The following is a 288,358-nucleotide window of genomic DNA, read 5'->3' as shown; positions in this document are numbered from 1 at the left end:
TTTGGGGTCATTATGGGACGAAAAAGTGTTTGGCAAAGCTCAGCACATACTGTTATTTTAGCAATATGAGAAGAAAAATTTACAGGGAACTGAAAACATGTGTCATATGTCAAAAATCAAAACCTCAGAATTTATCCACAAAAACAGATTTACTTTCTATTAGTAAACCCCTGGAAATTCTGTGTACTGACATCAGTGGACCGCATCCAGCAAGCTCTGGAGGCGTCAAATATATCTTAGCTTTTTACGATATATTTTCTAAACATGTAAAACTTTATGCTTTAAAATCCGCCACTGCAAATGCCATAATACGAAGATTCTCAAGTGATTACCTGACGCACGTGGGAAAACCTAAAACAATTCTGTCAGATAATGCAGCATACTCCTGTGGGTACAAATGGAGAAATTTCTTGAAGGACAATAACATCAAAAGTATATTTATTTCAAGGTTTAGTCCACAATGTAACGCGACTGAGAGACTTTTCCGAGAACTAAACCGATTCATGAGGACCTATATTTCATCAAAACATACTAATTGGGTGTCCTACCTAAGTCTTTTCGAAGACGTACACAATAACTTAAAAATTTACAATAAAAATTACACACCTAACGAGATCATGTTCAATTGCAAACAGAACGATCAATGGATAGAACCAATACCTAAGTTGTCAGACAAGGAAATCACACCTGAACAAAAAATAAAAGAAGTATTGACAACACTGACACATCACGCACAGATATGAAACAAACATCACATAAACATAATAAAAAGAAAACAAAAATTCAAGGTAGGAATGCTTGTACTACTTCGTACTCATCATAAATCTGTAGCACTCAAACGACGCAATGCTAAGTGGTGTCTGCTATATGAAGGACCTTATATAATTGTTAACATACCGCATCCTGGTGCGTATCTGTTACAACATCCTAGAACTAACAAAATTATTGGCCTATACGCACACTGAGAACTTAGAGCATTTCATGCTAAATGTCAAAGTCATACCCATGAAAACATTGCTAAGCAACTCGCAAAACTCTGTTTGCTACAACACAGATAATAAGTAGTATAGAAATTTTCATTTCAGCGGTTCCAGTGACGCAGTTGAAGACAGAAGAACTTTTCTTTCAACGCCGCGGCACCACCGAGAAGACTGAATATTAAAGTAAAATTTATGATTACGTAGCAGTGAATGATATATTAATTTTTCACGTAACATTTGTGACTGTAGGTACCACTGACTTGGTATGACACCTGACGAACCGACAGACGTCATCTGTGAAGCGATCTTTTACTTCGAGAAATAGATTAGACGCACATCTCTCAGCAAGAAAAGCATCTACCAGTAGCCAAGGCCACACAGACACTATACACACACGCACAAAACGCGAGGAATCGAACAGTTTTCCGTCTCTTACTATTTTGAATATTTATTGAGTAGTGAAAACGCCTAGTCTTGCCTACTGATGTAATGAATGTTGTGTCTAACCTATCTTAATTTCAGATGACATCACAAAAAACATCGATAAAATCCCAGCAAAACCGTTAAAGAGGACGTAAATATCTGCAATTCATGTAATCAAATGTGACACAATGTAATAATTTATAGCTATGTAATGATGATGTAAACATGTTTATGTGTAACTGTATTATGTTTATGCTAAGAAAATATGTGACGTGTATATGTATGATTACTTGTGTTTTTTTTTTTAAACTGATGTATAATGTCACTGTTACTATGATAAAATTTGAACGATAACGAGTGCCAAAACGTGAAAAACTTTAAAAAAAAAATTGCATAGTGAACCACTGTTCACGGACATTAACGTACATTACTAAATCTGCAACTACGCAGAAACCTATGTGAAAGAAACTGTTAATGACATTCATCATGCATCGTACCTTTGTAAACGCGATGAACGATTTCTTTGATAAGTAACTACGAACATTTAGGTGAGCTATATTTAGCAAAAAACTGAAAATGTGAAGTGCGTAATTGGTGCATCGTCTAGTTACATTACTACAGTATCTAACTTCAAGATGTTAACTGGATTAAAAGGTCACAACGTGCCTGTCCAGAAAACAACACGACGAGTGGAAGAATTTTGGTTGGAACTTCAGGGAATGGAATGTTCTCGAAATGTGACGGCCACACTTACCTGGACTATCCAATGATCGACGCCAGCTATGTGCCCTCCGAGGTTCTGCAACCAAGCTTCCACGGAATATCGAAAACGAACTGCATATGGACCAATTACTCGACAGGTCACGTCTGATCTGTAATAAACAATGCTTTTTGTCACAACGAACTGCATCACAACGACTATAATGGAAATAGGAAATGGACATGCTTATGTATCAATCACGTTGTTATACAGCCATGTTACTGTGATAAAAAAAAAACTTTACGACACTAACCTGTGAAAAATTATTGTGCAGCAGATGAATATAAACTGTAATAACGACACGATGTGTATAGGTCAACGCACCTGAAACAAAAAGACATTTCTCTTTGAAGCATTTCAATGCAATACTATGTAACTAAGAACATTCAACAATCTAAAGTTGTATTATATTATAACAAATATTGTAATTTTAAAACTAAGTTACCTGTCATAGAATGTAGTCTTCATATGTAATCTTGGTGGAATATTTTCTTTGTGCAACGACTAAGAAATGCGCGCGCACACGAACAATATGAACTGCAATGCTGTGCCGCGTGATCTAAATTTACGATATAACGGCAGTGCCGGAGTCACACAGACGCTTCTGCGCATGCGCGCACTCTATTTTGCCAACATAAGAACTTTTACGGCGCACGCGCGTCATTCAAATTTTGTATATAATATACAGTATAATGTAAGTCATGTAAATAGTTGTAGATAACTTAGATTTTCTTGTGCCTTTAGGTGAATTGCTCGCCTGCAGGTGTGTCCTTTCGCCTCGCAATTCAGGGGCCAATATAAAGGCACATTTGCCTGCCGTGCGTGAGTTTCCTCGGAAACGCGAAATCTTAATTAAATAATTAATCTGTGACAAATAAATAAAGCCTATGGCACAGAACTGCAGCGCTGTGTCGCTGATAAAACAAAAACACAATTACGATACTCTTATGTTTGATTAAGAAGGGGAGGTCTGGTACAACTGGAGCGGGAAGCACGTATATTTCATTGACTGGCACACCGCCATATTTGATGTTATATAAGAACACTGCGAGTTGCAATCTTACTAGGCACTCGATTCTGTAAAGAATTTATATTTATGAAAGTAAGTAGAATTATTTAACTGTAGGCTTATTCGTTGAATATATCTGATTTAACTAACTGTGTACTCTTTTTATGTTTAGTAGACAGTCACCTCTGTACGACGTATTGACATGGCTGGCAAATTATTCTAATATTGAGATTTAGATTTGAGTCCGCACCTACCGCAGCAGTCTTTGGAAACGATTTAAATACGAAGTCCGATTATTTGAGTCTTATTTCACGGTCAACTACGAATAACATTACATTTACGAAAAAGCCATTGTCAAGCGTCTGATACCGAATAATTATACGTCCACGTTCAAGATAAGCAAATATTAATTACATCCAATCACTATCATACATAATTAATAATTAATGTTTTATTTTATAAGCAGTAACCTATCTAACAACTGCGCCAGACACTTGTTGTCTTATATAGGCGTTGCCGACCGCAGCGCCGTATTCTGCCTGTTTACATATCTCTGTATTGGAATATGCATGCCTATACCACTTTCTTTGGCGCTTCAGCGTATTTTACAGCGAACTGTGGTCTTGCCTGCTGAATTCGTTGAAGACTTCGAGCCTCCCTCCCTTCCAAGCTCTGAACTTTGATCGAGCTTGTCTGTGCTCACACTGCTCTTATCTGTAGGTCAACTCTGCATGCCCACACTGCTAAAAGTGTCTTTATTCATAAGAAATTAGAGCACTTTAACTATGTAATTCTCAATAACGACACCATGCAGTCCACTCTCCAACAGCCTTATTCTGGTCCCCAGAAAGTGCTCTGTCAATCTGTTCACACTTCTGATATCCTCCTAGATGATAAGCCACAAACTGTCTCCATTAACAAACTGAAACCAGTTTGGGCACTTGATGCCTTCCCCAGCGCTGTTCCGGAAGAACAATGACACAACTGCAAAATTCACCGGATCGAGATTATTGCACCAGTCATCTCAGAAAAAGGTGAAGTATGCAGTGAAAGATCGTCAGAACTGTAGTTATACATGGTGCCGCTAGACGCTAGAGGGTAGTTGCGTCTTTGTGGAAATATCGATAGTTGTGAATTGTGCTGGGAAGAACATTGTCGTAATTGTCAGTTGCGTGTTTCAGTTTGGTGAGTGTAGTAACGTATCCAATGAGAAATAACGACAGAAGTTATAGGGTGTTTCAAAAATGACTGGTATATTTGAAACGGCAATAAAAACTAAACAAGCAGCGATAGAAATACACCGTTTGTTGCAATATGCTTGGGACAACAGTACATTTTCAGGCAGACAAACTTTCGAAATTACAATAGTTACAATTGTCAACAACAGATGGCGCTGCGGTCTGGGAAACTCTATAGTATATTTTCCACATATCCACCATGCGTAGCAATAATATGGCTAGTCTCTGAATGAAATACCCGAAACCTTTGACAACGTGTCTGGCGGAATGGCTTCACATGCAGATGAGATGTACTGCTTCAGCTGTTCAATTGTTTCTGGATTCTGGCGGTACACCTGGTCTTTCAAGTGTCCCCACAGAAAGAAGTCACAGGGGTTCATGTCTGGCGAATAGGGAGGCCAATCCACGCCGCCTCCTGTATGTTTCGGATAGCCCAAAGCAATCACACGATCATCGAAATATTCATTCAGGAAATTAAAGACGTGGGCCGTGCGATGTGGCCGGGCACCATCTTGCATAAACCACGAGGTGTTCGCAGTGTCGTCTAAGGCAGTTTGTACCGCCACAAATTCACGAAGAATGTCCAGATAGCGTGATGTAGTAATCGTTTCGGATCTGAAAAATGGGCCAATGATTCCTTTGGAAGAAATGGCGGCGCAGACCAGTACTTTTTGAAGATGCAGGGACGATGGGACTGCAACATGGGGCTTTTCAGTTCCCCATATGCGCCAGTTCTGTTTATTGACGAAGCCGTCCAGGTAAAAATAAGCTTCGTCAGTAAACCAAATGCTGCCCACATGCATATCGCTGTCATCAATCCTGTGCACTATATCGTTAGCGAATGTCTCTCGTGCAGCAATGGTAGCGGCGCTGAGGGGTTGCCGCGTTTGAATTTTGTATGGATAGAGGTGTAAACTCTGGCGCATGAGACGATATGTGGACGTTGGCGTCATTTGGACCGCAGCTGCAACACGGCAAACGGAAACCCGAGGCCGCTGTTGGATCACCTGCTGCACTAGCTGCGCGTTGCCCTCTGTGGTTGCCGTACGCGGTCGCCCTACCTTTCCAGCACGTTCATCCGTCACATTCCCAGTCAGTTGAAATTTTTCAAACAGATCCTTTATTGTATCGCTTTTCGGTCCTTTGGTTACATTAAACCTCCGTTGAAAACTTCGTCTTGTTGCAACAACACTGTGTTCTAGGCGGTGGAATTCCAACACCAGAAAAATCCTCTGTTCTAATGAATAAACCATGTTGTCCACAGCACACTTGCACGTTGTGAACAGCACACGCTTACAGCAGAAAGACGACGTGCAGAATGGCGCACCCACAGACTGCGTTGTCTTCTATATCTTTCACATCACTTGCAGCGCCATCTGTTGTTGAAAATTGTAACTACTGTAATTTCGAAAGTTTGTCCGCCTGAAAATGTACTGTTGTCCCAAGCATATTGCAACAAACGGTGTATTTCTATCGCTGCTCGTTTAGTTTTTATTGCCGTTTCAAATATACCGGTCATTTTTGAAACACCCTGTATGAATACTGCGGACTGAAAATCGTTTCTACTAAAATCCTTGGTGCAATATCGAGGTTAAGTGTACATTGTGTTATAGTTTTCCCAATGTTTGAATAACTTCTGCGTCGTAATTGTTCTTAGCGTCATTGTTTCCTCAACTTTTAAATAACTTTCTTTGTCATAACTGTTCTTCGCGTCGTTGTTCATGTGAACAAAATGGCTTTTTAATACACTTAGATCAATTTCATTTCCGTTTTATAGGGGTAAAAATGAGCGACCAAGCATAGAATATTATGCGACTTGCTCTTCAAGGGCTAGCGGAGGAAAAGAAAGGGACAAGGGAAATAAACTGTTCCATGATAAGTGAACTGCAAGTACGGGTGAGCAGTATAGAGCAACAAATATCAAGCCCACACTGTGAAATAACAGACAAGCAGGTGAGCAAAGTGGAGCCTGTAATATTATTGGTATTTCCGTCCTACGAAAGCTTTGAGTACCCTTTGAAAGACAATTGTTTTGTATAATTTACATAACTGTAAAGATGCGCATCCAGCGCGGACGCTAATACATCGATTGCGCAGTCAAAGAAACATTTTAACAGAAGCTGAACTGTCGTTCCGCTTCGATCTAAATAAAAGATGACGGTAGAAAACTTTTGTAGATCTTCAGATTTTAATGGGCTTCTGCTTGTTATGTGAAAACGTAAAGCAGGTCGACTTTAAGTTAAAAAAGTGAGCGGTCTTGCTAGCGTGCAGACAACATTATTAATTAATAAAATTAAGGTAATTCATCTTCGAAACTGTAAATCAGCAAGTTATTGTTATCGGAGGTGTTGAACAGTGCAAGAATTGTCTTCAACGAAAGGAGAAAAGTGGTGACTGTAATTTATGACAAAAAAACGTGAACCAAGGAGACAGCACAGGACAGGCTGAAATCTGATCGCACCATACTGTTAGAAAAGTAATTATGTAAGTTGTATTGTTTATAAATAAGCCCTAATTTTGCTAGTGAGAATTGTTTGAATATATTTAGTGTTTACCAGACTTCTTATTCTGTTCTTTTCCTTTATACTTTTTTATCCTCCATGCCATATTATTTTTATAAATGTCAAACAGCCTTTACTGCAGCAGAGAATACTGCGGCATCCTGGTCGTAGACAGAAGACCGCTCCTTGTCTTCTATACAATTCATAGCTGCCCCATTTATTAATGATTTCATTTGCAAATGCAATTTTTTTTACTATTCATTGTTAAAGGTCCCTTAGGTAATTATAAAATTTATACTGATTACGCAAAGAAATCCGGGTTGTTCTTTTCCAAATAGTAGAAGTCTTTGCGTAATCAGAAACTAGCCTCCTTCTGACAACGATCAGGAGCCGACCAGAAGACGGACGTCTTCGACCGCTTTCGTGTCTCCTGTGGCAAAGCTGTGCCAGACTGGAAACACGACATTCTAGTATGAAATACAGATTTAAATTGATAGAATTGAAATATATTTAACGTAATAATAATAATATTTGTTTATCATACTAGATCTGGCGCCCGAACAGGGACTTGATAAAAAATTTTAATCTGTTCTGTTATTGTTTCATGACATCATCCGGTGGACATCGGGAAGCCGTAAAGGAAGTACTGAACGAAACCGAGGAAGTATAAAAAAAAAGAGAAAAATTCGAAAAATAACAGCAGTGCGCAAAACGACTGATGTAAGTACGGTTTTCATTACGCATAAAATCTCGCGTCTTGTATAAAAAAACTGATTTCCGGAATTTCTTTCCTTACTGCTTCATTTTATCCTATCGCTGTTACTTCCTTGCAGTGTTGCTTATTTACGTAGTTAGAATTCGTTTCTGATCATCTCTTCATGCAAAGTTTATTTGTTAGCATTATTAGCATCTTCATTGTTGCTACGGTTAAGAACACAAGATGGATGCCATAATAGCTGGATTAAGTGTCTAGTAGGTGTTTGTCACTTATTTTCAAAGTTAGGTGCCATCTTGTCTTCTACCCGGTATAGCTCTGCAATTGTCAACTACCGCGGTGTGACGTTTGACTATCAGCGCGCGCATCTGGGGGTTGACGATCGGCGTACCGCGAAATATTTCTTTGAGCAGTTACGTCACAAACTTGGAAATAAACATGGCAGATGACAAAGGAAAGCCGACAAACAGTCTGGATGACGGTGATGACACAGTTGTCAAGTCATACCCACTACGTTCGCGAAGGGGAACAGACAGACCCGATTCGCGAATGGAGAGAACGGTAGCGATGATGGTGTGCGTGACGTATCGTCACAGCAAATTTGATGGTTGAAATGATGAGAATTTTTTTTCAAGAAAGAGAACAGGAGAAACTGGAAAGGGAAGCTTATAAATTACAAGAACAACGTAATAGAGAACAGGAGAAACTGGAAAGGGAAGCTTATAAATTACAAAAACAACGTGATAGAGAACAGGAGAAACGGGAAAGGGAAGCTTATAAATTACAAAAACAACGAGATAGACAAGAAAGGGAACAAAAAGAAAGGGAAAAGGAACGGGAGACAGAGCGAAAATGGTTTGACCTGAATACCATGATGGGTACAATGCAAAATAGGTTAGATAATATTGATGATGCCAACTTAGAGGCAAGAATAAGGACAGTCACGGTGGAATATATCTCGGAATTAAGTACTAAAGTTAATGAAAGGATAGAAGGTATTCTGCAGAAGGTAGATGCATGTGAGAGCACAGTAGGTAACGTGCACAAAGACATCAAAGTACAAATCGAAAGTTGCCAGGCAGTTACAACAGAAGTTTCAAAAAAATCCGCTGAGGTCGGAGCTAAAGTAAACAAGCTTGCAGACAATGTCGTCACTCTGCAAGGCCAGGTCAATGACCTGACACAGGCGCTATCCGAAATAAACATTGAAAAGAGGGTGAATGATGCTGCAGCCAACGTACGTTCCACGATAGGAAAAGAATTTGTAGAATGGGTCGAGACTACGGAACAGTACATAGAAAACAAGGTTCAACACGACTTAAAAGAAGCCGTTAAGTCAGCCACAGTTGAAGTTTTAGCTGCTCCAGGTACATCAGGAGATACGATTCTCACTGAATTAGGAGAGATTCGTAGAGTTTTTCACCGAGATCTTCCCGAGTGGAAACGACACCTCACTGAGGAAATCGAGCAGTTGAAACAACAAGTCAATGATTTTCCTAATGACAATAGAAGTGAGCATTCACACTTGCTTTCTTCAGAACATGAATAAAATAATAATCCCGTGTCTCGTGTAGAATTCTCTCCACTTGTACATGGACACAGTAGTAAGAATCCGTTAGTACGCAACCAGAATGATAAAGTAACTCTTGTCGAGCTAATGAAAGAAGAAAGCGTTCTCAAGCACCGCGTGTTCCAGCCTTTTCTGCCAGAGAAACGCAACATCTACCCAATGGTTTTTCTGAAGTCATTTAATGGTGTTTTTCCTGAGAGCTGGGATGACAAGCAACGTATGCGCTTTATACACTCCTGGAAATGGAAAAAAGAACACATTGACACCGGTGTATCAGACCCACCATACTTGCTCCGGACACTGCGAGAGGGCTGTACAAGCAATGATCACACGCACGGCACAGCGGACACACCAGGAACCGCGGTGTTGGCCGTCGAATGGCGCTAGCTGCGCAGCATTTGTGCACCGCCGCCGTCAGTGTCAGCCAGTTTGCCGTGGCATACGGAGCTCCATCGCAGTCTTTAACACTGGTAGCATGCCGCGACAGCGTGGACGTGAACCGTATGTGCAGTTGACGGACTTTGAGCGAGGGCGTATAGTGGGCATGCGGGAGGCCGGGTGGACGTACCGCCGAATTGCTCAACACGTGGGGCGTGAGGTCTCCACAGTACATCGATGTTGTCGCCAGTGGTCGGCGGAAGGTGCACGTGCCCGTCGACCTGGGACCGGACCGCAGCGACGCACGGATGCACGCCAAGACCGTGGATCCTACGCAGTGCCGTAGGGGACCGCACCGCCACTTCCCAGCAAATTAGGGACACTGTTGCTCCTGGGGTATCGGCGAGGACCATTCGCAACCGTCTCCATGAAGCTGGGCTACGGTCCCGCACACCGTTAGGCCGTCTTCCGCTCACGCCCCAACATCGTGCAGCCCGCCTCCAGTGGTGTCGCGACAGGCGTGAATGGAGGGACGAATGGAGACGTGTCGTCTTCAGCGATGAGAGTCGCTTCTGCCTTGGTGCCAATGATGGTCGAATGCATGTTTGGCGCCGTGCAGGTGAGCGCCACAATCAGGACTGCATACGACCGAGGCACACAGGGCCAACACCCGGCATCATGGTGTGGGGAGCGATCTCCTACACTGGCCGTACACCACTGGTGATCGTCGAGGGGGCACTGAATAGTGCACGGTACATCCGAACCGTCATCGAACCCATCGTTCTACCATTCCTAGACCGCCAAGGGAACTTGCTGTTCCAACAGGACAATGCACGTCCGCATGTATCCCGTGCCACCCAACGTGCTCTAGAAGGTGTAAGTCAACTACCCTGGCCAGCAAGATCTCCGGATCTGTCCCCCATTGAGCATGTTTGGGACTGGATGAAGCGTCGTCTCACGCGGTCTGCACGTCCAGCACGAACGCTGGTCCAACTGAGGCGAAAGGTGGAAATGGCATGGCAAGCCGTTCCACAGGACTACATCCAGCATCCCTACGATCGTCTCCATGGGAGAATAACAGCCTGCATTGCTGCGAAAGGTGGATATACACTGTACTAGTGCCGACATTGTGCATGCTCTGTTGCCTGTGTCTATGTGCCTGTGGTTCTGTCAGTGTGATCATGTGATGTATCTGACCCCAGGAATGTGTCAATAAAGTTTCCCCTTCCTGGGACAATGAATTCACGGTGTTCTTATTTCAATTTCCAGGAGTGTAGTAGGTTACATTCAAGGAGAGGGTTCTGTCTGGGGAACAGAAGTAATTGACAGATGTAATAATTACGCTGACTTCGAAAGTCAATTTCTGAACAAATTCTGGAGTTCAGGTATACAACAACGCCTTAGAAAGGAAGTATATAATGCTGAACCGTTTAACACGAGAAGTGCTGGTCTCCGTAGGTACTTCGAGAAATACCTGCGATAAATACAATATTGGGACACGCCCATTTCCACGAAGGACGTAATTATGATCCTTAAGTCAAAGCTACCGGTATCAATCAGGGAGAAGATAGTAAATGTCAGTGACGACGACACGGAGGCTTTTCTGTCAGTACTTGACAACCTTGACATGATTCAAGAAGACGTGCGTGCTGGTGCGCGGAGTAATTGTAATCTTGGCCCGCACACTACACAGCCGCACGGTGTAGGCGCAGACTCAGGTATGTCATACCAACCCAACAACAGTAAAGGACACGACGTTCCGTGTGATAATAACAACTACTATCGCCGTAACGGGAAGCAGAAACATAAATTCCAGGATCAAAACAGGTACCACCCCATATACCAGACAACACCACAGCAATACGGTAATTCACCAGTTAATTACAATGAAAGCTATCACTACAATAACGATCGCCAAAATAATAATAATTTCAATGGAAAAGGACTTTGGATTAACACCAACAGTCAACAGCAGTATGGTAACCAGCCTAGATTCCAGCACTGTTCTCAAGGGAGAAATCCTCCAGATCCTTCCAAGCAATACAAACAACAGTATGCTCCAAACTTTAGGAATAGTCCTCCACCTTTTACCAACTATCAAAGTCAAAATCATGAACCTCAAAATTCTCGCATCTATTATGCCCGAGCAAACCCGCCAACACACACCATCTCGACTGAAATTCCGACAAATAGCTCGCAACTTAGGTGGAATACGGAAGCAAACTTCGTACCGAGCGTACCGCCGGGTACTTCAAAAGTAATTGTGAGCGAAATTCAATCTAATGAACATGCGAAAAACTAAAAGCACACTTTGACCGGTTTCACACCTTCAGAACTAATCTCCAGGCAAAAGGAAAGCAATGAATGGACTGATCCCATCCCCAAGATAGAAGGTCCAGAAGTCAACCTAGATAATAAGTTAAGACAAGCCCTGATCTCTCTCACAACTCATGCCAATTTAAGAAAAAAGGCATTTGACAAGCATGTCAATAAAGTTCTGTCGTATCGCCTGAACGAGCGTGTTCTGAGAACACACTTCAAACCATCTCTCATCTTACGTAAAAATCGTAAGTGGCAACACCTATACGAAGGACCGTTTGTTATAGTCAGGAAGCCACATATTGGTTGTTACGTGTTGGCAGATCCAGCTAGTGGACGAATAAAAGGACTTTACCACCATGTAGACCTAAAGAAATACCATGAAAAACATTTAAAAAATATCATTTATTATGTTAAGCTGCAACTTGAAACAAGAGTGTGACCTGTTTAGAAAGTATGTGAATCAACAGCATGTACATGTATTCTGCAGGTGACCTAATCATTTGAGTGAGGTGGACACAAAGTAATGATGGAGCTTAAAAGATATGAAGTGATTGAAGAAGGTACTCTACGGATTTGGAAAATAAGATTTGCTTTAGTTTTAAGGTAGTTTTAAGTTTCTTGAGCAACAGAAGACTGCAGTCGTTGAATTGAGTAAGGGATGTGCCAAAGTGCCACCTGCTGCTTTAGTTTTAAGTTATGGCAAATCTCCTTTTTACCAAGTAGTAAAGGTTTCCTTTAAATCCCTCATTCAGACCAGAATGTCCGTATATGTGAAGTATTAACCTAAGTTAAGCTTTCAATGGACTGATATTTTAAGTCGCTAGAACCATGTACGATGCAAAACTGATACATTGTAATCTGTAGATTACACCGTGTATAAGCAGCAACATATAGTTAATATACAAAGAAATGAATAGTGGTACTCACAACTGGAGAGCAACTTTAATTTATTTATTACTATGAGTCAACCAGTTAAGAAATTTTCATTTATAATAAGAATTAGGTCCTGTATTGGAGAAACTTAGAGAGACTATTCCTATGTCACGAGTATTATACAGAAACCTTCGATATTAATACACCTAGTTGAGGGCTGAGATAATCTGCTTATATTCTTCTGCTATGTCCGCATGCCGTGATTTTGAGATATATATTTGAAGATGCTTTGGAAGCGGATTTGTGCGACATTTTAATACTGAAGTCAAGTTATGCCACGTGGATGACACTAAAAACGGTGGAGCCGAAGAATGAATTTGCTCAACTGATTATTTCACCTATTATCTATCTTCGTATCTTTCATTTCCTTGCACTATCCTATTGTAGTTTTCTTCTTTAGCATTCTTACCTTTCTACCCTACCCGGTAGGGGAAGAAATTTGGAAATTGGTTCAAAAGACTTGACGTGTGTATGTTGTGTGTATTGACGATCGTGGCTCGTTGGTTAATGCGTATCTGCAGTTACTTATCGAAACGTGATGTAAATCTGATTTGCTATGAGCAAAAGCATCCTAGGAAATAGGAATAATTTTCCCGATTTCTGTTAGATGAAGTTTTGAACGTGAACTGTTCGGTACGCCAAAGTGGGTATATTTTACTGATTATTGATGTAACCGAAAAAAAAGGCTGTTATAGAACAATAAGAAAAGGAAAAGAATCAGATTTAAAATACATGTAAAATCTAACGTGCATCAGAAGCAGCATTTAGAATAGCAAACACGTTTTTCGTTAGGTCTTGGACAGTAATAAAAAAAAACTATGTATATTTTGTAAATGATCCTTTCATCATAAGTAATTTTAGCATTACCTGTGCTACTCGGTGGTACAGGGACACATATATGGACACGTATGGATTGCTGCGTGTGACTCAGTGACAAAATAATGGACACGTGTGTAAAATCGTAATTTGACACATGTATGGACACGAAAAACTAGTTATCTCTAGTGTGAATCAAAACTGTAATAAACTTATGGACACGTGTGATGTTCCGCGTGTGAAGTAGCATTACAAGTATTCTCACGTTGTAACGACGATACAGTGACTATCAGTCAAAGGATAGACAAGCTATTGTACTTACTGCAATAGGTGACAGTAGTCATTTTCATCGATGACTGTTCTTCGTTGCTGGTGCAGTCAATTTACCGTTCAGGTTGACCATGTCGCCTTGACGAGCTGCTCCAGTACCCACGATTCAACAGAATGCACAAGTTAAAAAAAAAAAGGGTTGGTAGCCACTGAACTACCTGCCTCGTGCAGGACGCGGACTGCCAACGCTGTCAAACCGCCAGTTCGTTACCACGTGACTGTGAAGCACTCTGGCAACATTCAATGACTGCTCGCCGGCCCGCACTCAACAATAAGCATTCCTCTCCGTAACGGGCGCGAGCGTGCTCCAGATTTGAGATGAAAATGGACATAAAAATAATAAAACGTTGATAAACTACGCACGATTTTACTATATTTACATTAAAAGGACACTAATGATGACTTTTCCTTAACTATGAAAATTGCTACGGCAATATTGCTAAATATATTGCTTAAGAAAGACCTGTACAAGACGAAACGTGTTTTGCTAATATTTGCTAACGAAAGAATATAAAACCTAGACACAAAATATGAATAATATACAATGTATATGTACATAGTCTATGTAGTAATTTTTATTGTCTTAAATTCTTACTCTATATTCCCTTAGATTAAGATGCTAGTTAATGAGCAAGTCCTAATACAAATTTTTTTTCTGTATTTTCATGTGCTGAAACATGAATTGGAATGAGATTAAGACAGCCACAAAACTGACTCATCCGTCATTGAACCAGTCATCAACTTTCCTGATTCCCGACATGACCCGATGGATCGTCGAGTCAAGAAATATCACTTCCCCCTTTCACATAGTGAAATTCCCAGTGTTTTTTCACCAGAATGTGAAAAGGTGATCCCCAGTTTTAGTGCAGTGAAAAGTGACAGGTAATGAAAGAACTCCCCTGTGAAAATCATCCGAGCTCATGGGAAATACTACTAACTACAAAGTGAAGAGTGATGTCGCTACGAGAAAGACTGATAAAAGTTTTATGTTCTGTTCACAATTGGCGGAAATGCACCAATACTGTAATAGAATTTTTTTCTTATTGTCAATATTTATGTATATTTGTATCTGTATGTGTATTTAATTTGTACTTGTATCTATGTTAGTATTTCAATGTTTCAATAGACTGAATGAGAGTAATTCTTGAGAATCTATGTTAAATCCTTGAACACCTATGATGGCATCATGCCACAACCAAGTTTGTTAATGATCAAGCAACTGTGAGTAGCTTTGACGACTTAGTATGAAACGTATATAATTCTATGTGCCTTACGTTATGTTTGTTTTGCTCCCTACAAGGAGAGATCCTTAAATACTTCATTTTAACAGAAGCTGAACTGTCGTTCCGCTTCGATCTAAATAAAAGATGACGGTAGAAAACTTTTGTAGATCTTCAGATTTTAATGGGCTTCTGCTTGTTATGTGAAAACGTAAAGCAGGTCGACTTTAAGTTAAAAAAGTGAGCGGTCTTGCTAGCGTGCAGACAACATTATTAATTAATAAAATTAAGGTAATTCATCTTCGAAACTGTAAATCAGCAAGTTATTGTTATCGGAGGTGTTGAACAGTGCAAGAATTGTCTTCAACGAAAGAAGAAAAGTAGTGACTATAATTTGTGACAAAAAAAAAAACATGAACCAAGGAGACAGCACAGGACAGGCTGAAATCTGATCGCACCATACTGTTAGAAAAGTAATTATGTAAGTTGTATTGTTTATAAATAAGCCCTAATTTTGCTAGTGAGAATTGTTTGAATATATTTAGTGTTTACCAGACTTCTTATTCTGTTCTTTTCCTTTATACTTTTTTATCCTCCATGCCATATTATTTTTATAAATGTCAAACAGCCTTTACTGCAGCAGAGAATACTGCGGCATCCTGGTCGTAGACAGAAGACCGCTCCTTGTCTTCTATACAATTCATAGCTGCCCCATTTATTAATGATTTCATTTGCAAATGCAATTTTTTTTACTATTCATTGTTAAAGGTCCCTTAGGTAATTATAAAATTTATACTGATTACGCAAAGAAATCCGGGTTGTTCTTTTCCAAATAATAGAAGTCTTTGCGTAATCAGAAACTAGCCTCCTTCTGACAACGATCAGGAGCCGACCAGAAGACGGACGTCTTCGACCGCTTTCGTGTCTCCTGTGGCAAAGCTGTGCCAGACTGGAAACACGACATTCTAGTATGAAATACAGATTTAAATTGATTGAATTGAAATATATTTAACGTAATGAATAATAATAATATTTTTTTATCATACTAGAAGCCACAGGCATCATCTTCAAAACATAAATCGAAGGTAACACAATTGCATGGTGCTTCAGATGTGTATGTGGTTGAAAGGGCAAGTGCGACAGAATTAGTTGTGAAAAGATAGCCAGAACATCCCCTATGCCGAGCAGCACTTTCAATAGCAGTTCAGATTTGTCCTCTGGACCAAGTGACAATTATCATTCATCAAGCAGCGATGAATTGTCTAATTCAAGTGAAAAATCAGTCGTCCGTCAGGAAAAATCTCCCAATAAAAGCCTAAAAAAAAAGAAATTTTAGTAACTGGAACAGAGTAAAAGCCAAAACGTTGAGAAACAGTGGGAAAAGTTATACATCACGTACGGGTAAAATTGTCAAGGCTCGAAAAATGGGAGCTCCGTGTACTGATAAATGTATCCTCTCTTGCACAAAGAAAGTAACAGAAGACTATGGATGTCAGCTGTTCACGAATTACTGGGCACTGGGACCGTTACAAAGACAACAGGCTTTTCTAAATATATGCATTGAAATGCGCGTTCTCAAATATTGTCGCATTACTGCCCAAGAACCTAGAAAGCCAAACTGCGTTCTCTACTTGGTGAAAGATGAGTAGAAGATTCGCGTGTGCAAAACATTTCTGATAAACACTTTGGGAATAACCGAAAGGCAAATCCGTACTGTTATCGAAGCGAAAAGGACTGGGACTGGAATGGCACCTTTGGACAAAAGGGGACAACATGGAAAACACCGTAAGACTGATCCAGAAATCTTGGAGTCAGTTAGGAATCACATAAACTCAATTTCCCATATTGAGAGTCACTTTGTAAGAAGCTCAGAATAAGAAGATACAACCTGTTTACGATTTACAAGCTGTCTTACGAGTCCCAACGGGACAAATATCTTCCTTTTTCTACGATTCGAGGCTGAACTGTTACAATTTCACAGTACATGTCCATACATACCTTATTTCCACTATCTATTATTACTCTTGAAGTCTTTTCTACTTATTTTTGTTGTCTGTTGCAGGGCACTGAGTTTGGAAACGACAAAACTACCTTTTTTTTCACGAGGGCATTGGAAACATAGGCGTGGTAGAAATAGCAACTTGTGTCTTACAACATCTTGAAGAGTTATCCAAGAACCTTCCTGGGATGGATGTCGTATTTTACTCCGACAGTTGTGAGGGGCAACAGAAGAACAAGTAAGTACCGTAAACTCAGACCGTGATTCACAGAAATCATGTATCAAAATGTTTCTATTGTAAAAATTACATTGATTAAAATGTCCATGCTCTTCTATTTCAGACACATGATTGCAACGTATTTGTATGCTGTACAAAGGCTGGATATTCAGTCCACTACGTACAATTATTTGATTCGTGGTCACACCCAGAACGAGGGAGACACAGTTCACAGCATCATTGAGAGAGCACTTAAGAGTGCTCAGAAGTCAGGACCAATTTATGTACCCGATCAGTACATATCAGTCATCCGAAATGCAAAAAAGAGGGGAAATCCGCTACATCTTAGAGAAATGGTTTTTTCAGATTTCAGTGACATTAAAGCTTTGCATGATGAGACGGCTCTTTACATGGCCAAGAACGTTGACGGGAGTATTTTCAAAGTGTCCGAAATTAAATTATTTCGATGTGAAAAGGGAAGTGATGTGTTTCAGTGTAAGAACAGCTATAAATAGTCAGGGTGGGGACAAGTTCAGTTCAAAGCGAGAAAGAGACGTTTAACAGGGAATGCAGATGGGAGTAATTTGGATCTGAAACCTGCTTATACTACAAAAATGACCCTCTCAGGAAACAAAATTCAAGATTTGAACAATTCGGTTAACAGCAACATCATTCCTAAATATTACAAGGCCTTCTATCACTCTCTTTCTACATAAATCTAATTTGTTGCTTTTATGCCATTTGGACGTTCTTTATTTCACTTAGTATATTATTTTATGTCAGTTATAAGATGCAAATAATAAAAATGATAATATAACAAACTGTAAGAGTGAACAAAAAATTATGGTTTAGAGATATATTTCTTTTTTCCCCACGCATCTTCTTTAGACGTATTTGTTAAATTTCGATAACAATATCGGAAGAACAATGACACATTTACTTAAAGGGTTGCAAGGGGGTGAATGGGATCCTGTTTGAAGGAAATAATTTTTGTATTTTGTAGAGACTACTTAGTGTCACAGTTAGGCCAACTCTCAATTTCATAGATAATTTTACTGTTGTTTTATGAAGCTTTTTTAAAAATGTCGTCTGGTTCTCTGCCTCTCCTGTAAACTATTCATTTTGACAGTTATACCATTGTTTTTCTGGGGCGGCAATTTGTTATCCAAGCGTTCTGAGAGCTTTGAGTACTGTGTGTGAAATTTCCCTCTGACACTCCCACCATTAGCGCTCGTTTAGAGCTTTACATTTCACTCTCTTCCCCCTGAATCACGCTCTTTAAAGTCAACGTCGCTACTTTCTCGGTCTAGGATCTCTCCTTACAGCTATGCGACAGCACCCTCTTCAAGATCCATGCACCACCCCGCCTCCACCACATGTTCGCCGACTTTACACATCACATCACACTCCTGCGTGCCTTCAACCTTCCTCACTGCACAGGGGAAGACAGCATCACTGGCTCGATCGACGACCACAACCACCTTTCCATTCGAGTGGCCTTTGTCATGTGCAATGGCGTCATGATGTGGGACCAATCTGTCCCCAGCTCTTGTACCAGCCGCCGACTCCATCTTCCGGCATAATTTCAAGACTACCACATTTGGGATGTACACAGCTCCATGCCTTTCCTCTGTGCGAGAAAGGGTCCAGCCATGCCACCCTTCTGGCCCGGCCATGGTGCAGCCAGTCATGCAACCTTGCCACACAAGTCGCCCGATGCTGACCAACCGCCATGTCGCCTCATCAGTCTTGAAGCTGCTCCTTCATTTCTTCCCACATACTCCTCACTGGTGGTGTAAAGATCGATTGTAACAAGGATTGCTGTTGTGTATTTCATGATTACATTTGACTCAGTTTGGTTACAGCTGTCAGAACATGTGTTGCTACAATTATTGCAGTTATTGTATTGTGCTAACTTTAATAAAGTGCTTTCTCCATCTGTTAGTTGTACGTTGGTGATCTACTCTCTCCATAACTTCGTCATGGGACTTGGACTCTCCACATACAAAACACCCCCCCCCCCACACACACACACGCTTATATATATACAGTGTGTTACAAAAAGGTACGGCCAAACTGTCAGGAAACATTCCTCACACACAAAGAAAGAAAATATGTTATGTGGACATGTGTCCAGAAACGCTTACTTTCCATGTTAGAGCTCATTTTATTACTTCTCTTCAAATCACATTAATCATGGAATGGAAACACACAGCAACAGAATGTACCAGCGTGACTTCAAACACTTTGTTACAGGAAATGTTCTAAATGTCCTCCGTTAGCGAGGATACATGCATCCACCCTCCGTCGCATGGAATCCCTGATGCACTGATGCAGCCCTGGAGAATGGCGTATTGTATCACAGCCATCCACAATACGAGCATGAAGAGTCTCTATATTTGGTACCGGGGTTGCGTAGACAAGTGCTTTCAAATGCCCACATAAATTAAAGTCGAGAGGGTTGAGGTCAGGAGAGCGTGGAGGCCATGGAATTAGTCCGCCTCTACCAATCCATTGGCCATCGAATCTGTTGTTAAGAAGCGTACGAGTACTTCGACTGAAATGTGCAGGAGCTCCATCGTGCATGAGCCACATGTTGTGTCGTACTTGTAAAGGCACATGTTCTAGCAGCACACGTAGAGTACCCCAAATGAAATCATGACAGCGTGCTCCATTGGGCGTAGGTGGAAGAACATGGGGCCCAATCAAGACATCACCAACAATGCCTGCCCAAACGTTCACCGAAAATCTGTGTTGATGACGTGATTGCACAATTGCGTGCGGATTCTCAACTGGGCCAACTGGCGGTGAATCGAGGAAGTACGGTACGTATCGATGAAACTAAAATGAGCTCTAACATGGAAATTAAGTGTTTCCGGACACATGTCCACATAACATCTTTTCTTTATTTGTGTGTGAGGAATGTTTCTTGAAAGTTTGGCCGTACCTATTTGTAACACACACACACACACACATATATATATATATATATATATATATATATATATATATATATATATATATATATATATATATATGGTTTGCGTTAGGAGGTTCAAACTGTATGGTTGACCACGGAGTGTGCACTTGTATGGTTTGGTTTAGCAACGAAGCTCACTTCATTTGCAGGGATGAATCAATAAGTAATATTGGCACATTTGGGGGCCTAAGAATCCGCATTTCGCGATAGAGAAGTCTCTTCCTCCTCAACGACTGACTGTGTGATGTGCAATGTTCAGTCACGGAATATACAGTGTGATATTCCTTATCGGCAAAGCGACTACCGAACGTTACATGAAGGTTTTGCAGGATGATTTCATCCCTATTATTCAAAATGACCCTGATTTCGACAAGATTTGGTTCAAGCAAGACGGAGTTCGACCCCATCAAAGCAGGAGAGTGTTTGATGTCCTGCAGGAGCACTTTGATACAGACCAATGGCATGGGCCTCGATTGGCCGCCATATTCTCCGGATCTGAAAACATGCGACTCCTTTTTGCGGCGCTATATTAAAGACAAGATGTACAGAAATAACCCCAGAAGCATTACTGAGCTGAAAACAGCTATTCAGGAGATCAACGACAACAGTAATGTTCTGACACTTTAGTGGGTCATGCAGAATTACGCTATTCATCGGTGCCACATCATCGCCAATGGTGGCAGGCACATCAAACATAACATAACCTAAATCCAAATATATTTTACATGTTCCATAAAGTGTGTGCACGATTTAATTTGTAACTAATTTACGTTTTTTTCATATGGTTCAATAATTGTCACCATGTACATCTCAAAGCATCCTTGATTCTTTGTTTTGACGAGACAAATGTGCAATGCTAATGATGGTGATGCAAGTTTACTATGTCTGCTTAATAAATATGAAGTACCATCCCAATGTAACACTTCCAATGAGGCTCTCAGATGTGAAGAATGGAGGGGGGGTGTGCATGTGCATGTGTGTGTGTGTGTGTGTGTGGCATGTGTGTGTGTGTGTGTGTGTGTGTGTGTGTGTGTGTGTGTGTGTTTGTAATTTCATGAAGTATTTAAATACTGTTGTGACGTGGGTGTTTCAGACTTATTTGACAGCCTGGAACTGTTGTCTCTGCAAGATATGTCCAGAGATGGATTTGAGACACTTCAACTTCTGCAGGCCAGGCCATTGTGAGCAACAACACCACCACCAGTCCTGTCATTGAAGCGGCCATGTCTACATCTACATCATCTTGTCTGGGCTTACCTGGCTATCATCTCCAGCCCAGCAGCTGTAGGGCAGACCTGTCACTGATGTGGTCATCAATGTGTGTTTCCTTGTGCAAGCTGAGCAGTGTTGGAAATAAGAGTTCCCTGAAATCATAAGCACCCAGTGGTATCCCTCTATCAGGTGCAAAGCAGTTCTGCACTGCGAGCTGATGCACCCCGTCTAGAAGGTAATAATGCTGCTGCATCGTTAAAATTTGGTGGAAGGATAGCACTATATCACAGGCCACAACTTTTTCTGATAGCATCATGCTGAGCTATTTTTCTGATACAAAGGAAAAAGTGTTTTGTAATGTGCTCAGTCATGTACTCCATCTTGATTTGCACTCACAAATCACTGATTTGTACTCATATAACCATGTCTGGTTACTGGAGGAAGGGGTTCATCCCTCTTCTGAAAGATATAGCCACTGAACAGGCAAGTAACAATATCCAGAATCTAGATGAAAGGATTAAATACTATTTTACTTGGTTACTTCTGGCTTGCCATATAAATTGCCTGAAAAGTGGACATCTTTTGGAAACGTACAAGACAGTTAATATCTGTAGACATTATAACTTTGAAGGCATCTCATTTTCCATTACAATCCCAGACCTTCCAAAATTCTGGATGCAGAGCTCAAATTATCCATTTCATGTTTATGGTCTAGATGCAGATGAGGAAAAAAAAAAAACAAGCCAGGAGATGTGAAGCACAAGGTAGTTGAATACTTCTACTTTTCCAAAGTAGCCAGTCAGTGCTCTAAATACATGGATCTATTGCTATTCCCAAAGGCAGGAGGCGTTACTACGTCTGCATTGAGAACATATCCTGCCTACTTTCCACCCAACTGAGTAAAAATAAGCATAAATGGCATTTATGCCAAAGATGATTCAGTCGTTTTCTAAACGTGAGAATTTAGAAATATATCTGACAGCTTTAACATGGAATCAGTATGTGTGTAAATGCCCACTTAGAATAAAAAGTTCTTAAAGTTTAAGTACACCCACCAGCAGGAATGCCTGTTACTTTATTGTATACTCTGACTCTGAGTGCATCCTAGTTTTTGTAGTGCATTGTGAAGCTGATTGCACAGCCTCTCAGACCACCTTCATAGAACAACACATACCGTATATGGCAGCATACCAAGTTGTGTGTTCATATGATTCCAGTTGCAACAAATTTGAATCACACATCGGGGTCATCCTGCATGTAGGTTGCTCTCTGAGCTCAAAAACACGCATTGAGTGTTGACGTTTTTATAGCAACAACATTCCAATGACCATCTGGAAGGAGTATGATGTGTTACATAATCAGGAAGCTGCATATCATGTTTATCAGCTGCCATTTGACAGAAGAAAAATGGAATCTCCACACAGATATCACTGTCATCTAATGGAGAAGTTCTGCCGTGTAGCACACAATGCATGTAACTTGACACACTAATTGCCATGAGATATATCCGTCTTCTTTTATAATTTGAGTGGGTATTATGCTCACTTTCTTGTTGAGCCCATGGCTGATTTTACTTTAGAGAAAGATAATGTCAGTATCATACCTGAAAATGTAGAAAAATACATTTAATTTTCCAAACGAATTATGTCTAGAATAGCAATTCACTCCCTGGATTACAGTTGATGTTCACACCACTTCAGAAACTTGCTGAAACAATGCTTCTCAAGGATATGCAAATCACCATAGCCACAAATTCCAAGGATGCAAAGTTTCAGCTTTTGAAGGAAAAGAGGAGTCTTCCTATATGAATACGTGGATTCAATGGAGAAACACCGTGAAATGATATTGTCCAATGTAACCATATTCACTAACAAACTCAATGGTACTTCCACAATAGATGTGGAGTATAGACATGTGATGAATGGTTGGCAGGAGCACAACATCTCTAATTTAGAGACTGTACATGGAGACAGATGTAAGCTTGCTCGCATATGTGTTTGAGAAATTCCAGAGTGTATGTCTGGACACATACCCTCTGGATCCTGCCTCCTGCTACACTGCACTAGGGCTTTCGTGGGAAGCAATATTAAAAGTGACATGTATCACCTTCAAACCATTGTGTGATGTTGGCACGTTGCTTTTCTCGAATGGAGATTTCGTGAAGCTCTTTGCCAGTACATCCACAGGTATGCCAAGAAGAATAACCTGGTATTGAATGAGGAGGAGTATAGACCTTCTGACTATTTAAATTATATCCTTGCATGTAAACAATCTCTATGGGCATTCCATTCTAGAAACATAACATTAAAAGGGTTCTGATGGTTGTTGTTGTTGTGGTCTTCAGTCCTGAGACTGGTTTGATGCGGCTCTCTGTGCTCCTCTATCCTGTGCAAGCTTCTTCATCTCCCAGTACCTACTGCAACCTACATCCTTCTGAATCTGCTTAGTGTATTCATCTCTTGGTCTCCCTCTACGATTTTTACCCTCCACGCTGCCCTCCAATACTAAATTGGTGATCCCTTGATGCCTCAGAACATGTCCTACTAACCGGACCTTCTTTTTGACAAGTTGTGCCACGTACTCCTCTTCTCCCCAATTCTATTCAATACTTCATCATTAGTTATGTGATCTACCCATCTAATCTTCAGCATTCTTCTGTAGCACCACATTTCAAAAGCTTCTATTCTCTTCTTGTCCAAACTATTTATCGTCCATGTTTCATTTCCATACATTGCTACACTCCATACAAATACTTTCAGAAATGACTTCCTGACACTGAAATTTATACTCGAAGTTAGCAAATTTCTCTTCTTCAGAAACGCTTTCCTTGTCATTGCCAGTCTACATTTTATATCCTCTCTACTTCGACCATCGTCAGTTATTTTGCTCCCCAAATAGGAAAATTCCTTTACTACTTTAAGTGTCTCATTTCCTAATCTAATTCCCTCAGCAACACCAGACTTAATTCGACTACATTCCATTATCCTCGTTTTGCTTTTGTTGATGTTCATCTTATACCCTCCTTTCAAGACACTATCCATTCCATTCAACTGCTCTTCCAAGTCCTTTGCTGTCTCTGACAGAATTACAATTTCATCGCCGAACATCAAAGTTTTTATTTCTTCTCCATGGATTTTAATACCTACTCCGAATATTCCTTTTGTTTCCTTCACTGCTTGCTCAATATACTGATTGAATAACATCAGAGAGAGGCTACAATCCTGTCTCACTCCCTTCCCAACCACTGCTTCCCTTACATGCCCCTCCACTCTTATAACTGACATCTGGGGTCTGTACAAATTGTTAATAGCCTTTCGCTCCTTGTATTTTACCCCTGCCACCTTCAGAATTTGAAAGAGAGTATTGCAGTCAACATTGTCAAAAGCTTTCTCTAAGTCTACAAATGCTAGAAACGTAGGTTTGCCTTTCCTTAATCTAGCTTCTGAGATAAGTCGTAGGGTCAGTATTGCCTCACGTGTTCAAACATTTCTACGGAATCCAAACTGATCTTCCCCGAGGTCGGCTTCTACTAGTTTTTCCATTCATCTGTAAAGAATCAGCGTTAGTATTTTGCAGCCGTGACTTATTAAACTGATAGTTCGGTAATTTTCACATTTGTCAGCACCTGCTTTCTTTGGGATTGGAATTATTATATTCTTCTTGAAGTCTGAGGGTATTTCGCCTGTCTCATTTATCTTATTCACCAGATGGTAGAGTTTCGTCAGGACTGGCTCTCCCAAGGCTGTCAGTAGTTCTAATGGAATGTTGTCTACTCCTGGGGCCTTGTTTGAACTCAGGTCTTTCAGTGCTCTGTCGAACTCTTCACGTAGTATTATATCTCCCATGTCATCTTCATCTACATCCTCTTCCATTTCCATAATATTGTCCTCAAGTACATCGCCCTTGTATAAATCCTCTATATACTCCTTCCACCTTTCTGCTTTACCTTCTTTGCTTAGAACTGGGTTTCCATCTGAGCTCTTGATATTCATACAAGTGGTTCTCTTTTCTCCAAAGGTCTCTTTAAATTTCCTGTAGGCAGTATCTATCTTACCCCTAGTGAGATAAGCCTCTACATCCTTACATTTGTGCTCTAGCCTTGCCTGCTTAGCCATTTTGCACTTCCTGTCGATCTCATTTTTGAGACGTTTGTATTCCTTTTTGCCTGCTTCATTTACTGCATTTTTATATTTTCTCCTTTCATCAATTAAATTCAGTATTTCTTCTGTCACCCAAGGATTTCTACTAGCCCTCGCCTTTTTACCTACTTGATCCTCTGCTGCCTTCACTACTTCATCCCTCAAAGTTACCTATTCTTCTTCTACTGTATTTCTTTCCCCCATTTCTGTCAATTGTTCCCTTATGCTCTCCCTGAAACTCTGTACAAACTCTGGTTTAGTGAGTTTATCCAGGTCCCATCTCCTTAAATTCCCACCTTTTTGCAGTTTCTTCAGATTTAATCTACAGGTCATAACCAATAGATTGTGGCCAGAATCCACATCTGCCCCTGGAAATGTCTTACAATTTAAAACCTGGTTCCTAAATCTCTGTCTTACCATTATATAATCTATCTGATACCTTCTATTATCTCCAGGATACTTCCATGTATACAACCTTCTTTCATGGTTCTTGAACCAAGTGTTTGCTATGATTAACTTATGCTCTGTGCAGAACTCTACCAGGCGGCTTCCTCTTTAATTTCTTAGCCCCAATCCATATTCACCTACTATGTTTCCTTCTCTCCCTTTTCCTACTCTCGAATTCCAGTCACCCATGACTATTAAATTTTCGTCTTCCTTCACAATCTGAATAATTTCTTTTATTTCATCATACATTTCTTCAATTCCTTCGTCATCTGCAGAGCTAGTTGTCATATAAACTTGTACTACTGTAGTAGGCGTGGGCTTCATATCTACCTTGGCCACAATAATGCGTTCACTATGCTGTTTGTAGTAGCTTACCCGCATTCCTATTTTCCTATTCATTATTAAACCTACTCCTGCATTACCCCTATTTGATTTTGTGCTTATAACCCTGTAGTCACCTGACCAGAAGTCTTGTTCCTCCTTCCACCGAACTTCACTAATTCCCACTATATCTAACTTTAACCTATCCATTTCCCTTTTTAAATTTTCTAACCTACCTGCCCAATTAAGGGATCTGACATTCCACGCTCCGATCCGTAGAACGCCAGTTTTCTTTCTCCTGATAACGACATTCTCCTGAGTAGTCCCCGCCCGGAGATCCGAATGGGGGACTATTTTACCTCCGGAATATTTTCCCCAATTGGATGCCATCATCATTTAACCATACAGTAAAGCTGCATGCCCTCGGGGAAAATTACGGCTGTAGCTTCCCCTTGCTTTCAGCCGTTCGCAGTACCAGCACAGCAAGGCCATGTTAGTTAGTGTTACAGGGCCAGATCAGTCAATCATCGCCAAACATCAAAGTTTTTATTTCTTCTCCATGGATTTTAATACCTACTCCGAATATTCCTTTTGTTTCCTTCACTGCTTGCTCAATATACTGATTGAATAACATCTACTGAATTGAATAACATCTATTGAAAAGGCTGCTGCCCCTCTTCAGGCCTCTCAACAGATACCCCTCCATTGTGGTTGCACCTACGGTACGGCTATCTGTATCGCTGAGGCACGCAAGCCTCCCCACCAACGGCAAGGTCCTTGGTTCATGGGGGAGGATGAGATCCCAGGTGTGGCTGCTGATGCTGGTAGAGGATATGATCTGGAGCTAGACCTGGAATATATAACCAACTTATATGATGAGCACAGCGACCTGCTGCTATGCCTGGAGCACCTAGTTCCTCAAAATGATTCTGTCCTTAAGCAGATGACAACATTGAGGAATAAACAGACATGCATTCTACACTATAGAAACCTCCAACAGCGTCTCAGGTTATGGATATGGCTTCTTAGAATCACCTGTGGCACATCCCTGATTCGAGGAGTACATTGATATTAATACTGAAAAGAGGGCTCTTGCAACGTGTGATTTTGAAAAAAGATTTTTATAAATTAATTAATTCAGTTTTCGGCAGTGCCATGGAGCATGCTAGAAACTGCCATTGTTTGGTGGGTATATACTTACCACAGTCCTGAAGGCTATATTTCACAACAAACAGGAAATGCAGCTGTTGCAGTGGACTGCCACTAAGGCCAGGAATGTTTAAAAGTGGTAACTCATATTCCTGTAAATGCTGTAAAGAAATACATTTAGTGAGAATTATGTCCCCCACAGCCTGCAAAACTGTTAATGTTGTATATAAAAAAAATCCATTGTAGTTGATCAGTTGTTGATATGTATATAAAATCATTTGCTTCCTGTCTTAGCATGATGTATCCTGGGTAGTCATGTATAGTGTGATGTTTCACAGCTATCAGGCTTTTCCTCCCTTAATTGAGACATATCTCTGTGTATATGCAATTTCTTTCAAAGAAAAAATAAAATATGTTGTTACTGATAAAACATAAGTTTGAAGAATGTGTTCGGGTTGGTTGCACCAACACCCCTTTAGCAGTACTTCATTTATTAAACTTAACACATACAAGGATCACAAAGAACTGAACTCAACATAGCGGAACAGCCAAAGATAATGCTTAGAGTCCAAAGATGAATGCATATCGATGTTGGTGTCGATTTCATCAGCGCCACATAGCTCTCCCCCCCCCCCCCCTGCAGTACAGAGTACACTTGAGTGGTCGAGGGGGGGGGGTGACTATGGCGTCGGCAGGGGTCGTCTGTGGGAGCCAGACCACGGTCAGCTCGACAGCGTCGTCAGGGAGCTGTGTGGGTAGATGTCGTGAAGGAAGGTTTGGCCACCGAACCTGGAAGTCGTTGAAGCGAGCCGGGCGTTGTACTGGGCATGCTGGTCATTTGGCGACAGGTAGGCCAGCGGGTTGAGGGTGGAAAGGAGCGACGACGACGATGTCTCCGGAGGGCGTGGCGAACACACGAAGCATGTCCAGGTCGATGTTGGGTGGGAAGGGAACACATTTCACCAGTTGGCAGGGAATGGCGGAGTTTGTGTCATGAGCACTGAATGAAGAGAAACACACGATGAACAGTGTATAATCGTGCAGTATTATTGAGATGTCATGGATTATGTCCGGGGGGACAGACACAAACACCTCGAGCGAGGGCACGTTCAAGATGGGAGGTGGGGGGGGGAGCGTGAGAAACCTCGACAGGGCGAGGCAGGTGACGGTGGAGAGGTCGAAGGAGCCAGCGGCGAGGGCGTAATCGTAGGTTAGCTTGATGTGGGGAGCATGTGGTCACTCGACGGAGTGCGTGAGACCAGAGGAGAGGGCGAGGTCGGACGAGAGCTCGACGATTGGAGTTGGAAGTCACTTGACGGAGTGTGTGAGACCGACGTAGAGGGGGAAATCGGAGGAGAGCTCGGCGATTGGAGTGTGTAAGTCCGACATGGATGGAGTGGTCGGAGCGTTGTGAGCCACGACAGTGAGTGGCGTGGTTGTGGCCTGAAGGGGGGTAGAAGAAGGCTCGACATGAGAGGGGTTAAGTCTGTTCATAGAGACTGTAACAGCTGAATCCTTCATCTGGATGTCATAGGTGTTGGCTGAGAGCCGGAGAACGCAGTACGGGCCGGTATATAGAGGTTGGAGGGGAGCACGGACAGTGTCATCTCGGAGCATGAGGTACTCGCAATTGTCCAGAGATTCAAAATGGGTCTGAGCACTATGGAACTCAACTTCCGAGGTCATTAGTCCCGTAGAACATAGAACTAGTTAAACCTGACTAACCTAAGGATATCACACACATCCATGACCGAGGCAGGATTTGAACCTGCGACTGTAGCAGTCTCGCGGTTCCAGACTGCAGCGCCTAGAACCGCATGGCCGCTTCGGCTGGCTCCAGATAAAAAATGGTTCAAATGGCTCTGAGCACTATGGGACTTAACTACTGAGGTCATCAGTCCCCTAGAACTTAGAACTACTTAAACCTAACTAACCTAAGGACATCACACACATCCATGCCCAAGGCAGGATTCGAACCTGCGACCGTAGTGGTCACATGGTTCCAAACTGAAGCGCTTAGAACCGCACGGCCACACCAGCCGGCGGCTCCAGATATTTCGGGACGTGAATCTTAGGGCGGGAATGGCTGGCGGGCAGAGGGATATGAAGGTTGATGAAGTGGCATCTGACGTGGTCCACGATGGAAGGTAAGTCAGACTGAGGGAAAGAAGCGGAAGGGCTCACAAGTTCGGCAGGGAGAACAATGTTCTGGCCATATACAAACACGGCTATTGTGCCTTTGAGGTCTTCCTTATAGATTGCACGAATGCTGAGTAGCACAAGGGGAAGGGCCTCCGTCCATAGAGAGTCATGGCATCGATGAGCCGCCTTGAAAGTGCGGTGCCACCGGTCGACTAGCCCATTACTTTGCGGGTGATATGCTGTGGTATGGATGCGCTGGATTCCGCAAATGTTACAAATCCCGTTGAACAGGGCTGACACTAATTGTCTGCCCTAGTCAGTCATGATGATAGCTGGACATCCGAAACGCAATACCCATGACTCGACGAAAGCTCGAGCAATATTGGGGAGGGGGACAGCCTCGATAGAGCGAGTTGTTCGGTCGATAGATGAGAGAACATAATGAAAGCCGTTAGAGGGGGAGAGAGGGCTGACAATGTCAATATGAATATGCTGGAAACGCCCAGGAGGGATCGAAAAGGCGCCGAGAGGGGCTAAAGTGTGCTTGTGTACTTTGCAGCATTGGCAAGTGGCGCAAGAGCCGGAGAGCGCACAAAACACTCCGCTATGAGGCGGGCGGACGCACAAACACTGGTGTGGGCTAAATCATGCAATGCATTGAAGACAGCTCGACGGAGCATGGTTGGGATGAGGGGGCGTAACGTGCCCGTACTGTCGTCGCACCAGATCTCACAAGAAATGCCAGGGAAGGTGGTGCGGACAGAGTGTAGTGAAGAAGTAGAGTCTGAAATCACGTTTTGTGTTTCCTCAATGGCGGGTTGGAGGTTAGTCAGTTCAGAGAGGTCTAACAGCGAATGGACGGCGTCGACTCGTGAAAGGAAATCAGCAACTATATTGTCACCACCCTTTATGTGTCTGACATTGGTGGTGAACTGAGATATGATGTCCATGTATCTGAAGCGGCGAGGAGGTGGGTCAGCTGGCGGGTTTGTAATGGCCGCAGCCAGAGGTTTGCGGTCCATTAAAACATAGAAAGGGCATCCCTCAACGTCAGTCTTAAAATGATTGTTCGCTTCGTAGAACGCGAGCAACTCCCTGTCAAACGCGGAATATTTCCGTTGTGCATTGGTGAGCTTGCGCAAGAATAACTGCAGAGGCAAAGTTTGGCCATCGATTGTCTGGCTAAGGACAACGCCGATGGAAGTATCGGTCGCATCTGATATTCTGATATGATGAAAAGCTGTGCATTGGGATGAGGATGCGCGATGGTGCAGGCCTCGGCAAGAAGATTTTTGAGGGCAGTGAAAGAACCAGTCATAGTGGGGGTCCATGGAATGGGCCAAGATCCAGTGTTGGTGCCTGCCAGGGCAGCCGTCAGTAGAGCCTGAATCTCCTCAGCCCGAGGTAGACGTCGGCGATAATAATTAACTGTCCCCAGAAAGCGCCAGAGCTCTATGAATGAGGAAGGTCTGGGTAGGTTTAGTATTGTTTGTACTTTCTCAGGGGGCGGTGAAATGCCGTCGGCAGGGACCCGAAAACCAAGAAAATTGACAGTGGGTTGATGTAGCTGCAATTTGTCCTGGTTCGTCTCTATGCCTGCTGCCGCGAGAGTGTTCATAACAGTTTGCACATGTCGAATGTTGTCCTCGACAGAGGAGCTGAACACAAGAATGTCATCAAGATATGCAAAGCAGAATTTTAGGTCGAATAGCACTTCGTTGATGAAGCGTTGCGAGGTCTGGGTTGCGTTTTTCAGACCGAAGGGCATGAATCGAAACTGAAATAACCCGATCAGGGTGGTGATTGCTGTCTTCTCGATGTCTTCAGGTCTCATGGGGATCTGGTGGTAGGCCCGTTTGCAATCAATGACAGATAACGTGGTCGCACTTGCGAGGGAAGTGGTAATGTCGGCAATGTTGGGAATGGGGTTGGTGTATATAATTGTACGTGCGTTTAGTCGACGGTAGTATCCACACATGCACCAGGACCCGTCTTTCTTCAGTGTCCTATGTATGGGCGTAGACCTGCTACTGGCAGAGGGTTCAATGACGCCGGAGCTTAGTAGTTCAGAAATCAGATTTTTAAGTTCGGAGAGGCGCTTGGGACAAAGTCGACGTGGTTTACTGGAGATCAGGGGACCTGGCATGAGGCAAAGCTTGTGAAACATGCCATTGGTGACGACGGAAATGTTGCCGGCGGCATGGAGCGCGGTTTGTTTACAATGTGTGGCGAGAGGGGCAGGCGAGGCGTGGTCGTGGTGTTCGGAGCCACTCGGCGGATCCGACGGGAGCCAAGGCGGCAAAGTGTCCCATGAGTCAACGCGACAAGATGGCCGCCGGCGCGAAGCAATGGCACCGTGGTCAGGTGAGCTCGGTAGAGCTCGTGAGCCGTTAGTGAGTTCATTGTCCGAGGACGCGGCGTGTGGCAGCACGGTCGCGGGGTGAAACTTTTTGCGCGAGTGCACTGTTTGTGTTGTCAGTGGCGGTCGCACGGTGGTGCACAGGAGCCAAAGTTGCATAGTTTGAGATGCTGTGGCGGTGTAGGAGCCGTCAGTTCGGGGACACGTGACGCTCGTCGCGCATGCGCACTTGTGTCCAGCTGAGTGTCAAACGCTGCCGTGTTAGGAGGGTGTGGTCCTGTGGAACTGTCAGTACACGTTATGGCAGTCTTGATAGGAGTGGCAGGAGGTAAACACATGGAGGCTCGATTGCTGGGATTGCTAGCAGAGTCGGCGCACTTACTGACCTTGCTTTGTCCTTGCTGTAGTGTCTGTAATTCCTTTGCTGCATTGGAGAGCTGGAGGTGTGTTTCGTGGAGCCGGAGGGAGAGCTCGAAGTTTTCCTTGTATAGGCGAGCGACGTGTTCAAGCTCGACAAGCCACTTGTGCGTGGTTTCTTGTAACATCGTCGACAGAGATGAGCATGTACGGATGAGATGATCCCGGACCGATGTGTCACGGGGGTGGGGGTGCGGGGGTTGCTCGACGGAACACAGGGGTAGTGAGTCTTGGATGGATGATGAACCACGGTGTTTCACAATAGGTCCGGTGAAAGTTTGTGGTGTCACGAGAAGTCAATGCCTAGTATAGGTTTGTCAATTTCGCACACTAAAAAAGTCCACTCGAGTTTGCAGTTTGTTGAGAGTGAGACGACTTGGGAAGTTGAACCCGAGCATTGTAGTTTAGTTGAATTCACGGTTGGCAGTGAGGTATGATGAGGGCGGATGTTCGACGACGCTAAGGACGTAGGCAGCAGCGGAACATTGGCGCCTGTGTCCACTACGAAAAGGTATCCCGACGAAATGTCTTTAATGTAAAGTCGTCCACAATTATCCGGTCGTTCCCAGACAGAATGGAGCACTGGGGGATGCCTGTCATGTTGTGCGCAGGAGGCGGCCCCCGGACCTACATGCAATTGGCGTTTGGGAAGTAGCAGGGTGGTTTGCAGTTCCGTGCCGCCTCACCAAATCGTGTATGGAATTAACAGTACGGGTAGTGCGGTTGCATTTCCTGCGGAAAGTTCGTTGCTAGTGGCGGTGGCTGAGGTTCGGTGGTCGCAGCAGGTTCGGTTGCAGGAGGGGTCGTGACCGTGGGCGGAGCCGGTGGCGTCCCAGTAGCTTGTTTACTGCTTCCCGGAGCGAGCGGAATGGTAGGCACAGTGCGGCCCTGGCCGCATCCGGCCGCAGGGCGATGAGCCTGAACCTGAGACTTGTCAGGTAGGCATTGGCTGGCGAAACAGAGCAGTGATGCCTCATGTAGTTTATCAGCAATTGTTATTCTTTGCTCGACAGGTTCAGGAGACTTTTGAGCCATAGCAAAGCGGATGTGAGGAGATAGTTTATCTGACCAGATGACGAAGAGAGCTGTGTCAGAGAATAGATCGGCGTTGAACAGGGGACGCAGCCGTCTCCAGAGCTGGGAAGGTTTGTCGTTGCCTAGTTGGTCGACGTGAAGCACTTGCCATATCGCTGCCTCAGTTGAGTGTGCAAGCCGACGTAGAACTGTCTTTTTGGCTAGAGTATCCCCGGTAGGTGAGTGTGGGGCATCGACCAGGTCAGCAATCAAGTCCTCCTGGTCACGCAGGAGGGTGATGAGGCACAGAAACCTGGTTGACTCGTCGAGTTTGTAATGGTCGAACATTTCGTCCACAATTTTGAACCAGGTTGTTGCTCTGTCGGGATTAAATGGCGGCAGCGTCGGTAAGTGTTGTAGAATGTTCGGAAAAACAGGTTGAGTTGAGTTCGTCGGGGCACTGTCTGAATCGAGCTGTTGTTGCTTTAGTGTTCCAGGAGCGTGTGCCTCCACGGAATGTAGCAATGACGACTGTTTGGGTGGCAGCGTGAAGGTGACGCGTTGTGGTTGGGCACGTCCATCGCGACGCGGAAGGCCGACGCAGGTGACACACCGCAATGTGTCGATTGCGATTGCGGAAGCTCAGCATGTTGCGGGTGTGTTCAGATTGAGGTGTCATGGAAGACCGATGCAGATGAGGCACCTAGATGTGCCGAGAACAGTAGCGGAAGCTCGACTGGAGCTGGTGCGGGGGCAACAGGTGAGAAAAAGTTCAAAGTTTGAGAACGTGTGTTAGTCCACAGAAAGCTCAACATATGATCAGAACTGGGACCACCTGTGTTGCAGGGAGGATGCAGAGATGCGGGCTGTCCAGAAGCACAGCGTGGGAAATGATGTTGAATGTGGGACGGAATATGTGAATGTTCACTGTCCATAGTGACTCCACTCAAAACGGTGTGTGGATAAGGTTAATGTCGTGGTACAAAACACTGAGGCGTAGCAGCGGGACGGAGGTGGAGGTCAGGCACAGATAACAAGTTATTGTTCCTGTTGCAGGCCGAGGTATCGAAGTAGGAAGGCATGTGCTGATGCTGAATCGAGGTAGGCGCAGGCGTGGTCGGATGCTGAGGAGGCAGACCTGTGAACGAAGCAGTCCCGGCCAGGTGGCAGGTATTTGCATGGTACTGCACACATTGCGGCGTGGCAAATCATTGTCCTGGCGGTAGTAGGTTGTCCGACGAAGTAGTTGCCGAAATCGGCATCGGTCCCGCACTGCACGGAGATACGTAAGAGGTAACTGCACAGTCGATGAGGGAGGGCACATGTGGCGGGAACAAAGGCGTTTGATAGCCGGAGTCATGCACACTCCTAACCTCACTTATTGTTGCAGGCTCGAAAACGTCCGGCGAAATGGGCGGAATCATTGAGTGAGAGGCATAGTGTTGCAATCCTGGCGGGTGTACATCGCCCGCAACATGATGCATGTTGATCACAAAATCCGGCGTTAGGCGCTGGGCTGAGGTCATTGTTCGAATGCTGTGTCGATGTAATACACGCGAAAATAACCGACAAGGAAGGTCGCGGACACAGTAAAACAGTTAAAACGGAAGACGTTACAACTCAGGGTCACCAGTGAGGAGTGTGTTCGGGTTGTTGGCACCAATAATTACACCCCTTTAGCAGTACTTCATTTATTATCCTTAACACATACAAGGATCACAAAGAACTGAACTCAACATGGCGGAACAGCCAAAGATAATTCTTAGAGTCCAAAGATGAATGCATATCGATGTTGGTGCCGATTTCATCGGCGCCACATGTTAATTGTCTATATCAATGTTATTGTGGGGTGGAAATCAATATGAAAATTTTGTGTAGAGAGTATATATATATACTTAGGAAGTGTAATTTATGTGCACACTTACACTATTTAATTCGAACAGTGCCATTTGACAGTAATACACTAAAAGAAAGGTAAATTAGAATGTCAGTGGTGTTTGTTGTAACATTATAGTGTGAGTCGTTTACGAGATATTGTATTTTGAAAAGTTCCCACACTACTACTTGGATAATACCTATGGTATCACTCACTAAAGAACAATAAAAATGGATACACTTGTTATGTGGATTCTGACCAGTAACGAGCCAACTGACCATCACAGCTTGTTTTCAAAATTACCACCAGTCTGGTATGGAATGACTGCTGCACAATTGCTATCATTTCAGCAGAGATGTCCAAGGAGACACTGTATAGTACAAGTTGAACAACCCGATGTTTTGAATCCCAAGTTGAAGGCGCTTGTTTAAACTCTACAGAACATTTACTCTTTTTAATATGCTCTTAAGACCATCAAAAGTAAATTCCTTGTGCAAATACTATTACAGCATAGTAAATCTGTTGGTTACATCTAACTTTAAGAGGCAAGCAAATTAAAGTGGGGATTAGTTGAGTATTTCGAGGTATGATACATTCACTTTTCTGGTTTATTATATGGAACATCCACTTAAGTTTACTGTAAGTAAGAGCTGCATTCGTGAAGAATTACAGAATAATGTTAAAATAGAATATAACAGGCATAAAAATTTCATGTCAGCACAAGAGGAAATTGTTTGAGTGCTCAAAGTTATTACTAATGCCAATTTTATTAACTATTTTAACAGCTTTAAAAGAAATATATCAGTTAAAAAGTGAAAAAAACTGAAAAAAACTGGGAAATTGCAAACTGTTTGGTAAATCTAGGAATAAACTAGAGAAACCTGGCAAGTTATTAAAAAGGTATTGGGTGCTAAGTCAGATAATCACCCTAATAACAGACTGACTGGAAACGCAACAAACTAACTGACCCTCACTAGTGGCTAACACTTTTTACTGTTACTTCTCAAACATTACTGAACAACTTGAATTGGAGGATTTGACACACCAAAAAGAGTAGGGATGACATGTATTTTATGGTTTATATATGGAACATCCAATTTAGTTTACAGTAAGCAAGAGCTGCATTCGTAAACAATTGTAGAATAATGTTAAAATAGAACATAACAAGTATAAAAATTTCATGTCGGCACAAGAGGAAATTGTGTGAGTACTCAAAGCGTACTAGTAATCCCAATTTTGTTGACTATTTTAACAGCTTTGAAAGAAATGTCAGAAGTTATTTAAAAAGTAAAAAACTGGGAAATGACAAAGTGTTTGGTTAATCTAGGAATAAAATAGAGAAACCTGGCAAGTTATTAAAAAGGTATTGGGTGTTAGTCAGACAATCACCCTAATATCAGACTGACTGGAAACGCAACAAACTAACTGACCTTCACTAGTGGCTAACACTTTTTACTGTTACTTCTCAAGCATAGCTGAGCAACTGGAATTGGAGGATTTGGCACATCAAAAAGAGTAGGGATGTCATTTGGTAGCAGTTTCTTCTTGTTGTCTGCTTGGTTTTGCTCAAATCGGCTTTCTTCAAAATGGACCTGTAGTAATAATTGCAAATATTTTGTTATTACCAACAAGTTGCGATAAGGTAATATTAATTTACTCTTTCTATAAAATTAACAGAGCCTTAGGATGACTTGTGATTTTATACAATTGTAATAAATAAAATCGAGAAAAGTAGCTTACTTTAAACTTACAATCTTAGGTCATGTTACGTAAATATAATCTGGAGCAATATTAAAATAAAAACATTTCTTACATAAGCAATTTCATTACCACCGCTCTGTGAGCAAATCTATTTCTAAAACAAAGAAAAGCGATTTTTTACTTTCATTACACAGGTAGCTGCTCGATTTTGGTGTCCAATCTTTTCCCCTTGAATTTTCAAGCCACTTTTTACGCCGCCCTACGTGGTTGGGAAGGGAGTGAGACAGGGTTTTAGCCTATCCCCGATGTTATTCAACCTGTATATTGAGCAAGCAGTAAAGGAAATAAAAGAAAAATTCGGAGTAGGTATTAAAATCTTTGGAGAAGAAATAAAAACTTTGAGGTTTGCCGATGACATTTTAGTTCTGTCAGAGACAGCAAAGGACTCTGAAGAGCAGTTGAACAGAATGGAAAGGGTCTTGAAAGGAGGATATAAGATGAACATTAACAAAAGCAAAACGAGCATAATGGAATGTAGTCGAATTAAGTTGGGTGATGCTGAGGGAATTAGATTAGGAAATGAAACACTTAAAGTAGTAAAGGAATTTTCCTATTTGGGGAGCAAAATAACTGACGATGGTCGCAGTAGAGAGGATATAAAATGTAGACTGGCAATGGCAAGGAAAGCGTTTCTGAATAAGAGAAATTTGTTAACATCGAGTATAGATTTAAGTGTCAGGAAGTCATTTCTGAAAGTATTTGTATGGAGTGTAGCAATGTATGGAAGTGAAACATGGACGATAAATAGTTTGGACAAGAAGAGAATAGAAGCTTTCGAAATTTGGTGCTACAGAAGAATGCTAAAAATTAGATGGGTAGATCACATAACTAATGAAGAATTATTGAATAGGATTGGGGAGAAGAGAAGTTGTGGTACAACTTGACTAGAAGAAGGGATCGGTTGGTAGGACATGTTCTGAGGCATCAAGGGATCACCAATTTAGTATTGGAGGGCAGCGTGGAGGGTAAAAATCGTAGAGGGAGACCAAGAGATGAATACACTAAGCAGATTCAAAAGGATGTAGGTTGCAGTAGGTTCTGGGAGATGAAGAAGCTTGCACAGGATAGAGTAGCATGGAAAGCTGGGATTTAAAACGGCGGATTATTCAGCTTGGTATATCCAGTGATTTAGACTGGAGTAATACGTCATTGCTTATCTTTGGGTGTAACTGATATGTCCTTGTTTACAGCATCTGTCAGCTTTCCCCAGAGAAAAAGTCTCCAGGTGTCAAATCCGGGGAATGTTCCGGTGAAGGTACAGGTTCTATGCGTCCAATCGAACGAATTTGAAACGATTCATCAAGACATGTTGTAGTACTTCATGCATTACGGGCTAGACACTCATCGTGTTGGTACCACATTTTTTTTGCGGTGCAAGTTTTAGGTGATTCACCCTGAACACGTACACATACAGTCACTCAGAGCTACAGCACTGTCAAAATAAACAGACAGAAAAAAATCACAATACCACAAGATAGTTAATTTGCAGTAATGAAATTTCAGGAATAATGGGCTGGACACTCATCTTGTTGGTACCACAGGTCCTGCTAGTCTGCACAGGAATGTGTTCTTGCATCGGTGGAAGTGGTCAGTTAGGAGTCTGTGATAATGGTGCACATACAGTGCCCTTTCTATGAAACATGGCCCTATGAGCTAATATTTCACTATCCCACACCACATGTTTACACTCCATGTTCTATCTGACGAAGCCAACAGGGATTGTCAACAGACCAATACTGCATGTTTCCCCATTTTACCTGGCCACGATTGGTAAATGTGACTTCATCACTAAATAAGGTACATGATACATCTGGAGTATCTTGTCTGAATAACCTGCACAGAAGTTAACACGATTCTCATAATCGTTTCCCTGCAGCCTTTGATGGAAAGAGATGTGATAGGGGTGGAATCTATGTCGATGGATAATGTGCAGGACCCTTGCCTGACTTATGCCACTTCCTTGTGTGATTGTGCAGGAGATAACGTGCGGGTCAACTGGAACAGCAGCAGGAACATTAATTTCCCCCTCTTCTGTGGTCACTTGTTTCCTTCTGTTACATTGTCTAGGTGTTGCGCTGCAACTTTCACGTAACTGGTTGAAGAGGCTGATAAATAATTGCCGAGATTGTTGACATCTATTGGGATATCTCGGTGCTTACACCATACAAGAGCGAGCTGCATTCTTCCTACACTTCATGCACCAAGAGTATGTCGGCTTTTTCTGCATTGGTACATCCTATCGTCCAGTCACGTCCTACTGCTTGGACTACCACACACTTAACGGAACAGCAAGTTCGCAATGCACTCAAGGAACACAAGCACACTGTAAGCAAACATAACAACATCGCACCTAGCAACTATGCAAGTTGAAAAGCACAAACAGAAGTTGGTGTGACGGGCGAGGTGGCCGAGCGGTTCAAGGCGCTTCAGTCCAGAACCGCGCGACTGCTACGGTCGCAGGTTCGAATCCTGCCTCGGGCATAGATGTGCGTGATGTCCTTAGGTTAGTTAGATTTACGTAGTTCTAAGTCCCATAGTACTCAGAGCCATTCGAACCATTTATTGAAGAATTGGTGTGGAAACTTTTCAAAATACTATGTGTCGTAAACGACTCGCATTAGAATTCTGCAGCGAACACCACAGACGTTCTAATTTACCTCACCTTTAGTTTGCAACGTGAATAGGCATTGTTCCAGATAAAAAAAGTATATGTCTGCACAAAAAATACACGTTCTAATTATATTACAATCTTTTTATTGGCTAACAATACGAGGCACTGACTACCAATCAATTCTGTGAAAACTGCACATTAGCAGAACTTTCAACTTCCGCAATATTTGCGGTGCAAGTTTTAGGTGATTCACCCTGAACACGTACACATACAGTCACTCAGAGCTACAGCACTGTCAAAATAAACAGACAGAAAAAAATCACAATACCACAAGATAATTAATTTACAGTAATGAAATTTCAGGAATAATGGGCTGGACACTCATCTTGTTGGTACCACAGGTCCTGCTACTCTGCAGAGGAATGTCTTCTATCATTGGTGGAAGTGGTCAGTTAGGAGTCTGGGATAATTGTGCACATACAGTGCTCTGTCTATGAAACATGGCCCTATGAGCTGACATCTGGTGGAGAATGACTATTGCTGTGGTTCAGGTGGGAACATTTGTATGTCCTGGTTCATCATTGGATCAAGGGCTCATTGCTGCTACTGCTCTGTGGCTGTGCTACTACATAGCCAAAATACACTAGGTCAGAAAGACATCCTACCGTCGGTAGCTGCTGTTGCAACATGTACAATGCCTTTGCGTCCTCGTCTGTGACAATAATAACAAAGCTGTAAGTATAACGACATACACATGCATCAATAGCAATAATAATAACAGATGGACTGACAAAATACATACCGCTAGTTCTCTTCTTCCCAGTTGATCACTGCTGGTGGTGGTGGCGCTTCATGCTGGACAGCAAATCATTTTTAAAAAAAATTGTCCGAAAGGTGGGGACCTGAACTTGCACGTGATTGCCAAACAGTGGGGGTGCAGAGGGAATGGGGCAGGTGTACTATGGGTGTGGGAGAGTATCGCTGAAGGCAGGGGCATTGGGTGGCAGTGGACAGGTGGTGCAGGGTGGTGGTGGGCTTCACAGAGTAATGATGTGATAATGTTAGGACTCTTGGTGCACATGGCCAGATGTGATGAAGGCAGAATTTCTGAAATGGCCTTGATGATAAAAAATGCTGATGTCCATGTCACTGAATTTTTTGCTCGTACTGGCAGTGATCCCCTATTTGTGTACACCAGTTTTGATGAAGTAAGATGTTAAGGTTTGATGGTATGAATGTAGATATTTTGACAATAGCAAGAAGATTTTATAATTTACTAATTGCATGGGTAGGTGCTTGAATTACATAAATATAAAGTAGATATTAAACTGAAGTTTAAACAGTGATAAACACACATGTATACAAAACTTATTGGTACACACAATGTGGAAGTAAGTTACTTGACTATGGTACTGTATACTTGTTAAGTTGGGTATCATATATGCTTCTTGATGTTATTCCCCCCTGCCATGTTACATTCTTCCCGGAATATTGTTTCTGTACAAGACACTACCTGCATATGCATGGAGCTATGTAGGTAGTGCATTAAAAATGATGATGTGTCTTATAAGACATGTATGTACTAACAAAATTAAATTTGTATGTAAGCATTACAATAAAAGAACATATATTACTATTATTATGTGCAAAGTATGTTGAAAAGCTAATAGATCTGGACAGAAGTTCAGTTCTCAAAATTAATATAAAGTATATCTTCCTAATAAATATTTCTATCATTCTTTACTGACTTACAGTGACAACTGTTACTGACGACCTTTGCATCACAGTTTTCATCATGATCCCGTCCACATCACTTATTCACAGAGAGCAGCACTTGTGAGAGAACTACTTTTCATTGGCAAATGAGGTAATTCGCAGATCATGTTGTCAGGAAATGTTTGAAATTACATGCAAAACCCTCATTACACACAACTGCACAATTACAGCACATAAGTAATGCTGAAAGATGTATGTAACAGTCAATGCTCTGGTACTAAGATATCAGTTACTAGAAGACAAGAATAAAAAGTAATCAAGGTTAATAACTTTAGTCAAGTTATGTAGTGGTATTCGTCATTTGTATCACTACTGTCATGTTGATACTAAGTACACATTGTAAAAATGATTTCCATCAAATTTATGCAAAGATTTGTGACAGGAAGGAATAGCTGTAGACAAGTCAGTGAGAAAAGGAAAAAGAGTAGTATCATAAGTAATCACAGCGTGCATATGTGTTAAAAACATTATTGAGTAGTGTAGTGAAACATATTTAAAAATCTAAATAAGTAGTAGCTGGTGATGTAAATAATTACTGACAGGCAACGAAGATTCACGTTTGTTTGTACCAGCTAAGTGTGTGCCAAAATTTGTCATAAAACGCTAGATATGCCTGTCTACATCCAGGTGAAGGTGAAAATATAGGGCACAGAAAAATCGGTTTAAAAACTTGAAGAACTTACAGTAATATATATAACACCCTCAAAAAAGTATGTCCATATATACAAAAATTGGGCATTATGTAACAGTTATCAAGAATGAAGTCTTCTATGCTATTAAAACACTAACAGTCCTCAGAATAGGTGATCTGTAAGAGAACACAAAATTGTAGTGAAGATACTTGGGCCCAAAAGAACCAGTAATTAATACAGATCTTGTGGCAGATATAAGAAAAAGAAGACTGAAATTTTATGGGCGTATCCATAGACTCCCAATTTCAGAACAGACTCACGAAATAGTGACATGCATGTAACAACTCAGAATCATAGCCAGGATCGGCCAGATCAAACAGGATTTAGAAAAGGCTCATGTAAGCCCATTAGACATTTTCTAAATCACACTGAGAAAATTGGTAAGCTACTTTTACGTATGTAAATATGTACATAGTTACAGCATGTTCTGAAAAAATATTTAATTTTGCATTTCTTTCCATTTCTTTTTTGTGTCTAGCCTCATTACCAAATTATGTATTTGGTCGAATATACAGCATCAAATATAAATTCAGTTATGAGAATCCATACTTGAAGCACTAGGTTTATATCTCTGAAATATGTCTCTTTACTCACACATTTCTTTATTGATTGTGAAACTCTTTCACAGACTGTAAAACTCTTTCACAACACAGTTTGCGTTGTAGACTAGATGTTTGCCCTGACCTACAAAATTAAGGAATAAAAAAGGAGTAAAATGAAGAACACAAGTAATATATACATACAAACAATATAAAGATTTCATAATTTCATGCCAGTGCTTTCAACAGACAACATGACTTTCTTCATCAATGTCATAATGTGATATTTATCCTCATTCATTGTAGACTTTGCATACATTATGAGGATAAAGATATTGTTATGTCATCACAGTCTATTAAAGTTTCAAATTATACTCACAGTATAGCAAAGCTTCTGGTCATCATCCTAAAAGGTAGTTCCTAACCTTAATCATTGTATAGCAGAACTCATTACCCTTACATAAATCCTTTAAAAAGTTGAATAATTGTGAGATTCTCCTCACACACCATACACCAAGTCCCTCTGTAAGTTCAAATCCCAATATAGTACTTATCATGATGAATAATTCACCAACAAAGCTACATGGTCATCCATATGAACACATGTGCCTTGCACAAATGAGTCTTATACAATAGTCCCTCCTTCACACATTTTTATTTTGGAATTTTATTCTTTACACCCACTGTGGGTCTTCAACCATCACTATCCTGATTCACCAGACTCAAAAAGTTCGTATCTTCTGAACAAAGTATTATATTTGCGAAGCAATTGTACCATGAAATTCACAGTTGATTTTTGAATAAATTGACGCTAAATACTATATGTATAACATAAATATTCTATGAGTTATCATAATTTATAGCATTTGTATACAGTACGAATTTTTGAACAATTAAAGTATATCTTAAGTTTTTGTTGACACAACAAATAGGGCATCTTCCCTATGAGAAAAATCGCTTTCCTTCCAATTATGAACCTAGAACTGACACATACCTTCGGATTCTCACATAAATCACAATATTGACAGTATGACCATGTAGCATCATCTAATTTTGAGTTTAATTTGCATAAAATCATAGACTTGTTTCGTTCTTATAACTATGCCTTAATAAAATTGATATGACACTCAATGAGATGTCACTAGATAGATATCAGTGAAAGATATGTATAAATACACTCCTGGAAATGGAAAAAAGAACACATTGACACCGGTGTGTCAGACCCACCATACTTGCTCCGGACACTGCGAGAGGGCTGTACAAGCAATGATCACACGCACGGCACAGCGGACACACCAGGAACCGCGGTGTTGGCCGTCGAATGGCGCTAGCTGCGCAGCATTTGTGCACCGCCGCCGTCAGTGTCAGCCAGTTTGCCGTGGCATACGGAGCTCCATCGCAGTCTTTAACACTGGTAGCATGCCGCGACAGCGTGGACGTGAACCGTATGTGCAGTTGACGGACTTTGAGCGAGGGCGTATAGTGGGCATGCGGGAGGCCGGGTGGACGTACCGCCGAATTGCTCAACACGTGGGGCGTGAGGTCTCCACAGTACATCGATGTTGTCGCCAGTGGTCGGCGGAAGGCGCACGTGCCCGTCGACCTGGGATCGGACCGCAGCGACGCACGGATGCACGCCAAGACTGTAGGATCCTACGCAGTGCCGTAGGGGACCGCACCGCCACTTCCCAGCAAATTAGGGACACTGTTGCTCTTGGGGTATCGGCGAGGACCATTCGCAACCGTCTCCATGAAGCTGGGCTACGGTCCCGCACACCGTTAGGCCGTCTTCCGCTCACGCCCCAACATCGTGCAGCCCGCCTCCAGTGGTGTCGCGACAGGCGTGAATGGAGGGACGAATGGAGACGTGTCGTCTTCAGCGATGAGAGTCGCTTCTGCCTTGGTGCCAATGATGGTCGTATGCTTGTTTGGCGCCGTGCAGGTAAGCGCCACAATCAGGGCTGCATACGACCGAGGCACACAGGGCTAACACCCGGCATCATGGTGTGGGGAGCGATCTCCTACACTGGCCGTACACCACTGGTGATCGTCGAGGGGGCACTGAATAGTGCACGGTACATCCAAACCGTCATCGAACCCATCGTTCTACCATTCCTAGACCGGCAAGGGAACTTGCTGTTCCAACAGGACAATGCACGTCCGCATGTATCCCGTGCCACCCAACGTGCTCTAGAAGGTGTAAGTCAACTACCCTGGCCAGCAAGATCTCCGGATCTGTCCCCCATTGAGCATGTTTGGGACTGGATGAAGCGTCGTCTTACGCGGTCTGCACGTCCAGCACGAACGCTGGTCCAACTGAGGCGCCAGGTGGAAATGGCATGGCAAGCCGTTCCACAGGACTACATCCAGCATCTCTACGATCGTCTCCATGGGAGAATAGCAGCCTGCATTGCTGCGAAAGGTGGATATACACTGTACTAGTGCCGACATTGCACATGCTCTGTTGCCTGTGTCTATGTGCCTGTGGTTCTGTCAGTGTGATCATGTGATGTATCTGACCCCCATGAATGTGTCAATAAAGTTTCCCCTTTCCTGGGACAATGAATTCATGGTGTTCTTATTTCAATTTCCAGGAGTGTATATTCACTTTTATCGTTAACATCTTTGTTTAACTGATTGGAGGCTATCAATATAATAACCATATTTGACTAATCACTTTTGAGAAGCTGCACAATTAACAGAATGTTACACACAGCAGCATGAACTAGTATTAACATATATAACTAATTTGTAGTGAGTGAGGGCCTTCCACCCTTAAGCAAGTATGTGAGTAATACAAGTAAGAATGTCTGTAGACAGTTCTCAGCGAGATCTATCTGTTGGCACCTCCTTTAGATTCGAATCAATGTTATTAACTGAGTTAATTAATTTCCACGTTTGTTAGTGGAAAATGGTTTTTGATCAGCTTTAGCACTTGAACCTCTGGTTGTATTGATGAGCTCTGATAACCATTAATCCTGTCTCTACTTTAATTTGCCATTTTGCTATTATGTACATCATGTAGCTGAAGGCGTTATTCCCTCATGAAACAAGACAGTTGATACAAACAGCATTAAATGCCAGTACATACTTTTCGCAATCTGTCCAGGTGCCTCCATTTATTTAAGCTTGAGCAGTTCGCATGGTTCACAATGGCCAGCTTTTTCCATCCCCCAGGCAATGATATCTCATCTCCTGGCATCACATAAAGCATGTCATCCCCAAGAAGTATACCTTTTGTCCTGTGACTTGACACCCATCACAAACACCCACTCGCCCCTCATAAATAAACAAATAACAACATGGCCACTAAGTGTCATTTGGTTGTCTTACTGCTCATATACAGGGTGATTTTTTCCACCATATACAAACTCTAGGGGTTGATTGATAAGAACATATGGAATAAAAAACGTCTAATGAACTTATGTCATAAAATACATGTTTTCCATACTAGAGACCATTTATTCAATCATACTTTGTTACAGAGACTGTGGTATAATACGTGCTGTACCATGTAGCCACAGTTACAGTTTGCATGATTTCATCCTAGAGGATGGTATTGTTCCTAATATTTCATACTTTAACGGCCTCTCCTGCACAGTAATGTTGTGTCTGATTCACATCTCTTGCTGGCTCACCATGTAATGCATTTGATGCAAAGTTATAAACAATAGTTCCGTATTCGAATCGAGAGCTTGCCGACATGGTGTTTACTTATGGAAAGGCAAATGGCAATGGGTGGTAGGCAGCAAAGTTGTATCAGGACACCTAATCCTGCCGACAACAACCACAGCATTAATGTTTGCAACAGTGTTTCGATGGTAGTCTAAATTTTCGGGCAGCAGACCTTGAGGAAAATGTGATTAAGACTATGGAAGGCGATCGCTGTGTCAGTACCAGGCGGTTGGCCCGCCTGTACAGGGTAAGACAAACGACCATGTGAAACATTCTCCATGACAATTGTTATAACCCTTGTCACTTACAGCGTGTGCAGGGCTTACTAGCGACAGACTTTCCACATTGAGAGCAGTTTTGTCACTGGTTTCTTCACCAGGCAACCAAGATTCTGGGATTTGTGTCATCCATCCTGTTCACAGACAAGGTCACCTTTACATGGACTGGTAACTTCAACTTTCATAGCAGCCACCTGAGGGATAGTATGCAGAACCCCCATAGTATGGTGACAGCAAATCATCAGCATCAGTGCAGCTGGAGTATGTGGGCTGCGATAATTGACGGCTGTATTTTGGGACTGGTCGCCTGACAGGCTGGAACTATCGGCGTTTCTTGGGGCTGACTTTGCCTTCAATGCTGGAAGAAGTGTCTTTGATGATTCGAAGGGTTATGTGACTGCTTCATAACAGTGATTCAGCTTGCATCTTAATTGTGTCTTCCTTGGTGTATGGACCAGACGAGAGGGTCCAGTTGCATGGCCTGCTCGTTCACTGGATCTTAACCCGTGTGATTTCTAGTTTGGCGCCATTTCAAAAAATATCGTGTATGCAGAACTCACTCCTGATGTAGGAACACTAGAGCAGTGTATTCATGCTGCTTTTGACACTGTTCGGATACAGCCTGGCTGATGTGAACGTGTGAGACAGAACATGCTACAGCGCATACAAGCATGTCTTGAGCCAGATGGAAACTATTTTCAACATGTACTGTAACTGTGGCTGTGTGGTACAGCGTATCTTAGACTGCAGTCACTATAACATTATATGGTTAAATAAATGGTCTCTAGGATGGAAAAAATGCATTTCTGTACGTAAGTTCAGCAGACCTTTTTTGTTTCATATCCTCATATTGATCAGTCCATAGAGATTGTACGTGGTGGAAAAAATCACACTGTACATCTACACATCATCTGATTAGGGTTTCACCTCATTATATCACAACTTCATGAGAGGAAGAGAAATTACTGCCTACCAAAATTTCTAATATATTCTACTTCTTAGGTAAAATTTCCTGTATTTAGAACACGATTCAGTCAGATTTAAGACGACCAAGTCTCTAAACTCTTTGAAATTGGTTGAAAAGTGATATAACGCAAAAGTTCGTACGTAACTACGATCTTTCAGATCTTTTTGATGTCACAGTTTACGTGAAGCAGAAAATTTGCGTGGTATGTTCCGTCAGTCTGTCACTAATGATGCTCACCCTGAAGTGGAATTCGGCAAATTATGTGCGTTCAGCCCACATAAAAACTCCATTTGCCCCATGAAGTATTTAACATGGACAGTGTTACAGAAAACAGACAACAGGAAGGTTAACGTATTACACTCAACTGACACAACATTGTTCAGAAATCGAAATGAATGTTAGTAAAGTTCTACTACATCTTAGGAAGAGCGTAAAGTGACGTGGAGCCTGCACTAAGTGACAGAAGCAAGCATAGATTTCATTCACAGGCAGCGACTCACACAGGAATAGCTTGTTCTGAGAGGTTAGTGAGCACTCCTACCTGCAGCAAACATACTAATTCCGATTATTAAAGCTGATCAACAACTTCCAATTTGAGACTTTACAGTAACCTACTAATTTTCCACTCGAAGGAGAATGTTTCCAGACATGAATGTAGTGCAGATTATCACATTATCATGCATGATGAAAGGAAATTGTTAAAAGACGTGATGCAAACACCTGCACCCTGTGTAAGTGGGACATGGCTGAAATATCTGTGAGACAATAAACAAAAGTCACATCATGTCACTATTTTCTTGAGTTCACAATATAATTGAATTTTCAAAACTCTAAGTTAAAATCAAGTGATATGTGGTCGACACTGATTCTACTAAGTTTTGTATAGCATTAGTCTTTACCAAAATTACTTATTAAATGTTGAAAGCAAAGAAAAATTAAAATGCTGAAATGATATTATGTGTCAAACTGTAGGTTTCTGTAAAATTTGAGCTTTATATCTTTCTTTCCCTCTATTCCCAAAAAAATTCGAAAAACAGGCAACATCTCCAAAATAATCACTCCTTGTAGTTTTGCCAAGTGTTAGTTCTTTCCATCTACCAAAACGTAGTGTTATTACAAAATGAAAAAGTATTAAGGTCGAATCATTACACAACAACCTGCCTCCATAGCTGAAGATCATTAATGTAGCCCTGTACACTGGTGCTCGAGCCATAGGTACGTTAGTTCGAATCCTAGAGTTGGTTGAAACAATCGCTGTTATTATTTTGTCAGCAAGGTGAGGAGAGGTGGTAGTGTAAGGTTCCCGATCATAAGTTTTTGCGGAAATGTCGTGAATCAAATTTCAAACCTCTATATCGTCTCATGAAGTGAGGGCATGTAACATTGTTGTTGGTGATCTGTCCATCAAACGCGAACATTCAGCTTGGTCCGCCCCTTATTGCTATCTGAAAGGTGTAGACTACGTGCCAGCACTGGGTTTCAACCTTTCCCTTCTCTCATCATCATCATACAACACAAACATAACATGACACTACACACACATAGATTACATTCACCTACATACCACAACTACAGCTACAACATATCTGCCACATTTCTGGAAGGGAAGGTGTCAATATGCATGGAGGGCCAGCACTTTACCCGCTAGGAGGCTGAACTCATCCTCTGGGATTTCCCAGCTGGTAATGGCATGTGGCATTTATATTTTTCCATTGCACAATGAAAGTGACATCATGCAGCAGCAGTGAGCATGTTTGGTGTGAAGACTACTTGCTCTTACCAAAACCATTCAACTGGGGTGGAGGGGGGGCGGGAGGTGGATCAGAGAGTGAGGTGGAAATGGCCATACTTGCTTTCACACGATGTCAACAGCAAAAATTTGTTTATTTATATTTTTGTTTATTCATAAAGATACATATATAGGTTTGTGTAGATTAGTTTACTTACGTAGGTTATAGTCCTCAGTTTCAAAATTTACTAAGTAATGAAGATTCTGAGATGAGAGAATAATAATACAGTGATTGAAATGGAAAGTGTTACACCATACTTATCACAGTTTCTCAGCATGTTCATCACATAATAGGGATTAAACTATTTACATTTTTTTGCACCCATAACTGATATCCACATAACTATCAGATGTAACCAACATGGACATGAATACGTTCATGTATCCATTGTGGTATGGAAGTAAGCAGCCATCAAATGTCATCACGAGGAATTTCTTGCTATGCCTGAAACGCAAACCATGTCAGTTCGTTTATTATTGGCTAGAGGCTCATGTAAAGTATACATCTTCCCATTGAATCCAAGATGTGGTCTACAGGTGACCAATTGGAGGACTGGGCAGGCCAGTCGAGGTTACACACATTTCGCAAGATGTTTTTGGTGTGAAGTGCAGTGGGCGATCTTGCATTATCCTGCATTTGGTACTATGTTCATGAAAGATAGGGAGCCTGGATTTACCTTTCTTTCTGCATACTGACGAACATTCAGTCTCCCTTCGAGAATTAGCAAATCAGTCCTGCTGTCATAGCTAATAACCCTCCACAACATTACTCCATAAGTGGGAGGGGTATGGGTCTGTAGAGTAGCTACTTCCTGCGACATTTTACCAGGTCGCCCATGGATTCGTTGGCAATGATCAGACTGCTAGAAACAAGGCGACATTCGTCAGTGATGCACTTAAACACTCATTATTTCTAAATTCCATATGTGAATGGAATGGGAAAAAGCCCTAGGAACAGGTACAATACGAAATTCCCTCTGCCACGCATTTCACAATGGTTTGCTGAGTATGGGTGTACACATAAATGAACACTACAGAATCCCACTCGTTGTTCTAGTTGACTCTGACTCATCAGTATTCAAATATCTGTTGTCTGCATTATATCCAGTTTTCAATAAATTGTTTCCAACTGTGACTGTCTGCCAAGATAGCAGCTGATGGTATCTGTCTATTCACCGAAGCTTGTCAAACAATCCGATGAGATTTATTTACTTCGAATCTGTAGATCCATATGTGAACAGTACATAACATATAGAAAGAGTCAAGTTGCAAAAAATATTTTTACTACATAATTGCATTCAGTTTATGATATGAAAGGCATAAATAACATATTAGTGACAGAAACCTATAAGTAGATTAACATATGAGTTACAATATATTCTTCAGTAGGAAGACAAAGATATACACAAATTTTTGTTTAAGCTATTCTGTATACAGACTAGGAATGTATTATGCATTGTTACTAAGACACTCATCTGTACTTCCATCAAGAAGTAACTGTCATAGTTTTTCTTTAAACCTGGGTACGTTTCAATGCAGATCTTTCATTTGTGATGAGAGGGCATTAAAAATCTTGGTGCCGCTGTGCAGAACCTCCTTCTCTTTTCTTTTAGATCATAGTGGATTCGAGTTTCTTCCAGGTGTTACAGTATGAAGAGTTGATTCTGAGCAAGCTGCTGTTATTAGAAACAAATCACATCAAGGAAAAGATATATTGCGCAGTTGTTATAAAGATTTGAAGATTCCTGAACAGGAGAGCTTCTGTAAAGTTTGGAAGGTAGGAGACGAGGTACTGGCAGAAGTAAAGCTGTGAGGACGAGGCGTGAGTCGTGCTTGGGTAGCTCAGATGTTAGAGCACTTGCCCGCGAAAGGCATAGGTCCCGAGTTCGAGTCTCGGCCTGGCACAAAGTTTTAATCCACCAGGAAGTTTCGTATGTTGTCGTTATTTTGCTCATTTCTCTACTGTTAGATATAATTCTTAAGGCAAATGTCACTGTGTTTAATCTTTGCACATATCTTGAATAAGGTTGTGCCACTTCAGTTTGCTGTCTATATGCAGACCCAAAAGCCTGGAGGGCTCAACCTTTAAGATCTCGTGTTTGGCAATTGTTAAATTGGCAACTGTTAAATTCAGCTGCAACATTAGTATCATAGTGGAAATGAAAATAATTTGTCTTCTTTAGATTGACTGAAAGACCATTATTTTTAAACCTGTTTACCAAATTTGCAAAATTCTTATTTATTATCACATTTAACATATTTATGAAGGATTATTAATTGATATAGTAGTGTCATCAACACAAACATATTCTGTGCATAGTGGCGAATCATTTACAAACATAAGAAAAATGCAGTGGGCCTAATACTGAGCCTTGAGGCACTGCAATGGCAATTGAGCCCCAGTCTTAAGATATATTACCACCATGCATTCCTTCCATCACTACTTTCTGCTTTCTACCACACAGGTAGGAATCAAGTCACTTGAAGAATGTGACACATTAAAAATAAGGCAGAGGACTTTGCTTATTTCTCTACAGTAATATTTCAATAATATGCTGGAAATGTTATCAACTCCAGGAGAATTTTTAGTTTTTAAAGACAAGATTAGTTTTATATTTCCTTCACTTTCGTTTTCTGAACATGCATCTCATCTATTTTGTCAATTGAAATGTTATGTAAGATTTCCATAGCTTTCTTTACAGAATACAAGCTGGATTTATAACTGTGAAGAAGTGATTGTTGAAACTATTAGCAACTATTTCAGGATAATCCACTCTGTCACACACATATCTGGAACTAATCATTTCTTTGGCATCAGGAATACTCGGTGTCTCCTTTTCCACATATTTATATAGACTTTATTTTTTATTAGGTTTACCAGTTTCCTCTTTTTTTGTACCACTTTCCTTAATATATTGCCTCATCGTTACAGAACAGTCAAAGATTCTAGCTGATGTATACTATTCCCTTTATCTTTCACATTAGATTTTTATGCACTGAGTAACCCATGGCTTAAATGTAGTATTGCACTGGTTTTCTATAACTCTTTTTCTTTGCAAACATTTCATCAAAACGACTTTTCATGGCATAGTAATTCTGAAAGTAACCCTATCTACTCTTCATGTCACAGTGTTGCCCTAAGTTTTTCAGTCATTGCACTAAAGCCACCTGTCTGTGTGGTTTGTTGGTATGTGCCCCCCTCCCACACATGCATGTTCTCAGGGCACGAAATGTTGCGATTTCCACATGAAAAGTTCTAGTTAAGTTAGATACTAGGCATCATAGTACAACATCATTCTTCATCTGGAGGAATGGCCCTTTTTTGTAGTGAAAATGAATGCACATTATAATGAAATTTTAATTAAGATATTCCACACCCATGAAAATTATGATTATCAGATTGGTAAAGTTAATTCAAGGTTAATTAAAGCTTTAAGACTTTCCTCTCTCACCAGCGTTTTATCTGAATCACTAGAACATTTTTCTGAATCAACGTTTCTTGATATATTTTGCTTCTTGTATTAACATTGTTACAGTAATTGCACTCGATTTACGAGCGTGAATTGAAAAGGAATGACTTAGAAATTTTTTAAGTGAAAACTATTAGAGCTTATTAAATAAAACGAATGTTATTAACATTCTACCTTAACCTTCGTGTCTGCATATTTGCAGTCACCTCCAATAGAGGACTATGAAATGTAGTATGTAACATGCCAGCGTGTAATTCAACAATATCGGTGCAGTATAAACAGCGTTATGGTACCAAATATCTGACCACAGAAAACTTCAACCAGACATGAAACACCCTTCCCTTCAAGATGACAATGTCAGAGCACACACGAGCACTGCGACATCTACGTCAATTCATTGCTCTGAGTTCATTGTCATTGATCATCCGCCATTCATTCCCAATTTGGCCTCATCCTCCGATTTTCATTTTTTTCCAAAGTTTAAAGAATACATTTCAAGGACTTCATTTCTATAGTGATAAAGCAGTGCAAGCAGAGATGAGGTTGTGTCTCTTTATCAACAAAGTCAAACATTCTACAGTGAGACCTTAAACGAATTGGTCACTCTTTGAGAAAAACATGTTCATCGCCAGCATGACTAAGCTGAGAAGTAAATATGTGATCATGAAGAATAAAGATGCAGTATGTCAATAAAGTTTGTCTGGAGGTGTTACTTTTCACCATGCCCCCATGGAAATGCCTCTTTTGTGCAAAAACAGGACATGTTGGATAAAAACTCGTACAATTTCTGATAACGAGATAAAAATGTTACATACCCATCTTTCATGATTTATATGAAGTGCTTCCTGATACATTTATGTCCTTTCCAGCCCTGTGTGCGCAAATGACGCAAAAAGTGTCAAAAAAGGGAATATGCCGAGGAAAGGCATTTTGAATGCTTTTTTTACTTATTTATTTATTCCAATGATCGTTTTACAATGATACGGGATTTGTTATGGTAATAGAATAAAAATCAACAGCTCAGAATTTTCGCACATAGAATATTTAAGTACGCTTTATGAGGATGGAACAGGTGGTTGGCCATCGCCTTGATGAAAGAACAATACAGCCATTTGCCTGAAATGAATTAAGAAAACAATGGAAAATCCAAATCAGTAAAAAGTACATATGCATAGAAGTATTAATACAATGTTTCTAACTTTGTGCGTCACAACCCGTTACCACCTAACCAAATAATAATGCAGTCACTATTGCTACTTTCTAAGCGAAATTAATGGTTTAAAAGGGTTTCAGTTTTCTGCTAAATTGTCATTTTCGCTTTACATGGTATTTTAACAACTTTCTAAGTTGTAAGGCCAGTTCACACTGGCCATGACGTCAAGGGACGTCAGGGCACTGTCAAGTCAAGGTGTATTCACACTGTCTGTCACATCATGTCAATAAATTTAGCCCAGCACCAAACAGTGAAAATGGGGTTCTGAGCTATCATCGTCACACAAAGATTTGGAGTATAGAATTGGAATTGAGAAACTAATAACGATAATGTTTATTATTGGCCAGAGAAAACTTCATAATGTATGTCGTTATCAGCTCTGTGTGGTAAAGTGCTGAGAAGGTGACTTAATATTTCCAAAGTGTCGATAGTTATTCGCTAACGAAAATGTATATGTATACAGACATATAAAACAATTTTTATAATGGAATAAATGGAGCTTATTTTCCTGATGCATTACGTGTTCTTTCTTATGTAACTAATAACTGTACATTTCTCCTTTATCAGAACTCAATTATTTAACGAAAATTGGTTTTCCAACTGTGTCGATGTTGTTATCGGACAATCTAAATAATTTTTCGCTTTTAGATGTCTGACCCCGATGGAAGAACACTCCAGGGAAAAAAATCAAAGTCGTCACAGGACATTTGCAATTTGCCAGGAAGAAAAACACAAAAAAAATTAAAGATTAAGAAGAGACACGTGCACAAATTCCACTACTATTAAATTAGTGAATGTGGTGCAAATAACTTAACTTCCGATGTTAGCAATCGACGACACCACTAAAATTTTCTTCTCGAGAAAAATTGATATATCATGTCGTGACGCTCCGTTGATGGCCTGTGTGAATATTGCCACCTCAAATGTTTTGTGGAATGTTTTGACGTGACATGATGTGATGGCTAGTGTGAATTGGCCTGTATCTGTGAACTGTCAAGAGCAGAATTTGTTATTCTCTGAACAACTAAAGTAACAAACACTATGCTCGACCTGTGGTGAAGATAATTCAGGAAGATGTCAAAATATAGTGTAAAGAGAAAATGCTCACCCCAAAACTTATAACCCTACTACTGCATTAATATTTCGCAGAAATTATGGTAACTGTAGTGCTACATATGCAGTAGTAATATATTAGGTCGTTATACCTACTACTGGGCTGAATAATTCCTTGAAATCTATATCCTTTTCTTCTTGACAACCTCTGGAAGATCCATTTGCTTGTTAAGATTTCTTTCCCTTTTGCTTCCTCTGGACTAACCAACTTCCATGTTTCATTCTGTTGAAGAGATATCTTTTCTTCTTCAATTGCTTTTAACCAGTTTTCTTTGTCTGGACCACTTCATAGGTAAGTAAAGATGTTTCATAATCATTATGTTTTACAGGTTTTTTTCAAACTAGTTCTTTTCCTAAGGTTGTAGTTTCTTGTGTCTTCATTGCATATTATTACTTGTTGATTTTCTTCTCGTTGATTTTCATGGTCTTCTCTTTATTTTCTTGATTGCTAGTATCATTTGATAGTTCACCAATAACAAGATATTTCTGTAGAGTTTCTTTTGTCACTTTCTGCTCAAATTCAACATCTCTTGACATAACACTATTTCTTCTTTCTGCGTCAAGCAGTCTGTAGTCATTTGGTGCATAATCAACAAAAATATATGCATTACTTCTTGCATCTAGTTTCTTCAAATAGCCTAAATTTTTGGCAAAAAGTCTTACCCAAAAATTTGAAGTCTTGACAGATCTGGCCTTTCCCAAACCACTTCCCTGCAGGTGTGGCACTTTGATTGATAGTTGGGCTTCTATTGATTAAGTATGTAGCTGTGAGCACTGCCTCTCCCCATAGCTATTTCTTTAGTTCGCTATCGAATATCATAGCTCTTGCCTTGTTCATTATTGTCAGATTAGGCTCTCTGCTTTCCCATTGAGCTGAGGGCTATAAGGAATACTATAGTCTAGCACAATTCCTTTTCCTTCACACTAGTTCTTAAACTCACGGCTGGTGTATCCACCACCTTCATCATATCTTATTTTTGATACTTTTGTATTGAACTTATTTTCACTTTCTAACACATATTTATGAATCTTTCAGCCTCTGACTTCTATCTTAACAAGTAGGTTACACAGAAATAAGTGAAACCACCTAACACTGTCATGTAGGACCTATATCCATTAAATGTTGGGGGTTCTATCTCTTATAGATATCAGTATGTACGATTTCAAGAGGTCTTGTTGCTCTTTCTCTCACAGTAGAAATTGGTTTTCTTGTTAATTTAGCTCTCACACAAGCTTCGCACAATTGTTCTGCTGAGCATAAACCATTAGGAACTCCTTCACACACTCTCTTGATCTTTGAAGTACAGCTTATGGTTGGATGACCTAGTTTCTTATGCCATTCTTGTTTTTCTTCTTGTGTCAGTAGTGATTGCATTCCTGATTTAATTTTCACTTCATACAACGCACTTCTTGTTTTTTGTCCTTTCAAAACAGGTATTTCATCTTTATAGATTTGAACAGAATGTTTAGTAAATAGAACTGTACAACCTTTTTCAGTGATTGCATTTACAGACATCAGATTACTGCCCAGTTCAGGAACATACATAACATCTTTTAGAACACAGTTATCTCCTACAAAGTTTCCTGTTGCAACTATTTTCACTGATCCACTTTGTTTGGCAACTTTTACAATACTATCATAATGTCTCTTCATTTGTTAACTTGTCCACTTCATTACACAAATGTTCTGTACATGCACTATCAACAACCATGACCATATCTTATTTCTCATTGGTTTCTTGTGAAATCTTTCCTTTGTTGCATTCATGTGCAATATGTGCAGTGTGTTCCATTTCTTTTCTTTATCAATACCTTGTTTCTTGGTTTCTTGAGTGACTAGATCTTCTTCTATGTCTTCAAAAGTGCAAAATGATACGCTTTCGTTATCTTTCTTCTTAAAATAACAATCTTCTTCTTTGTGATTAGTCTTTTTGCAATGAGGACAGGGCTTGAAAGATATCAATTTTGGTTCTTGAATTTTATTTTTATTTTTAAAGTAACACTCTTCTACTTTGTGATTATTCCTCTTGCAAATAGAACAGTGTTCTCTCTTCTTAGGCTTCTTGCAAAATGTCCATGACCACCACAATTTTTACAAATTATATCTTTTATTTTATTTTTGTTAAACCCAACATCAAAGGCAATACTCTCTTCTTGATTATTGTTTTTCAGTCGTTCTTTCTTCTCTTATAAGCCTTGCAATTAGATTTTCCATAGTCTTCTCACCACTGGGTGATGAATCCCATGCTGGAGGAAAGTGTTTGTATTCTTCTGGCAAAATAGACAATATCTTGGGTATGATCATAATATCTGTCATCTTTTCTGACTGGAGACGATTCAGTTCAAATACTATATTCTGTAGTCCGCTTATATTACTAGCTATGTCTCTGGTTTTATCGCACTTGAAACTATAAAATTCTTGAAGCAACTGCTGAGTTCTTTGAGATGCATCTCTTTTATAAATTGCTTTAAGTTTATCATACATAGCCTTGGAAGTTTCACAACACAATACATGTGGCTTTACCTTTTTGTCAATTGTTCTCATTATAAAATGTTTTGCCGTGCTGTCCATTTTCTGCCATTTTCTCACGAAATTATTTGTTTTCTTGAAACATTTTTAACTGTTTTTCTTCCTTATTAATGCCTTCTATTTTTAGCTTTTCTATTTTCTTATTGTTATAGTAGCAGAGTGTGGTTTGGGAAAAGACCAGATTTGTCAAGACTTTAAATTTTTGGATCAAGAGTTTTTGCCAAAAATTTAGGCTATTTGAAGAAACTAGGTGTAAGAAGTAATGCATATATTTTTGTTGGTTATGCACCAAATGGCTACAGGCTGTTTGATGCAGAAAGAATAAATATTGTTGTGTCAAGAGATTTTGTATTTGAGCAAAAAGTGACAAAAGAAACTCTACAGAAATATCTTGTTATTGGTGAACCATCGAATGATACTAGCAACCAAGAAAATGAAATAAAGACTATGAAAATCAATGAGAAGAAAATCAACAAGTAATAACAATAAATGAAGACACAAGAAACTACAACCTTAGGAAAAGAACTAGTTTGAAAAAAACCTATAAAATATAATGATTATGAAACAGCTTTACTTACCTATGAAGTGGTCCAGACAAAGAAAATTGGTTAAAAGCAATTGAAGAAGAAAAGTGATCTTTTCATAAGAATGAAACATGGAAGTTGGTTAGTCCAGAGGAAGCAAAAGGGAAAGAAATCTTAACAAGCAAATGGATCTTTAAAGTCAAAGATGATGGACGATATAAGGCCAGACTAGTTATCAGAGGTTGTCAACAAGAAAAGGATATAGATTTTAAGGAATTATTCAGCCCAGTAGTAGATATATGTTCATTGAGACTGTTGTTTCCACTGGCAGCAGAGAAAAGTTTCCATATGAGAGTGTTTGATGTCAAAACAGCATTTCTCTATGGGAAACTGGATGCAGAAATTTTTATGGAGATACCTGAAGGACACAAAGAAGCTGGAAAAATCTGTGTTTTGAAGAAGGCTCTGTATAGACTTAAACAAGCCCCATCGAGATGGAATAAAACTTTGACAGATTTCCTAAAATCATTAGGACTAATTCAATTGAAATCAGATCAGTGCATATTTAAAGATGCAACTGAAGAAATGTACATGGTTATACATGTTGATGAGGGAATAATAATAGGAAAAGACTTGGAGAAAATGGAAAATATACTAAAGAAACTTAAGAAGAAATTTGAAATGGTTGTAGTAGAAAATCCAGATATGTACTTAGGGATACAAGTAATGAAGACAGAGGATGGAATATTTTTACACCAAGAACAGTATGCAAAGAAAGTACTAGATAAATTCAATATGACTGTAAGGCCATGAAGACTCCATTAGTTCCAGAGGGAGAGACAAATGAAGAAAATCAAGAAAATGAACACATTGAATTTGCATATTGTGAAGTCATAGGAAGCCTTCTTTATTTGTCATGTAAAATCAGACCAGATCTTGGATTTACAGTAAATTATGAGAGCCACTTCACAGAAGACCCCAAGAAAAGGGATTACAAAAATGTAAAAAGAACTCTTTAGATATCTACAAGGTTCCAAGAATTATGGCCTTTTCTGTAAGAAAAAAGAAAGTGAAGAAGATGACAGTATTCACCTAAATGTTTTTTGTGATGCCGATTATGCACAAGATTTAAGAGACAGAAAAAGTACAAGTGCATACATGGTTCTTTATAATGGTACTCCCATTAGTTGGTGTTCCAAGAAGCTACTTCATCAACTGAAGCAGAATACAATTCTGCAACAGAATGCACCGAAGAAATAAAACACACCAATATCCTAAAACAAGAGTTAACCAGAAGAAAAGTGAAAATCATTCTTCATGTAGACAATCAAAGTACTATCCAAATGATCAGATCAGGACAGTTGGTTGGAGGAAGCAAACATATAGATGTAAAATTTCACTATGTTAGCGAACAATACAGAGAAGGTTTGTTCGAGATAAAATATTGTAATATGGAAGAACTATTAGCAGACATACTGACCAAAGCTCTACAAAGATCAAAGTTCGAGAAATTTAGAAATGCTATTATTAAACAATTACCATGACTGTGTGATAACTAAATTTGTGAAGCTTGTGATTTAGTCATTAAAAACAAACATTGTACTTTAAGGGAGGATGTTGAAAGGTGCAGAGCAAGTGAAATTCAATGTCTATTGTGTGTTCTTAAAAAAAAAGAATAGTGCTTAACATCTAAGAGTTTATATAAAAATAAAATATATATGTAAAGTAGGTTGACATAGCAACATATCATGTGTGTATAGTGTTTTTTTTTACTTTGTGTCTGTGTGTGTGTGTGTTATTACATTCACGTAAAGTTACAATAAAATTAAGATAAAAATCACAGCAGTTCAGCTGTTACAATGAATGCTTGAATTAAGTTATAAATAAGTTCACCTGTGAATTCAGCTTCTCTTTTCTTGGCGACCGGGTCCCCTGTCATTTTACTATGATACTGGTTTCGCAGCTTAGCAGCACAGCGCAGTAACCAAGTGCACAGTGTCAGAGTATAGCGATGTGTTGTTTACCTGTTCAGCTGAGGCAGTTGCCCGACCGCGTCAGGCCGCCGATTGCCATCTCGTTGGCCTCTTCCTGATTAGCCCTCATCGTCCGCTGCAGCTATGACAATCACCGCTGTATACTTGGAATAGGATATGGATAGTGATTCAGACTTGTCTATAAAATTAGTGGAAGCTCAACCCGCATTTGGCATGAAGCGAGGTGCTTCAACAATCATCATAAGTGACGTCCAGAAGTCCTCTCTCGCTGATACTGAATTCAGACGGCGCCCAAGGAGAAGCAATTTATAGTACTGCATGTGGTGCATACCTCCGCCATAGAAACGAAAAATTGTTACAATGCCATTCAAGATCGGGAACTTGAGCCTCCTGCTGAAGCCACAGAAGATCGACAGCTGAAACAACAAACGGTAAAGCAACGAATTTCGCTCCAGTACGAAGACAGTTACAGAAAACTGTTTCACTTGCTAAAGGAGAATTGTGCACATCCATTTACCGCGAAACAGGCTGACAGGGATAAAGTAAAACTGTTCCTGACACCCACATCTAATGTATTCCCAACCGTATGGGGTCAAAACAATGTTACAGATGGCATGGTTTCTTTCATGTCACCAGGCATTGCATGGTTCCGCAAAAATGCGTAAAATGCGGCAGAAGTTGCGATCTTGTTAAAGACAAGACTACAACATACCGTCACTGCTCCGTATCATCCCCTGCAAATTACAGAGTTTTTCGCGACGTGAAGTCTGGCAGCAGAAGAATGTGTGATTTATCGCTGCTGGAAGGGCTGAATCACAAACCGAAGACTACTGCAAGAGATGTTAACGACACGGTGCACAAGTAGCAACCGACAAACGGAGTGCATACGACGCTGCTCATGGAAAGACGTGCAGCAGATCTGATTTGTTCACATCAGACATCGTTCAAAGCTACAGGATTGTATCAACATCGATACCAGCAGCACCCACAACAGCTCCAGTTCCGCCAAGAATTCCGGAACAACACAGCAAGACTCAAATTCCTCACAACATTTCAATCAGAGGCCTGACTCTGAATTCGCCGGCACTGCCGACTAAATGGAGCAAGTGGCAACTAAGCTTCTTGCCAATTTACCTCAAATCACTTCTGCTGCCATTCAAGGGGAATCTGAAGTGCAAGGTGCCACAATGATGTCATTCCAGCCTCCCATGGACAGAATTAGAAGACATAACGACATCAAAATCGCAACCTGGAACGCCAATGGACTGCATCCTTATCTCATGTAGTTTCGTCAGTTTCTCCAAGATAAAAACATCGACATCTATCTTGTTAATGAAACTCACTTGAAGCCTACAGTTAGGGCGAACGTGGCCAATTATTCCTGCCACTGAAATGGTGCACCTACGTCTTTCTGCCCCTTACACTCGTCTCTCGCTCTACTATGCAGTCCTGAGATCGATGATGCGAACTATTGAAACCGCAACAATAGCAATGGAAATCATCGAAAGTGTTGTGAAGTTTGTTGCTGTCTACGCCAGCCCCAAAGACCACTGGCTTCCGATGAATGAAGAGCCTGCTACAGCTGAGGGTGAAGCTGCTTATAGCAGGGGACTTAAATGCGATGCACATCATGTGGCATTCTCTGATTACCAACACTTGTGGCCGACATCTCCTTCGAGTTGTAGAACAAGCAGACGCTCACATCTGTGGACCAGAGGAGTCGACTGTAAGTCCCCACAACCAGTGGTCATCCAATGTCTTGGAAATAGCCATTTCATGGGTCGCGACCCTCACTAATGCAGTATAGACTGCACTGGAGACATTTACACCACAACAGATGAGGACAGGCTGCCCAGCTCTGTCATTACTGCCTGATCTTCTGGACCTCATCACAGGGAGGACGCGCTCAACAAGGACTGGCCCCTCATCTGGGATCCTCAAATTAACTGGCGTGTCAGTCTGATGCGACGACGTATTAAAACAGCACTTCAAACTAATAAGAATTTGTGATGGCAAGATAAACTGGTGAGTATGCAATCTGACATCACAGTGGGGAATGTGGCAGGCACGTTTACATGCTCATGACTGCACCTCCTCCCTCTCACCATCATCGATGAACCAGATCTGAAGAAGCGAAAGCTAATGTGTTGGCGAACATATTTGCAGATAATTTTCGTCACTCTGGAGGCCCTTAGGACAGAAGTCACTTACAGACAGTCAGAGGCAGACCCACTACCTAGTTGGCAGTTGCCACTTGGTATGATGGCCAATGTATACTCCTGGTGACTCTGAAAGAAGTCCACGCTACTCTACAGTTATAACCCAATGACGAGGCACCTATTCATGATGAACTTCCAGGTCGAACACTGAATGAAATGCCCTGAGATGCTACCACAGTCCTGGCGGCGTTGTTCAACAAAATCATTCTGACACTCACTTCCCTGGAAACGTGGAAGCAGAGCCGGAACCTGGAAAGAGCAGAAATGAGCTTTGCAATTGCAGGTCCATAAGCTGATTACCAATGCTCTGCAAAGTGTTCGAACGACTCCTCATACAGAGGCTTGTCCACCGACTTTGTGAAGAAAATGTACCCCAGGAACAGTTTGGGTTTAGACAACCCCTACTACACGACAGCTCCTGAGAGTCGCTGAAGACGTCACACCATCCTTCAAGAACAAAGAATATTGAGGGCCCTTATTTCTGAACATCACCAGGGCATTTGACATTGTATGTCACAGGGGCCTCCCACACAAGCTGTTCGACCTAGCCACTGACGGCTCATATGTCCGATTCCTGATGAGCTATTCGCAGAATCGTAGTTTCATCGTCAAAGGGGACGACGATGCGACTTTCACCATTAGATGTGTGCACACAAGGGTGACACATGGTTCCGTAATAAGCTCTGTGTTGTACTCCATATACGCATAAGGCCTGCTGATAACACCTCATGCCTTTGCAGCTGCGTAAGCTGATGGCACTGTCTTGTATACCTGGAGCAGACAGGCGCAGGTAGTGCACCATCAATTGAAGGAAGCTTGCAGAACCTTAAGAGCATGGGCGGCTATGTGATGAATAGGATTCAATGGCGCCAAAAGCCAAGTATTCATACTCACCAAGTGCCGGAAACCTGTGATACAACCCATCCAGCTTAGATACTTGGTCCCCTTACTAGATAGCAAACTAACATGGCAACGGCTCATCAGTGACATCAACAAGAGGACACTGCAGTAGTTGTGCCCTCTCTACCCACTACTCAAGCAAAACTCGGCGTTGTCCACTGATTGCAGCCTTCACGTTTATATGTTATCAATACTTCCAGTGACGAACTATTCATCACCCATAGAGCGAAATGCGGCTCCGACTTATGTGAAGATCCTCCAGATTATGCAAAACAAAGCGCTCAGTCAGCTCTTCCATATCCTGACTCACTTCCCAGCCAAATACTTGCACGAAGCCGCAGAAGAGCAGGAGGTTATACAGCAGATTAAGAAATCTCCTACAAAGCTGTATGAGAAATCTCGTAGCTCTGATAACTGGTTCATTCAGCGAATCGGGAGAAGACACGACAACCGAGACCGCTACAATCTGCCGACGGTCTCGGTTGACAGATAAGCAGTCATATTTGAAGATGACAAACACATCACACGATCAACACACCCATGAAGGCACAATCAAATCTCGAAGTAACTAGATGTCTACCAAGTGAAATTAGCAGTCAATGCAACAAGATAAACAGTACACGGAATGAATAAATACGAGACGACTGCGAGATTGGTCAAAGAGTTCCACGGCAAGATAGCACTACACGTTCTCTCTCTGACTATCTGAACATTGTACAAAGCTCACGTATGACGTCACGAGTGGATAGTGGAAGATACCGTCGGAAGTCAAGTGAAAAAAAGTCAGAAATTTGCTGTTGAATTTTGCTAAAGCGTTATGTAGGGAATATTAAGTGTAACGTAAACGACATGTAATAGAATTTGTATTCTCACAGCCTGATTAGAAAGCAATGCAAGCCAGCAGTATTTTCAAAGTAAATGTCAACACAAACGTATCCTATGTCAAACTATGTTTCGTAAAGCATTTCAGCTGATAACAGTGACGGTGATACGTTTGAAACAGTGGGATTGGCCGAAAGACAAGGTGTAAGCGATTGGCTGTGTAAAAGCCGATGTAAAACTAAGTACTGTGTGTACTAAATGAAGGAAGACGTAAATGTAGAGAGGTAAGCACTGTTTCTCTGCTATTCCACTGGAATGTCAATATGTGCGAAGTAGTTGATAAGACTGTGGGAAATTAACTCAGTTTACCACACTGGTTGATAATCTTAGATAAACATTCTGCGACATGAACCTCGACGCAATGGAGCGTCCGCTACACCACTTTAATTGGAAGAAACAACATACATTGACACGTTTAAAGTCGTCCTCGGCTAACATTTCAAATGTTTAATAGTCGCCATCGTCACTGTACCGTTCTGGTGACCAGTGTACCAGTCTTCAAATGTTATGTTTTTCTTTTGAAGTTTTCCACTAAATAAAAAAAAGTGTAATTATCTGGCATCTTTAATTCAGAACTAAGCGTTGTTTAAGTAAGTCACCCTAAATATTTGCAATAAGTGTTTCACAGCCTCCATGAAAACTAATGACAGATAAACATTGTTTGTTGATGATACTGATAGATGTCATTGTCTAGGCATGGATATAAGGCAATCCATCTGCTGTGAATTTCGTATTAAATCTCCTCAGATTTTGGTTTTCGTGATCGGTTAGCCATAACACAATGCGAAGCTATGTTTTATACTATTTAGGTCTCATTTTTATAGGTTGGGTTCAAGGATTCGAAACTTATTTTCTTAGAGGGTAGAGAACAATGCCTTGTGCTGTGAGTCACAGTGTCAACAATCAGACTCTGTCTATTCGTCTTGTATTTAAAAATAGCAGTATTGAATAGTAGGGCCTACCTAAAGAATAGGTAATTTCAGTGCACATTCATGAGGCTGAAATGATGGACTTAATCATTCTTCAGACAAACACTTTCCAAACACGTTGACATATAGTGACTGATAGCCATCTGTCTTGATGTGGCCTTTCTGTGCTGCTGCTTTGATGTCACAGTATAAATCTGAAGTTACCCAAAACTGGGTTTATTATAATAATTATTGTGTTGTACTTGTGGCTGAATTCTACCTCTGCATACATATTCAGTAAACTGCTGTGCAAACCAAGCAGAGGGTACTTTGTGCTTCTGCTAGTCACCCATTTACTGTTAAATTCACAAATGGAAGGGGAGGGGGATGACATGTCTATGTGTTGAAGTAAAGCCCTGATTTCTCATGATTTCTCGTACCTTGTCTACATGGTCTTTATGTAAAATGAATGTTGATGCCAGTAGAATCAATCTGCAGTCTGTCACAAAACCTGGTTGTCCAAATTTTCTCAATAAAGTATCATGAGGAGAATGTCTTCCTCCCACCAGGGACTCCCATTTCAGTCCATATTTCATTTTCATAACACTTGTGTTTGTTGAAACATATCAGTAACAAACCTGGCAGCATGTCTCTGAATTGCTACAGTGTCAAGTATGAATTGTTGGTGATCCAAACACTTCAGCAGTTCTTGAGAATGTGTTGCACAAGTGTTCTGTACAATCAACTTATAGATGAGCTATGTTTTCCTGGAGTTCTCCCAGTAAACCAAAGTCGACCATTTGCCTTCCCTACAACCAACCTTACAAGCTAGGCCTGGTTCCATTTCATGTCACGTTGCAGTAGTACATACAGATATTTAATTGATATGACTATGTGAAAGAGCATTGTACTTATACTGTATTTGAACATTATATATAGGATTGGCTTTCTGCTTACCTGCAGCAGTTTACATTTTTCATCAGTTAGAGCATGCTGCCATTCATCATACCAAATGGAAATGCTGTCCAAGTCACTTAAAGATTATAGTGTGCTGTACGCACATTGACACAAGTTAGTTATTGGAACCACTGCATGATAATATGGAAGATAACTCTCCTTTTCCATATATATTTGTTGTTTCATATGACACAGGAAATAAACTATGGCTGATTCATTGGATCCCTCCTGGTATTCACCTTCCATGCTAAGGCAAACAAACAAAATCGACATGGTGGCCATGTGGGGATTTGAACCAGGATTGTTTTTGAATTTGACTCCATTGCTTTAACAGTGACACCTCTCTCAATATTCCATTTTACACATGCGTCAAGAAAAAGAACACAAAAATTAATTTTGAATTTACAATATTGAAAACTTGTTAGAAAACAGATTTAGAGTTTCTTTTGAAGCAGGTGTTTATATACTGTATCCTGAGGTAGAAAACACACTTGCCTACAAGCTTCATGTCTACTGTGTCAGTGAACAAATTTCCTCAAATCTTCATAATCTAACAATATTATGAAAAGGGTAGCTGCTACTTACCATGTAGTGGAGATGCTGAGTCACAGATAGGCACAACAAAAAGACGGTCGGAAAGTGAGCTGTCAGCCAACAATGCCTTTGTCGAATAAAAACACACCACACACGTGCAAATGCAAACACAACTCACACACATAGGACCACAGTCTCTGGCAGCTGAAGCCAGAGACTGTGGTCATGTGTGTGTGAGTTGCGTTTGCGTGTGTGTGTTTTGACAAAGGCTTTCCTGGCCGAAAGCTCATTTTCGGACAGTCTCTTATCTGCAACTCTGCATATGTGCTATACGGTGCGTAGCAACTATCCTTTTCATAATATTGTTACATTCCTTCAGAATGTAAAATTGTTAAATGTAGGGGGCCTGTGCTGTAAATATAAATTCCCATTACACCATTATGTGACATAAATGTGAATGGAGTAGGTGTTATTTTGAGCAGTGACACATATCCAGACAATGCACTGTATCCATGCAAGAGGAAGTAACGTGTGAAACAATCTACATCTACATTGAGCAATCTAAAATTACTGGAACAGTATGGCTGACTAGTACTTACCTTCAGGAGACAAAATTGCCAGTGCTGCAGATAATCACTAAAAAGGTAGAGAAACTTTGCCCAGGTTTCTGAACTGTTAATTCCTTCTTCAAGGAGGGAAGGTTGGAAAGGAGGGGCACTTCACTCCAGCCCCATTTAGAGAGGGATCTTTCAGTTGTGGGGACAAGGAGGTGCAAAAATCTTCAGTCATTTTGGAAGTGTCATTTGGCACCATATTAAAAAGACTGAATCTGTCAGACTAATTCCTGCAGATAGTATAACAGAGCAATTCAGATAGGAATGGTGCCACAGGTAGTGAGCAATTCATTACAGCTAAATTGCAGAATCCAGATTTATAGTATTTCTACTTTTACCTGTGTGGGTAATGTAGGCCTAACCAAGAGAGCTGGCACAGTGATAAGATACATATCTTGCACCTCCCAGGTGCAAGATAAGTCTTTTTAAAGAAAGACTTGTTATTTTGTATTAGGGAGGCCACCAGGCTTTGGAATCAGAAATGACACTTGCATCAACCACAGCAAGAGTATACTTTCCTTGAGTATGTGCTGAAAGGATAATTTTTGTGTATTCTTTTGGAGTCTAAAGATTGGATTAGATTTAGTTTTTGTTACATAGACCCAAAAATAAGATGATTCTCCTGGGTGTGGAACATGTCAGAAAGTATAAAAAAAAAAACTTAAATGTAATACTTACTACCCTGATCATTCATCAAGAGATTGTCAAAGTGGGTGAATACATTACAGCAAACTGGAAGTGCCAATATTTACAGACTTAATGCACTGTCAGATTGAAATATTGTTATGCACCTTTAATAAATTTATCATACACAAAATATTGACTGTTGTGGCCAAGTACTGTCAAAACTCTGTTGGTTTTCATGGTTACCTTCTTTATTAATAAAAATGGTCGGAAGGGATGTAGGAGTTATCCATTACAGGCAAGTAACGGCATAAAAATTTGAAACTCCCAGTATCTATAAGTGACAGAAGGAATCTTACCATTGAAAGATTCCGATTCTGTGCAGGGCAATCATTGAAAACAAGTATGATCACTGTCAATATAGGAGCAACTTCATTACAACCCTGTTTTGCTTGACCTCTGTTGGAAAAATGGATACAAGGATTTCATGTTTTTAAGTTACAGATATTAAACACATTTATCCAAAGTTGTCCGTTAAAAACATTTCTTGAACAGGGATTTCTGGCAGTGGGAGATTTTGCATGAAATCAAAAGAAATGGCTGCCACATGTTCTTCACTTCTGCTTCTTATTTCAATTACATTGATTTCCTGCTAATTTTTTTGCTTCTCTTTTTGTGCACTAAAAGTGTCACCACTGGTCACTTTGCTGCATCATTTAAGTGAGGATTCTTTATTTTGACATTCAGTTTCTCACATTTAAAATATGTGTGTATTTGTGGCCTCCAAACCTATATGAGAAGTTGCCATGGAAGTACTTTGCATGGTACTTGTGTGTTATTTTACTTGTTCGATAATTCTGTTTGGAAAGAGAATGCATGACTTTCACTGTAAGTCTAGCATTGAGGTTGGTTATATCTCTTACTACACATTGAGTTCCTTTGTAGGAAATGACAAGATGTGATTATGGATTTTAAGCAGTTCTCCTCGTGAGACAGCTTTTGGATTTGGAGTTTTACCTCTCTCATCTATTGGTGAGTTATTAGCAGCCATTTTGAGTTTACAAAGTTGCTCAACACATTGCTTTGTTTTTCCCAACAAACTGATAAACACAGATTTTCAAATCTTTTTGTGAATACCATTAGGCACAACATGGTACAGAAATGTACAGCATTTTGGATTGCCTCGTTAGTGGATTCGTTGTCTTTTAACTGGTATCCAATCAATTCAAATAAACATCTTTTGCATTTTTGTTTATTCCATGGAACAAACATTGCTTACAGTATCTATCTGTGCGATACCATCTGTGCCTGCAAGGAATTACTGATGACATCTGCAAAAATAAACTAAATAGACTAACTGAATATTAATTTATTGTTTGCTTTAAATTAAACTCCAAGCTGTCAAGTACACAGGAATACAATCAAATGCAAGTGCCAGTTTCCTATCATTGAGTTATTGTTGTACAGTACTGACTTATAGTTGAAAAGAAAGTATTTTCAAATTAAATTTAAGATCATATATCGTACCATTTCCTACAACCTGGATATCTCTGCCTCGTGATGACTGGGTGTTGTGTGATGTCCTTAGGTTAGTTAGGTTTAAGTAGTTCTAAGTTCTAGGGGACTGATGACCATAGATGTTAAGTCCCATAGTGCTCAGAGCCATTTGAGCCTACAACCTAGATATAGTCCTGTTTTAACTGCAGATATGAATTTCCCCATATGATTTACTTGAGCTGAGCTTTTAATTTTTGCAGTTTTAATTATCTGTCATTTACAAAGCTCAGTATTTCCTACACCACATTGTTTCTTGGGTTTCGGAAATACCTCCTCCACTGCAGCACCCATTTTTCGACAGTTGTTCTAGCATTAGGCAGAGGAAAGAAAGCTGTGTCATGGATGAAAAACAGCAACATGTGATATTCTGTTACAAGTGTGTCATTTGATAAAGGTGACAGTTCTGTACTCTGTGAAGGACTTTTAACCTTTTTCAAATGACCTCAAAATTATGCAGGATGAATACCTAGTGTAAGTACGGAATATGCCTCCTTTTTATACATAATGATGTGTCTTGTATTTGCAGAGTGCCATACTTCTACTAATTTGATTTCAGAAGAACAATCACTTAACAATCTTTTTCAGTTCCTGAATCATTCTTTTTTTTTTTTTCTTTCAAATAATAGCATTAATGTGTGTACAGTGTGGTGGAACTTATAGTTTGTTAATCAAATATGTGAACATCTTCCTTGCTATGAAAGTAAAATTCAGACATACATATCACATAGATGCTTAAATATCTCATAAAAATGAATTTTTGGGATCTCCAGCAATAGACCAAAACCTGCTTCATTATATGGACTTGAAGCAGTAAACAAATTGACAGCACAGCACTACAGTAACAGTGTAATAGGCAGTACACTGCTGTAGTGCATACACATTATTAGTACTGCTATTATTAGTGGCAGTGCTTAGACACATTAACAGCCTGAAGTCTTCTAATTTTTACCATTTCAGAAATAATGACCCATCAGTCGATATACAAACAGTTAATATAGCGCACACGTTTTAAGTTGTTTGATTTCAATGGAAGTGCAGGTTGTGGGTGAAGCAAATGTCACTAGGGAGAAAAGCGGTGCAGAGGAAGCGTATCTTGCAACAAGTCTCTTGATGAAGGTGAATCTCCATAAAGGTGAATAGTTAGCTTTCTTTCCTGATGAAAAGTTGTAGGTAGCATCTGCAATGCATTTATAATTGCTTCTTCATTATATAAAAATATTGTTAGAAATAAGCAGTACCAAATCCCTCATTGACTCATCAGTTCATGGCATAATAAAAAACTTGCAAAAACTAAATATCATTATCTTACATCATTCTAAAAAAAAAATCAGAGAAAATTCCTTTTCATTGTAATCTTTACTGATGTTAACAATTGGGGATAGAAAGGGATGGGTAGTAGCTAATGTGTAATTAAACTCTGAGGTAATGCTGATAATGGTTGGGGAAGAGAGGCTACTTGCTGATATCTGATTGCACTCTTGGGAAATGGTCTCAGAAAAGTTGGGATCTAATGATTTAATGTAAATGCCAAAGCTACAACAAGCTTATTAGAGCTTCATCACAGTTGATCAGATGCTTACAGAAGAGATGGCATCAGGGGAAAGATTCAGTATGAATTGTCAACTTTGACTGATGATATAATGTTAATGACTGCTGTGACATCACCTTCTAGTGCATATATTCAGTCTTGTTGTTAGTGGATGAAGCCAAAGAACTTGGTTATGCTGACAGATTGATTTGTAGTTTTACCTGAGGCCAGGTTAGGTTGGTAGGTGACTAGTGGAGAATTGAAATGATAATTAAATGGACACCCTAGCTGCAAACAGGCGTTGATATACTTCATTGGGGACATGTTGAAAATGTGTGCCCCGACCGGGACTCGAACCCGGGATCTCCTGCTTACATGGCAGACGCTCTATCCATCTGAGCCACCGCACACATTTTCAGCATGTCCCCAATGAAGTATATCAACGCCTGTTTGCAGCTAGGGTGTCCATTTAATTATCATTTCATTTCTAGCAAAGCTGCATGGTCATTGACGGTAACTGTTCTTTCGGGAACAGATACTACCGTCATATATAGTGGAGAATTGGCAAAACCAATAAATGTGAAAAGAAAGCTGGTTATGGTGACAAACTGACTTGTAGCTTAGCCCATTTGAAAAAATTGCCACGACATTTGTTGCATATTTCCCGAAGTCACTTTTCAGAGCTGATGACTTGTATCAAATATTCCTCTTTACCCAAAAGGGCAATAACTTGTGGTTTAGTGAACAATACAGGATATTCTTTCAAGCTTGACATCATATATATTGCAGATGGTGCTTTAATGTTTTTGTTTGTTTCAGTTCTACTTTTCTTTCATGTGTTTGTTTACAACTCATTTTGTTCTTGTGGGTGATGGCTTGGATCATGTTGTTTAATCATGGAGGAGGATGAAGTTGTCTGTCATACTGTATTCTAGACCTAAGATGGCGACTGCATTAAAGATCATGATACTGTACAGTCCTGAACTGTAGCATAACCTAAGGTGATGATTAGGTTGGACAGTTGTAGCTTCCTTGCAGGTCGTAGAAGCCAAAGAAGTATGTGCCTTGATAAAAATCTTTCCCATTTTTTTACAGTCTGATCTGCTGGATAGGTTGGGGGCTTGTATGTCCATCATGTTAATCATGTCTTTGATCAGTTGACATGATAACTTATTGTTTAATAATGCTTAGTAAATTTCTTACAATGTCTGTAATTTTATTTTGCTGCAGCTCATAATTGCGATGTATTCCTTGATATTTCAAAGAGATTGCTGTAGATTCAACAGTGCTCTTCTGCAGGCAGTATTTTGGAAATGTTGATACACTTCTTGATTTGATTTGCTGAATATCCATAAATACTTTAAATTGTATTATGCTTGTATTGGAACAATGCTTTTGTTTGTCATTAGGAATTATAAAATATTTGTACATTGTTAACTCTAAGTCATCTGCAGACTTCATGAGGTTTGAGTTATTTTGACACATATTAACTGGTGGCCTTCTTATTTCAATATGCTCCTAAAATCTAAGTTGTTTTATGAGTGACACATCATTTGTTCCTCATTTTTCATTGTAGTTATTTGAAACATAAGCGATGATATTGTATTTCATTTCCTGTGCTCATTTTGAAAAATGTGGCAACTGTTTTACAGAAAAATCTGGGCTGTACAGTCTTGATTTTACTGTTACGATGTCTGCATATAGTTATAATGAAAATTGAGTTTTGTAAATTTAGATAACAAAAATGGACACTATGGGTCACAAATTTTTTTGAACTCCTTTTGCTGCCCACATGAACAGCAAAGGAAAAAATCAATAATGTAGCGATAAGTTGAAGGAAATCAAATAGCAGTGTATTGTGCTTTGTATTTTGAGCTCATTTTAGTTCCTGTGACTTGCAAAGAATATTGCTGGTTGATCTTGCATGCATTTACTCCTTGTTGTCCAGAGAGTATTCTGTAGGATATTCAGCTACAGTCTCCATTCTAGAGAAATGAGTTGCGAGGATATATAATGTAGATGACAAAACATCTTGCAAAAACTTTATCAAAGACCTTAGAATGCTTTGCTTACTTTGCAATACATTTACTCTTCAGTAGTGTTAACAACCACAAACAGAAATCATTTCCAAATGAAACACATTTCCTTCCACAATTAACAACAAAGAAGTCATATTAGTGTACTTCTCCATGTCAGATGATCAGGATGAAAGTATTTATTCGAGTGCAAAGGTACACCCAGTTGCTTACAGAAGTAAAGCAAAAAACTGGAAATCTGAGAAAACCATACAGCAAATCAAAAAGGGATTACCGAAAGTGTGATTCCATCCATCTCATTTGATCTGTGACATCATCAATGTGGCAGACAGCCCTATTTCAAGCATATATAATATGGTGATTATGATGCCACTCATTACACCCATGAAAAACCATAAATAATGTGAATTATTTAAATTTAGAAATAAAATGAAACTAATGGGATTGCTGCTGGAAGTAGGGGGTCTTGAGTAGGTAAAAACTAAATATATGACAATGAGAATAATGATACAATTCCAAAACAAATATTAACCCAAAAATTAAACACACAAAATTCACAACTTTGAACACAACCAACTTATGCAAAAGCAAAAAACCATCGGTATCGTAAATTTTAGTTGACCTGTTATTTTTGTGTTCTTCAATCCAGAGACTGGTTTGATGCATCTGTCCACGCTACTCTCTGCTGTGTAAGCTTCATCTCTGAGTAACTATTGCAATCTACATCCTTCTGATTCTGCTTAGTGTATTCATCTCTCGGTCTCTCTCTACGATTTTTACTCTCCACGCTTCCCACCAGTACTAAATTGGTGATCTCTTGATGCTTCAGAATGCGTCCTACCAACCGATCTTTTCTTCTAGTCAAGTTGCGCCACAAATTCCTCTTCTCTCCAGTTCTGTTCAGTACCTCCTCATTAGTTATGTAATATACCTATCTAATCTTCTGATTTCTTCTGTAGCACCAGATTTATTCCTGTCTAAACTGTATATCATCCCTGTTTCACTTCCATTCATGGCTACATTACATACAAATACTTCCAGAAAAGACTTCCCGACACTTAAATCTATCATACAAATACTTCCAGGAAAGACTTCCCGACACTTAAATCTATACTCAATGTTAACAAATTTCTCTTCTTCTGAAACACTTTTCTTCCCATAGCGAGTCTACATTTTATATCCTCTTTACTTTGACAATCATCGGTTATTTTGCTCCATAAATAGCAAAACTCATCTACTACTTTAAGTGTCTCATTTCCTCATGTAATTCCCTCAGCATCACCTAATTTGATTTGACTACATTCCATTATCATTGTTCTGCTTTTGTTGACATTCATCTTATATCCTCCTCTCAAGATACTGTCCATTCGATTCAACTGCTCTTCCGTGTACTTGGCTGTCTCTGACAGAATTACAGTGCCGTTAGCAAACCTAAGAAGTTTTTATTGCTTCTCCATGGACTTTTAATTCCTACTCCAGATTTTTGTTTTGTTTCCTTTACTGCTTGCTCATTATACAAATTGAATAACATCAGGGCTAGGCTACGACCCTGTCTCACTTCCCAACCACTGCTTCCCTTTCATGCCCCTCGACTCTTATAACTGCCATCTGGTTTCTGTAGAAATTGTAAATAGCTTTTCACTCCCTGTATTTGACCCCTGCCACCTTCAGTATTCTGGTCCCTTCAATCCCACAAACCAACCAACCCCTGCCACCTTCAGTATTTGAAAGAGAGTATTCCTGTCAACATAGTCAAAAGCTTTCTCTAAGTCAACAAATGTTTGAAACATAGGTTTGCCTTTCCTTTATCTATCTTCTAAGATAATTTTTAGGGTTTCCATTCGTCTGTAAAGAATTCATGTTAGTATTTCGCATCCATGACTTATTAGACTCATGGTTTGCTAATTTTCACACCTGTCAACACCTGCTTTCTTTGGGATTGGAGTTACTATATTCTTCTTGAAGTTTGTGGGTATTTCACCTGTCTCATACAACTTGCTCACTAGATGGTAGAGTTTTGTCATGGTTGGCTTTCTCAAGGCTATCAGTAGTTCTAACGGACTGTTGTCTACTCCAGGGTCCTTGTTCCAACTTAGGTCTTTCAGTGCTCTGTCAAATTCTGCACACAGTATCATATCTCCTGTTTCATCTTCATGTACGTCCTCTTCCATTTTCATAATCTTGCCCTCAAGTACACTGCTTTTGTACAGAACCTCTATATACTCCTTTCATCTTTCTGCTTTCCCCTCGGAGCTGAGCTCTTGATATTCATACAGGTGGTTCTCTTTTCTCCAAAGTCTTCTGTAATTTTCCTGTAGGCAGTATCTGTCTTACCCCTGGGGATATCTACCTCTACGTCCTTACATTTGTCCTCTAGCCATACCTGCTTAGCCATTTTGCACTTCCTGTCGATCTCATGTTTGAGATGTTTGTATTCCTTTTTGCTTGCGTCTTTACCGCATTTTTACATTTTACCTTTCATCAATTAAATTCTGTATCTCTTCTGTTATCCAAGGATTTTTACTAGCCCTTGTCTTCTTACCTACTTGATCCTCTGCTGCCTTCACTTTTTCATCCCTCAGAGGTACCCATTCTTCTTCTACTGTATTTCTTTCCCCCATTCCTGTCAATTGTTCCCTTATGCTCTCCCTGAAACACTCTCCAACCTCTGGTTCTGTCAGTTTATCCAGGTCCCATCTCCTTAAATTCCCACTTTTTTGCAGTTCCTTCAGTTTTAATCTACAGTTCATAACCAATACATTGTTGTCAGAGTCCATGTCTGCCCCTGGAAATGTCTTACAATTTAAAACCTGGTTCCTAAATATCTGTCGTACCATTATATAATCTGTCTGAAAGCTTCCAGTGTCTCCACACGTCTTCCATGTATACAAGTTTCTTTCATGATTCTTAAACCAAGTATTAGCTACAATTAAGTTATGCTCTGTGCAAAATTCTTTCATTCCTTACCCCCATTCCATGTTCACCTACTACTTTTTCTTCTCTCCTTTTCCTGCTCTCGAATTCCAGTCCTCTATAACTATTAAATTTTCATCTCCCTTTACTATCTCAATAATTTCTTTTATCTCACTATACATTTCTTCAATTTCTTCATCTGTGGAGCTAGTTGGCTTATAACCTTGCACTACTGTGGCAGGCATGGGCTTTGTGTCTATCTTGGCTACAGTAACATGTTCACTATGCTGTTCATAGTAGCTTATCTTATTCTTATTTTTTAAATTCATTATTAAAGCTACTCGTGCATTACCCCTATTTGATTTTGTATTTATAACCGTGTATTCACTTGACCGGAAGACCTATTCCTCCTGCAACTTCACTAATTCCCACTATATCTAACTTTAACGTATCCATTTCCATTTTTAAATTTTCTTGACCTGTATAGCTCAAACCAAGCCCTTGAAACCAGGAACCCCCACACAACTTCAAAACACGGCGTTGCAAATTTCGCCTGACCTATATAGCTCAAATGAAGTTATTGATACCATGAACTCCCACAAAACTCCAAATCTCCATACCACAAATTTCACTTGACCTATATGGCAACTAAAACAAAACCCTCAGTACCAGAAACCAACACACTTCAATCTTTAGTCTGTTATCTAAGCCTTCACTTAATCTGTCTTACCTAAATTGAAGTCCACAGTAGAGCAAACCAAAACTCACATAGTAATATCAAAAAGATAACCCAACCACTGTCACAAGAATCTAGGCTGGCGAATAACGCACCGGAGTGCATGCCCTCTCTCTCTCTCTCTCTCTCTCTCTCTCTCTCTCTCTCTCTCTCTAGCAATCAGTCCAAGTAACTGTAGAAACTTGATCATGAAATCACATCTTTGCCCATTGCAGCAGTCCATGTTCTACTCATAAATTTCTCTGTCATATCCATTACTGACAAAAAGAGAAAAACTTGCTTAAATTTCTATATTTCTAACCATAAGAAACACACAGCACTAATAATATCAGACACAATCCAATTCAAAACACTGCACCAATATGGCATCACACAACACAGTTACATCATGGGTCAGAGCAGTTGGGTGGAATCGCAACAGTTCATTAATGCAGTAAAAGCATAAGTTACTAAAGATTGTTTCTAAATCCAGAATTGATAAACTGAGAATTGTAAATCCTTGTTTGTAATGTGCTAGGTAATAATACTTTTGTAAACAGATCTAATTATTGCAGTATTTAGGTTACTGTTATCCTCTGACCTTCATCATGATTGTGCTTATGAATATAAGGAGAAACTAGTACTAAGATGTTTAGTTAAATAGCATAGTTATAAAAAAAGTTTCTCTGATTTATAGGATACATTTGAAACACATTTATGTGCAAGTAGAATAACACAAATTACCAGTAATAAAGTAATAAGAGTTAATTGTTAATATTTCTTTCCAAAGCAATTTTATTCCACAATGCTGAACATTTTCTTTGATGAGGAGATTCACACCATTTGAAATAGGCCTATCTGATGTAATATAAGCGAAGGAGGGATAGAATTAGACACATCTTCCTAACTGCATGTAGTGCCTCTGTTGTCAGTGACAGCTTGTCATACCAAAGATTCCTCAATACACAAGCAGCACCATGCAACTATGCTGATCCATAACTACTCAGGAACTGCCCACAGCTTGAGAATAGTGGTTGAAACATTATGCTGCATAACTGTCAGCATTCAAGAAGTGACCAGGATATTGTGGTTAAAGGTCTTCATTTGATTGGCAAATGTTCTGATGTTTCTGTACTATTCACTGAACAACTCTAATGCAATTTGGAAATGGGGTTGTTCACAGTCTTGCTGAAAGTACAGCTCTTCAAAAGGGTTCTTAAGGTTTAAGGAAATGTTCAAGCCATTCCTCACAGAGTCCCTATATCACTGACCTATGAGGGACAATAGCATACACCAGTTTTGCAATTTCACCCTCTATAACTGCTGAATGTATGTGTAATGATTGGCGTTAACTAGACTTCATATAAAGTTTTGGGCCCCCTACATGTCTATGAACATATACGGGCTTAGATTCATGGGGAGCATAGAATGAATACTTAAATCTTACAAAACTAATGAAATAATTTTGTCTGTGGAATAAAAACGACATAAAGTGCATGCCTGTGAAAACAAAATCTGCTGTTGGGTAACATGATTGAATCATCTTCAGCATGCTGCCCACGAGGTGGTTAAGATATTGCTACTTGAGCCTGTCTCACTTTTTGAGGTGTTCTCATGTGGGAGTATCGTTCCTGTGACAAAACGTGACAAGTTTCACCAGCTGGCCCCAATCATTTTTAGGGGGATTCATGTTGGTATTTACTACAGGCCATTTCATTTGGTTGATTCATGCCTCCTTGAGGAAAATGTTTGTAGGATGAACACAGTTTACTTACATATTATCATTTCGAAATACAATCTGATTGGTGAAATGTTGATTGTAAAGCTACGCAGTAGATTGGAGGATCCTGTCTCAATACCATACAGCCCCAAATTAGGTTTGACAGAAGAGGTGCCCCTCATTTGTCCACAGTACTAGCCAAAAACACAAGTAACTCACCTCGCTGCTAGACTGTGGGACTGCACACCTGAGACGTGTGTTGGTACCTGGTTGCTTCCACACTCTGCTGTCTCTGTCATCACATATCGGCAAAATCTGTAATTGTCACAATACCATTGATCCAGTTTCTGTTCCAGGTGTTCTGTGGTACACTTTCTTTGAACACATTTGTGCTAGGGGATTTGGGCTGTTGTTTGTAATGGATGCCTAGAGGTCAGTTGGTCATGTGGGGACTGTTGAATCTGTCTCAGCTGACGTAGCCCTCTCAGTTGTCTCCAAAATAGGTAGTTCCATTACATTTTCCTGGGGGTACAAACAAGCCACAATTTGTAAGTACCAGTCATCAGCTGATGTCGTCCACAGGCATCAACTGTGAGACAGAGCTTCAGTGTTTTGAGGCTCGCTATTGTAGTAGAATATTCAGATTTTGTCGTGGTGGTGTATGCCAGTTTGGCATACAATTCACTGTACTGATAACCCTTCTTGCAGTGAAATGACAATATTCGCATCCTATAACCCTTTAATAGCTCCCCGATGCATGTTGACAGACAGCATAGTACACAAGTCGTACCATCCTATTCATGACTGGAAACACAGTGCACTGAACTGAATTGAACTGAGAATGCAGGTTCACTCCTGCTAGCTTTACATAGGTTGTTGTATGTAAAGATTTTCTGTAGTCAGAAGAGTACTGAGAAAGAGGTTTTTGAAGTTCAAACTGTGTAAGTCATGAGGGTGGCTTGAAACACTGACCGTCTCTGTTGTGTTGGCAAGAGACAGCGTTTATTTTGTGCACTTTTTTTTGTGCATGTGTATTTGTCCATTGGCACACACAATCAGTCTGTACATCTCTCTTGAATTCAAGGGAGTATTTGTGTTTGGTAGAAGTAAAAGTCACTTTCATTTCTGCTTAAAAGATTCAGATCACACAGTTCAAACCTAGCGAAAATAGGAATTTCATGACTAAAGCTCAAACACATAACGAATTATACTTTAAGAAAATGTGTACTTAATAAGATGATTAAAAAAACAAAGAATAAGAATACAATTCGGGGAATGCTGTGAAAGAAGACATTATTACATTTTAATACAGAAGACAAAGTAAGAAAACCAATATATAAAATTAGAAAGCTATGATTTTGTGTGTGAAGCCTACAGCTGTTTCCGCAACATCCAGGGGAATTATCTATCAGAAAACTAAGAAGTTCTTTTCCTTCATATAAGTCAATGACTGGTCCTAAACCTTCCACCAAATCAGTCTGTTGCTGAAACTGAATTGATATTAAGAATTTAAATAAACATTCACATATGTGTGTCCCTCTACTGTACCACCAGCTGGCCGACGCATGCGCGCCTACACACACACACACACACACACACACACACACACACACACACACACACACAAAAAAAAGGTGGCACATAATTAAACCTTCTCAACATTAAAAAACAAGATTGCTTAAAGTAAACAAGACACCAGACCCTGATGGAATTCCCATTATATTTTACATTGAATATACTTCAGAATTACCTCTTCTCTACCTCATATAAATTGAAAAGCTATTGCGTAGTGAACCAATCTGTCTGACTAGAAGAAGTGCAAGACTGTCCTGTTTATAAAATGGGTAAAAGATTGGATGCACAGGCCTTCAACCCAATATCTACAACAATAATGGAAATTCGTGGATGGAGCAATATGTAAAATAAGGGAAAGTCAACACATGAACTATAGTGGATTGATGTGTGGAGCACAGAAACAAAAACAGCATTGACATCAGCTTTTGAACACTACCTCTTTTTCCACTTTCCTGTGACATGTTTCTGTACTCCATGCATCAATCTGCTATAGATGAGTGGTTGCCTTTTCCCATATTTTATGTATCAAACCAATATCTATTGTGTCTGTCTGCAGGGTGCCGGAGCACATTCTTAGCTCAAAAATAGTAATATTTCCCAAGGAAAAGAAGTTTCTCTCAAAGAATTAGATTAGGTTCATTGCCATTGTGTGAAATGTGGCCTACTTTCTCCACTTAAGATATATTACAAACTTTAGATGCAGGAGAACACAGGATCATATCTTCCTCAATTTCCAGAGGCATTCAACACAGTGCCATTTTGTTGATTGAAAACAAATACGAAAGCAGAGCATGTACGCAAGTATGTAAAGAATGTTTTGACTAATAGGAGCTAGTTAATTATGTTTATTTAAAATTTTCAACAAAAATTGGAATACTATTTTGAGTATTGGAAGAAAGAGAATACTGCTTTATTCATCTCATAACATACACCTCTGAACAATCAGATTGTGGTACAGGAGATGTCAAAAATTAACAACATATATCTCTTAGGTAAAATTATAGTTGCAGAGGTGGAGCAGTATTCCATAGTTAATATTTTTCTGAGAATAAAGTCATGTTTATGTAATAGTGCCAATGCTCACTGACATCTTGCTGAAATTATTAGTGTGTGCACCACGAATTCTTCCACAGTGTAGTAATGTTCGGTATCATTATATCATAGCACTTATTTTCCAAGAGACTTAGCTTCTTGTACCCAGTGTTTCTATCTATTAGCTTATTGAAGATTCTCATTCTCACATATTGGGGAGTTTGAGTATATAATTTTGGTTAATTAACAGTAAGTATAAAATTATCTTTATTCCATACGTTGTATGAATGATTAAAATGATTTCCCATAAGTAATTTTGGTTTGCTGACTTAAACTATTATTGCCTCACAGAGGTAAAGGGAGGGAACTGTTGAAAGTTCCACGGTTGTAAATCATTGGTGAATTCTAATTGTTCACAGTATACGTAAACAATCGAGCAGATGATTATCTGCAGTCTGTTTGTCCATTGATAAAGCCGTTGCAGCAAGAAAGTATTGTCATTGGGTGATGATAAGAAAATGAAGAATAATATAGAAAATATTTCACTTGATATGCTGAATGATAGTTGTCTTTAAATGTGGGTAAATGTAATATAATGTTCCTGACAGAAGATAGAATGCAATAGGGTTTGACCTTGCTGTCTTTCTCAGTGAATTGAACTAGTATAAAGCTCTCGTGTTTCCAGTCAAGCTATTTCAGTGAACTCATTTGGCTGGAAACCTAAGAGCTTTGTATCAGTAGGATTCAGTTACAAGATCAGTAGTAAACTTGTTGAAAAATGTAAGATAATACTACAAAATTATGACAGTGGATGACAGCAAGAAATCAGTAGCAGGAAAAGTCAAAACATTGCATGCACTACACTAGTGCATCAGAGTCAAGAATATGAGAATTCTTACGAAGTGGGATGACAGTGTAGGCTACATTAAATGAATCCTGAGATATATGGCACAGATTGTGACAAGTCAGTAGTGTCCGTTCAAATTAAGTAGAGGTGTATAGGGAACTGAAATGCGAAAATTTCGAAGAAAAGTGATGATGTTCTCACATAGTGTTGTTGGATAAATTTAAAGAACTAGTATCAGAAAAGACAAAAACAATTGTACTGTTGCCATCATATAATTTCACATATGGATCTTGAGAATGAGATAAGTGAGATCAGGGTACATACTGTGGCATATACAGTTGGAAATAGAATAGGACTGTCCCTCACATTCGGGTGAAGTACTCCCTGCTGTACACTGTACAGTTGCTTAATGTGAAATAGACCTATGTGATCCTTGCTAATGATGTGCAGTTTGCAGATATGCTTTTTTGCAAAAAGGTTTCTTTCATGTAATGAATAAATGTTGTAGGTGGTGTAACTGTTCATATGTTGTTTCCTCCGGTGTTGGTTTAGTGGATGAAGTACTCTTACATATCTATTTCTTTCAGTCATCTATTTGATGGTCACTGTCCCCCTCTTTTGAAGGACATCATCTTCACGCCAGTGACTGTTACAAGATTTAATTACACTGTTGCAGTTTTGGCCTTAGGCCATTGTCTAGTGCTTTTGTTTTATGATATTTGAATACGTGTGCTCACACTGTGTAACAAAGTCATGAATGTATTTAACAGTATTGATGACGACCAGCTTACATTACGTTGACATGGCTTAAAGCCATAATATCAGCACTTGATAGTGGCCTGAGGCCGAAATTACAATAGTGTAATATAAACTTAATAACAGTCACTGGTGTGAAGATGATGTCCCTCAAAAAGATTTTTATGACTGTGAATCCCAGCTACAACATGTTAATTCACTGTCCCCTATCATCCACTGATTGTTGGTGGTGGCAGTGTAAGTTTCCCTGGTCATGGTGATTTTTCATGAGATAGCTGTAGTAGATCATTGTCATGAGTACACATGGAAAGTTAAGTTCCTGTAGCGTTTTGACTGTGTAACTTTCAATCTGTGTGGCTCTGATATGTGATTACATCAAATGCCCAACTGTCACCCAGCTGGCAAATTTCTCTGGCAACACTAGGATTATGTGCCAAATAGAGCAGTTTTATTTGTCATTGCAAGTGAAATGCTCCTGTCTGCCATAGAGCTGTCTTTAATTCGGCCAATAATCAGTATGCGTCTTTTGGGTGTTAGTTGAAACTCAAGGTCAGTGCCTTGATTTTACCATCTTCAATAAATACCTATATATGAAAGTGCTGGAGTTACAGAGAGATAAATTCAGTAATATTTCTACTGGTGTTGGTTATTGTAAACTGAACATCCTCATAACCAGTTTAACTTTTCTGACAAATTCAATTTACGTGAGGGTCATTTCACTTCAGAACATATAATAATTCAAGGATTTGTAACCCTGTATCTCAGATTTTCTCAAAACTTTGTATATTTGCTTATAATTATAACATAGGAACTTCTGCGCCCATAAGTCAGGTGTTTATGAAGCTTTTGATTTGGAATTTTTTTCAGAAGTTAAGTAAGGCATATAGTTAAGATAGTGAAGTAGTAAAGTTACGAAGAAAATGTTTAAAAAATATTAAGGTATGTCAATTTTCGATTTCAGAAAACTTGCGAGGATATGGAAAAAGGCTTATATTGCATTTCTCCATCCTGTTGGGAAGCTGATTTTGGTCATAAATAATCCCCTAGATTGTAAGCTTCATAATAAAATTAAAAAAAATTAATGGGTCTTTTGCTAATTGACACACACATCAGAAATCAAAATACTTTTTGTGAAGGAAAAGGGTTATTTTAAGTAAGTTCATCCACTCCATGTCTCACTGCTACAGGTACAAAGGTATCAAATTAGCATGGTTAAGTATAACTCATTCTAAGCAGGCAAATTAACTGTAAGTGTGAAAATTTATTTGCTTTCCTGTCACTAATTCAGTAATTTTTTAAAGAATATAATATACAGGGTGAGTCACTAACTATTGCCACCTAGAATAACTCCGGAAGTATGATAGTAGCTGAAAAGTTTGTGGGACAAATGTTGCTTGGGACATCGGGGGCCATAATATGACGTTGATGTTTTGTTGCTAAGTGGGATCACATCAGAGGTATGAAGGTCAACTGTATTTTTTAAAATGGGATGCCATAGTTTGGTACCTATTTTCTGATAGTGGCTATCGAGACGAATCCAATGATGTGTGTAACAGTAAGGTCTTTGAAGGCCAATGAAGGTCACAAAGGTGGCATGAACGTCCATTTACAGAAGGTGTTCAAAGTGATGACCATTGGTATCAACGCAGTGCTGCAATCTTCTTATCATGGACTGAGTGGTATTCCTTATCATATTGGCACATATCGAAACACATGTTCTGACAATTCTCTCTTATATATCGTGCAAATAGTAAATATTTGCCGAATACGGCTTATCCATCTAACATGCCATTGACTGTTTCCCAGTACAACACTAATAGGAGTGGTAAGACTAGTATTGTTGAATCAGGCGAATGTGAATGATGTATTCCTTCAAAGAACAAGTTGATATGCCTCTCTTTTACAGAGAATGCCAATGAAATTCAGTGAGAACTAGAGACTTATACATTCACAGATATCCTCAATGTACTCACCCTACACATCGTACATTTAAATATGTGTATGATAAATTGAAAACAGTTGGATCTTTAATGCATCGGAAACATATCCGGCAAAGGAAAGTTACTAACGAGGAAACAGAAATTGGTACTCTTGCCACTATGGTTCGAGATCCTTGTTAGTTCGCGTCAAATCGCAAAGCAATCTGGCATGAGCTAGAGTCATGTTTGTGTTCTGCATTGCCATAAATATCATCCTTACCATATCAGCCTCCACCAAGAATTAACTGGTACGGATTGTATGCATCGCATTGAACTCTGTCGAAACTCTGTCGGTGGGCTCAACTTCAGATTCAGAGGGATGACACATTTATTAATTCGATTTTATTTACTGACAAGGCTACTTTCATGAACCACGGAAATGTTAATGTGCATAACATGCATTATTGGGCAACTGAAAATCCATGTTGACTGCGCCAAGTTGCACACCAATAACCGTGGTCAGTGAATGTATAGTATGGGATTCTGGAGGACAGAATTATAGGCTCCTATTTCATCAAAGGAAATCTGGTGGGAAGTACACCACATTCCTGCAAGAAACATTTGGTTATTGGAAGAAATACCTTTAGGAACAAGGAACAGAATGTGACATTAACACAATGGGTCTCCGGCACATTTTTCGCTGATGGCTAGAAAAGAATTGCAGAGACAATTCCCAAATCGTTGGATTGGACATGGAGGAGATGTCGTGACTGGCTCGTTCACCAGGCTTGATGCGTTTGGATTTTTTTCTTGTGGGGATTCATAAAAGACATTGTTTTTAAAGACGTTCCAACTGCACCTGAAGATATGTGAGAGAGAATTGTCAGAGCATGTGCTTCGCTAAGTGCTGATGTGATAAGGAATACTACCCAATCCATGATAAGAAGATTGCAGCACTGCATTGATACCAATGGTCATCACTTCGAACACCTTCTGTAAATGGGCATTCATGCCACCTTTGTGACCTTCATTGGCCTTCTTCAAAGACCTTACTGTTACACACATCATTGGATTCGTCTCGATAGCCACTATCAGAAAATAAGTACCAAACTATAGCATCCCTTAAAAAAAAACTTCATATCTCTGATGCAACCCCACCTAGCAACAAAAAGCCAATGTCATATTATGGCCCCCGTTGTCCCATGCAACATTTGTTCCACAAACGTTTCAGCTCCTATCATACTTTTGGAATTATTCTTGGTGGCAACTCACCCTGTATATTATTTGTGTGTTCAGCCAATCACCTGCTCCAGTGATAAAAAGTGTTCTTAAACAGCAGTAGCTTGTTTGAAACCTTTATAGGCTTGAAAACAATGCAACAATAGTTGGAATTCATTGTTGAGAATAACTGGCATGCACAAGTTGTTTGGCGTGAGTTGCTCTTTGTATTTCTGAGAGACAGGTCATATATGTTTGTGGTGTGGCCCTATCATTCCACTTGCGTAAAGTATGTTTTAAGTGAATTAGTGCTCAGTTAATTGCAGAGGAAAATGTAAATTCATGCACTGTCGGGAAATTACTAAAAACACCATGTCATTTAACAACCTGTACCTTAGTAAAAACTCTACATAAAAAAAAGAGCTGAGTGAAGACCCAACGAGATTTGATATTGCTGCGATCCAGTTATAAGATTTCCATGAGATAAAGAAAGTACTAGTTTATGTGGATATCACAGATACTATTACTTAAAAGCTTTTGAAAATCATTAAAGAACTTGGTGTGATCCTTTCAAAAAACACAAACGAACAATTAAAAAAAACCTTTGAGGCCAGTTTGCTTGTCTTTGTCTAAAACATTAAGTGCTAAAAGAATCTATGTAAAACCAGGCCAGAATCTGTGCACAACATGTTGTAAGATTTGTAAACAGAGAACTGATATCAGTGATAGTGATAGAAATCAAAGTGATGCAGATGACCTGGAGGTGACATTTCATGAATCAGTACTAAAATGTCAAAGTATTGATGCAAATAAAACTTTACATGATTTGGGGTGCTCTCCCTTAAACCTCCACTCCATTCCAAATCAGAGCAAGGCTTCATATGGCAAAAATAATCTAGAAAAAGTGAAACATGTTTTGGAAAGAAAAGTGTGCTGGGCATTAGATTGTAGTATTGAAGATTGTGGCCATAGAGAAGAAAAAAAATGTGATGATGAAATTGTTAAGAAATCCAAAGATTTTGATGTCATGATATTGTTAAAGAAAGGAAAAGTGGCTAGTGTAAAAGTACCTGAAAAAATTCAAATTTTAACTTATGTTCCACCCTTGTGGACAAAAGAGAATACGTCAGAATTCGATGTTAGTGAGTATGTGGTTCGACAAGCAAGGAAACTGAAAACAGAAATGGATATTTTATCAACTCCTAAACCAAAAAGGGGGAAGCTATTGCAGATGAAGTGGTAGAGATTGTAACCGAATTCTGCCAAAATGATGAATATACTCAAATGTTGCCAGGAGCAAAAGGCAGAGTTAGCATTCAAAAGAATGTGTATATACATAAAAGTCTCATCCTTTCCAACTTAAGAGAACTGTACTCTTTGTTTTAGATGGGAGAATCCAAACATTAACATTGGTCTTTCTAAATTTTGTTTGCTAAGACCAAAGTGCTGTATTTTATCTGGTGCTGCTAGCACTCATTCAGTGTGTGTGTGTGTGTGTGTGTGTGTGTGTGTGTGTGTGTGTGTGAGAGAGAGAGAGAGAGAGAGAGAGAGAGAGAGAGCGGGGGGGGGGGGGGGGGTTGGCGGGGGGGGGGGGGGGTGCCACCAAAATTTAAAACTGAAAACTGATTTCGGATGTGGAACACGTTGAAGAAACATACAGAGAACTTACAAATTTCTTGTATGTGGCTCTGAAAACTACAACTACAACTACAACTGCATGCTTAATCAATGTCATAATTGTCCCAGTGGTGACAAACTGTCAGAATTATTAAAACAGAAATTAGCTTACAAAGATGCTGATGATGAAATTGAATTCAGACAGTGGACACAGATCATCAGGCAGAATTGGTAAAGTAGTCTGCAACTGTTGGTGAATTCATGACTTGTTGGTAACAAATGACAGGCACTTAAACCACAGTCAAAATCATTGAAGAAATTTAAAGAAAATCAAACCCTGGAAAACTGTTAATGGACTTTGCAGAAAACTACAGTTTTGTAATTCAGAATGAAATTCAGAATTACCACTGGACAAGAAGCAGCTGTACAATCCATCTCGTGTGTGTGTGTGTGTGTGTGTGTGTGTGTGTGTGTGTGTGTGTGTGTGTTTATGTGGTAAATGAAGAAAGTAAATTGGTAATAGTTAACAACTGCTTTATAAGTGATGTGTGACATAATGTACGATTTGTAAATAAAACTAAACTCCGCCTGAACAAGCCACGAAGGCCCAACGATAGTGACCGGCCGCCATGTTGTCCTCGGCCCATAGGCGTCACACAAAAACTATTTTTCTATTGATGCTGAGCATTCTGTTTTTGCTACTAGCCACAGCAAATCTGTGTACGATGGTTTGGGAGGAACTATAAAATGTGTATTGAGAAGAGCTAGTCTTCAGCTAGCGGATGATGCACAAATAACTGCATCTGGTGTTTATGATTTCTGCAAAACTATTTTTTTTTCTTTACCTCTTAGAGAAAGTCAGTGTAGATTTCCTATGCAAGAACCTTGAGAAGAGAGGTTTGATAACTCGCACAATACCTGGTGCCAGGAATTTTCACCATTTAGATATTAGAAGAGTAACTTCTTCTGAAAAGCCCTCCTTGATTTTTTTCATTCATTGAAAATGCCCGACGATGGACATGCACTTGTCTTCAACAAAATTCTTTAGAGCAGCTGTATATGATGACATGTGGTACTCTGCCTTTGTCAGAAATGTCTGTGATGAAGGAGGAGATGTTGAACTACTTTTTCTCCACCCACCCGGACCAGCAGCGTCATTCTTTTGGCCTGAGAAGGAAGACTCTTGTTTGGTGCCTTTGGAAAACATTTTACCTGCTGTTGGTGTACGTAAATCAACACATTGGGCAGAATGTATTACTTTTATGAAAAAGATATGAAGTGAACAGTATATAATTTGTCACAGTGTATTAAAAATAGAGATGTTCTTAAGAAGTTTCATTGATAGTTGCAGACATCATCACTGCTGAACATGTACATTTTAATTTAGCGTTAGTGTGGCTAGAATAATTGTTGTTTAAAGATGCTAATTTGACATTATAAATAAAGCTAACCTGTGTAATGAAAATGTTTCAATTAAATTTATAACTTTTGGCTCTGTACTTTCATGAGGCAACCTTACTATAGGTTGTCAGTTAACATAATCTGATTTTAATGATCTTCCGAACAATGATGTGATATATGTTAAATGAACATGCAATATCTGTCAAAACTCAGGGCACTTCCACCTATTTTAAGTAATATCAGAGTCTCGATAAAAATAAATCTTGTATCAGCTATCAAAGTATTTTAGGTATTTAAAAATCTTTGTTTGGACCACAACAGCTTAAGTTGATGTTCTATATGCCCAAAGTCAAGAATAGTTTTTTTTTTTTTTTTCCATGAAGATTCATCCCTTCTGTGACATTTGTGGAAATAAGACTACACTGTTTTGAAAATAAGATACTTTCTGATATTATTATTATTTTTACTATTATGTCTGTGTGAAGTAGTGCCATCCAGATGACAAACTTAAGTTACGACATTTACGTTTGTAAAAAATCTCTGTTTTCCACCATCAAATTACATGAAGCATGTGGAGAAATTTGCAAAGTATTGTGAATTCAGATTTATTAGTGTGTCCATTCATAGAAAATCCATTAATAATTTTATTTTATTACAATGTGTACTGTCTTGGGAATTATTTAAGACCAATTCTAAGTTCCCGCCAGGTTGCAGAAATGTGATATAAGTATTTTTCGATGTGTCTGTACTTTTTCCCAAAATTGGAAAGTGACATGTTAAATTTTTTTGTATTGTTCTTTGTAACTTCACTGCTTAAATAGTTACATGTCTGTTAAGTATGTGCTTCTCTTAAATTACAAAAAGATTCCCAAATCAAGAGCTTCATAGCACCTGAGTTATGGGCATTTAAGAAGATAAGTACCATTTTGCATTGACACTCTTGCATAGCCCAGTTATCAGAATATCACTACATTTATATATATATATATATATAAAATTTAGTCTGAGAGCAAAAAGGTTTTGTGAAAGTTCTTGTTATAAGTATAAACAAATGTGCAGAGTTTCATGAAAATCTGAGGTGATGGGTGACATGACCTGTGTGATTTGATGTGGAATGACCCCTGAATCCTCAAAATTCTTTGCTGTAATCTTGATGCAGGCAGATCTCAGTGAACAGCATTTGGTCTCTCCCCCTCCCCCCTCTCTCTCCACCCCTCCCCCCTCTCCCTCCCTCCCTCCCACCTGCCCTCCCTCCTGTTAGAAATGTTTTATACCATCTCCACCTCCAGAAATATACTTCCATATATGGAACTCTTTCTTCACTGATGTTTAACTTCGTCAGGCTCTGCAATTCTCTGCACCAAATCTACTGCAGTTGTACTTAGTGCTGCTCATGGAACAGCTGTGTCTTTGTGCCTACATTCCCCACTGATTATGGAGCTGAAACAACTCAAGATATTAATCCATTATTATATTCATTGTTCCATAGACAGTGTCCCCCTACCCCGATACAGAATAATTTTGACCAAATGTTCATTTGTTCAGAGTACTGTTCTCAGAGGCCACATTTATTTGGCTTAAGTTACAGCATTGTTGAGTTGGCTCGTTTACTCAGTTAGGATTAGGCTGTTCTACTCAGCCTGTTCCACAAATGCAATATGCAGCAACTAAAACCATTCAGCATTATTCTCATATTGTACCACCCAACATATTACAACTTTATTGAGTTTAGTAAACTGAGTAAACTGTAATTGAAGAAAATGTTGTCATGGTATGCCCCATTGAGATATTGGTGGATTTATGCAGGAATGCTTCTAAGAATTGTAAAGTTTGGGAAAATAAAATGCTGTTGCAGCCCATAGTGCAAATGAAGAGACAAACTGCATGGAACTATCTTTAGTTAAATATAGAAGAGAATATTATTGCCCCAGAACTTAATGACTTCAAATTTCAGATCTGGATATGTTTATCGTGTAAACGGTTCCTGAAAGGAGTATTGGATATATTGAGAATGTCTGACTCTGCTTCTCCTGGCTACCATCAGTTAAGTGTCACAAGTATGTACCAGTCAATATATTAATAAATTAAGTTCACACGAAGAATGTGCTGTTATTTAGCATTTAAATGCTGTTAAGTTTCACACTTGGAAGGTCTTGATATTCTGGTTACTAATCCATTGTTAGTAATGTAATTCTGTATTTAACATACTGTAACTCAGATTTTCTATGTTCATTATTTCAGTTGAATGTGCTCATCTTCGTGGAAACAGTAGCTTCTTGAAACCTAATCCCTATGTAGAGCTCTCTGTCGATGAGAAGACTCCAAGAAAGACAGAAGTAGTGAGAAACACATATCAACCAAGGTGGAATGAAGAGTTCACAGTGTAAGTTCTAAAAAAATTCACTGAATCGTCTCCATGGTTTCTTGAAAACAGGTTGAGCTTTTTTTTAATTATTAAGAAGTAACGAACACATTGAAGGTATAAATTTTATCAAAATCTGATTACAGAAAAGGACTGAGTAAATTCATCAGTTGTGATGTGTATCATGTTGGATAAGTGGAAAATTGGCTGAAAGGAGGCTACTGTGGGATTTATTTACCTGAATGTTTTCAAAAGCTGTCAATAAGACTTCATGATAATAAAAAAAGGTGAAGCTGTTTTTCTTAAAAACTTGTGTGGGGATCACACCTTTTAAGTACAGGAATCATTGTTTTCAGGCATTGATATATTGTTCCCCTGAAATTGTCTGATGATCACAAATTTTAAAAAGTTCTGTGAAAATCAACAGTTATTGTTAACCTTAAAGAAGAACACTACACAGCATGCGACTGATATAGATATTAATTTCAAATATTTCCTCTGAGGCTGAGAAGGCTGGCACGTAGACTATTGCATGATAAACAAATAGCTGTTCATATTTTTGCAGATTCACATTCTTAAATTTGTGTTTAATGTGTTTGTGGTACACAGGTGAAGCTTCTGTTTGCTAATGTAGTCTTTGCAAAGAGTAAATTGTCACTGAGTCTTTCATAGTAATGAAATTAATTAACTGTCCATTGCTCTTACACATGCACAACAGATTCAGTTAACAGCAGTGTGATGACTTACATGTAATCTGCCTAATTTTTAAATAAAAATAATATTTCACATGCACATTTACATACCGGGGAGTTAAAGGAACACTAGTTAAACTGTCACACTTTCATCTTGAGACCATATTTGTTATACCACTTATTGCTCCATTTATGGAAGAAGGGCTGCTGTCCTAACTCAGCCTATTTCAGATGAAGACCATGTTAAAGTAATGCAGTCCATTTAAGACTGCCACTCTTCTTTCATAAATGAAGTAGGGTGTGGATATTGCAGAAATAGTCTGAAGTCATAACTGCAGACTTAGGTCCCTTTACCTGTCTGTCGTTGACTGATGCAGTAAAATCAGTTGCACCTGGCTATTGGCATTGCAGAATATTTCCAACCTCTACATGCTACTGCTCTCAACAGATTTCTGTCGGGCATGTATACGCAACTGAGTAGCTGTCACAGTAATCAACAACTGCACTAGTACAATATTTCCATATTTCGACCCAGTGGAAACACTCGATAATAAAAGTTGTCTACAAAGGTAGAGGAGACCCAGTGGACACAAACAAGTACAGAGGTGTAGCCCTAGAATATACTAAATTCAAGATGTTTTCAAAGATAATTACACAAAAAAACAAAGCCTGTGTGGACAGTCATCTCCCAGAACCACAATTGGGCTTCAGCTGTGGAAGATCAACACTTAGAGCAGTCAGGCTTCTTCTGATTAACTTTGACAAATCAATACAGAAGAAACAAATGTTCTACACAGTGTTCATAGACTTTACCAAAGCCTTTGACCTACTGGAAAGAGATCTCATAGTCCGAAAACTGGAAAACACAATGGGAGAAGATAGCATATGGGCAAGAATAAACAAGTCAATCCTCGAATACAACTTAATCACAATATCAGACAACCTCTCTTTTTCTAACCCCATTTTGCAATCGAACGGAGTCTTACAGGGTGATGCAATTAGCCCTTTGCTGTACATTCTTGCCACTGAAGTAGTACTGTGAATTGGAGAAAATGAAGATGATGTATACGTATATGCATATGCTGATGACATAGCCGTAGGATCAACAGATATGCCGAAGCTGCAGAAAATCATTGAGAAAATAGATAACTACACATAAACGTAACAAAGAACGAAATGGTGATTTTCAGAAAAGGAGGCAAAACATCCAAGAATGCGGAAATCAATATCAGAGGACAAAAAATAAAAATCCATCACACTTTAAATACCTAGGGGTGACATTGCAACCAACAGCCAAATGCTTCACAAAACATACAACAGAACGTGTGGCCCAAGCAATAATAGCAATACAGGACATCAGAAACATCTGTCTACTTCCCTAGAAACGGCCATGAAATTATTCAACACAAGATCTTGCCAATCCTGTCCTACGGGAGACAGAAAAAAATCTAGAAACACTAGTAAAGATAAAATTGACTTATCTAAAAAAGCACTAGGTCTCTCAAAGATAACAAGATCTAGACTAGTGTACTTGCTAGTGAGACAGACATTCCTGATTGAAGACATTAAACTTCAATATATGATGCCACATACCAAGACTTCCAGAAATCAACTGAAGATCATGGAGGATAAACAAGAAAAAGTATGGCCAGAGTTCTATGGCACCAAAGCAATGATGAACTGCTCACGGACAGCTGCAAACTTTGAACTGCGACATGTCATAACTAGATTATCTGTTAATGGCTTTCATCATCTAATTTGCAAAAACAAAAATTATCATGACCCAACCACAACATGTGTGTGTGTGTGTGTGTGTGTGTGTGTGTGTGTGTGTGTGAATTGTGTAATGAAGCCTGTGAACGATATCACATGGAACTGTGCATTAAAAGAGTGAAATCTATAAATGAATATGCAAAAATGTAAAATGTTAATCAAAGTAACTCTAGATGGATATTTGGCTGCAATTTTATTAAATAAATATTACCATATTTCTGCACTACACATTAATTTCAAAATACTGTTTTAATTAGAAGCAAAATCCTGTTTGGGGATTTTATAGTGTCACAAGGGGAGAAATTGTGACTAAATGGATGGGTGCAGTAATGTTGTTTGTGTGTAGTAACAGCAGTGGAGACAACATGCCATCAAAGCTGGTGCTAGAGACAAGCATTCATGAGAGATTGTTCTGAATGACGTGTCCAAGTATTACCGTGAGCATATATTTAGAGAACTGATTCCTGAGGGCAATGTTGTAGACCTGATAACAAACAGACCCAAACTTTTCAAATCATTTAACATCGAAGAGGGCATCAATTAATGTAGGGCTGTAAGAACACCAGCGACTATTGAGTGTTGCATGGAATGTTAAGAAAAGTAAGAAAATATTTTTGCTTTGCGAGAATAATGGGATACAAATTGCAGAGTATCTAATTGGTCAACATCAAATATTCATCTCTGAAGATGAAGATGTGGCACATAAATGGATAAATTTCAAAAGTTTTGTTCAATATACCCTTGTACAGTGTGTGGAGAGCAAAATTTGAAGTAAGGGAAAACACACCATGCTTCAGCAGCTGCATCAGAAAGTTGCTGTGAAAACAGAGAGTGCTTCATCAAAGATTTAAGTGATGTCACAATGAAGTTGACAAACAAAATCTGAACAAAGTCAAAATGAGTGTAAGTAGAGCTTCGCAAGAAGTGTTTGATGAGTTCAAATGGGTGAAAATTCCTAGAAGTTTTGCTCTTACATAAAGCCAGTAATATGATCAAAATCAGTCACTCAGTGATTATGCTGACATCAAAACAGATGATGACAGAGAGAAGGCTGAAATACTGAATTTGGTCTTCCAAAACTATTTAACCTAGGATGGTCATAATACTTTTTCTGAGTTCAATCATCACACGAAAGTTGGAATTCCAGGTATTGACATAAATGTTCATCAAATAGAAAATATACTAAAATTGCTCAGTAGTGGAAAGACATCTAGGCACTGTGAGACACTTGTGAGATTCTTCACAGATTATGTGCAAGAACTTGCTTACCTTATAGCAGTGGTCTATCATAGGGTGCTGGTGCAAGAAAGGGTCTTTAGTGACTGGAAGTAAAGGGGCAGGCCATACGAAGTATGGAACATATTTTATGCTCATATATTATGAAGTTTTTGGGGAACAAAATTTTCTTGTTCGAAAAGTTAACGTGGACTCTGCAATCATAAATCTCGCTCAGTTTGTTCATGAGGTCCAGAGTGCCATAAACAAAGGCAACCTGGTTAATGTTGTGTTCCTTAATTGCAGGAAGGCATGTGGTGGAATTTTGCAGTTTCGGTTAGTGAATAAAATATGAATTTACTGGGTATCAAATAAGATTTGTGATTGAATCTAGTACTTCCTTGCAGGCAGAATTCAATACATTGTTCTTAATGGATCAAAACTGATGGTTTTGAACACAATTTTAGGAGTATCCCAAAAAAGCTTGGTAGCAATACGAGAGAAGGTAAGTTGCTACTCACCACATAACGGAGATGCTGAGTCACGATAGGCACAGTAAAAAGATTCACACAAACATAGCTTTCGGCCATTAAGGCCTTTGTCAGCAGTAGACACACACACACACACACACACACACACACACACACACACACACACACGCACGCACGCACGCACGCAAGTGTAACTTGCACATACGTCTGCAGTCTCAGAGAGCTGAAACTACACTGCTGGCAGCAGCACCAGTGCATGATGGAAGTGGCGACTGGGTGGGGGTAAGGAGGAGGCTGGGGCGGGGAGGGGGAGGGATAGTATGGTGGGAGTGGCAGACAGTGAAGTGTTGCAATTTAGACGGAGGATAGGAGAGAAGGTGTGGAGGGGGGAGGGGGTAAGTAGTGGAAAGGAGAGAAATAGAAAGAAATTAAAAGTCTGGGTGTGGCAGTGAAATGATGGCTGTGTAGCGCTGGAATGTGAACAGGAAGGGGGCTGGATGGGTGAGGACAGTGACTAACGAAGGTTGAGGCAAGGAAGTACAGCGGTTGCAGCTTAGCTTGTACATCACATGACTGGTTTCACAGGTAGCCCTGACTTTGATGTGATAGGTAATGTTAGTGACAGGACAGGAGTAGGTGGTCGTAGGAGCATGTATGGGACACATCTTGCATCTAGCTTGGTAGGGCCTTTACAGTTCACAGTACACATAAATGATATAATGGATAATGTCAGAAGCTTAATGAGGTTGTTTGCAGACAGTACAGTTGTTGATTGGAAGATACCACTGCTAGAAGACAAGCAAATTGCAGAATGCTCTGCAGAGGATCATGAGTGGTGCCACGGACTGGCAGTTGACCCTGAACATAAGTAAATGTAATATATTGCATATAAATAGGCAAAAAAATCCACAACTATTTGATTACACTATTGGAGAGTAATTAATGGAAACAGTAAGAATATTAAAATATGCAAGTGTAACCAACTGGAGTGATTTAAAGTGGAATTACCGTGTAAAACAAATTGTAGCAAAAGCAGATGCCAGCCTGAGATTCATAATCTTAAGGAAATGTAATTCAGTTGTGAATGAAGTGACTTACAGAAACATTTATACGATTTATTCTTGGTTACTGCTCATCAAACTGAGGCCCTCACTAGGTTGGATTAATATAAGATATAGAAAAGATCCAACAAAGAATGGAACATTTTGTCGTGGGTTTGATTAGTCAGTGCAAGAGTTAGCAGAGATGCTCGACAAACTCAAGTGGCAGTTGGTATGGGACAATTATTGTACATCACTGAAAGGGTTTCTATTGAAATTCCATGGGAATATATACTGGGAAGAGTTGGTCAGTGTATTACTTCCTCCCATACAAGTCTCGCAAAACAATTACAAGGAGAAAATGAAGGAAATTAGAACTCATTGGAGGTTTATTCCCTCATGAACCAGACATTGCTGGTGTCGGGTAACTTGCATACTGTTATGATACAGATAACTGTACTGTAGGTGCAACAACCATGAAGAGATATCTCTGGAGGCTAAAGAAGCATGTGGTTCCTGAATAATAGGGCAGCAGCCTTTTCAGCAGTTGCAAGGGCAGCAGTGTGGATGATTGACTGATCTGGCCTTGTACCATCAGCCAACATGGCCTTGCTTTGCTGACTGTGAATGGCTGAGAGCAAGGATAAACTGCAGCTGTTACTTTTTTCCGTGGGCATACCGTTCTTCGGCATGGTTAAATAATGATGGCATCGTCTTGGGTAAAATATTCCAGAGGTAAAATAGTTCCCTATTTGAATCTTTGGCTGGGAACTACTCAGGAGTCTGTGATCTGCGGTTGTGTGTGTGTGTGTGTGTGTGTGTGTGTGTGTGTGTGTGTGTGTGTTCTATCTCTGATGAAGGCCTTGTTGGGCAAAAGCTCATTTTCTGACAGTCTTTTTGACGTGCCTGTGTGCGACTCAGCATTTCCACAATATGGTGAGTAGCGACTATCCTTTTCATAATATTTTTACATTCCATCCATGATTTTCCATTTTTGAATTTTGCCTTGGCACAATGTCCATGATAAAAGTAGGCCACCAAGAATATGACCAAAGGTCATTTGCAGACATGCCTTCTATACAAATGACAGTCCAAGCATACATTATTGCTGTCATTTTTTCATTTCCTCAAGTGAATTGGTCCAGTCATTTTTTTAAAGTACTTTTTGAGAATTTGACTCTGTATTTCTTTGTGAGACATAGCAGCACTTCTTCAAAAATAAGGTGGAAGGAACTGATGACCGTGTCATCAATTCATTGACAAACACAAGTAGTAGGACCACATCTCTCCTTCAGAACTGCAACGACCAGACCTGCTACGGGCCACTTTGCTTTAGGATGGGTGAGAGGAATTCTGAGGGAGAAGGCAGATTCACGCCAAGTGTACAGTTGAAACAATGGTAGTTTATATTCAAGCAGCCTCATACAGAACTCCGACCCATCTCAGGGCCACACTCTGTGTGCGTGCGTGCGTGCGTGCGTGCGTGTGTTTGTGTGTGGGCGCACGCATGCACGCGCCTGCGCGCAGATACAGCTGGCTGTGGAATGCGCTGATGCCCCAGTCAGATCAGTGACATCTGTTGTTTTGGGTTGCAGGTATCAGTTGTTGTGGCACTGTGTAGGTAGCCCACAGGTGAAGACAAATGCAGGACACTCAGGCCCTCTGGAATTGTATCAGCTAACCCCCGCTTGTAGTCATTGTCGTGTTGAGTGGTTAGGTGTGATGGCCAACACTTGATGTGCTGATGCCGAGTGGCAATGCCCCGCTCACCCCCACAGGGGTAGACCAGGAAAGTGGCCGATGATGTCTAAGTGACTAGGAGGTTGCAAGAATGTGCCTTCCTGAGCCAGATTATAGACAGCTTGCATTCTATCAGCTGAAGTCCCTCAGAGGGTGAAGGCTGGCTGGATACCAGCTCCCCGCATTGGTGAGATTTCACAGCCTTCATGCCACAGGTATGGCATGCCTCTCGCCGAAACTCAATGAATTAATCAGTGGACAGGTTACCATCCAATTGTCATCATCCAGTAGTATCCGAACTTTCTCTGAAACTCAAAAGCTTGTCATTTCCACCAGTTCAATACACAGAGAGAATGACTACATGACTGAGTGAGTGCCTTGATCCCATAAACTTGAATGTTTATACTCTTATAGTTGCACTTCTGATGTAGTCCTACTGGAGGGGGATGAGTAGGTTTACCATATACTTGTCCCGTGATCTTTTTAAAGCTCGCCAACACCTGAGCACAGGTTGCTAAGCTGGGTTAAATTTGCAACATGGGAGTTCCTCGGTAGCATGCAAGTGCTCTGAGTTACAGAAGGTTACTTCCCTCGTGGTCACACTGTGTTGTGCTTTGTTTGTGTTTCTATGCATCTCGGCTGTGACCAGTGAAGTAAGTTCCATCTGGCCAGAATATTTTGATTTAATGTCAACAGTACTGCCCAGTTGCTTACTTTATTAGGACATCACCTGAGCTGGTGTCTACTGCCTGGCTGCGGCTGGAATTATACTTTAAAAATTTACGTTTCATGTGCTGAACTTTGTTGGGGCACAGCACAACTTTCACAGCCGACCTCCTTCGAGAAGATGAAAAAGTGGCAGCCTCTGACTCGGTTTCATCCCTTGTGACCATCTTTGTTGAGGCATTCAGTTGGGCACGCTGTGATGGATGAAGTGAGGCATGTCGTAGGTCAGCATCTGAATTCACTTCCATACCTTGCTCACAACTTCTTCTCGCATATCTTCACTTTTCTCTGGTATAAAATCCTCATCTTCATCAGTGAAGTCAGTTTCTGATTCAGTGTGGGAATTCAGGGATGTTTCATTAATCTGAAATCCCACACTGATGAGACATGTTCAGCAGTGTCTTTCATGGACAAAGAATGTTACTTGGATGACGCAATATAAACTGTAAATGGATAGATAAAAAATCTACTCACCAAGTGGCGGCAGGTGAACGTACGCACACACAAGGATTCAGCGTTTACAAGTTTTGGAGCCATCTTCTTGCAGAATAGTTAAAGAGGAAGGAAGAGGGGTGAAGGAAAAGGACTGGAGAGGTCTAGGGAAAGGGGTTCAGTTCAGAAAAGTCACCCGGAACCCCGGATAAGGGGAGACATACTGGACAGGATGAGAAGGGAAGACTGCTTGTCGGGGATTGGACTGAATGAGATTTGAAAACCTGAGAGGTTAAGGTGGAAGACAGGGTAATAGGAAAGGCAGAGATTGCTATTAAAACATTGTGCATGAGTTAATAAGAGTGAAAACCTTAGTGCATTGTATGTAACAGAGGTTGGAGGGGGGACGGCGAAAAATAGAAAAGCCAGAAAATTCAGAAAAATCAGAGTTTTGTCTATTCCTTGCAATCCCCTCTCCCACCTCTTGTTACATACAATGAACCTAGCTTTTCACTCTTATTAACTCGTGCACGGTGTTTTAGTAGTAATCTCTGTTTTGCTTATTACCCTGTCTTACACCTTTAAGCTCTCAGGTTTTCAAATCTCGTCCGCTGCAGTCCCCAACAGTCAGTCTACCCTTTTCATCCTGTCTGGTAAGTCTGCCCTGACCTGGAGTGCTGGGTGAGTTTCCTGAACTATACCCTTTCCCTAAACCTCTCCATCCTTTTTATTTACCCCTCTTCCTTCCACTTCAACTCGTCTGCCAGAAGAAGGAGCTACTGGCTCCTAAAGCTTGTAAATGTTAAATCCTTTTGTGTGTGTGTTCATGTGCCGCCCCTTGGTGAATAGGTTTTTGATTTATCCATTTACATTATATTATCAATAATTGATCATTTTCATTGTTACAATATTAAACTGTGACAGAGTGGAATGAGCACATACCGAGATGCAGCAATGAACAGTAACTGCTCTGCATGATTGGTGATTATTGTCACTCCATTATTTGATGATTTACAATACCAGAGATGGAAAGTTGCTGCTCACCATATAGTGGAGATGCTAAGTTGTGATAGGCACAACAAAAAGATTCACACAATTATAGCTTTCAGCCATTAAAGCCTTTGTCAGTAGTAGACACACATACACACATACATTTACACAAATGCAACTTGCACACACGTCTGCAGTCTCAGAAAAGTGAAACCACACTGTGAGCAGCAGCACCAGTGCATGATGGGAGTGGTGACTGGGTGGGGGTAAGGAGGAGGCTGGGGCGGGGAGGGGGAGGGATAGTATGGTGGGAGTGGCGGACAGTGAAGTGTTGCAGCTTAGACAGAGGGCAGGAGAGAAGGTGCAGAGGGGGAGGGGGTAAGTAGCAGAAGGAGAGAAATAGAAAGAAATTAAAAGGCTGGGTGTGGCAGTGAAATGATGGCTGTGTAGTGCTGGAATGTGAACAGGAAGGGGGCTGGATGGGTGAGGACAGTGACTAATGAAGGTTGAGGCCAGAAGGGTTATGGGAATGTAGGATGTATTGCAGGGAAAGTTCCCACCTGCGCAATTGTGTGAATCTTTTTATCGTGCCTATCATGACTCAGCATCTTCGCTATATGGTGAGTAGCAACTTTCCTTCTCTGGTATTGGTACATTCCATCCTGGATTTTCCATTGTTTGATGATTTACATATATTCAGAAGAGAAATTACACCTGTGTCAAATTGACCTTTTTGCCTCTCTAGGTATACCAAATAAAATGTTGAAGAAAATATAAATACTTTGTATATCATAATACATCATCATAAAGAGGAGGAAAAAAATTAGGAAATGTCATATTATTTCATGAACTAAGTAAAAACTGTACATAACATTGAAGAAAAAAAATGATCCCTTCGCCAATTCCTGGTGTAAACACCAAAGAATTTGAGAAAGGGTAGAAAATTAAGAAATGAGGGGTAAGTTGAAAGAACCAGAGCTTGTTGTTCTTGTTGTTGTCGTTGTTGTTGTTGCGGCGGTCTTCAGTCCAGAGACTGGTTTGATGCAGCTCTCCATGCTGCTCTATCCTGTGCAATGTTCTTCATCTTCCAGTACCTACTGCAACCTACATCCTTTTGAATCTGTTTAGTGTACTCATCTCTTGGTCTCCCTCTATAATTTTTACCCTCCACGCTGCCCTCCAATACTAAATTGGTGATCCCTTGCCTCAGAATATGCCCTACCAACTGATCCCTTCTTCTAGTCAACTTGTGCCACAAATTTCTCTTCTCTCCAATTCTATTCAATACCTCCTCATTAGTTATGTGATCTACCCATGTAATCTTCAGCATTCTTCTGTAGCACCACATTTCAAAAGCTTCTATTTTCTTCTTGTCTAAACTATTTATCGTCCACGTTTCACTTCCATACATGGCTACACTCCATACAAATGCTTTCAGAAACAACTTCTTGACACTTAAATCTATACTCGATGTTAACAAATTCCTCTTCTTCAGAAACGCTTTCCTTGCCACTGCCAGTCTACATTTTATATCCTCCCTACTTCGACCATCATCAGTTATTTTGCCCCCCAAATAGCAAAACTCGTTTACTACTTTAAGCGTCTCATTTCCTAATATAATTCCCGCAGCATCAATTTAATTCGACTACATTCCATTATCCTCGTTTTGCTTTTGTTGATGTTCATCTTATATCTTCCTTTCAAGACACCGTCCATTCCGTTCAGCTGTTCTTCCAGAACCTTTGCTGTCTCTGACAGAATTACAATGTCATCGGCAAACCTCAAAGTTTTTATTGCTTCTTCATGGATTTTAATTCCAACTCCGAATTTTTCATTTGTTTCCTTTACTGATCGCTCAATATACAGATTGAAGAAAATCGGGGATAGGCTACAACCCTGTCTCACTCCCTTCCCAACCACTGCTTCCCTTCATGCCCCTGGACTCTTATAACTGCCATCTGGTTTCTGTACAATTTGTAAATAGCCTTTCGCTCCTTGTATTTTACCCGTGCCACCGTCAGAATTTGAAAGAGAGTATTCCAGTCAACATTGTCAAATGCTTTATATAAGTCTACAAATGCTAGAAACATAGGTTTGCCTTTCTTTATTCTATTTTCTAAGATAAGTCGTAGGGTCAGTATTGCCTCACTGATCTTCCCCGAGGTCGGTTTCTACCAGTTTTTCCATTTGTCTGTAAAGAATTCGTGTTAGTATTTTGCAGCTGTGGCTTATTAAACTGATAGTTCGATAATTTTCACATCTCTCAACACCTGCTTCCTTTGGGATTGGAATTATTATATTCTTCTTGAAGTCTGAGGGTATTTCGCCTGTCTCGTACATCTTGCTCACCAGATGGTAGAGTTTTGTTAGGTCTGGCTCTCCCAAGGCTGTCAGTAGTTCTAATGGAATGTTGTCTATTCCCAGGGCCTTGTTTCGACTTAGGTCTTTCAGTGCTCTGTCAATCTCTTCATGCAGAGCTTGTTAATAATTTCAAAGGGAGCATTAGGCAATTGACTGTAATGGGCGAAAGGAATGCAGTGCAAGATGAATGGATGGTTTTGAGAGATGGTATAGTGAAGGCAGCAGTAGGCCAGATAGGTAAAAAGACAAGGCATAATAGAAATTCTTGGATATCACAGATGATGTTGAATTTAATTTATGAAAGAAGGAAATATAAAATTGCAGGAAATGAAACAGATGAAAGGGAATACAAATGTCTGAAAGGAGAGATTGCAGGAATGCAAAATGACTAAGCAGTAGCATTTAGAGGACAAATGTAAAGCATGAATAACTTGGGAAAAGGTAGAGACCTTATACAGAATAATTGAAGTAGCCTTTGGAGAAAAGAATCAGCCATATGAATAACAAGAGTTCATTTTGAAAACCAGTACTAAGCAAAGAAGAGAAAGCTGAAAGGTAGAAGAAAGTAGATGAAGATGTAATAGGAGATATGATACTGCGAGAAGAATTTGACAGAGCACTGAAAGACCTAGGTGAAAACAAAGCTCATGGAGTTGATTACGTTCCCTCAGACATTTCATTCACTTGACATCTAAGGGTGACTGACCCATGACTAAACTATTCTGCCTGATATGCAAGGTATCTGAGACAGTGAAAATACTCTCAGACTTCAGGAACAAAGTAATAATTCCAATTCCAAAGAAAACAGATACTGACAGATGTGAATATTAACAGACTATCAGTTTTATAAGTCACGGTTGAAAAATACTGACAAAAATTATTTGCAGAAGAGAGGAAAAACTGGTAGAAGCTGACCTTGCGGGAGGTCGTTTTGAGTTCAGAGAAATGCTGGAACACGTAAGGAAGTAATGACCATATGGCTTAGCACACTGGACTCTCATTGAGGAGGATGACGGTTCAATCCTGCGTCTGGCCATCTTGATTTAGGTTTCCCGTGATTTCCATAAATCGCTCCAGGCAAATGCCAGGATGGTTTCTTTGAAAGGGCACAGCCGACTTCCTTCCCCGTCCTTCCACAATCTGATGAGACCGATGACCTCGCTGTCTGGTCTTCTCCCCCAGACTACTCATCCATATGGCTTACCTTGGAAGATAGGTTAATGAGAGGATAGCCTTTGTTTATAGCATATGTAGATTGGAGGAAGGTTTTGACAGTGTTGACTGGAATACATTCTTCAAATTTCTGAAGATAGTAGGGGTAAAATATGGGAAACGAAAGGTCATGTACAGGTTGTACAGAAATCAGATGGCCATTATAGTAGCCAAAAGGCATGAAAAGGGGGCAGTGGTTCAGAAGGGAGTGAGACAGGACTGTAGCCCATCCCCAATGTTATTCAGTCTGTCCATTGAGCAAACTATGAAGGAAAGCAAGCAAAAAATTGGAGAGTGAATTAAAGTTCAGGGAGAAGAAATAAAAACTTTCTCTGATAACGTTGTAATTTAGTTACAGATGGAAAAGGACTTGGAAGAGCTGTTGAGCGGAATGGACAGTGTTGCAAAAGGAGGATGTAAGTTGAACATCAACAAAAGCAAAACAAAAATAATGGACTGTAGTTGTATTAAATTGGGTTATGCTGAGGGAATTAGATTAGGAAGTGAGAGATTAAAAGTTGGGAGATTAAAAGTTGGGAGATTAAAAGTTTTGCAATTTTGGCAGTAAAATAACTGATGATGGCCAAAGTAGAGAGGATAGTAGATGCAGAGTGGCAAAGGCAAGAAAAGTGTTGTTGAAGCACAGGAATCTGTTAACATCAAACATAGATTCAAGTGTCAGGAAGTCCTTTCTGAAGGCATTTTTCTGAGTGTAGCTGTGTATGGAAGTGAAATGTGACCAATAACCAGTTCGGACTACAAGAGAATAGAAACTTATGAAATGTGGTGCTACAGAAGAATGCCAAAGATTAGATGGGGTAATCCTGTAACTAATGAAGAGGTACTGAATCAAATACGGGAGAAAGGAAATATGTGGCATAACTTGACTAAAAGGAGGGATTGAATGATTGGACACATTCTGAGACATCAAGGAATGGCCAGTTTAGTATTGGAGGGAAGTGTGGGCGGTAAAAACTGCAGAGGGAGATCAAGCAACAAGTACAGTAAGCAGATGAAGAGGCTTGCACAGGATAGTCTTCGGCGACGATGGTGACAACAACAACAACAACAACATCGTTGAATGCATTCATCATGTGTGCACAAATAAGAAATTGATAACACACTATGTACTATGGGTCAATTTCAGTTTGTGACCTAGAATATAATTTTAACTTGACGTAAATGTTCCATACTTTGTTTGCTCATTCACAACTGTGGCTCAAGACATTTTTTGAAAAAATGGTTTAAGTGTCTTCGGTCCACTAATATGTACACAATCTCCTTTTTGTTGTATTCTGATCATCTTCAATGACTGCTGATAAAGAATACACAGCTGTTTCTCACTTCTCCATTTTTTGGTAATGGGTTCACAGAGATTTGTGCTCCAGATGAAACCAACGTGTGCTGCTGGAGAGTGCTGTTTCGCATTAGTCCTGTGTGAGGATAGTGTAAGAGAAGTGTCCACTTGATCTGACAGATGGTTTTGTTTATAGGTCTTCTGCTGAATTCATGGCATTCAGATGGGTAACTTACGTACCTCACCATTATAAAATTATTTGCTCTGAGTTTCCATTCAATGAATATTTATCTCAATATCTGCAATTTAGGCATTTGTATGATGACTGAACTAAGGAAATTGATAGATACATAAGAAACATGTCCAGTAACTTGAAAACTATTTGAAATTGTAAAGAAACAAATGTGAATTGAATTAAAATTTGTAAATTATCAGTAAACCAAAGCATGTAGCTCATGTTGTTTTCGTAAATGTAGTGGGAAAACTTTTTGAGGAAAATATCAGCCATAAACATCCCACACAAATGAGATAAAAAACTGAAGAGGTAGATAACATAGTATTTCTCATGCAAACAAATGTACAGGTAGTATAGGAAGAAATGAAGCTACTAAAATTAAAACACTTGTCAGGGATAGATGAAATACTAGATTTCTTTGTGAAAAAGATATGCTGGCACAATCTCTAGAAAAGGAAGCCGAAAGTGACATTTTCTTTTCTATATGAAGTGCTATAGGTGGGAACATATGTTGAGCATGTTCCTAGACTCCTCAAAAGCTTTTAATACCATCTGTCATGATAAATTACTTAATAAGATTGAGAATTTAGATATTATGGGAGCACCTTGTAACTGGATTAAATCATACCTACATGAAAGAAAATTGTTCATAGAGGTAACACACAAAGTAAGCGGCACAGTCAGTACGCATTACTCATATTTATTAGTGGTCAGACATGGAGTTCTCCAAGATTCCATATTGAGTGCAATGTTGTCTGTACATAGTGTAAATGCTTTAGATATAAACAGTAACAACAGAAAATTATACTAGTCTCCAGATACCAGTTTCTTAATTACAGGAAGTATTAAAGGCAACGTTAAGGCCATCATAAAAATGTAGTAGAGTACTTTGATGTAAACAGTTTGATTATAAATCGAGAAAAAACTGTTGCAGTGGACATAATCACCACCAGGAAGAGGGTGCAAACTAATATTCATATTGAAATAAATAGACAAACAATTGGGGAGTACAAATTTTCTTGATGTATGAATACAACAGAACTTGAAATTAAATATGGACCACATAAACAGAAAGTGAAGCAAAACATGTTTCATAATACAAATACTAAGAAACTGTATATGATATGATGATCTCAGGATCAAATTTTGTGCTTACAGGCACTCAGTATTGAAATATGATGTACTTCGGGCAAACAGTGAGCAAATTTGAAATCATTTAGATTACAACTAAAGATTATTACCCAAATTCACAAAAATAATAATACATTGGAAACGTTTCAAATTAACTGTGAAACTGTGAAGGATTACTTGCTCAAGCGCTGCTTCTGTACAGTAAGGGAGTGCATAGAAAAACAAAACTGTAGCATTGATTAAGATTTTTTTTTGGTCCATCACCATAGAGCCATATTGTATTTGATAAATGTATAGAATAACAAATACTGCATAGTATTACATTTTGATAAAAATGTCATGAGGTATGTATAATAATTAACGAACTGTTAAAAATTTTTATACACTGTGCACTCCTAGATACGAAAAACCTATAAATAAATTAATTCTGTTTGAAATGGGCACCACAGTACTGCAACCATAGATGAAAACATCAATGGTGCACAGTGTGATATCAGGCAGTGAATGATTGTGATGATGTACAATGAATGATTAAAGATGCACAGAGTAGGTGGTAACAATTTGTTGTTGTTATTGTTGTTGGCAGTGGCAGCAGCAGTTGAACATTGTTATTGTTGTTTCCAGTCAAAAGGCTGCTGTACAAGGAGATTTGCGAAGTACTTGACCCACTTACTGAACTCTGTTAAGCCTTGGATTCCCATAAGTTCCTAATTGATGCTAATCAGTCAGTTGCTAGAAGAAATGAAATATTAACTATACTGCATATAGACATTGTTCTCAGGTTAGTCTTGTGGACTTGCTGGCATCAGCAGAAGATTGTAGTGGCAGTTAGTCTCTTAATACTTAAAACTAACGAATAGCCTGTTCAAAGAGAGGAATAATGGCGTTGCAGTTTGTATACTACATGAATGTTAATTTATTTGGTATTTTGAAATCAATCTCAAAAGCCATTACAAAATTTCCTAGTACAGACCATCACAGTGAGTTCTGTAGTGTATAGTATTAGTACTAAGCTACCAAAATGAGAGCTCCTGTCACCATGAATTACTCTTATTGAGTTGTTGCCACACTGATTTAATTGATATATGGAAAGCTGTGTACAAGATGAATGCCTTGTGTGTTGGAGTTTGACTAAAGGTAAATGAGGAAACAATATTTTCAGTAATGTTTGGATAATTTTAAGAAAAATATGTTTCATTTTATTCACTGATTTGCTTCTGTAAATGAGTTAAGGGACTACATTTTCACATCAGAACAAAAAGCTTCAAAGCTGTGGGTGGAAATGTGTGGCCTAGAATCAGAAAAAAGTTAATCAATGAAGCCAATGTTTTCTAGGATAAAATAGGTGTTACAAAAGATTCAACAATAACTAACAAATTCTGTGCAAGTCTACTAAACCACCTTGGAAGCAAAATAGGTTTGAATTGAAAAATAAAGGTAAAAGTATCATCTTTCATAAAGATACTTTGCGTTTATTACTGAAGCTACTAAAACAGGCTTTTACAGTTGTGGTTCCCTCAGGAGTGACTGGTTTGAATTCTGACAGTGGAAATGTTTTCATTAGACATATTGGGCCCAGAAGATAGTAAAATTCCTGATCAATTTGCTTTTTCCTGATCTTCTGAGTTTAATTTTAAACCTCTCTTCCGTATCTGATGGGGAGAGGACATATGTCAGTGGGGATAATGAGCTGTATGTTGGATGTGGATGCTAAGGTTGGTGTTTCCTTTGATGCTACTCAAGCAGAATTCATTCTTTTTACAGATGAGACAAGTCAATCCTATTAGGCTTAAAGCAACAAAGGAATTTGTAAATAATGTGTTAAGAAAGGATAATTGATGGGTTTTCTGCAAATAGTCTTAATTTTAAAAAGCAGCATATTCAGTTCTGTACATCGAAGGATACAACACCAGTGACAAAGTAAGCATGGAAAGGGGCTTGTAAACAAGGCAGAATCTTCAGAATTTTTTGCATGTTTGTATTGTTCAGAATTGTAATAGGAAAATTCTCATTTTAGTCTTCCTGAAACAACTCATGTCAGTCACTTTTGCACTTTGCATTACTGCAGGTCTAGAGAGAGACAAATCAGTAAGTTAACACATCTTGCTGGTTTTCATTCAGTAGTCTCATATGAAATTACATTCTGAAATAGTTCTTCTCTAAGAAAGTGAATCTTCATTGCACAAAAGTATGCCATAAGAATAAATGTATTGCCCATCCTCAATTATCGTGGAGACAATTGTGTAAGGAGTTACATGTTTTAACTACAGATTCACTGTACAAATTTTCTCTCATGGAATTTGTTCTAAATAATTTATTACAATTCCAAAGGAATAATGATATCCATTGTTACAATACCGAAAGAAAATTACTCTTTACTACAATTGACTATAGCTCAGAAAGTGCTGAATAATGCTGCCACCAAAGTCTTTTGTCATTTACTCAAAGATATAATTCCTGACAGAGTGAAAATAAATTTTAAAACTGAAAAATTTCCGTTTAGGGAACATTTTATTTCATGGGTGAATTTTTATTTAGAAACAAGTGGTTTATATTGTGCAGAAGTGTTTTATACTCACTTCTGTTACTTAAGTAAATATTGTTTCCTGTTATGAACCCATCTGTAAGTGGTCAGGTTGTGGCTATTTTTGATACCAATTATGTTGATACAGGTATTAATTATCACTCCCAAAAAATCAAACTGACCGTGAAATATTGATGACACTGTTAGTCCTTTTTTTATTTGTTCATCCTTCGGTGTGTTACATTTTTTTCTGACAAGGGATGGCTTGTTATAGAAATCTACATTTTGCCTGATTTGGAAAAGATTCACATCAGAAATCACCTAATCATTCTGGAAATGGCTGTCATGCAGTGGTATCTTCATTTGAGGAAAGAGTAAGAAGTAACTGGGTGCCATGTCAGGAGAGTATTGGGGAGGGAGGCAAAATTTCATTAACCAAAGAATCATCATGTGCTGTCTCAGTTCGGCAGGCTTGTTTAATGGGTGTGAGCAGTCACAGAACCCAGTCACCTTTTGTCATGTTCAAAATGTTGTGCAAAATGTTGAAAAATGATTTACTGCTGATTTTCACTTTTCATTTCTTTTGTGATTTCCAGTTCTTCACAGGGATATGGCTTTTGTGATTTCCAGTTCTTCAGAGATATGGTCTGCAACTTCATTTGTTTCATTCAAACTTGTTAGACCAACTGAAGTGTTTGTGCCACATAACTGCTGTGTCATATTGTTGCCATACACTTCCACCAACCCAACATTGATTGCTGTAGCATTGCTCCCTTTCAAATACAAAAAACAATTACATCATGATACTCTACTTTAATATTGGGCTGCTCCATTTTATTTTGGCTCCTGTTGCAGCATGCCGTGATACTTTTCTGCAGGTATTTTGATATGTAACACGATTGCAAACATATATCTGCAAACAAACAAAAAATTATGTATGTTGTTTTATTTTGTAGAGATGAAAATTAAACTATGTGACTGTAAACTGACTCATTGCACATCATCATGATTTGTTTTGCAAAGTGACCCATGGAACATGTAACTGACAAGTGGAGTGTGTGTGCTGGCACTGGGTTTCAGTATCTCCTTTCTTACACTACCACTACCACCACCACCACCACCACCACCACCAGCAATAACACTAAACCACACTATACACTCATGTGACAGTCATTTACAAAAGGAAGTTACACTCAAGACATGTGACACAAAAGCAGCTCAAGTGGTATGAACAAGAGACTTGCACTAGGCAATAAGCAAAACAGTGGGGCTGCTAACAAAGGTATTTTAAAAGGAAGACCAAGAGATTTTAAGTTCAAATTGATTGAACATCCATGCTGCTCAGCATATTCAGCGTATTCTGAATGCCACGTATTCTGACATCTAAAGAAAATATCTTGAATCCAGTAAAGAGGTTATGGCCACTGTAAGCAGCTATTTTACAGACTTTTCAGAAATCCACTGTTGAAAAAGTGCATTTTTGACCAAATAGTTTGTCTGCCAGGTCAGCAACTTTTTGCCTTGTCTTCATTATGGAAGGAAAATAAATATTGCATGGTTGTTTCATGTTCTAAGAGTTGTGAAACCATCAATGTTTGATGAGAGTATTCATTGACAATTCAAATATCTATACCAGGTCATCATATATTGTTTAAAAGATGTTGCTGTAGACACGGGATGTGCTACATATGGCTTATTACACATACAAAGAGAAAGTGAGAGCTAAGGACATCTGTTGAAGGTACCAATGCTTGAAGCCCTCAAGGCGCTCTGTGAATCTACCTGCTTTAAATGGAATAGCTGCAAGTGCATATTATACTTGTCTGCACTTCTGCTTGTTGTCGGATTTACCACAGTGCCTCGTAGCGCAGCTTCCAAGGGAAAATTTATGCTTGTTTGTGTGCAGTTGATGTCATGTTCATCAGGTTCAAAGGAACCAGTTATGTGAATTTGCTGGTGCATAGGTTCAAATGATTGCCTGTTAGGCAACTGACAGTTCTGGAATTGTTCTCCATACATTTTTCGAGCAACTCATATGGATCCACTTTCTGCTACGTGTATCAAATGAATAGTTGAGGCCTCAGCATTTGTGTAACTTTGCATGCTACCAGAGCACGAAGTGAGGTCACATCCCTTCCATAATATGGTCTCTGCTTGGACTATTCAGTAGATACTCTCAGTTTTTAAATGTGTAATTTTTGTACATTCTAGATGTGGTAACTTATTTGTTCTCTCTGTCTCACTGTGTGTGTGTGTGTGTGTGTGTGTGTGTGTGTGTGTGTGTGTGTGTGTGCGTGTGTGTGTAGACTTTGCTATTATTTTCTATACATATTTGTTACTAAGGGAAGTTGCCTACATTCCAGGTGTTATGGTTTAACACAATGGTATGGATGAATCATAATGTAAACTTTGTTTCCTATTGTTGTATGCTGTTCTTCTGGCATACAATATGTATAGTTGTTGTGATAGCAGGATTGTTATTATATAGTTTAATTTAGTATTTATTGCTTTATTCATGTTAACATAATGTGCTCTATTTTTCCTTACTTTTAGGTTGGTTACTCCTCAGTCACAGCTTCACTTTAGGCTTTTGGATCACAGCACATTTCGCAAAGATGCAGTCATAGGAGAGAAGCAGCTCAGTCTTTTTGAAATCCTTACACACTACAATGGAAAATGTGAGAATTTAGAACTTACTGTAGACATGATGAGTGAAACTAAACATGATACCCAACCGGTAAAAGTAGGTGATCTTGTCGTGGTATTAAATGGCATGCGTGTTGATATGAGTACTCAACTAGCCAATGTTCAGCAAGAAAACCACACAAGGAGTCTTACAACTGCATCAACAGGTATGTTTTTCATGGTTTTACAATCTCGTTTCTTTCCAAAATCCCTGCTTCTTTGAAAGGTGCAAAATACAAATTGATTACCATGTTTTTGCAAGTCCTTGTTTCTGCCATTTATGTCGTGCATATATGGTATCTGTGTTGCAAACCTGGAAGACTATAATTGATTTTAAAAGTTATAGCAGTTGCTCACCTTGGTTGTTTTTACTCTTCTGTTGACATTTCTTCATGGTTTTAGCAATGTCCTTAGAGCAATTAAAGTGGATACTTCTTGTATTTTTTCTTGTTTCTTCTGTTAAAACTTTTTGTATCTCCCTGTTCATTAAAACAAAAACAAAAACTATCTGTTTTGTCCCAGCATTTCCTTGTGAGTAGGCTCTCTCACCAGGTTGCTCTAAATAATTTTTGGAAAATATGTTTAACATTGTGTTGTTCTGCTCGTTTGTCCCAGCCTCTTATTCCCAATGCAATACATCTTGCAGTCCATTGATGACAGATTGGAATCTTATGCCACTGTGGGTTGACCAGGAAAGCTATGTGCAATATTATCTAAGCTTTCTCTTAAGTGTTCCATGATTTCAATACTTGGTGTGGGTGGACAGTTAGGAATCTCTGGTTACCATTTTAGCCCTACTCAGATTATCTTGCAATCAAATTTTTAATGTGTTTTATTTATTATTTAATGTGTTTTATTTATTATTTAAGCACAATATTTTACGCCACATACATTAAAACTAACTCTCTCTCTCTCTCTCTCTCTCTCTCTCTCTCTCTCTCTCTCTCTCTCTCCACTTCTCCCTCTCCCCCCCCTCCCCCTCTTCCTCCTCTTCCTATCTCTCTCTCTCTCTCTCTCTCTCTCTCTCTCTCTCTCTCTCTCTCTCACCACTATTCCTGTCTCACCCTCTCCCCTCCCCCCTCCCCATTACTCTTAGAACTCACCACAAAGATGTCATTTTCATCAACTGGATTCTACTGTTCTCATGTAACAGACATAAATTTTATGACTTACAGTCGATATCCACTTCTTTGATGTACGGTATTCTGGCTTTTGACTGTGGGGACAGAAGGAAACTGAGGAATAAAGAACATGAAGGATATCTTACTGTGTCTGATAAACTTGTTAATATTCGCCATATCACTGGCAGACAATATCAGCTAGTACATTATTTTCAATAATAAAATTTGTTTTGGTCAAATTCTCACATTCTGAATAGTGGTGTGCATGCAAGACACTATCAGTGAGGACTGAAAATCCTTTGATTGGTTCATGTGTGTGTATGGTATAAACAGACTTGCTTCTGTTTGATTAAAGTATTGAAGGACATACCTTACAAATAAATAACTGTCAAGAAACCTAAAGCTGTCTACCTGTATGTCAAACTATTCAGCCGAAATCCTTGAGTAACCATTTAAAACTGATTCTTAGAGTTCACACGTATTTCATATTAGTGGAGATTTTATTTGTGCACTATCATGTTTCTTGGTCACTGTTTTGTTTCAAAAGTTGAAAAGTAATAAGTTCTAAATGCAATGAGAATTAATTGTAATGTGTAATGGAAGAAGTAAACGTAACAGCAGCCCAAGTAGTTAAGGTGCTGAATCAGTGAGGTCTTATCAAGGCCTTCACAGACAGCAGTTACTCACAAGCACATTTCCCACGCCACATCCACACATCCCTCTAATTCTATGACCACCCTAAAGAACCAGCAAAGACGCAGCCTGCTTATCAAGCAAGATCATCGCAGACTGTAACACCACCACATATTTTTGTGCCCAGAACTGAGGACCATTTCTGCTCACAATCCTTCCAGTCCCATCCAAAGTGGTATTCCACTGCTACCCAACGCATGAAATATCATCGAGCTTCCTGATGTTGCACCTACTTGCAACCATTTGTTGCATGTCATACCACTGTGAAAAAAATAGTTGCAAGACCTGTCGGTTTCAACCATCCAGGAACATGCTATTCCAGGCCTATCACAGGCATATCCTATTCTATCAGGAACATCTGTAAAAGCAATTGTATCATACACTAATTCTGCCATAACTTCTGCAGGTTTATTTTTTTTATTTTTATTTTTTTTACCAGAGTTGTTTTGAAAGTAAAAAAAACATTTGTTACTCATTTTACAACATGTATTCATATCTTAGCCATTTTTCTACACATTAGGTGTTCAAATTTAAACATGTGTCATAGCATTCCACATGTATTCCTGTGCCTCCTGAAATGCCACCAAGTTGTTGAACCAGTCACTAATATCGTCTTCCAGTTCGCTGTCATATCCACAGTGCTATATGCCCAAAAAAGTCCTTCAACTTGTGATAAAGATGGTAAGCACTCAGTCAAGTTTGGGCTGTAAGGTGGGTGTTCAGAACTGCCAAAGCCAATCTTCTGTCATTGCAGCAGAATATGGGGGAGCATTATCATAAAAAAGCACAGTGAAGAATCATATTTATTATTATTATTATTTTTATTATTATTATTATTTGAGTGAGAAAAATTGGTGCAGCTCCCATTAATTGTTTCTTGTGTTCATATTCCAAAATTCGAGGAACCCACCTGGCACATGCCTTTTTATAGCCAAAATCACCACTATCAGTTTGGAAAGAACTGTGGCATCATATTCTGTACCCAAAACACAAGTGTACAATGGTGTATAAACATTCCATGTGACTGGTATTGTCATCATAGTTACTCTTTGACATTAGTCATATAGACATTCCATGCCGCTTTTGACAGTTAACTGGTAAGCCTTCCATGCTTATAAGCTAAACTGAATAGACATGTTTGATGTGGAAATAAATGTTCAGTTCTAAAAGAACCCACAATTTGTTGACCATGACAATAACACAACAACACGACCACATCGACTTCAGTGTTCTGCACCGCATCGTAACATGAACGTTATTACTTCCATGTCAGCCGCACCGCACTCGTTCTCGCATGAAAATGGACAATCCACCAGTCACCACAGAGCAGCTATGAGCAGCATAGTTTATAGGGCTACTATTAAACCTCCATCAGTCTGGCAACAGGACACGACGTTGTGGTTTGTGCAGCTTGAAAGCCAGTTTGTCCGTGTGCAGATATTAGCAGTAGTCGCAGCAGATGACTTGGCCACTGAGATACAAGCTATCCTTGCTACATCACCCAATGCCGAATGGTATGCGTCAATTAAGAATGCACTAGTGATGCTCTTGTCGTCACAATCTGAAGCAAAGCAACTAGAGAAGCTTTTACAGACTGAGGAGCTAGACGATTGAACCCCGTCACATATTTTATGCTGTTTGCACACATTGGCAAGCAACACAGCGAACGACGACGTACTGCACAATATTTAGTTGTCCCACTTACCCTCTGACACACAAACAATTCTGACAGTGTGCACAGGTGATTTAAATGCACTAGTGCAAACAGCGGACAGGATCGTCGAAATGTATCCCGCAACAAATATGTCAACATCAACACCACTGCAAGAGAATATGTCTGCCGTGAGACTAGCATCACTCCAGTCACAATTAGTGGAGCTTACCATGCAAATAACTGCATTACAGATGATGCACATACATCAGAGACCACACCGCCAGTCGTCAAGAGGTCATAACCTCTTGCCATTGGCACAAAATTTGCACTTATACCTCAAGAAATTTGGCAACTACACCTGAAATCATGGCACAGACAGTATGTAACCTGTTGCAGCCACAATACAATGGACCATGTCTGGTGATTAGCAAAGGCAGCCACACCTTCCAGATTAGAGTAAATAGTATGCCTACCACCATCACACTAGATTTACTCAAACCCACATTTTTTGATGCATTGGACATAGCAAGAACTGCAGGTGGCAAACGAGATGATAATATACCACCTGACAGTGTCTCCGTACCCCACGGCCAGCATGAGCTGCTATGGGCGCCAGGATTCTTGGAGAGGAAAACGATGCTGAAGACTGGTACCTCACATCCCATTCCGAACCACTGACTCTAGTTGCACAATGCCAGGTTTCAGGAAAGCGGTGGCAACACACGCAGGGCGACATGTGAAGTTTAATCTGCGATATCATTAATACCAGGGGAGGAGTTAGGTGGCATCTCATTCTGTCCCCGAAAATGTGAGTGTACAGTGGTGTGTGAACATTCCATGTGACTAGAGTTTGTCATTATAGTTATTTGGAAAATTGTGGTAAGTTCCTATGGGACCAAACTGCGAAGGTCATCGGTCCCTAGGCTTATACACTACTTAATCGAACTTAAACTAACTTAGGCTAAGGACAACACACACACACCCATGTCCAAGGGAGGACGCGAACCTCCGACGGGGTAGCTGCGCATACCGTGGCAAGGTGCCCTAGACCACAAGGCTACCAGTGCGGTGTTGTTATAGTTACTCTTTGATGATGTTCGTCATATAGAGGATTCCATGCCGCTCTTCACAGTTAACTGTTAAGTCTTCCACACTTGCATAGACATTTTTATGTGGAAATAAATGTTTAATACTATCAGATACCACAAACCATTAATGAAATGTCAGTTAAAGGCAAGCTCAGTCCATCAATAGTCAAATATCTGCTCTGTGAATTTTTTTCCCTCAATCCTTGATTTCGGGTCAGCGTGATATTCTTCATCACAAATATTCATTTGTCCGCAATCAAACCAATGCTCTGTCTTGTGAACTGAAGCTTCATTCATCACATTTCCATAAACTTTGGTTATCTGTTTGCAAATTTCAATATGGTGGACTTTTTTTAATTCAAAGACCATATTACACTATGAATCACACACTTGACAGTATCATTAATTTTGTGACACATTTTAAAACCGCACAAATAAACAGTAAACAACTGTTCCTGCTCGCTGTCAGATCATGCTGGCACAAATGAGTAGTAAGTTCTATGACATAATGGTGAGGGTGATGGAAGAATTGCATGGTTACCCAGATCAAAACATTCTTTACTTTTAGAATAACGCTTATACGTGAGGATGAATGGGTACCTTTTAACTGTTGCCAAGGGCATTTGGTTATCTAGTGGTAGAACAAGCTGCTAAGCACAATACACTACATCGCAACAATATATACTGCATCACAACTTGTGCCATCTGAATATTACCCTCCAGTGCCAGCTTCTTGGAATTGACCTTTGCAATCCGATTCTTCCCATCATTGTGCATTGCACAGAACTCCCCCTGCCTTTGGGCAGAATGAGGTTCCTTGGTGCCACATTTCCATTCTGTGCACCTGCTTCCATTCTGCCTTCCAGCCATCAGCCACCCTTTCCCAATCTTACCTCCACTCTCGACCTCCTTACTCCCCTCATCCACTATACCTGATATAACCTCTCACTCCATTCAAGCTGCAATTTAACTGTGCGGGTATATGTATGCGACCGTGGAGTCAGTAGCTTTGAAGGAGGACTCGTCTGAAATTTTGCTACATTCTCACTCTTGCTTATGTACCTATTGAAATCTCATTGTCTCAGCTGCTTGGTGAATAGTTACCTTAAACCACTTCCATTATTTATGGTTCTCCAAGAGCTTTTTAGTACCATAATTACAATATTTATTAGATCATAAGTAATATAAATTGTTTTGTTGCTAATTTTAAAGTAATTTGTTCTATGAATAGTTGTTTATCAGTTCCCTGTCAGTCATTTTTGTGTTGTCAGCTTTCCTAAAACTATGGCCTTTAAATACAAGGAATTGCCAAGTGCAGAGAAAATGGCAAGCAGATTGGTATTTTGGATGAAGAGTAGAATGAATTTCTTTGCCTGATTTTTCGGAAGTGCTATAAGAGAATATGTTTTCCCTTTCTCTTTTAATCTTTCATTCAGATCATCAATAAAATTATTGCACTGTAACTTGAAGTATTTTAACTAATCAATTTGATTTCATAGGGCAACCAAATAATGATCCACCTGGAGCAAACAGGAGTATTCTCAATGGTGGTGTACGTGCAAGAACTCGTCAGCAAGGGAGCGAGAATCCTTTGGCTGGTTCATCAAGTAGAAGCAGTACTCATTCAGTTTCAGGTTTGTTTGTGAAGTATTAGCCATGTACAATTAATGTTTAATAAGGAAAAAATCTCTAATACAAAATAACCCACTACATGTAGAAAAGATGCTGCCGTGTACAGTAGAACAGCAGGTACCAAATTAGAAATTTCTTCATTTAACAAAATGGTAGAAAGGGTTCTTGAAGAGATTTCTTGTTGGAGATAAATTGTTGCACTGTCATTTCTTCATCTATTTGTCTCCTTTAAACCAGGATATAGGGTGACATTCAGAAAACTGGGTTTCTCAGTTGGGGCTCGTCAGAACCACCACTCCTACTGTATACTTCCTCTGTCTGTCACATCATAATACAGAGGGTCTCGCTAATCTCATCACCAAACATCCCCATTCATTCCTTTCGTCTCGACTATTTTAAATACGTACATTGTGCAACTAGGTTCTGTGACCAAATGCTACTTGGGTCAAGTTATTAAGAGCCTCTTGTTGAGGGGGGAATTGTGTTTCGAACATAGGGTACAAGTGTGCATCAGCAGTGCTTTAGTTCTCCTCTATCAACATTCTTTATGCTCTCCCACTCTTGCAGTCATTGCATAGTGAGAAGTGGGCTTAATTCCATTTCAGTAACCGTTTCTTAGTCTAGTTACACCTACCAGGAAGAGGAAATGCAGAAAATTAAACCATCAATATTGGTGCTTAGCAGAGTTAACTGGACATTTTACAACTAACTGGATGTGTTAAAACTTAGAGGCAGCATCCAGGATTAAGTGCATCCACCATGGTGCTGATGCATCTGCATCACAGTTTCTTGGCAGTGTAGAAGAGAGTCTATTGCATTGCAATCAGGGATAGGCGGTTTTGCTCTAAAGAGGTTCTAGTGTAGTCAAACCGTTGAGAATTTCCCAATCTTTTGTGCCGCAAAATATCAGTATATACTGAAAGAGAGCAAGAAAATACCTTTACAGGATTTCTGAATCGTATAAATCTCATTAATTAACAGGTGTCTGTCATAGGTCAGTTTTTGCGGAAGCAGAGGTTTTACACCATACCAATCTCAGGCTTCCTCTGGGAACTTCAGATAGATTTTCTTACAATTCTATTGAGATTTGCACGCTTTGAGAAATTTTCATTTGTGTGTATACTTGAATGGGGTTAAATGTACACAAGAAAACTGTTTGGGATATGCTGTGTCTTTTGAGACATGGGAATAGAATGTCCAAATTCGTAATAGTGAACTCTATATAAAACTAGCAAGGTCTCTAGTAAATGGACAGGTAAAAAGCCTACTCACCAAGCTGCACAAGGGGAACACACACACAAAAGCTTTCAGAGCTAGTGGCTCCTTCTTCTGGTGTAAGAGTTGAAGGGGAAGGAAAAGGAATGAAGGAAAAGGACTGGAGAGATTTAGGGGAAAAGGTACAGTTTAGAAAAGTCACCTAGAGACTTACTCGACGAGATGAGAAGGAAAAACAGAGTGTTGGGGTTACACTGGACGTGATTTGAAGACCTGAGAGCTTAAAGGTGGAAGACAGGGTAATTTGCAAGACATAGATTACTACTAAAACATCGTGTACGAGTTAATAAGAGTGAAATGCTAAGTGCATTGTATGTAACAGAGGTGGGAAGAGGGACTGCGAAAAATAGACTAGTCAAAAAATGAAAGATGCAGAATACGAAAATGGAGTGAAGAAGGGAGTAGTTACAATGAATAAATGCTGAGATGGAAGGAATTAACATAAATTAGGGCGAGGTGGGTGGTGAGAATGAAGGACATGTTGTAGTGCTAGTTCCCACCTGCGGAGTTCTGAGAAACTGGTGTCTGGAGGCAGAATCCAGATGGTGCTTGTGGTGTCGTTTCACAGTTGGCTCTCTGTTTGATAGTATATGTTTTGCCAGTTACAGGTCTGGAATAGATGGTGGTAGGAGGGTGCATAGAGCAAGTCTTGCAACGGTGATGGTCAGAGGGGTGGGAGCCAAATGGTAGGGAGATGGGTGCAGAAGGAGCATAGGATCGGACAAGAATGTTATGGAGATTGGGAGGGTGACGAGAAGCTATTCTATGTGTGATGGGCAAAATCGCAGACAGAATAGATCTCATTTCAGGGTGTGCTTTTAGGAAGTCATGGCCTTGTTGAAGTAGGTGATTGATAAATTCAAGACCAGGATAGTACTCGGTGACAAGTGGTGTGCTCTGAACTTGTTTTTTTGAAGGGATCAGTAGTACCAGGATTGGATGTGATGGCCCAGGAAACCTGCTTTTGAATTAGTATGTTGGGATAATTACATCCAGCAAAGGCTGAAGTGAGAGTGGTGGTGTATTGCTGTAAAGAACGTGCATTCAAACAAATGTGTGTGCCTCGAATACCAAGGTTATATGGGAGGGAACATTTGACATGGGAAGGATGGCAACTGTCAAAATGTAAGTACTGTTGTTTGTTAGTAGATTCGGTGTGGACAGAAGTGTGTAGCTGGCTTTCGATGAGGTTAAAATCAACATCAAGGAAAGTGGCATGGGATTCAGAATAGGATCATTTGAAATTTAATTTGGAGAAGGTATTTAGAGATTTCAGGAATTTTAACAGGTCAACCTCACCGAGAGTCCATAAGGCAAAGATCTCATCAATGTATTTAAACCAAAACAAGGGGCTGAAGACTTTTGGATCCCAGGAAAGCCCCCTCCAAGCGATCTATGAAGAGATTGACGTAGGAGGGAGCCATCTTGGTTCCCATAGCCATACCCCTGATCTGTTTTTATGTTTGCCTCTGAAAGGTTAAGTAATTGTTGGTAAGTATAAAGGTGATTAAGGTGACCAAGGAGGATGTCATAGACTTGGAATCAGGTGGGCTTTGGCTGAGGAAATGTTCAGCAGCAGACCGACCATTTATATGGGGGATGTTGGTATAGAGGGAGATAGCGTCAATGGTGAGAAGCAAGGTGTGTGGCAGGAATGGGACGGGCATAGATTTCAGATGATGTAGGAAATGGTCAGTATCTTTAATATAGGAGGGAAGTCTTTGTACTGTGGGTTACAGGTGTTGATCAACTAAGGCAGATATACGTTCGGTGGGTGCTTTGATGCCAGCAGCTATAGGATGACTAGGATGATTGGGTTTGTGGATCTTAGGTAGAAGGTAAAAGGTGTTTTTGGTGTGGTAAGAAGTTCTATGAATTGTGGTCTAAGTCCTTTTGAGGGGCCTGAGGATTTTAAGAGTGACTGCAGGTCAGTTTGAATCACAGGGATGAGATCTTGGTGGCAGATACTGTATGTAGAGGTGTCAGACAGCTGGCGTAGACCTTCACTAACATACTCCTGTCGGTCAAGTACCACAGTAGTAGATCCTTTGTCTGCTGGGAGGATAATGAGGAAGTCATCAACTTTTAGGGAACATAGAGCATGGAGTTCTGCAGAGGACAGGTTAGGGTCTTGTTGTAGGGACCTGAGGAAAGGTTGTGAAGTAATGCTGGATGTGAGGAATTCTTGTAAGGCTTGTAAGGGATGATTCTGAGGTAGTGGTGATAGATCAAGTTGCGATCATGGTCAGAACTGTTCAAGGCAGGGTTCAATGTTAGCTTTGCTGTTGCAAATTGGTATTTCCTGGGGAGGGGGGGGGGGGGGGGGAGGGGAGTGCTTTGGGTGAGAGGTTGGGAACACTGTACTGTTGTGATAGGTTCTTGTGATTATGACTTATTACATGTATGGGAGGCAGTGATGAAGGCTGTGGGATGTTAAGGTGGTGTCCAAGCTCAGTTTGTAGGAGATGATGGTTGGATTTTTTGGGAGGTACAGAGGAACAGGAAGGGAAACGCCACTGTCAAGGTTGTTTAGTAGAAGGTGGGATAACTTTGTGAGGTGAAGTCTGACATGTTGTTGCAGTCTGAAGTTGCTTGGCAGATGATACCATCCAAGGAAACATGGGAGGCAGATAACTGCAGGATTTTATTGGAGGAGAGAAGTCTGGTGGAGTGGAAATTGGCAGATGAGGCACATAGGTCACAGATTAGTTGGGTAAGTGCAAGAGATTGCTGTATTAGAAACTTACCCATCACAACAGTACATAGGCAGAGGGTGTATACAGGCAACACACAGTATCCTGTTGCAGATCATCCTGTACAACATGACATCGGTGCCTGTTTCACCACACGCACCATCTGTATTCTTCCTCCAGACAAAAGTTTCTTAGAACTCTGCTGGTGGAAACTAGCACTAAAACATATCTTTGGTTCTCGCCATCCACCTGGCCTTAATTTACGCTAATACCTTCCGTCTCAGCATTTATTCATAGAAACTACGACTTTCTTCACTGTATTTCAGTTTCCTATGTCTTTCATTTTCTGACTTGTCATTTTTCTCCACCCCCCACCCCCTTCCACCTCTATTACATACAATGCACTTAGCTTTTCACTCTTATTAACTCATGCATGATGTTTTAGCAGTAATTTCTATCTTGCACATTACCCTGTCTTCCACCTTTAAGCTCTCATATTTTCAAATCTCGTCCAGTGCAGTCCCCAACAACCAGTCTTTCCTTCTCATCCCGTCCGGTAAGTCTCCCTTGGCCCGGGGTTCTGGGTGACTTTTCTAAACTGTGCCCCTTTCCCTAAACATCTCCAGTCCTTTCCCTTCACCCCTCTTCCTTCTCCTTCAAGTCTTCTGCCAGAAGAAGGAGCCACTGGCTCCAAAAGATTATAATAGTTAAGTCTCTTTTTTTCACCCCCATGAACCATGGACCTTGCAGTTGGTGGGGAGGCTTGCGTGCCTCAGCGATACAGATAGCCGTACCGTAGGTGCAACCACAACGGAGGGGTATCTGTTGAGAGGCCAGACAAATGTGTGGTTCCTGAAGAGGGGCAGCAGCCTTTTCAGTAGTTGCAAGGGCAACAGTCTGGATGATTGACTGATCTGGCCTTGTAACACTAACCAAAATGGCCTTGCTGTGCTGGTACTGCGAACGGCTGAAAGCAAGGGGAAACTACGGCCGTAATTTTTCCCGAGGGCATGCAGCTTTACTGTATGGTTAAATGATGGTGGCGTCCTCTTGGGTAAAATATTCCGCAGGTAAAATAGTCCCCCATTCAGATCTCTGGGCGGGGACTACTCAAGAGGATGTCATTATCAGGAGAAAGAAAACTGGCGTTCTACGGATCGGAGTGTGGAATGTCAGATCCCTTAATCGGGCAGGTAGGTTAGAAAATTTAAAAAGGGAAATGGATAGGTTAAAGTTAGATATAGTGGGAATTAGTGAAGTTCGGTGGCAGGAGGAACAAGACTTCTGGTCAGGTGACTACAGGGTTATAAACACAAAATCAAATAGGGGTAATGCAGGAGTAGGTTTAATAGTGAATAGGAAAATAGGAATGCGGGTAAGCTATTACAAACAGCATAGTGAACGCATTATTGTGGCAAAGATAGATATGAAGCCCACGCCTACTACAGTAGTAAAGTTTATATGCCAACTAGCTCTGCAGATGACGAAGAAATTGAAAAAAATGTATGATGAAATAAAAGAAATTATTCAGATAGTGAAGGGTGATGAAAATTTAATAGTCATGGGTGACTGGAATTCGGTAGTAGGAAAAGGGAGAGAAGGAAATGTAGTAGGTGAATATGGATTGGGGCTAAGAAATGAAAGAGGAAGCCGCCTGGTAGAATTTTGCACAGAGCATAAGTTAATCATAGCTAACACTTGGTTCAAGAACCATAAAAGAAGGTTGTACACATGGAAGAATCCTGGAGATACTAAAAGGTATCGGATAGATTATATAATGGTAAGACAGAGATTTAGGAACCAGGTTTTAAGTTGTAAGACATTTCCAGGAGCAGATGTGGACTCTGACCACAATCTATTGGTTATGATCTGTAGATTAAAACTGAAGAAACTGCTAAAAGGTGGGAATTTAAGGAGATCGGACCTGGATAAACTGACTAAACCAGAGGTTGTACAGAGTTTCAGGGAGAGCATAAGGGAACAATTGACAGGAATGGGGGAAAGAAATACAGTAGAAGAAGAATGGGTAGCTCTGAGGGATGAAGTAGTGAAGGCAGCAGAGAATCGAGTAGGTAAAAAGACAAGGGCTAGTAGAAATCCTTGGGTTACAGAAGAAATATTGAATTTAATTGATGAAAGGAGAAAATATAAAAATGCAGTAAATGAAGCAGGCAAAAAGGAATACAAACGTCTCAAAAATGAGATCGACAGGAAGTGCAAAATGGCTAAGCAGGGATGGCTAGTGGACAAATGTCAGGATGTAGAAGCGAGTATCACTAGGGGTAAGATAGATACTGCCTACAGGAAAATAAGAGACCTTTGGAGATAAGAGAACCACTTGCGTGAATATCAAGAGCTCAGATGGAAACCCAGTTCTAAGCAAAGAAGGGAAAGCAGAAAGGTGGAAGTAGTATACAGAGGGTCTATACAAGGGCGATGTACTTGAGGACAATATTATGGAAATGGAAGAGGATGTAGATGAAGATGAAATGGGAGATACGATACTGCGTGAAGAGTTTGACAGAGCACTGAAAGACCTGAGTTGAAACAAGGCCCCAGGAGTAGACAACATTCCATTAGAACTATTGACAGCCTTGGGAGAGCCAGTCCTGACAAAACTCTACCACCTGGTGAGGAAGAGATATGAGACAGGCGAAATACCCTCAGACTTCAAGAAGAATATAATAATTCCAATCCCAAAGAAAGCAGGTGTTGACAGATGTGAAAACTACAGAACTATCAGTTTAATAAGTCACAGCTGCAAAATACTAACACGAATTCTTTACAGACGAATGGAAAAACTAGTAGAAGCCGCCCTCTGGGAAGATCAGTTTGGATTTCTTAGAAATGTTGGAAAACGTGAGGCAATACTGACCCTACAACTTATCTTAGAAGCTAGATTAAGGAAGGGCAAACCTACGTTTTTAGCGTTTGTAGACTTAGAGAAAGCTTTTGACAATGTTGATTGGAATACTCTCTTTCAAATTCTGAAGGTGGCAGGGGTAAAATACGGGGAGCGAAAGGCTATTTACAATTTGTACAGAAACCAGATGGCAGTTATAAGAGTCGAGGGACATGAAAGGGAAGCAGTGGTTGGGAAGGGAGTGAGACAGGGTTGTAGTCTCTCCCCGATGTTATTCAATCTTTATATTGAGCAAGCAGTGAAGGAAACAAAAGAAAAATTTGGAGTAGGTATTAAAATCCATGAAGAAGAAATAAAAACTTTGAGGTTTGCCGATGACATTGTGATTCTGTCAGAGACAGCAAAAGACTTGGAAGAGCAGTTGAACGGAATGGATAGTGTCTTGAAAGTAGGATATAAGATGAACATCAACAAAAGCAAAACGAGGATAATGGAATGTAATCGAATTAAGTCGGGTGATGCTGAGGGAATTAGATTAGGAAATGAGACATTTAAAGTAGTAAAGGAGTTTTGCTATTTGGGGAGCAAAATAACTGATGATGGTCGAAGTAGAGAGGATATAAAATGTAGACTGGCAATGGCAAGGAAAGTGTTTCTGAAGAAGAGAAATTTGTTAACATCGAGTATAGATTTAAGTGTCGGGAAGTCTTTTTGAAAGTATTTATTTATTTGAAACATGGACGATAAATAGTTTGGACAAGAAGAGAATAGAAGCTTTTGAAATGTGGTGCTACAGAAGAATGCTGAAGATTAGATGGGTAGATCACATAACTAATGAGGAGATATTGAATAGAATTGGAGAGAAGAGAAATTTGTGGCACAAGTTGACTAGAAGAAGGGATCAGTTGGTAGGGCATATTCTGAGGCAAGGGATCACCAATTTAGTATTGGAGGGCAGTGTGGAGGGTACAAATCATAGAGGGAGACCAACAGATGAATACACTAAACAGATTCAGAAGAATGTAGGTTGCGGTAGGTACTGGGAGATGAAGAAGCTTGCACGGGATAGGGTAGCATGGAGAGCTGCATCAAACCAGTCTCAGGACTGAAGACCACAACAACAAGAAGTCCCTTTGTGTGTGTGTGTGTGTGTGTGTGTGTGTGTGTGTGTGTGTGTGTGTGTGTGTGTGTGTGTTCCCCTGCTACCGCTTGGTGAATAGATTTTTTTAAAAAATCTGTCCATTTACATTATATTATCAATAAATGATTATTTTTGTTGGTCTCTAGTAAGATCTAAGTAGAACATGTAATCTTGAGAATGGAACTGCTTATGTTGCAGTGGAATGTAAACAAAGAGTAATATAAATTAAGAAATATGGAAGTCAAAGATTTTTTCTGTAACAAAGAGGAAACAGTAAAGGCTCTGAGCAGTTGTATTAAAGAAGAACTTAAGTACCATCAAAATCAAAATAACTCATAAATAATCATGAATTCTGCTCAGAAAAAAGTGTTGTGCCCAAGTACCATCAAAATCAAAATAACTCATAAATAATCATGAATTCTGCTCAGAAAAAAGTGTTGTGCCCTCATTTTTAAAAATTCAAGCATGTGGTACAAACATGTTACTATAATACAAAATTCTACTGTAGTACGTAGTGTGAAAGTCTGTCACTAGTCTTTTTTTATGTCACCAGTCTTTCGTTAGATGACTGCATCCTCCATTTTATCGCCATTCCCTACGGTAGTGCTGGAAATATTTCTTTTTGAGCAAACTAACCAGTAACTCTGCAACTACTGTCCAGCTCTACTTTGATACAATGACTGTGTTCTCTATTTCCGTTGACTAACCATTGACTTGCTAAACGCCTCGTATGGTAGCATTGGAAAGAACCAGAGGGATCACCCTCACTTTTTGCCAGCCTCTTGCATTGACTGATCATTTCTACACTAAATCTTCAGTTGTTTAGCATACCCTCAGAGACATGTGGAATGTGATGCGAGGTATCCTATTAAAGTTGTGTTGAGGAAAGAAGATACCCCGGAGTAGCAAGAGAGACATTAACATGGCACACCACATGAAATCACTGCTGCCACCAACCAGTATCCTGCCATCAAATACTAGCAAACACTCCCTGAGAGGAGTGGTTGGGAGTTCATTTTGTAACTACGTGTAAATGCCTGTTTCATTAAAGAATCAAACTCCCAGCTATAAAACAGCTTTCAACTTCTTATTTGTTTACAACTGAATGAAATGTGTTAAATATTTGACATTAAGCATGTAAGTGAGAAAAAAGATTTGAAGTTATGTCTAAAGTTTGTTGGAAGTCATCATGTGCCCTAGTGATAAAACACTGAATGAATATAGTCTGAGTAATCTGGACTAAGTTTAAGCAAAAGCTAGTTTTTCAAGCATCTTAATGTTTATATGATGTCATGTCTCCTGTACTGTTTGTCATACAATGATATAATAGTGCAGGTGCATTTGCTGGTATATGTGAATATTATCTGCAAAATGTGCTAAACCTGTGATGTAAGATTGTACTCTTAATGAGTAGATAATGATAGCATTTAAAATTTTTAAATTCAGTAAATAATTATATGAAATATTGAATTAGAAAGAGAACCTGCAACTGGGACTGTGTTACCATGCCCTGGATTCATGTGACCAAGCAGTATTAACCAAAACGTTGAACACGAATCATTGCAAGTGCATGTTTGGTGTATCTACATACCAGTATTATACTATATATTTCCCCCTGGGAAGAGATAGTTATGAATACTAATTAAATATATTTTATCTTCCTTCATTGTGTTGTAGATGGCTTGCAGATAATCTCTGGCTACATTGTCTGTAGTGGTGGATTTGTTATTGTGCTGATTGCAACACTGTATGCCATTTGGTTTCTTGATATTTATTTTCTTCCAAAATATTTCTTTTAACATGATATAGTGAAGTACACACAAAAAGAAACATTTTCTTACCAAGCTCACTTTTAACAAGAGTGTGTCTGAATAACAACTGAATGCAACCTCACTGCTGAAACATCTGGAAAGCAACTCCTTATGAAGCTGTAGTTGACACCTCGTTGTGCGCACCAGAAAGTTCTAGAAATCTACACTTTTTCCATGTACAATAATTTTCGAATTACAGTATCAATTATAACAAAAAAATAATACATTTTTGGAATCTGCTATTTTAATGTTTCAACTGGGTGTTATTTATTATTTAAATTAATTTCACATTTCTGTTTGAAAGTCCTGGAGTTTGCAGTGTTCTTTCTTTTACTAGAGTTTGAAATAAAGTGATGTTAACCAAAATCAATCTGTCAATTGATAACAAAATGTTTCCTTCAAGGCACATGATAGTTCTTCCTAATAACTTTTGTCTGTGTTGAAATATAATGTAATTCCATGTTCGTTGACATATTTTTTTTAACTAACTTGTTTTCACTGAAATTAATACAAACATATAACAGATTTGGAATAGTAAATCTCAATTTAAATAATCTTAAATAATAATCTTAAAATTTAACAGATTTATTTGTTGCTTATTTTACAAATGTAATAGATTGCATGATAGAAAGATACAGTGTTAAACAAAGAGTTATTTTCAAGTTAACGTTTCTCGTTGCTTTATTGCTTTTATTGTTTCAAAATAATCAATGAGATGAACGTCTAATTATATATGTTATGCATATGTATTATGCATTACAATAACCCAAAAGAAATGCTTCCGTTAATCTCAACCCATATTGAATGGAATAATTATTTTTGTGTGGTTAGCTGTATTGTGTCATACATATAGGCATTCATATCATAAAGTATACAGGAGAGGTGGAACCTGCTATTTCATTAGATGGAGTTTTGCATACCCAATGATAATTTCAAGTTCTGCGTACAAAGAACTTAACAACCACTCGTTCTCAACATAGAAAACAAATATATCCAGCATTGTTTCCAGGTTCTGGCACATCATGATAGTAACCACAACTTCATGTTGAAGCAGATCGTTAGCTCTAAAGTAATTGTTGCTCTTTTGAAATATGCGTATGAAACAGGTCAATTTTGTGACTCATTGAAAGAAGCTAATACTTAAACAGCTTTCCTCACACTATAAAGCACTGAGAATTTCCAAGTAGCTAGAGTAGCATTTTCCCTACAGGTACGTGAATAAGACAATAATGTGTATGGCCACCTACTGCCTTTTGTGGGTCCTAGACTTTAGACTTCAGTGTAATACTTAGTTGCTTTCGATGTGGATTAAGGTGATTCATTTCACAACTGATTGTTTGACATTTCCATGTTTTTGTCATCCTTTTCAGGGGGCCAAACACAAAGCAAGCTATAACTAATGTTCTACATGAAACAATTGTAAATAATAATTTTCAGCTTGCAATTAATTTAAAATATGTTTATTGTAAAGATTGGTACCCTGTAGAGGGTCACTGATTATTTCCTCCCATGTCGTAATAATCAGTAAGCTGTTTAATAATATGCTAGTGTCAGTAACTGATTCCATTCTAAATTATTATAGCTTCTTCTCAGCTTATCCAGTTTGATATTCATTGTATGTTATTTTTGGTTTATGCTGTTTATGTCTTTTCTTGTTTTCTGATAAATTGTATTCTGCAATTACACAGGTTCCAATTCAGTTACTCCAGCAAGCCCTCCATCAGCAGCCACAATAAATGGAACATCAGTGCAAGTACCATCTGGCGGTGCATCTGTTTCGGGAGCACCTGCACTGTCAGCGGTACCATCACTCCCCACCATGAATGGTGTGTCAGCAATTAATGGCATGCCTAGTCCTAATCCAGTTGGTGTACCACTTGGACAGCCAGCAAATGGTGGCATTGAAGCACCCACACAGAGGGGTCAAGCTGTAGGAGTTGAAGAGCCATTACCTGCAGGGTCAGTAGTATCTGATTTACCTGCAGTCAATATTCTGTTTCTAGTATAGTTTCCAATTTGAATTTGTAATGTTGTGCAAGATGGTTATGCCGAAGATTGTTTGTACAAAATGATAAGAGGAGAAAAACTTTTCAGGCAACTGTACGTTAGCGGCACCATTGTAAGTAGGTAATGTAACAGGTTTTTGTGTCATCACCAATAAAAGATAGATGCTGTAGTGAGTTACTGTAAGACAGACAGTGATGGAATTACTCTTCTTCTTGTAGATACAAATCCATTACCTCATGACTGACATAAAATCAATACTAGTCACCACTGGGCAGTGTTATGTGCCCTACCACAAGCTGGTGATGAAAAGGTGGAAAGAATATATGAGAATGTTGAGGAATTAATAAAAGTATAGATGTGGGTATGAAAATCAGTCTTCACTGATGGAATGTTACATTAAGGGGAAGGAAGATAGTAGAATTATTGAAGAATATGGGCTGAAAGGAAGAAATAAGGGGAGATAGGTGTATTTGTTGTATTTAACAACATTATGGAAAGACTAGGATGCTACTCACCACATAGATGAGGTGTTGAGTTGCAGTCAGGTACAATCAAAATAATACTAGAAATATTAAAGGTCTCAGACAAAGTCCTCCTTCAGAAATGGAACGTCTCTGACGGTAACTTCTATTAAACAGCCTCTTCTAAAATCACAACAGCGAAGCTATATGTGTCATAGACTGGAAAATAGTAACTGAATTAAATTACAACTAAGAATTTAAGAATTAAATGCTGGACTGGGAAATATGAATAGATGTAGTTTAATGGACAGTCATCTCAGTTTCAAAGGAATGAAGAACATGGAGAGGACAAAGAAATGAAATACTGTACTTTTCATTTTTTTTTCTTGTGAATTTAATATTCAGTGAAATGTTGAGTTATTGTAACGCTACACTCTGAGTATAAAGTTTTCCTCTGAAATTTTGGATGAAGAATTGTTGCTGATTCAACTGCATGCCCCAAAATTGATTAAATAATATGGATATTGACTAGTTAAAACTGAACAAGACAAAAGGGAAATGCTCTGAGCCACCAACCATAGGACAAAATAAATGTAACAAGCACAGCACAGCTCTGAGCCACCAACCATAGGACAAAATAAATGTAACAAGCACAGCACAAAAGAGAATTCAATTTAATAACAAAACAAGTAATTATTGCTGGGGAGGTCACCAGATGTTACAGCAAAGGCAGATACAAAAAAAAGGAGCTATGCATGACTCAACCAAATCTTCAGGTTATCGATGAAAGAAGGAAATTCTGCAGTGCAAAAGAATGCAATTGAAAGCCAGCAGTATATATTGTACAGATGTGAAATGAACAAGAAGTGCATAGAAGTCACTGTGGATTGATTAGTGGTGCATGCAGTGAGTATTGGTGTATATTTTGTGGTCAGAGGCAGTGGAGCCAGTAGGTTAAGTAGGGGAGGAGCTAGTGTCACTGACATCTTACCATGATGTGATGTCACAGTAGCTTAGCTTGTGTGCGAGTGGACACTCAGAAATCACAAACAGCTAAATTTTTACACAGTCAAGAATGTAATTGTCATTAGTGCTTGTTTCACTCACAGCAACTTAAGCTGTGCTCTTAAATTTCTGCGTAACCAGATATTTGATAAAGATAAATGGGCAAATATTTGTGACAAGCAAGAATACAAATTTAACTACTGCTCTTTAAAATCACAGCAAGTTAATGTCATTTTTTAAGTAGACCGAACTCACAAAATTGAATAAAACTCACTCTTAAGAGAGACCACTCTTTCATGTAAATAATGTAGAATATTGCAGAATATACTTCAGTTGCATTAGTAAGACAATCCCAGAATTTTTTACAAATGTTAAGATAAAAAATATGAAAACTTACTTCTTTCTCCTCTGTGACTCCGCACTTCAACAACTGTCTCTTTCAAGTTAGGATTACCTGAAGGCTTTTACCACCGATATGTCATTAACTGGCATTTAATTATTACAAATTGTACCAAGAGTGACATGTTTGTGATGAAGCTTCTATGTACTGTTGCCTTGAAACAGCATGCTGTCTTAACATGCAGGTTGTAATATGAAAGCAACACAATATGATGCAATCCAACAGTACATCTGTAAAGTTTTTCATTTGTCAACTGCTATCGCCGTTGACATTCCCATCAAGTGACACGTCATTTTGATGCCATTTCGCAGTAAGCGTCTGTTCTTACTGGCTTCTCCTATTTAAGTAAAGGCAGAATGTATGAGTGGATAAAAAAGATTGAAAACAGACATTGGTGCGGAAGATGGCTATGCATACAAAGCCTGACAACAACTGGAAGATCAAATTTCAAATCTGTGTCAACAGGCATGTTTTTATAGAATCTATGTCAACAGGCACATTGTTAGTGAAATTTCTGTGTAATTTAATTTGAATCATGAATGTGCATACAATGTCCTCTATAACTTACATGGCTCAATGCAAGTGCATTTTTGGTATGGGGCTACATAGTTATCTTAATTTTGTGCACCTATTATGAACACTAGAACTGATATACACATGAAGAAGGTGCTTTTCGTGGTCAAATTATCACACAACACGAGGCCTGGATACATTATTTTGAATCAAATAATAAAAGATAATTGAATGAGTTAATTGTTCGTGGAATCTCTTGCCAAGTGAGAGGATCCAGATAGTCTGTGTGATATAACAAAGATTTGAGCCTCTTGAGTCATGCTGTAGAGCAGGCTGTTTCAATGCTGCCCATATTCCGTTTGTGGGCAGGTGCAGATAATGTAGGCTACCCACCTTACATCTCTGTTGCATGCATTCTGCTCAAGCATACACTACACCCTGCCTCCTAGGCTGCTGGTACATCATCCATTTGCTCATCCCTGCCCACCTGTGCCCATGTCTACCTGCTTTCTCCTGAGTGGACACACATGCTGGAACAGCCTGCTATAGACATGCATGGCAAATGGTTATTGAGTATTCCCATGATAGGCAGTTCTGTGTCCATTCATGTTTTCCTCTAGAGGCCAGCACTGAGCAAGGTGGCGCAGTGGTTAGCACACTGGACTCGCATTCGGGATGGGCGACGGTTCAATCCCGCGTCCGGCCATCCTGGTTTAGGTTTTCCATGCTTTCCCTAAATCGCTCCAGGCAAATGCCGGGATTGTTCTTTTGAAAGGGCATGGCCGACTTCCTTCCCTGTCCTTCCCTAAAACCGATGAGACCGATGACTTCACTGTTTGGTCTCTTCCCGCAAAACAATCCAAATCTAGAGGTCATCTGTTCAACTCCCTTACTGACCACCCAGATTTAGGTTTTCCATGATTTCCCTAGATTGCTCCAAGCAAATTCCAGTATGGTCCCATCCCTAAATTGCTCCAGACAGATGCCAGGACGATGTCTTTAAAAAGAGCATGGCCGATTTCCTTCCCCATCCTTTCATAATCTGAGCTTGTGCTCTATCTCTAATGACCATACTCTCATTGGGATACTAAACTCTGATCTTCCTTCCTATACAAAAAGCTGTTGTATTATTTACCAGTAGTGAGGTTGGAGGTAGTGGTAATATGTGGTGGTATAGGACAGGTTTTACAGGTAGAACTATGACAGGGGTAGGAATCATGGTCAGCGAAAGTTGCATAGTGATTTACCCTAGATGCCTAGGCTACAGTATAGGAAGTGTTTGATGTGGAATGGCAGCAGCTATCGAAGTGGAAATATTATTGCTTATTGGTTGGTTAGATATGATTGAGGTATGGATATGAATATCAGTGAGATGATCAATGTCCAGGAAGATGGCTTTGACATTGGAAAAGAACCAGATCAATTTAAGTTAGGAATAGGAGTTAAACAGACCATAAAGATATTGGCCATGAATCTGTACAAAGTCCAGAGGCTCATGAAATATTTGTGGCTAAAAATGAAGTTGGCTAGTGTGACAACAAATGAGCTTCTTCAGTTACTTTCACAGTTCATTACTGTGGTACTTGACCATTAGAAGTACGTGAAAGAGGTGCTTATCAGCTTTTGGACACCTGGATGTACAGAACTGTTCCTTGTGACTGTACTCCTCCCATCCAGACTGAGCTGCACGGAAATGCCAATCCCAGGCCCCTCACAAGGCCTCGCAGTTGCCTCCACAGAACTGCGTACACTCTGCACTAACAGTCATCATTACCAACAACTCCAGTTTTGAGTGCCAGAGATACAAAAAAATTATCATTGTAGAATGAATTGGAGAAAGTAGATGGTTGGGTAATGTGTTTAGAGTTTGACCAAACACTAGTAAGTGCTACTCCGAGATGAAGAGATTGGCACAGCAAAAGCTGTATCCACCTTGTAAGAATACTGACACTCTTCACCCTTTCCCATCCCTCCTCCAGGAAGATGACTTACTAGTTATTTGGAGGTTGTAGTATCAGGTAATTTTTTTAATGATTTGTCTGAAATTTACGATATGGGAGACTTCCAACTGAATTCCACTAGTAGATAACTATCTGAACTATCAGATGATCAAGCTGGTATCTCAAGCTTGCACATTGCTGTGAAAGTGGTATTAGATGATCAGTTTACCTACTGAAAAGAAAAATGTTACCAAAAATAAGTTGATCAATGGAAAATCCAGTATGGAATATGACAATATTATGGAAAGGATAATTGCTACTCACCATATAACAGAGATGCTGAGTCACAGGGGCGGGGGAAATCCCCTCACACACACACACACACACACACACACACACACACGACCACAGTCTCTGGCTGCTAAGGGCTGGCCTCAGCAACCAGAGAATGTGGTCATGTGTGTGTGAGAGTTGTGTTTGCACGTGTGTGTGTGTGTGTGTGTGTGTGTGTGTGTGTGTGTGTGTGTGTGTTTCTGATGAAGCTCTTTGTTGGCTGAAAGCTTACTTTCTGACACTCTTTTTGTTGTGCCTATCTGTGACTCAGCATCTCTGCTAAATAGTGAGCAGCAACTATCCTTTTCATAATATTGCCAGAAAAAAAAGGGAGAAGGAAGAGAGGTGATTAGAAGAGGCAGACTACATAGCACAGATTTGGTTTAAGGAGAAAACATATATGAAAGCGATGAAGGGTAGAGGAAAGAGGAGTAGAGATTTGTTAAATATCAAAATTGCAGGATTTATAGAAGTACCAATCAAATTTTTGTTAACTGAAGAAAATTACTCAACAATGTCAAAGTTATATGTGCAGCAGGATAAGATTCACATGGTCAAAGACTGCTTCAGAATAACTTGACTGATTTAAAATATTGATGTAGAATTGAAGGAGACGGTTTTGAATGTAGACTTCAACAGACATCAAAAGTGGACTGTGGAAAACTGAAGAAACTGGAATCATTTCGAATGTGATGCTACAAAATGGTATTAAAATGAAGTGGACAGCTAAAGTATGAAATGAAAAGGATGTTCGAGAAAAGTAGCCAAATAGGAGACACTTGAGAGAAGATAGGACAGGTTAGGGGTACATTGGGGTATAACTAATGCTAAACAGATCAGTAAAGAGAGGAAAATTGTAGAGACAGACAAAGATTAATGTATGTATAATAGATGTTAAATCACCTAACACTTCCAAGAACAGATGCGGCCACTGTCCATAATTTATTAGGTATGAACTGATAAGTTTAAAGAACCAGAGGTCACTAAGAGATTCAAGGGGAGCAACAGTCAATGATTGGCTGTAAAACAGGGGAAAGGAATACGGGGAAAAATTGTGGACTTTAAGGGGCTCCAGAAAGGTTCAAAATCATGAAAAGTTCAATTTTTACTTTTTTGCGTTTTCTGAATCTGCAGACTATTACCTTTTAATAGATATATAATTTATTCAATTCCGAAGACTACAACTATTTTTAAATTTTTTTTTGAAATGTGTTCTACATGGGTGTGACCCACTGTGGCACTATAACAAAGGATTGCTAACTGGTGAAGTGTACACTCATAAGCATAGTCTGCCTCATGCAATAATGGGGGTGATAAAACCTATTTTCAGAGACTTAGCAGCACCTGAACTGTTGAAAAAGTGTATTCACGGAAAAACTCAAAACCCCAATGAGGGTGTAAATAGTGTTATATGGTCGAGAATCCCCAAGACTGTATTTGTTGGAATAGAAACACTTCACTTTGGTGTGTATGATGCTGTTGCGACTTTCAATGATGGCAACATTGTAAGGTGCAAGGTATTTAGAAATATTGGAATGAAGATAGGTTCTAACATGGTATGGGCGATGCTTGCTTTAGACAAGGAACGCCTTCGGGCTGCAGACAGGGCTGTAAAGAGTCTAGAAATACAAGCAAGAGTAAACAGGAGGAGGAACAAGAGGAAGCTGGAGGAGGAGTTTGCAGAGGATGAAGATAATCCATCCTATGGACCTGGAATGCACTAAAAAGTTAATCCAATCTTTGTCGCTCGATTCCCAAAACTTTTATTTTCTCATACTAATTACATGTTTTCTAAGGATCTTCCAAACATATTTGTTTCAAACTTTCAGTAAATGTTACACAGTACCTTCTGCATAATTGAACACAGCCCTTTTCCAAAAAACTGTATATTTTTGAATATATAAATAAAAAATTGCAAAAAAAAGTTGTGAATTTTCATCACAATTGAAAAAAAATCATCTTTAATAACTGAACTAAAATTTTGTAAAATCCTTGTGTTAAGTTGTAGCCCATATTCCAATAAATAATCTGTAAAAAGTTCAACTTCCTACCTCAAATACTTTGTGAGGAAAGATGTAATTTATAAGCGTTATTTTAACATTGCAAGTATAGGGCGTTCCGGAGCCCCTTAAATACGATGCCTCTTGTCTTCACTAGGGATGATAAAGTCAGCTTCTCTTTCCTCTGCACGTTAGTAATAATGAAATAAAATTGCTCCTGATGCTATCAACCATTAAGACAATTAATCACTAAGCTTATCTAGATGCAGATTACATGAAATGACACCCAGCAATTACAATATCTCAATTTTCACTAATAAAAGTGCATTGTCTTTAAAATGTTCACATACATTCAAAGACTGGTGCAACTAACTATTTCAGTAAGTGTTAAAAGGCGATTGGAGCCCCGATCACAGTGGCAGGTGAACTCTCTATATCAAATTTAATAAACTGGAAGCTGCTGAAAGACATTAACTATATTCACTGCAGATCATTGAAGGAGAATAAACTGCAGACTAACTCACACATAATTAGGTCAAACAGACACATAACACTAAATTCCAAGTGCTGATGTGTAGTAAAAATCATCAGGTTCCATCTCGAGTAAAACTGAGACAAAATCCAACTTTAGTGGTGAGAAATAGTCGAAAATGCACCTGTCAGAAAATAGTCAGACACCTAACTAGGCTCTGAGTTTTCTAAGTCCAGCTACTGGACTACCTGTGAAACTTTTATCTTCCTAAAGCACGTGCGGCTGGAATCGCCGCTCACCCTGACATGGATGTAATTCCAACTAGATCACACAGAACACTCTGTGACCAACACAGATCATGCTCCAACTAGGTCATACTGAACTCTGTTCACATCATGATTACCGTTGCCCTTATGTAGCCTCGGTCCTCCCCCTCGGCGAAATTCCTGTATGTGCCACTTAATGAGGTTCGTAGTTTCGTCAGCCTCACATACATCTTTTGATACAAAGTACTACTTAATGATTGGACTGCGTTATCAGTTGTGCGCTGAAGTGATATCTTGCATTATACATATAGTAATTTGCCCAGTAATTAAAGTTGAAAAATTGCAAACTTTGTTGCAGTACTGAAATAGAATTCTTTCTCTTCGTGTCAGTAAATACTGTTACAATATTTAATTTGGCATCACTTCCTTAATGCAATTTTACTGCTCTTTCTCATTGTGCTACTCAGAATTTATGTATCTTTAATAGTCCATTAGTTATGGACGAAACTAGGCAAAATTATAAACATAAAGAAAAATGCAATAAAAGTTATAGATCTTAAGAACTAAAGATTGTATAGCGTGTGTTACGACTTGTGCCAATGCAAACTGCCTTGCTCAGGGTGTATAGCCCCAGGACAACCAAGAAATCCTGGAAAAACCAGGGAATTTTTCATCCAGGAATTTTAGAGTAATACTGCAGCAAGATAACATAAACGAAAGAAAATTTTAGTTGCAAAGAATATGTGCCATTTACAAAAAAACAAACTACACACAAAAACATCTGCTAAGAGCGAAATGCGTCAAAGGCCTTAGGACAAAGACAGTGCAATGAACAAATGAAGCAGATAAAAGTGAATACAGAAATCTTAAAAAAAAAAAAGTGTTTGATGGAGGGTGCAAAGTGGCTATGCAGAAATGGTTAGAGGACAGATGCAAGGATATAAAAGCCTGTGTACGTTTGGAAAAGATAGATACCACTCACAGGAAAATTAGATAAACATTTGGAGGAAAGAGAAGTACCTTTATGAATGTTAAGATCTCCAATGGCAAACTGGAATGAAGTAAAGAAGGGGAACCTGTAAAGTGGGAGGAATGTGTAGGTTTATACAAGGAAAAAAAACTTGAGGACAATGTTATGGAAGAGAAGAGGAAGTAGTTGAAGATGAGATGTGAGAATAATTTGACTAGGCACTGAAAGAACCAGGGTCTCTGGAGCAGACAACATTACCTTAGAATTATTGAGATCATGGGAGAGCCAGCCATAGAAAAAACTATTCCAATATGTAATAATTTAAATTCCACAGAACATAGATGCCAGCAGGATTGAATATTACCAGCTATTAGTTTAATAAGTCATAGTTGCAATATGCTAACACAAATTATTTACAGAAGTGTGGAGAAACTGGTAGAAGCAGACCTCCAGGTAGGTGAGTTTGGGGTTCAGAGGAATATTTGAACTCAAGAGGTAATATTGACGTTACAACTTCCGTGAGAAGATGAACTGAAGAAAGGCAAAAGTCTATTTTTAAACCATTTAAAGATTTAGTGAAAGCTTGTGACAATGTTCATTGGAATACACTCTTTGAAATTCTGTAGGTAGCAGGATCAAGTACAAGGAGCAATAGGTTAAGTATAATGTCAGTATAAAATTCAAACAATGGCAGCACCAGGTTGGAATATGAGGAAAAGGATAGATTGCTACTCACTGTATAGGTGACTCTTTGAGCTGCAGACAGGCACAACGAAAAGACTGTTACATATTAAAGCTTTCAGCCAAAGCCTTCTTCTGCAAAAGAAACACACACACACACACACACACACACACACGTGGCACGAGGTATGCTTGCTTGTCTGAAAGTGTGTGTGTTTACTTTGCTGAAGAAGTCTTTGGCTTAAAGCTTTAATGTGTAACAGTATTTTTTAGTGCCTGTCTGCAACTCAATCAGTCATCTTTACATTGAGCAGCATATATCAGAATAAAATTAAGTCTTCAGTTGCACAAATACTTTTATTTCACTTTACCAGTTTTAAAAAATTAGTCGTCTTCAGAAGCCTACAAAATTAGGCATATTATAAATCATTAGACCTTGGTTATACATTTGTGTGAAGTATAAAAAGTGTATTACAGAAACATACTTAGTATTGGTTTAACACGTCAGTATCTTCTTCACAGAAATATAGTGCCATGATATGTTCAAAAATGTAAAAATTGTGTGTAGTTATTGTTAACACAGATTGACAGTAAATAAATAACACCTATGTACATGTCAAGTTGTGGTGCCAGCAGCAAGGTATGTACATAAGATATAAAAAGTATAACTAAGGTATATAAGGGAGTTTATATATATACATAAATACATATTTACACATACACTGATTAGCCACAACAGTATGGCAACCTGTCTAATAACTGGAATGTCCACCCTCTGCACAGATAACAGCGGCATCATGTCGTGGCATGGAAGCAATGAGCCCTTGTAGTTTTGCTGAAGGAAGTTGGCACCACATCTGCCCACACAAGTCACTTAATGCCTGTAAATTACGGGCACAGGACAATGAGCTGAGATCGGGTTCAGATCTGGCATGTGGGGGGGCCAGCACATCAATTGGAACTTGCCACTGTGTTCCTCGAACAACTGTATCACACTCGTGGCCTTGTGGTATGGCACATTATCTTGTTAAAAAATGCCACTGCTGTCAGGAAACATGATTATCATGAAGGTATGCATGTGGTTCACAACCACTGTATGATACATGTTGGCCATCATGATGCCTTGCACAAGTTCCACTGGACCCGTGGCTGCCCATGTGAATGTTCCCCAGAGCATAATGGAACTGCTGCAAGCTTTTTGCCTCCTCACAGTACAGGTGTCGAGGAGCTGTTCGTCTGGAAGACAACTGATTCAGCCCTCCCATCAGCATGATGAAGGAAGTATCAGAATTTATCAGACCATGCAATGCTCTTCCACTGTGTCAATGTCAAATGCTGATGGCCATATGCCCATTTCAGTTGTAGTTGCCAATGTTGTGGTGTTATTATTGGCATATGCATGGGTCACTGGCTGCAGAGGCCCATCATAAGAAGTGTTTGGTGCACGTTGTGTTCAGACACACTTGTACTCTCCCCAGCATTTAAGTCTCTGATGTTAATTCTGCCGCAGTTTGCTTCCTGCTGTGTTTTACCAGTCTGACCAGCCTGTGATGTCCGACATTTGTAATGAGCGCTGGCCGCCCAGCCCCACAATTTCTGGATGTGGTTTCACCTTGGTTTTGCCACTTGTCGAGGACACTTACCACAGTACTCCTCAACCTTCTGATAAATCGTTCAGTTTCTGAAATGCTTGTGCTGAACCTCCGGGCCATCACAATCTTGTCTCAGTCGAACTCACATATATTGCACATCTTCCCAATTTTACACACTGACAACATGCTCAGTGATGCAACATGCACTTTGCATGACTCTAACTAGCAGTCATTCCTCACCATGTGATGGTGTTATCACCTGAATGGGTTTATATTGATAGTAGGTCAGTAGTCATAATGTTCTGACTGGTTAGTGTATAGTTTTATGCAAGACATACACGTGCAACTTGTATGGAAACCAGACTGCAAATAGAAGCCACAAAGATCATGAAAGGGAACAGTAGCTGAGAAGACTGTTGGACAGGATTCTAGCCTATTCCTAATGTTATTGAATATGTACATTGAGCGACCTGTGGTGGAAACCTTGGAGAAATTTTTAAAGGGAAGTAGAGTTCAGTGAGAAAACATAAAAACTCTACGCTTTTGCCAATGATATTATTAATTCTGTCAGTCAGCTAAGGATAAGGAAGAGCAGTTGAATTGAATAGATACTATCTTGAAAAGCAGTAACAAGACAGAAATCAATAAAAAATAAAACAATGGTAATGGAATTAATCAAATTAAATCATGAGATACTGATGGAATTAAATTATGAAGTGAAAAACTTAAAGGGAGTAGACGAGTTTTGCTATTTGGGCAGCAAAATAACAAATGATGGCAGAAGTAGAGACAATTTAAAATGCAGAATAGCTACAGCAAGAAGAGCATTTCTGTTAAAGAACATTTAATATAGAATTAAGTGTTAATAAGTCTATTCTATAGGTGTTAACCTGAAATGTAGCATTGTAAGTGACTGAGACATTGTCGATAAACTGTACAGGTGAGAAGAGCATAGAGGGTTTAGAAATTTGGAGCGTCAGGAGGATCCTGCATATAGATGGGTTGATGTATAAATAATGAGGTGGTGTTAAACCATATTGGGAAACAATTAATTAATTGCACAACTTGACTGAAAGAAGGGAGTGATTGACATCAAGCATCATGGGGTATGAAGGACTCATCAGTTTACTAATGGAGGAAGTGTGGTGGGTAGAAATTGTAGAGGGAGATAAAGGCTTGAGTACAGTGAGCAGCATCAAGTGTATGTAGGTTGCAACAATTACACTGAGATGAAGAAGCTTGGACAGAATAAAATTAACATGGAGAGCTGCATAAAACCAGTCTTTGGCCTGAAAACACTTCAACAACAAAAACAGCAGCAGCATAAGGGTATAAAGAATGTTGGTGTAGCCAAGCTGAAGAACTGAAGATTACTAAAAAGAGATGGAAGATCACATTAGAGTATATGTGCTGACAGTCGCGAGACAAGAAGTTGTCTGATACCTAGTGCCTAATTTAATTTATGTGGCTTTAAAGATGATGCAGTTAAGAAAAGTATGTTGTCGTTGTGGCAGTTCTATATTAAAGCTTTGTACTCTCTTTGCTGAGAACTTGAGTGTTTGTGTTAGTGTATGATGTGATTCATCAGTGTTTTGCATTCTTAGTGCAGAATTTAAATTTTTTGCAGGTGGGAAATGAGGTACGATGTGTACGGTCGGCGTTACTACGTTGATCACAACACACGCAGCACTTCTTGGGAGCGTCCGCAGCCTTTACCCCCAGGTTGGGAAATCAGAAGAGATCCTCGAGGTCGTATATACTATGTAGATCACAATACACGCACCACAACTTGGCAGCGACCGAACTCAGAGAGGCTGCAGCATTTTCAGCATTGGCAAGGAGAGCGTGCACATGTTGTGCAGCAAGGCAATCAGCGCTTTCTTTATCCCCAGGTACAGTGTAATTGAATGCATAATATATTTAGACATGAAAATTCGAAGTAAGTATGGAAATTACCTGAAAAACTGTGTGTGCCACCACCACCACCACCACCACCACATCATGCAAGTGCACTTGCATGTGTGCACGAGCATGAGCGTGCGCGCGCGCGACCCCCCCCCCCCCCCCCCCCCCCGCACACACACACACAGAGGGAGGGGGGGGGGGAGAGAGAGAGAGAGAGAGAGAGAGAGAGAGAGTAAAATTTCAGTTGTGGCTCTCTCTGGCCGCTTCCCCCTCAACGAATGAGTACATACTTGGTGACTGTGTACTATTGTGATCATGGTTTTGATCATGAGATTGAGCACATAAACTAACTACTACTTTGTTGGACAGATTTGTAAAATAATAAATAAATAAATATTTTGGTGCTGTGACCGTCTGGAGGGGGCGGAGTCAGGGTTAAATTTCAACATCTTAAAATGTTATTGTAATGCTGTTTTTCATTGGGTATACAGATATAGTGTTCCATCACACCATCACAAATCAAACGTGTGTGTGTGTGTGTGTGTGTGTGTGTGTGTGTGTGTGTGTGTATGATAAAATTAGTTTAAAACTCATTGAAATATTTCCACAGGTAACTGCCTAGGTAAATCAGAGAAGACTAAAACAGGAGTGAAATTTATATTTATTCATTCTTGGGACCCTGGCTAGTATGAATGCTTCAAAGATTATGTATAGGGTTCTTCATAAGTATCTATGGTGCTTCAGTTGATTTTTGGAAACTGCAAGACATGCAGAAAAATTACATATATCAGTAGATACATCACCTCTCAAAGTTTTGAACAATAATGTGATTTGCCATAGTTGCAGTGCTCATTACTTGGATGCAAATGCGCCATAAAATTTATACATATGATCTGTTACATATTGTCATATTGAATTAGTTGGTGCCTGCAGATAGGCAACCCAGTGAACAGATTCGCAAAGTGGGCTGGCATCTTAGAAGCAGCAGTGCCTTCAGTTATCTAGATGCACATGCTTTTCAGCCCTTATTGATATCTGTCTCTTCACAAATGTTACCCACATTATGCAACTATAATGTGAGTTAAATACTGAGGGCATCCTCTGTACACTTATGTCTATTTTCTTCATGTCTTGTAGTTTTCATGCAGTCACCTTCTGAAACCATGAAGGTATTCATGAATAAGCCTGCGTAGTTGTGAATTGGCTCAGTTGCCATTGAAACTGGTGGCGAGTAGTAATATATCAGATGGGTTGGCGGGGGGGTGGGGGGGGGGGGGGGGGGGGTTGAGACTCCGTACAGGAATATCTTTTAGGCACATTCTCACCATGTCCAGTGAACTGTTTATGGGAACTTCTACAGGGACTTACTGACAGTTGGATTTTGCAATGTCTAGTTAAGAGATGTCAGTCCATAAACTATTTGATAATCAGCAATTATCTTTACCACAGCATTGTCGTCCAGTATATTTTTATCAGAGGCATATTTTAAGATTACGTGGCAAATAGAAAAAAGGATTTATGTGTAGTTAATTAAAAGTGACTCTGAAGATACCAGTGACGGTCAAATTGAGATACATACAAGGAGACTAAAGTAGTGAAAATCAGAAAAACTGTTATGAAGATTTAAAGAGCGCGTCATTTATGACGGCGGCCGAGTTTAGGTTCGTTCTGCGCATCTGACGTCACAAAACACAGTCAGCCAATGAACAGAGGACGACGTTGCCAGAGCTCTACTGCAGTGCAGAGCACGGACGAGTGTCTTCAGTTTTAGAAACGTTCAGTCATAAATAAAGTAATTGAACAAAAGCAATGTCTTGATAGCAGACTTTCTTTTATAGAAAGTTTGGAAAAAGCATTCTTTGTACCAATCGCTTCATATTCTGTTAATTAATTAAACCAAACAAGCAATAAGCCTCCTAATTCAGGCGATAGCAAAGAAAGGTGTTTGTATCATTCTCACAAACTTTTTCGCAATAAAGAACAGCGGTAATTGTTTATTTCCTATTGTACTTCGACAAAATGTAAGTAATTCATATTCATACCAACAGTGTTTGTCGGTATTTTGCATGATATGTTAGAGTCCTCCAGGAGCTCTCTTGAATGACTAGTTGCGTTAGCGTAGTGGTTAAGGCGGTAGGCTGCCAAGTGAAAGGATCTGAGTTCAAACCTTGATCGGTGCTTTATATTTTCTTTATTTAAAAAAATATCAAAGTGTCTTACTTCATGAATTTTATTTGTTTGAATGTAATTTTTTGCATTTTCTAGTGCTTTGTCTCTTCATTATAATTATAACAAGTTTTCAGTTTTTCTAATTTTGTCCTCCAATATTTCTTTTTACAGCAATTAAAAACAGTGAAAAGGCACACACACAATATTCATGTTATCTGTTTTGTTTGTATATTTTCTCTTCCGCAGTCACTATTTTACTATTCATATTGATATATATTCTTTTGCGACAGTAAGTTGCCGAGCTACTTGATTGTCGGACCCAATTCTATGCTTCGCTGCTTTGGCAACATCATCATATTCAATGTTTTCGTTGACTGATCTATGTTTTGGCAAGTATTTGCTGTCCGTTGTGACAAACACAATTTTTTTTGCGCCTGTGCTTCACTGAGAATATATTTTAGTTTTTTCTATGTTTTATTACGTCCACAATTCAGTTATGTGCACTTTGCCAACTTTGTTTTAATCAGAACTTCTTAGAAAAAATCGAAATGACTCTGGTATAAATAAAACTTTTATTACAGTTGCGAAAGACGGAATATTCCTCAGTATTACATACGACACCTATCTGGTACTTAAATTAAATGAGGTATTGTTATACAACAAATTTTATATGAAATTTAGTTATCTTGTCCACTTTTTATTCTCAACATTGTGGCAACTAAAATCGACCATACGAAAAGTATACGCTATGGACTTTAACCTCTGAAAACTCTTCAAAATTTCGCGCAGTGGTTTACTACATTTAATGCTGCACAATAATTGTGTTGAACATCAAAACAAAATTAAGTCATTTACGGGGGGAAGGTATCAGTCAAGAAGATGCGTAAAAATCAAATTTTTGGGCCAAATAGTTTTTGTGAAATTGAATGATAAGTGTCAAAGCAGTCGGAACACCATGTGTCAGCACAGGTAGTGCAGTGATGACAGAATCGCGCACAGTGCAGAATGCGGGGAGTACATCTTTGTAGCAGCGAAAGGGTTAATGCGGCCGTGGTGGCTTTACTTCATAAACTGTGCGCTCCCCCCTAAATGTAAGTTTGCTTACTATACTATACTATGGCGCTGCTTCTCATGGCGCGTGCATCGTTTGCAATTGGCAATGCAGCAATCTCCCGCGTCTGGACGGGCATGCGTGAGCCGCCAAGATAAAAGAATTGAACTATAGAAAATCAAGAATTCTGTAAGTGGTTCCACCTAACAAAACAAACAGTTTACTTTATCTTTAGTCTCATGTGTGATCAGATTCAGCATAAGACATGAAGTTAATTGCATGTTCTAGGTTATTATGATTTTAATAGTTCTTTTCGTTTCTTCTATAAGGTTTGTTTAAAATGGTAATGAATTCTTAATAAATCTAAGACTTTGCATTAAATTTCCATGTCAGGAATAATGCTGTATTGCCAATGAACCAACTACTTCTAACCTAATGATTTTACACTCTAGGAAGCATGCCAATTGCACTTGGTGATACCATAGGATTTAGCACAGCAACTGCTTCTCAAATAGTAGGTAAGGAATAAAAGAAGAAGCCGGCTGGTAGAATTTTGCACAGAGCCTAACTTAATCATAGCTGACACTTGCTTTAAGAATCACAAAAGAAGGTTGTATACATGGAAGAAGCCTGGAGACACTGGATGACTTCAGATAGATTATAAAATGGTATCACAGAGATTTTGGAACCAGATTTAAATTGTAAGACATTTCAAAGGGCACATGTGGACTCTGAGCACAGTTCATTGATTATTAACTGTAGATTAAAACTGAAGAAACTGCAAAAAGGTGGTAATTTAAGGAGCTGGGACCTGGAAAACTGAAAGAACCAGATATTGTAGAGAGTTACAGGTAGAGCTTTAAGGAACTGTAGAAAAGAATGCAGGAAAGAAATACAGTAGAAGAAGAATGGGCAACTTTGAGAGATGAAATAGTGAAGGCAGCAGATCATCAAGTAGGTAAAAAGACGAGGGCTAGTAGAAATCCTCGGGTAACAGAGGATATATTGAGTTTAATTGCTGAAAAGAGAAAATATAAAAAATGCTGTAAATGAAGCAGGCGAAAAGGAATACAAACGTTTCAAAATTAAAATCGACAGGGTGTGCAAAATGGCCAAACAGTGATGGCTAGATGACAAATGGATGTAGAAGCATATATCATGTGGGGTAAGGTATATACTACCTGTTGTTGTTGTTGTTGTTGTTGTTGTTGTTGTGGTCTTTAGTCCAGAGACTGGTTTGATTCAGCTCTCCATGCTACCCTATCCTGTGCAAGTTTTGTCATCTCCAAGCACCTACTGCAACCTATATCCTTCTGAATCTACTTAATTTATTGATCTCTTGGTCTCTCTCTACAATTTTTACCCTCCATGCTGCCCTCAAATACTAAATTGGTGATCCCTTGATACCTTGAAACATGTCCTACCAACCGATCCCTTCTTCTAGTCAAGTTGTGCCACAAATTCCTCCACTCCCCAATTCTATTCAGTACCTCCTCATTAGTTCTGTGGTCTACCCATTCAATCTTCAGCATTCTTCTGTGGCGCCACATTTCACCAAAGCCTCTATTCTCTTCTTGTCTAAACTAATTATAGTCCATGTTTCACTTCCATGCATGGCTACACTCCATACAAATACTTTCAGAAAAGGCTTCCTGACACTTAAATCTATACTTGATGTTAACAAATTTCTCTTCTTCAGAAACGCTTTCCTTGCCATTGTCAGCCTACATTTTATATCCTCTCTACTTCGACCATCATTAGTTATTTTGCCCCCCAAATAGCAAAACTCCTTGACTACTTTAAGTGTCTCATTTCCTAATCTAATTCCCTGAGCATCACCTGATTTAATTCGACTACATTCCATTATCCTCGTTTGGCTTTGTTGATGTTCATCTTATACCCTCCTTTCAAGACAATGTCCATTCTGTTAAACTGCTCTTCCAGGTCCTTTGCTCTCTCTTCTAGAATTACTATGTCATCGGCAAACTTCAAATTTTTAAATTCTTCTCCATGGAATTTATTTCCTACTCGAAATTTTACTATTGGTTCCTTTACTGCTTACTCAATATACAAATTGAATAACATCGGGGATAGGCTACAACCCTGTCTCACTACATTCCCAACCATTGCTTCCTTTTCATGCCACTTGACTCTTATTATTGCCTTGTGGTTTCTGTACAAATTGTAAATGTCCTTTCACTCCCTGTGTTTTACCTCAGCCACCTTCAGAATTTGAAAGAGAGTATTCCAGTCAACATTGTCAAAAGCTTTCTCTAAGTCTACAAATGCTAGAAACATAGGTTTGCCTTTCCTTAATCTATTTTCTAAGATAATTCTTAGGGTCAGTATTGCCTCGCGTGTTCCAACATTTCTATGGACACCAAACTGATCTTCCCCAAGGTCAGCTACAGCCAGTTTTTCCATTCGTCTGTAAAAACTTCATGTTAGTATTTTGCAGCCATGATTTATTAAGCTGATAGTTGGGTAATTTTTCACATGTCAACACCTGCTTTCTTTGGGATTGGAATTACTATATTCTTCTTGAAGTGTGAGGGTATTGCACCTGTCTCATTCATCTTGCTCACCAGATGGTAGAGTTCTGTCAGGGCTGGCTCTCCCAAGGCTGTCAGTAGTTCCAATGGAATGTTGTCTACTCCCGGGTTATTATTTCAACTCAGTGCTCTGTCTAACTCATCATGTAGTATCATATCTCCCATTCTGTCTACGCCCTCTTCCATTTACATCATGTTGCTATCCAGTACATTGCCCTTGTATAGATTCTCTACATACTCCTTCCACCTTTATGCTTTCCCTTTTTCACTTAGAACTGGTTTTCCATCCGAGCTCTTGATATTCATACAAGTGGTTCTCTTTTCTCCAAAGGTCTCTTTAATTTTCTTGTAGGCAGTATCTATCTTACCTTCTGTAATGTATACTCTGCACCTGTCTAATTCATCTTGCTCACCAGATGGTAGAGTTCTGTCAGGGCTGGCTCTCCCAAGGCTGTCAGTAGTTCCAATGGAATGTTGTCTACTCCCGGGTTATTATTTCAACTCAGTGCTCTGTCCTCTAGCCATCCCTGCTTAGCCATTTTGCCTTCCTGTTGATCTCATCTTTGAGATGTTTGTATTCCTTTTGCCTACTTTATTTATTGCATTTTTATATTTTCTCCTTTCATCAGTTAAATTCAATATCTCTTCTGTTACCCAAGGATTTCTACTAGCCCTCGTCTTTTTACCTGCCTATAGGAAAATTAAAGAGACCTTTGGTGAAAAGAGAACCACCTGTATGATTATCAAGAGCTCAGATGGGAAACCTGTCGTATTCAAAGAAGGGAAAGCAGAAAGGTGGAAGGAGTATATAGAGGATCTATAAAAAGGCGATGTACTTGATGGCAATCTTATGAAAATGAAATAGGACGTAGATGCAGATGAAATGGGAGATATGATACTGCAAGAATAATTTGATACAGCACTGAAAGACCTAAGTAGAAAGAAGTCCCCGGTAGTAGACAGCATTCTGTTAGAACTACTGATAGTCGTGGGAGAGCCAGACATAACCAAGCTTTTCCACCTGTGGGCAGGATGTGTAAGACAGACGAAATACCCTCAGACTTCAAGAAGAATATAATAATTCCAATTTCAAAGAAAGCAAGTGCTGACAGGTGTGAGAATTGCCAAACTATCAGTTTAATAAGTCATGCTTGCAAAATACAAACACAAATTCTTTACAGTTAAATGGAAAAACTGGTAGAAGCTGACCTGGTGGTATATCAGTTTGGATTCTGTAGAACTGTTAGAACATGCGAGGCAATACTGACCCCCTTACTTACCTTAGAAGCTAGGTTAAAGAAAGGCAAACCTAAGTTTCTAGCATTTGTAGACTTAAAGAAAGTGTTTGACAATGTTGGCTGGAATACTCTCTTTCAAATTCTGAAGGTGGCAGGGGTCAAATACAGGGAACAAAAGGAATTTGTACAGAAACCACACGGCATTAATAAGAGTCGAGAGGCATGAAAATAAAGCAGTGGTTGTGAAGGGAGTGAGACAGGATTGTAGCCTATCCGGGGAGCCGAGAGAGAGAGAGAGAGAGAGAGAGAGAGAGAGAGAGAGAGAGAAACTTTTAAGACAGTTACTACAGTTAGTAATGAATAAATACAAGGGGCATTCAGTAAATAGTGCAACACTTTTTTTTTCTGAAAGCAGATTGGTTTTATTCAGGGTTCAAGTACATTGGTTTTATTCAGGGTTCCAGTACATCGTATTATTCCTCACAGTTATGACTACGAAACCCTATTTCTTCACATAATGTCCATTTAATGCGACAGCTTTACGCCTACTTACTTTGAGGGCCCGTATGCGTGCCTGATATTTCTCTGCTGGTTGATGTTGGAGCCAACATCTTGCTGCATCAAGAACCACCGCATCATCCATTTAAGATGTAAGCAATTCCAAACATATGCTCCTTTGTTGCTCTTTACGGTCTCTTGTTAGGTGCTGAGGAACGCAGCGGGCACACACCTTTGAGTACCTCCAGCTAATAGACGAGTGTGTCAACACTACCAACAGAGGTGTCCAATTCTGCAGTGAGGTGTTTGATTGTGATCTGTCTATCACCATGAATGAGTGTGTCCACACGTTCCAACATTGCAGGTCTCACAGCTGTGTGCGGCCAATCATCGTGCAGGAGATCGTACAGGTTTGCACGATCTTGTGATGAGGACAGATGCCTCTCCCAATGAGTCAAAGTGCTTTTGTTCACTGCCAGGTCTCCATAAACAGTATGCAAGTGCTTAAGAATATCTATGAAGCTCTGGTTTACCTCCAAAAGAAACTCAATGACACCTCTCTGCTTGGAATGCACTTCAGTTACAGGCGTCACTTTTAAGGCTACCTATAATGGCGCTATCTATTGAAACTTCATGAAACTATAGGGGCTGAAGTGGGAATATTCCATGATGCCCCACAACAAATTCCACATTTTTTAAAAACAAAATTAGCTGTGAAAAATGTGTTACATTGCTTACTTAATGCCCCCCCCCCCCTCCCCCCCGTAGTAGATTGCACTAATCTGTCTCAAATAGTGTCATAATGATATTTTGTTTTTGTTTTGTGTTCCCTTATGCTTGTAAATTAAGGTTCACAGAACATATATTTGCAGCATACATCAGGTGCGGCATCAACAGTTGATTCAGAAGAAGACAATCTTGGTCCTCTTCCAGCTGGATGGGAGAAAAGGGTGCAACCTGATGGTCGTTGCTACTTTGTCAACCACAAGAACCGCACTACTCAGTGGGAGGATCCTCGTACTCAAGGGTGAGCTGTTATTAATGGCCATGAAATATACTTACAACTACTATTTTACTGATATTTTCACATATATTGGAAGCAGAATAATTAAATCTCCGGGAGAGCTGGTAGTGGAGTATTCTATCCTTTATGAGGATAAGAGGTTATCAGGAACAGTTTACATTCTGTGGAAAGTGGCTACAGAATGTAGATTGTAGGGGTGAAGTTATACATTGCTCTAGGGTGAGCTAGGATCTTACAATTTACCATCAACTACTCTCATTTTTTTATAATTTCAATTAGCCATATTTCAGAAATTGAGAGTAGACCATTTGTTTATGATATCTTTCCCTCTGAATGTTTGTACTACCAACTGTTAAAGTGTACTCTTCCTCGAAGACACATTTTCACATTCTTTAACACCATAAAATGCTACTGGTGGTTATTTTAACAATATTTACTCAATTGAATGATTGGGCATGTATTATAACATGAGTCATTTCTAGAAACTGTAGTTAAAGGAATGGTGGAAGGAAAGAATCAGAAGTAAAGTGTAGATACTACTGTATAAAATATTGCGGATGGTGTACGTGGAGCCATTTTATTGAAATGAAGAGAATAGCTGGCAAGTGATAGCAATAGAGAGGTGAATCAAACAAAAATTGTAGTGATGACCAGAACCACACAGCTCAGTTGAAGTCATCTCCTATAGCACCCAAAACTTTTTTCTTTTACAGTAGCTGTCACTGTAATCAATCATGAGAGATATTGGGAGCAGTGGAGGCCATATATTTCTGCCAGCGGTTGCTGAGTTCATCTGTGTAACATGTGGATGTGATGCATTGATGTTCTGATATAGACAAATCTAGTTATGACAATAGTTTTCAGTTATCTTTTTGATTGATTTATGCTTTTCCGTTCTAAAAAACCTGGTGTTTCCCACAAGCTTGAAGTTTATGCATAGGCTTCCTGTTCTCAGTAATTTTATCTGCTCGATATTTTCAACGAATGATGCTACCAATCAAAGCATCGCATGCACACTCCAGTGCTTCAAGTCTCATCTCCCTTGCCACCTCCCCCCCCCCCCTCCACCCACCCATCTCTCCCAACAACACCCCTTCATCAACAGAAAAAAGAAAAAAAGTCATCCCTTATGTTTAGGAAAAGGAATTACAACAATCAGTGCTGACCAAGCCATTGCCCCATTGCTTTCGTCTATTTCGTTAAAGCTAAAGAAAACACATTTGACTGTTATTTATTATAGTACTGAAGTATCTTATTCTTCATAAGCAGGATTACTTGTCACTATCTATATCCGAATCCCGCTCCAGCTACTGCCGGGTCTGGGTGCTGACGAGTCCTCTCCATTTGGCTCGGTCCTCCCACCACTTTTCTTCCTCCACTTGCTGCCAGGTCACACCTCTCCTTTCAACAGATATTCTCACTCCCATTTTCCACCGTGTTCTTGGGCGCCCTCTAGGTCGTTTCCCATCCATCTTTAGTTCTTCCATAATTTTGGGGAGTCTCTGCCCATGCATCCTCTTAACATGCCCATACCATCTTAATCTCTTTCTTTCAATTTCTTCTCTCATACTTTCTTGTTTGAGGTCCTTTCTAATCTCTACATTCCTTACTCTGTCCATTCTTGTTTTTCCCTTAACTGCTCTGAGAAATTTCATTTCCCCTGCTTGCAGTCTGCTCCAGTCCCTTTCTTTCATTGTCCATGTTTCTCCACCATAGGTGACAATAGGGAAGTAATAATTCTTATACATCAGGAGTTTTGCTCTTTCTGAAACTTCATTATTCCAAATCAGATGTTTTATTGTTTGGTAGAAATTGCCTCCCTTCTGTAACCTCCTATTAATTTCGTTAGTTATTCTTCCATCCCTAGATATTTCACTCCCTAAATAAGTGAAACTTTCTACCACTTTGAGGGGTTCTCCATTCAAGGTAATATTTCCATTGATACCTCTCTCTCTTCCAAATACCATTACTTCACTCTTATCTTTATTTATTCTTAATCCATACCTTTTCATTATTTCCTTCCACGCATCAAGCTGTAACTGTACATCTACCTCTTTATCACCCCATATTACCATATCATCTGCAAAAATCATCTTTTTGTCTTTTTCTTTTGCTATATCTTTAACTGCCCTATTCATTCCCTCCATCACAACATTAGAAAGCGCAGGAGATAGAATACTTCCTTGCTTAAGTCCTTGTCTTATTTCGAAGTATTCAGTGTTCCCCAACGGTGTTCTAATTCTACAATTGTGGCCTCTGTACATTGTCTTTATAACATTAATGTATCCATCTTCTATATCTATCTTCTTCAGTTCTTCCCAGAGAAGAAGCAGGATTACTTGTCACTATTTTACTCTAATTTACGCAACTTCTACTTCATATAGTAAGCTTAGTTTTCTGTTCTTTTAATATAGACAGGAAGTTGGAGCTGATGAAGCGGCTCTCCCACCAGGTTGGGAAATTCGATTAACGGAAGATGGTGTCCGTTACTTTGTTGATCATAACACAAGAACAACAACATTCCAAGACCCTCGACCTGGAGCTCCAAAGGGGTATGATTCTAATAGTGTTACATTACAGATGCTGATCGTGTACTTTTTAAGTCTGAAGGCTTACATCTTTAATAAGATTGTCAAACATGTCATTTGTTTCTTGTCTTCGTAGACTTTTTGATACAGTATCTTAACTTCTGTTTTGAACTGGAACCTGTATTAACTTTTATTTTGGACTAGAACCAGTGCATGCTATAAAAGAAGGCAGCTGTGATGTTAGATGCACACTTACTTCTACTAATCATGGACGTTTGTAATTGCTGAAGAGTTGGTCACAAGACCGTACTCTTGTAGTAATTGTAGCCCTTGTCAAATATAGTTTTGTTTGTAATGCATCAATAAAGTTAATCTTATTTCATTGCATAAATGCTTTCTGGCAATGTGATAGCAGATTTTCATCAGAATTTACGTATTTCAGGCCAAAAGGTGTATATGGTGTGCCCAAGGCATATGAAAGATCTTTCAGGTGGAAACTTGGACAGTTTCGGTACCTGTGTCAAAGCAATGCACTTCCTAGTCATATCAAAATAACAGTAACTCGCCAAACATTATTTGAAGATTCTTATCATCAGATTATGAGGCTACCTGCTTATGAACTCAGAAGACGACTTTACATTATTTTTAGAGGAGAAGAAGGTCTTGATTATGGTGGCGTTTCCAGGTGATTTTGCATTTTCTTTAATTACTTTAATATTTGATTGTGTGTGGCGTTGATGTAAATAATTTTGTCTCAAAATAAAATGGGAGGTACACAGTAAACTTGACAGATGAAAACATATGTTTAAAGCTATATTACATGCAACAAAATTAGAGTATTCGTTTTACAAATTCTTCATTTTGTCTCGCCTCCCAGTGCCTGTTCACAAAATTTTTGTCTGGCAGTGACAGATATATCATACAAATATGTGTAAACAGTAAACGTAATATTTCGATGTTTTCCATGTATTGAAGTATGTCACAAGTGACTTGAAATGCCATATCATTGGAATTGCTGGTATGATTGATTTTAAGTCACTTAAAAATTGCTGCTTTAGTAAATAATAACAATCTGTAAATAACACGAGTTAGAGCTGTTGTTTTGACTCTTATCTTTGATATCGAAAGGCTTTTAATCTTCCTAGCATGAAATATCAGGTGAATAGTTGCCATTGTATTCCAGCTCCGTGGTTGCATTATTCCTTGAATGGGACTTGCCATGGTATACATATAGCCAGTTGTTTCCAGGTATCAAGATCTGATGGTTTCTGGTGCAGAAACTCATAGTATTTGGCTACAGATGTCTTTTCTGCTGATTTGTTGTATTAGATCTATATTTTAACTCATGTGTTGTAATTTAGTTGGCTTGATTGGTGTCAGTACCTTACCTTTCAGTTACTATAATGTAATTACAAAAACGGGTAAATTTCTGACATAACGAGCAACTTGATCCTCTTCAGGGTGGTTCACTGCTGTATACTGGTGAATGTCTCGTCTTACATACTGTCATTTTTGTTATCTGGTAGCTGCTGATGTCACATATCTGAGATGTCACTGGACTATTTGAAGAGGTTGTTATGGAGTGGTGGCTGTATAGTGTGCTACCCTGGTGGCTGACTGAAAGGCAACCTCTAGTATGTGATTGGTAGAAGGTAGTACATCAGCTGTCTGTTGCACATGCTACTCTAGTAAGTGATGGGTGGGCAATTCTTATTGGTGGCTGGAAGGTAATAGTAAATTCACAGCTTGTATCCAGGGGAAGGTGTTTTCCTGCAGTGAGGCATTAAGGCCACATAGCAGTTCTCATGACTACCATCTGCACTACCAAACCTAAGACGAGTGGCACTAATGGCCGGCAAGCACATGCAATCCACCAGGCTGGAGTCATTGGCAGCCAGGTGACAGGTTATTTTAGGCATCCTCCCTGTTCATTCTTTTAGAGCGTTTAATTATTTCAATAGCCTGTCTTATTTTCTGTTGCTGCATCCACGGCTGCTGAGCAAGATCTTTAGGTTCTTGAAAGTTGATGAGATGGCCGTATATGTGGTTGTGTTCCGCTACATATGTGGCTGTGTTCCGCTACAGTGGACTTATTGTTCTATCCCAGCTGTACATAAAGTTCATGCTCTGAAGTGCAAGTGCTAATGGATCTACCAGTTTCAACAACATAAACCTTGCCGCATTCACACCGAAGTTTGTACACACCTGCATTGTGGAGAGCATTCACAGAATCCTTAGTGGATCAATAAATCTCGGGTCTTGTGGCCACTCTGAAATACAGCTGTGATTCCTGTGCTACACAGAACCTTGCCTTATGTGAGAGATGTCAGTGACTGTTTAGGCAAGGTTCTATATCGCACAGGACTCAGACGTGTATTTCAGAGTGGCCACAAGATCTGAGATTTGTTGGGGTCGACTAAAGATCTCATCAATACTCTCCAAACTGTAGGTGTGTACGATTTTTGATGTGAGTGTGGTGAAGTCTGTGTTGGTGAAACCGGGAGATCCAGTAGCACTTGCATTTTGGAGCATGGACATTACGTATGAATGGGACAGAATAGAACGTCAGCTGTAGCAGAACACCACTAGGATTGTGGCCATCCTACAAATTTTCAAGAATCTCACATACTTGGTTGTCAGCCGTGAATGCAGCAACGGAAAATAAGAGAAGCTATTGAAATAATTAAATGCCCTAATAACATGAACAGGGAGGATGGCTATTAGTAACCTGTGGCCTGGCTGCCAGTGATTTCAGTGTGCTAGACCGCCTGTGTTTGGCAGCAGGTGGCACTATTGGGCCCAGGTTTGGCAGTGTAGACAGTAGCTGCAAGAGAACTTGTGTGTGGCCTTAACACCTCGGCGCAGGAAAACACCATCCCCTGGAGACAATCTATTGATTTGCTATTACTTTCCAGTCACCAATCGGAGCCGCTCACCAATCAGTTGCCAGAGTGGCACAAGCAACAGACAGCCGATATGCTACCTTCTGCCAGTCACTTACTAGAGTTGTCTTCCAGTCAGCCTTGAGGATAGCATAGGCAATAGCATCTGTACAGCCATCCTTGCATAACAACCTCTTCAAATTGTCCAATGACATCTCAGATATGTGATGTCTGAAGCCACCAGATAACTGAAAATGGCAGTGTATAAAGGAAGACATTCACCAGTACACAGCAGTGAACCACCCTGAAGAGAATTTCAGTAAGTCGATCGAAATGTTGGCAATTTAGCTGTAATAGTTACGTGAGCCAATACCCAAAATTACACTACTGGCCATTAAAATTGCTACACCAAGAAGAAATGCAGATGATAAACGGGTATTCATTGGACAAATATATTATACTAGAACTAACATGTGATTACATTTTCATGCAGTTTGGGTGCATAGATCCTGAGAAATCAGTACCCTGAACAACCACCTCTGGCCGTAATAACAGCCTTGATACGCCTGGGCATTGAGTCAGAGAGAGCTTGGATGACATGTACAGGTACAGCTGCCCATGCAGCTTCAACACGATACCACAGTTGATCAAGAGTAGTGACTGGCGTATTGTGACGAGCCAATTGCTCGGCCATCATTGACCAGACGTTTTCAGTTGGTGAGAGATCTGGAGAATGTACTGGCCAGGGTAGCATTCGAACATTTTCTGTATCCAGAAAGGCCCGTACAGGACCTGCAACATGCGGTCGTGCATTATCCTGCTGAAATGTAGAGTTTCGCAGGGATCGAATGAAGGGTAGCGCCATGGGTCATAACACATCTGAAATGTAACGTCCACTGTTCAGAGTGCCGTCAATGTGAACAAGAGGTGACAGAGACGTGTAACCATTGGCACCCCATACCATCACGCCAGGTGATACGCCAGTATGGCGATGACGAATATATGCTTCCAATGTGCGTTCACCGCGATGTCACCAAACATGGATGCGACTGTCATGATGCTGTAAACAGAACCTGGATTCATCCGAAAAAATGACGTTTTGCCATTCATGCACCCAGGTTCGTCGTTGAGCACACCATCGCCGGCGCTCCTGTCTGTGATGCAGCATCTAGGGTAACCGCAGCCATGGTCTCCGAGCTGATAGTCCGTGCTGCTGCAAACATAGTCAAACTGTTCGTGCAGATGATTGTTGTCTTGCAAACGTCCCCATCTGTTGATTCAGGGATCGAGACGTGGCTGCACGATCCATTACAGCCATGTGGATAAGATGCCTGTCATCTTGCCTGCTAGTGACACGAGGCCGTTGGGATCCAGCACGGCGTTCTGTATTACCGTCCTGAACCCACCGATTCCATATTCTGCGAACAGTCATTGGATCTCTACCAACGCGAGCAGCAATGTCACGATACGATAAACCGCAATCGCGATAGGCAACAATCCGACCTTTATCAAAGTCAGAAACGTGATGTTACACATTTCTCCTCCTTACACGAGGCATCATAACAACGTTTCACCAGGCAATGCCGGTCAACTGCTGTTTGTGTATGAGAAATCAGTTGGAAACTTTCCTCAAGTGAGCACGTTGTAGGTGTCGCCACCGGCGCCAACCTTGTGTGAATTCTCTGAAAAGCTCATTTGCATATTACAGCATCTTCTTCCAGTCGGTTAAATTTCGCCTCTGTAGCACGTCATCTTCGTGGTGTAGCAATTTTAATGGCCAGTAGTGTATTTTATCCAAACTAATACTGACCGTGCAAGCCTATGAACTTATATCAGTACCTCACCTGTTTCCCATGATACATTGTAAGTTTTATTTCTTTTATTTTCCCGTTACTTTTTGGGCAAGATCCTATTTTTTTTATGTTTGACCACAAAGTGAGGAGCAAAGATGATGATGATAGTCCAGTACTGCTGTGAGTCTTTGTGTATTTCCAAAACAGATACAGACATTTCAGATCTCAGGGAGCTGATTCATGTTGATTTTATGGCATCAGCTATTCACATCATGTGGTTCTATACAAACTCCCAGTTTCTTACGATTTACTTATGAGTGCCCCCACAGCATTGTTTCGTAACAGGTTGTATATATATTTTATATGTGAATTTTAATGTTGATGTTGCACATCCCCATTTTATACCTGCAAACCTCTTCTCTCTGTGTACACTAGTCACTCAAGCTCCAAACAGCACTTTGATACTATGTTCATTAGTTTCCAAAATTCTAGAACATATATGTAAAACAAAACATTAACTCCTTCATGTTTAGTCAGGAGGAGGACTGAATCACTGATACACTGACTGAATAGGGAGCAACAGCATCGTGTGGCAGGCCAGTTTAAAGCCATTTAATCTGATGATTTCAGACTTGACAGTATCTTTGATGGGGGGGGGGGAGGGGAGGGGGGGGGGGGAAGCCTTTGAATCAGTTAAACATTTTTCAAGTTGCACTGTGATTCAGTTTGAGAAAGTCTGATTTCTGTATGTAATCACATACATATTTGAAGTTGATGTGAACTGCTGTTTTAATGGCCCTTTAAGTTACCCTTGGTTTATTGAATAGCAACCCTACTTTTCCCTCCGTTGAACAGTTACACCTGAAGTCTGCTTGGGTATGTTGTATGATGTGATTTTCAGTGAACCAGTTTAATCTTTCATTCTCTCCAAGGTTTAAATAGTATTTCTGTCCAGAAAATTGATATCTAACTTTAACATCTGTGGCAGTTTTATTTTCCCTTGGGATGAGACTTATGATAGTTTTTCTCCATTATGGAAGATCTGTTGAATTCCAGATGTTACAAAAAAACAGTATTTTGCACAAAAGCAGCAGTGTGATTCTTGCATTATGTCCCATATTAGGAATGAATTAATTATTTTAGCTAAAGTTATTAAGCTCAGCTAACTTTTTGCTTTCAAATAATTCCAGATATTTACACTGTAGATGTTACAAAGTTAGATTTTATATTTGTGTAATTTGACTTCCATATCACAACATAAGCGTTCTACATTGTGTATTGACATCTTTGAATGGATCTTTTCTTTTTCAGAGAATGGTTCTTTTTGTTGTCACATGAAGTACTGAATCCAATGTATTGTCTTTTTGAATATGCAAACAAGAACAATTACAGTCTACAAATAAATCCAGCTTCATATGTAAATCCAGATCACTTACTATACTTCAAATTTATTGGTCGTTTCATAGCAATGGTATGTTCAAGACAAGTACTTCAATGTTTTAAGCTTTAATACGTTACTGTAAAGTACTACTTTGTTCATAAGTTGTTTTTTGTTGGTTTAGTAATTATGTTTCTTTTAACAGTCACAGTTCTGCCCACAATTTTGACGTATTTGTAAGATGGTCTCTTTTAATTGGAAAGCTTTCATATTAACAGGTGATTGTTTATAGTGCAGAATTCTTCATAGTATCTATTGAAAGAACATAGAACAGATTGAGAAATGAGATAAGAGGCAGAAAGATTAAGAAATAACACTATGGTGTAGGGCTATAGATAGAGAGATTCTGAATAAAACACACCATGCTGTCAAGAGAGCAAGGCATGATGCCTTCAATGACTACCATAGCAGAATATTGTCAAATGATACTTTAAAAAACCCAAAGAAATTCTTTCGTATGTAAAAGTTGCCAGTGGCACCCAAGTTAGTGTACAGTCCCTAGTGAATGAGACAGGAACTAAAATTGAGAGTAGCAAAGCAAAAGCTGAAATGCTTAACTTAATTTTCAAATTTTCCTGTACAAAGGAAAATCCAGGAGTATTTCCCCAATTTAATCCTCATGCCACTGAAAAGATGTCTGAAATAATAGTGTCAGTGGTGAGGAACAGCTAAAATCATTAAAAATTGAACAAAGCTCCAGGTCCTGATGGAATCTTTATCAGATTCTGTACTAAATTTGTGGCTAAGTTAGCCCCTCTTCTAATTAGAATCCATTGTAGATCCCTTGAACAAAAAACTGTGCCCAGTTCTGGGAAATAAGTGCAGGTCACACCCGTCTATAAGACGGGCAGTGCAAGATATCAACAAAAATACCATCCTATATCCTTGACGTTAATTTGTTGTAGGATCTTGAACAGAAAGACCTCCTCAATGCCAATCAGCATTTAATTCCGAAAAAAAAAAGATCATGTGAAACCTAACTCGCTTTTCTCGCATGACATACTAAAAGCTATGGATCAAGGTAGTCAGGTAGATGCAGTATTTCTTGATTTCTGAAAAGCATTTGACTCGATACCACACCTACGCTTATTGTCAAGAGTACAATCATGTTGGATATCGAGGGAAATTTATGACTGGATTGAAGACTTTTGGTAGGGAGGATGCAGAATGTTATCTTGGATGGAGACTTTTCGTCAGATGTAGAAGTAACTTCAGGTGTACCCCAGGGAAGTGTGTTGGGATCCTTGCTGTTCATGTTGTATATCAGTGATCTTGCAGACGATATTAATAGTAACAAATATGCAGTTGGATCATAAGATTTTAAAGTGGTGTAGAGGCTGACTGCTTGCTTTTAATATTCAGAAATGTAAAATTGTACACTTCACTAAATGAAAAAAATGTTGCATCACGTGACTACGACATCCATGGGGGACTGTTATAATTAGTCAGTTCATACAAATATGTGATTGTTTTTTGTGAAGATATGAATTGGAATGATAACATAGGCTGTCATAGGTAATGCAGGTACCAGACTTCAGTTCATTGGTAGATTTCTAGGTTAAAACAGGCAGTCTCTGAAGGAGATAGCATATGGAAGACTTTTGAGACCCATCTTAGAATATTGATGAAGTCTGTGGGACCTGTACCAAATTAAATGAACAGACAGTACTGAACATAGCAAAGAAAGATAACATGAATGGTCACGCATCTGTTTGTCCCATGGGAGAATGTCTCAGAGATACTGATGAAGTCTTCCCCCGGAAAGTCTACTTAAAAAGTTTCGAGAACAAACTTCAAATGATGAATCTAGGAGTATACTACAAACCCCTGTGTTTTACTCACATAGGGATTGTGAGGACAAGATTACAGTGTGCACAAAGGCACTTAAACATTAATTCTTCCAGCGCTCCATATGTTGCTGGAAGAAGCCTTAGTAACTGGTACAATAGGAAGTATGGATGTAGATATAGATGTAGATTTTCTTGAAGTAGTTGTCAACAGGCATCAAATTATGTGTAAAATTCTTTGTTTGCAGTGTTTGAATTGTTATAAGGTAATTGCTTTTGTTTCCACAGGCTCTTTATCATGGACGTTTCATTTATTCTGGATTTACAATGCCATTTTATAAGAGAATGTTAAATAAAAAGTTGACAATGAAGGACATTGAATCAATAGACCCAGAATTCTACAATTCACTTGTTTGGATTAAAGATAACAACATTGAAGAATGTGGCCTAGAACTCTATTTCAGTGTCGATTTTGAAATTTTGGGACAAGTAATACACCATGAACTGAAAGAAAATGGTGACAAGATCCGTGTTGTTGAAGAAAATAAAGAAGAATACATGAGGTGAAATAATTTTTTGGTAGTATGGATACTAATTAAAGAAAATTTTCATGTGTTACTAGCAGAGTGCCTTTTAATTACTGCACAGGCTGATGACAGAATGGAGAATGACACGTGGCATTGAAGAACAGACCAAAGCATTCCTGGATGGTTTCAGTGAAGTGGTACCTCTTGAATGGTTAAAATATTTTGATGAACGTGAACTGGAGCTGATGCTCTGTGGTATGCAGGAAATTGATGTCGATGATTGGCAACGTAATTCAATTTATCGGCATTATACCAGAAACAGCAAACAAGTTGTATGGTTTTGGCAGGTACTGCAAACAATGTATTAATTCTGTTTGTATAGTTATGAAATATTAGTATACAAGCACTTTGTGTGTTTAATCAAGTAATAATGTTTATTTCTTGGCTGTGTATGACTTGCTGTTGATACAGTGTGTGACATGAATTGTTTTGTGTACTTGCGTTGTGGTCAAAAGTTCACATGTTAATCAGAATCACTTCAAACAACATGGGACTGACATTATTATGAACTGATCTGCTCCCATAACGTGTAGACTGTAGACCACAAATGAAGCAGCCTGGAGTGCTCTGGGTCATATGCTGGCTTTTCTGATTTTAGTGTGGCCATTATATTTGAGCATATAAATTAACATGGCAGTTTGTAATGTGTTTGTGAAAATGTGCACCAAGCTGACTCTTGCATACTTCACACAATTCTTGAAAAATATTGGGTTGATATTAGGAAATCTGTGCTACTCTGCATTGTTTTGGCATTGTATGGGACAGCTGGTTTCACTTGTGGAAGAGTAAGTGCATTCAGTTTCCATCGTTCCAGCTTTTTAAGTTTGAAGTACTTGTTTCACTTGGGACAACTTTTTCTTTCAGTGCTCTTAATTTTGATACTAGCAGAAGGGCAAAATTGATTGGGGTTACAGGTATTTTTTGTTGTTGTATTGTAAATTTTCCACCTTCCTTAGTAATATCCGTGCTTCTCTACTTGAGATAGTAAAGTTATTCATACCAGCAAAGACTTTTTTACTATATCCTGCAAATAAACATTACATTGTCAACATGCTCTTTCTACTGTCTTCTATATACAGCTCTTTTAGTTAGTCCAAACATTGCATCCTACTACCAGTTTTTTTGTAATTTTGATTTTGTCTTGTGTAGTTGCTTTATATATTTACCTTTCTGCTTTATTTACCATACAACTAGATTTTTCAATGTCTCTGTTGTCCATGTAGTGGGTACGATCTTCCCACTGTCATTTGTACTATTTCTCTTCTTATTAGAAATATTTGGAGAATCAGGACTTGGGTCTCCCTATGGCCTTTTCCAGATTTAGGCTCTGTGTGGTTTCTTTAAAACAGGAATAAAATTCTGGGGTAGTTCTTTTGAAAAAGGGTAGAGTCCATTTCCTTGCCTATCCTTTTCCATTCCAGGTCTTGTGCTCCCATCTGTGGTAGGCTGTGAGATGTTAAATGCTAACCTTCGTTCCTTTATTAATTGTTAAATCTTTCTTGTATAATGAAGTAGTCAATCTGATATGTAAATAGTGGGAAGAGTAAGGTAACAACTCACCTTGTGATTCAGACACTGAGCAGCCAATAGGTACATAAACAAGACATAGAGACAGCTGTCAAGCTAGACTGGAGGGGTAGGAGGAGGGGAAGCTGTCCTAGATGTGGTGGGCAGAAGATCAGACAGAATGGAGCTTATCCTTAGTAGCTTTTTAATGCATTCAAGACCACAATGATACTGAGTCGTCATAGGTGTACTACTAAATTGCTTTTTGGAGGGATCAACAGTACCAAGATGGTATGGCCCAGGAAATCTGCTTTTGAACTTGGCTGGTGGGGTAATTACATCCAGTGAAGGCTGAGGTGAGAATGGTAGTGTATTGCTGTCAATAGTGTACATCTGTACAAGGATGTTTGCCTCAAATGCCAAGGCTGTATAGGAGGGAAACTTTCACATGAAATGGATGGCAATGTCAAAATGTAACTACTTTTGCTTGTTAGTAGGTTTAATGCGAACAGAAGTGTGTAGCTATGCATCGGTGAGCATGTCAGCATCAAGGAAACAAAGAGGATTGCATGGAATTTGTAATAGGATCATGTGAAATTTAATCAGGAGAATAATTTAGAGATTACAAAAATTTTAACGTTTCTGTCTAACCATTAGTTAATATATCAAAAGTGTCATCAATGTATCTGAACCAAACTGGGGGCTGAAGGCTAATGAATCCCAGGAAAGCCCCTTCCGAGCAATTCATGAGGTGAAGTGTGGCCTGTTGTTGCAGTTTGAAGTTGGCTTGGCAGATCACCTCATACAAGGAAACTGATGGACGGATAACCGCAGGATTTTGTAGGAGGAGAGAAGTCTGTTGGAGTGGAAGTTGGCAGATGATGCATGTAGATCACAGATTAGCTGGATAAGTGAAAGAGAGTGCTGTATTTGAAGCAAAAAAGTGACTGGTGTAAAATGGAGTTACATCCAGAAGAAGGGACTTTCAGTGTTAGGCCTTTGGGGTAACTCCCGGTTTCAAAAAACAGAATGTCTGATCTTAGTTCAGAGATTGCAAAAGCATGTTTTCAAAAGGACCTAACCTAACCTTTATTATGTGAAGGGATTCATGATGGCAAGAGAGGTGGTTTTGATTCGCATGAAAATCTTGAGCACGGACAAGGGTTAACAAGAGGTAGGTGAGAATTTTGCACAAGAAAAGTGGGCTATATGACAGAAAAAAATATGACAGTAAATTGTTATTGGGAAACTTACTGGAAAAGATGTGAAAACAGAAAGAAGCTTAAAAACTGGGAAAACAGAAAGAGGAAGTCATTGCAGAAAATGAACAACGAACTATTCTAGTTGGGGAGGACAAAATGTCAGAATAGACCTCACTTCAGGGCATGAAGGACTTAGCCCAATAGCTGAGTAATACCAAACTGTCTTTTTCATGGGTCTTTATGTCACTTAACACCACCTCTGTGTGGTTAGTAGCAATCTACCCTTTCGGTATTGTTGCTATCCCGCCCACATTTTCTATTGTTTGATTGTACCTAGTGAATTCTGTCCCAAACTACAACTCAGTGCTGTTTCCCATTGTTACTGTTCTCCATCACTTCCCATTACATTATCCAGTGTCCATCCTTTTCCTTCTCTACTTTCTTGTGTTTTCTTTTCACATTCTGAACCACATGCTTTCTGCCTGCTTACCACTCTCCCTGTGAAGCTTTGACTTCCGAGCCCACCCTCTGTCAACAATCTGTGTACAACACATGGGCACGTGCCCACACAGGCTGCAAGTGCAAATTTATCTCAGTTCTTACCTTCACCTGTGCCTGTTTTTGCTTGTTTCCCTGCTCCTACCTGAACCACATACACTTTCTTGCACCTCCTACCTAACAGACCCTTCCCCCTCTTCCCTTATTCAGGCATGCACAATACTGACCTAACTAATCCAGTTACACCTACTGCCCCCTCTTTTCACACTCGTGCACTCAGTGATCTGAACCCCACTCCAATATCTCCTTTTTATTTCCTTTTATTTGTGTTTGTATTTTCACTGTGACCTCATCCCATTTATTTTGTTGTCATCTCTTGTTCTCTGTACATACACAGGTTCTCAATTAAACTTCATCTGTTTCATATCAATTGTGGTTTTTTGTGATATTCTCATGTATATTTATGTAATTTTAATTTTTTTTACACTATGGATCCTTGCTCCTTCCTCCTGCTTCAGTACAGAAAATTTTTGTTATCCCTATCCAGAACCCAGTTATACATACTGTTCTTGCATTGTTGCATTGGTTATGGAATCCCCTCAAATGGCATGTGTGTGCAGAGTCAGTCAATCCATAGCTCTCATCAACCTAGTTCTGCAAAACCATACAAATAAGGCCCAGACCACCTTGCTCCACCCTGCTCTGTCCATAAAATTGTCGTGCTGTGCAATCCCAAATTCCTGCACCCCATCTCACAGATTGAAATCCTTGATCTCCAGGAATTCATACTCTCGCCTTTGATTACTACTAAAAGAGCCTCCAACAAACCGCCCTGCATCCCCTCATAGCTACCAAACCCTGCCTTGCAGACATACCACATTTACCACACACACAGAAACTCCCTACTGCCACCCTGCAGAACCCGGAGCCTACAACAGACCCTCAGCATGGTCATACAAATCTTTCTAGAAGCCTCTGTCCCACAGAAATATCAAACCTTTCCAAAAAGCCACAGTCATGTAGTGTTTGTTAAAGCCCTTCTCTGTTTCTCCCAGTCCCTCCAGGGGAAACACTTACTCATTCCAATTCAATCCAGTCGGATCCAAATCCAGTACTGAACCTCATCTGCCTCAAATTACTCCTCCATCCAACAGTCATTCATTCCTCCTACTCTCAGAGCATCCCCTGTAAACGTACCAGTATTTCCTAACTTTAAACCGTGTCTCATCATCGTCCCCCAAATCCCTCAACATGGAAATCAGTCTTACATCTGCAGAAACAGCAAAAATTCATCACCTAAATACCAATCCCAACATGCTAACGAAGATTTCACCACTGTGGTTATGAACTACAGGGATTATGTGGTAGTGGGTTCCACTAGTTGCCAGATACATTCACTTACAAGCCTTGCTTCAGTAACCTCATACTAGAAATGCAGCAATATTCCTCCTCAGATCCCTAGGTCCACCCCAGAACCTCTCACCTGAGTGTAATCTCCTTCCTCAGTCACACCACTCCTCATACTCATACTTTCTACGTGCTTCCTAAGGTGTGTACCCAACCACCCAGGACATCCCATTGTGGTTGGTCACTGTCCCCTCCCCACACATAAGAGAATCTCTACCCTTGCATACCAACACCCTCAGCCTATTGCTTGTAAATGCCCTTCTATATAAAAGACACCAACCATTTCCTATAATAGACATGAAGTTGCGAATACAAACAAACATCAGCTGTATGATGACAGTGATAATCTGTGCTGGACTGGGACTCGAACTTGGAATTCCTGCTTTACAGGAGCAGTCGACTTAACCTCTTTGGCTATCCAGGCATGACTCATGGCCAGATCCAAATCTCCATACATCGTTGTAACTGCCTCACAGTCTGTACCTGTGTTCACATTATGTAGTTCCCATATAGGGAAGGACATTTTAATTTAAAGTCTCTATCCAGTATCGGTGGGTAAAGATGATATTGCAGTGCCTGTGTTATTAAGAAGAATGTTGCATGATCCTTTGGACATGTGCATATGCAAAGAAACAGGTATTGTGGGGACTACAGCCATTATCAAATACGTGAAATGTATTCACAGTTGTGAATACAATCAATCATCTGCTGCACGAGGGAATGATGACAGTGAAAATTTGTGCCCGACCAGGACTCAAACCTAGATTTCTCGCTTTACACAAGTAGTCTTCTTAACTGCTTTTGCTAGTGATGCATGTCCATGGACAGACCTAAACCCCCATATATCATTATTCCTGCATCACAGCCTGTACTCATACACACATTATGTAACACCATACGAAGGAGGAAACTTTCAATTAAAGTTGCTGGCCAGTAGCGCTAGATAAATACAATATTCCAGTGCGTGTGTTGTTAAGAAGAACAATGCAATGTTCCTGTTGGACATGCATGCATGCAGCTGCAAATACATTTCACGTATTTCATAATGGCTGTAGTTGCTGCAGTGCCCATTCCTTTGGATATGCATGAATGTCCAAAGGAACATTACATCATTCTTCTTAACAGTACTAGGCAGTGACTTTCAATTAAAATGTCTTCCCATGGGCGGGGATTATGTAATGTGTGTATGATTACAGTTTGTGATGCAGGAACGATAACTTACGGAAATTTAGGTCTGGCCATGAGTCGTGCAAGGATAGCCAAAGAGGTTAGGTCGACCGCTCATGTAAGGAAGGAAATCTGGGTTCCAGCCAAGTTTTCATTGTTGTCATTCCATTATACAGGTGATGGTTGTTAGTATTTGCAAATGTGAATACATTTCATGTGCAATGGAGTAACACTTCGGGAGGGATGGGAAGGACTTTCAGTAACATGTTCCTCATTTCTGGATACAATGATGAATAGTCAAAACTCAGCTTGAACATAATATATTTATATTTGGGGCTGAAGTTAAATGGATAAAATTAAAAGAGTATTATTCAACTAGTCAACAGTTCATATACTCAGTTTGTCTCTGAAGCTCCAGTTGATTGCTAAAAGCCACTTAGCCTCACAAAATACAGTAATCTGTTTGCCAGCAACAATCAGAATCAGACAAGGAGAATGGTTGGTTACTAACTGCCGTGAACAGCTGTACCTTGTTCCTCAGGGAGTCAGTCCAGGAAGGTCAGCTCAGTGTCATCATTAGAGACTTATGCTCAAGGAATCTACTATCTACCTGTCAATAGGCCCCAGTTTGACTGAGGTTCTATGTTGGCAAGTGTTATCCATTCTGAATCAATTTTCACTTGCATTCAGGTCTTGAATTGATATGAAGCAGACTAGATAGCGTAATGTCAAACACCATATCATCCTCTGTCAATCTGCACTCATATATGGTACCTCTAGCTGAATGACAGGTAATTCAGGTGGAAGTAAAGTTAGTATTAAATGAAATCATTTAGCTGTCGGAGTATCCTTGCTAATCTCATGTTACCCTCATGAGAAAGAAATGTGGTACATGTTGTTTCTGTACCACTTCCCAGTGGCTGAACACAATCACCTAAAAAGCATGTGTATACTTGCCCCAAATTTATTTCACCTGGGCTGCTGGATATGAGTGAAGTATTTCTCCACTGTGGATATACAGACTGGCTACTGAGAGACTGATGTTCACTCAAGGGCGAAAAGTCTCTTTCCATAAAACCTAAAGGTCTCTATGAGTTTGAAGTTATGCCATTTGGTCTGTGCAATGCCTCAGCTACCTTTGCATGCATGATAGATAACTTGAGCAGCAATCTGTAGTGGGGCAGGGAAAGGGGGGGGGGGAGATAGGAGAGTATGGGTGGGAGAGTGAAGAGGGCTATCTGGCAGAGTATGCAGGGACTAGATGACTGCAGGACAAGGCTGCCAGGCACAGCATTGTTGGCTGTAGGAGGAAGGAGTGGGAAAGGAAAGGAAAGGAAAGGAGCAGGGAAGGTGAAAAGATCAGTGGGTGCAGTGGCAGAAAGTGAGGGTGAGGAGAAATGAATTGGGAGGAGGTTATAGGACAGAGTGGGTGGAAACTGTCGGGTGGAGGGTGTGGGGACAAGAGTTTATTGTAGGTTGCCGCCAGGATAGTTTTGGGAGTGGAGAATGTGCTGTAAGAATAATTCCCATCCACACAGTTTAGAAAATCAGGTGATAAAGTGGATAATCCAGATGGCCTGGCTTATGAAGCAGACCTGGAAATAAAGGATGTTATGTTCCCGGGTGGACAGCTGTGCAATGATTGCAGTAGAGCTGGTGTATGACCACAGGTGGCCCAACCTCTGATTGGGTAGGATAAGCCTGTGAAAGGACTGGACTAGGAAGTGCTGGGTGTGTGGATTGGGCTGGACTTCCACTTGGGTCTTCCACAGGAGTATAATTTCTGTGGCAAGAGGTTGGGATTGGGAGTGTCATAGGGATGGACTAGGATGTTGTGGAGCATGGGTGGGTGATGGAACACCAGTTTAGGAGGGGTGGGAAGGTTCTAGAGTAGGATGTACCTCATATCAGAACATGATGATAGATAATCAAATCCGTGATTATGGATGTGGTTCAATTGTTCCAGTCTGGGTTGGTATTGGGTGTTGAAGAGGGGTGCTCCTTTGTAACTGGTCTGGGGATGGTGAGGATTGGGGTGTTGTGTGGATATGGTGTGGGAAATCTGTTTTGCAGACTATGTCTGGTAAGACCATAGAAGACCTTAGGCATGAGGGATGTTGGTGTATAAGGAAGTGGCATCAACAGCAATGAGTTGGAATCAAGGTGGGGGAATGGCCCTCGTACTACAGTAAAATGTCTAAAAAACTGCACTGTACAAGATACTTTTGGCAAGACACATTCACACACCTGCAATTCATTGCCCATGGCCTCTTTTCTATCGAGCATGAACTGCAGTTCTGGGTAAATCGTGAAAATCGGCCTGTTCATGCTACACACAAAGGGACCCAGCCTGCAAACAGATCTGAGATATTTGATACAATGGACAGGGCCTGCACATTAGTAGAAAGCAATGAGCCTGAGATGGCAAGTCAGATCCATCTAAAATACTTGCGGAACTGTCCTGAAGTTCCGACCCGTCGCAGAAATCTGCTTGTGTGTGGCTAGCTATTGGCATGCTTATAACAGCTGATCCTTTATACACTGAAGAGCCAAAGAAACTGGTACACCTGCCTAATATCGTGTTGGGCCCCAGTGAGCACACACAAGTGCTGCAACACAATGTGGCATGGACTCGACTAATGTCTGAAGTAGTGCTGGATGGAATTGAAGCCTGCAGGGCTGTGCACAAATCTGTAAGAGTACAAGGGGGTGGAAATCTCTTCTGGACAGCACTTTGCAAGACATCCCAGATATGCTCAATAGTGTTGATGTCTGGGGAGTTTCGTGCCCGGCAGAAGTGTTTAAAGTCAGAAGAGTGTTCCTGGAACCACTCTGTAGCAATTATGGGTGTGTGCGGTGTCGCATTCTCCTGCTGGAATCGCCCAAGTCTGTCGGAATGCACAAGGACATGAATGGATGCAGGTGATCAGACAGGATGCTTACATAGCGTCACCTGTCAGTCATGTATAGACATTTCAAGAGTCCCATATTACTCCAACTGCACGTGCCCCACACCATTACAGAGCCTCCACCAGCTTGAAAAGTCCCCAGCTGACATGCAGGGTCCATAGATTCATGAGGTTTTTTTCCATACCCATACACGTCCATCTGCTTGATAAAATTTGGAATGAGACTCATCTGACCAGGCAACATGTTTCTAGCCATCAACAGTCCAATGTCTATGTTGACAAGCCCAGGTGAGGCATAAAGCTTTGTGTCATGTGGTCATCAAGGGTACACGAGTGAGCCTACAGTTCCGTAAACCCATATCAATGTTGTTTCATTGAACTGACACTTGTTGATGGCCCAGCATTGAAATCTGCAGCAATTTGTGGAAGAGTTGCACTTCTGTCATGTTGAACAATTCTCTTCAGTTGTCGTTCGTCCCTTTCTTGAGAATTTTTTTCTGGCCGTAGTGATGTTGAAGATTTCGTGTTTTACTGGATTCCTAATATTCACAGTATACTCGTGAAATGGTTGTAAGGAAAATCCCCACTTCATCGCTACCTCGAAGATGCTGTGTCCTATAGCTTGTGCACCAACACCACCACCATGTTCAAACCCATTTAAATCTTGATAACATGCCATTGTAGCAGCAGTAACCGATCTAACAACTGCACCCAAACACTTGGTGTCTTATTCAGGCATTGCCAAGTGCAGTGCCATATTCTGCCTGTTTACATATCTCTGTATTTCAATAAACATGCCTATATCAGTTTCTTTGGCACTTCAGTGTATATGAAACCTCTTATGAACAATTGCTGGCACAGTCAGTAACAAATTGGTATTGAACATTGTGTCAGTTTTAGTATTTTCCAACATGTACATCAGTTAATACAGAAATCAGTTGTAATCACTGGATACAGACTAATCACTCTACCTTAGGGGAATACAATGCCCATATTGTAAACTATTTTTTAAAATTACTTCATCTGTTGCCTCTGGTCATACAAATGGTATTATAACCAATTTTAACTTGTGATTTTACTAAATGGCTTAAGGCAGATGCTGGGATGGTTCGTTTGCAAGGGAATGACAGATTTCCTCCCCACCTTTATTGATCTCACTGTCAGTGTGATGTTAAACTCAAGTCTGTCTTTCTTTCTTTCTTCCTTCTTCAGTTTCAACGTCTCAGCAATTCACCTCCAAATGATTTGATTTGTTGCATAATATCTCTGACAAGTTATTATGTAATTATGACTTGCTGGTTATGATACCACTAGTGTGACCCAAGAATAAAATATGGTTATTTTTAAAATTTGGTGGTATGAAGAGCGTAGCAAAGCAGGAATTTTATTATTCCGAAATTTATGTGGAATCATAGTCAGATTAAAGGATTGAGTTCTGATTAAAGATAGTGTTTCAAGTAATAACATGTTTCATCATAACTATACCAGTGACAGTTATTAACAGGAAAGAAGAATCGTACATATTCTTCTCTCATTGATGGGCTAATTAGAGCCTAACACTGTTTCTCTCTTTTGCTCTCCATCTCCTGGTAGGTGTTGTCAGTGATCAGAATATGAGTGTCATGGAAGACACACCCTTTTGTTCTTTTTCTGTAGTTGTTGTGCCATATTCCGATTTTAATTTTTCTGTTCGTTTGCAGTTCGTCAGAACAACAGACAATGAGAAACGGGCAAGACTGCTTCAGTTTGTCACTGGTACCTGCAGAGTTCCTGTTGGAGGTTTTGCTGAACTCATGGGTAAGACTAATTTTATATCTCTTCAACAGTAAACATTATATTTTGAAGATATCTGTTACCTTTTCCCTTTCATATGTTGTGCTGCAGTGTAACATGAATAAAAAATTCCCATGACGATGTGTAATAATTAAGAAAACAGAAGAAAAAATGACAGTATTGATAGTGAATAAGTTATTGGATGTTTTAGTCTGTCTCACAGCTGAAATCTGTGCAACTCCTTGTTGAGTTTAAACATACATACTTAGTATTGTTTTATACTTAAGGCATATATATAGAGTACAACAACATAAGGAAAAGATAGCTTGCTCCTTGCCATAAAGATGACACATGAAGTTGCTAACAGGCACAATTAAGACACTTACACATTGGCTTTTGGCCCTAGCCTTCGTCATAAAAAGAAAACGAAAGGTACTTACATAAATACAAACATTCACTCATATAAGCAAGCACAACTCACACACACAGGGCCGCCATCTACGGCAGCTCGGAGGAGAATTCAACCGTTGTGTAGAATGAAAGCACCAATCTGGAGGGGCCAGGGAAGGGGAAGGGATAGCATTGTCTGGACGGGGATAGAGGAGTGCACTATATGGTGGAGTGTGCAGGTACTAGACTGCCAACAGGTGCAGTGTTTTGAGGCTGTGGGGCAGGGAGGGGGTGAGGGGGTGTTGGAGCTAAAAAGGAGGAAGCCATTGGTAGAGGGCAGCCCCGACCCACTGCCCCCACCATTGCCCCCACCCCCACCCCTGCACGTGCCCCCACTCCTGCCTCCACCCCCACCCCTGCCCTCGCACAGAAAATGCTAAATGAGAGCAGATCTTAAAGGTCCATACTCTCATACATAGTGTGTGATAAGCTGTGCACCTAAACTGAAGGTTTATAGGCCGAAATTTACTATGGGAGAAGCCTTGGGAAATCATCCCAAATATCAGGATTGAACATGTCATTGAATCAAACAGTTGGCAGGATTCTTTTATTCGTTTAGTCATTTATATTTTTATTTATTTATTTTTTAAGTGCCATATCCTCTATTGCCAAAATTTAAGTGAAGACAGTGAGGCTATAGACGTGGAAAGTATTGAATGGTGGAAGATGAATATTTTTCCATGACTAATAATGGATTTGAGATCAGAAACATTTTCAATTCTGATGGATCCAGGAACTTCTACAATTTATTTTCGTCAAAACCATATGGAAATTCTGTCCAGAGGGAAAAAGTTGCTGAGGGAAAACAAATAATGGTGCAGTGGGTTAATAGTGACAGAAGTGAAAAGTTGCAACAATTAATAGTGGGGAAATTAAACTCTCAGGTGATCTATAAACATAACATTATTGTACACCTATGATTTTATTAGCAATGCCTGGATGACTGCTGTTCGAAGTTTCGTAGAAATTTAGATTTTGAGAGAGATGCAGTAGGAAGAAAAATCATTCTTACTGTTGGTAGATGCCATGCATACCCAAGTTTAGTGACATTTCTCGACAAACATTGATGTGTTTCTTCCTACTAACTGTACAAGTCAACTTCACAGTCTTTACACCTGGGAATAATTAATACTGTCAAAGCAGAATACAGAATGGCTATTGTGTGGAAGTCAGCTTCATCCTTCAGAAGAAAAGCTGTAATGAGAATGACTATTTTACAGGCTGTGCACATGTTTGTCGCTGCCTGGAATGCTATAACCCAGCAGACTGTGTTTGAACCCTATTGACTGTCGTCATTACCAGTTTTTGTAAATGTTGATTCTGCAAAGGCTGTCATGGGTACTGACATGTCAGGACTGTGTTCTGATGATACCTTGTCGTTTGCTCATCAGGTAGACGTAAGAGACTATGTGGTGCTTATATAAAGAACCAAGCACAGCTGGTAGAAGAAAGAGGACACAAATGCACGTAGGTTTGCTGTGGCGGTTAGTAACTATTTTTCCTCATTCAATGTAGATGAGTTGGTTCATGGGTCCACACAAAAGAAAGAAAACGGCTACCTTTCAGAGTTGTTGTTGTTGTCTTCAGTCCTGAGACTGGTTTGATGCAACTCTCCATGCTACTCTATCCTGTGCAAGCCTCTTCATCTCCCAGTACCTACCACAACCTACATCCTTCTGAATCTGCTTAGTGTATTCATCTCTTGGTCTCCATCTACAATTTTTACCCTCCTCGCTGCCCTCCAATAAGAAATTGGTGATCCCTTGATGCCTCAGAACATGTCCTACCAACCGATCCCTTCTTCTAGTCAAGTTGTGCCACAAACTTCCCTTCTCCCCAATCCTCTTCAATAATTCCTCATTAGTTATGTGATCTACCCATCTAATCTTCAGCGTTCTTCTGTAGCACCTCATTTCAAAAGCTTCTATTCTCTTCTTGTCCAAACTATTTATCGTCCATGTTTCACTTCCATACATGGCTACACTCCACACAAATACTTTCAGATACGACTTCCTGACACTTAAATCTATACTCGATGTTAACAAATTTCTCTTCTTCAGAAACGCTTTCCTTGCCATTGCCAGTCTACATTTTATATCCTCTCTACTTCGACCATCATCAGTTATTTTGCTCCCCAAATAGCAAAACTCCTTGACTACTTTAAGTGTCTCATTTCCTAATCTAATTCCCTCAGCATCACCCGACTTAATTCGACTACATTCCATTATCCCCGTTTTGCTTTTGTTGATGTTCATCTTATATCCTCCTTTCCAGACACTATTCATTCCGTTCAACTGCTCTTCCAAGTCCTTTGCTGTCTCTGACAGAATTACAATGTCATCGGTGAACCTCAAAGTTTTTATTTGTTCTCCATGGATTTTAATACCTACTCCAAATTTTTCTTTTGTTTCCTTCACTGCTTGCTCAATATACAGATTGAATAACATCGAGGATAGGCTACAACCCTGTCTCACTCCCTTCCCAACCACTGCTTCCCTTTCATGCCCCTCGATTCTTATAACTGCCATCTGGTTTCTGTACAAATTGTAAATAGCCTTTCGCTCCATGTATTTTACCCATGCCACCTTCAGAATTTGAAAGAGAGTATTCCAGTCAACATTGTCAAAAGCTTTCTCCAAGTCTACAAATGCTAGAAACGTAGATTTGCCCTTCCTTAATCTAGCTGCTAAGATGAGTCGTAGGGTCAGTATTGCCTCACTTGTTCCAACATTCCTACGGAATCCAAACTGATCTTCCCCGAGGTCGGCTTCTACTAGTTTTTCCATTCTTCTGTAAAGAATTAGTGTTAGTATTTTGCAGCTGTGACAGATAAACTGATAGTTTGGTAATTTTCACATCTGTCAACACCTGCTTTCTTTGGGATTGGAATTATTATATTCTTCTTGAACTCTGAGGGTATTTTGCCTGTTTCATACATCTTGCTCACCCGATGGTAGAGTTTTGTCAGGACCGGCTCTCCCAAGGCCGTCAGTAGTTACAATCGAATGTTGTCTACTCCGGGGGCCTTGTTTCGACTCAGGTCTTTCAGTGCTCTGTCAAACTCTTCATGCAGTATCGTATCTCCCATTTCATATTCATCTAAATCCTCTTCCATTTCCATAATATTGTCCTCAAGTACATCGCCCTTGTATAGACCTTCTATATACTCCTTCCACCTTTCTGCTTTCCCTTCTTTGCTTAGAACTGGGTTTCCATCTGAGCTCTTGATGTTTATACAAGTGGTTCTCTTATCTCCAAAAGTCTCTTTAATTTTCCTGTAGGCAGTATCTATCTTCCCCCTAGTGAGATAAGCCTCTACATCCTTACATTTGCCCTCTAGCCATCCCTGCTTAGCCATTTTGCACTTCCTGCCGATCTCATTTTTGAGACGTTTGTATTCCTTTTTGCCTGCTTCATTTACTGCATTTTTATATTTTCTCCTTTCATCAATTAAATTCAATATTTCTTCTGCAACCCAAGGATTTCTATTAGCCCTTGTCTTTTTACCTACTTGATTCTCTGCTGCCTTCACTACTTCATCCCTCAAAGCTACCCATTCTTCTTCTACTGTATTTCTTTCCCCCATTCCTGTCAATTGTTCCCTTATGCTCTCCCTGAAACTCCGTACAACCTCTGTTTTTTTTTTCAGTTTATCCAGGTCCCATCTCCTTAAATTCCCACCTTTTAGCATTTTCTTTCGTCAGTTTTAATCTACAGGTCATAACCAATAGATTGTGATCAGAGTTATCCTTTGACAAAGATGAGCTAGAGAAGAATGGAAGAATGCAAACCCCCCCCCCCCCCCCCCCCCACACACACACACACACACTTACACGATGCCAGATAGACTAACAGTGACAATGCTATTTTCAGGCAACTGGAGTGGTTGTAGTGGGTGGGGTAGGTAGAGGGGAAGAGAGGTGGGAGGCAGGGCAAGGGGCTGGGTGTAGTGGCTAGTTCGGAGAGAGGCAGCCAGATTGCTGGCTATGAATGTGGGATGGAGGAGTGGCAGGTCTAAGTACTGGTACAATTGTAGTAGCCTGTGGGAAGCGGCTCACTCTAATGGCATGGGGTCATGAATTGGAAGGTGGTGACAGGGCAGAGAAAGGAAGAACTGTCGGATGGAGGGTGCAGGGACAGTAGGTTACCCTCTTTCTGGATGAAAGGCCACCATCAAACTGTCATCAAGAACAAAGTTGACCACCCGGTGTCTGAATGCTGCCCTTAAATCGACACACCAGTTGGTGATTTTACTTGTAATTTTAAAATAAATGGCTACATGTGTGGCATTAATATATTTATATTAGAATTTGCTGTGTCCACTTCATGTGCATTTGTGGTCAAAGTGTCCTACCTTTCACTAAAACAGGGTTTTACTACAATTAATTGTCAGCCTAAATATTTCAAACAGTGTTATTGTACACATGCTGCATTTTGAAATTATTTGCCAAGAAAAGTGCAAACATAAACAGAAATGTAAACTTAAGGTAAGTTAGCTTTCAGTTGCATTTTGGGTCGGAAATAATCTGCATTCTGTAAATGCTTTCATCTAGTGTGCATAGCACAGAGTATTTCTCTATGTTCCTTGCTTCTCTCATGAATACCATACAATGCACTATGTGCTACCATGATTGGAAGAAAATAAGTGGGTGTTTCAGAACATAAAAACATAGGAGGACAAGAAGTTCAAAAGATAGTTGTGTAATACGTTGGGTCACTTTTCCAACTTTATATTCCGTAAAACTGGTTAATATATTTTGAGAAGGGAGAAAAAAAATGAAAAGAAATAATAAACACACAATTTACATACAGGATCAAACACATTTCATCAAAGTTCATAGGCACAAACACTGTTTTCTCCTAGTTCATAATAAAAGCTGTTTTATTGAAAGTGACATGCACCTCTCTAGTTGAGTAGTCAGCTCGGCTAACTGTCTTATAGGTAATCCACTGGTGACTGGGTGTTGTATCGCCTTCACTGTCATTCCTGACAACTCGCAGAAGCAGTGTCAGGCAACTGAATACCCCAGCCAAAAATGCCATGTAATCATTTCATTTCATTGAAAATAACAGTACATAAATCATGATCAGTGCACTTCAAACCCGCATACATGGTGAAGTTGACAGCCATCAAAATGTGGAACTTAAACCACTTGACCAATGCTGCTTTCCTCCTCCAGTTTATCAGCGGTGTTCGAAATCGCCATTTCGTCAGTTTCTCAAAAAGTGTAAAGTTGTGGGCTTGATATGTGTAAATCAAGTTTCCTGATATATGGATGTTCTACAAATCCATTTGATACACAACATATGAATAATCTTGACAGTTGACATTGATATTTTTTTTCCCCCTCAAAAATAGTAGCATAATGAGCTAAACCCTTTCACAAGAGATACTTCTGAGTAGCCCCTCCTAGTTTGTCAAAGCTCATTGAAGTTGGGGCGTCACATTATCTGGCCTCTCCTTTGCAATTGAAATTTGGTAAAAGAAACAATTATAAACAGTAAGGGTATGAAGAAAAGGTAACACGTAAAATAAGGGATAGGCAGCCACTCATCTATAGCAGACTGATACAGTGCATTTGGTTGGTTGCATGGTGCTGTGTCTGAATGTGTGCATTTTACTAATAAAAGAACAGGGGCTCAAAAGTTAGTGTGGATAGTGATCTATGTTGCGTGTATGTTTGGTGCACACATCAGTCCACTATAGATGATCGTTTGCTTTTCCCTTATTTTACGTATTGCTCCATCCAGAAATTTTCATTATTGTTATAAGAAAATAAAACATAAAATTCCACTGAAGCCCCAAAGAAACTGGTATAGGCATGCATATTCAAATACAGAGATATTTAACAGGCAGAATATGGCACTGCACTCAGCAACACCTATATAAGACAACAAGTGTCTGGTGAAGTTGTTAGATCAGTTACTGCTGCAATTGCAGGTTATCAAGGTTTGAGCGAGTTTGAATGTGGTGTTATAGTTCACATATAAGCGATAGGGCACAGAATCTCTAAGGTGGCAGTGAAGTGGTGTTTTCCCCGTACGACCATTTCACGAGTGTACCTTGAATATGAGGAATCCAGTAAAACCTCAAATCTCTGACATCACTGTGGCTGGAAAAAGATCCTGCAAGAACGGGACCAACAACAATTGAAGAGAATCGTTCAACATGACAGAAGTGAAACGCTTTCGCAAATTGCTGCAGATTTCAATGCTGGGCCATCAGCAAGTGTCACCGTGCGAACCATTCAATGAAACATCATCTATATGGGCTTTTGGAGCTGAAGGCCCATTCGTGTACCCTTGATGATTGCATGACACAAAGCTTTACATCTCACCTGGGTCAGTCAACACAAACATTGGACTGTTGATGACTGGGAACATGTTGCCTGGTCAGTGGAGTGTGGTTTCAAATTGTATTGAGCGGATGAACGTGTACGGGTATGGAGACAACCTCATGAATCCATGGACCCTGCATGTCAGCAGGGGACTGTTCAAGCTGGTGGAGGCTCTCCACCAAAGAATAATATTATGTGAGAACAGACATCTGTCTGACACTGAATTACAGGCAGTGTATATTGCTAAGTAGTCTGAGATTATGCTCTGTGATTAACCACATTCACAGCATGAAGAACAGCCATCTCAATTTCCTCTTGAGTTTTGCAACAAATCGACCCATTTCCTTGAAACATTTACAGTGAGATTCCCATACTTGTGAGTATCTCCCGCTGCCCCTTGTTCTACACATCGTCATGAAACACTTTTCCACCCCCATACCATTGTAAAACCTATTTCATCTAAGGAATAGCTACCTGTAAGACAATCCATGTTATATGTCTGTTGTCTCCCAATCCATGTACAGTGTTTTATGTTCATGTGATGGCCACTACACTTACAATGAGGAGTAACTTGTATACAGAGTAGGTAGTGAAACAACATTGTGCTCATTGGGGCATACTCTGAAACACAGCACCCTGATCTTTTCTGCTTGCCTGTCTATAATTTACATACTTTCTGTCAACAATGGTATTATACCAGAACCTTTCACTTGATAACTTGCTATACAGCATATTCTCGTTTATGTCCCCATGACACCAATGTATACTTATTTATTATATTGTTATTTGCAAGCCTTCTATATTCCTGCTCTTGTGAACTTAGTAACTCTTAAAATTGCCATGATGGAAAAGGGTGCAAGCTAAAGACCTAATAAAGATACGTAACAAATAAATTTTGTGGAAAATAGAAAATCACTTGGGAGAAAAATATGAAGTGACAAATAAAACTAGGGAAGAGCTTAGGTTACCACAAATACAAGACACTATAGGAAAAAAGAAATAAAACAGAAAATGGGAAAACGAGAAGTAGGCAGACAAAATGGTGACCAGTTAGAACAATTTGTTGTTGTGGTTTGAAAATAGCACATAGTAAAATAGTGCTCACTACACTTCTAACATCTCAGGATTTCAAATAATGTTGTTAACACCAGGATTTCAAATAATGTTGTTAACACTGCCATGTTTGTTTCCTTGTCATCCTGTGGTTGCATCTTCCTTCACATAGGGCTATAATTGAATCTCCTAATTAATCCCACAGTATCTCATTTCCTACCAGATATCAGATTTTCTTGTAACTTTCTGTTAATGCTTGCGGCTTTCTCCGCTCAATAAGTAACACATTTTTTCACTGTGTATTTAATTTTAGAGTGAGTAATTGTTAGAACTCCACATAAACAGGTTATTATTGACCACCTCCATAGCTAAATGGTTAGTGTTGTTGCCTTCAATGAGGAAGTGTCTGGGTTCGATTCCTGTTATCTCCTCAGATTTTTTTTCTGAGGTTGGGAGGTCTGTAAAGGACTCCTCCATGCCACGTGAGACCAGATGTGGAGCTGCTTGAATAAAGAAGCAAAACGATCATCAGGACTCATCTACTGGCAGTAACAACTGGAAAGATTGTTGACATGCTGGTCATATGTCCCACAGTCACAGATTTCTCCTTATACTCCTTTGTAGGCAGTAGTCACCCAGTTGGAACAGTACTAAGGCCTATCCTTGAGTGGTGTTTTTGTTTACATTTATGGGTACTGTGTTGCCACTTGATCTTCTTAGCCACCTATAGAATAGCCACTTGTAGAATAGTATTAATAAAATGAAAATAGCTTTTATGGCTAGATTCACTTACTTTTTTGTCTCTTTTTGTGTATATTAACATTTTGTTGTTGTATCAGTTTAAATTATGTTTTGCAGGGAGTAATGGTCCACAGAGATTCTGTATTGAAAAGGTAGGCAAGGAAACATGGCTGCCAAGATCTCACACTTGCTTTAATCGACTTGATCTCCCGCCATATAAGAGTTATGATCAACTTGTTGAAAAGCTGAATTACGCTATTGAAGAAACTGAAGGTTTTGGACAGGAATAGTAAAAGTGCCTACAGTGCTACAAAATGTCCAATTTAAACCCGGTACCAAAATAATTTTGATGATACATGCGTGCACAGTTATGTCCATGCAATACTATCATGTTGTTGCATATTTTATGACTTTGTAATATTGTATAATGTATAATTAATTGTCCAGAGATGTACAGAAAGTAAAATGTCAAATGTTAAATATGTGGAGACTATAATTAAATCTTTTAAATAAAAGTGTACCTGCTGTGTGTGTGTGTGTGTGTGTGTGTGTGTGTGTGTGTGTGTGTGTAAATAAGTGTGTAACTATTGAGGATTGCTGTGTGTACAGATTGATATAATGTAAAATATTCCAGTGATGCATTTTAAGATGAAAGAACTGTTACTTGATTCTGTGATTATTGCACTGATATATATTAGCCAGATGTTGTAACATATTTTCATGTGTAGATAGTGATAAGGTTTCCCATATAAATATGAACATATGAAATATCTGTTGTACATTACTAAAAAATGAACATTTTAAATGATAAAAATTTGTGAATATTATTAATATCAGGTTAATAAAAAGTGCCTTTCAGTTTCGGCTGGTACTGAAAGCAGTCGTGTGTACTTTACATTTAGTGTATTATTTGCAGTGACTCCTTTGCACTTCATTCCTGTCACTTGCACAACTTTTGGAAATTTTTGTGTTAGGATAATTTTATAGGTAATGTTCACAGATTGGTATTATTTGCAATAGAAAAGATATATTGAATATAGGATTTCATCTACTCACAGATTGTAAATTTAATTCCTTAATCATTGATTAGTACTGAGCATATATATATATATATATTCATAGCACACTACTGTTCATTGAGTTGGCTCAGGGTTGTATTGCCATTTTAGAAAAAGAAGGGAGGAGGGAGTGACTGTAGAATATTTTGAAGTATAGCCCATTGAAGCTCATCTGCTGTAACCATATAGAAGAATATAACATGTATTTTATGCCAAGAGCTTGAAAAATAATGTTTGTCTCATATGTGAAATGTCAGTGACTTGTAATCTTTAGCCTGATCCCTCAGAGGTACAATTATAGTTATTATTGTAACAACTTAAATATTTGTGTTTAAGTTTCAGACTAATTTGTTATCAAACAAAGTAATGAATTTTGAGTTGGTTGTATTACATGGTTACATGGGTTTTGTTGACCAGTACTTCCTTCACAGCATGGGAAAGTGCAATTTGGGTCTTGGTGGGTGGCAGTGGAGGTGGGATCTTTATTCACAACATTCCAAATTTTCACTTGTGGTGCTATTTTATCAGAGTTCAACATCCAAATAATAGAAGTCATAATATATAGACATCCTCAGTTCTTTGACTTTCGAGTTCTGTAAATAATGGATTTTAGTGCTTAATGCTAGAAACTAAAAGGCAAGCAAATTGGTATGAAAGCAATATATGTTCTGTAATGATTATTAAGGATTTATATTGATTCAGTGATGACATTTTTGCAACTTAGAATCAGATAAATTATTTTAATGATAGTGCTTCTTCATAGGATGTTGCACCCAATTTTGTGTCACTTTTATACTTTGATAGACAAGAAAATTGGAGGTAGTATGCCTGTGGTTTGTTTTTTCCCCCACAAGGCTATATATGAACATCCATACACATTACCATTTTTACATCATCTTAAAATTTTGACATTTGCCTATACAACTTATTGAACATAATTTGAAAAATAGGAAAAATCATTCCACATAATTACTCAGGAACAGTCTGATTTTACCAAGCCTTTTCGTCCTTGTTCACTGTTGTTGAGAAGTTCCTGAATATAATATTTCAGAAAGCAAACAGCGTAGCTTTGGTGTTCACTACTATGTTCTTATGAGGTAATGGTGTTTAAAGTACAGAATGTAGCACACAGTATCTGTTTTCTGTCCAGTTCTCAGGTTATTACATTTCTGCCATTCATTAAGTAGATACTCCTGTTTTGTGACCCAAAAGAACATCAGATGATTTGTTTTTGACCAGGAACTTGTTGTCGATGGTCTTGAAAGGTATATACATTGCTCTGTGGCACTCTGTTGCAAAACATCCACAAAGTGGCTCATGTGCGTTCTTACTCTTCGTACACTTCTAAGTCTTTTTTTGTCTTGTGGGATTTTATTGTATCATCTATTCTTGGTGCAGTAAACTTCATTACAACAGCAATTAATATACGGTCAGAAAGTATAACTTTCATGCACCTGAGTAGGCCTTCTTTTCAAAGAGAGTACCATAACTAGCGTAGCTTTTTCTGCATCACATAACAGTCCATAAGGTCACAGCAAATGTTTTATAAGTCTTCTTTAGGTTGAGCCTATATTTTGAATACCCATTTTACATGAACTTTTAAGTCACACTTCCTCCACCAGTCGTCCATAAGGATCAAACTTCATCCCACCGAGCAAGATAGCTCAGTAGTTAGTATACTGGAATTGGGAGGATGGTGATTCAAATCTGCGTCTGGCCATCATGATTTAGGTTTTCCGTAATTTCCCTAAATCGCTTAAAGCAAGTGCCAGGATGGTACCTTTAGTAGGTAATGGCTGATTTCCTTCCCCATCCTACCTTAACCTGAGCTTGTGCTCAGTCTCTAATGACCACACTGTCGATGGGATGTTAAAACACTAATCTTCTCCTCCTCCTCCTCCTCCTCCTCCTCCTCCTACCTTCACCCAACATTATTGGCAGGCTATGCAATGTCTAAACTCACTGAACTCAGTGGACATCTGATCTTGTTTGTATTATTAACAAACTATAATTCTTCTTCTTTTTCTTCATCCAAATTTCCAGGATGGTTTCTCTTTGTAGCCTATGATTAATTTCATCATCATCTGTACAATTTAGAATTGCGCTTGTGATTTCTCTCCAATTACAGGATGTGTAACTACACATCATCTGTTCGTACTTTATTCTCTTGTAAGACATTGTTTCAGCTATTATTACCTTTGTGTTGGTAGGACTTTCAATTGTAATTTGCCTTTTTTGAATTCACTTACAAACTTTATGACAGGACAATACGTCAATGTTGGTATTTTGTATAATGCTATAATGGTGTCATTTATGAAATGGCAAAGCATTTAGCTCCTAAGTAGGGTTCAAGTAAATTTAAATAGAAGTGCAAAATTCAAAACCTACATATTTCTTCATTATTTCAAGAGAAGAAAAATTGGATGTAGTCATTTTTTGCTTAGCTTAACACATTCTCAATGTATGCAAAAAGTATATTAAAACATCAAATCTATGAATGATTTACACAGTGAAAATGATGCATCAGAAATTCTGGCCAAGCTTGTAAAATACATCTTTAAGTATAAGGTTCTGTTCTGGAGACCTTGTTGCCTTACATCTGACTAACTGGACTTCTGGAATGGTTGTTGCATGTAAATATACAGTTTAGTCACCCTGTTTGAGGCTGTTTTCAATGCATCCAGCCTTAACAATTAGTATGTGTGTGCGGGGGGGGGGGGGGGGGGGATTTGGTTGGTTTTTCTTCCTTCCTTTAGAAAGGATTCAGTTGCCTCTTTAAAGGGTAATTGAGAAAGAGAAGATAAACGGGTTCTTAATTGCACAATTAGGTAGTGTAGTAAATTTTTTGGCAATTTATAAAGTTCACTTGCCCAGGTTAACATTATGTATCTGTGGTTACGTTATTTCCAAGTTTGGGTTTGTTCTATGTACGATTTTTATCTGCTTTATTCAGTTTTGATTTATTGTGTGTATTATGAGTAAATAAAAAGTAAACAATGTTATCATTGAATACCAAGCCTTGACCCAACCAACTTCATGAAGAAGAAAATTTAGATCTTTTGATGTTTGAGTTGAATCCATTTTGTAAGTCATCTTTTTAGTTTATCATTTATACCTACTCTTCAAGTTAATGATAAAGTAGAAAAAGAGAGAATTTACCACTGCATGACCATACAGAGAGACTTTTTTGAAGATTTAAACACACAAGAAATATTTTGTTTGTATATTTTTTTCTCCACAGTTTACCCATTTATCGTCCTATTTCCTCAAGTATTGTAAACATTTATATACCACATTTCTAGCAGAATGAAGAAGACTGAGAAACTGTGTGTTAACATGAGTGTGCCCTTTCTGAACTTTTGGTATATACCATTTTAAGTGTAGATTTCTCCATTGCTGATCAAGTTGATGTTGAAGAGATGTTAAACTGTTCTGTGAAGGAATAATTTTTGGACAGCGATAAATAATTGGTGTACATGAAGCCAGTAATTCCTCTTTGATAACCACCACACATTCTTCACCAGTTATTTTGCCCCTTATTTCTAAGCCCAGAAGGCAAATGTATCTCTTCACACTCTGAGCTTTTGGAACTATGTGCTAGTATTCTCAGTGTTGCATTTGAAACAAGCTTTCCCCCCCCCCCTCCACCACCGTTCCCCACATCCCAAATTAGTCTATAAAAATAATTACAGGATTACGTCTGTCACAGTGTATCTTCTGAAGATGCAAGACAGTAAATCAAATCATTTATGTGTTATTCTGTTGAATTCCCTTAATGTGTACTGCCCCATTGAAACTATCTTTCCAACATTTTCCCAGCCTTTAGTCACACAAGCAAAACATTTCAAAATAATCACTCCTCCATGACACTTAATCTTTAAAATCCACCCTATATTTCTAGGCACAGTTCTCATTATCTGTTTCAGCCCCATTACTGATCTTCCACCCTCTGCTATGCACTTCAATGATTTACGGAGTATGATGTAGATGTAAAAGTAGAGGAGATCTATGTGTGAAAGCATGCACAGAATTTATAATGTGTCTGATATTTTTAATGGGTGTGGATACAATGAAACTGTAAGAATGGATGACAGCTTTTCAGCATGGTTTCAAAGACCTCTGTGCTTGTTGCAGACTAACTTTTGTCATCAGTATGTCATAATCTCAAAATAATGTCATTGAAACTATGGTTTTGTATATAAATCCACAAAAAGTGGAATACACATAGTGCACTGTGACCAAACTTAAAAAACTTAGTGAACAGTGCTTTGGTAGCAACAATACAATTTACTTATTATTATAATGTAGGAAAGTAACACGTAATACTATGAGCACAGACAGTGGAAGTCATAAAACAGTTTTCTTGTAAGCAGTCATAATCCAGCCATTCATGTTGTTCCTCTATCAGGACTTTGACAAACTGATTTGGTTGTGTGTCATTTGAGATTAAATTTATTGTGATTTTGAATATTGTGATTTATTTAGGAACTGCATCATAAAAAACATAGTTTGACTCTGATGAAAGTACTGACCTCCTTCAGTAACATGTTATTTATTGGAGAAACAGTTCGTAAAATGACAGAAGCCAGTTGGATCCAGTGCAATTTTAGACTCCTAAAAGAAGTAAGATATGCTTGTCCATCTTCTCTCCTCCCCCCTTCTTTTGTTCTAATTAAGGATTTATTTGTATTTCAGATATGAAGTTCCTTTGTTATAGGTGTAGGGTAATGCAAGCCTTGTATGATTATTCAGAGGACTGTAGAAATCTATGATACAGGTTTAAAACATTGTTGTGCAAGCAACTAGCTATAGTTGTTTTTGAAAATGGAAATTTAGAATGTAGCACATATGTTTTATGTCCAAGTACACTCTAGCATTGTAATTATTATATTTCTGCTGTGTATATTGCTCCATAATGAAGAATAATGAATCACCATTTGCAGACATGCTCATGTAATAAAGATTGTAATGAAATGTGTAAATATGATATCCAAAGATTTGCTTGATGTTATACGCTTATACTTAGTGCAGTTATCATCATTATTTTTGTGGAGATAAAAATATAATAATTTTCAAAAAATTGTTTTTTAATACTTTCAGAACCATAAAACACATAGTAACGTAATAGTCTGTAACTTACTTCTGGATGTTTCAGAGTTTGCGTGATCAGAAATTAATACACCCACACAAATACAAAACTATATTTTTATTGTCTTACAGCTTTTGGTTGTGTGGCACTGCCAGCACTTTCGTGCATGAGCTTTGCTTTTGAAGTATTTTTCTTATTTCTGTGTGTTCAGTCTGCAAGTAAAATAACTATAGTGGAAACACAATAGCTGCCATAATTTCTGTTTTAACTGTCTGTTCTGAAGAATTATTTTAATCAATTATCTACACACGTCAAAAAAAGTTTTGCATCAACCCAGTTCCCAGAACTCCTGAGTATAGATGTTGTGGATATTGTATCACAGACACAGTCCCTTTGACTGTTCAGAGATGTCACTAAACCCGCCCAAAGATGTAAATAACCATGCATGAGCAGTGCCTATTTGATGAAGGGGGTCCGACAGCCGATCAGTTCCTGTCATTCCATCAGGAAACCGGTACATGATACTTGTTTTCTGTAGTTCAACCCTGCCTAGATGGTCAATACCACGGTTCGATCGCATCCGCATTGTTACTTTGTGCCAGGAAGGGCTCCAAGGGAAGTATTCAGGTGTCTCGGAGTGAACCAAAGCGATATTGCTCGGACATGGAGGAGATAAAGAGAGACAGAAACTATTGATGACATGTTTTGCTCGGGCTGCCCAAGGGCTACTGCTGCAGTGGATGACTGCTACCTACAAATTATGACTCAGAGGAATCCTGACAGCAATGCCACCATGTTGAATAACGCTTTTCGTGCAGCCACAGGACATCGTGTTACAAATCAAAATGTGCACAATAGGCTGCTTGATGCACAACTACACTCCCGATGTCCATGGTGAGGTCAATCTTTGCAATCAGGACACCATGCAGCGCAGTACAGATGGGCCCAACAACATGCCGAACAGATCGCTTTGGGTTGGCATCAGGTTCTCTTCATCGATGAGTGTCGCATGTGTGTTCAACCAGACAATCGTCGGAGATGTGTTTGGAGGCAACCCGGTCAGGCTGATTGCCTTAGACACAATGTCCAGCGAGAGAAGCAATGTGGAGGTTCCCTGCTGTTTTTGGGTGGCATAATGTGGGGCTGACATATGCCGCTGATGGTCATGGAAGACGCCGTAAAGGCTGTACATGCGTGAATGTCATCCTCCGACTGATAGTGCAACCATTTTGGCAGCATGGATTGAAAAGGGCTGTTTATGGATAGCTTGACCCACCACCAACCACTCTGAGAGATCTATGCCGAATTAACCATTGAGGAGTGGGACAGTCTGGATAATATGCCACGCTGAATACAGGCATCCACCAATGCAAGAGGACGTGCTACTTGGTATTGAAGGTAATGGTGTGTACAGCAATCTGGACCACCACCTCTGAAGGTCTCACTGTATGGTGGTACAACATAAAATGTCTGGTTTTCATCAGCAATAAAAAGTTCAGAAATGATGTTTATGTTGATCTCTATTCCAATTTTCTGTACAGGTTCTGGAACACTCAGAACCAAGGTAATGCAAAACTTTTTTTTATGTGTGTTTTTAAGGAAATGTTACAGAGAAAAGTAGTCCATGTGATGTGCAAAGCACTCTGTGGGTCAGTTTTATTAATTTTGTTGGTCATTATATCTATAAATAATTTTTCATAGCAGAGCACTTTTGGAAACCTGCTTCTGTTGCTCATTATATCGTCAGGGCCCTCCTACGACAAGAGGTCATCTTAAAAAGTACGCTTCAGTATACTCGTATAGCATCAGTTGTTTCTTTTAAGGATAATCCCAGTCTTAGATAACACATGTTAAGATATACAATAGGGCTTGTATTAATTACATATGATAGTTTAACCTGTGCACCATAGTTAGACCTGAACCTGGGCAACACTTTGCTGATTAGGCCTCCAGTTGGCAAGTTGAAACTTTGGTACACTCAGTGAAGTGTGCTTTGAATGGTTTATTTATTTATGAGAGTTGTCCATAAAATAAGGTCTCCAATGCTTTTTCATATAGTAAGCATCATTTTGTTGCAAAACCAATCATAGATTCTGAAAGCTTGGACTTTAAGCTGTTTTTCTATGTAGGACCCATCATAATTGATGCATATTTGTAGACACTCCAGAAGCTTTTTCATACCTGTGTCATACCACTCTTCTGACAGCTCATGCAGGCAGGAATGGACAATTGCCTTCAGCTCTTCCTCACATTAGAATTTCATTCCCCCGAAGTGTTGTTTCAAGTTAGGGAACAAACAGTAGTCACTGGGAACCAAATTAGGGCTGTATGGAGGATGGTCAATGATTTCCCATTCGAATTTGGTGATGAAATCTGTCGTGGTGCATGCGACGTGAGGGCGGGCGTTGTCATGATGCAAACAAACACCCTTTGTAAGCCGACCCCTCCTTTTGCTCTGTATAGTCTGGTGTACTTTTGTTAATGTCTCGCAGTACCCTTCTGTGTTGATTGTTGTACCTCTCTCCTAGTAGTCAACCAGCAGAACACATTTCCTATCCCAGAATACTGAAATATCACCTTCTCAGCTGATGGCATCTGCTTGAACTTCTTGATGGTTACAATTGAATCCAGAAATTCCTCACCCTCTTTCCTAATGCCACAGAATCTTGTAGGCACTTTAATGCACTTCTTTTTGTGCTCATCGGTGAGCATCTGTGGCACCCACCTAGCGCACACTTTGTGATACTTCAAAATGGCTGTCAAAATCTTGTCCATGGTGGTTTTAGACGTCCCCTACCAGTTCGGCAATCTCTTGCACAATCGCATGCTGATCTACAAGCAAAACTTCTCTGACTTTCCTCCTGTCTCATTGGAAAATGATGGATGTCTGTGGTTGGCCTCGTTGTGTAAGTTTGTACAGCCGTCTAGGAACTACCTGCACCACTTAATGCACATTTTTTACATCCATATAATTTTTTCCATACACATCAGTCAACTGTCAATGGATTTCAACAGGGGTTGACCCCTTAAATCAGGGAAATCTAGTCACAGATACCAGTTCACACTTTGCAGCAGTGTCGATTTTCTCTGCCATCGTTAACAGCTCTTATGCCAAGAATGAGCATTGCGTAGAAGTGGGGACTGGCGAGAATAGTGGTTTGGGAAGCAAGGAACATGGCACCGTTGTCGGATTTAAGCTAGCTTGCTCCATCCCAAGAGCTTGCTGGAGACCTTACTTTACAGACAACCCTGGTACTTATATGAATAAATTTTTTCAGATAACGGCACATAGGAAAATGTGCCTGTTAGGTAATATGAAAAAAAAGATCATTTATACTTATGACTATATACAGGTCCCCACTGGGAAGCTTTGAGCTGTTTAGGCTACTCAACTCTTGGTTAAATTATCTGCCAGGTAAAAAGAAGCAATTTATGGTCTGTCGTAATTTCAATATGTATTTCTCGGAAGACTTCTGAGAAGAAAAATGATGGAGAGACCTTATTTGGATTGTACAGTTTGATTCCAGTAGTTAATTTTCCAACCTCAATATAAGTAAATAAATTGTCCTCTGTAGTTGATGGGCACTCAGGTTACTATGCACAGTTAAGTAGCATAAACTAGCTATTTCTATACCATATTGAGAAAAAATTGTGCATACCAAAATGGACATGGGCAAAAGATTTTAAACATAATTTTTAAGACAAGGACTTGAGATATAATTTATATGGAACATAATGCCGGAGTCAAATGTAAATTATTCCATGTTAAGTTTGCCTTACTATTTGAAAATAGCTTTCTGTGTAAACTAATTAAGGAGGACATTAAAGAGCCACATAAGAGATCATAAATGACTAGTGACATTAGAGTATCTTGTAAGTTGAAAAGGGCAAATTTATATGTTAACAGGATTAAGAAAGATTCTTCTTCACTTGCATGTTATAAATTGAAAAAATTTGTTAAAAACAAGATATGCAGATTATAGGTATCAGATAATACTATTAAATCTATGAGACACAAATGAGAGAAAAGGCAACATATCACAGAACAAGATAAAATGCCAATTGCTTTGACTGGATACATTATAAATGGAGTCACAGGTAGCAGGCATTTTTAACAAGCTTTGCATATATGTAGTAGACACAAGGAGTTCAGCAGAAAAATAAAGGCTATCTAATCATAAAATGGCTTATATAAAATTTACACAGTGATAGATTGCTATTTAGACATGTTGAGCTGCAGACAGGCTCAACAAAAAGACTGCTAACATGTGAGCTTTTGGTTAAAAGGACTTCTTCTAAATTAGACAACACACACTTATTCATGCAAGCACAACACTGTAGTTCGGAAGGCGACAGACTAAACACAGGAAAGAAAATGATGGATACTGAGTAAAGTAATGCATCAGTTAACATAATGTATTACAGAATAATAAGTTGTCATTGTCATTATTCCAGCCTGGATTTTCCACTCTATAAAATTTAGAGATTTTGAACTGTCACTCACATTCACTAATTTGAAATAGCGAAAACAATTAAGTGTCTCAAAATAGAATCTCATATGGAGATGATGGCTTTTTCAGTGGAGTTGTAGAATTGTCCTCACATTGTAAGCTCTACTATTTCTTAAATATGAAAAAGTTGGGGTATTTTTCGAGGTAGATTAAAATATGCAATTGTTGAACACTTCATAATATTAAGTGTATATCAAGCACCTGCAGGTAACTTTAATCTGTTTGTAAACCACCTTGAAGCTGTACTGGCCCATTTAACAACCAAAAACAAAGAAATAGTGGTTGCTGGTGATTTCAATGTAGATTTCCTTAAAGACTCTCCCAATAAGAACTTATTTGAGTTAGTAACACTATCATTCAACTTAATTCCCACTGTAAAGTTCCCCACTAGGATAGGCCACTTGCTCACAAACAGCCATTGATAATATCTTTATAGAAAAGTCCAATGAACAAAATTATATTACAAAACCAATAGTCAATGGCCTCTCAGACCATGACATGCAGTTCCTTCTGTTAAATGTTAATACTGAACAGGATATAAAATCTGTTAAATCTGAGCTCAAGAGGGTAATCAGTAAGCCAAAAATTGATTATTTTAGGACACTCCTCAGAGACATTTACTGGACTGATGTTTACAGTGCTCATGGCATGAATGAAAAATATAACATTTTTGCTAATAAAGTGCTTACCTTATTCGAACACTGCTTTCCCCCAAAACTTGCCAAGGTTAGAGCAAAGTCTACAAAGAAGCCATGGATTACTCGAGGAATAGGGGTATCTTGTAAAACAAAAAGAAAACTGTATCTGTCAATCCAAAACATTTCGAACGTTGATGCTATAGCACATTATAAGAAATACTGCAAAATATTAAAGACTGTAATACAGATGTGAAAGCAAATATATTACAAGGAAAAGGTAGTCATATCAGATAACAAAATAAAGACAATATGGGATACAGTGAAGGAGGAGACCGGTAGAACCAGACATGAAGAGGAACAAATAGCATTAAGAGTAAATGATACATTGGTGACAGATGTGTATAGTGTTGCAGAACTTTTTAACAAACATTTTATAATTGTTACTGAAAAGATGGGGTTGTCAGGTTCGGTAGATGCTGCTATGGATTACCTTAGACCAGACATTTCAAGTAACTTCCATAATATGAATTTGAGCCTCACTACCCCAACAGAAATAATGTCCATCATAAAATCTTTAAAATCAAAAACATCTAGTGGGTATGATGAAATATCAACAAAGTTAATTAAAGAATGTGATTCTGAGCTAAGTAACATATTAAGCTATCTGTGTAACCAGTCGTTTATCAGTGGAATATTTCCTGAATGGCTGAAATATGCTGAAGTTAAGCCACTGTTTAAGAAGAGAGAGAAAGAAATAGCATCAAATTTCTGTCCAATTTCACTGTTGCCAGCATTCTCAAAAATTTTTGAAAATGTAATGTACAGTCGTCTTTATAACCATCTTATCTCAAATAACATACTGTCAAAGTCACAGTTTGGATTTCTAAAAGGTTCTGATATTGAGAAGGCTATCTACACTTACAATGAAAATGTGCTTAATTCATTAGACAAAAAATTGCAGGCAACTGGTATATTTTGTGATCTGTCAAAGGCATTTGACTGTGTAAATCACAATATCCTTTTAAGTAAACTAGAATATTATAGTGTAACAGGAAATGCTGCAAAATGGTTCAAATCTTATATCTCTGGCAGGAAACAAAGGGTATTATTAGGAAAGAGACATGTATCAAGCTATCAGGCATCATCCAACTGGGAACTAATTACATGTGGGGTCCCACAAGGTTCCATTTTGGGGCCCTTACTTTTCTTGTGTATATCAATGACCTTTCATCAGTAACATTACCAGATGCCAAGTTTGTTTTATTTGCCGATGATACAAACATTGCAATAAATAGCAAATCAAGTGTAGTCTTAGAAAGATCAGCCAATAAAATATTTGTGGACATTAATCACTGGTTCCTAGCCAATTCTTTGTCACTAAACTTTGAAAAAACACACTACATGCAGTTCAGAACTTGTAAGGGGTGTCCCAAGAGTATATGTCTAACATACAATGACAAGAAAATAGAAGAAGTGGACAGTGTTAAATTCTTGGGATTACAGCTTGATAATAAATTCAACTGGGAGGAGTACACCACAGAACTGCTGAAGCATCTTAACAAATCTCTGTTTGCAATGCGAATTTTGTCAGACATAGGGGATATAAAAATGAAAAAGCTGGCATACTATGCTTACTTTCATTCCATAATGTCATATGGGATTATTTTTTGGGGTAATTCATCAAGCCAAGCTAAAGTTTTCCGGGCACAAAAATGTGCAGTAAGAGTTATATGTGGTGTGAACTCAAGAACATCCTGCAGAAGCCAGTTTAGGGAACTAGGGATACTAACTACTGCTTCCCAATATATTTAATCCTTAATGAAATTTGTCATTAAAAATATATCACTTTTTCAAACCAACAGCTCAATTCATGGAATCAATACTAGAAATAAGAATAATCTTCACAAGGATTTAAAGTCACTTAGTCTTGTACAAAAAGGTGTGCATTATTCAGGAACACACATTTTCAATAACTTGCCAGCAGCCATAAAAAGCTTAACAACCAATGAAATTCAGTTTAAGAGAAGCCTAAAGGATTTATTGGTGGCCAACTCCTTCTACTCCATTGATGAATTTCTAGTAAAACCAACTGATTTGTATATAAGTACAACATAACTTCTGCACAATTTCAGTGCAGTAATGTGTTCATTGAAAATTTGTGTGTCTGTGTGTGTAAGTATAATCTAACTTCTGCACCATTTCAGTGCAGTAATGTGTTCATTGTAAATAAGTATTACAGTAGTTGTATTACATATTTATTACCTTATAAATAAATAAAAAACTTTTTTATTTTAAATTCAGTGCATTAGTATTTGTAAAATGACTCTTAGTGTTCATTAAAAAATGACGATCATTCCACTTGGGACCTGTGGAATGGTACATTAGCTTATTTGTTTTAGTTGTAAGTATTTGTCATGTATTGTTGTTTTTCTGACATGGTCCACATCCTGGAGGACCTCCTCACTACGGATCAATTGGAATGAAAGTAAATCTAATCTAATCTTAAAAGGAAGGTGATTGAAGCTATATCAATAATTACCAATCCGTGACAAAACTGACATAATTTGCAAATTTTTTGAAAACGTCCTCTAGTGTAACTTCCTACCTTGGCAGATATTTAATAAAAAACAATTTTAGAAAGTCTGATGAATTAACAATACCAATTACACATTCACTCATGAAACCATGTGAAGATTAATCAATGAAACAGATGAAGTCAGTATTGTCTGTGACGTATCAGAGGCTTTTAGTGCCGTTAATAACATCGTTTTGTTAGCAAAACTTAGATTTTATTGAATTAACATTGTAGCTAACAAATGACTCTCTTCTTACTTAATAACTAAAGTGCAGAAAGTTGGGACATCTATAAATATTGAAAAGTTGAGTGATAGTGAAATAAATATGATTGATTTGTTATTTGAGTCACATTTATTGATCAGCTCCTCTCTCTCTCTCTCTCTCTCTCTCTCTCTCTCTCTCTCCCCCTCCCCTCCCCTCCCCTTTTTGAGATATGATATATGTAGTGCTTATCATGCTGGAAAGACGAAAGAAAATCCATTGGTAAAATATCTTGGAGAAGGCACTCACCATGTTCATCACTTACATTATCACAATGTAGTGGAAAGAAATCCTGGCGCGACTGCAAAAAGTGCATTTTTAGTGAAACTTTGCTTTTCAGCTGTTAATATGAACATATCTGCATTGAAGTTTTCCAGAAAGACATTGAAAACATCCTTAAAGGACTCCACACTATTTTCTTCCTGTCTTGCAGCCATAACACAAAAGACTGAGCTTAAAAAGTTTTCTTATCTGCGGTCTGATAAATATGCTGGTTTCACATTTTCGAAACAAAGCCTGGGAAATTTTTAATTTAAGCCAAGGCAAAGTTACAGCTTGTACAAAGTTCTTCATAAGGTCCAAGTTTATATGTAGTGCTAAAAGCAAAACTTTATGTAGTTTTATCAACATTTAATGCACATTTTTCTTTCCAAGGGTTAATAACTATCCTTTTGGTCAATTTTCTGTGATTAGTGCTTGTCCTCAGCACCACATGCAAGTACAGTACTTAGATTGATTACAGTTTTAATAATATGACAATTAATTTAAATTTTCAAGAGCTTCCCACTGGTTTTGCACATGAGTTACTTCTGTCTAGACGTTTCTCGTATTTACTGGCTATATGTATTCTATAGGTAGCATACAAAATATATTTTTGTGACCTGCCTTCAAAGCCTAAGTGAATAATCAGGACTGGGTAACATATTCAGTGCATCCATCAAATCATCATGTCCTTCCAGTATACTCTACATTAGCAAAAGTATCTGTATATCCCTTATGTAATGTGGAATTGAGCACTAGATGTGGACCCAACAATATAAAAGGAGTGGGAGAGTATTGTGTTGTCAGTAGAGAAGCAGTAACAACCAAATGGTCCAATGTGGAGAGCTAAGTAATTTCAAATACAGATTAGTCATTAGATGTCACTTGATTAAGAAATTCTTCAGGGACATTTCAATCATTCTAAAGCTGCCCAAGACAACTGTGATTGCAGTTGAAAAAATATTCATTCCACTCAGTCATAAAGCAGCATCTGTGAGAGAATTGTTAAATAAAATTCTTGAAATACGCTGGCCTGCCCAGAGTCCTGACCTAAACCAGTGGAACACCTTTTGGATGAATCAGAACATTGACGTTACTCCACACCCCATCCTTCTCTGGTTTCTGCCCTTGAGTAACTATGGGCTGCCATTTCTCCACAGAAACTTAGACCTCTCATCGAAAGTATCCCTAGCAAAGTTCAAGGCATCATAAAGGTGAAGACTGGACACACCCCACATTAATGCTCACCAAAAGGTGTTTGGATACTTTTTATCAGATAGTGTACGAGGTCCCATGTAGATTGCTCCAAGTCTGTAGTTTCACTGCATGATGGAGAGAATTTCAAAAAGTTACGTAGGTACGCCCTTTGGTTTAAAACATTATTCCAAAATTTTGCTTTGTTTTTATTTCTGGACTTAGGACGAGATGATTGTGCCGGCTTGTAAATATTTGCACCTGGTGGTCTAGTGGTAAAGTGTATGCCTGTAAACCAAAAGCTCACAGGATTGAATCCCACTTGGACCATGTAATATTTCACTCTGCCTTTAATCTAGAATTCAAATGTCAACAATGTGAAGAATCACCAGTAACAACAAGTGGTTCAGTGTCAGCATTGAACTCTCCCATTAGGACACAGAAGTCAGCAAAATGGAATGCAATTGAAAGGCTTCCACCAGACCATTCAGCCATGTGGTATTATCATAATATTGTGAACTGAGGAGAATGTGTTTGGAGAGAAGTCTGCATCAAGCATCTCTCAAACAAGATGGTCATCTTCACTTGAAGATTCATTGTAACTCTCAGAATCCTGTTCTGGAGACTCAGGACAGGAATTCATTTGCCATGATGTACAGGACAAACAGCAGTGTGTGTATTTGGTAATACAACTTTCTGTTCTTTGCTTCATGGAGATACCTTTGCTTGTATGTAAAACAATACAGAAATAACACTTCATTAGTGTGGATGGTGAACTTGTCTGAATCATTGCAGTCGAAATGATAGACAACGCCATCTTCAATTCATCCATGTTGGGTAAACATGTAATAAATATATACTTACTTGAAGCATATATCGCATTACAAGTATAGCAGAAGTCATCTGCTTTTTTAACATGTTTTCCAGGTATTGTTGAATGTCCCTCTTCCTAGTAGAAGTATAATGACACTGTCCTAGTTAAAGTACTTTGATAATTGTTGGAAGACAACCACTTTGTTGTAAAAATTTCTAAGAATTGAGGACCCTCTGTCTAGCTGGCTCCATCACTAGTGACCACATGGTGAACACATGTAGAGCATATTCCTGATCACATGATGATATGATGATGTGATGCTGTGAGAAATATGACATGCTCAGGCAATGCTGCTACCTGCATGTACAACGGGCCTCTTGCTTAAGTGAAACAAATGATGTTACACATAATGGCTGCAGCTTAAAACCTAGCTTTAATTGGGCTTGATACTTACATATTGGCTGCAGTTTGAAACATAGCCCTAAAAAGCAGATTTTAACATCAGTTTCAAATTCATTGGCATCAAGTGAAGAAAGCTTAGCCCATTTCATTTCTATAACATTTTATGTTGGACAGTGATAATTCAGTGAATATGTATGCGGAACTTTTTTCTGAGTGGAGAGAAATCATTAGTGGATTCCTATTAGGTCCAATACTATGTTTGCTATTCAGTGCATTAGGGAATCAAGTCACAATAAGAAAGTTTCGAGAGGACAGACATAAAATTTTTGCTCAGTAATTAATTGCAAGAAAAAGTTTATACCATTTTAAAATGTTTGAATGATAGAACATACAGAGTGTCTGAAAAGTCTTTCCCTGATTACATAAATTGATAACTCAGGCTAGAAGTAAGATACAAATATGAAACTGATGTCTAATTGTTTACAAACCATCAAAGTTTTTTTCACATATCAGTAAACTTCCACATGAACACCCTTGGCAGCATGTAGCACATCTAGGCGATATTCAGTTTCCGTCCACACATTAGCCAACATCACTGGAGGGGTCGATTCAACAACTGTGGTTATCCGTTGCCGCAGGGTTTCAAGATCTGGTACACGTGTTTGGTAGACCTCGTCCTTGACATAACCCCATAAAAAGAAGTCTAATGGGGTTATGTTAGGAGAGCGTGGAGGCCAAACCGTTGGTCCATCATGACCAATCCATCGCCCAGGAAAGGTCATATCGAGATAGGCATGGATGTCCAAACCCCAATGAGGCGGTGCACCGTCTTGCTGAAACAATACATCAGGGTGATACTGAAGCAGCTGAGGAACAGCATACAGTTGCAACATGTCCAGATACACTGCAGATGTGATGGTAGCCTCAGTGAAGAAGAATGGCCTGATAATTCGATCATACAATAGCACACACCAAACATTCATCTTTGGACTGCCTCTGGTGCACTCCATGACCTCACCAGGGGGTTGTGAAGCCCAAATGCACACATTATGGCGATTCACTACTCCACTGACAAAACAGGTCGCTTCGTCGGAAAAGGCAATTCATTGGAGATAACCATCATCGTCCTCAATACGTGGTAGCATTTCGATCGCAAAGTCATATCAACGTGTACTGTAATCGGGCAACAAGGCCTGAATGATTTGCACTTCGTATGCACGAAACAATAAACGTTTGTGTAAAATGTCATGGAGAGAGCTTTTTGGCATCTGTAATTCACGTGAGGCCCTTTGCACCGATTTCTTCAGACCACGCAGAAAAGACTGCCTTACAGCTTCCACCCTGTCTGCTGAGGTTCTTGGTCGACCAGACCTCGGAAGGTCAGCAACCGATCCTGTGTTCTTGAACTTCTCATACGAGGCTTTAATGCTCTTGACATCAGGTGGATTCCTTCCAAATGTTGTCTGGAAGTGTTTCTGTGCTGTGGTTGGTGATCATGTCTCATGGTACCACAGGACATACTGTGCCTTCTCCTGATTGGTTAACATGGCTTCTTGGACACTGCACCTCATCCACTACTTACGTACTGGGAACCTAAAACAGAAAAAAAAAATTTGATGGTTGTAAACAATTCGACACAAGTTTCATATTTGTATCTTACTTCTAGCCTGTGTTATCAATTTATGTAATCAGGGAAAGACTTTTTGGACACCCTGTACTTCATATCACTTATTCTCATGTTGAAGAAGGATAAATTACATGCTACCTTGAATAGAAAAGTAAAATTTTGGATTTGATTTTATGCTATGAATGTTTTGAGTTGCAGACAGGTATATCGAAAAGACTGTTACACATTATAGCTTTTGGTCAAGGTTGTCTTCAACAAAGAAAACATGCACACATTCACACAAGCAAGCACACCTCATGCATATTCCAACCTGGAATTCCCATCATTTCACATTTCTAGTTTATATAATTATAATATTATTCCCTGTGTCCGCTTATAACAAATATTTCCAAATAGGAAGTTATGTAATCAAGATTCAAAGAAAAACATATTCACTTTCATCTGCTTGCTCTAGCAAAGCTGAGGAAGCTCCTTTGGCAGTGTCACAAGATAGGTTGTTGAAAAATGGGTGATGCACAGGTAGAATGTATAGCAGTAAATTCTCCATGTCCTACTCCTATACTGTTGTTACTGGTCAATGTTTGGTGTAAAGAGGGCCCGGCTGGTGTTACAAAATTATTTTATGTGATGGTTGGGTTTCTTTCTTAAGTAAGCTTCATCAGTTTGCACATCAAGGTTCAGAATCTGCTTAAACATCAGGACGAATAGAGATTCTGTTTCATAAAGAAACCATATCATAGTCAGCTAGTTGATGCCATAACCATCAATATTGTGTCTCACTGTTTAGAGTCACAAAACGCATGGGTGTTTTCAGCTCGTTACTAAATGCAAATAAGTAGGAGGCCGAATTGATGGGAGCTGAAGGAGTCCAGGTTGCAATAATATGCGGTACGGCACACTGTTGGAGAGAAGGATTTATTATTCAAGAAACACATAGTACAATGAAAATTACTTATCTCCAGTAGTTTGTAGGTCTGCAGCTACGCCTATAACCAACACAACATATTCTCAGGGACTAAGCCTGATGAAAACCCTGAAAAACTTACAGTGCCTCATTTTATTTTGGACAGAGGCATTTCTTGTCTTCCACTTGGCTTGATGCACTACAGTACTCATAGTTCACCTTCAGTTTGGTGCTGTGTGACTGCCCTCCACTGGGGTTTTGGCTTACCCCAATCTCTCCCCTTGCTCACTCCATTGCAGTGGACATCCAGCCCACCTGGCCTGCCTGCACTGAGAAGCTGTGCAAAGTTTTGCTGTTGCTGGCATGGAATGGCTTCCACACCTGTCACTGCAGCCTGACTGTGCTACCTTGGTTTGTTGTGTCATGATTCTGTGTGTGTGTGTGTGTGTGTGTGTGTGTGTGTGTGTCACAATGAGACCAGCAAGGATATGTGATGAGTATTTGGTGCAGTTTATAAACATTTGCTTTTAGGGGAGTTTTTGGCCTGTTCAAATTGATTTATTTGGAAACATGGATACTAGGATGTGATAGGTTTGCATACAGTACATTTTTAGATACATACCTAAAAATAACTGTTAGTACACACCAACAGCTATTAATCTTATTGTGTTGTGTATGAATAAGATTGATTATAGATTTTTAGTGGTAGGCACAAAATAATGTAATCAGAACACTAACTAGCAGTCATTGGGCTTTGGCATGCAGTTTTTCATTTAGTTAACATTTAGCTAAAGCCTGCAATGCAACATAGGCGGCTGGAGGGTGAGTGGGAACTGTGAGAGTAGGTGCCTGGTGCATGGAGAGGGGGAGGGGGTGGAGTGGGGTGGGGGGCAGGGGGGGCGAGGTGTCTCTTTGCATTATACCTAGACTCACTAGCTAACATTTATGATGCTGGTGTGGATCATAGTCAACTACTTTCTATTACAAGTGTGCAAGGAAGATATTATTGCCTTACTTTGGTGCCACTCAGGGAGAGAAGTAAACCAAGGGGTAGGGTGGAAGTTGCTCATAAGAAAGAAAAAGCGCAGGCCGCAAAATTTTTTAGTGGCTTTCCGTCTTTGTGAACATCTTACTCTGTTGTTTAGGTGTGGTCCGGTCTAATGCATGTCTACTCACCAAGTGGTGGCAGGGGAACACACACACACAAAAGTATTTAACTTTTACAGGCTTTCAGAGCCAGTGGCTCCTTCTTCTGGCAGAAGAGTTGAAGGTGAAAGAAGAGGGGTGAAGGAAAAGGACTGGAGAGGTTTAGGAAAAGGTGTAGATTTCAGAAAAGTCACACTGAACCGTGGGTCAGATGAGACTTACCGGACGGGATGAGAAGGAAAGACTGATTGTCTTCTGCCAGATGAAGTAGCCACTTTGAAAGCTTGTAAAAGTTAAATCCTTGTGTGTGTGTGTGTGTTTCCTCCTGCTGCTGCTGCTTGTTGAGTAGATTTTTTATCTCTCAATTTATATTATATTATCAGTAATTGATTATTTTTATTGTTATGCCTTATACATATGCTACTTCAGGGCTTACTTTGTGAACTGGAAGTGTGTGTTCAACTTTCACTGAACTGAAGATCCAGAGTTTTGGTGAATCACAGAGCACACATCTAAGAAATTCAGTGTCTGGTTCATGCTTTATAAAACCCAACTTCTTGCTTAACACTGTAGGGAAGCAGGCCTTGTCCAATCATACAAGGGAAATAAGCATGTTCAGCTCGAGGCTACAACCAGGTGCAACTCCAAGGCAATTGCATCAAGCATCTACTGCAGGAACTTCTGGATGATGGCTGATGTTGCCAGATACCTGCAGGGGGAGGCCGTGATAAAGGCAGAGAACCAGTTGTGTGTGTTGGTTGCTCAGAGACACCAATCTTCTTGGGACACAGGCACTATTTAACCTCTTACTAGATGAGTCCCTAAACAGTAACATTACCTACAAAATGCAGCTTCAAAAGTAAATTATGGCACTGTATGACTGGAGCCATTTTTCATTAAACAACTACAGAAGATTATTCCTGCCTCTGATGTGGTAGTGATTGAATTTGATATGTTTGTACATGAGTTTGATATGTTTGTACATTTCTTGAATAGTGTACTGGGCCAGGCTTCGAGCAGCTACCTCACTTCTGTGTGTTTGAGAAAAGGTGCTGCAAAACATTTTGTTGAAGGATTTGAGGCACATGCAACCCAACCTGAGATAACTCTGAAATGCAGGTAATTCAGGGTGTCAGTGGCCTGCCCTAATGTTAATAAGGCATTCCTAAGGCAGCTGAAAAGGAAGCTCAAAGTTGAGGGTAATCCAGAGGATCCCACTTTTGGACTTTGAGACATATGACTTACATACAGTGCATGGTGACTTTGAGGCAGGGTGTGATAACGTTGGTTGGGATCTTGTTCGGTTTCTGAGAGCTTTATGTAATCTATTTAAAGAAATATTCTGTCCCACCAAGCCGTTTTCAACAAGTTTACAAGCACCTCTGTTTTCCCACAGAAGTTCTGTGCTGTTTTTTTAGGTAGAAAATAAAATGTTGTCAATCTGGGCTCAACAAATATTAATGGCTGTTTAAAAATGCGTAAAGGATGTAGAAAGAGTAAAGAAGGGACAGAAGTAGGTAAAATCATAAACTCAAGGTCACCACTGGATTTCCTGTGAGTCATAGCTACCAAGTAGTGTGTCTGTCTTTGAGGAAAAAAATGCTGATAGCTCTTCTTGCCTTTCTTGAGACTTTGGCTGCTCAGATTGAGTCATTTCTGACTAAATTTCAGCCATTGATCCCTTTTATGTCTTTCCTCTATTACCCCCCCCCCCCCCCTCCCACCGGTCTATAGTCAGGGAATTAATGAGAAAATTTGTCAAACAAAAAGTTTGCAGAAACAGACTAGCTTCAAAACAAATCTGAATGACAACGTAGATCAGTTGCAACCTCAGAAACTGGGCATGAAGTAATAACCAAAAAAGCCCTTTGTCGGCATGGAGTATCAGAGAAAGATATCTTGGCATTACAGAATGAGTACCTTACATTTATGCAGAGTATGGTATCCAAAATTCTAGATAATTCTTCCCTGGCTTCCTTCTTTATGGAGGCCTTTCCACGTTTAGTCTCACAAGTGCCAATTAATGCTGGCCGTAAGAAGAAACAGACAGGCATAGCATTGACACATCTCACATACTTAATTTCCCTTGGTGGTCATGAGGCCAATGCTATTGCCAATGAGTTACAAAAACTGGTAGAGATCATGTCAAAGAATTTGATGGGGATAATGTTTGCATCAGTCAGTTCTGGATGATGGTCATTCGGGTCAAGAGGGGACATGAAAGTGTGAAAAGATTTATCGAAGTTGCTTGCAGCCTCTTCTCTGGGAATGTCAGCCTTTAATAAATTTTTTCTGACACAAAACTGACAGAAGGCTCTCCCATAGCTGTTTGTGCTGTTCACAATGCAGTGAAGGTTGCTGGGAGTGTTGGATCTGTAACTGCCGTAATGCAGTTAATACACAGCTTCCGAAATGCACTTCGTTGGTACAGTGAAACAATAGCAAAGTAAATGACAGTTGAGAAGTCCTCAAAATAAAGTGGAAGGGTGATGATGATGATGAGCGTTTGGCGTCATTGGCCGGGAGGCCCCTCGCGGGGCAGGTCTGGCCGCCTTGGCGCAGGTCTTATTACATTCGGCGCCACATTGGGCGACCTGCACGCCGGATGGGGATGAAATGATGATGAACACAACACAACACCCAGTCCCTGAGCGGAGAAAATCTCCGACCCAGCCGGGAATCGAACCCGGGCCCGGAGGACGGCAATCCGTCACGCTGACCACTCAGCTACTGGGGCGGACGGAAGGGTGATGAGTGTGTGTAGAAAAAAGTCAAGAGCACTACAAAGTATGAACAACAAAACTCATGGAAAGTATTGAGAAAGAGGTTTCTCAGATTGATGAAGTAGTTCTATCACTAAAAACTACTCGCTTGTGACTTCACTTAACATCTGTGTTTGTGTCCTTATCAGATTAGCCTATTACTTGTCTGCCACATACTTTTGTTCAAATCAAACACTCAAAAATCTCAGATGGAATGTAGCAATATTATGGAAAGGATAGTTGTTACTCACCATACAGCAAAGTCACAGAAAGGCACAACAAAAAGACTGTTGGAAAGTTAGCTTTTGGCCAACAAGGCCTTTGTCGAATAGACCCCCCCCCCCCCCACACCCACACGCGTGCATATGCACTTTCTCTCTCTCTCTAACCCACTCATGAAAATGCAATTCGCACACATATGACCAGAGACTCTGGCACCTCGAGCCAGAGTGTGAGCTGCGGCACATTATGGGAGAGGCAACCAGGTTGGGGGTAAGGATGAGGCTGAGGTGGGGAGAGGGAGGCATAGCAGGGCAGGGGCAGGGCACAAGAAAGTGCTACTGGGAGTGTGCAGGGACAAGGCGGAGAGTAGGGCAGCTAGTTGCAGTCAAGAGGTTAGATGGAGGATGGTGGAGAGGGAGAGAGGGGGGTGGGGGGGGGGGGGGTAACAGAAAATAAGAGAAGTAAAAAGGCTGGGTGTGTTGTTGGAATTGAGGTCTGTGTTGTGCTGGAATGGGAACAGCGTAGGGGCTGTATGGGTAAGGACAATGACTAATGGAGGTTCAGGCTGGGAGAGTTATGTGAACATACGGTATATTGCAGGGAGAGTTCCCACTTGCACAATTCAGAAAATCTGGTGTTGTAGAGAAGGATCCAGGTGGTATAGGCTGTGGAGCAGTCATTGAAATAGGCAGCATGCTCAGCAATAGGGTGGTCCAGTTGTTTCTTGGCCGCAGTTTGTCGGTGGCCACTTTTGTGGACAGACAGCTTGGTTTTTATGCCCACGTAGAATGCAGCACAGTGGTTATAGCTTAGCTTGTAGATCACATCACTGTTTTCACAAGTAGCCCTGCCTTTGATGGGATGGGCGATGTTTGTGGTCAGACTGGAGTAGGTGGTGGTGGGAGGATGTATGGGGCAGGTCTTGCATCTAGTTCTATTACAGGAATACGGGTCATCAGGCAAGGGGTTTGAAGTAGGGGTTGTGTAGGTTCAGTGAGTGACGGAATATCACTGTGGGAGGAATGGGAAAGATAGTGGGTAGGATATTTCTCATTTCAGAGCACAATGAGAGGTAGCTGAAACCTTGATGGAGAATGAAAATCAGTTGCTCCAATCCTGGATCATACTGAGTAACGAGGGGAATGTTCCTCTGTGGCTGGACTGTGATACTTCAGGAGGTGGTGGGTAACTGGAAAGATTACACACGAGAGATCTATTTTTGTACAAGATTTTGAGAGTAATTATGATCTGTAAAGGCCTCAGTGAGACCCTTGGTATATTTTGGGAGGGACCGCTCATCACTACAGATGCGAAAGCCATGGGTGGCTAGGCTGTATGGGAAGGACTTCGTGGTATGGAATGGGTAGCAGCTGTCGAACTGGAAGTATTGATGATGGTTGGTAGGTTTGATATGGATAGAGGTACTGATGTAGCCACCTTTGAGATGGAGGTTGACATTGAGGATGGTGGCTTGACTGGTTGAGTAGGACCAGGTGAAGCGAATGGGGGAGAAAGTGTTGAGGTTCTGGAGGAATGTGGATAGGGTATCCTACCCCCAATCCAGATTACGAAGGTGTCATCACTCACTATTCAGAACCCAGTCCCACAGATTGTTCCTGCATTGTTGCTTGGTTCATGGAATCTGGGAATCTGCCAAAGTGGTCTTACAATCAAATTACTCATCTCCAGCTGTCACCCTTCCTTCCACAATGACCTGTATCTGTTCAGATTCCACCAGTCCTTGGCCCTCACCAATATAGTCCCACAAAACCATCTCAATCAGGCTCAAACCTCCTTGCAATACCTTCTTTCCATCCATAAAATTCTCCTGCTATACAATCCCAAAGTCGTGGATACCGTAACGCACATGGAAACTCTTGCTTTCCAGGAACTAGAGCAACATCCACAATGCTACCTTAAAAATTCTCCAACCTGCTCACCTTGGACTACCACTGTCCACCACCTCTACAACTACCTCCGAATGTCCCCAAACCCTGTCTTGCTGATCTACTATTTTTACACCACCCTCCAAAACACCCTCCTACCACCACACAAAATCCAGAACCCAAACAGATCCTTGAGCCTTTCCTCCAAAAGCCTTAGCCCCACAGAAGTATCGGTCCTTCCCAGAGGCCTCACCTTTTACCCCTCCCGAATTCAATCATACAGGACTTGTTAAAGACCTTCTCTCACTTTCCTGTCCCTACAGTGGAAACACTTTTTCTCCACCAACCCTACCAATCAGACTCAACCAAAGATCACTATTGAATCCTGCCTAACTTAGTTCACTCCTCCATCCAGCTGCAATCCATTCCCACTGCCCCCAAATCACCCCCTGTTAACTTTCCAGAATTTCTTATCCTCAAACCTTGTCTCATCATCATTCCCCAAATCCCTCAACATGCAAACTAACCTTACACTCACAGAAAGATCCACAATCCAAACCTAAAAACTGGTCCCGACCTTATAATTCTACCTCCTGACAAGGGCTCCATCACTGTTGTTTTGAACTGAAAGGATTATGTGGTAGAAGAACTCCAGCAACTGTCAGATTCATCCACCTACAAACCCAGCCACAGTGACCCCATTCCAGAAATCCAGCAGGATCTTCAGTCTCTCCTCAAATTCTTAGTCCCATTCCAGAACCTCTCCCTGGAGTCCATCTTTCTCCTCTCCCCTACCACTCCCTGCACTCCTACCTTTTATATGCATCCTAAAGTCCATAAACCCAACCACCCAGGATGCCTCATTGTGGCCAGTTACTGTACCACCACTGAGAGAATCTCTACTCTCGTAGACCAAGACCTTCAGTTTATTACCCACAACTTCTGCTCCTATATAAAAGGTACCAACCATTTCCTCAACTGCATCTTCACAGTTCCTGTTCCTTTATCACACTATGCCCTGCTTGTCACTATTGATGCCACCTCCCTTCACAATAACATCCTTAATGCTCATGGCCTTAATGCTAATAAACACTACCTTTGCCAATGCTCAACGGATTCCAAACCAACACCCTCCTTCGTAGTCACCCTGACCAACTATATCCTCACCCACAATTACTTCTCCTTTGAAGGCATTACCTACAAACATATCTGGAGTATGACTATGGATAACCACATGGCACCATCCTATACGAACCTATTCGTGGACCATCTAGAGAAATCGTTCCTAAGCACCCAGAATCCCAAACCCTTCACCTGGTTCAGATTCACTGATGACATCTTCATGAGGGGTGAGAATACCCTATCCACATTCCTCCAGAACCTCAACATCTTCTCGCCCATTTGCTTCACCTGATCCTACTGAACCCATCAAGCCACCTTCTTGATGTTGACCCCCGCCTCATAGACGGCAACATCAGTACCTCTATCTGTATCAAACCTACCAACCACCAGCAATACCTTCAATTCAACAGCTGCCATTCATTTCATACCAAGCAGTCCCTTCCATATGGCCTAGCCATCAGCAGCCACACATCTCTAGTGACAAACGGTCCCTCTCAAAATATACTGAGGGTCTCACTGAGGCCTTTACAGATCTCTATACATGATAGTGCATCTGCTGGTATGTTCAGCTTCCCTTGTATATAAACAATGCAGGTGGTGAATTGGGTAATGTAATCTAAATGGTGTAGTTGCCTCAGCAATGCTTTCTCTGATTTTACAGCAAAGGCATATGTTGGCAGTTTGTGATCTGTATAAAAAGTGAACTGTCAGCTCTCTAGTAAATGCCTGAATTTCTTGACTGTGACATAAGTTGCATACATTTCATGGTCATAGGTTGCCCAATGCTGCTGTGAAGGTGACAGCTTCTGACTGAAAAATGCTATGGGCTGCCAACAATGTTCAACGTACTGTTGCAGTACAGCAACAATGGCTGCAGATGAGGTAACAACCACAAGTGCGAGTGAAGCCTGTGTCATGGGGTGTGCTAATTGGGCAGCCTCTGCAATTGCTTGCTGTTTTTGGTTGGTGGTTGGTTGGTTTGTGGGGGGTGAAGGGACCAGACTACTGTTTTTACAGCTTGAAAAATTTCATCAGCTTCGCTTGTCCAATGCAACTTGGCATTTGGCTTTGGTGTGCCCTTGGTAAATTCATTCAGGGACACTGTTATCAATTTGTAATTGTATACAAATCTATGGTAAAAATTTATGATCCCTAAAAACCGGTGCAGCTCTCTGATTGTAATGGGGTGAGGATACTTGTTTATGGATTCCACTTTATCTTGTGGCAGTCGAATACCATGTGCATCTATCATGTAACCCAGAAACTGCACATCCCTTACTCCAAAAGTACACTCTGAAGGATTAATTACTAAGCCTTGAGTGAGCAAACAATTAAATATCTAAGTCAGGTGATGTAAATGTTCTTCTTCCATTGCAAATATCACCAAGATATCATCTATGTAAACATAACAGAAATCTGAGTCCCTAGTGATCTCATCCATGAAGCATTAAAGCGTCTGTGCTGCATTGCACAGACCAAAAGGCATCCTAGTTAAGTTGAATCGACCGAAAGGTGTTGTCACTGCTGTCTAGGGGATGTCTTCTACAGCAACGGGGATCTGATAGTGTGCCTGGACTAGATCAGTAGTGGAAACTATACTCTTACCATGAACATTGGTAGAGAAGGCTTCTGTGTTTGGCACCGCGTATCGATCCAGGATGGTCCTCACATTGAGCTGTCAGTAAGCACCACATGGACGCTATCCGTTCTTCTTTGGTACCAAAAGGATTGGGGCTGTCTGACTGTTACTCAAAACTTTGCAAATGCTCATTGACAACAAGCTGTGCAATTCCTGCTTCACCACTCACAACTTTTCTGGTGTCAAATGTCAAGGCCTAGTGTGAGGTGGCCGGGCTGGTAGTCAAAATGTAATGTACTGTCGTGTGTTTAACTTGTAGGAGAGTAGGCGACTGCTGCATCTCCTGCTATTGTATGTACTGTCACAGGAGTGATGCAACACACCTTCCCTGGAGTATGCAGGTTTCTAGTGGAATCGATCAGCTGCTTGCATCAGAGGTTAAGTATCAGAACATAAAAGGATGAAACATCAACTCCTATGACAGGCTGCAATATATCCGTTACTGTGATGCACCACTCAAATGTATGGCATAGTCCAACATTAAGCAACAATGTGAGCTGACCGAATGTTTTAATCTTAGAGTTGTTAGTGGCAAACAAACAAGAATTGTCACAGATCTGGTGTGGTACATGAGTTACTGGGCACACAGACACTTCTGCCCCTGTGTCCATTAGGTATTGTTTTTTTGTGTTGTGGTCAGTGACAAAAAGTCAACATGCATTACTAGTATGAGTAGTCGTTGCTGCTGTGTTTTCCACTTCATGTTTCCACTTGCATGGGGGTGTACAGTTACATGCATCATTGCCAAATTTCTTGTGGTAGCAACACAAATTTTGTGCTGATGGCGATCGGATATGACTTGTCAACGACCAGGGCACAGTTGATGTTTGTGCATCATTTCTAATGTGGCTACTTGCATGGCAAGCTCCACTAATTGCAACTGGAACAATGCTAGTGTCACTGAAGATGTATTCTCTTGCTGTGGTGTCAGTGTTGATACATTTGTTGCGGGATACATCTCAACAATCCGGTTCACTGTTTGTGCTAAAGCATTTAAATCACCCATGCGCACTGTCAGAATTTTTTGAGTGTCAGAGGGTAGCTGGGCAACCAAATATTGTGCAGCATGTCACTGCTCACTGTGTTGCTTGCCAGTGTGCACACAGCTTAAAAGTTGTGACAAGGTTTGATCACGGAGCTCCTCAGTCCGTAAAAGCTTCTCTAGTCATTTCGCTTCCGATTGTGATAGGCATGTCACTAGTGCATTCTTAATTGATGCATACCATTTGGCATTGGTTGGTGCAGCAAGGATATCTTGTACATCAGCAGCTAAGTCTTCTGTTAGTGCTGCAAGTACGTAGCTATACTTCATCTCATCTGCTGATATCTGTGCAAGGACAAACTGGCTTTCAACCTGCACAAACCACAATACTGGATTATGTTGCCAGATTGGTGGGGGTTTAATTGTAGCCCTGTTAACTGTGCTGCTTGTAGCTAACTTTGTGATGACTTATGGATTGTCAATTTTTGTGTGAGAATGAGTGCAGCGCGGCTGATGAAGAAGTAAGGAACATTCACATTAGGATGTGGTGCGAAACGCTGAAGCTGACATGGTCATGTTGTTGTGTTATCATCTGGGTCATCAAATATGAGGTATCTGGTAGAATTGAACATTTATTTCAACATAAAACACATCTATACAGTATAGCTCGCAAGCATGGAAGGCTGAACAATTAACAGTTAAGAGAGACATGGACTATATCACTCACGTCAAAGAGTAACTATAATAACAAACACTAGTCACATGGACTGTACATATATCACTGTACATTTGCATTTGCAGGGACAGAATTCAATGCTACACCCTCCTTGGAATATTTTTTACGTACACGGTTAAGTCAGAGTTGTACTTGAATGGGGCAATAACTTTTTGTTGAGCAGACAGTCCAAGAAATATCCAAGTTAATTGCTGAGTTAGCTTTTGAATGAAAAGCTTAATAACAAAAACACTAAGGCAGCCAATACCAAAGTCCACACATGTTCCTGGTGCAGAGGCCACATTTTAGCAAAGGCTGGTAGCAACACTGGCTGCTCCATGCACAGTATGTTGCTGTTGAAAATCTTAGTAGCTCAAATAACTAATGGGTATGCAGCCAGGTCAAGTCATTGTCAACTGCTGATATTTTGATAGAAGCACATCCTGCCATTTTCAAGGCATAACTGCAGTATATAAGAGTTGTGCAAGGGAATTTAAAACCTCAGTTTTGAGACATGCTACAGAAAGATAACACTTGCACATGCCATAAATACTAGCACCATCACAAACAAAGGCTACCAACATCTGATGTTATCAACAGTGAAACTGATAATCGACAGGTGAGGTAGCATTAACCTGGTCCCTCCGTTTTTTGACAAGAGATAGAGCAGGATTCCATACAGAATTTAAACAAAAACTACCATCTCTGTTCATAAGGTTACCTGCTAATTTAATATCAACAGTACACCAAAGTAATGTGTATATTCAATGAAATTAGCAATTAATACATTCCTTACTTCAGCTTCTCAGTGCTATACAACTATGATCACCTGAGGTATGGAATACTATACAGGCACATACTTTGCTGTAAGTATTCCTCAAACTATATGTAATAAAACTTTATATAATGACAAGTAGATATGTTCAGTGTGCAAATTATATGACTGAAAATTATTAATCCGTTCAGCTCTGTCTCTGCATGTGATGGTTTATATGCAAATTCTTTTTAACTAATTCCTTTTCTGATCCAACGAAGTTACATCACTGTAGGACAATTTTACCATAGCTCAACTAAGTAACCCTCCTTTCAAAATACCCTTAAATTTATTGTGTAAATAGCATTGTGTAAATCATGTCTGTAATACAAATATTCCTTGGACATAACTTGCTGAAAGTGTACTCATCATGGCTCAATAGTAGACTTGCATTTCAACACCTCTATGATTTCCCATAAATTATTCACATAAGTGTCATGTAATTCACATCTACCAGTTTCCATCCCATTCAGATAATTCCTCCAGGGCACACCCTTTTTTTTGTCTTCGAATATGTTTGTAACATATTTGTTGGAGGGCTACCAAGAGTTGTGTACTAGCAGTGCCTTGAGTACTATCCTCTCCTGTGGACACTGTCTCTCCTGCAAGAAATACAAGCCCCGTCATTACCCATCGACATGAATATGAGTGGCATGTCATTGTTGGGTCTAGGCGTCCTGTACAGGTTAGGCAGGGACCAGGGAGGAGTCAGGGTGTTATAATAATTACTCTAACAATTAAGTTTCACTGACACTGAAACTGTGCCAGTGGGACTCACTTCGCCTATTTTGGGGAAACTTGCTTTGTCCCATGTCAAGAGGAGGCAAACACATTAATTGTCAGCATTTCAAATTTATAGTGAATACTGGTTCCCATTAGGGAAGAGGCTGCAAAGGATGGGATGGAACACCAGCTTCTGTGACAAGCTAGACTTTGACTTCCTATACTTGTGTCATAGGTTTCAGTTTTGTAGGGTCCCCTTAATGGATCAGATGTGCACTACATATCAGAGGCAGCTACCCAAGTGGTTGCACACAAAGGTTTTTTAGATTAGGTGATGCCACATGTAATCCAGATAACAATATCTGTGGGAAACCCAGAAGTATCACTGTAAGATCCAAAGAAATGCCTCCTGCAAAAGAAAGTGTCAAAATCCTAGTGGTTAACTCCTGAATCACTTGCAACTAAGTGCCAGAGTTTGAAGTGCTTCTAAAAAGCATTTAATCTCACTTAATATTAGGCACGGAAAACTGGTAAAATCATGGAGTTGACATTAGTGAAATCTTTGGTGGAAACTGAAGAGTATACTGAAAGTACAGGGATATGGGAAATTGAGGTGGTATATCTGTTAGAGTAGATAAGAAACTCAAATCTGCTGAGATAGAAATTGAAGCTGCATGTAACATTGTTTAGGCAAGAATCAGTATCAAGGATGGGTAAAATGTTATAATAGGGTCCTTCCATCAACCATCAGATTCTCCACTTGATGTAACCAAAAACTTTACAGAAAAACCTCATTTAGCTTGTACATAAGTTTCCTAATGATACTATAATCATTGGACAAGACTTTAATCATCCAACAATCAGTTGAAATAATTACAGTTTTGTTAGTCATGGTCAAGACAAGACGTCCTGTGAAACATTACTAATTGCCTTCTCTGAAAACTACCCAGAACATATAGTTCAGAACCCCACTCATGATGGAAATAATACATTACACCTAATGGCTACAAACAGACCTGACATCTTTGAGGATGGTTAAGGACTATCAGGCAGCTATAGCAACAATGAATACCTAAACACAAAGGGCAACTAAAACAAGCAGAAAGATTTACATATTCAGTAAACTAGACAGAGGAACAGTAGTGTACCTCAATGAGGAACTTCAAACATTTAACTCAGGACAGGAGCTTGTAGAGGAGCTATGGCTCAAGTTTAAAAGAATAGTTGACCATGCACTGTATACATATGTACCTCTAGGACAGTTCATAATGGGAAAGATCCTCCATGGTATACAGTCACTGTAAAGAAATTTCTAAAGAAACAGAGACTACATAATAGATATAAAACAAAGCGCAAGGCTATAGATGGAGTAACACTCAATCAAATGCATTTAGTATTCAAGATAGCAATGCGTGAGGAATTCAGTCACTACCACATCACAAAATTATCTATTACAAAACCCAAAGAAATTATGGTCATACGTAAAGGCTGTTAATGGCACCAAAGTTAGTGTCCAGTCACTCATGGATGAGACTGAAACTGAAGGTAGCAAATCAAAAGTATAAATGCTTAACTGTGTTTTCCAATGTTCCTTTAAAAAACCAAACCCAGGAGTATTACCCCAACTTAATTCTCATACCACTGAAAAGATGAGTGAAATAGATATTAATGGCATGATGTTGAGAAACAGCTTAAATCATTAAAATTGAAAAAAAGCCCCAGGGCCTGATGGTATCCCTATCAGAGTCTATCCAATTCATGGGCAAGTTAACTATATCAATTCCTCAAACAAAAACAGTGTCCAGTAGTTGGAAGAAAGCACAGGTTACATCTGTCTGCAAGAAGGGTAGCAGATGTAATCCACAAAACTTCCGTCAAATATCCTTGACATCCATTTGTTGTAGAATATTGGAACATGTTCTGACTTCAAATGTAGCAAAGTATCTCAAACAGAACAACCTCCTCCATGCTAAACAGCATTGATCCCGAAAACATCGATTGTGTGAAACACAACTCAGATTTTCTCACATGACATCCTGAAATTCGTGGATCAAGGAAGTAATCTAGATGAAGAATTTCTCAGTTCCTGAAAAGCATTTGAATCAGTACCATACACATTCTTACTAGCAAAAGTATGATCTTATGTGGTATCAGATGAAATATGCAACTGGATTGAGGACTTTTTGGCAGGGAAGACACAGCATGTTACATTGGATGGATAGTTATCGACAGATGGAGAAGTAACTCTGGGTGGGCCCCAGGGAAGTGTGTTGGGCCCTTTCTGTTTATGTCATACATTAATGACCTTGCAGACAATAATAATAGTAACCTTAGACTTTTGTAGATGTTATCTGCGTTGGTGTGTAGTCTGAATTAAGCTGTACAAATGTCCACTCAGTGGTGCAATGACTGGCAGCTAGCTTAAATGTTCAAAACAGTAAACTCTGCACTTCACAAAGTGAAAAAAGTGGTATCCTGTGCATATAATATTAGCGAGTGACAGTTGGAATCTGTACACTCATAAAAATACTCGGGTGTAACACTTAGTAGGGACATGAAGTGGGATGATCATAAAAGGTTAGGTAAATCAGGTAGCAGACTTTGGTTTATTGACAGTATACTAAGGAAATGCAGTCAGTCTACAACAGAGATTGCATATACACTCTTGGAAATTGAAATAAGAACACCGTGAATTCATTGTCCCAGGAAGGGGAAACTTTATTGACACATTCCTGGGGTCAGATAAATCACATGATCACACTGACAGAACCACAGGCACATAGACACAGGCAACAGAGCATGCACAATGTCGGCACTAGTACAGTGTATATCCACCTTTCGCAGCAATGCAGGCTGCTATTCTCCCATGGAGACGATCGTAGAGATGCTGGATGTAGTCCTGTGGAACGGCTTGCCATGCCATTTCCACCTGGCACCTCAGTTGGACCAGCGTTTGTGCTGGACGTGCAGACCGCGTGAGACAACGCTTCATCCAGTCCCAAACATGCTCAATGGGGGACAGATCCGGAGATCTTGCTGGCCAGGGTAGTTGACTTACACCTTCTAGAGCACGTTGGGTGGCACGGGATACATGCGGACGTGCATTGTCCTGTTGGAACAGCAAGTTCCCTTGCCGGTCTAGGAATGGTAGAACGATGGGTTCGATGACGGTTTGGATGTACCGTGCACTATTCAGTGTCCCCTCGCCGATCACCAGTGGTGTACGGCCAGTCTAGGAGATCGCTCCCCACACCATGATGCCGGGTGTTGGCCCTGTGTGCCTCGGTTGTATGCAGTCCTGATTGTGGCGCTCACCTGCACGGCGCCAAACACGCATACTACCATCATTGGCACCAAGGCAGAAGCGACTCTCATCGCTGAAGAAGACACATCTCCATTCGTCCCTCCATTCACGCCTGTCGCGACACCACTGGAGGCGGGCTGTACGATGTTGGGGCGTGAGCGGAAGACAGCCTAACGGTGTGCGGGACCGTAGCCCAGCTTCATGGAGACGGTTGCGAATGGTCCTCGCCGATAACCCAGGAGCAACAGTGTCCCTAATTTGCTGGGAAGTGGCGGTGCGGTCCCCTATGGCACTGCGTAGGATCCTACGGTCTTGGCGTGCATCCATGCGTCACTGCGGTCCGGTCCCAGGTCGACGGGCACGTGCACCTTCCGCCGACCACTGGCGACAACATCGATGTACTGTGGAGACCTCACACCCCACGTGTTGAGCAATTCGGCGGTACGTCCACCCGGCCTCCCGCATGCCCACTATACGCCCTCACTCAAAGTCCGTCAACTGCACATACGGTTCACGTCCACGCTGTCGCGGCATGCTACCAGTGTTAAAGACTGCGATGGAGCTCCGTATGCCACGGCAAACTGGCTGACACTGACGGCGGCGGTGCACAAATGCTGCGCAGCTAGCGCCATTCGACGGCCAACACCGCGGTTCCTGGTGTGTCCGCTGTGCCGTGCGTGTGATCATTGCTTGTACAGTCCTCTCGCAGTGTCCGGAGCAAGTATGGTGGGTCTGACACACCGGTGTCAATGTGTTCTTTTTTCCATTTCCAGGAGTGTAAATCACTCATGTGACCCATCCTAGAATACTGGTCAAATGTGTGGGACCTGTGGCAGGACTGCCAGAAAATATTAATATCTTTTTTTGTACTTCGTTTTACTTACTTTGGTTGTTGACTAGTTGGTGTGAGACATTCGTCATGACTGTTACCGTGATTGTCGAAAACTATTTCTTTGTGTTTTGATTTATCGTGTGCCAATAAAATATTATGTAGTGAAAGTAAATGGTGTTTTCTGTGTTATAACACTCGCCATACTGGTGACCGACACGCAACATATGTCCGATTCGATAATGTCACCGTTTACTTCGACATCTCCACATCGCTCACCTTCCACTTCTTTCGGCTTGCAACATGATACTAATGGTGCCTCTACACTGCCTTTCCACAGTTTCCTACGCACAACACCACTAACAACTGGGATAAAATTAGAAGATAAGTACAACGCCGTGGAGTTTTCTCCGTCATCAACAATGCCGTTGTGGACTCGTTCAACATCGTCAGTGATGTCACCTGCTATGAAATGGTTTTCTACGTTCGTCTATAACAAACCAATCATGAGTGCTGTGGCTAAATTTGTGACTCACAGTGCATCGTATTTACAACCTCCTGTGACTTGTAGTGTGCAACAATGCCCCAACACTATGAACCTCACAGACTTTTCGAGCCCACAGATCACTTGGAGCTCCCCATATATTGCTGATAAATCGGTTTTGGACACATTCTCACTACAAAAACAGATGGGTACAAATTTCAGTGACAACAGTTACTGGTTGGACAGTCGTCCTGCCCCAATTGTTTCCGCAGCCCCGGCTGCGCCTGCCGCGTCAACCGTGTTTAAACCAGCCGCCGCGAGTGACAGCTTCATAAACACTCCGCCACTCCCGTCTGCTGTTCTATCAAATCTGTTACATCCACAACTCAAGAGTGAGAAAGTTCCTAAATTACCAAGGTTCGCCCTAAACATTGATTCAGACAGTGCTAAATTTATTGCGCTTATTAATGCACTAGAGGACCACACTGAGTGGGTACAGGACTTAGTGCTGTCGGCGGCCCCCGCAAATCGTTACGCACTGGCAAAACAACAGATCTGCAAACGTCTAGCTAGGACTATGCAAGAGTCTGTTTTATACATACTGCGAGACGTACATCTCAAAGACTCGACTCCTTCACAACTGTGGCGACGTATCAGAGCAGTCTTTGATAGCAAAACTATGCCAGATGAAGCTTTACTTTCTTTCTGGGTTGCAAAGCTACCGCAAAGCTATCTAACTGCAGCTCCTATCACACGACCAGGAACCTCTACAAGAGAAATTATTGCTGGCCGACGCCGCATATAAGATAATCAACAGAAGAAAGTTATCTACGTGTGTCCCCCTCGATATTACGCCTCCCCCGCGTGGTAGAGGGCGATCTTTCCAAAACAACAGACAGAGTACACTGGCTGAGCACCAGATTCCACAACGTCCTTCACCATCCCATACCACAGCTTCACAGCTTCAAGTGACTCGGTAACAACACAGGATCAGCAAGTTTATCCTCTCTGCTGGTATCACTCCGTTTACGGTAATACAGCCAGGAATAGCCGCTCACCTTGTGCGATGCGCCCAAACATGCACGGCGGGCCGCTATAGGCGCACTGTGACCTCAAGTCGCCTAACAGATCACAGGCTAGTACTTCCGAGTTATTCTCTCGGACGTTTGTATATCCAGGATATAGCTTCTCAGAAATGGTTTTTAGTGGACACTGGTGCCGATGTGAGCGTCATTCCATGTTCAATGGTCACTTCTACAATCAAGCATTCGCCCCACCGAATCAGAGCAGCCAACAATTCCTCATTAAAGGTTTATGGTGTAACGCAACTTCGCATTTACTTCGATGATACACATAATTATGAATGGACATTTTCAGTAGTAGAAATCGATGAGCCAGTAGTAGGATTGGACTTCTTAACTGCTCATAACTTTTCTTTGGACTTAATTACATCTGCCCTCTGCTCAGTGGATTTTAAACAAAAATCTTCGGCGAGATTTTCCCCATCCATGCCGACAGAATGCAGCTCGAATATGTCCTGTCAACAAGACAAAGAGACAGTTTCTATCCTATCTGAGGAGGTCAAAGCTTCCGTAGTGAACTTAGTTACGCAACGCCTCGAAATCGACCAACTGTCTGAAGACAATGCAAGACTACTTCAACGTTGTGATGCCCTGACTGATGAATTGCGTGGGTTTTGAGAGGAGATCAAGATTAAAAGTAATAACACGTACGAAACTACACGGGATCTGCATACCGCAGCGCTGTTTATACGCAGCCATGGCAGCGCCTGCCACGACCCGGACAGCGAAGACGGCAACCCGCCCAGCAACCCCCCACCCTGCGCTTCAACGTCCTTCTCTCATCAAAACACAGAGGCGACAGCTGTTACAGGCGACGCCACGCATGCGCGCGCAACGATTCCTTCATGCAGTGACACCATAGTCAATGGAACCCCGCCGGCTATTGCACAGCGCAGCTCCGCGGACAACACTACAGCTTTCACTGAACTACCGTTCAATGATAACGTGTTTCAGGTTAGTTCCATTTCATACTTACGGCGCACTGACGATAACGTCGCGCCTTCCTGCGTCCCTCCACGTATTTCAGCCACACCTATTCACAAAATCAAGGCCCTTACTACGGGCGTCTGTCACCGGCTTAACACAACTGAGGGACCGCCTGTCCATTCTCGCCTCCGTCGCCTCAATGCAAAAAAACTTACCGCTGCCAAAGAATGTATTAATGAACTTTTACGCTTGGGTATAGTCCGCCCCTCGGACAGTGCGTGGTCTTCCCCAATACATGTCGTTCCCAAAAAGGACAATTCCTTTCGACTCTGTGGAGACTATAGGCGTTTGAACGCCAGAACAATACTTGATAACTACCCTGACCCACACCTCCACGACTTTTCGCAATCCATGTTCGGTGCCAACTTTTTCTCTGTGTTAGATTGCAAAAAGGCATACCATCAGTTTCTGATGCACCCAGAAGATATCCCCAAAACCGCTATCATCACCCCATTTGGACTAGGCCTAAATGAATATTTGTTTATGCCGGCCGGTGTGGCCGTGCGGTTAAAGGCGCTTCAGTCTGGAACTGCGTGACCGCTACGGTCGCAGGTTCGAATCCTGCCTCGGGCATGGATGTGTGTGATGTCCTTAGGTTAGTTAGGTTTAAGTAGTTCTAAGTTCTAGGGGACTTATGACCACAGATGTTGAGTCCCATAGTGCTCAGAGCCAATATTTGTTTATGCCTTATGGATTGAAGAATGCCACTCAGACCTGGCAAAGATTCATTGACACCATTCTATGTGGCCTTAATTTTTGCTATGCCTACCTAGACAACATTATTATTTTCTCCACAACTGCAGAGGAACACAAACAACACCTCCAACAGGTTTTTGATAGATTGGCACGACACGGAGTTGAGATTAATCATGACAAATCCCAACTGGAGAAGCCAGAGGCTATTTTCCTGGGACATTTGGTCAATAATGAGGGCATTCATCCCACCTCAGATAGAGTAAAACAAATACTTGACCTTCCCCTCCCTCAAACCTATAAAGAGATACATAGATACTTCAGAATGGTAAATTTTTTTAGACTCCACGTTCCACATGCGGCATCTCTTCAAGCCCCTCTCACTGAGGCCTTAAAGGGAAAGAATACCACAGGCAATAGACACATAGAATGGGATCAGACCATGCAGCGAGCCTTCGACTCGCTTAAGTACGCCTTAGTGAATGCTATTACCCTGTCTCACCCTCACCCTGACGCCTCCCTGACAATAACCACAGACGCTAGCGATAATGCCATTGGCGCAGTTTTGCAATACACCCTACCAACAAGTACTACACCCCTGCATTTCTTTTCAAAAAAGCTCACCAAAACGCGAAGAAAGTTGTTCGCATTTGATCGTGAACTTTACGCCATTTATGAGGCTGTAAAGTACTTTCGTACAGATATTGAAGCCCGACTTGTGACAGTTTACACAGATCACAAGCCCCTTGTCGAGGCTCTCCGCAAACCAGCATTAGATGTACTACCCAGAAGGTTCCGCCATATGGATTTAGTATTACAATATGTTTCAGACTTTCAATACATCAGGGGTAATGACAATGTTGCAGCAGACTACCTGTCACGCCTGTCCTCCCTGAAGACAGCTATTGATCCTCACCACTTACACGAGCTCCAGCTATCCGACCCAGAGATACAGCACCTTCTCTCTGACTCTGATACTTCCTTACAAATTGCTCTACTTCCCTTCCCTAATGATGATTGCTCTTTGTATTGTGACATTAAAACAGGTAATCCTCGTCCTATAGTCCCTAAAGATCTTAGGAAAGTCGTTTTCAACGCAATCCACAATCTTGCTCACCCGAGCATTCGCGCGACTACGCGCCTCATTACAGAGAGATACGTTTGGTCTAATGTAAAAAGAGATTGTAATCCGTGGGCGAGAGCATGCATACCTTGCCAGAGAGCCAAAATACACAAACATACTAAGCCCCCATTAGGCAAATTTACTGTGCCCTCAGGTAGATTCCGTCATGTCTACTTGGACATTGTCGGTCCGTTACCGATTTCTAACAATTTCCGTTACTTACTGACCATGATAGATCGTACCACACGTTGGGCCGAGGCTATCCCCATCGTGGACATTACGGCCGACACTGTAGCTAACGCTTTTGTCCACCATTGGCTTTCTCGTTTTGGTTGCCCTACTTCACTTACCACAGACCAGGGGAGACAATTTGAATCTAATCTGTTTAATCGCCTCTGTCAACTGTGTGGTATCAACAAATTCAGAACTACAGCCTATCACCCGCAATCTAACAGCCTAATAGAACGATGGCACCGTACCCTGAAGGTCGCTCTCATGTGTCATTCTTCCTCTTGGACTGAGGCACTACCCTGGGTCCTTCTAGGGTTGAGGACGGTTTTCAAAGAAGACCTTAAAGCGTCAGTTGCTGAGATGGTATACGGAGAAAACCTCGCACTTCCGGTGGATTTTCTTGCTGATCCTCCTCTACTTCCCGAGGATCAACTTCCCCTAGTTGGTACGACAGGTTCGACAGCATATCACCAAGTTACGTTTTCCGCAACCTCGATCGCATGCTACCCCTCCGGTTTTCATTCACCCACACCTCAGTTCTTTCAACTATGTGATGCTTAGAGAAGACGCTGTGCGTCCACCCCTTGCTCCACCCTACACTGGCCCATACCGGGTCCTGTCACGCTCTGAAAATACTTATACGATCCTCTTTAAGAACAGACCATCTGTCGTGTCCATTGAGCGATTGAAACCAGCATGGATCCTTAACGACACCGACATACACGATAATGAATCTGTTTTGCAAGAAACTTCAGAAGCCTGTCCTAACCCTTCTCCACAAGCTAATCAAACACTCTCTGCAAGTCAAGGCCCCCGTCTTCTGTACTTCACGCCTCCGAGTGCCAGCAGTAATGAACTAGTGTTTCAAGTGAACTTGAGTGACTATGATGTGGACTCTACAAAAATACAACTTGTGGACACTTTTCTTTTTTATTTGAAATTCAAAACAATTCTGTGCCATCTGACCAGAAAGACATTAAGCTATTACAGTGCTTCAATGTGGCTCCTGGTACTTCACAAAATGACATTTCAGCCTATGTAGACTCCAATAATGTTTTATTTATAAGAGTAACCCCCCCTTCTCCTTCATCTTCCCTGAATCCTCCTACCCCTATTGCCATCACCCGTGCTGGCCGCACCGTACGGCCACCTCTCAGACTTCAAGATTATGTCATGCCTTAAATGTTTACCTTCCCTTTATCACTTACTCCTCATCACTCCTCCTATGCGCTCCGCGCTCCTCAGAGGGGGGGGGGGGGGGGGCACTCTGTGGCAGAACTGCCAGAAAATATTAATATCTTTTTTTGTACTTCGTTTTACTTACTTTGGTTGTTGACTAGTTGGTGTGAGACACTCGTCATGACTGTTACCGTGATTGTCGAAAACTATTTCTTTGTGTTTTGATTTATTGTGTGCCAATAAAATATTACGTAGTGAAAGTAAATGGTGTTTTCTGTGTTATAACACTCGCCATAGAGCTATACCAAATAGGACTTGTAAGGGATATCAAATACATGGAGAGAAGTCAGCATGAATGGTAACAAGTTATATATTACGTAGTGAAAGTAAATGGTGTTTTCTGTGTTATAACACTCGCCATAGAGCTATACCAAATAGGACTTGCAAGGGATATCAAATACATGGAGAGAAGTCAGCATGAATGGTAACAAGTTATTTTGACTCACGAAAAGTGTTACTTATACATTGAAAGAACTGAACTAGCAGACTCTTGAAGATAGACTGAAACTATCCCGAGAAAGTCTACTAACAAAGTTATAACACTCGCCATAGAGCTATACCAAATAGGACTTGCAAGGGATATCAAATACATGGAAAGAAGTCAGCATGAATGGTAACAAGTTATTTTGACTCACGAAAAGTGTTACTTATACATTGAAAGAACTGAACTAGCAGACTCTTGAAGATAGACTGAAACTATCCCGAGAAAGTCTACTAACAAAGTTTCAAGAAATGGCTTTAAATGATGACTCTTCTACAAACCCTTACATACCATAGGGATTTGACACATTCATACTGATAAAATTCTTGATGGGCTCTTGTGATGGAACTGGTAAGTGCTCCTAGCTCTCTCTCTCTCTCTCCTCTCTCTCTCTCTCTCTCTCTCTCTCTCTCTCTCTCTCTCTCTCTCTCTCACACACACACACACACACACACACACACACACCATATCATAGAATACATAAATTAAATCTATGGAATCAATTAAATTTAAATCCAATGGAATCAAAATCATAAATCTAAAAACCTAATTTATTCTCACTTTTTTCATAAGTAGAACTAATATGTAAAAAACACGATTTATTTCCAGTTTAATTTGAAATTGTAATTATACATTAAAATTATTGTCATTATTTCTAGTTGTATAACTTACTCTGAAAACATCTGGCAAAAAATATTTTATAGATGAGATGCTTTGAATGTAAAATCAATACTTCTTTTAACATTTCTAAACTGCAACTTCAAGTATCTTTGTACTTGTCGATTTGTGTGTAACAAGTAGTGGTAAGCAGTCAGTCAGTTACAGAGTAGAGGTGAAGGTCAGCATAGTCATTGTGAGTGCTGTTGGTCTGTTAATTTGTTAGTTTTAACCGAAAAAGATTTTGATGTTTACATTACAATCAAAGTTTAATTTGAAACGCCCTGTGGAAATTTACATGAAATGAAGAAAATAAAACAGCTGATGAAGAAACAGATAGAAGCAGTGTCCATATTGTATTATTCATCCTGAGCATACCGAGAATACATGAGTACTATTACATTCAGTGAGCCACAATACTTTATGAGCAAGAAATTCAAGGGGCAGTGCCTTGTCTGTTTGCCTTGTTATTAGCAGCACATGCTCAGAGATGTAAGATAAAAAAGTGCACTTGCTTTGAACTTAATTTTTATGATTATTTATTTCACATTAGAGAGGAGGATGTCTCATGGTCCAAGCCTGTCTATTAGACAAAGGATGCCAGTCTGAGTCCATTGGCTATATAAACATATTTTTCACCCAGCAGGTAGTAACCAGTCTTAACTTACCTACTGACCTACTTTCAGTTCAGTTCAATTTGAATTCAACTCAGTTTCATTTCAAATGTAACTGTTGATGATGATGATGTTTGGTTTGTGGGGCGCTCAACTGCGTGGTTATCAGCGCCCGTACAATTTCCCAACCTTTGCTCAGTCCAATTTCGCCACTTTCCTGGATGATGATGAAATGATGAGGACAACACAAACACCCAGTCATCTCGAGGCATGTGAAAATCCCTGACCCCACCGGGAATCGAACCTGGGACCCCGTGCTCGGGAAGAGAGAACGCTACCGCGAGACCACGAGCGGCGGACTTCAAATGTAACTGAATTGTAATTCAATGCAAATTCAGTTTAGTTATAAAAATTGGAGTGCACTTTCCCTAAGTTCAGAGAAAAAAATGTCGATACCCAAGTTGTCCAAAGTTACAACTATTGTTCTCTGACTTCACCCCAAGTTCGGATCAGTGCACTTGTGCTACGCTGTGAAAGTTTATATTTTCATTTTTAAAAAAGCATCACATTGAAGAACACTGAAGACCCTCAGCCATGCCCTTGCTGCCCCTGTGACTGCTGCCCACAGTGTCTCATACTGCTGTCTGCGGTAGTAGACAATGTCTGTGAGCACCATGCTGCAGAGTCATGGATGCTGTGAGACATCAGGCCACTGCTGTTACAATGCCTTGTCACCCCGGGCCAGGCACCAGCTGCTCTGTCCACTGTCAGCTCAGATGCTCAACTGCCACTATGTACACTTCCCTGTCTGATGTTTAGGTGCAGATCTTCATATTTCAACAGTTTTAATGAAGTCTAAATGCATCCCTCATTACAGAAAGGCTGTGTGCAATGGAGATGTGTCTGGCTATTGTAAAAATTGAACACTTTATCTTCATGTGTGTCTTCCTAATGTGAAACTATAGTGTAAATTCACCCTTTCCTATACAAAAGGCACATGCAGTGGAGACTTAACTGAATATTGTTTAGCTAAATCCACCAGCTACATTTAGTATATTTCAGAAATGACTACATGACTGAGTGCCACATGTAGTAAAATACTATATTATAAAAGTATAAAGGAAAAGAAAATCAAAACTACATACTAACTAAAGACAGTAATCATTAGTTATCTTGTATTGTATTGTATTGTATTTTTATTGATCCAGGCAATCGTAGTATTGTACAGCTGTACATATGATATTGGACAGGTAAAAAGAGCTATTTACAAGTAATTTTTACAAATTGATTTTTACATTATTTTGTAGCAAGGAAATTATCTATCTTAAACAAAATAGTTAATACAAATCATAGAATTGTAAGGTTGTACATACGATATTGGACAGGTCAAGAGAACATATTTGCAAGTAATTTTTAATAAATTGATTTTACATTATTTTGTAATGAGGAAGTTAGCTATCTTTAACAAAACAGTAAATACAAATGTTGTATGGTAAAGTACAAACAGCCAATACAAACGTAATAGTAAAGTAGTCCAGTGTATTTCACAGACATGCACAGTATATAATAATCCAGTATATTTCATAGACATGCACAGTATATAATTTTCAGACCTAATTGAACATTTATCATAAAATTGTTTACAATTTTAACCCCTTTCAAAAAAATGATCAATTGCATAAAAGCAATGGTCCAAGAGATATTTTTTTAACTTATGTGTGAAGGCTCTTGGGTACTTTGTTGCTTTGATTTCATTTGGTAAATTATTATACATTTGTATCCCGATGGATTAAGTCCTCATAGGAGGACACAAATGATTACTACAAAAATCAATATTTACACAAGTCGGGTGTCAATATCTGCAAACCATATGAAATGATCTATAATAAGTTTGAACAAACATATTACAATGCTTATCTATGCAAATACAGTAATGTTTTTCTCAAGTTCAATGTAAAACTTGCAGAACACAGCTCCACCAAAATGGACTGACAAACTAATCTTCCCAACTGCCAAATCACCTACCCTGCCATACTGCAGAAATTCTTGAAAGTATTGTTAGTCCTTATATAAGATGGAGTGTGTGCAGTATAACATGGTCCCCTCATGTACAGATGGAACTGTAGGGGACTGGACAGTGGTAGTGGAGAGGGCTCCCTTGTGGATGAGACAATGTGGTAGGGGTGATGTAATTCTATAGTTAATACTTCACACAAATGCGTATCACACTTGTAAGCTACAGGCAGCAAGTCTGTAGACGACTGCATGAACAGGTTACACCAATATGATGAATAATTCCACAATTCAACCACTTGTTATTAAAAACACAATGGGTGCATCATTGTGCAGACACTGAACAGAGGAAACAATTTATTTTTGCCTCTCTTGTACACCTCTTTTTCTTGTACACCTCTTGTTGCCATCTTAAAATTAGCCGCTTTTCCCCACACACAACAGGGCTTATACAATTTTACCTCACTAACATGCTAATGCACTTGTAATTGTGACAGAATTCTGAAACAGTCTACTAATAAACAAAAAGCAAGACCAGGTAATGATAAGAGCTTATGAAAAGCTCACCCTTGGTATAAAAACGAAAGTGCAATACCTTCATTTGTGGTGCTAAAAATCAATGCTAATTCTCATATAACTAGTTATTGATGGTTCTTCAAAGAATTACATTATTTCATTACAAAAAATCTGTAGTAACTCTTGTATCACACTAGATAGGAAAGTTTCACTTGTAGGCTATGTGGTAAAACACTTTCTGATTTGCATGCTACCATTTGCCAATAGTTTGTCTTGCTAACTTGAACTGTTTGTGAGATATGATGAATGATGTGGAATATTTCATTTCCACTCCACACACAATCAGAAGTACATGCACTATATACAATCAAATTTCTTGAGATTGTATATATATCGTTTCAAGTTGAAAGAAAAATCCAATCTATTAGTTCTATTTTATGCACAGCAATATGTGATGTAACATGTAACAAATGCAGACTCATAGTGACCTGTATTTTTCATTCCAAACTAGTCAAATTTTACACAGTACCTACTATTTTAAATATGAAAACATCACAATAATTATGACTGTTACCAAAGTTTATCGTAAAGCTGCTGAATGAGGCTATGACACACATAAGAATCAATTTTTTTACCAAATGATTTCTTTAAAACTATTTTAGAAACAATCCAGAGTAGTGGACTCACCCAGCACTGAGAATGAGAATGTTTTCCTGCACACAGGTCAAATAATCTTGCATGAGCCCTATCTACACTTTCATGATAGCCTCAAACTTCAAATATCAGAGAAGTGAGATGAAAACAATCTGTCCTCATTTGAAAACATGGCACATTAGAAGGTTAAGTTTAAAATAAAGTGTTCACGCCAAACAAGCTACTTAAATTATCATACCATTTAACATCCTGAATATTTAAGTCACTAGACTGCACAGTTCCACTTAGTAAATGTATCTATCTGGATCCAAAAATCACTGAAGATGAAGCATGTTCTTGTACAAAACCTGAAGCTATTTAGAAAAACACTTTAGATCCATTTGGATTAGAACAAATTTTAGTTGTTTGGAAAATCTGATAAGTAAGCTCCACCACAGATAGGAGCAAAGATGTGCTTCTAAGATTTTTCCTTTCAAAATTTTAATCCTGGGAAGTGGAAAATTCAAGTTCACTTCCTAAACACAAGCTCTATCAAAGAAGACTGCTCAAAGCACATCACAGTGGTATGAGTTACAAAAGCTTGTTACGGAAATTGATTGTATTTTCTTCAGACGCTGTGAATGCTAACTTTGGTGGCAGAAACAGAGGAGGAATTAACAATGTATGTATTATACTAAAATCATTTACTCAAAATGACAATATGATTGGAGTTAGATGTATTGCATGCATCTTCAGTAGTTTTGTGCACTACGCTATTGATTCTCTATCCATTTTCAGAGACAGCAATGTGATGTAAATGCACAATTATTTTGCCAGTTTCACACTTACATGTATATGACATTGTATAATTTTCACACAATATAATTTTTTAGTGCAATTACTACTTCATATCTAAAAATTTATCTACTGAGTAGAAAGAGTTGTCATTCAGAAATTCTTTTAATTTATTTTCAAATGCTGGTTGGCTACCTGTCAGACTTTTAATGCTATTTATTAAATGACTAAAGACTTTTGTGACAGCATAATTCACACCATTCTGTGCGAAAGTCAGATTTAACACAGAATAGTGAAGATCATCCTTTCTCCTATTGTTGTAGCTACACAATTTACTATCATTTTTTAATTGGGATGGGTTATTAATAACAAATTTCATAAATGAATATATGTAATGTGAAGGTACCGTGAATATCCCTAGTTCCTAAACAAATGACTGAAAGGTGATTTTGGGTGTGCTCCAGCTATTATTCTGATTTCACACTTTTGTATAATGAATACTTTTTCTCTTAATGATGAATTACCCCAAAATAAGATGCTACATGAAAGCAGAGGATGAAAGTAGGCTAATTTACTGATATGTTTATCACAAAAACTTGCAATAACCTTATCAACACAAGTAGCTCACTTCAAACATTTCCACAGATCATCAATGTGTTTCTTCCAGTTCAATTTCTCATCAATGCACACACCCAGAAATTTTGCCTTAGCAACAGACTTTTGTTCAAAGTCTATGTTTGTCAATGATTTAATGCCATTTACTCAATGGAATTCTGTATACTGCATTTTCATAAAAATTTAGTAAGAGTCCATTTCCAAGAAACACTTAATAATTTTCTGAAAGACATTATTTACAGTTTCCTCAGCTAATTCTTGTTTGTTTGGTGTGATCACTATACTTATATCATCAGCAAAAAGAACTAACTCTGCATTTTCATGAATACAGAGTGGCAAGTCATTGGAATATACAGCTACTAAGAACAGTAAGGGACCCAAAACTGAACCCTGTGGGACACTGTTCTTGATACCTCCCTAGTTAGTGGACTCTGATGATTTTTACAAACTATTTGTACTGTTAATTTCAACCTTCTGCATTCTTCCACTTAAATATCAAACTATTTGTGCATTGTCCCACTCGTAGCACAATGCTTAAGCTTAAATAGAAGAATTTCACGATTCACATAGTCAAAAGCCTTTGAGCAATCACAAAAAACCCACTGGGTTCAGATATTCAGAACTTTTAATATTTATCAGTGAAACCACATATAGCATTTTCTGTTGGAAAAGCCTTTCTGAAAACGAAATTGAAAATTTGTTAGTACTTTATTTTTACATATATGGGAAGCTACTCTTGAATACATTATGTTTTCAAAAATTTTGGATAAGGCTGGCGGAAGTGAGATTGGGCAGCAGTTGTTAGCATCAGACCTATTCCCCTTTTTAAGCACTGGTGTAACAATAGCATATCTCAGTCTCTCTAGAGGAATGTACTGTTTCAGTGATTTACCACATATGTGGCTGGGATGTTTACTTACCTGTTGGTAACGAGCTTGTAGTACTCTGTTGGAAATTTCATCAATTGCAAATGAGCTTTTACTTTGGATTGAATTTATTAGTTTCCTCGTTTCAGTGGGGGAGGTGGGTTGAAGTTTAGTTTTATCAAATTGCATAGGTATTGCCACTTCCATGAACAGCCTTGCATTTTCAAAATAAGAGTTGGTACCTATTTGCTCTGAAACACCTAAAAATGATTATTAAAAATATTTTCTACTTCCGACTTTTTGTCAATTAACTTTTCATTGAGAGTAACAGTAATACAATCTTCCTGTGCTCTCGGTTGTCCTTTCTCCCTTTTAACAATGTTCCAAATTGTTTTAATTTTATTATCGGTGGTGCTAATCTCAGACATAATGAACATACTTCTGAACTTTTTAATAACTTTTATTAATACAATCAGTAGTTTTTGCAATTTTTGACTGTTTCTGGATCATTACTCCTTCTAGCTATACTGGTAAGATAAATTTCCCTTTTCTGTTTACAAAATATTTCTATACCTTTAGTATACCACAGCTTTTTAGATGGTTTCTTACAATTATGTATCTATCAGTGTACTGCTTTGTTGTACTAACTGAACAGGAAAATCAATAACTGATGTCAAATTGAAAGAACGAGGTAATACTTCAAAGTCAAGTCTATCAGACTCTTTCAGAAAATCTACGCTGAAATGCTCACTAACAATAATTTGCTTATCTTTGTCTGACATTGCTCTACACAAAATTTTTTAGTTTCTCAATTTTTCACACTATGATAAATATTAACATATAAGGCAACTCCTCCTCTCTCCATAACGTATCTATTTGCTGGTGCTGAAAGCTTATATTCACCTTCATTTACCTTTCCCATATCTGTGATTATATGAAGTTACATGGCGTCTGGTATAGTGGGACTAATGAATCGCTCCATGAAAATTAATTGCGTAGTGTCTATAAAGTGTGTATTATGTAGTGAAATAGTACGTAAAGGAGTAAAAATTTGTTCTACATTGCAAAAATGGTACCACACAGAATGTTTTGGTGTTACTAACTTTAATAATCCAAGTTGTGAGTGCGGGGTAACAACGTGTAACGGCCGACAGACTGCAGCTAAAATGTTTGCCGATGGACAAGACGAAAGTGTATTATGTTCTCTACAGCGTGATGTGGAAATGTGCGAACAGTATACAAATCTACTTAAGAAAATGATGAGAAGCCTTCTTAGCAACTCGGATAGTATTAACGACGATAACAGTAGTGAATATGTTACACCTAATCCAGGGCATCGTAAACAGTGTGAAAACATGCTTCACACAGCAATAAACGTACGTATCAGTGCACTTGAGGCAGGTGTGAATACAGGTAAAACTACGTACAGGGAAGAATCTGTTATGTCTAGTGCAGTGCGTCGTAAACAGTGTAAAAATATGTTTCATACAGCTGTAAACACAGCGATAAATACGCAGAGTGAATTAACTACAGGTAGGCCTACCGGTACTGTAAACCACACGAAGGAACATGCACAAATTAATACAGTGTTACATTCGCAGATTTCTGAATCAAATGTGTGTATATATTCTGACAGCCACGGACGTGGTCTTGCTGAAATCTTACGTGATAATTATCGTGTAAATGCAACCGCCATTGTAAAACCGAGGGCACCCATGTCTGAAATCACAACAAACATAAAAGTCGGAAATCGCCCCAGCACAACTCAGTGTACAATTATAATAGGTGGAGCTAATGATGTCTACAGGAATGAACTTTACAAATCCACTAACAATCTGAAAGAAATTTTGAGCTTTGCTAGAACACCTGTAATTGTCGTTGGTATTCCCCACAGACGCGATCTTATGACTACTTCTATTGTAAATAAAGAAATCATTAAGGCTAACAGACAGTTCAAGAAGATATGCAAAGCATTCCAGAACTCACATTTCATGAGTGTAGCTTCACTGGAGAGAGAACATTGTACCCAACATGGTCTGCATTTAAACAACAGGCGAAAGATTCTATTAGGACAAAAAATCCGAGACTTCCTTTGTTCACTAGGCAGATGCAAGAAAAGTGAGCCCATTATTCTTCCACCTCCAGTAACCCAGTCTACAGCATCGTGTGTAGGACAACAATCACCATCTTCAACAGAAGCAGATCAGCCTACACTGCTGGCAGCTTCAACAAACATGAGACCATTATTCTTCTGCCTCCAGTAGCCCAGTCTACAGCATCTTCTCCAGTACCACAATCACCATCTTCAGTAGACGCAGATCAACTTACATCACTGACAGGTTCAAGAACAGTACCAACTAAACCAGCAGAAGCAATGAAAACCACCCACCCCTTAAGCAAAAGAAGAGTGTCAGCACCAGGCCATCTCAAAGATTTTTTATTGGAGGCAGGCAGCATTCAGCCAATGCGGTGAGCACTGCAACAGAAGCTAAGCATAAAAAATTAGTAGTTTTGTATCAAAATGTACAGGGTATAATTAGTAAGATTCCAGAATTAGAAGTACTATTGCTTGATGAACTATAAGATATTTCAGTTTTACGTGTATGTGAACATTGGCTAAAAAATAATCAAGCTTTAACTGCCAGAATAACAGGATATGAAATGGTTAGTAGCTTCTGTAGAGAAACTTTTAAAGGGGGAGGAACATGCATTTATGCCAAACAAGGAATTGAATGTAAAGATATCAAGTTCAGTAAGGTAAAAAACATTGAAAAAGTATTTGAATATTGCGTTTGTAAACTTACAGACCTTAAAATAATTATTGTGTGTGTATACCATTCCCCATCAGGCAACTTCATGGAATTTTTGGACAGTGTTGAAAGTCTTTTTAGTGAGTTAAGACATTCTACAGAAAGCATTATTATACTTGGAAATTTCAATGTCAACTTTAAAATCAACTGTTTAAATGTTACAAAACTGACCAATGTCTTTTGTTTGCATAATTTAGGACCAACTATCTTTGAATACACTAGACATGGAAAGAACTCTGAAACAATAATAGACCAAATATTTATTGACTTACATAAACTAGACAATGTTGTAGAAGTGATTGACACTGGATTCTCTGATCATAAAGCACTAAAACTTAGTATAAATAATGTACTCTGTAAAAACTCTAGGCCAAGTGAGAAACACATCCACAGGAGGTGGATTAATGAGGACAACATTAGGATTTTTATTTCCTTGTTAAAAAATACAAGTTGGGATCTAGATAAACATGGTAGTATAGGCATGAAGTTTGAGTCATTTCTAGCTGATTACAAACATAACTTTGAAATTGCTTTTCCCCTTAAGAAAATGAAAGTAAAGGGCAAAATTAACACATGGATAACACAGGGCATAAGAACATCTGGAGAGCAACTTAGAATGTTAAGTAAATCAGCAAGGCAAAATCCCACTTTGAAACAACGTGTTAAGGGTTATAGGAAATTATACAAGAAAGTAATTACTGCACCAAAAAAGTTAAATAATGATTCATATATCAGTAGAAATAATGGCAACAAAAAAATGAAATCAGTTTGGAAAGTGATCAATAGTAACTTAGGAAGAAGCAAAGTAAGAAACAACATTGTTATTAAAACTGAGGACAAAACTATAAATGATCCATTACACATTGCCAATATATTCAACTGTCATTTTACAAGTGTAGTTCAAAACCTCATACGAACCCAAAGTAGTACAGACATCAGTCATAACATCACATTGAATCCCAAAACTATGTTTTTGTATCCTGCAACAGTACATGAGGTAGAGAATGCCATCAACAAACTAAAAAATAAATTATCCTGTGGCACCGATGGCATTACAGACAAAATCATTAAACGCAGCATATATATCACTCCTCTTCTTCTAGATATAATTAATGCATCTTTCAGTACTGGCACTTTCCCTACGAAGCTGAAACAATCAATTATAAAACCATTATACAAAACTGGGGATCGTTATGATGTAAAAAACTGTTTTTCAAAAATGATAGAATGAGTAATGTATGGAAGACTCTCTGCTTCCCCCCCAAAAAAGTGGAATATTGGTCAATGAACAAAATGGCTTTCGTAAGAATAGATCAACTGAAACAGCTATATACAACTTTCTAAAACTTGTCCTAAATTCCATTGATAATAATGAAGTAAATTGTGGGGTCTTTTTAGATTTATCAAAGGCCTTTGATGTTATTGATCATAAACTACTGATCGAAAAACTTAGTTGCTATGGAGTCTGTGGTACTGCTCATGCATGGTTTAAGTCATACTTATCTGGCAGATGCCAGAAAGTAGAAATAGTTGATGATGGAAAGTCATACTTTTCTGGTTTAGGGAAGTTTGTTATGGGGTGCCCCCAAGGTTCGGTGTTGGGATCCCTGTTGTTCTTGATCTTTATAAATGACTTCACAAACTATTTAACACAAGCTGATTGTGTACTTTTTGCTGATGATACAAGTCTCTTTATGAAATCTCAGAATGAGACTGACCTTAACAGGAAAATTGAAACAACAACAGTTGAAGCAAGTAAATGGTTCAAGGACAACAGTTTATTTGTGAATGAGAAAAAAACATTATGGATGAATTACAGACATGTTTCAAATAATGTGAAGCCCAATATAACTGTGAAGCTAGGCCAACAGAATATACTACAAACGCCAAATACAAAATTCTTAGGAATTTGGTTAGATGAGCATCTAAAGTGGGACAAGCATATAGATGTGCTCAATAAAAAATTAACTAAATGCTGCTATGTATTTAGAATGCTCAAAAATTGCTGCAGTGATCAAACAGTATTGTGTACATATTATGCATAGTATTTTGCGATATGGTGTCATATTTTGGGGCAATTCGAGTCAGGCAAAACGCTCTTTCATTATTCAAAAACAAGTGATAAGGATCATAAAAGGAGCTGCACCTAGAGATCCATGTAGGGAATTTTTCAAGGAATATAAAATCGTGACTCTTCCATCCATTTACATCTATGAAAGTATATGCTTTCTGAAGTCTCTCCCCCAGTTTTCTTCTTTAAACAGTGAGTTCCGTGACTATACAACAAGACAGAGTAATGACTTTCACAGAGAAGTGCATAAGAAAGCCCAGTACAACAAGAGTGCAATATACCACCCAAAAATTCTCTATAGTGCTCTTCCCTTAAAAATTAAAAGGATGCAGAAGCTGAGCAGTTTTAAAAGTGAACTCAAAAATATGTTAATTATTAATAGTTTTTACAGTGTTAGTGAATACTTGAATTCTTCAGAAAGATAGCGTGCCTTCACCTATCTTATAAGTCACACATTCCAAACTTGTGTCGTGGGATAGACTCTTTTATGTACACACAAAAATTAATTAATTTGTCAATATAGGGTGTTATAATCATTGTTTCATGTTGCTGTCCATTATACACAGTATATATGTAACTTATTTGTGTCCTATATTGTTACAAATTTATATCATGTAAGCTATAATTGTTTTTGCTTATATATTTAATTCACACTGTTCACTGATATTTTTTACATAATATGTTGTTATTCATATTTTTCTGTATGTAACATATGACAAATCCCATATCATTGTACATGATAAAACGGGTGCTCAATAAATCAAATAAATCAAATCACACACAGGCATAGTACTCCTATTTCACCCTTAGATTCTAAATCTTCTAAACAAACAAGAAGCTCACCTACTTTGTTTTTTAATCCACTGATATTCTAGTACAATACGCTAACATAAATTATGAACAGAAGCTTTGAAAAATGTATGTGCCAAGTTAGAAGTGCATTTTAAACAGATAGTCTACCATTCAAAGACTAGCCTTTGTATTCCTCTGTAGAGAAACTTTAGCAAATGTATGAACTATAAAAAGGCATACTTTCTTTCATTACCCAACCTACTCAGGACAATTTCTCTGAGTGTTATTTATGGTTATTGAACTCTTTTTATGGCTGTGTACCACAGCTAAATGAAATATACTGAAACTTCAGATATCTCTGTCAACACACTAATCAAATAGTGCTCACAAATCATGAATAACATAACTGAAAGACCACATCACTTGGTATGTGGGCAACCACATCAGTAATAATCCATTCTAACGAATAAAAGCCACAACAGCTACAAGAAACTGATTCATTAATAATTCAATTATGCTATTGCAATTTAACTAGTTAAAATGGAGCTAAACTTTTGTCACATCAAAGTTCTTCAAATTTTAAGGTGATTATCGGAGACACATAACCATCAGGTGGAATTTAGAGTACACAGGAATAACATGTATGTATCTGCCAAAGCCTACTTAAAATCCTGGGTATGTGAATTTAGATCCCCATTAAAGCACTTTCAGTGGAAGACATTAGCTGATGTTCCAACTTGGAAACAAGCAGTAGAAACTACAGATATTTTATATAGAAAAAAATATAAAGTTGGATGATACTAAATTTTTTGATGGGTGGCAAATTTCATGAAGTTCATGCAAAAAAAAGATGACTCTGCCTTTAAAAAGCTTTTGGCACACATGAAATGTGGATAGCTTATTTCAAATCACAGCATAATGAAGATTTTTATTTGGAATTATGGAAATTAGCAGAACATTACTTTGCAATTCCAGGCCATAATGGGTATGTTGAAAGTATGCTGTATTTCATAAATGCCCAGTGGACAAAGGAACTGCAATAAACTGCAAACCAATAAAATGACAGAGATGATGTTCTTATGTAATTTAAAATTATCCTTTCAAGGGTTCCACAAAAATATTTCTTAAGGTCCCCACACACAAGGGATGGATCAGTGTGGTCCATCACTCTTGTCGGGCCTTCAAGAAAAATAATGGTCATGAGGAATTGGGTTCAAAGAGAAAAGTTAATTCTTAACTACAGCTTATTGTTATTTCTTTATAAGTCTAATTGAAATGTCCAAAGTTTTTGAATATATTTTCATTTTCCTAGCCAGAAAGACAGATAACTGTTTATTTCGCTTCATGATGAACTTATTATGTATTCTGATATAAGATTATCCTAGGAAGAAGACAGAACAGTTCAAGATCCCTCTACAATAACAAGACAAATAAGATTACCTTGCTTCCAGGGAAACCATATAAAAGGTTGTTATGCCTTGGGTTCTACGTCATATTTGCACCAAAATGGCGTGTACAAGCATGTGACAATGCTCATGTGTCCAGTTGCCCATTGCCAGTAGCAGATGGCCCCACTGTCTGTGGTACTTTGAGCAAGTGCTTGTAGCTGTGAGGAGGGCCCAATGTTTTAGTGAAAACAGTGGTTGTAACACATTGTATGCTTTATTGTCAACATGAAAGTAATCAAAGCAAACAAAGAGGAATGATACATGTGGAAGGAATGGAAGCAGATACGAAATTGTGAACTGTGGCAATGAAATGTTCTGATGAAATGTGGCGACTTTGACACTACATATTTACACCATAAGCTTAATCATTTCAATCACTCACCTAATATGCATGCAGTGTACAAAGATTACACTTCAAAAGTGAGTATCTGTTTACATTCATTGGAGATGGAAGGTTGTCAGGTGGTCTGATAGTGCAACAAAAGAATGACTTGCCTGTCACCATCAAGAAATTCTGCAAGAAAAAATGTTATAAGCATGTACCATTCAATGAGCAAAGAACATTGAGGATCCTCCTGGGATATAGGATGTTGTGAGAAGCAGAACATTCCACTTTCTGGACAGATGGTGCGTAAAGACCTGAAAGTCAGTTTTTGAAATGGAGGCAGATTTAGAGTTTTAGGCAAAACTGCAGTCACTTTCTTTCAAATACAAAAGCTGAGGTAAAAATAATAATAACTGTAATGTCTTCCAAACTCTTGAATTTCACTAAATAAAACTGGAATAAATAGTCATTCTGTGATTCAAATATACTTTTCTATCACTGCGAAAAAAAAATGCAATAATAAAGTAAGTGTTCCATTTTAAGATTTATTTAATGTACTATTGAGCAAATATCAAATATAAATCATATGATATGAAGTGATCAAAGATGCTAGTCCAGTCTTCAAAATAAGAATATCTGCAAGGCAGTGATAGTTCAATGTACAATGTTGATAGTTCATTTCAGTGCTTTGTAGTTGCAAACATGTACTTTTCACTTGCCTTATCATTGCAGAGGGGTCTTAAATTAAGAAGACTGAGGACTTAGTTGCTGTCATATCTGCCAAATTATAAGGCTTTTTACTAAATGTTTTGTTTTAATTTAGGCTTTTTTAATGCTGATCTCACCAAAAACTGACTGTAATCGTTTATTAATAAACACGTGAAAATATGAAGCTGACTATTTGTGTCTAGATGTTTATTTATTAGCTTTTCACCATGTTTACCATGCAACTGGCTTTGTCAATTGAAGATATACATGTACATGCACTTTTTAGTTGAACAAGTACAGTTTTTAACACATTTACAAATTGATGGTTTTCATTAATATGCATTATCTGTATAAAGTTTAGATGTTATTCTGTAATTCATTATATCATAAATCACTTGATTGTAACTCTGATGCAGTCTGTCCAGCCATGGCTGGTGATGACGAAGACCTGGTAATAAATGGTAAAATTACATAATTTACATTCTACTATACATCATTACATGTCTTCACAATGATATATAAATAAATACATTCTCTCCTCCATTATATATCTGCATATTAATTATAGAAGTACATAATTTTCTTCTAGTTTAACATTATATATATGGTATACTTACTTTTACATTGTTGAATGCAGCATATTTTGGGCTGACAGACCTTTGAAATAACGTGTTCAATTTGCAACCAGAAATTGAACAGGATTAAAATTATTTATTGGTGAATAACTGGGTTAGTTCATAAAATGGATTATTACAGCTGACACGTAAAAGATTAGAAACACTTAACCAATAGCAAAATTGTGATTCTTCAGTTTCTCCCGGTGTATTTGTTGCTCGAACAGTCCACGGGTATACTACCTGTTCATAGTGTCCAACGGGAATAATATTTCGGCGATCAGACATGTCGCCATCATCAGGTGCGCTGACGAACTGAGCTCCTGAGGGCGGGCGGCCGATTTAAATCCTCTCCCCCAGCGGGCCGCTCTCTCCGCCGTCCACGCCTGCGTGCCGGTCGCGAAGACCCGGGCATTGGAATCTGTCGTAGTGTCGATGTGCTTGCTGCGTCCGCCCTGGTCACCAGTTCGTACTTCTTGGTGAGAGTCTTCTCAATTACATTCAATGCCGGGTCCCAAGCCTTGCTGAGATTGTAGCCGCAACTTCGGTTGATAAGATCTTCCCTGGGGCGAATTGCGATAGCCTGCCTTATAACGCTGTCCCAATATTCAGAGGTCTGAGCTAGGATCTTGTTACGCTCATAATCCATCTCGTGTTTCTCTGACGAACAGTGCTTTGCTACCGCCGACTTATTTGGATATTTCAGTCGAGTGCGCCTTTGATGTTCTCGGCAATGATCTTCAATGGTGCGTACTGTCTGTTCGATATAAGTCTTTCCACACTCACAGGGAATTTGGTATATGCCGGCCTTCCTCAAACCGAGGTCATCTTTCACACTTCCCAGTAATGCCTGTGTTTTATTGGGTGGGCAAAAGACGGTTTTAATTCGGTGTTTCTTTAATATACGGCCGATTTTTCTGCTTATTGGGCAGAAATTTGACGAGAAGACCACTGAACTCTTTAGGCATGTCTTGACCTCAACGTATTTTTTGTTTAATGGGGAATACTATGAGCAAACGGAGTCGCAATGGGCAGCCCACTCTCGCTGGTGGTCGCGAAATTGTGTATGGAGTACTTCGAGGAGGAAGCCTCGGCGTCATCCAATTGGAAACCTACTTGTTTCTTCCGTTATGTCGACGACACGTTCGTCATCTGGCTCCATGGTAGGGACAAGCTCTTGGATTTTCTTACACACCTAAACTCCATACATCCAAACATCGAATTCACTATGGAGACCGAAGCGGAAGGTACCCTGAGCCACGGTGCGTACAGGAAGAAAACGCACACTGACCAGTACCTGCATGCAGGCAGCTGCCACCACCCTTCTCAGAGGAATGGAGTACTAAAAACACTAGTACACAGGGTGTGCAGCATCTCAGATGCAGGGAATCTGCTCCAGGAATTGGAACACCTCAAGACCGTGTTCCGAAATTGCTGTTGCAATTCTGGAGACTGTAGCACTGCTTCTTGGTGATGCTGTGGTGTTCGTGCTGCAGTGGTTGGTGGTACCTTGAGGAAAATGTATGCAGGCTTCACGTGCTTTATTGACATGGTTGTAGATTTGTTGTTTACACCAATGTCCAGTATCTGTGTACCTCTTCTTAAGAGGTGATGTAGCCAGTGTAGGGGAGTTGTAATGGTGGCTTGACATTGTCCATCCAGAGCATTACGTGTCTAGATCATGATGCATGTAAGTGGTAAGTGAATCAAGCCTGGTGGCCCTGGGTGGTCATATCTGGGTGATGTGGTCATATCACTGATGGAGAAAATCCGGCTATTCTGACATCATTGCCTGTAGAGAACTGGTGTTGACAAATTCTCCAGGAAGAGGCAATATTCCATCATAGACTAGTTTTACAGCCAAGAAACCAATGCCTAGTTTGTAAGTGATTTGTAATCCCAGAAGAACCATAGGAAGTGCACTTCTCCAGGCAGTCCCATGGTTAGTGAGTGCCACCTTCAAAGAACAACGTCAGTGCTCAATCATGCTGTGGGTGGTGGGAAGGCTGAATCTTGCTAGCCATGATGAGGCTAAAGTTAGTGTGGTTATGCTGTCCACCAGCACAGCTTCTAGTCAGTGCATGAAGCAATTTATCATGGTGAGCAAATATTGCTGACCATCTGATGGAGGAAGTGGGCCTATAATGTCTAGGTGAATATGTGCAAAATGTAAGGCTGTGTCTGATAAAATCACCAACTGGCACATGCACATGATGGATCTCCTTACAACTCTAACATGGGAGACAAGTTCATGTCTATTCCTGGCAGTCCTTCTCCAACCCAGGTCACACAAAGTATTGTGAAACTAGATGAAAAGTTGGATGTGCTCCAGGGAGGCATAGATTGTGAACATTGTTGGAAACTTGTCACTGAAACATTGTTGGTAGGAATGGGCATGGTCTTCCCTATGAAACATCACAATATTATTGGCAAACATTGCCAGGAATGTTTATGAGTTTTAAATTCAACCCTGAAGTGGTGTCACTGATAAAAATTTTGAGCTCTTGGTATTCCTGCTGGGCCTTGGCTAGTTCCAAAAAATCTGTAGTTTTCTCCACACGGTTGAAATGCAAAAGACTGTCAATACCACACTGTCAATGCCAGAAATGTGTTTCACTTTCATACTAAATTGGCTTATGAGCTCAAGATGGCTGTACTGCCGAGGAGAGCAGTTGTTACTGTTTCGCTTGAAAGTGTAGGTTAATCGGTTTGTGATCTGTGTAGATCATAAACTCTCTTGCCTCCATCTGTGGCTGGAAGTATTTTGTTACCTTGTACACAGCCAGGAACACATTATCGCATATGCTCCAATTCTGCTGTTATGGTGACAATTTTCATGAGAAGGCCGTGATTGGTTGCCATGATTCATGTGATAATTGCTGCAATGTGTAATCTTCCCCCTCCTTCCTAGTTGCAGCTACTGTCCACAATAAACAAATGCTGTTCTGAAGATCTGAGAGGAGTAGGATTACAATAAACTTTTTAGTTTACTTACCTTTTCTTGTAGAGTTGGCTCCAGTTCTTGTTCAGGTCCTCATGGTTTAATTTGTTGTTGAGGTATTTTTGTTTTTATGTTAATTTATTTGATAATATTTTAGTACATTACACAATCTTTTGGATTTTCACATCAATAAAGCCAAAATTACATTGTTTGCCCAAGATATAAAAATATGTCTGATCACATCCGAGACATGCTTACTACTGCTTCACTCTGTAGTAATAACAATATTACAAAGAGTTTACAGGTTTTTTTGACAAATGAATTTCTATTAGTTTCGATTATTATTTCATAAATGAATCCAGAATTGAACATAATAAACAGTACTAGATTGTGTAATCAATAATAGAAATTTTAAGTGTGCCAAATAATTCGTAATTTCAAATGTTTCGAAAAAATAATTTTAACTGTACATTCAGAACTAGTATTTATTGATTATAACATCCAAAATAACAATTCCTATTCATAAATTTTATCTTGAAATATAACATATTGTGTATAAAATTGGTATAAGAAATTTTTCAGAAAAACAGCTGAGATAATATTGGCTTGGTCATGGTTGGATAGCTTAAACGGTAGAGCACTTGCCCACAAAAGCAAAGCTCTAGAGTTAGAGTCTTGATCTAGCACATAGTTTTAATCTGCCAGGAAGTTTCATACCACACCATAATGTTCCAAAGGTCTGAATACCTATTTAACGTGCTGGTGATGATGGTCATCATCAAGATAGCTGAAACAGACTGGTAGGCCTTTCAGTATGGAGTCAATAATCCTGTGCCAGGTTCGAACCACATTACATAAGTCAAAAGTCATGAATTTGCTCTAAAACATCCAAATGGAGTAACAATTGCTGTCTTCAGAATGTCATTTCAAAACAATGAATATCATAACTCCATGAAATTCATAATTTTAATTGCACAACAATGACAGCATGGGATAGCAACTGGGCATTGCTCTGGAGTGTGTCAACTTGTGCCTTCACGATGGCCATGTGATCAGGTGCCAAGCAACTAGGCCTGCGAGGCACCAGTGAACTGTCAGTAATCTTTATATGGTGTACAGTATTGCATGGCATTCGTGTTGGTACACCAAGAGGTCTAGTCAACACAGAAAATTGACTTAACAGGGTGTTGTACCTCATGTCACACACCTGGATCAGTCTAGTACTGTGCACAATTGTATCTTGGTGGAATTCTGCAGCTGTCAGCCTGGTAACACCTTTTGACCAGCTGAGCATTGGACACATTTGGTTTGAGGTATTAATCTGCCAAGGGATCAGTCCCTATGATGGCTTCCGCAATGCCCACAATGGTGAATTCCCAGGTGAACAGTCAGCTTAGTCACAAATTCAGTTCTATCCCATGAAGTCCTTAAGTGGAGATCAATGAGTTATTAGCAGTGGACAAATAGAATTCAGGAGATGGTTTGCAGCAGTGTACTAAAGTGTGAGGTAAGACACTAAAGTCCAAACCAGTGTCTATTTAGATGCTTCTGGCTGGAGCTTGTTCACTGATGAACAGGCATCGTTATTCATACGGCAGCTGTCTGTGCCTACAACCGACCGCTGCTGGCATTTGGGAATGAGTAGGATGCTGTAAATTTCCAAGCCTGCTTGCTGAACTTAGAATGGTATCAGCAAGTGGGCTGATCTGTGTTGGATGATGCAGCATTGGACACTGAACAGATCTTCTACAGTAACAGTCATATCCTGTGATGTAATTGTTCCAATCTGTGTACATAACAACTCTACCTTTGATGTCAAAGGAGTCAAAATCAGCACACACAACTGTGACAGCCACTACTGTACTAACACCTGGCACTGTCGCAGCAGGTGCAATGGCCTGTTGGATGCGGCCTGCAAGTTCTGCCACATCGTCCGACATCTCGGTCTGTGATGCCACAATTTCTTTGACCTGCAATGGTAGTCAACTGCTCCACAGGGTGCATAGCAGCTTGTCCGGCCTAGTAACTGTATCCTCCTTGCTATGTAAATGACACAAATACTGTGACAGCTTGTGATCACATCTATCTTCCTGAGTCAGTATCTGCCTTATACAATCCTATTGTGATGCAGCAACCCTCCAGATTAATTCTGTATGAGTTTTCTGTATGAGTTTTCCTGTGGTGACACAGTAATGATCTCTTGAATATCTGTGGCGAATTGGTGGTCATGCCGGCTTATGATGAGAGTGAATTTCATCAAATCAACTGCAATTCCTGTGTAGCAAAAGCTTGCTTCCATTTTTTCAAATCAGAGCACCATATTTAGGGCCAAAAGGGAGGCAAATGGAGTGCTAATCTGGATATTGCTGGCTCTTCAACATCTTGCCAAGCAATAAATCCCCAGAGCTTTAGCTTCCTACAGCCCCAATTCTTAGACTCAGATTGCATCAGGTGACCACTTGTTGGGTTCAACATAATTTGGGATGACCAGACTTTGAAATAACATATTCAGTTTGAGACTAGAAATTCAGCTGGATTAAAATTCTTTATTGGCTAATAACTGGGTCTATTTACTAGCTCATGAAACAGATTGTTACTGGAGACAAGCAGAAGATCAGAAACACTTAACTGATAGCAAAATCATTCTGGAACATGAGAAAATTTTATGAACAGAAGGATACTCATTACTACTGTAACCAGAAGTGACAGTATGTACAAGACAACTAAACATGGAACACACAAAAGCATTTCAAAATTCACACATCAAGGAATAAATGGGTACAAATCATAAGAATATACACTGAGGTCACAAAAGTCATGGGATACCTTCTAATAACGTGTTGGACCTCCTTTTGCTCAGCATAGTGCAGCGGTTTGATGTGGTATGGTCTCAACAAGTCATTGGAAGCCCTGTGCAGAAATATCAAGAGATGCTGCCTCTATAGTTGTCCATAATTGTGGAAGTGTTGCAAGTGCAGGATTTTGTGCATGAACTGACCTCTCAATTATGTCCTATAAATGTTCAATGGGATTCACGTCAGGTGAACTGTCCAGATTAATCTTCAAACCAATTATGAGACTGTGGCCCAGTGAAATGGCACATTGTCATCCTTAATAATCCCATCATTGTTTTGGAACATCAAATCAATAAGTGGCTGTAAATGGTCTTCAAGTTACTGAACATACCATTTCTAGTCAACAATCAGTTCAGTTGTATCAGAGCACCCAGTCTATTATATGTAAACACAACCCACTTCATTATGTAGCAACCACCATCTTGTGCAGTGCCTTTCTGACACCTTTGGCCATGGTTTCATGAGGACAGTGCCACATTTGAACACTACCATCAGCTCTTACCAACTGAAACTGGGACTCATCTGACCAGGCCTTGGTTTTTCAGTCTTCTAGGATCCAACCAATATGGTTACGAGGCCAAGAGAGGTGCTGCAGGAGATGTCATGCTGTTAGCAAAGGCTCTTGGGTCAGTCATCTGCTATCATAGTCTGCAAAAGTCAAATTTTGCTGCACTGTCCTAATGGTTACATTCATTTTATGTCCCACATTGATTTCTATGGTTTTTTCATTCAGTCTCTCATGTCTGATAGCACTGACAACTCCATGCAAATGCTACTACTCTTAGTTATTAAGTGAAGGCCATTGAACACTGCACTGTCCAAGGTGAGAGGCAATGCTTGAAATTTGGTATTCCCAGCACATTCTAATGCTGTGGGTCATATAATATTGAATTCCCTAATGATTTCCAAAACTGAATGTCCCAAGCAACTAGTTCCAAATACTATCCCATGTTCCAGATCTGTTAATTCCTATCATGTGGCCACAATCATTTCAGAAACCTTTCCACATGAATCATCTGAGTATAAATGACAGCTATGCCAATACACTGCACTTTTGTACCTTGTGTATGTGATACCAACACCGTCTGTATTTGCGCATATCAATATTCTATGAGTTTTATCAACTCAATGTACACAAAACTCAGCACTGCTGGTGTCTGATGCGGAAAGTGTTTGACTGCTGCTATACAATTGTAGCTGTATACATGTGACACTAAACCATTGAATACACATAACGTCACTGGTTGGCACGAATCTTGACTGATGCCACAACATGGACAAAAGTGTATATTACGATTACATAGCAATGATACTCTTATTTACTAGCAAATTACGTTTTCCCTCATTATAGCTGTTTTTCGGGTTAGTTTGAAGGTATTCTTCCACTGAAAAATATGCTATATTTTTAAACCATACCTCTAATACTACCTCAAACTTATGTAGAGTGAGGATTTTTGCTGAATGTGGCAGTTTATTATACATCTTATGCTTTAGGTATTTGTGGATATTATGTATCCATGACAGTCTGGAATATGATATGTCTAGTACGCAATTATTTCAGATACTGTGTATATGTTCATTCATTCTTGGAGTAAATTTCTCTCTATTTTCTGTGGCACATATTAAGCAGTTATACGTATAAATACTTGGCAGTGTCATTACAATGATTTGACTGTAGTTTTTCTCATAGGACTGTTTAGTATCCAAGCCTTGAATACATCTGATTGCTTTTATTCTTGCCATCTGAAAAGGCAGTTACTGCCTAGTGAATTTCCCCATAACAATATCCCATACTCCATCTGTGCCTGAAAGAATACCAAGTGTACCGATATGAAATGAGCGTTAACATACAAATGTGTCGATAGGCAAAATTTGTTGTGAACGAGCCTTAATTTTTTTTTTTGTTTGGTTGGTATGACATCTGTCAAAGATATTTAGTATACATCAAGTCATGGAACAAACATCATCATATGTTTTCATCGTGTTAACAATGTCAAATTTTGTACCAGAAAGTGATGATTTGTGGAAAGCATAAATTTTTTGTTTTCATTAAAAAAAAACTGCTGCAGAGTCGAATCGAATGCTTGTCGAGGCATATGGTGATCATGCTCTATCAGAAGCAACATGCAAATTTCAATGGTTCCGAAATAATGATTTTGATGTAAGAAATGAAGAACGTGGAAGACCACCAAAAAAGTTCTAAGAAGCCGAATTGCAAGCAATATTGGATGACGATGATACTTTGAGTCAGAAGCAAATGTCAGCAATGCTAAATGTTGCACAACAAACAATTTCTGACCGTTTGAAAGCTATGGGAAAGATCAAAAAGTGTGGAAAATAGTTGCCACATGAGTTTAATGAAAGACAGATGGAAAACCGAAAAAACATTTGTCAAATTTTGCTTCAAAGACATGAAGGAAAATCAGTTTTGCATCGAATTGTTACTGGCGATGAAAAATGGATTTACTTTAAGAATCCTAAACGGGAAAAATCATGGGTTAATCTGAGACAACCATCAACATCGACTGCAAAACCAGAACGACTCGGCAAGAAGTCAATGCTCTGTGGTTGGTGGGATCAGAAAGGTGTGGTGTATCATGAGCATCTAAAACCCGGTGAAACTATGAATACTAATCGCTACAGACAACAAATGATAAATTTGAACTAGGCATTGATCGAAAAAAGACCAGAATGGGCCAGAAGACATGGCAAAGTAATTTTTTTACACGACAATGCACCTGCACACAAAGCAAAACTGGTTCAGGATATAATCAAAACACTTGGCTGGGAGCTGCTATCCCGCCCACCGTATTCACCAGACTTGGCCCCTTCCGACTACCATTGGCTGAAGAACACTTCGATTCCTATGAAGAAGTCGAAAATTGGTTGTCTGATTGGTTTGCTTCATAAGACCAACATCTCTATTGGTGTGGTGTCGACAAATTGCCAGAAGGGTGCTCACAATGTATAGAAAGTGATTGTCAGTACTTTGAATTAAACGTTTTTACTTTTCAATTCAAAATTAGTGTTTCATTTTCACAAAAAAAAACGCTCATTTCATACTGGTACACCTGGTGAAAAAAAAAATGGAAATGAAGTCCCATGCTTCTTTACAGAGCGTAGGGGAACGATGCGAGAGACCCGCACGGCCTTACTAGCCAAGGTCCTAATGGAGGTGGTTTGCCGTTGCCTTCCTCCGACCGAGGTTGGTACATGGTAGCAAAAAATGCCAGTAAGTTTTTGTTCATAGAATACCCTAGTTTACATGGTACAAAAATTACACATGCATGGTTACTGGTCAGATATATTATATACTCATCCCAAGAGAATCTCTGGTCTGTTATGTGGCTCAACAGTTTGACACTTTGATTCTCTTCTTTTTGTGCCTTTAGATTAAAACATATTTCCTCTGTCTTTGTTTTATTTATACATAGCTGGTTACCTTTTCACTAATGACTACTTTTTTCAAATAATTTCTTATTTTTGTCTGTAACTATTTATGTTCTCTCACCACACGAAATCATAGTCATGTGATCTCTCTCTCTCTCTCTCTCTCTCTATTTAAAAAAAAAAACAAAGATGCTGTGACTTACCAAACGAGAAAGCACTGGTAGATAGACAAAATAAAAAACACAAACACACACACAAATTTCAAGCATTTTCAACCCACAGTTGCTTCATCAGGAAAGAGGGAAAGACGAAAGGATGTGGGTTTTAAAGGAGAGGGTAAGGAGTCATTCAAATTCTGGGAGCAGAAAGACTTACCTTTGGGGGAAAAACGGACAGGTATACACTCGCATACACACACATATCCATCCGCACGTATATATAGTAAGAGGGGTTGCTAATGACTGGTTTTGACAATACCTAGCAGATAGGGTACAAAGGGTAGAGATAACACGTACTTAAAATAGATCTAAACATATATTAAAACACTTATTAGAACAAAAATACGTTAATATAGGGGTTCTGCATTGTAGCACATTAGAACCAACTCTATTTCTGATATGTAATAATGACTTTCCCAGAAGTGTTACTCATGGTGAAAAATTCTCTTCATTGATGACAGCAATATTAAAGTGTAAATGTAAATGTGATTTATTACGGTAGTCTCATTACATACATTGTACAGATCATATGATCTGCTGTATAGGAGATACATCAAGTTTGGAACAATATAATTTATAGTGATTTACAGGAATTCTTTTTACACTGTTTTAAGAATAATGCCAATATAATACAACACTACAATATTTATTATAAATTAACAGTTTACATATTTCCTTTGTTGTACACAGAAAACTCGCCAATATTAGCTATAGATTTTATTGTTCAAAGTGTCAGACTGTCTTCCATGAATTCTTCAATGGTGTAGTAACATTTCTCTACTAAAACATTGTGGAGTAAACCTTTCAGTGAACCAAGGTCCATTGTTAATAAGTTTCTTCCTTTTAATTTATTATATATTTTTAGCCCCATGTACAGTGGTCTGAGCACAAAACTTTAAGTGATGAGAAGGAAATTCGAAGTTTTCCTTGTGACGAGTATCATAGCTATGCTTAAAACAGAAATTTTCAAGATTATGTTGATTATTATATACAAAAGTAAAAATTTCAAAAATTTACAATGAAGTAATTGTTAGTATTATAATTTCTTTTACAATGGGCGCCCTGACTCATTTTTGTTGGCAGCACATATCTTTCTAATGATTTTCTTCTGAAGAATTAGTAGCCTAGTACTGCTTCTAGAGTTTCTCCAGAAAATTATACCATACCGAATAACAGATTCAAAATATCTGTGATAGGCTGTCTTTCTTGTGTTCATATGAGTGGCACCAGATAAAATTGGCATTGCAAAAGCTAGAGAATTTAATTTATTTGCCAGGAAGTTTATATGTGTCTTCCAGTTTAAACTTTTATCATAGTTTAGGCCAAACAATTCCACATGGCTCATTTCTGTCACTGGTTGATTATTATGGGCTATTTGTACAGGACATATTGCTGACATTTTAGAGACAAATTGCATTATGTGGGTCTTACTGACATTGAGCTTTAGGCCATTTTTATAGAGCCAGGATTCCAGCTTCCCCACCACACTTTCTGTACTATCTGGAATCTTCTCTGTTGTATCATTTTCTATCAGGACTGAGGTGTAATCTGCGATCAAGACAGAATGAGCATCGATACTTAATGATAAATCATTTATATACAACAAGAACAAGCAAGGACCCAGTATTGAACCCTGTGGAACTCCTTGGGAAATTGTTTTCCATTTGGAGTTGCAGTTAACTGAATCTGATGTTAAAATAACTCTTTGTTTCCTTTCTATCAGATAACAGTTGAACCAATGTAATGCAGTATCTTCGACCCATAGCTCTTCAGTTTGTGAAGTTCAAATGGCTCTGACCACTATGGAACTTAACATCTGAGGTCATCAGTCCCTTTGTGAAGTAATAATGAGTTGTTTGCTTTTGTTAGATCACAGAATATTCCTGACAATTTTGTACCCTGGTCTAGTGAAGTGCTTATTTTTTCTGTAAATTATCTGATAGCATTTGTGGTGCAATTTCCTGTTTGAAAACCAAACTAATTTGTACAGATAATGTCATTTACTGTAAGGATTTTTTCTAGTTGTTTTGCCATGAGTTTTTCAAATATTTTAGAAAAACAGGAAGGAGAAAGATAGGCTGGTAGTTTCCCATATCTTCTGGTGATTCCTTTTTAAATAATGGCTTAATATTCGCATATTTTAGGACATCTGGGAAAGACCCATGTTCAAAGAACTGGTTTACAATAATAGCCAATGGGTATAAAATAATATAGCGTACTGCCTTGATTACCACGGAAGATATTCCATCCCATCCAGCTGAATTTTTATTTTTTTAATGATAATATTGTGTCTTACACATCTTTCAGAGTGATTTTTCTGAGTTTTTTAAACAAATTTATGTCATCTGTATGCCTGAAAATCATATTGTTCTGATGGGCTGTCATGTCTACATCAGATTTTGCTATAATAACAAAGAAGTCATCGAAGCAGTTTGACATTTGAACATGATTTACAACATTATCACGCTGAAACCTAATTTGAATATTTCTTGACTTTTAACATTGATTCCCAACTCTTATTTCACAAGAGGCCAGACTGCCTTCGTTTTATTTCTTTGTTTGTTTATGAATATACTGTTTGCCAGTTTTTTTGCTGCCATTATCAGTTTTTTTCATATAGTCTTATAGCACTTAAAATAAGTTCAAAATTAGGGTTTCTATTTACTTTGAGCTCACTGTGCAGCTGTCTTTTTCTGGCATGTTTATGCCTGGTGTAACCCAATTTCATTTATTTCAGACTCTCTTTTGATAAGGTTTTGGGGGAATGTTTCATTGAATACATCCACAAAACAATTTATAAATTTATCTAAATTTTTGTTGCTTGAATCACAGTGGTCTAAAGGCAAGCTTACAGTATATCATTTAACTTATCACAAAACAACTATAAATTTTCTTTGCTAACATTCCTTATAATATAAGATTCAGATTTTAGTTTCTCTGTTTAGGGGAGCTCTATAAACAAGGCTGAGTGATCAGATATCCCTAGATACAGGAAAAACTTCTTTGTATCATCAAACTGATAATTAGTAATAATATTATCTATGCAGGTTGCTGAGTGGAAGTTTCCTCTAGTGCACATAGTAAAGTTTAACTTGAAACCAGATTTTTTGATTAAATTGCGAAATTTTTAAGTGTCACTGGATTCAATAAATGTATTTAGGCCTAAGCTGACATTTCCTGCAATCATAATCTTTTTCTTGCTTTATTTTTAAGTTTATCTAAGAGATCTTGAATTTTTCTATTAACAATTTAGTAGCAGAACTCCCAGGAACTATGTAAATTGATATTATCACAGTATTTAAACCACATAGCTCTATGCAACAGCTTTCAAAAATACATTTTTCATTTAGATAACTAAAATCTTCTTTTACTTTAAATTTTAAGGAGACATGCAGTAAGATACTGGAGGGCCCACGAGATATGCTTTTACTACAAAAGCTGCTGCCAAGTTTGAAATTATTAATTTTATTTAGAATATCTACGCATTCTGTTTGGGCCAGTTTTCATTTAAGCAGACTACCTTTATGTTTGCTAGTCCAGTAAGAATAACTTGCAGTTCATTAATTTTAGAGTATCCTAAATTTGTCGTTTTTCTGCTAAACCGTTTATATTTAGATGCATCAAGATAGAGTTTTTGAGTTTGCTTAAGCAAGTCACTTGTGGAACTTATTGCTGCAAGTTACTGCTAGTCGCTTGCATCTGTTTACACAGCAGCGCAAGAATTAAGCAAGATTCTTCCACAAGTACTTTGGCAAGAAACTTGCGTCAACAACTTGCTGATACTGTTTACATATGCTTTCAGTACCACTACGAGTGTCAGCTGTAGTGTAAAATGACAAGTAGGCGGGTGAGATATGCTGCAGCTCTTGTAATTGTAATGAAAAACGTGAAAAAGAGAGTAGATAATGAGAAGATTGCAAAATGATGCCTATAATAACTTTTTGCAAGAACTTAGTATCGAGAGCATGGGTACTTATGAAAACTTTTTGCAGAATGTCCTCAAATGATCTGCAGTAATTGTTGATGTTAACAGCGTCCGTCATATCAAAACGAGACACAAACTTCCGTACTGCTATTTCAGCAAAGGAATGTTTGCTAGTCACTCTATGATTTATAGCTACTGGTGAGCTACGAATAAAATAGGCATTCCATTTATTTATGTGAAACACACAACTAAAAAAAGTTTGAATTTTGAAATCTTTTCTTTGTAGGAGACTCATACAAGTCCCTAATGTACTTGTTTCATATTCCTGTCAGTACGATTTCTCTTATCGTACCCGATGTGTGCAGAGCCATTTTTAACGCCTTGAAAAGGGATAATTATTTGAAGGTATGTGAAAACACGACAATGAAATTACATTTTTATTGAAAGAAACTGCATTTTACAGAATGATATGCTTATAAAAAATTTTTTTCTAATGCTCATAAGATGGAAAGTGACAAGCTAATTAAATAGAACATGTAATAATTACACATCGTCTTTTTCTAGACTCATAAAACAACAAGTGAATGGATGCAGGTGGCAAAGGGGTTGTGTCTTCAATTTATGCTACTTTCTCAGTACTTCTTTCACAGATGTGTCGAATACCGACAAGATTTCATTTAATGCGCTCATCTTCTTCACTCTATCCTTAAAGTCTCGTTTATGCACGTTGCATATTTCGGGGTAGCTCTCCACGGCTTCAATAAAATGTTCTGTTTCCTGCTTCATCCATTCCCGTTTCCCCACCATTTCTGAAATTTGTTTGCATTTAATACGTAAGGTGGTTGCATAAAATTAAGTCACCACATTAAGTAAAATGTTAAATATGAGTGTTATGCAGACGACATACTTACTGTAACTTGCGCTTCCTACTTGCAGGAAATAGAAATAAATCCTAAAAGCTGCAAGTTACCTGTAGATACTTCTTGCGTCGTGTTCACACTGGAATCGGAAAACGTGCAGTAAGTCACTTCCGCAATAAATTGCTGCGGTCGCAAGTCGACTTGGCGATAGGATTACACTCGCAAATCGCGCGGCAAGTTCCTCCGCGCAAGTAAATTGCTGCAATAACTTGCTAGTGTAAACCGAGCATTATACTTTGAAGACCCTCACTTGTTTCATTATATTTACAGTTTCCGTTTTGGATCACCACTTTTGTTTTCTCACCCCTTTCGGAAGTTTTAAGTTTCCCTTGCTTTTAATGATTCTGCGGTTGTGTACGATCATTTTGCTTAAAGTCATTGAACCTAACCTATTCAAGTGTAGCCCATCCTTTCCCAGACACTTACCACTTTCAAATTTACTTGAGTCTACAAAAACTGCACCCAGCTTGTCTCACTGTTCCCTGATTCCACTGGTTATATTATTTATGTATGTATCACTTACTTATCTTCTGTGTAGAATTGCACTAACGACAATTTTTGAATTTGCGAACACAGATTTTGATGAGCGGATCAAGTTGCATGTTTCACTCATTATTTCATCCTCACTGCTGTTCCGGATGGAATTTGTTCCAACATGAATCTTCCTATTTGTCGTTTTTTTCATTTGGACCTTCAGTTTCACTTCGTTTCGAAAGTAGAATATTTTGAAAATGTTTGCCAATCTGATGCGATCGGATTCCGGGACTAACATCGATTTCATCCTGAAGCTGTAACATTTTCCAGTATGGAGTCGCCAACAACAAGAAAGTAATTTTTTTCAATCGATTTTGCTGTGGCACTTCCTCGTTTGTCCTTTTTGTAGGTCTTTCTTTCCCATTTATATTTGTTTACAGATTCTGGTGAGTGGGTTTTGATCACATTTCGCACACCATGTGTATTTTGAAGGTTTTTTTCGTGCTTGGCTGGTGCTTTTGCGAAACCCTGGATTCCATTTCGCTTATTTCCGTTTGATGGATATCACACACACAGAAATGTTTTTCTTGAGTTAATCTATCATTTTCTTTCTTTGTAGTCAGTAAAGCGGTTTTAAATGCTTCAGAGTTCTTGTGTAGCTGCTTTATAATTTCGTTTTTTGTGTCTTCTTTTATTTACGTTTCACAAGCACAGGCCTGTTATTCCCGAATTAATCTACCTTTTTCTTTTTTATAGTTACTATTACGGTATTTAATGCCTCAATGTCCTTTTGCAGCAACTTTATAATTTCGTTTTTTGAGTCCACTGTACTTACAAGATCGGCTGTTTCACTTGTAAACAAACATAGCATGTCATTGGAATATCATCACTGATGAATTTTAGGTTCACTTTCACGCACTTTTCGTGCAACCAATAGTTGCACTTGACACACAGTATACCCTACATCACTCGCTTTTCACGTGCTCTACACGAAAAACCGTTTGTTTTTTTGCTTTTTTGACGAGAGCGAAACGTTACTACACTTCCCTATCGGCGCTGTCTTGTCACTCAAAAACGCCTTGCACAGAAAACAAATGAAACTCTCAAGGAAGTTTACGATTGGTCAATAAGCAATAAAGTAACATTGAACATAAAGAAAACTATTGCCATGAATTTCAGTTTGGAGAGGGAAAATGAAACTTTGTCTCGAAACCTGGCAGAAAATCCAAAGAGATTCTGGTCATATGTGAAGTATGTTAGTGGCAAGAAACAAAATCAATGACTTCTCTGTGCGATAGCAATGGAGATGATATCGAAGACAGTGCTGCCAAAGCAGAGTTACTAAACACAGCCCTCCGAAATGCCTTCACAAAAGAAGACGAAGTAAATATTCCAGAATTCGAATCGAGAACAGCTGCCAACATGTGTAACGTAGAAGTAAATATCCTTGGAGTAGTGATGCAACTTAAATCACTTAATAAAAGCAAGTCTTCTGGTCCAGACTGTATACCAATTAGGTTCCTTTCGGAGTATACTTAACAATCATATACAACCGTTCCCTCAACAAAAGATCCATACCCAAAGACTGGAAAGTTGCACAGGTTTCACCAATATTGAAGAAAGGTTGTTCGAGTAATCCACTAAATTAAAGGCCTATATCGTTAATGTCGATATGCATCATGATTTTGGAACATATATTGTGTTCAAACATTATGAATAACTTCGAAGAAAACTGTCTGTTGACACACAGTCAATATAGGTTTAGAACACATCGTTTTTGTGCAACACAACTAGCTTTTTATTCACATGACATGTTGAGTGCTATTGACAAGGGATTTCAGATCGATTCCATATTTCTGGCTTTCGGGAAGGCTTTTCTCACTGTACCACACAAGCGGTTTGTAGTGAAATTGCCTGCTTATGGAATATCGTCTCAGTTATGTGATGGGATTTGTGATTTCCTGTCAGAGAAGTCACAGTTCGTAGTAATTGATGGAAAATCATCGAGTAAAACAGAAGTGATTTCTGAGGTTCCCCAAGGTAGTGTTATAGGCCCTTTGCTGTTCCTTAGATTTAGAAAAGATATCTGAATGGTGCGAAAATTGGCAGGTGACCCTCAATAATGAAAAGTGTGAGGTCGTCCACATGAGTGCTAAAAGGAATTCGTTAACGCTCTACTGCCCACCGTGACTCTGAAGTCACGTCAAATTTTATCGTTATATTTCGCATTAGGATCGTTATTTCTTTCTTGACCATTGTGACTTGAGTGTTACAATATGACTGCTTTATATTTAGGTTGTTTGCACTGGCACCAGAATAATATTATCTTTGGTAGGTAGCATTGAATGTTGGACTGCAGTCATTTGTCGTCTTCCTGTGCTGGTGCAAGTTTAGCTATTATTTACAGTGATGCTATTGTCATTTTTCAAGAAACAAAAATACTTATTTAGAAATGTAAGTATCATTCTTCATTATAAACACTGCATTTCATGTAACTATAAATATTGCATGTGCTATGAGCGAATTTGGGTCCGTTTCTCTGAAGTCACGTTGGGCAATAATGGAATCATAACCTCACTTTGTTACAGAGTCATGGAGCCCAATAAGTTTTATGGGAAACGTAAGGAAGGTGAAGAATATGAAGTTAGAACTATTCCTGGGTATGAATCAGAAGATTCTGTCTTAAATTCAGATAATGAGGATGATATTGAGATAGTAGAAAAGTGTCAAGGTGACATAATTATAGGCGAGAGTGATAATGATAGTGCAGAGGACGGTGATAATGTTGTACGTGTGAATAATATAAGTGATAACGAGAATGCTAGTGATGAATTTCAAGTCAATTATGATTGGAGACGTTCTAGCAATCGTATTATTCGTCCTGTTCAACCATGGAAGTGTTGTCTCCCTTGTGCACCGGAAGAACCTCATCTACCTATCACCTATTTTAGGCAGTTGTTAGATGATAAAATTGTGGAAAATGCTGTAGATCAAACCAACTTATATGCAATACAGAAAGACATTTCTAAACCAATAAACACTGATAAAAATGAGATTGAACAATTTTTTGGTTGCCGTATGTACATGTCCATTTATGGACTTCCATCATCTCGTATGTATTGGAAAACTACTACTCGGATTCCAGCTGTTGCTAATGTAATGAGCCACAATAGGTGGGAGCAGCTAAAATTAGGACTCCATTTCAATGATAACGAAACTATAGATCAAGCTGACACATTGTACAAGATCAGCCCCTTTCTGGAGCCATTGGTTGAAAATTTTCGAAGAATTCCCATGAATGAAAAATTGTCAGTGGATGAACAGATGATTCCTTGCAAGGGAAGACACACCTTGAAGAATTATGTCAAAAATAAACCTAAAAAATGGGGTTACAAAGCATTTGTCTTGTGTGAGTCACATGGAATTGCACATAATTTAGAGATATATTCAGGGAAAGTGAAACATGACCCATCCTTACCTGATGTAGGTGTTATTTTGATAATTGGTTCACAGGAGTTCGGTTAGAAGTTGAACTAGAAAAGATGGGTATTCAGTCTTTAGGAACTGTGAGACCTAATCGGCTCAAAGGCTGTATGTTCACTTCTGACAAAGTCATGAAAAAGAAGGGTCGAGGGAGTTATGAGGAACATTTATCTAAAATTGATGGCATTACTTTGAGTGCAGTAAAATGGTATGATAACAAACCTGTTCATTTGCTCAGTACTTTTGCTGGTGCTCATCCAACATCAACAGTGGAGAGATGGGACCGTACAAAGAAAGAAAAAATAAATGTTGAATGCCCCAGTATTGTTCACTATTACAATCAGTTCATGGGTGGTGTTGATCCGTTGGACTCACTGATAGCATTGTATCGCATCAAGATCCGGTCGAAGAAATGGTATTTGAGAATTGTATTTCACTTGCTTGATCTGACTGTTGTCAATGCTTGGCTACTATACAGAAGAGATTGTACAGAGTGTAACGTGAGAAAACTAGATCAGCTCAGCCTATTGGACTTCAAAGCTACTGTTGCTGCTTGTCTTTGCAAACAGAATAAGGATGGACAGAAAAAAAGGGGAAGTCCTAGTAGTTCGTCAATGGAAACTGCAATTCAGTTGAAGAAGAAGACTGGGTCAGCAGCACCACTGCCTGAAAAAGAAGTGAGGAAGGATGGAATTGGCCACTGGCCTCAATTTTCAGAAAAAAGAGGTCGTTGCAAAAAACCAGGATGTAATGGTGCACCAAAAGTGTTTTGCACAAAATGTAAAGTGCATCTTTGTTTCACACCAAATTCTAACTGTCTTTTGATTTTCATACTCAGTAGTTCATGTCAGAAACCAAAAATAACCAGAAAATTGCTGACATTAAAATCAATTTTTAAGTTTGTATTTTTTTATTTATTGTATTGCATATGTTTTTATCTGTAATTAATTGTTATCTCATTATTCTTTACTTACTTCCAATTTTATCATAACATGCAGCTCCATTCTTGTCTCGAATTAGAAATACTAAATTATTTGTACAAGACTGAACAAAAAATGTAACTGCCCACTGTGACCTCAGAGTCACAGAACTATTTTTAAAAAATAAATTATTTCAAAAACAAAAATTCATTTTATATGTGTTAAATACATTATTCTCTAACATTCTGTGCATATAAATATTTTGTTCTACAGGAAATAATAATTTGGGCAATAGAGGGTTAAACTTCAGTTACACGATAAATAAGTCTAATCTAAAAGCTGTAAATTCAGCTAAATACCTAGGTATTACAATTACAAACAAGTTAAATTGGAAGAAACACATAGATAATGTTGTTGGGAAGGCTAACCAAAGACTGCGTTTTGTTAGCAGGACACTTGGAAAATGTAACAGATCTACTAAGGAGACAGCCTACACTATGCTTGTTTGTCCTCTTTTAGAATACTGCTGGGCAGTGTGGGATCCTTACCAGATAGGACTGACATAGTACATCGAAAGAAGGGCAGCACGTTTTGTATTATCGCGAAATATGGGAGAGAGTGTCACAGAAATTATACAGGGTTTGGGCTGGACATCATTAAAAGAAAGGCGTTTTTCGTTGCAATGGAATATTCTCACAAAATTCCAATCACCAACTTTCGCCTCCGAATGCGAAAATATTTTGTTGACACCAACCTACATAGGGAGAAACGATCACCACGATAAAATAAGGGAAATCAAAGATTGTACGGAAAGATATGGGTGTTCGTTCTTTCCGCACGCTATACGAGATTGGAATAATAAAGGCTTGTGAAACTAATTCGATGAACCCTCTGCCAGGCACTTAAATGTGATTTGCAGAGTATACATGTAGATGTAAACAATGTTAAATTAAATGTAGATGGCACCTCTATAAACTGTGTAACAAATGCAAAATTTCTAGGAATGAATATTGATTCTCAGTTGAAGTAGTGTGAACACACAAAGGTACTTGCTAACAGAATGTCATCAGCATATTATGCCCTTAGAATGCATAAGTATGTAACATGCAGTGTCTTCTAGTTACATACTATTGCTGTGTACACTCAGTCCTAAGCTATATCATTCTTTTTTTGTGGAAAAAATGTACAAAATATGAACACAATTTTCAAACTCCAGAAAAGAGCCATAAGAATAATAACCAAAAATAGTAGTCAAGCTCATTGTAAAAATCTGTTCAAAACGTTGGGGATTTTAACTGCTCCATGTGAATACATTTACCATCAGTTGTACACATCAAATATAACATTGGTAATTATTGAACAAACACCTCTGTCCATGGCCATGGAACAAGAGCTAGACTCAACTTACATTTACCAAGAAAAAATAAACAAAAAATTGAAAACAGTATTTTCTACCAAGGAATAAAACTGTACAATAAATTACTAAAAGAGACTAAAGAAATTACAAAAATATATTTATTTAAAAAGGCAGCTAAAAAGTACCTATTATGCAATACATTTTATACACTGAAGGACTTCTTAGATAAAACAGAGTATATGATTGGTAAAAAACAGTGTTATACAAATAAATAATTATAATGATTATAAAGTATCCAACATTCCACATAACACATTCACACTGTGTTTTTTCTTCTTTTTTCCTTTTCTACAAAAACTTACCCACAAGCTATGCATAGCACAATGCTAACATCTCTTCCTCTTTGTGAGCTCAACATCTCATTCGTTATAGAGGAATGCTGACTCAGTTTTTCAGGACAGCAAATGGGAAGTTGCGGTACAGAAAATAGTCCACAGATCACCAGTGTGTGTGTGTTTGTGTGTGTCTCTAACTTGAAGTCTGTAAATGTATGTGTATACGAATTAGCTTATTTTAAATTGGTCTAAACTTATAAATACTTTGACATGTCCTATATCCTGGTAAAAAGAGATCTACGGATGAATAAAGCTACTACTAATACAGTTTTATCTTTTGTAAGTCTATTGTTAATATTTTTGTTTATATATAGGCGAGAAATTATAAATAACCTGTACTTGTGTAGGTAATCTTGACACAGTCTTCGCAGTCAGGACTGGTAAACGATGGAGAGCTAATAATTAAGTAATTAAAAAGCCCTTCTACAAAAATGGTTCAAATGGCTCTGAGCACTATGGGACTTAACATCTGTGGTCATCAGTCCCCTAGAACTTAGAACAACTTAAACTTAACCAACCTAAGGACATCACACACATCCATGCCCGAGGCAGGATTCGAACCTGCAACCATAGCGGTCACGCGGTTCCAGACTGAAGCCCCTAGAACCGCACTGCCACACCAGCCCTCCTACACATAGACTGCTAAGATCTATAGTCGAATATTCCAAATTCATATTCTTATTGATATAGATGGTCACTCCACCATGGTCAATGTTTGGTCTACAGTAACTTGTTGCCACTGTGTAACAAAACAGTATAAACAAGTTTGTTTCTGTACTTTTAATCCAGTGTTCATTCACAAAGATAATGCTGCAATTAATTTCATTCAGCCAGTACCAGTCCTTCTTAAGGACAACACATTTATGTGTAACAAAAGTAGCTCATTTTTGCTGCAGGGAAGTACAGTGTCTTTATGGGGCCCAGTTCGTTAACTTATCTTTAGCGTGTCTTTTATACTATGTTCTTATGCTCTTTGTTTTGACCTGGACCAATATATCTCAGGCTTATCAGGCTTATACATTTCCATAGTATGGTTCTGAGGGTTGGAATATGTCATCTGACTTGCTATGGAAGGCTAATTTATTATGCACCACAGTAAATATTTTTTGTGTCCACAAATTCTTTTCTAACCCACCTAAGCTCTGACCATGTACTGTATGACAAACACAGGGGGAGTGACAATTATTCACAAATGCATGATTTCAAGTAATATATCCTTAATGTTAATAAGTGCTACATTCTTAAAATGTTTTGCAGATAGATTCAAAATACTTGTCATGATCGTCAACTGCTGCATGGTCGATAGTCAACTCTCTGTGATCTAACATCTTTGGACTTTAATTCATTCTGATTAGCCATGTTGTGTTCACAATTTAGTTTGCGCTACAGGTCACTACAAAAATTCGGTATATTAAAGTGATTACGGAGATTAAGTGTCGCCTGCATAGTGTATGTTCACCCACAAAGATGACCCCAAACTTGTGACTGTGTCACTATCTTGTCATTCATGTCATCTTTGTTCATGCACCAAATGCTTTATAGGTTGGACATTGGACAGGTTGCATCCTAACACTTCAATGACGTTTTCTGCACTGCAAATTACTTGTGTGCAGCAGTCGAGTGCTACAGTTCAGCTGCAACTGCCTCATCAGTTCATTTTGCCACATGTCCCATCATTACAAGACTCTCAAATCACACAAACAATTCCGCCATGGTAGAACTCCCATGTTTCTGTGTATACCAATGATGCCGTCTTCCACAACAGTTACACACCTGTGTTCATATTGTCACATGGAAACATCAAACAGGAGCAGCTCCCATTTCAGACTATTCTGGAGGGCTATGACCCAAATTTCACACCTATATGATTCCATTCATCTGAGTGTTCTATCGGTACACGAGTGCCTTTTCAAACTGCAACCACTGCCACCCGCATGTTGGTTTTGCTGCACATCACTCCCATTGTGTTTCGTGCACCCACACCGGCAACACGCCACCCACACCTGCTGTACAGTGTGTCTCACATGGACAGCCTCACCCTTGAGTGCCTCTGCTTGTAGCTCCCTTCTGGTGACATCATCTGACACTTGTGTGAAATGTCTCCCCCTGATGCTACTGCTTCCTCTTCCCTCAGTTCAAAGAGTTCTATGGATCCTTGGTGTGCAACATCTCAAATGAGTGGTTCGAGTGATGTGCCTCCGCCGGCCGCGGTGGTCTAGCGGTTCTAGGTGCGCAGTCCGGAACCGCGCGACTCCTACGGTCGCAGGTTCGAATCCTGTCTCGGGCATGGATGTGTGTGATGTCCTTAGGTTAGTTAGGTTTAAGTAGTTCTAAGTTCTAGGGGACTGATGACCACAGATGTTAAGTCCCATAGTGCTCAGAGCCATTTGAACCATTTTGATGTGCCTCCCTGCAGTGAGGTGACCTGCCATGTTGATGTCTCACAGGTGTGCGACGGAACCACTGATGCCTTCCTCTCCACACCTCCCTTCTCCCTGGATGACCCATCCAATAGTACTGTTATCCTCATTCATTCTTTCCAAATTCCCACAGATGTGGACAAAGACAATATTTCTGCATCTGTCAATACCAGTGGACTTCTGACCATTACCATTCGCCTTATTCACATTACTTTAAGCCCACTTGCCACCTCAACATTCCCTTGTCCCTCGCAGGCCATCCTCTCCACCCCCCTCAGTGGCTTCGAGACTGTAGTCTCTGCTGCCTCCACTGAGCTCTGTGGTGAATGCTCAATAATGCACTCACTGCAAGCTCACTTGCTTGGACCTCCCTTCGCTGTTTAGTCCCCCTTAAACATTCCAACAACCACCACTGCTTGGACCTCAGTTCATTCTGATTAGCCATGTTATATTCACATTTTATTTTGTGCTATATACCATTGTAAAGATTCCACTTATTAAAGGGTTTACTGAATATAAGAGTGTGTTCATATTATACTATTGCCTGCATAGTGTATATTCACCTTCGTACTTGACAGCTTTAGTATTTCACTGTTTACACATGATGATTCTATTAAGTCACAGCTTTGAGATATTTTTAGTACTGTTACATTTGTGTTTATTAATTTGCCGAATGTTGTTTTCAAGACTGATGTTGCTGTAGCTGTTTCATGGTGGTGCACATCACGGAGCCATCACTTCATATCACATCACAAGAGCTGCAAAGTCATTGACTGATAGATGTCTTGAATCTTCAGTGCTGTTGAGAATTTGCTTCAATCTTGCTCTGATCCTCATAATCCTTGCAATTTGAATGTTTTCTGGCACTGACAAGGTCTTCATTTTAGTAGCTGTTCCTTTTCTGAAGCTATCAGAGTATCTTTTGATGTGTGATAATTTTTCCCTCGGTGTTTCTCAAGCCTCTGTTCTGACTGTGGTTTATTCTGTTGCATTTGGAGCACTGTTTGTTTTTTTTTTCAATTTAGTAGCAGTGGGGCAGTGCAAGAATTTATCAACATCAACATCTACATCTATACTCTGTAAACCATTATGAGGTACATGACAGAGGGTATGTCCCATTGTACCAGTCATTAGGGTTTCTCCCTGTTCCATTCAGATACGGAGCATAGGAAGAATGATTTTTTGAATGCAATTGTGCATGCAGTAATTATTCTAATCTTATCCTCATGATCCCTGTGTGAGCAGTACATAGGGAGGGGGGGGGGTTGTAGTATATCCCTAGAGTAATCATTTAAAGCTGTTTCTTGAAACTTTGTTAATAACTGTCTCGAGACAGTGTCTCCCAGTTCAGTTCCTTCTGTATATTTGTAACACTCTCCCATGGATGAAACAAACCTGTGATCAGTCATGGTGCTTTTCTGTATATATGTTCAATATCTTCTGTTATTTGGTATGGGTCCTACACACCTTAGCAACATTGTAGCACTGGTCCCATGAGTGATTTGTAGGCAATCTCCTTTGCAGACTGACTGCACTTTCCCAGTACTCTACCAATAAACTGAAGTCTACCACCAGCTTTATGAGCCTACGTGATCATTCCATTTCACATCCTCACAGAGTGTTACATGCAGGTATTTATATGAGATGACTGATTCCAAGAGTGACTTATTGATATTATAGACATAGGATACAATGTTTCTTTGGTTTTGTGAAGTGCACAGTTTTACATTTGTCCTTTATGACTCGCTTCACAATCAAATCAGTGCATCATCCAGACCAGAGAGAGAGAGAGCGAGCATAATTGTAATAATAAGGGGGATCATACTACCAAGGTGTTCGTAGACGTGACTCGATCTGGTAAAAATGTAAACATCACTCGTGGATTAGGCTAGCTGTTGCTTACATGGCAGTACAAGGAGTGATCTATGATTATGGGACATGCGATCAGCGTGTCACCAATCTCTCTAACCGTTATTGCCACTGGATGAATCCTCATGATATTGCCACATTTTTATTCGAGCAGCTTCTCACAGGCCTCACAAGGGCTGAATTGACTCTGCACCAGACATCCTTGTTTAGCGGAAAACTGTGGAGGTACCCAGAACTGAAGGTAGTGATGCTAACAATTCAGTTTGAATCAATAAAATCTGCTCAGTTTACAAGTGTCACCATTTGAGATAAAACACTCAAGCTTTCAATAGCTGTCTCCGCCATCGTCATCAGGAGTTGAAATCACTGACTGCTGGGGCTGACACAGTGTTCTGCTCATATAGGTGTAAGGCAGCTTCTGGAATTTTCAAGAGTGGACTGGAGTGGCCCATGCACAGAAGACACGCTGGGCAGTTCCTAGCGGCTCCGTCCCACTGCATGGCCGAGTGACGTCACATGACGCGAGTGGCCGGTGGCGCATTTGAAACTACCGCTCCTGCGTCCCTACAAGTGTTAAGGCTACATCTTTGCTTTCACTCAATCTGCAAAGCCTGTCCCCATCTTTACTAGCAAAGAACCCCGTGAGTACGAGGTCGCAAAAGGCCAATGATATTTTACGGCATTCAACACTCCCTATATTTTCTACCATGCAGTTACAATATTGGCTGCTGGCAGTAATAAGTGGCAGGACTGGAGGTATCCAATGGTGAGCACAGAATGAGGTTACAGAGTGACAGTGTGAGAAAAACTGGCAGACAAAATATTGGCGTTTCTGCAAGATGAGTCGGTGGAATCTGTGGTGTCATATACACTCAATTATGCAGAAAATGAACACGAGAGGTAGAATGATGACAATACATGCTTAACAAGTGAAAGTCATACTGAAACAGGTGTCAAGCCATGTAGTTCATCAGCTTTGGCGAACAGGGAGCCACCAATTCTGTCTCCAGTGAATTGTAATGAAGAACAATTGTAGTCCAAAGAGTGGGTACTTAACATAATTACGTACATGGAAGATAATCTGCAGCATAGTAAAAAAGCAATTGTGAATAGATTTCGACTAAGTCCATAGCGATGTGACCATGTAGTGTATAAGAGAAACTATGGATATTCAATGGAGGACGAGGTGCACTTGTTACAAAGACTGGTGTTTGAGCATTTCAAGGATGCTCGATACAATTAACAGGTTGCGTATGATAACATGATAGAGACCTACTACGTTGTTGTTGTTGTAATCGTCAGTCTGAAGACTGGTCTGATGCATCTGCCCATGCTACTCTACCCTATGCAAGGCTCTTCATCTCTGAATAACTGCTGTAACCTACATCCTTCTGGATATGCTATCATTATTCATCTCTTGGACTTCGTCTATGTTTTTTACCTCCCCCCCCCCCCCCCCGCACTTCCCACCAATACAAAATTTTTGATCTCGTGGTGTCTCAGAATGTGTCTTGCCCCCTTCTTTTAGTCAAGTTATGCCACAGATTTCTTGGTATCTCCAGTTCTAGTCAGTACCTCCTCATTAGTTATGTGATCTACCGACCTAACCTTCAGCATTCTTCTGTAACATCACATTTCAAAAGCTTATGTTTTCTTCTTGTCTAAACTGTTTATCATCCATGTCTCACTTCCATACATGGCTACAATCCATACAAATACTTTCAGAAAAGACTTCCTAACATTTGAGTCTATATTTGTTGTTAACAAATTTCTCTTCTGCGGAAATGCTTCTCCTCCCATTCCCAGTCCACATTTTATGTGCTCTCTGTTTCAGGCAGCATCAGTTATTTTGTTTTGCTCAAATAGCAAAACTCATCTACTACTTTAAATGTCTCCTTTCCTAATTTAATTCCCTCAGCATCACCTGATTTAATTCGACTGCATTCCATTATCCTGGTTTTGCTTTTGTTGATGTTCACCTTAGGTTCTCCTTCCAAGACACTGTCCATTCCGTTCAACTGCTCTTCCTACTCCTTTGTTGTATCTGACAGAATTACAATGTCGTCAGCAAACCTCAAAGTTTTTATTTCTTGTTACTGAACTTTCATTCGTTTTCAGATTTTTCTTTAGTTGCCTTTACTGCTTCCTCAGAGTACAGATTGAATATCTATCATTGAGGACAGGCGACAAACCTGTCTCACTCCCTTCTCAACCACTGCTTTCCTTTCATGCCTCTCGATACTTATAACTACCGTCTGGTTTCTGTACATGTTGTAAATAACATTTTGCTCCGTGTATTTTACCCCTGCTGCCTTCAGAATTTCAAAGAAAGTATTCCAGTAAACATTGTCGAAAGCTCTCTCTAAGTCTACAACTGCTATAAACGAAGGTTTGTCTTTCCTTAACCAATCTTCTAAGAGAAATCATTGGTACAGTACAACCAAGCAACATTAGGCTTCCCCACAACTACAGTGATTTCAAGGGAAGCAATAGGTGGTCGCATAACATCAAACAGTGCTACGAAATTAGAGGACGTAAGATAACGAAATTTCAAAGAAAGCGTCAACGTGAGGATGCACAGCAAAGTGCGGAATTGCCCCCAAATTTTGTACGTGAGATAAACAAACTTATTCCATCGTTCAGTAAGGAATTTGTTTTCGTCTTCGACCAATCGAAATTTGAAGAGGAAATGCATTTGAAGGGAATCCTGGAAATTAGAGGCACCAAGAGAGTTGTATCAAGATTAATTAACATCAATGCCTTAACGCATTCGCATACAGTTAATCTGGATGGTAAATTGGCTGAAAAGTTATTTATTGTGCTGCGAGAAGTTGGAGGTGCTCTGCCCCCAACGATTATTGCTAATGTGCGTGATCTTTCAAGGACAGCAGGGGAATATTTACGTCACAGCAAGCAAGAGTAGGAAAATGGGAGTAAGAGAACTATAACTATGGTATGAGCACTGCTTTTGGCCAACAGCTGGTCAAACTAACATGCTTTTGCGTGATTCTTGGTCTGCATACAATAATCATACTCCCTTAAAGCAAACTATACCTCCAGAAAGATGTGTGACATTGCAGTTCATACCACCTGGAACTACTGCGCAAATTCTGTTTCTGGATGTTTGTTTTCCCCATACCTATAAAATATACTCATGTTATCACACTATCCGCAGCTACACATTAAATGATATCCAGTTTCACGATAAGCTCGACGACAGACTGTTTCGTATTCGGTTGCACGCCATCACAGTGCTCATCACCCCATTACACCAAATGATTCTACACGCATTCTTTGGGAGTGGATACCTAGCTGAATGTCCTGCACAGTTTGGAACTCCCAGGGAGTTGGTTTCCAGTCTTGATGGTGAGAACCTTTGTGATCATTGTAGAGCGCTATTTTTCGTTTGGTTTTCATGGTACAAGTTAATGGTTTGTTTTGGACATTTCTTGATAGTCGACTATGTCCATTACCTGAAGTGTAATACATACATCCCGTAGAAGATAGATCTCTGCGCCTCCTGGGCAATCATTTTCTGTCGCCCTCCTGATACACATGATGAGCCATTAGCAGCTAATATTTTTCCTGTCATAACTATTATCGCAACACTTTCAAATGAGCCTTACTAAAGACTGAACTCCAGACCTCTCACTCACTGGGTTCGTTGTAAGTGTGTTCCCTTTGTTTGACATGTTGTGAATGCTCATCACAGCACTCGGCAAAGGTGTGAATGTGCAGAGCAATCACAACATACCACACAAAGCGAACTCGAGGAGTCGGCCACGGCTGAACACTGCCTAGAAAACGAGCATAAAATACGATTTGAAAAAACGAGCGCTTTTGCTCCAACAACACCATGCAGGGATTCTGTTATCAAAGAAGCGGCCGAAATTAGAATGAAGAGCAACAATTTTAACAGAGACCAGTGGTGCACACTTAGAGGGGCAAGGGGACGGGCTTTCAGCATTGAGCGAAAGCAAAGACGTTTATTCGGACTCGGAAGCGGCAGTTTCAAAAGTGGCGCCAGCCGCTTGCGCCATGTGACGTCACTTGGTCCCGCTGCAGGACGGAGCCTCTAGGAGCTGCCCAACTTTCCTTCTGCACATGCGCCACTCTGCCGTCTCTGGAAGGTTCCAGATGCTACCTCCCATCTATGTAAGCAGAACACTGTGCCAGCCCCGAAAGTCAGTGATTTCAACTCTTGACAATTATGATAGAGACAACTATCGAAAGATCGAGTGTTTTATTCGAAATGATGTGGCTTGTAAACCGAGCAGATTTTATTGAAGCATGCCACCGCGGTAGTTACAAACGCTCTCAACCCGTGGGGTTTCGTTTCTTTTCTTTTTTTTTTCACCCCCACCACCGCCATTTCTGGGTGCTTTGTTTTTGTCAGGCAATGTAATGTTAGCGATCTATTATTAACGACATAGATAAATTTAAAAAATCTAGAAATGTATCTTCTATCATACATTTATATTACTTATAGGTACTATATAATACTGTCCATCCCACGTGAATTGCAGTATAATGAACTGTAAACTGTTACAGAAAACTGTACGTCTCAGTTTGCATCTAAGCACCTGTTTGGTTTAATGTATGCTGTCGTATATGAATCTCGCTGTTATCGCCTGTTTGCATTTTTAATGAAACTGTGTTATGCAGAAACTAAATGTTAAAATATCAAGTATAGATTTTTGGAAATGCGTGACGTTCTAAATACCTGTGATTTGGTTCATTCGCCGCGTCCGTGGAAGATGACCGGAAGGTGACTTAATACAGTTCAGTCAGTCCTATAAAGAAAGCGACGGCCACTATAACTAACCAGCCTTTGAAAATGCTGACGAAAAATCACGCAATGAAAACTACTAATGTCGATCTAAGAAATCGTCCAATAGCTATGTAGCACCTGTTGCCTCGTTAAATGAAATTTCTTCTCTGTACGCTCTTTGGCTGTCAAGAGCAGAAATCGAAAATTACTGACATCGCTTTCCTGAGCAAACAATGGACGAAGCCGTTGGTTAAATTCGTCCCTTTTGTGGGTCAACACTGACTCGATTGTTGTACTGTCGGCGCCGCTAGCATCGTCGCCGCGGAAACACTTGGGATTCGGGAAATGGAGCGTCAGAGGCGGATCGTGCCCGCGGCTGCGGTTGCAGCAGTGACAACCGGGTTAACCTCGTGAGTACGTTTCAGTGCTATCTCCACATGCTGAATTGTGCAGGTTGTAGCGGCCACGCGTCAACAGTTTAGAGTTACTTCACTACAGCCGACACCAGACCTTAATAACGACCCGTCATTGTAACAACAGGTTAAAGTTTACATCTACACCGTAGGTGTGTGGAGGCCGTTGCTCCAGTTCTCAAGTTCCGAACAAAGCTTTCAGGAGATTCCCTTGGTTGTACATGAAGGAACTGGCACTACCCTCACCAGAATGAGATTTTCGCTCTATAGCGGGGAGTGCGCTGTTATGAAACTTCCTGGAGATTACAACTTTGTGTTGGACCGGGACTTGATCTCAGAACCTTTGCCTTTCGCGGATATGTGATCTAACTTTGAGTTTGGAAAGTAGGATAAGATATACTGCCGGAAGTAAAGCTGTGAGGACAGATCGTGAGTCGTGCTTGGGTAGCTCAGTCGGTATAGCACTTGCCTCTAGCAGGCAAAGGTTTCGAGTTTGAGTCTCTGTCCGGCATGCAGTTTTAATCAGTCAGAAGTTTCGGGAACTTCTTTCACTATTCTCAGGTTGCTGGGATTTATCTGAGAAAAACCCCGAGCTGCAACAATCCTCCTTGCCTTATTGGATAGGAGACGAAAGATTCTTTTTAAAAAAGAAAAGAAACGGAGTGCACAGCCGCCTTAGAAATTTTAAGTCGAAGCTTTTCCGCAAAACGATTTGTTCTCACAGTAAATACTTCTGAGTTCTGCCGCTATGCCTCTGACTAAACAAACCGACGGTGACTTGAGAGCTTCTCTTTAAAATTTCTCTTTGTCTTCCTTTAAGCCAAATCCCATGCTGACGAACGATAGTCAACAATCTGTCGGATGAGAGTTTTCTAAGTGTTTTCAATAATGGATCAACTATACTACATACAGCTTCAACAATGAATTTCAGCCTGACACCTGCCTTCACCAAGTTAGATTTAAGTGATCGACTGCGGCTAATGTCAATGAATCAGACCAGTTATTCAAATTACGCTGGTGTCCAAAACTTAAGGACAAAAGTGACTCTCGACTGATGGTTCACTACAAAGTAACATAAATTGGTGAACATTGGACCACACGCAGAAAGAACTGCTGCAGTACGTTACAGAAGGAGAGTAAAATACGCAATGAAACGAACAGAAATGACACTTTTACTTCAAGACAATAATTATACCCAAGTCATCACGATTCATGACGGCCCATTAGGCATTATTAACGGCTGGACGTGGTTCTTAATAGGGTGTATGACGGCCACTGAAGGCAATGTAAGCCGCGCTGAGTGGCTGGGCGGTTTGAGGCGTCTTGTCACGGACTGCGCGGCCCCTCTCGCCGGAGAGTCGAGTCCTCCCACGGGCATGGGTGTGTGTGTTGTTCTTAGCAGAAGTTAAAGTAGTGTGTAAATCTAGGGACCGATGACGTAAGCAGTTTGGTCCGTTAGGAATTCACACACATTTGAACATTTTGAAGGCAATGTATTCTCCGCAACGTGACCCCGTGTTGGCTACAAGTTTGGTAAGGAGTTCTTGTGGTAGGGTGTTACATTCCTTCAACAGCTCGATTGACAACAGTTGAATGGTCGTTAGTGCATGTGGGCATTCTGCAATGTCTCCCCAAAGCATTCCAGACGTTCCCGATGGGATTCACATCCGGGGAACGCGCAGGCCCCTCCATTCGTCGAACATCTTTTGAATCCGAGAGCTCCTCCACCTGCACTGTTCGATGCGGTCGCACATTCTCATTCAAAAAAAGGAAGCCAGGACCTATACACCTCCGTGAAAACGCATATGGTGAAGCAGTACAGTGTTAGAATGACATTGACTAGCGAGTGTACCGTGTTCAAAGATTTGGGTGTCTATACAACCAAGCAACATTAGGCTTCCCCACAACATAACATCTGGACCATCAAAAAAACATGTTAAACCTGGACCATCAAAAAATCCTGTTAAACAAGGTTCTTTGTTGCATTACGTGTCCCCACACCTCGCCATATGCGGGTACGTCGAGCATTGTCGAAGTTGATCATTTTGGTGGTACAGGTTTTCGGATGTGTGTGTGTTGGGGGGGGGGGGGGAGGGGTGTACACACGCGCGTGCGTGCGTGCGTGTGCGTGTGGTAGCTGGACGGGGTGTCACAGACATACTGACCTACAAATCTTTGAACACAGTACATTCCCTGGTCAACGTTGCTGTGACACTGTACTGTACTCCATTTTCATGTGCGTCTTTCCACGGGTGTATTCGGCAATGAATTCCTTTTTATGGATGATAATGCGCTACCACATCGAACAGCGAAGGTGGAAGACCTCTTCGAAAGAGAGAATGTTTGGCGAATGGACTACTGGCCTCCCAATTCTCACGATTTGAATCCGATCTAACACGTGTGCGATGTTTTGAGAAGAAATTGCAGAACGTCCATCCAGCAATTGTAAACCAGGCTGGTGGAGGAATCGAACGCCTTACCATAAGAACTCCCTACCAGTCATGTTGCCACCATGGCACCACGTCACAGAGCATGTACTGCCGTCCGTGCCGATTGCACGTATTGTTAAGAACTATGTCCAGTCGTTCGTAAGGTCTTGGGGACTATCATGAATTGTGGTTACTTCGGTGCAATTACTGTCTAGAAGTAAAAGTCTCAATTCTGTTCCTGTCATTGCGTATGTCTTTCAGTTTCTTCTGTAATAACACTGTAGCAGTTCTTTCTATGTAGCGTCTAAGTTTCATCGAGGTACGTTGCTTGGCAGTTATACATCACGCGGAAGTTACTTTCGTCCTTAAGTTTTGCACGCCAGTGCACATGAGGAAAGTGACGCAGGCCAAATCTTCCGCCCATCAGAATATCTTCAGCCGCTGGCGCTGCAGTGGTCGCGGAGGACAGGAAACAGAAGTTCAGCCCATCACTACCTTCGCTATGGATATCTAAAGTAGGTAAAGAACGTATCAGAACGTTACAAAATTGCGAAGGAAAGAGATTGTGCGAGAAGTTTCTTCGTCGTTACCATCGTGACCCACGAGACCAATATAAAAGAAAAGTAAATGCTTCCATTCTGCCAGTAGTTTATCTTAAAGCTCGGTGGTAAAGTGCAATTTTGCGGATCCAGACGCCTCTGTTTTTTTTGTCTGTCACTTTTCGCTCGTGTAATCTCTGGAAACGTTTGTTGATTTGAGAAATACCGTGTTGCACTGTGGTCGGAATCTACGTTATACTGTAGGCGCCCATAAATCCTTGCAATAGCAAGGGGGCTAGGGGTAATCCCCCCCTTGGTATTGCAAGAGTGGGCGAGGCGAGTACTTTATGCTCACCTTTTGAAAATATTGTTATCGTCTTATGTAGTTTATATTTTAAAATTCTGAAAAAAAATATTTATTGTTTTAATGGCTTCTTATAACAGATTCCGCAATTGTTTTAAATTTTAATTTAATAAATTTATCTAAATCCGTACTTTTCAAAGTTTTTCTGTGGTGGCCATGAAGTGCCTTTCCTTTCTGCGTACACGTTACGGAAAACGCGTTGGTATTGCAGAAATTGTGGTAAAATACATTTTCAGGTCCTGGACAATACTTATACATGAGTACCTACTTTAAAAATAATGTTATTAATAAAAATTAACAGCAATTAACGCAGTTTGTTATTTAATATTTTTTCATGGTAGGGATGAAGTACACCCCCTCCCCCACTCCTCCCTTGCTAGTACGTGTTATGGAAAATGCGATGGTACTGCTAGGGTCAATTTGCTGGCTACGTCTATTCAGAGCTCATAGAAAGGCCACGTCTAATGAGACCTGGTCTATTAATGACTTTGGTGTTCAAACCGACTCTTGGTTTGATGGCAGCCTTCCATTTTTTCTTTTTTCTTTTTCTGCAAGCGACAGTTGCAGTACACGCATACATGTGCTTTGCACTTGAAGAAAGCGTGTATGCTGCACATTATGGTTTTTGCTTGTTTGTGTAGAATTTGTCGCTTGCCGCTACTGTCAGCAATGACAACTCACGAGAAATGAAATAAAAATTCACAAAATGAATCGCTATGATCAAGTTTAATTTTCGCATTGGTTCCGAGATACAAAGACAGATACATTTGACCGAATATGAAAAAACGGCTTTCACTCATGAACTAAATCGTTTTTAGTATGTCAGACAGCCGAAGTTGGCCGCAAAGTTCAAAAATCAATAAGCCAGTTTTCTGGGTTCGCTGCCTTGATTTGAAGAATTCAGACATGTCTTCGCGACAATGTTTGTCCTCCCAACCTGGATACAAAATTAACGTAATCGCTTAAGAGGACACGCCCCAGAACGGGCTGCATTTTAAGCATTATCTTCCTCGTAGTGCATCTGATCATTAAATGAGAGATAGCTCAAAATTCTTACACACAATTACGGTCATTAGTCAAATCATTTCCCAAAAAATCATTGAGATACTTATTAGATTTTGGTACTGACAACAATATTTATAATAGCATAAAAACGGAACACTATTTCACTGTGGTACCATTTTCTTTGGAAGCACTGACTGTGCAGCTTGGAAAAAGAGTCAGAGTACAGACAACATTCACATAAGTGTTTTATGCCTCCAGTTTCCTTCCATGATGCTGGTCTGTGAAAAATACAAGTAATTTATTTTACTACAACAAAAATATTTAAAATTGTAGCTCAAATATCACCAACATCACCATCATGTTATAAGTTTTTCAGGAAATAGTAGGCAAGGGAGGCAGAGGAGGTCATTCTAAATACCTGTACCAATGTTTGTGAGTTTAACTTCAGTCATTTAGGAGGAAAGTGTACCCGAGTGATGAAAATTCAAGTTTTCGGTAAATCACAAAAGGAGATTTACAGACTTGTTAACTTCCACTATGCTCGTTTAGAACATTCCAGCTGCATACTCCAGTTGTTCTCCTGTTTCCTTATCCCCCATGCTCTTTCTTTTCATTCTTTTCTTTATCCTTGAGTCCATGGTAGCAGCTTCTCCAGCTGTCTCTGCTTCGGTTACCCGCAGCTTATCAATAGCTGTTAGAGCTGAAGCCATATTTCTTCCCGTCTGAATGTTCAGTTTCTTCATAACATTGATCTTGAAATTGCACCATCATTGAATGTTATTATTGCATCCATTACACCAATCTTCAGCACTGTCAGCCCAACAAATACAGTTTTGGGTATTCTCTCCCATAAAAAGCTGTTGAAGCTTTCATTTGCATTCTGAGAGAGACCATGCCTACATTTCCTAAGTAGATTTTTATATGCCAGATCCCTATATATAGACCTAATTGCCTCCATTACAGCAAGTGGTAAGGAATGCTTGTGGGTATATTGTATGCCTGTAGCATTGTTCAACCAGTATTTGCACCACGAATCTTCCCCTTTTGGACACAAACCATGCTGTGGGGTTTCATCCGTTGATACATGGTGAAACCATGTTGCCCAAACAGCTCGTCTCATGTTCTCCAAATCTCCTACATTTCTCCTTATTGATAGTCCATAATACTGAGTCAAAGAAACAATTTCATTTTTTGTAAGACGTCCATCTGACAGTTTCTTTCCACTGAAATCTTTACACAATTTTCTCAGCCGAGCTCCCATTCCTTTTTTACATGCCCAACCCCATACAGTCTGTCATTAACAACAGTAGTGTGTCCTTTACAGTCCTCCATACCCAAGGTAGCCTACATACCTCACACCACGACTGACCTCTGATCTTCTAAAATGTTTAGAACTCCTTTCATTTCCATGTTTCCAGTTGGGCCATCAAAGTTCTTTACACAAACGTGGGTGCCAATAAATTTACTTGGACAAACCTGGCAATGCTTTGTCAGACATTCATAATCTAGTATCTTACCAGTTTGAATAAATGTGGCGGTTACAACCCCATTCAGAGAAGTATGACCTCTCTTTTATCAAGATCCATCAAATGCTGCTACAATGTCTGTATTATCAAACAAGGCTACTGCTCCTTCTGCTGCTCTTTTCATTGAATGTTCACTTACACCACATAAAACCATTACGTATTAATTTATTGTATCTGTCAAACATTAATGGAGATGAAGGCAAATCTATCACTACACAAAAAGTCTGGGCAGCTCTCCTTCCCTGTCCAGTACATCACGTTGCATAAGAAAGCTGAATATTTACACTCCAATATCGACTATCAGTTACTGGCAATGTCATAGTATCACTGTGCATCTTACACTAGTTACAAGCAATCACTAACCGACTTGAAAGACCTTCCTTGCTGAAATGTCCTCCGAAACATCAATACTATCTTCACAATTGCAGTACTTACATTTCATAGCACTCTTCAAAAGTCTTGACAGCATATTTAGGTTCACAATAACACTTCTGCTGCTGCTCACAGTACTACTAGGCTTGTTCTTATTACATTCAGAAAGCGAAAGTTTACGTCTAGAAGCACTGCCTGTTTCCACAGGCCACTTTTGAAGCAACTGATGTGTATTATTCGGTTGAGTTTGGAACTGGTTTCGTTTGGGGCTCAGTTTCTTTATCCTCGGTATTTATAGCACACGAAAGACACACACAGAAAGAAAACAACTCACAATAACTACAAACCACACGCGTATGAAATTTCGAAATCATATATTCTCAGATCTTTGTTTACATTCTAACCATATGCCTTTACTTTGGTACCAGAAGTCAGTGGCTTCTAGAATACACCGGTGTTAACGATCCGCAACTAACGACGGCAAAAACAGAAGAACTAAATAATGCATCATGTATTCTGAGACACTTCAAACTGACAGATGGGCGTGGCCCCTGGGCAACATTACGTTCAACCTCAATTTTAGAACGAACGGAAAATGATAATGCCCATAAAATATACGTTTTTGAAATCAGCATGAAATGCTCTTTTCCGTAGACCAAGAACTTTTTTTCAAATTTGTGGTCATTTTCACGAGCATGTCCCCTTCAATGGGGCCACAGATTTTCATCAACTGTAGAATTACAGTCCGATTCCATGATTTAGTTTCCACAGCAAATCCACTAACAAAATGCAGTACTTCACATGAACATAGTAAACAAACAACAATAAACAGCCAACACCTAGTTATTCTGGCTCTCACACGTTTGTTTACATTAATCACGCTCACACCGGCATATCTACACACCTACATGACCAGCACTTGTCAGATTCTGATTTCCGATGGCGACGCAGCGTCATTTTTGTCATAAATAATAGGTACCTAACTAACGATTAACAGACTCGAGGAGAGTTAACGGAAGTTATAAAAGTCCGTTAATATTAAAAAAAAAACTTAAAAGTTAATCCGTTTCTCGAAAAGTCAACTTTGTTAATAAGCGATTAATGGTCTTGTGCCAAGTAATGTTAACGTACTACACAAATCCTATAAGGCAGGAACGCTACAACAGTCACTCGAAAGAGTAAAGCCAGCTTCCCTATTACCCGCAGACGGCCTGTCGACTCAGCACCCCCGTCCTCCGTTACCAGATGCGACGAGTGAGGTCAACAAACCGTCCATTTCAGCGATGGCCACACAACAATCGCACCAAGAGCTCCCAGCGTCACCCCTCTGGAATCACGACTGCCGCCGTCAGTTTGTTTGAAGGTCGGACGTAGAATTCGATGCCAGTTCCCCCTTTTTCTTCGAGCGCTACTGTATTATGCATGGGCTATGTGGACATGAAATTCAACAAGTACTTCGAGTGTAGTGGTATACTTCGATTGACACAGTGTATTTCCGTTCGTGTCAAGTGGCATAGTTCACATAGTCTCTGGTGGCCCTGTCTTTGGCATTCACTCATACTCAGTTGGTTGTGTGGTTTGAGGTTTACGGGCGCTAAACAGCGTGGTCATCAGCGCCCACTCATACTCACAAGGGAACCTCCCCATCGCACCCCCCTCAGATTTAGTTATAAGTTGGCACAGTGGATAGGCCTTGAAAAACTACACACAGGTCAATCGAGAAAACAGGAAGAAGTTGTGTGGAACTATGAAAAAATTAGTAAAATATACAAACTAAGTAGTCCATTACAAGATAGGCAACATCAAGGAGACTCGTAGTCAAGGAGCGCCGTGGCCCCGTGGTTAGCGAGAGCAGCTACGGAGGTACTAGGTTCAAGTCTTCCCTCGAGTGAAAAGTTTAATTTTTTATTTTCAGTTTATGTGACAAACTGTTATGTTTTCATCACTTTTTTTGGGAGTGATTATCACATCCACAAGAAAACCTAAATCGGGCAAGGTAGAAGAATCTTTTTACCCATTCGCTAAGTGTACAAGTTAGGTGGGCCGACAACATATTCCTGTCATGTGACGCACATGCCGTCACCAGTGTCGTATAGAATATATCAGACGTATTTTCCTGTGGAGGAATCGGTTGACCTATGACCTTGCGATCAAATGTTTTCGGTTCCCATTGGAGAGGCACGTCCTTTCGTCTACTAATCGCACGGTTTTGCGGTGCGGTCGGAAAACACATACACTAAACTTATTACAGTGAACAGAGACGTTAATGAACGAACGGACAGATCATAACTTTGCGAAAATAAAGAAAGTAAAATGTTCACTCGGGGGAAGACTTGAACCAAGGACAGCTCGCTTCGCAGCTACTCACGCTAACCACAGGACCACGACGCTGCTGAGCTCAGGTTCTCCTGAATATTGCTTATGTTGCACATGGAGTGCTCAGTTTGTATATTGTATAAATTTTTTTCATAGTTCCATACAACTTCTTCCTGTTTTCTCGACTGATATGTGTTCAGTTTCTCAAGGCCTATCCACTGTGCCAACTTATAACTAAATCTGGACCGAGGGACTGCTACGGTCGCAGGTTCGAATCCTGCCTCGGGCATGGATGTGTTTGATGTCCTTAGGTTAGTTAGGTTTAAGTAGTTCTAAGTTCTAGGGGACTTATGACCTAAGATGTTGAGTCCCATAGTGCTCAGAGCCATTTGAACCATTTTTGAACTAAATCTGAAGGGGGTGCGGTGGGGAGGTTCCCTTGTCAGTATGCGAATTAAAGCTGTGTAGGCCAAATGTTTGCAACCTATAAAATAAATTTTGTTCTAGTTGTTTTTGTGAGGCCTTTCCATGTGTGTGAAATTGTAGCCTGGCGGCCTACATTCCGATCAGGTGAAACTGCCATTCATAGGATGCTCCGACAATGCGAGTGACGAGTTCACAGGTAGAACAGGCAAATCGCAGGAAGTTGCGCAAGGCAAAAGATAACAGGAACACTAACTTCTCGGATATTGGCGGTAACGACTGTAAGAGACGGTGTTCCCCAACATGCTTATGTTGCCATAGTCTGATGACCAGTATTAAGAATCCGGAATACTGAGAATAGTGAGTGTATCTCTGATTTCACACTATGTAAGTTCGACGTAATAAAAGTTAAGAGACATCGTGTTCGCCTTTTGGCTGTTAAGTTATTTATTTGTAGGTCTATAATCTAACATTGCAATTTCAGCTGAGTAGCAATTAAAGCAAGTGGGAATGGCCACATGGCCGAAACTGCAATAGTACAATGTACAAAAATATAATTTTATAGTCAAAAGGCAAACATGATGTCATTTACAAAACTGTAAAACTTAGCTAAGAGAAGTTAAAAAGTTATGAAAATTTGTTACTATTATACTTATTAAATCAATTGCATGACATATCTAATTCTCAAATTTTCGAATAAATGCTTAACAAATGTATATCCCTGAAATGGGTTTTTTAAAGTTATGCTAAAGTAATGTACTAAGCACTGATGTAAACAAATTATTGTTATCATATTAATACATTTTATAAACAGCATTGTAATTAAACAATTTGTTATTGTTATTATGTTAAAACAATTTTTACATTTTTTAATGGTACTATGACACTGAGGCGACAAAAGTCGTGCAATAGTTGCGTACACGTATACAGATGGAGGTAGTAATCGCTTACACAATGTATAAAAAGGCAGTGCATTGGCGGAGCAGTCAGTTGTACTCCGATGACCCTTGGGAAAAGGTTTCCAACACGATTATGGTCAAACGACGATAATGAATAGACTTGGAACGCAGTATGGTAATTGGAGGTGGACGCGTGGAACATTCCATTTCGGAAATCGGTAGGAAATTCGATATTCCGAGATCCACAGAGTCAAGAATGTGCTGAGAATATAAAATTTCAGGCATTACATCTCAGCATGGACAACGCGGTGGCCGACGGCCTTCAATTAACGACCAGGGACAGCTTTGTTTGTGTAGAGTTGTCAGTGCTAACAGATAAGCAACACTGTGTGAAATAACCACAGAAATCGATGTGGGACGTGCGACAAACTTATTTGCTAGGACAGTGTGGTGAAATTCGGCGTTTATAGGTTATGGCAGCAGATGACATTCATGGACTACGGCAGCTGATGGCCAATGCAAGTGCCTTTACTAACACCACAAGAAGCCTGCAGCGCCTCTCCTGGGCTCATGACGATATCGATTAGACTCTAGACTATTGGAAAACTGTGGCATGTTCAGGTGAGTCCCGATTTCAGTTCGTATGAGATGGTGGTAGGATTTGGGTGTGGCACAGATCCTGAGAAGCCATGGACCCAAGTTGTCGATAAGGCACTGTGCAAGCTGCTGGTGGCTCCATAATGAAGTTGGCTGTGTTCACATTGAATTGACTGAGTCCTCTGGTCCTACAGAATCGATCATTGGCTGGAACTTTTTGGCTACTCGGAATCCATTTTCAGTCCTTCATGGACTTCATGTTCTCAAACAACAATAGCTTTTTTATGGATGAAAATACGCCATGTCACTGGGCTGCACCTGTTCGTGAATGGTTTGAAGAACATTCTGGATAATTCAAGTGAATGATTTGGCCACCCACTGAACATTTGTGGGACATAATCCAGAAGTCAATTCATGCACAGAAACATGCATTGCCAACACTTTCGCAATTATGGACGGCTATAGAGGCAACATGACTCAATATTTCAGCAGGGGAATTCCGACGATTTGTTGAGTCCATGCCTCGTGGATTCGCTGCACTATGCTGGGTAGAAGGAAGTCGGGCGCGATATTAGGAGGTATCCCATAACTTTTGTCTCCTCATTGTATTATAATCGTAAGCATCTGTGGCTCATTAAAAGAGATTGACGACATGTTACGTTCCGAAGAGGAGGGGAGGGGGAGAATGGGGAAACACTAACAAACTGTGATGTGACCTCCCACCCAACCTTCCTCCCACTTTCCCCTTTACAAGATCCAAGCCATATGCTGTGGCTTATGTGTAGTCTGTTTCAGGTGTGTCCAACCTGTTGGCCGCATGTGGTCCTCGGTTAGATTGTTCGCGGCCCGCGAAAAAAAAAATCCTGAAATTCAAGATTGCATAATACCCAAGTGTTAGGGGCTTTTAAATTTTGAAGAAAGGAAAATTAGATGCTTATGGAGACAACTGTGGCTTTCCAATGCGGTGACGTAACAGTAGTTATTTGATATTTTAGTTCATTGTTGAATTTTCGGCAGGCTGCGAACATAAAAGGGCCCTTCACAACGCATCGACCGACCGACCGACAAATTGACCGCAAGTAGGCTTTATGACCGGCCGACCGACGAGCTCTGTCGGAGGGTAGGACCAGCCACAGCCAACCACTCTACTCATCGACTTGTGCCGTGTGTAGCACTATGCCAACCACCTGACAAGAGACACTGATCGCGGGATTAAGTACTGTTCTGTATATATATAACAGTACGAGGCAGACGAAACTTAAAGACAGAGTTAGTGGAGAAGTTAAAGAGTGCAGATGTTTGTAGGGTATTTCGTGCGAGGAGTATGGCAATGTAGATGCAAGATAATACCGACACAACAAATGAAACTTTTCTTTAAAAAAAAAAAAAAAAAAAAAAAAAAGGGAAGAAGAATCCATACTGCTTTCCTGTGGCACACAGAGACCACATATATTTCTGTTTTTAAGCTTTATTTTCGATTCTTATCGGAAGTCGAAAACTAAAAACCGAAATATCGACATTCTGGACGTTACCGTAATTCACAAAATATATGGCGCTGCTTGTTTCGTTGTTATAAGAGTTACAGAAGTCGAGCCTATATCCAAGCCTTCTGCTATGAAGAGCAAAGTGTGGGACCCCCCCCCCCCCCTTTTTCTCTCTCTTTTTTTTTTTTTTTTAAGATGATGTTCGCCACCATCATGTGTAGTCTTCCTTCTTCGAATTTGAAATGAGTTTCTTAAACTCATAGGTCATCTTTATGCTATATAAATAAATTAATAACGTTTACATGAACGTCTTTCGTTTCATTTATTTTTTTTACCATGATGTATTTCCTCAGTCAACTATGAATTATGTCCCAGGTTTCTGGAATCATTTTAGTTCCAGTGAATCAAGGTAATTTTTATACCAGTCAGGGTACTTACCACTTCTACTTCAAATTACTGCTGCTCCACCTACTTGCATTATTCTGCACTAAATATAATAGTTCAGTTTTATCGCCTCTGCGGTTTCTAGTTAGTATTTCAGTTATCTTTCCAACTTCGTACAAGCCCTTACGTTTATGGTTAGGCCTACCTCTTATTGCATTGGCTGTTAGGAGAGCGTCTGGCGACAGTGATTTATGTTGAACAATGCCTGGTCGATGCGAATATCCTGATATATCAAAGTAAACTTGCTGTACTGTTTGCTTTTACTTCTTACTAATACCTAATATCCTTCTGGCACAATCTAAGTTTACCCACAGCATTAGATATAGGATTTTTTAAATCCTGAATGACAGTGCAATTTTGTACCAGCACTTCAACTGAAATTTTATCTTGGCTTAATAGGGTAAAATTAGTATACATTTTCACTTTTCCAAGCACTCGGTAACTATAGATGTAAAATTTTACAATGTCTGTTGCGTTGAGTAATTTATTTAGTATCCATTTATTTTCAAAAAATGGAAAAAAGTGCTACAAAGTTACCCCGATTGATTGTGATAATGTGAGGATACAACAACACTGAATATGAAGTCGTCTTAACTTCTACCAGTGGCTAGAGATGGTAATGTAGCTAACCGTCTCTTCTCGCAGCTTACAGCCTCTCTCATGACTATTGTTTTTCTTTAGGAATGGTTTGACGTTGTTCAGCAGCTCCGAAATGCAAATCCATCCATTCTTAGATAATAACGACAATCATCAGGCTCAAGGCTGCTCAAGCAACAGAAAGTGGGTTAATTTCTTTCCTTGCGTTATCCACTTCTCCCCACTTCTCTGTCCACAGCTTTCTTGGCTGGTTTAGCCTTGTTACCTCTAAAACAGCCAAGGCAAACAACCGTTTTTGTTTCTGCGCAAAACCAAGAGCGTAAACTCCATGAAGATAAACAAACCAAACAAATTGATTATTCGATGTTGAATAAATATGATTGTTATTACTATTATTATAACAGAGCGGCGTTGTAATCACTGAGTGCAACCGGTCGGGAAGTGTGTAGCTGCCCCGAAATAAATCGGTCTGTCGGCCGATAAATGGGAGCGTGTGTAGGGGCCTGGTGTTGGTTCTCATTGTTATAAAATCTCTCGATGTAACGACAAAGTATCTAGGCTGCAGTTGTTGACGGATGTTGTAGTATTAAGCCACGGATAGTTTTATTTTCCAATGTAATTCGTGTTCAAGTCAAAGTGAACTGTTTATGGCTTCTGAATGTGGTAACAAGAGAAGTTTTGGAGGAAGGCACATAATTTCAGGTCAGGTAGACAAATCAGTATTTGTTTACAGAAGTAAACTGAAAAGCCGTATGTTTCATATGTAACGTAAATGATTTCAATTCAAAACGGTTACCTGTATAAATATCATACGACATTGCATTACATGCAAAGTGTTTTCTCATGTGATAAATCTGAAGACCAGTTCTTGACAAAATGTTCGATCTTGGAACTAATCTTTCGAGGTAGCAGTAGAAGAAAATGTTCTCACAGTGCTTTTCTTTATTTTATCGCTCTAGGCGACTGCTACGGTGTAAGTGGCACTGAGTCGTTAGCAATCTTTAAAGATTTCTATTTCAACGGAAGTGTTTGGTACTCTGTTCTCTCATGAAAGGCACCATTAAAGCCAACGATTTAATTGAGGGTGGTATCGGAACCATAAGCAGGCTTGGTTCTGTCAGCAGTGGGGCCTAAGAATGGACGGAACCCCTTCGTTTGCAGGAAACCGTTATAATGAGTGATATTAGTTCAGGCAGAAGAAGCAGCCAAGACGGGTAACAGATCACTAAAGCAATATCACTGCTTAATCCACCAAGCTAAATCCTTTACACGGTGTCTTGAAAGTTGCCACTAAAGTGCCGCAGTGAATTTCTTTCGCAGTCATGCACTGCTGCACGTAAAAAACCTTTTCACTGTCATGAGACTTGTTCATTATATTGTGGCAAGAGGCCGAATCGGGTGTATGACCTCAAGGTTATTATATAAAAATTCAGAACGGAAAGCACAAAATCGTTGCTGAATTTAAAGACGTAAAATGGATGTGTGGTTTTGCTCTTCTGATACCGTACGTATTGAACGAACACTTGAACGAACTAAACGTATGTCTCCAACAGATAGATTAGGCCCACTAACATGTGAAGGTATTCGAAACGAATAAAGTACGAATTTGGGAATTACAAATAAAAAATAAGTTCCCCTGAAAATATGTACCAGTACTGCTAATAATAAAAATACTGACAAATATTTACATATACAGTAATATATGACTTATTGAACTGTAGGATTTCAGGGACAGTAAAGCCAGTATCAGTGTCTTCTTCCCCTCTCCATAAACAAAGCTATTGGTACTGTACCATAAACGAAGTCTTCGAGGACTTCAACTTGTTTTGATTTCCAGCTTGAAGAACTAATTTAACAGTGTACGTCTATTAGAATACCATTGTAAGTATGTCACTAGGGACAAATATCTCGTTGTGCTCACAATAATATTGCTGTTGTGCAAATTGACAGTCATCTCTCCACAGTAACTGTGATCATAAATGCTTAAGTTTGATGTGGTTTATGTACAGAGAACCGTATTGGTTGTCACAACTAACATGTAGGTACTGATACTCCAAAAAAAGATGTTCTTTGGACTTTCTGCCTCAGGTTCAGCTGGTAAGCTGGGATAACTTGCCCAACATGCAAACAAGTTTCAAGATTTCCAAATAAAACAAATCGAATCAAATTTTATCGTGTAACAGGCCTCATACAGTTGAAGGGTGTGTCTTACGTGACATGTCAGTTCTACCACTATGTACAGGAGTTGTTAGAAAGAAAGAAAGGATGACAAGGGTTTAACATCTTGCCAATGACGAAATCATTATAGCTGGAGCTGTGGTACGCTGGGTGGCCCAGGGGTGGCTATTCGCAGTTTTTCACACTAACATATATGCTGCAGATATGTAGCATTCAGAAACAATTTACGTATATATTGAATACAGGTATGCATCTTTGCTCAGCTTGAAGTCATAACGTGGCTTCAAAACAACAGGAGCAATTACAGTACCCATGGTTAACAATGACTCCAAAGGTGGTTGGTTGAAAAAAAATCAAGGACCGAGGGTTTAGCAGAGTTCAGTGAGCAGGAAATCTTTGTAACCAGCACATTTCATACATCCACATAGCAATTTTTTCCATCCTGCTCAAGAGAAGGTATGAAAGGTTCATGATCACTTACATAGAAGGTGAAGCAGAGACGGATGGAAATAATAGGCAGTTGTGGTCAATCAAAAATGAAACGATGTCACACAAAAAATATCCACCGAGAAACAAAGTCCAGAGCACAGTTAAGGTTGTCATAAAGTGTGAAAAACCCATCCAGAGAGTAATTCAAATCACCATAAAGAAGATAGGCTGAACTCTTGGTAATTTCCAAGAATGATTGTCTGTTGACTGCAGGGGTCCCTAATGATTTATATCGAACGTGCAACTCTATGTCAACCACACGACTCCAGCAATGCCAGTTATGGAAACTATTTACAGTGCTCACTAGGGTAATGACAAAAAATGAACAGTTGGATGGCAAACATTCTTGGACTGTCTATATGATGCTATACCATAATTGCAACTTCAGGGAACTCAAAAAGATTTCCTGAACCACCTTGGCCACATATGTATTTTTAGTGGTGTTTTGTAAGTGGGCATGTCCCACTCACACATCAGTTGCAACCTTCCCTGGTCCACAGGACATCCTTGCTAACCAAACAGCCTGTGAATCTCTCTCACATATAGAGCCATACTCATCTGGACAGGGAAACTGAATCACTGTGAGGTACTAAACTCTTTTAATTGGATAGTAGGGTTGAAAGTGGCTGGGTTTGTGCTTGGTCAGCTGAGGATGAACAGAGAGTAAGTACGCTATTACTATATTGTGACTCTCGAGTTCAGTTATAGCTAAGGGCAGTGATGCAGACAGTAGTACTAACTGATCACATCTTTCTGGAATGCTACTTGGGCCTGTCATGGCTGTTAGGGCATCAGCGGTTCTACTTCCATGGATACCTCACCGTGTTTACCCATACTGCCTCCTCTGCTTTGTGGAAAGAGTCTTTTGTGGTAAGAGCCAGAAGTGGCTGAGGTGCTAATAATAATTCCATCTCCACTGGCTATTAACATAGAACATTGTTGACTTACTTTTGTTACTCAGTGTGGAGATAATGAGAATGGCGGCAGACAGACTGGACTATATCCGTTGCCAGAATGGACCTATATGTTGCAAAGTGGCTCATGAGTGTTTCTCCAGAAATGATTGTCAACATAATTTTATGGATATTTGTTTTAAATGTACCGACCAGCCTGTGCAGTTCAATATTGAATGCTGGTTGGAATTCTGTCCCATTACATTTGCAGATTTCTAGGAATACAGCCGCCATAAATTAAGAGCTGTTTTTGAAAAAAAAAGAATTATTATAGGAGCTTCCCCTTATTGCACATAGGTTATTAGTGCTACTATGGTAGCTTATATCACTGAAGTGGCCATTGTAAATTCTGCTCAGCTTTTTATGTGAGTACAACCACTTACCAGACTGTGGTCAAGAAGACAGTCTACCACGCAGTGGTAAACCATTGGGAACAACAAATTTACTCCAGTGACTGTTTCATATCTACAGTATGCCATCCAGATATTCCACACCAGTTGCCCTGAATTGTGGACATGGAAAGTGTCTTTAAAACACATTGTCCATACAGTATGAACCACATGTTAGGCCAGGCTATAATCTACTTTCACTGTACATTGGAATGATGAATATTACTCCCAAAATTTCCCAAAGTAGTATTTCATTGCACACCCTGCATAAAAATATATTTGTCCATCCCTATATATATATATAAGTTATAATAGAAGGAAACATTCCACGAAGGAAAAATATACCTAAAAACAAAGATGATGTGACTTACCAAATGAAAGTGCTGGCAGGTCGACAGACACACAAACGAACACAAACATACACACAAAATTCAAGCTTTCGCAACAAACTGTTGCCTCATCAGGAAAGAGGGAAGGAGAGGGAAAGACGAAAGGATGTGGGTTTTAAGGGAGAGGGTAAGGAGTCATTCCAGTCCCGGGAGCGGAAAGACTTTCCTAAGGTACAACATGATAATGTACCTGGGGATAGGTACCCATTGAAATTTTGAAATGTTGCAATTAAGAAAATCATGTCAATACTGTATTTCATCATCTATTATTACATCTCTACACACCATAATCAGTCATTGAAATCAAATTATGCAAAAGTATTATCAAAAACCAGTCGCAAGTCACATATCTTTTTAAATTGAAGCTTTCACAAACCAACATAATTGTCAAATCACATGTTCCACTGTAAAAGATCTTCTGTTTCCTGGCATGAAATGATGAACGATTGATGAAGTATGGCTTAACTGCCCATGTTGTATAACTAGTTTTAAAAATATATAGAATTTTACTTGCCATGAAATTCTGTAACTGAAGAATTAACAATACATTCCAAATACAAAATTATGCAATAAATTACAGAGAACTCTCCAAGTTGCAACATAAATTTTCTTTATTACTTGATGAGCAGTTTTGAGCCTAAGCTTATTATCAAATTATTCATTAAGCTATGTAGTAACATGCATTATGACAGCCACGTGCCTATTCATTTCAGTTAAACACATCTTGTAAATTAGTTCAGGGCTGGACTTCATTTACCTAAGTCTGTTACACGCCAGTAATCAGTAAGTGAAATTGGACTGCACAGAAGGATTATCAGAAACCAGCTGCAAGTTACATACCTTGTAGAATTTAAGTTATTGGAAACCAGCAAATTTAAGAAAGGTAAAATTGTTAAGACGTACAAGATGATGCATGGCCACATGTTGTATAATACTAGTTTGTGTGGTTTTCATCTAAAGCAAGGACTATGGTGTTGGAATTTTCCAGAGACTACTCTTCCTCTAATGGAGCACATTTGCAGTTGTATGTACGGCATTACTTAATTTTTGTGTTAATCTCTGTGCCCTGTCAGTGCTACTTTAAAACAGCAACTCAATTTACATACTAAATCATAGCTAGCCTTACACTCTTGTGCGATTCAATAAGAGAGAATGAGTTAATGAGTAGGAAGCAGCTGCATTGCGAACATCCTCAGAATTGTCACATTTGCAGAAATGTGACAAGAAGGATGGGAGCCAGTGTAGCACTGATGTAACAGGAGTTTCTTGATTTCTAGCATATGCAACATTCAGAGTTGGATTCATAATGCTGTTGTTTCTGATCTCTGACTTCTACCTCCAAGCCATTGACCACATTTAGCATATCAGCCCGAAAGACTCGGGTGCAAGACTTGTACCAGGCACCCACCAACAACACCCTATTCCTCTCACTTTAGTTCCAAGTTGTTCCCTCATTTTCACTCTCTCCTTTTCATCTCTTCCACATCCACCCTTTTTCACATCCCCAGCAACTACATTACTATGTATAACACACCACTACTATTGCCTGCACTGCAGTGAATTATCTTTTTTTTTGTATTTCTACCCCTATTCCTCTATTCATCTCTATGGTCTACTTGTTTGTGTTAATGGTTACAGATTTGGAATAATTCACAATGACTGGCTCTGTTGTCTTCTCAGGGAAAGGCTGGAATGAGTTGCAAGTAACTTCAGGTCCAATCAGTCTTGTGAAGTCAAATGAAAGTCTGCTTGATACAATATGCAGAAACATTGATAAGCAAGCCACTGAAATGTCATCAAATCAAAAATCTGCAAATGGTCAGAAGCCACATAACAATCATTTACTCCCTCTCCTTACTGGCACTCCCTATTGTAGCCCTTACTCGTTCTATACTTCCAAACTCTCTTATTCTTGCCTTTTCATTGTTCATATCATTTTCCACTTGCCTCAGTTACGCCACTGGAAGGGAACTACATAGCTGTGTGTAGGTGTATATGTGTGTGTACTCTGAAGAAGAACTCAACTTTATAAATGGAGCAACCATATTCCAAATTTGTTTATATGCCCACCTGCTGCCCAATGCCTCCATTAAAATGCAAATGGTTATGTTTACTCATTCCACTGTTTCTAAAACATCCAGAATTTTTCTGTAATGTATAATTGTGCATGTGAAATTTTTGCACTTACTGTGGACTGTACTATTCTGCGGACACTATATTGTGGCTGTTTTAGGAGGGAGTACGGTTGTGTAATATACCAGTAGAGGTTGGCAGCAAACATTTGCACTGTAGGCATTACCAAATGCTTTGTGTACTCCTATTTGCTTCGTGTTGTGGAGGGATTTGAATGTGACTCTCACCACAACAAAAGGAGTCCCTCTGGCTGTTATGTCAGTTCTGCTTTCGTGGAAGCACAGAACGTTGGCATAGGATGGCAGCCCTTTGAGGGGGAG

At 39.5% G+C, this 288,358-nt stretch overlaps 4 protein-coding genes across 4 annotated transcripts; all 4 read left to right on the top strand.

Annotated features, from left to right (window-relative positions):
• The first annotated feature begins 8,239 nt into the window (after positions 1 to 8,239).
• Positions 8,240 to 21,576, top strand: LOC126157880 (U2 small nuclear ribonucleoprotein auxiliary factor 35 kDa subunit-related protein 2-like). Its single transcript, XM_049916404.1, has 2 exons — positions 8,240 to 8,645; positions 21,485 to 21,576. The coding sequence occupies exons 1-2, from the start codon at positions 8,240 to 8,242 to the stop codon at positions 21,574 to 21,576; spliced, it is 498 nt and encodes a 165-aa protein (XP_049772361.1).
• A 42,674-nt stretch (positions 21,577 to 64,250) lies between these two features.
• On the top strand, positions 64,251 to 181,779 carry LOC126162481 (E3 ubiquitin-protein ligase Su(dx)). The gene is made up of 15 exons (XM_049919024.1): positions 64,251 to 64,624; positions 90,826 to 90,928; positions 91,113 to 91,254; positions 111,646 to 111,944; positions 117,833 to 117,967; positions 129,437 to 129,707; positions 142,016 to 142,280; positions 150,674 to 150,828; positions 153,240 to 153,377; positions 153,796 to 154,038; positions 159,340 to 159,499; positions 161,542 to 161,816; positions 161,902 to 162,127; positions 172,230 to 172,326; positions 181,002 to 181,779. Exons 2-15 carry the CDS (start codon positions 90,883 to 90,885, stop codon positions 181,172 to 181,174), a joined length of 2,625 nt encoding a protein of 874 aa, XP_049774981.1. The 5' UTR covers positions 64,251 to 64,624; positions 90,826 to 90,882; the 3' UTR covers positions 181,175 to 181,779.
• A 73,391-nt stretch (positions 181,780 to 255,170) lies between these two features.
• LOC126157849 (piggyBac transposable element-derived protein 3-like) lies at positions 255,171 to 256,409 on the top strand. The gene is made up of 2 exons (XM_049916403.1): positions 255,171 to 255,338; positions 255,473 to 256,409. The coding sequence occupies exon 2, from the start codon at positions 255,477 to 255,479 to the stop codon at positions 256,407 to 256,409; it is 933 nt and encodes a 310-aa protein (XP_049772360.1). The 5' UTR covers positions 255,171 to 255,338; positions 255,473 to 255,476.
• Positions 256,410 to 256,426: 17 nt separating this feature from the next.
• On the top strand, positions 256,427 to 261,843 carry LOC126157833 (piggyBac transposable element-derived protein 2-like). The gene is made up of 2 exons (XM_049916402.1): positions 256,427 to 257,114; positions 261,593 to 261,843. The coding sequence occupies exons 1-2, from the start codon at positions 256,427 to 256,429 to the stop codon at positions 261,841 to 261,843; spliced, it is 939 nt and encodes a 312-aa protein (XP_049772359.1).
• Positions 261,844 to 288,358: the final 26,515 nt, after the last annotated feature.

This window comes from Schistocerca cancellata, chromosome 2 (assembly GCF_023864275.1).
Source record: "Schistocerca cancellata isolate TAMUIC-IGC-003103 chromosome 2, iqSchCanc2.1, whole genome shotgun sequence".
Lineage (NCBI taxonomy): Eukaryota > Metazoa > Arthropoda > Insecta > Orthoptera > Acrididae > Schistocerca > Schistocerca cancellata.
The sequence above is the reverse complement of the archived record's forward strand: the minus strand, read 5'-3'. Positions and strand labels throughout refer to the sequence as shown.

Coding starts and splice junctions, on each gene's coding strand:
- LOC126157880 (XM_049916404.1), top strand. CDS start 8,240: ATGATGAGAATTTTTTTTCAAGAAAGAGAACAGGAGAAACTGGAAAGG. Junction 8,646..21,484: donor TCTGCAGAAGGTAGATGCAT/GTGAGAGCACAG, acceptor TGGGTGTTTCAG/ACTTATTTGACAGCCTGGAA.
- LOC126162481 (XM_049919024.1), top strand. CDS start 90,883: ATGTCTGACTCTGCTTCTCCTGGCTACCATCAGTTAAGTGTCACAA. Junction 90,929..91,112: donor CCATCAGTTAAGTGTCACAA/GTATGTACCAGT, acceptor TCATTATTTCAG/TTGAATGTGCTCATCTTCGT. Junction 172,327..181,001: donor AGGTTTTGCTGAACTCATGG/GTAAGACTAATT, acceptor TATGTTTTGCAG/GGAGTAATGGTCCACAGAGA.
- LOC126157849 (XM_049916403.1), top strand. CDS start 255,477: ATGGAGCCCAATAAGTTTTATGGGAAACGTAAGGAAGGTGAAGAATAT.
- LOC126157833 (XM_049916402.1), top strand. CDS start 256,427: ATGGGTATTCAGTCTTTAGGAACTGTGAGACCTAATCGGCTCAAAGGC. Junction 257,115..261,592: donor TCGTTGCAAAAAACCAGGAT/GTAATGGTGCAC, acceptor AAATTCCCACAG/ATGTGGACAAAGACAATATT.